The 243,793-nt window shown below is 39.9% G+C and overlaps 1 protein-coding gene across 1 annotated transcript; it reads right to left on the reverse strand.

Moving 5' to 3' along the window:
• Positions 1–19,141: 19,141 nt before the first annotated feature.
• LOC126252782 (glutamine-dependent NAD(+) synthetase) lies at positions 19,142–242,679 on the reverse strand. Its single transcript, XM_049953713.1, has 16 exons — positions 242,512–242,679; positions 223,683–223,849; positions 183,391–183,561; positions 183,230–183,314; positions 181,664–181,809; positions 181,435–181,552; positions 169,351–169,482; positions 168,300–168,535; positions 142,075–142,190; positions 135,422–135,590; positions 129,028–129,163; positions 86,924–87,138; positions 64,675–64,897; positions 40,873–41,049; positions 29,724–29,889; positions 19,142–19,877 (listed from the first exon to the last, which is right to left on the reverse strand). The coding sequence occupies exons 2-16, from the start codon at positions 223,826–223,828 to the stop codon at positions 19,747–19,749; spliced, it is 2,367 nt and encodes a 788-aa protein (XP_049809670.1). The 5' UTR covers positions 223,829–223,849; positions 242,512–242,679; the 3' UTR covers positions 19,142–19,746.
• Positions 242,680–243,793: the final 1,114 nt, after the last annotated feature.

Raw genomic sequence — 243,793 nt, forward strand, 5'->3', positions numbered from 1 at the left:
TTAGTAGAGGTAGCCCAAGTGACCTATTTTCCCGCCGGTTTCTTGTCCTGATCAAATTTGAACTTACCGCCATTTTCTGGTGATGGGAGGGGGGGGGGAGGAGGGTTAGGTTAGTGGAGGAAGCTCAACTGACCTATCTTACCACTAAAATTCAAACTTCCCTCCAAAAGCCGCTATCTTTGATGATGTCATTGCATGACGCCACGAACACCATCTTGGATTACGTCATTGCCGCCATCTTGAATAACGGTACTTTGGGGTGGTGTCCCCCTTGCCCCAATACTGTTATCTGCTGTTGTGGGGTGGCATTATGTGGGGCTGATGTACGACACTGGTGGTCATGGAAGACGCTGTAATGGCTGTACAATACATGAATGCCACCCTCCAACCGATAGTGCAACCATGTTGGCAGCATATTGGTGAGACATTCGTCTTCATGGACGACAATTCCCGCCCCCATTGTGCACATCTTGTGAATGACTTCCTTCAGGATAACGACATCGCTCGACTAGAATGGCCAGCATGTTCTCGAGACCTGAACCCTGTCGAACATGCCCGGGATAGATTGAAAATGGCCACCAACCATTCTGAGGGATCTACGCCAAATCACCATTGAGGAAGGGGCAATCTGGACCAACAGTGCCTTGGTGATCTTGTGGATAGTATGCCACGATGAAGACAGGCATGCATCAGTGCATGAGGACGTCCTACTTGGTATTAGAGGTACCGGTCTGTACAGCAATCTGGCCACCAACTCTGAAGGTCTCGTTGTATGGTGGTACAAAATGGAATCAGTGGTTTTAATAGACAATAAAAAGGGTGGAAATGGTGTTTATGTTGATCTCTATTCCAATTTTCTGTACAGGTTCTGGAACTCTCAGAACCGAGGTGATGCAAAACTTTTTTTGATCTGTGTAGGTGTGATACAGACACTGACAAGATGCAAGAATCAGTACATGTTATTTGATGACTGTTAACCACAGAACTTCAGACTGGACATCACTGAAGATAAGTACCATACTCAATTGGTTTCTGTAATGAAGTGTGAGTTTTGTGTTGTAGTGAGAGGAAACTGGCCACACACCTATCATACCTTCCTCATCCAGCCAGGAACCACAAAACATTACCGATATTATAGGAGGGTACAGCCACAACAGGGGCTGTAGTGTGTTTGTCGAGTAGGGAATACAGCAATGCAGTGGGAGGCGTCTGTAATAAGTCTGCCATCAAACAGCTGTCGATAGAAAGAGATGGTGTTGGTTGCGCTGAAATCATCTCCTACACTGTGGATTGACTGGTCATTCCAGAAACATGAATAATTCCAGCATAGGCAATATCCTCTATGAGTTGTGAAATGCGACTTCAGTCCATCCCACTGCATGAGAATTATTTGCTGGAAAGTATCCCCCTATGCTCTTCCATTATCACCTCCTTGGGAGTGTCCTGTGTGGAGTTACTATTTATTTTGAATCGGTCTGCTACTATTTTCAGGTAGTATTGTGAATTTTTTTCCAGTTGGAGAGCATCAGTTGTGTGACATCATCAGTTTTCAGCCATATTGCGATTTCAGGTGCTCACTGCGTAGCAATATGCATATAGATGTGTAATTAGTAGCCATCTTCAGTTTCCTACCAAAACCAAATAAAGTTCAATATCCTAAACATCCTCTCTGGCAACTAGACAGAGACTGACCATTTTCCGCAATTTCTATGAGAGTGTTGGTAGTTTTCCAGAGTAGGGGTGGTGGTGGGGGAGTGACATCATAGGAGTGGTGGGAGGAGTGGAGAGGTCAACAGAGCCCTCTGGTGGATGTAGTTCAGTTGGTCGCTGCATAACAAGGCACGTGCACACATCTCCCAGTTAGGTTACTGAAGGTAGCCAAATTGAGCCATGAATTAATAAATTAATTAAATAGCTTTTCGTCCTCTCAAGCACAGAATTATCATTTCACACCAAGAACACAATTCCAGACAAAATAAATAAATAGATAACAGCTTAGACTGAAGGAGGAGGAGGGCGCTAAAGGAATCAATTATTAATTTATTCCAGTCGCCAAGCATAACTTCTCCCCATAACTAACTCACAAGAACCATCCACTTCAATTTCACAACATAAACTGCTTCTGACAGCAACAAGCATATCACCACCCACTGTATTTAATCTATCCTTTCTGAACACAGTTGGGTCATTTGTAAAAATTTTGGCTGAACTTATTTCCAGCTTTAGCCAGCTTTCCATGCCTACAATGGTTTGAGATTCAGTGCTTTTTATTAGCACTTTGAGTTCTGTTATTTCACTACACAGCTACAATAATTTACAACACTGATTGTTGCTTGGCCTGTCTACATACTGTGTTTGCCTGCATCCTTTTAGACTGATGCTCTTTCTGTGGATTCTTGGGACCTTCTAACCCAAAAAGCTGCCCAATCCTCTATACACAGCCCCTGCTACCTAAGTAACTGCTTCCTGTGTGTAGTGGATCCTTGACCTATTTAGCAGAACACTGGAAACCCACCATTGTATGGCGTTAAGTCAAGGAATCTGTAGCCTACATGGTTGCAGAACCAGCTGAGCCTCTGATTCAGACCCTTCACTCAGCTCTATACCGAAGGATCACAGTCAGTTCTCTTGGTGATGCTCCACCTTCATCTGGCAAGCAAGACTGGCAGTCTTTACCACTTTAGCTTGCTGCCTGAGACCAGAGAGAATCCAAAGTGACATACATCATTAGTACTGACACGAACCCTTTTCTCTTCATGGCAGTTGGAAGCATGCATTCCACATTTGTAATGAGCCCTCCTGGTATGCGCACAGAGTGCACACTGGATCCTTTCGCCGTCCTCAGCAGCCATTACATGCATAACATTGGGCCTCCTAGCTACCATTAATTCCACCCCCTGTGAATGCATATACATTGTGGACCAAAAACAATTCCCGTGACTTCATCTGGCTTAGGAACTTTTTCAGCCACAGATAGTCCCCAAAACCTATTCGCCAGATGAACTGGGGAGGCACTCTGATTGCCCCCCCTCACAAAGTTTTTCAATGCCTGGCACATCTTGGAATGGCCTCTCACTCGACAACGGGTGAGGGGTCAATCTCAGTGTGGGCAGTACCCAGGACGGCTACAGTAGTGGACCGATTGAGGGACACGCGGAATGTGCTCGATGTCCCTCAGATGCCCACGTCTAGCCCCTTCACAGCGATGCACATTGGCAACAGCATTAAGCTGTGCGACTGAAGCAAACATCACATGGAGCTATGAGCCAAGAATCACTTACTTAGCTCGTATCTGAACACAGCAATCACAGTTCCCATCTACACTAAAGACAGCCTGATAACTACAGAAACACACATGAAATATAGGAGTTTAAGGTGAAGATCACAGAGGGACTTTAAAACACATTGCTGCTTGTAGGAAGCTGTATCAACTCATAGTACTCTGTTGTGATGCTGCTGTTCCAAAACATACCACTTGGACTCATCTCTCTGCAATCTCTACAACATTTCATTTGGTAAAATCAGAGTCTGCTAAAGTCTGCATCATGTTGGATAAAAGCCCAATTTTTAGCCATTCTGTGCATCCCCCTCCACTAGCCAGTTGCAGCCAATAATATTTCCTCTTTCCGAGTGGGTAGCAGCGAGTTACAGCTAGAGAGTGAGAATCTCACTACTACATGCTGCACTGTTGCCATACTTCACGACAACCGAATTATTCAAAGTCTACAAAGTATTAGTTTCCCCTGCCAATTAGTTCCAGAATTATGACTTGTGAAAGAAGGTGGCGTGACCCGGAAATAGCAACCCGCATCTGGCAATCTATTTTCAGACCCAACTTCAGGTCTTAATAGCTTTGAAACTATTCCACATAGTCCAGTGAAATTTTTACAACCCAGTAACATCCACTTAGAGAACACACTCTATTAATCAAAATACCAACAACATATTTCTGAGGGAAAATAAAAAATTCCAAAACGTGATTAAAAAAATGTAATAGGTTAAAAGGTACATATTGTAGGTGCCCTCTGTGCCAAATATAATTCACTCAAAAAGGGTATAATTTTTTTTTGTGGCAAGCTTAATGTGGCCTAAACACACACAGAACTCATCTTGTCCATATGTCACACAAACAGAGTTACATGCATATGAAAATAAAAAAAATTTGAAAAATTATCTGTAAAACATGGATTTTCTAAGTGTGATAGCACAAAAGGGAAAAGTGATATCGAAGCCAAATTTCAAACACTGCATAAGTAGACCATAATATAATATGTGGCAAAATTTCAACTTGTTATTGCAAGGCATTTGTGTACAATAAAAGTTGACAGATATATATTTGGTGACGTTTCTTTTAACATGATTTAGCAAGTAATACTGATGATGCAGACAGCTTGTTTCAGATAAAGCTGCAGCAATTGCTGGGAACCATTAGGCAACAGAAAGTTAAACAATGGTAGTTTTCAGGGACAGAATGAGTCATTGTTAGGCAGGAACAACAAAGGAATCAAGCAACAATTACAGGTAACCCATATTTTTAAGATTCTAGTTCAGACTGGTCACTACTGTTGTGGAAAGTCAGTATGGAGTCAGAAGAATGTACTAGTGGTGCTTTTGTTCAAACAAGTTGCAGTATTGGTAGGACACAAGCATCTGAATGTCATAAAACAACATATGGAAACAAATGTGGCATTCACTTTGTACTGTATGATCTGGATGAATCGGACCAAGATTTGTTGCTATGGAGTCTGGGATACACCCTGTGGGCACAAGAAGTACAGTTCCAAGAAACTTAAGTGTTTGTTATCATCGCATGAAAGTGTTTCTGGATAAGTATTCTTTTCTACAAAGAGGTTGTTTTAATTCATTTCGGATTCATAAGAAGACAGTGAAGTGTAGACTCAGAGAAACTGATATAAAATCAGTATTGAAAGTGAATCGGTGCATGTGGCTTAACATGAAACCAGGACAAAAGTTATGTTCCAGGTGTGTTACACTGCTAAAAAATGAAGAATATTCTGATAATTTACATGACACTGACGAAGAGTATCAGCCACCTACAACCACAGCGGATGAGCAATTAAATACTTCAGTGACTGCTCTTGGTTTGTCTCCCATGAAGACACACAAAGTTGGGAAAAGTTGGTAGAAGAAAATTACAAGAAGCTGAAAGGGAATTAAAATGCAAAATAGCTGACACACTAATGGTGGAAGAGCACGAACTATCTGCTCCAAAGGAACAGAAATCATGCCAGAAATGCTCTGATTTGGACAAAACTGTGGATGATTTGGAAAAACCAAAGTGCCATATGCACACGCCAGAAAAAAGTAGCTATTCTTACCATTGCATCTTCCAGCTGGTCTATTGCCTACACTGCAAAGGAATTCAGTGTTTCTACATACATGGTAAAGCAAGCTAGGAAAATAAAAGCAACCCAAGGAGTGCTCCCACAACTTGAGCAGGCTCAGGGTAAGCAATTGAGTTCAGAAATAAAGGTGCTAGTGTCGGAGTTTTTATGAAAATAATGACTACAGCCGAATAATGCCTGGAAAAAATGACTATGTAAAGGTGAAAACGGGAAATGTACGTGTACAGATGCAAAAAAGTCTGTTGCTATGCAACATATCAGAACTATATGTAGAATTCCATGAAGAGTATCCCAATACCAAATTAGGTTTATCATCTTTTTTCAATCTTCAGCAGAAATGGGTTGTGCCTTTAAGTGCAAGGGGCACACACAATGTTTGTGTATGTGAGACCCATCAAAATGCTAAGCTGATGTTTGCTGCTATAAAGGATTCTGGTCTGGATTACAAAGGTGCAATGAAGCTGCTAGTGTGTGACATCAGTTCCTACCAGTGCATGATACACAGGTGTGAAAAGTGTCCTGGTAAGGCAAATCTAGCAGAACACATGAACAACAAACTGTATAGTGAACTCCTTATGGATGAAAATGAACTTGTTTCTTATAAACAATGGACACACATGGATCGCACAAGTCTTGAAACAAAACAAAGTACAGTGGAAGATTTTGTTGAAATGTGTTGTCAAAAAACAAACAGACCACACACAGCAACAGCACAATCGGCTTATCTCCAGTTTTGTAAGGATAATTTGAAACAAGATGAAATTATAGTAATACTAGACTTTTCTGAAAATTATGCATTTATAGTTCAAGATGCCATCCAAGGACATCATCATTGGAACAACAGTCAAGCAATTCTCCAGCCATTTGCGATTTACTTTAGAGGTGAATCAGGTGATGTGTCTGTCATGAACCTGTGCGTTTTAGTGACTGTTTAATTCATGATGCCATTGCAGTTCATGCCCACATTTGCACTGTCATGGCATATGTGAAAAACAAACTGCCTCACATACATTTTGCGAAATACTTCAGTGATGGTGCAGGTAGTCAGTACAAAAACTGTAAAAATCTCAAAAATTTAAGCATGCATTACCATGATTTTCAGATTCATGCAGAATGGAATTTTTTCACAACAGGTCATGGTAAAAATGTATGTGATGGTATTGGTGCTACCATTAAGCGCATGGCATCACGAGCTAGTCTGCAGCACCCTACAGAAGGTCACATTCTGACACCTCTTCAATTATTTACCTGGGTACAGAAAAATATCTCTGGCATACTATCATTCTATGTTTCGAAAGATGAGGTGAAATCAGTCAAAGAGTTGCTAAAAAGCAGACTAGAAAATGTTAAAACTATTGCCAGGCACAAGGAGCCATCATCACTTCTCTCCAGCGGACTCTGACAATGTGCAGATGAGCAGACTGTCCGGTTATAACTATAGGTTCATGCACAACATGTTGTCTTCACAGTGTGTTTGACTCAGGATTCAGAAGCAAAAGCAGCAACATGCAACCAGGTTGCAATGTTATTGCTGTTTATGATGACAAATGGTACTTAGGATGTGTTTCAGAGTGCTGTGAAGCAGAAGGTGATGTTTGTGGACTTCATGGCACCAGCAGGACCAGCAAGATCATTTCATTGGCCACGTTTGTCAGACAGGTGTTTGATTCCTTTTGAACATATTCTTATGACAGTTCCAGTTCCTACCACAGTGTCAGGAAGACAGTACAATTTGCCACTCAATGTACAGAGTGCAGTAGCTAAAGTGTGGGAGAACTTCTGTTCAAAGCACAATCGACTGGTTTTTAGCAGTTAAGGTGCAGTAAACATCAATGACAGGTTGTGTTAATCTGTCTATATGTTGTTGCTTAGTGATTAAACAGTTGTGGGAGAGGTATAATGAGGCAGAACAGTTTACGATATGTTTTTACAAAATTGTGTTGTGGAACAATGGCCACATCACCAAATACATCTGTCAACTTCCATTGTACACAAATGTCTTGCAATAACATGCTGAAATTTTGAGATATACAGGGTGATTCAAAAAGAATACCACAACTTTAGGAATTTAAAACTCTGCAACGACAAAAGGCAGAGCTAAGCACTATCTGTCGGCGAATTAAGGGAGCTATAAAGTTTCATTTAGTTGTACATTTGTTCGCTTGAGGCGCTGTTGACTAGGCGTCAGCGTCAGTTGATGCTAAGATGGCGACCGCTCAACAGAAAGCTTTTTGTGTTATTGAGTATGGCAGAAGTGAATCGACGACAGTTGTTCAGCGTGCATTTCGAACGAAGTATGGTGTTAAACCTCCTGATAGGTGGTGTATTAAACGTTGGTATAAACAGTTTACAGAGAATGGGTGTTTGTGCAAAGGGAAAAGTTCTGGACGACAGAGCACTTCATCACTGGCCTCCAAGAAGCCCTGATCTTACCCCATGCGATTTTTTCTTATGGGGGTATGTTAAGGATATGGTGTTTCGGCCACCTCTCCCAGCCACCATTGATGATTTGAAATGAGAAATAACAGCAGCTATCCAAACTGTTACGCCTGATATGCTACAGAGAGTGTGGAATGAGTTGGAGTATCGGGTTGATATTGCTCGAGTGTCTGGAGGGGGCCATATTGAACATCTCTGAACTTGTTTTTGAGTGAAAAAAAAACCTTTTTAAATACTCTTTGTAATGATGTATAACAGAAGGTTATATTATGTTTCTTTCATTAAATACACATTTTTAAAGTTGTGGTATTCTTTTTTAATCACCCTGTATATCATTATGGTCTACTTATGCAGTGTGTGAAATTTGACTTGGATACCACTTGTCCCTTTTGGGCTACAACACTTCAAAAATCCATGGTTTTCAGGTAATTTTCCAAATTTTTGTATTTTTGTGTGCATGTAGCTCTGTTTGTGTGACTGATATGGGCATGATGAGTTCGGTGTGTGTTTAGGTCACATTAAGCTTACCACAAAAAAATTTATACCGTTTTTGAGCAAATTATATTTGGCATAGAGGACATCTACAATATGTACCTTTTAACGTATTATATTTTTTTAATCACATTTTGGAATTTTTTATTTTCCCTCAGAAATACGTTGTTGGTATTTTGATTCATAGAGTGTGTTCTCTAAATTGATGTTACTGGGTTGTAAAAAATTCACTGGACTATGTGGAATAGTTCCAAAGTTATTAAGACCTGAAGTTGGGTCTGAAGATAGATTGCCAGATGTGTGTTGCAATATCCGGGTCACGCCACCTTCTTTCACAAGTCATAATTCTGGAACTAATTGGCAGGGGAAACTAATACTTTGTAGACAAGTGTTCCACACATGGTAGAATTAGTGTACTGAATTTCAGTCAAATCTGAGACTATGAGCTGGGGCCCCTGGTTGAACTGACATGGAATGACACTTCTCCCACCATGTTGTATGCTCTAATAACATGCGAGAATGCAGATGGATAAATTCTTCAAAAGTCCGATATTTCTATAGGTAAACCCCTGTCATTTTCAAGGCACAAACGGAATTTGGCCCTAAAATGACAGTAACTCTTACTGGTCGAGATATCGGTGGTTTTCTATGTTATCGCTCATCATTCCCTGGAGTTATATGCGAGCGAGCGCGCGTGCACACACGCACGCCTTACACACATTTTTAATAATTCTATTAAGTAGAAGCAGTTGTCAAGCAAATATAATGATTTCAGTTTGTGCTTGAAGCTAATTTAGTTGTGTATTACATTTTTACTTATAATACAGCTCAAATCGAAATAAATGATAATTACTGCAAGCAGTTTCAGTGATCTTGTCATTAGACAATTGTCATTTTGAGAAAAATTTTACTTCACTTCTTCACAAAGCTGTGTCAGCTGTTCTTGCCTCCTGACGTCACGTGGAGTAAATCTGTGGAACAGTGGACGCAACGTCATCAGGACATGAATTAATATTTCTCTCATGATGACTGATCGAAATTAGTTTTAATATTTATTATTCCCCTCATAGATTTGAATGTATAATACAATGTACCATAGGCAAATGAGCCTGACTGTTGTTTGTAGCAATGCAGTTCGGCAACGTGGACTTACTTTGGCCACACTCTGCAGTACCTCGCATGCGCAGTTCTCATCCTTCCGTTGCTCTGCCTCTATGCGCGGAAGCACTGTCTTACATGACGCAAGCTATAGTATAATGCACAATACCCGTGTAAGAAAATCTAATGATTGCGGTTTCGATAATACTTTTTTTATCCTGTATTTTCAGCTACAGTCAAAGATAATTCATTCTATTTAGTGGCAAACGATTTGTATTTATGAACATTGGTCTCACTGCTACTGTCATCCTGCCATTTAATTCAATTTGCCTCTTTCAGTTTATTCAGTTCATGCCTAGTAATGCTCCACATTGCCTTCTCTGTATTATTACAATTTGTCAAACAATTGAAACTCCAGGTAGGAATATCAACAAGGTAGGAAAATATAGATTGCTACTTACCGTAAAGAAGACACGTCAAGTTGCAGACAGGTATAATTAGAAGACACTTACTTAACGCTTTTGGCCACAGCCTTCATCAGTGAAAGAGCGAGAGACACACCATTCACACACACAAGCAAGTAAACCTCATTTACACATGACCGCCAACTCCAGCATCTTGGGCCGGAATCTTTTATTACAATTTTTGTGTGGTGTACTGTTTTCGTTTTTCTGATGTTCTGATGAAGGTTTTTGCTCTATTGCAGCTCTAAGGCTTGATTGGAGACAGTCCTCCATGTTAAATGAAGCCCTCTCTTCTTGGCAAAAGATGCAGTGATGCCAGAAATTAGGCATTCTTTATCTTGGCTTCTGCTGTAATTGTCTGTGATCCACTGTAAGAGATAACTGGATTTACAGTGTTGTAGAATGTGTGTAGCCTTGTTAAATGTCTTCAAATTGTTCATCTTGTGAATTCAATCAGGACAGCATGGCTCACTTGTCATGTATGATTTTGTGAAACTGTAATTCTTCCCCCCTTTGTAACCAAACCTGATTAATGGGGATGGGTCATTACTGCCTTCTGACTATAATACTCAGATGAACCACTTATTATGGGGTTAATATATTCCATGAATGATAACTGGATATAGCAATAAATGATCAGTTGCCGTCATGTTACGTCTTCCTATTCTTGTAGGGAATGAATTTGTATGGAACAAACCATGCTGGACATCTGTAACTCTAGGTCCTCTCAATTGGTACTACGCAAGACTAAAGCAATAGTAAAATAACACACAGTGAGTTTCTAGTAATTTATCATACTATTTGTGTGTGTGTGTGTGTGTGTGTGTGTGTGTGTGTGTGTGTGTGTGTGTGTGTGCGCGCGAGCGCGCGCGTGCGCATGCGCATAAGCGCGCGCGCGTGCGCATGCGCATAAGCGCGCGCGCGTGCGCATGCGCATAAGCGCGCGCGCGTGCGCATGCGCATAAGCGCGCGCGCGTGCGCATGCGCATAAGCGCGCGCGCGTGCGCATGCGCATAAGCGCGCGCGCGTGCGCATAAGCGCACGCCATTGGACACTGACATCCGGCTGTTCACCCATGAACTATTTTGTCAGATGTTTTGCTGTTTTCATGTACCTAAATGTTACACACTTATGCATTTCTATGACAATATATATATATATATATATATATATATATATATATATATATATATATATATATATATATATATATATACCTATTCTCTGTTAATAACTGATACAATTGGCAGAGGATTATATACAGACAATGACAACAACAACTTAATTTCACTATGAATATTATCGAAGTTGACAATTTACAGACCAATTGAAACAATGATGGCTCAATTCTGTTACTTCACAGTATCAAATACCAAAATCTAGTGTGTGGAAAAAGTGCAATGGACAATGCCAGGACATGGGACAAACATTGAAGAAGAAGGAGGTGGAGGAGGAGGAGGAGGAGGAGGAGGAGGAGGAGGTGGTGGTGTGTAGAAAAAGTGCTTTCAAGATTATGAATGTTTAAAAACGTATCTAATTACAAAACCTCTCTCTGAGACAAGAATCATCATAGGACACACTGCTGGAATTGTCAAATGGTCATTATTAATTAATGTCAAATTATATCACTGCACTGCACTTTAAAAGTTAGTATTAATGTAGAAGGTGTAAATAAATGAATATGCAGCACGTCATTACAACTATGAAAAGTACTGAATTAATGATTAATGTTCTCTGGACAGGATCTGCATTTCCTAAAACCATTCTTTCAGATTCTGAACTGATCTTAAAATGCTTTCTCAACTCTGTTAATGAGAACTTTATAATGTATCTTGTATGTAACTGGAAACAGAGACATACTTTCAGAATTTCTGACATTGAGTTTTCACTCGTTTTTTATGCAATGTGCACATTAATTCTATTATGAATTCTCATAGAAGATTTTCAGTTCTAACATTTCATGTAATTCTAGCTTTAATTGTTGGATTGATCTTTTCAGTATTTTCTGGCAGTGCTGAAAATGCTAGTTAAGTTACTGAAACAGAGGAGTTAAAGGCCCATCAAAAATTGGGTTAATATTCGATAACTGTTGTGATGCGAGTCAGCTACATACTTAAAAATTACTCCACGAAGCTTCATTTGAAACTTGCTGTTGTTTGTGTTTATATATGACAAATGTAAACAGTGTGCTTTCCTGACATTTAAACTGAGATCCCCACTTTTATAGGCAGTGTGTTACTGATTACACTGTACAAGAATTCCACAAACACAGTCTCAAAGTTTCTGCTTTTCTGTACGTAATAAAGAGAGAGTAACAATATTATGAGAAGGAAAGTTGCTACTCACCACAATTAATTGTGAGAGACTTTTTGTTGTGCCTATCCCGACTCAGCATCTCCACTATATGGTGTATAGCAACTTTCCTTCTCATAATATTGTTACATTCCATCCTGGATTTTTAATAAAGAGAGAGGATCCATAGCAAACTGAAATTTTGAATTGGTCCACAAGGCATTCCTGAATGGCGTAACTGGTAGCAATTGTACATGAACGGCATGGATCTGGGTCTGAATCCCAGTTTGGTGGATACTTTTAAGTTATCACACAAACTGTCACAATAAATATCTGCAAGAGAATGAAAGAATACATTTTTTAACATGTTATATGCACATTTCTTTCTTGAGTACAACAGAATTATTTGAAAATCAGATCAGATCGGATCATTAAAAAATTCAGAAAATGTTATTCTGGTTATGTGTGCACACCCCCCCCCCTCCCCACCATAAAACAATTTGACATACACTTAATTAAAAAGACACTCTTAATACCTTGGAATATAATATCGTGAGACGATACTGGAAAAAATTATATTTTGACATTAAAAATAAGTTGAAAATGAGACAACAAAATCCATCTTATTTGCGCCATGAAAACTGTTTCCGTAAGCACCACTAAGTAAACAGAAAATCAAAAGAAATAGTGGAATATTTTCAATATAAATATCAATAATCACAGAGACATTGCCTGTTTTGTGCCTAAAAATATACCACTTGCTATAAGACGTCACCTGTTTAATTTACAATTTATTATAGCACTGGTTTGCATCTTCCACCCCAAAAAAAATCATTTTTATTTACTCTTTCATTCATACCAGAAAATTATTTTCAACAAAAAGTAGCCACAGACGTCGTAAATGGGTAATAAAATCTTGTCAATTACCTTGGTGTCCAATTAGTGCACATTTTCTTTTCCTAATTCCATTTCTACCTGTGAAATATTCCACATACTGTAAATGCATAACATGATTTTTTAAAGAAATTTCTTCATTAGTACATAATGAGGTTGACTGATCTGGCCTTGTAACAATAACCAAAACGGCCTTGCTGTGCTGGTACTGCGAACGGCTGAAAGCAAGGGGAAACTACGGCCGTAATTTTTCCCGAGGGCATGCAGCTTTACTGTATGATTAAATGATGATGGCGTCCTCTTGGGTAAAATATTCCGGAGGCAAAATAGTCCCCCATTCGGATCTCCGGGCGGGGACTACTCAAGAGGATGTCGTTATCAGGAGAAAGAAAACTGGCGTTCTACGGATCGGAGCGTGGAATGTCAGATCCCTTAATCGGGCAGGTAGGTTAGAAAATTTAAAAAGGGAAATGGATAGATTAAAGTTAGATATAGTGGGAATTAGTGAAGTTCGGTGGCAGGAGGAACAAGACTTCTGGTCAGGTGACTACAGGGTTATCAACACAAAGTCAAATAGGGGTAATGCAGGAATAGGCTTAATAATGAATAGGAAAATAGGAATGCGGGTAAGCTACTACAAACAGCATAGTGAACGCATTATTGTGGCCAAGATAGATACGAAGCCCACACCTACTACAGTAGTACAAGTTTATATGCCAACTAGCTCTGCAGATGACGAAGAAATTGAAGAAATGTGTGATGAAATAAAAGAAATTATTCAGATAGTGAAGGGAGACGAAAATTTAATAGTCATGGGTGACTGGAATTCGAGTGTAGGAAAAGGGAGAGAAGGAAACATAGGAGGTGAATATGGATTGGGGCTAAGAAATGAAAGAGGAAGCCGCCTGGTAGAATTTTGCACAGAGCACAACTTAATCATAGCTAACACTTGGTTTAAGAATCATGATAGAAGGTTGTATACATGGAAGAATCCTGGAGATACTAAAAGGTATCAGATAGATTATATAATGGTAAGACAGAGATTTAGGAACCAGGTTTTAAATTGTAAGACATTTCCAGGGGCAGATGTGGATTCTGACCACAATCTATTGGTTATGACCTGTAGATTAAAACTGAAGAAACTGCAAAAAGGTGGGAATTTAAGGAGATGGGACCTGGATAAACTGAAAGAACCAGAGGTTGTACAGAGTTTCAGGGAGAGCATAAGGGAACAATTGACAGGAATGGGGGAAAGAAATACAGTAGAAGAGGAATGGGTAGCTTTGAGGGATGAAGTAGTGAAGGCAGCAGAGGATCAAATAGGTAAAAAGACAAGGGCTAGTAGAAATCCTTGGGTAACAGAAGAAATATTGAATTTAATTGATGAAAGGAGAAAATATAAAAATGCAGTAAATGAAGCAGGCAAAAAGGAATACAAACGTCTCAAAAATGAGATCGACAGGAAGTGCAAAATGGCAAAGCAGGGATGGCTAGAGGACAAATGTAAGGATGTAGAGGCTTTTCTCACTAGGGATAAGATAGATACTGCCTACAGGAAAATTAAAGAGACCTTTGGAGATAAGAGAACCACTTGTATGAACATCAAGAGCTCAGATGGAAACCCAGTTCTAAGCAAAGAAGGGAAAGCAGAAAGGTGGAAGGAGTATATAGAGGGTCTATACAAGGGCGATGTACTTGAGGGCAATATTATGGAAATGGAAGAGGATGTAGATGAAGATGAAATGGGAGATACGATACTGCGTAAAGAGTTTGACAGAGCACTGAAAGACCTGAGTTGAAACAAGGCCCCCGGAGTAGACAGCATTCCATTGGAACTACTGACGGCCTTGGGAGAGCCAGTCCTGACAAAACTCTACCATCTAGTGAGCAAGATGTATGAAACAGGTGAAATACCCTCAGACTTCAAGAAGAATATAATAATTCCAATCCCAAAGAAAGCAGGTGTTGACAGATGTGAAAATTACCGAACTATCAGTTTAATAAGCCACAGCTGCAAAATACTAACACGAATTCTTTACAGACGAATGGAAAAACTAGTAGAAGCTGGCCTCGGGGAAGATCAGTTTGGATTCCGTAGAAATACTGGAACACGTGAGGCAATACTGACCTTACGACTTATCTTAGAAGAAAGATTAAGGAAAGGCAAACCTACGTTTCTAGCATTTGTAGACTTAGAGAAAGCTTTTGACAATGTTGACTGGGATACTCTCTTTCAAATTCTGAAGGTGGCAGGGGTAAAATACAGGGAGCGAAAGGCTATTTACAATTTGTACAGAAACCAGATGGCAGTTATAAGAGTCGAGGGACATGAAAGGGAAGCAGTGGTTGGGAAGGGAGTAAGACAGGGTTGTAGCCTCTCCCCAATGTTATTCAATCTGTATATTGAGCTAGCAGTGAAGGAAACAAAAGAAAAATTCGGAGTAGGTATTAAAATCCATGGAGAAGAAATAAAAACTTTGAGGTTCGCCGATGACATTGTAATTCTGTCAGAGACAGCAAAGGACTTGGAAGAGCAGTTGAACGGAATGGATGGTGTCTTGAAGGGAGGATATAAGATGAAGATCAACAAAAGCGAAACGAGGATAATGGAATGTAGTCGAATTAAGTCGGGTGATGTTGAGGGTATTAGATTAGGAAATGAGACACTTAAAGTAGTAAAGGAGTTTTGCTATTTGGGGAGCAAAATAACTGATGATGGTCGAAGTAGAGAGGATATAAAATGTAGACTGGCAATGGCAAGGAAAGCGTTTCTGAAGAAGAGAAATTTGTTGACATCGAGTATAGATTTAAGTGTCAGGAAGTCATTTCTGAAAGTATTTGTATGGAGTGTAGCCATGTATGGAAGTGAAACATGGACGGTAAATAGTTTGGACAAGAAGAGAATAGAAGCTTTCGAAATGTGGTGCTACAGAAGAAAGCTGAAGATTAGATGGGTAGATCACATAACTAATGAGTAAGTATTGAACAGGATTGGGGAGAAGAGAAGTTCGTGGCAAAACTTGACCAGAAGAAGGGATCGTTTGGTAGGACATGTTCTGAGGCATCAAGGGATCACCAATTTAGCATCGTGGAGGGTAAAAATTGTAGAGGGAGACCAAGAGATGGATACACTAAACAGATTCAGAAGGATGTAGGTTGCAGCAGGTACTGGGAGATGAAGAAGCTTGCACAGGATAGAGTAGCATGGAGAGCTGCATCAAACCAGTCTCAGGACTGAAGACCACAACAACAACAACAACAACAGTACATAATGTTTCTGAAAGTTCAACTTAGCTGACAATTAGGGTACAACTACCAACATGATACTAAGAATACACCACTGACCCACTGACTTCAGACAGAGCATGCAGAAGACTACTGCTTACAGCACCAGATAAAGAAAACTACACTGGTCATAAAAAAATTGTGCATAAAAATGAAATTAACAGTGAGTTGGATGTATATCAGGGTGTATATGTGGACAAGGAAAAAAAATTCCCAGATTTTTCCCAGATTTCATGGTTAAAAATACGCTTTTTCCATGTTGAGTGACAGTATACTTTTCCTTGGAACTGTAAAACTTATCAGTCCTTTGAATGATTATGGTTTTACACATCAATGCAGCATTTCCTAGCACTTTGGAAAACAAAACTCAGGGAGAAAAACACGTTTTGGAAATATGTTTGATGTGCAGCAACATGTTGTTGTTGTTGTTGTTGTGGTCTTCAGTCCCGAGACTGGTTTGATGTGGCTCTCCATGCTACTCTATCCTGTGCAAGCTTCATCATCTCCCAGTACCTACCGCAACCTACATCAACCATACAGTAAAGCTGCATGCCCTCGGGAAAAATTACGGCCATAGTTTCCCCTTGCTTTCAGCCGTTTGCAGTACCAGCACAGCAAGGCCTTCCATAATTATGTGAATGTATTTTAATTCACTTGATAGCTCTCCGCCACAGAAACCCATTTGTTTTCATTTGACATGAAAGTAATAAACGAAGAGGAAACAGGAAAATCACTGAACGTAAATACAGGTCTCATGGAGACTACCCACTTCCCCACTGCAACTCATACTGCTTTGTGCATCAGCCCTGGATCTATGATATTGCCGAACCAGGGCAATACTTCACTAATCCTGCTACAATCACCGGTTTAGTTATCCTGCGTTTATTCTCTGGTTAGGTGTTATTACATTTTTGTACAATGCATTTTCTGCACTTCTCCCAGAATAGAACTCTAGCGGCTGCTAGCAGTGGACTGTACAACTGGCCCTTACTAGTGTAGTGGTCTGGCCAAAAATTTTCTGTTAAAATTTCATTTTCTTGGATGAGAAGATAATAAGCAGTATTTTTTGCCTGTTATTCCTATTAGTCATTTATTTCCATTCTGGTAGTCTGAATCTATTGATTTCGCTAGTTTCCAGAATGAGATTTTCACTTTACAGTGGAGTGTGCGCTGATATGAAACTTCCTGGCAGATTAAAACTGTGTGCCAGACTGAGACTCTAACTCGGGACCTTTGCTTTTCATGGGCAAGTGCTCTACCATCTGAGCTACCCAAGCACAACTCACGCCCTGTCCTCACAGCTTTACTTCCGCCAGTTTTAATCTGTCAGGAAGTTTCGATTTCACTAGTAATTACAACAATGCTGACCATTCGCAAACCCAATCAACCACATAAACAGTTATTGGCATTCACGCGTTCGGCTTCATTCCACTCAGCTCGTATAGCTCCGTCCCATTTTGTCTGCAGGAAAGTTTATTTCTAGATGCAATGGGGATTCCCCTGGCAGATACACCACATATACTATGCATGTATTCAAAAATCAACTCACGATTCATTCAGAAATCAACTTAGAATGTGTTCAAAAACCAACAGGGATGTGTTTCAAAATCATACGAATAATCGATAGACCAATGATGCTAGGCGCTTTACGAAACAAGGTTTCTTTCCTCAAGAATAGTAATTTGCCCCCCCATCCCCCGAAATTGCCGTCCGGGGCAGATACCTCAGTTTGCCCCCGCCCCCTAGATCCAGGCCTGTTGCACATGCATGAATCTGAATCTTAGGTGCACCAGTCCCGGTAGCATCTGGCTGCTTGCTGCTACTGCTTATGCAGCTAACTGCCGCACTTCTGTAACCAGAAGCAGAAGGTAATTCTCAACTGCGCATATGCATGAGCTCGCTCCCAACTGCTCAAGTTAATCTATGTAAACAGATGTGACATCACGTTCATCGTAGGCAATTTGTTGTTATTAAGCACTGCTTCATCTTTCTAAAGCCTTTGACACATTTTGTTGTTGGCAGACGCATATATGAGCACTGTGTTTTTTTGTTGTATGTGGCACATTTCCTTTGCACCATAAGTTTTATTTTCATTTTTTTCTCTCATTCATGTTTTATTGCTGTAGTGAGATACTGTAATATCCTTTGTTTGAGTATTGGTTCTTACCAGTCAAAGTTGCCTAAATTTAACTGAAAACTAAAATGATGAAAAATTCCTGGAATTCTAAAAAATTCCCAGATCTCTCGGTTGTCCCGGGTCATATACACCCAGTATATTTACTGTTCATCAATCACACTGGGAAAATGTTTTTAATTACTGCTATTCTGGAAATATTGGCACTAATAACAAAAATAAATCTATTCCAACACCAAACTACTCCTTTATGCATGCTTCTTTTCTGTCAAATTACATTTGTAATTTGCTATAGCTAACTTTAGTTTTAATATAATATTAAAATGAGATTAATTATGTAGTCAATTAATACAATTTCACTAAACACTGAATATTCACATCACTTTTCAATGATCCCTGTGGACATTTCTGATTATTATAATTGTGCAATTTACACCACCCAAAACTTCTCAGCAGCTGCATCTTCTTTTGTGTAAAATATAGTTTAATAGGCAGTGCATTTATTTTGCCCCATGGCAACAAAATTTTTTTCTACCATGATTTAAATGACATTTTCAAGAAACAACTGCAAGGAAAATGAATCTAAGAGAGGAAACAAATCAATGATATTCACAAGAAGAAATTTTATCATTATCAATTCAATTTAATTTGAGTGTAAATAACATTCATAAAATACAGCAGAACTAGAAAAATAATAATATACAGTTTCTTAAATGCAATACAAAGAAAATGTCTAATCCTCTATAATGCATATCAGCTATTATTACTGATACATACTGACAACCTTATGCTGTGATGTAAGTAAAATATTCATCAGTCAATTTTAAAGCCACTCTCATCCAGATATGTATGTATGTTATGTATGTATGTATGTACAAATATGAAGTTACATCTTTGGTCACAAAACATTAACAATGATGTATCACACTGGCAACATTTATACTGGCTAACGTCTACTTCTCTAAGACTTTTGTTTAAAAAATCACAGTATAGTGAAACAATAAAATTATTAGGGAATGGTTTGAGCATTTACTGGGCTATCACATTGCATTACAGAATCACAGTTAACTGTGCTAATAGCTATCAGAAAGTATGTTCAACACTTATCCCAATGATTCTGTTATGATCATCATAATGACTCTGCATTACAACTAAATTATGATTTATGTAAATTCTTCAGCTATGGGAGTCGACTGGACCCACCAGGAGAGCAAACATAGTGCATCACACTGTTAACCATGTAGCGTTTTATGTGCTGTACTTTGATATTTTTGATCAGTATTCAAATTGCTTTCAGTTCAACATCAGAAGGTGAGTTGACAATTGGTCTGAACATACGACTGGCACATGTGTTTCCTGACATGGTAACACTGATTACAGGTGAATTAGGCACCACAACTCCAATGTGAGAATCTGGAAATACAGAAAACACATTAGTCTAGAACTAGCTACAGATGGAGAGGAAAGGATTTAAGTCCCAATTCATGCACACAACAAGATGATACATGTATGTGCAAAATATTTTGGATTTTTTGTATCTCCTTTATAAGTACATCAGAGGAAATCACCAGAAAAATAGATGCATTCTAATGTTATCAATTTTTTGGATGTGGGGTAGCAGCTATTATACTTTAACAGTAATAACTATTTACATTCAGTAACTCTTGAAACATGTAACTGAATTGATCAAGTAATGTTAAATTGAAACTTCCTGGCAGATTAAAACAGTGTGCCCGACCAAGACTCGAACTCGGGACCTTTGCCTTTCACGGGCAAGTGCTCTTACAACTGAGCTACCGAAGCACGACTCACGCCCAGTACTCTCAGCTTTACTTCCGCCAGTACCTCGTCTCATTCTGGAATGTTAAATTGATTGAATGGAAATAATCATACTGAGAACAGATACAAAACTTCCATGGGATATTTATAGAGAACAGCCAAAATCAGATGAAAATGTTTATTCTGTTGAAACAGATTAGTCAAGTTTTCCGGTTACTTCACTCCTTTCTGTGCCTCACTAACATGGAATCTAGTTTATTTCTCCTTCTGTTGTAATATTTATGAAAGTTGATGTTCCATAAGACTGACTTTACTGTTAATAATCAACTATGCAATGTTTCTGAACTATGGTTACTTTGTCGTTCAAATATTTTGCTATACAGGGTTAAGGGGTTAAGGAATAAAAAGTGGTAAAATGAAATTTTCTAACACTTTCATGACCAAAGCCTACTGACAAGTGTGATGCAAAAGGTGACGAATTTAGATGTGCAAAAATAACTATAATGTATGACTTCCATTTCTTTCCATGTACAGAATGCCCATAATTGAAGTTCCAGTTTCAAAACACTGCAGAATGAGAAAATATGAACACCAACAAGTGTGCGGCACACGGCTATTTCTCAGTTAGCATGCGAGAGGTCTTTTAAAAGAACGATGATGTGCCAATATCCCAGCAAAAGTTATGGACACTCAAGGGCATGAAAGAAGGCACTTGTCCAATTTCTGCTACGGGTCTGTAGAAAATAATTAGAAAATTCGAAAAAGATAGGTTCTTTTGAAGTGCAGTGTGGCAGAGGGAGGAAAGCAGTTGATCTGATGTCTCTTGAAGGTGTAGCCACAGCATTGCAAGAGGGGTTGAGCAGTGGTGTGCAGCGCATGTGGAATTGTCTGAACAGTGGACATGCCTGCAAGCACTGTGCATAAAATCCTTCGGAACACTCTACACTGCTATCCATACAAAACCACCATGTTCAGTAGTTGCTCCCTGCTGACCTGCCAGCAGGACATATGGCCATATTTTTTGAGGAGATGAGTTCTGCAGATCCTGTTATCTGTACAGTCACTGGTAAACCCTATGAGACTTTCTGCACACCAACTTCATTCCAACTCTTCAACAGTGTGAATGTGTGGGTAGGATCATTTTTATAGTAGATGGCACTCCTCTGCACAATGCACAGCCAGTGAAGCGGCTGCTGCAGAGGCACTATGGGAATGTTACAATTATCAGCTGTCATTTCCCAACAGCCTAGCTGTCTACATCACCTGGTTTTAATCAGTGTGACTTCTGTATGTGGGGTTATCTGAAAGATAAGTGCTCCAATTACGAAGGCAGCTGAAATGCACAACACATTTTGAACATGACTCCGAGACATACTGCATGTTGTGGAATATGCTTATGGTTTCTCAATTTCAACCTGGTGGCAAAAAAGGTGGACAGCATAACAAACACCTCTTGTGCCAGTTATACAAAAAATATAAACCAATGTCATTTTGCTTTTTATGTTGTTTTTGGCCACAGGACAATTACCATATTTATCCAATTGTAAGATGAGGTTTTTTCCCAAATTTAGTCATTCAAAAAATATAGGGCTCTCTCATATTCACGGATTACACTATTGCTGCTGAGATTAACATTGTTTAATGAATGATTATAGGGGTCATCTTACATTTTCAGATGGGATTTTGGCCACTGATGATTTGTACAAATTTAGGGCTTAGCAAAAAATACCTGCATTCGAATAGCCTCAAGATTCCTGATACACCAAAGCACTTGATACAGTATCCATCTTGCTTGAACAATCATGTGACACTTGACTCACAGCACTAGTCGAGAAACTATGACTTAGCCAATACAACAATCTAATAATCTGTTTTAAAATTGACAATTTTGTGAAACAAAGTAGGAAATGGCATTAAATCGATCAACTTACATATTTTTGTTGTATATGAACAGGTTTTTAATAAAAGTTCTCACTGATGAGTAGATACAGTATACATATATTTATGCCACTTTTTAAATAGAGGTAACATTCAAAGGCGAAAATGTTGTCCCTCAAAATCCATTACTTAATTCTGAACCCCAGTCAATATTTTATTTGGTTCTGAGCAACTGTAATGATTTACCAAGGGGATTGCACAAGGAAATACAATCACTGTTCACATCCTAGAATACCAGGGAAAAACGTTACCAGCATTAGTACAAGATTGTGACATTCAGATGAAACAAGAAAATTAATCCAGAATTAATTGTCTAGAAAATAAAAATCTCATTACACTGACAGCAATGGTTACCACGAGAATTAACTATGGTGGAAATATCCACTGCGGAGATACTACAGACAGCTTATTTTGATTGTGGGATGAGCGAAAGTTTGAGAATTGTAGTGAATTGTGATTTTGATATTTTATTTACATATTTGTTGCTGTTGTTACATTTGTCCTGCTCCACTGTAGATACCTGCTGCCCTTGTTTCCCTGTTGCTGGAGCACAGCACTACGGAATGGTTGGAGGGGAAACAGCGACACCAGCTTGGCTGATAAACTGAACTATGGTGAGTGTGCGGAGGGAGGGTGCTGTGCAGCCAGCAAATTCTGCCGTCCTGCCAACCATGGGAAGCTACACTGTGTACTTTGGCTTTTTATGAATGTCTACCATATTGAAACTGCAGGTTGCCTGAATCAATTTGTACTTTGAACTGAACCAACTTTAAAATTGGACAAGTACTCATCAATAGCATACATTTCTGCAGAAAATAGTAAAAGTTTAGACTGGAGCTATTGGTGTATTCAGTGTTTCATGCAACAATGTTGTCAACACTCATCAGGAGGTATGACGGGAATGATAGGGGATGTGTCAGCTGCCAATTCTACACAGCCAGTGAGGTAGTGGCAGGCAGACAATATGGTTGGGAGCAAGAGACACAACATTCTCACATCAAACCACAACCCCGGAAAGAAAAATATTTGGCACAACAAAGATGTAAATTTTGCACCTGCCCTGTTAGAATGATGACTATAATGATTTATAATAGTGATACCACAGATGAGAGGCTAACTAAACAAAAAGGCAGTGAAGATAAAAATTAATGTAAAAATTTCTTTTTATTTATTTGTCCTTGTATTATCAAAATACAGAAACTCGGTAAATAACAAAGGTAAGAATGCACAAAACAAACTTTTTAGACAAGCCATAGCCATTGTATTGCAATTCATCTGTCATTTGTAGCCAACCCAATTGACATTAAGACACTTACAGTGCCATCTATTGCTAAAGTTTCATTAATTTTTTTCATACCACAGCTCTTCCCCCTGCATCAATAATATGGTATTCAAATTTGACATCTTTCTGAGCAGTGTTTTTAAACGGGCACTTTAATTATGGTCACCCTGTATATACCAACAATTTTGTTTTGTATATGGGTGCTTTGCAGCTTGCAAATACACACTGCTGCTCAATAATGTATGTTGTTTTTTCGCCCTATTTTACTGAAAGCCTAGTAATAAAGCACATGCCCATCTGCAGCAGCAAATACATAACACACACATACATTATCACCGCTATCCATCTGACAGCGATGTGGGCATGTAAGATGATAAGGAAAGAATATAAGCAGACCTCTTTCATCCCTTCATGCTTAATGCCTTTCCCGAAGGTGACGGCATCTTCCAGAATGACACTGTCTGTGTCACCAGCCCAGAATGGTTTGAGGAGCATGACAGTGAGCTCACATTGATGCATTGGGCACCTAATGCACCTGGACTGAACATGATGGAACACATCTGGACACTATTGTGTGTCAGCTCCATGCTCTCAAATCCCCAGCATATAAGTTACAGTAATTGTATGACCTATCCATAGACATCTGGTACTAAATACCATCTGAAACCTACTGAAGACTATATGCCATGCAAAGCAGAACTACAGCTGTACCGTGTTCCAAATGTGAACACACACACACACACACACACACACACACACACACACACACACACCTTGAAGCATCCAGGAATAGTCAAATTGGCAATGAAAGGGGCTGTGGGGAGTAAAAATTGTGCTGTGAGAAGTGGTGCATGCAGTGTGGTTAAGTGGTATCTATCACCAGATGGCATATTGCAGATCGCCTATTTGAAGTATCTTATGTTTATACGTTCAGGAATACTCGATATCTGTATAAATAGCAGCACCCTTTGTCCAGGAGTTGAGTTCTGTACTGGCAGTACATTGGCATTCAAACACTAAGGGTTGTATTTCATTGACAACCCTGCTTCCAGATTTGGACTTGATTGTGGTTTTGATGTGACATCCTTGGAGTAGATGTTGAGCACTTCAAAACATCCACATAACCATGGCTTTAATTAGACAATATGAAAACTGTTACTCACATGGACAGGAACCAGAATACAAGCAGTAACTCATTCTCAAGGTCTGTATATTCATGAGTCCAATGGATTCCAAGCCAGCACTAAGCCAACTGCACATCAGGCATCCATCAGTGTCTTCTGGAGACCCAGGTCAAGATTCAACAACATGGATGAAAAGATTCAACCTACAAACTATAAATAACAGATGGGATGACTTGAAATGTTTGGTAAATGTGTACTTTTACTTGGATGGCACAACCCAACAGTGGTACGAAAACAACAAAGAGAAGCTGGATAGTTGGGATAAATTCCAGCCTGCATTGAAGAAAAAGTTTGGCAACAATCAGCAGCAAGTCCACTTGGCAGAAGATCAACTGAAGAACAGGGTGTAACGTCATGTGGAAAAACAGTCCTACATACAGAATGTTTTGGCCCTATGCCACATTGTGAATCCAAATATGACCATAGTTGATAAAATCTTATACTGGAAGAAAAGAGTCTCACAAGACACACTACATTCTTCTTCAAAACAACGGAGGAATTCAAGTGGTGATGAAGCATTGAGGAAATGCAACAGAGAAAGAATCGGGGGAAAGAAGTATGTCTGACTCCTGAATGTGGTCCCTACAGCAGCTGTGAAAGACCATCACAACATTGCCTCTCTCATACAGTAGGCAGTGAGAGAAGAGACACACATTTTATGCAAACAGTACTGTTGGATAAAGTAAGCAAGAGATAGCAGGCATGAAATACTATCTGATACATCAGGAGGTAATATAGAATGTTGAAGAAGATGTGTACTGATCCAAAACACCAACCTCTGCCACCAGACAAATGCTGCAGGAAGAATATATTGGCCAACTCAGACTTACGCCTCATGACAATTCAGCACTGATGGTACAATCAACTCCTGTACCAAATATAATGCCATGTAGAAGAGCAGACAATCTGGGAGGCCAAAGAAACATGTTGTATGTTTCTGCACAGGAAGAAGGCCAGTTTTTGACGACTGCTATGCTATCACACAACAACTATCTTTCAAGTCAAATGAAGATGATTATAGTCGACCTGTGGGATGAAGTCAATATTCATACCCAGGACAATATCATGCTGCAACCATTTTCTGCTGTCATACAATGTAGTAGCCACTCACCTAGCTGTTGACTTGAGGAAAACTAAGTGAGGTAACCATCTATGGAGGCGAGACTGCCAAGATCGAAGTCCTCCATGCTCAATAGCCACCAAGTTGTCAGGAAATCTCTCTATCATCATCAGCCATGGCCAACCTGTGTCGCTGCTAGTCGACTAAATATGATTTATGCTACATGATCCAAAACCAATTGTGTTGAAAATCACAAATGCAGAAATACGTCCAGCTGACAGGAACATGTATTACAATAATAACTATCAATGACAGAACACAACCCTTCAAATTTGTTGTCTTAACAGAATGTAGTCATGTTAGTGTCAGATGGAACTTGTTGCATGCATCACAAGCAGCCATAGTGTGTGGAAGAACACAACTTCAGATTGATGAAGTTCTACCAACAAGAAAACAAAGACTCCTCCAGGCAGTTGCTTGTCTTTGAAGACGTTACTGCCATCGGCAAGGAGAGGAGTTCCACTCACCATTTAAGATGCTCATTTAAACTATGAGGCTTTTGTCAACAGCAAAAAGTAGCTATAACTCACAAAAGAAATCTACATGCCAGTGACAATAATAAGCACTGAGGATGAAAAAATGAAATGATTGTACGGCATTGTTGGCCGGGAGGCCCCATGCGGGGAAGTTCAGCTGCCGTATTGCAAGTCCCTTTTAGTTGACGCCACTTCGGCGACTTGCGAGTCAATGATGATGAAATGATGATGATGAACACACTGAGGATGATTACCCAAAATTATAGATCATTAATTGTCATAAGCAACCAGAACTCATCCCTAAAGGTAAGTGCTTAGGGACAACTGAGCCAGTCCAGGAAGGGCAGCTTAGTGCCAGCGACAAACAATAGTGTTCTGCTACAACTACAGATAATGAAAGGGGGGAAAGCTGCTATGGAACTGTCAATAGGATTTAGCCTAACTGAGTAATGACCTCGACAAGTGATAGCCATTCTGTGTCAGTTATTGGATGCTTACGAATCTGGAGAGGAGAAAATAAAGAGCAAGTGGCCAATGATAAATCACTGTATCAAGACTGGGGATCATTCATCAACTAGCCAAGGTTCGTATAGGCTGTCACTGGCTGAATGCTAGACAATCCAGGAAGCAGCAGAGAATATGCTGCAAGATGGCATCATGAAACTCAAGAGTCTCGTTCGTTCCCTCCTGTGGTTATTTTGAAGAAAACAGTACACTGCATTTCTCAGTCAACTATCTATGACTGAACAAAACTACAAAGATGTCTACTCATTGCTGTACACTAATGAGACCTCAGACTGCTTGAAAAGAGCGAAGTACTTCTCAATAACGAACATGCAGAAAGGCTACTGGAAAATCATGATTGATGAGGCTCACCGGGAAAAAAACCACCATATAACTCCTGATGGCCTCTGTGAGTTCAAAGTCATGCTGTTTGGACTGTGTGATGCTCCAGCCATCTTAGAACATGTGAGGGACAATGTGCTTCAAAACTTAAATGGACAATGTATATTTGCTATCTGGATGACATTTTCATTCTTTCAAAGACATTTGAAGAACATCTAAGCTACCTGACAACCATGATGAAATGTGTTCAGCCTTTGGGCCTCCACCTGAATGCAGAAAAATGCCTTATCATTGCCTGAGAAATAAAGATCTTGGGGTACTTAGTTAACAGCAATGGAATCCACCCCAAACCAGAGAAAATAAGAGCAGTCACCGATCTCCTGTCTACTTGGCACATGCGTGTTGATGTGAGAAGTTCTCAGAATGTGCGCATATTACCCCTGACTCATAAAGGACTTCTGTATCAAGGTACATCCCTTGCAAGGACTACTGCAGGGAAATACCAAATTTTCAGCAATTAAGTGCAAGAAATATCTTTACATGTCCTTATGGAGGCACTATCACCATCTCCAGTCCTAGTACTGTATTATGAGAATGACAAAACAAAACTTCACACTGATGCGAGCTGTTACGGAATAGGTGCAGCTCTGGCACAAATTCAGAAAGGTGCTAAGAAAGTGATAGCTTATGCTTACAACTCAGAGAGTAATTCCTCTCCAGCTGAGAAACAGAGCCTTGCAATTGTTTCAGCTATCAATATGTTCCGGCCATATTTATTTGGCAAACTATTCATAGTGTGACAGACCACCATTCTCTATGCTGGCTAACTTGACTGAAGGATCCATTAGGTCAACTGGTGAGATGGGCACTGAGACTTCAGGAATATGACATCAAAGTGATATACAAAAATTGATGCAAACACAAGGAATTCTTTGGTGAAACACAGCAACAGGGATGCAATCTTTGTCATTGCTGTATTAAATGACAATGCAGCTGAACAGATAGATGCACATGCCATAGTTATCCCCAGGGCATCTGGTGCCAATTGTGCCTGCAGAAGCGCACTTCCACTGAGATGGAATTAACTTCTTGGGTAGGTTTACGAAGTTGACAAACAGGAATTGATAGATAACAGTCTGCACTGAGTACCTCACACACTATGCTATCATCAAAATTTTGCTGATTGCTGAAGTTCTGGAAACTGCAAAGTTCCTTGTAGAAGACATCAGTTTGAAGTGCAACAGAACATCCCATGTGATGATCTCTGACTGTGGAAAACTTTTCCAGTCCAGAGTGTTAAGAGGTAATTCCCACTGCGACATATCCCACATAACAACTGCTTACCACAAATACAGAAGTGGCTTCACAGAATGCTTTACTAAGATACTGGCTGGCGTGCTCTCAATGTACGTCGATGTCAAACAGATTGGGATACAATACTGCTAGTCACAACATTCAAATACAACACAAGAAGCCACTACAGGCTTCACACCATTCTTTCTGCTCTACGGTCATGAAGGTAAAATGACAAGGGATACACTCTTCCCATGTCAATCAGGCAATAGTCAAGATTACTATGTGAAACACCTTATCACCAAGACTTTAGAAGCAAGACAGCCTGCTTGCTTAAGGACGCAGGAGGGAGACCAAGAGCATTATCGCGCCAAGAAACAGACCAGGAGATGTAGTAAGGATTTTTCCACCTATATAAAAAGTGAGACTATGCAGAAAGTTATTAAAGCACTACTTTGGGCTGCACTGTATCCTTTGTCATCAATTATCAAGGCTAGGATTATGACCCTTAATCAAGAAGAGAAAAGTGGAGACATCCTCTATATCCATCCCTACTACAGTCCTGAGGCACAGATCGACAATGGGAGGTTCAAGGAAACTGAAGACCCACTCAACAATTATGAAGCTTTGACACTCATAGTGAAGGTGACATAACAGCACAACTAGAACAAGGGAATCCCACCAGTACTACCATACAGAGGACCACTGACAAGATCTAGACCCAGGGTGCTGCAGTCTGCTCCAATGAGAACTTCTCAAATGGGAGGTTGCTGTATCTCCAGGAGGAGGGAGCAATGTCACTAACTCTGCTGCACGCAGTATAGTATAGGGGTTAGCGTAGCTGGCTGGCATGATGTGTGCAAAACCACCAGAAATTATCTGTTATTAAGTATTTATCATTTCTGGGAACTTCTTGAAATATCTTATGTTTGTAATATTTGTATATTCTGGAAAATTCAATGTCTGAATAAATAGCAGAAATGACCAGGACTGAGCTCTGTTCTGGCTAGATCTTGGTGTATGAAAAATGTACTTTCAGCACTGCACGTTACCTCATCAGATTTGGATCTGAGTGTGCTTTTGACATCAACATAGTAGAGGAAGACCGAAATTTAATACAGTAGACAGATTCAAATGGATACTGAATGAATTACACTAGTCACACAAGTCCAACATTAAGTTGTTCTAGCTGTGTAGAGAGCTGAAAACTAGCATTCACTGGATGAGCAAGAACTAGAGTAGATCTTGTGTCACACTGAAATTAGATTGGCACCTTTTAGTTCAGGTTAACAAATGTATTCTAGTTCAACTGTAGCAAAGACGAACAGCTGATAAACATACCTGACATCATTTTATTTAGCCCAGAAGCTCTTGACCTGTTGGACACCTTTGGAGATGTTCCCTTACTAGCACCTTCTTCTGTAAGTGTTCTTGAAGTGCTATCTGAAACCAGTTTACCCTTGCTGTGCTCCCAAGAATCATCTGTTGAGGCCTTCAGAGTCACGAGCTGAAACATTTTTATGATTCTTTTGATACATGAAATTTACAGATATAAAAAACAACTGTATGTTAGACTAACTAAATCAGAACCTCGCCTTTTACTGTTCTTACCAACTGAGCTATTACTGCAACACAGATACGATTAATCTGATAGAACTCTTGTCCAGCATTTACAGTGTATGGTTTGCAGTGGAGAGCACATGAGTTACCAGAATTAATTTCTCCCCTCTCTTTTATAATTTCAAATGGTAAGCAGCAAGACAGATTCTGAGTATACCTCCGAGGTCTGAAGTGCACAGTCATGTTCATTATGAAAGATATATGTTTGTGGAAGTTCTGACTAACTGCACTGTGATCTCTCGCAGCAACCTCCAATGGGTTTTATTAATGTCTTCTGTGATGTTCTCACACTGAATCAGTGAAATTGTGCATCTATTCTTTGAATACAATCTACTTATGCAGTTAATCCAACTAAACAATAGTCCTAGACCACCAAATAATACTAAAAAGCTGCCAAACAATGGGTTTGAATGAGTTAATCACACTTCCTTATGATTAATATGGCAAATAACTAGACACAGAAGCTTTCATTCATACCTTGCTGGTGTAGTACTACCGAGTGAAAGAATTTGGGAAAGAAATGGCTGAGCCACATCCACAACCTAGAGATGAGGAAGTCTTGCAACTACTCACTTTCTCAGCTGACTATTGCAATAATGAAAAGTTCATGTTATTATCAGTAGGAACTTGAATTTTGTTATATTCTGAGAACTGTGAAAACAAACATCTTTTGAAAAAATTTCAATAAACTGGAGATTTAATCCTATTTATATAGTGAAAGAAAGCTACCCCCTTTCTCTGAAAGCACTTGTACTAAGATACAGTGTAGATCAGCAGATAGGGAGGTGGAGAGAACAAGAGGTCCTGCTCAATACTATGGGTGGTTATTTTTGACCAATTCACTAATTGTCTACTGCTAAACACATTTTCAGCATCAAGGCACAAACACAGGATTCCCTACCACACTCTGATTATAGCTCTTGTTCCTTTCAACAAGACCATCACAAAACTTTTGACTTCTGCAGTCAACTCCACTACATGCTGCCTTAAGCACCGAGTCATTATCACCTAATCCTGCTATCTGTGATGGGTGTCTTACGTTCAGGTTGCTACCAGGCACTGAGGAACCCAAGTGGTTTCACTCTATACTATATATTTCTGGAGCACACCAGTGATGACAGTCAGTTAAATAGTTGTTAGATAGACCAGTTGCACAAGACATCGTAATATTGTGGTACAAGGAATTTTATAGACATCCCAAATTAATTTGTAAATATGGCTACAGGCAGAACATTTATAAGTTGTTTTGCTTTATTATTATTATTAAATAGACAGATGCGAGATGGCAATTCCTACCCCACCATCTTTTACACATTATAATAATAGCAATTTTCTACAGAATCAGAGGAGTTGTCAAGGTGAAATTTTTTCAGTTTTTCTTTTTCTTAATTTACTTTGCTGTCTGTTAACGCATTGTATATCACTGTGTAAGTGACCAAAAATTTTAGTTTCAGCACTGTGCACCCCTTTTTGTGCTAAAGACAACCTTAATGTGAGGTAATGAATGCTATTTTTCCTCCTGGTATTGTAACTGTGTACTTCATAGTTCCTCTTGAAATGCAGTGGATTATTTACAACAAACTTCACGAGGGAATAGATATACTGCGAAGCAGTAGTCAGAATACCCAACTCCTTAAACAGGTGTGTACACTATGACTTGTTACTCAAAATTCGACTTAGGCAATATAAATAAAACACTGACTGCAGGAATTATTCAAAACTACTTTCTGAATCTGAGGCTCCTTTGTAAATTGATACTGCAAATGGCAAAATCAGAGATGCAGTAACTGCTTTTTTCATAGAAAATTACATATGTGTCTGTAGTTTTCCAACGCAATTTTTCTATGAAAAAAATTACATCCCACTTCCATTCAATGTCAGTTGTTTACTGTTCATTCCTAGATACATACCCATAATATCCACTTTTTTGCATCTATTCCGCAGCCTAAAATCAAAGAAATGAATAATGTATAGTTAAAATGTATAGTTTTTTGATAACTCATCATATGCTAATATTTGGTGGAGGCAAATTACACAATCTGTATATTGCCCACAAGGGACAAGAACATTCTTGTCATGGCTTACTTTAGCATGTTTTTGTAATGCAGAGTCTTACTGAAAAAGAGATTTACAGACAGCTTGTCATATCACTGTTTGTCAACATTCATCGTGATCCACTGTAGCAACTTCTTCAGTCTAAAGTACTCAAGGGTCTGCTAATACAATGTATTATTTAAGTAAGAACCTTTGTTCAGCACTATTGGCCAATATCAATCTAATGACCATTTACTTGCAAAAGTACAATTCATGCATAATTGGCGAGCAGTCTGTAGTCATGGCCAGTTTTTCATGCACCACCCTGCATTAATTTTGTGTGAAGGCAGGACTATTGCACAAACATGTTTTCTTTCTGGTCCTGACGTCTTCTATCCTACTAGCCCAACACCCCTTCCTCTCCACCCACCTATATTATGAAACGATTGTGTGCCATGAAATGGTAAACCTTGTGACGAATCTCTCAATCTCAGTATGTACTTCCTGTCACTCATCAATGGAAAAGTGGAGTTTGGCTGCCTAAGACACTACTACTACTACTACTACTACTACCACTAATAATAATAATAATAATAATAATAATAATAATAATAATAATAATATTTATTGAACATCAAATAATCAATGTAATCACTAAAATAATACAATTTGAACACATAATAAATTTCATTCTTCTAAATAAAGTTTGGATTCTGACTCAGTCAAGTGACAGAAAGTAATGAATGTTAGTCAAAGTTCTGCATTTGGAATGAGGGAACATTCCTGTAGATAGATACATTGAAGCATTCACAAAGTCATTAATTGGGTCACACTACTGTCATTACTAGAGACCAGATCACATACATTATAAAAACTTTAAAATAAGCATGCAATTATTCATGAAAAATGCTTTTAAAAACTGCTTGAAAAGCATCAAAATATGCAAAATCAAATAATAAAAAAACATGGTAGTTACTGCGTGTATTTAATCTCGAAGTCGAACCAGTGTATATCAATTACAAGAAGAGCACGTGCCAAGCAAAAACTCAGTATATTTAGAATGCTGATGTCATTTTTTGAATACTTTCTGGTGGAGCTTAGGAAGGGGGCCTTTCTGAGATTATTTTCTAAAAATTTGCAAAAGGGAACACATACCATATTTCAAGAATTGTTCCTTCTTTGCTGCTGTCAAGTAAAAGGTGTCTCACCATCCACAGTTGAGAGCAATGGGGACAAAGTGGGGGACGACCACCACTTAAAAGATGTCAATGGCTAAAAGACAGTGCCCTATACAGAGTCTAGTTAAAATCACCTCCTCCCGACGATGAGTTCGGGAGGAAGAGGTCCAAGCACAGGGAAGAGCTTTCACGTCCCAAAATTTATTATTGGGAAGTGTAGACCAATGTGCATGCCATGAAGGAGCAACACGACGACATAAAACACTCTGTAGATCGGCGAAGGAACCCATGTGAACAGCAGGTTGAGGAAGAGAGACTGCAGCCTTGGCCGCTATATCGGCCACCTCGTTTCCCCGAATACCAACATGTCCTGGGATCCAGGAACGCAACTGAGACGCCCCCCCCCCCCCCCCCCAAGTGGAGCAACTGGAGGCAGTCCTCAATCCGGTGGACCAGGGGGTGGACAGGGTAGAGAGCTTGGAGACTGAGGAGACAGCTGAGCGAATCTGAGCATATAACACACTGTATTCGCTGATGGCGACAGATGTATTGGACAGCCTGGAGAACAGTGTAAAGCTCCGCAGTAAAAACTGAACACTGGTTGGGAAACCGAAATCGATTAGGGGTGTAGCCAACAATATAGGCACTCCCAACACCAAATGATGTTTTTGAGCCATCAGTGTAAATAAATGTGGCATCCTTCATTTGTGTGCATAGAGCAGCGAATGCCCGACAATAAACGAGAGAAGGGGTACCATCCTTGGGAAGCTGACAAAGGACACGGAGCAGGCAGGTCCGGGGACGGAGCCGAGGTAGTGCTGTACCCCCAGTTGTCAAGAAAGTTTTAGGAAAGTGGAAGGAAACGGAACGTAGCAGTTGATGGATGTGGACTCCTGGTGGTAGTAGAGAGGAAGGGCGGTCTGCAGATCCTAAATCTGAAGAGGCGTTGAAAAAAAGGTCATGGGCCAGATTAGCAGGCTTGGAAGACAAATGGCTAACATAATGACTCAGAAGGACAGCTCGCCGATTGGACAACGGAGGGTAAGTGGTCTCAGCATAATGGCTGTCCACAGGGCTGGTGTAAAAAGCTCCAGACGCTAAATGCAATACACGGTGGTGGACAGAGTCAAGACGCCGAAGAATAGACGGCCAAGCAGAGGAGTAAACTATGCTTCCATAGTCCAATCTCGAGCGCACTAAGGCGCGATTTAGGCAGAGAAGGACCACTCGGTCTGCTCCCCACAAGGTACCATTCAGAACACGGAGGACGTTGACGGGTTGCAGGCAGCGAGCTGAAAGATAGGAAACGTGGGAGGATCAGCACAGTTTTCTGTCAAACATAAGTCCCAAAAATTTAGCTAGGTCCATGAATGGTAGGTTGACAGGGCCTAGATGTAGGGAAGGCGGAAGAAACTCTGTACAACACCAAAAATTGACACAAACGGTCTTACTGGGAGAAAAGCGGAAGCCGGTTTCGATGCTCCAAGAGAGGAGGCGACTGAGACGACCTTGAAGACATTGTTCAAGAAGGCTGGTCCGTTGAGGCCTGTAGTAGATCGCAAAATCATCAACAAAGAGGGAGCCTGAGACATCGGGAAGGAGACAATCCATAATTGGATTTATGGCAATGGCAAACAGTACAACACTTAGCATGTAGCCCTGGGGTACCCCGTTTTCTTGGGAGAAAGTACGGGAGAGAGTAGTGTTCACCCGCACTTTAAATGAGCGCTCAGCCATAAATTCATGAATAAAAAGGGGCAGCCGACCTCGAAAGCTCCAGGAGAACAGTGTGCGTGGGATGCCTGTCCTCCAACAGGTATTGTATGCTCTCTCCAGATCAAAAAATATTGCTACCGTTAGGGGTTTCCTGAGAAAATTGTTGATGACGTCAGTGGAGAGAGCAACAAGGTGGTCAACTGCAGTACGACGCTTTCAGAAACCGCATAGGGCAGGCGTTAAAAGGCTTTGGGACTCCAGCCACCAGGCTAAACGGCAATTCACCATACGCTCCAAAACCTTACATACACGAATCTCAAGAGAAATGGGGCAATAGCTAGAGGGGAGATGTTTGTCCTTTCCAGGTTTCAGAACAAGAACGACGATAGCTTCCTGCCATCTTCTGGGAAAAGCACTGTAGATCCAAATTTGATTATAAAGGCGAAGGAGGTAACACAGACTATGATATGATAAATGCAGCAACATTTGGACATGGACATCATCCAGTCCTGGGGCGAAAGAGTGAGAAGAAGAGAGTGCGTGTTGGAGTTCCCACATGGAGAATACAGTATTATAGCTTTCGCTATTGGGAGAGGAGAAAGCAAGAGGTTGCACTTTCGCTGCTCGTTTCTTTGGGAGAAAGGCTGGCGGGTAATTTGAAGAGCTCGAAATCTCAGCAAAGTGTTGACCCAATGAGTTAGAAATTGTGACGGGATCCACTAAGGTATCATGCACGACAGTGTGCCCAGAGATCGGGGAGAAACTAGGCGCACCAGATAACCGTCGAATGTGACTCCAAACTTCTGAGGAGGGAGTGAAGAAAGGTGTTAAAAGAGCCAGTAAAGAAGTCCCAGCGTGCCTTCTTGCTATCGCGGATGATGCTACGGCATCGCGCATGTATCTGCTTATAGCGGATACAGTTGGCCAAAGTAGGATGGTGGCAGAAAACGCGGAGAGCACGTCACTGCTCATGTATCGCGTCACGGCACACCTCGTTCCACCAAGGAACTGGGGTGCGCCGGGGCAAATCGGAGGTACAAGGTATTGAACATTCTGCGGCTGTAAGAATAACTTCTGCAACGTGAGTGAGCCGATTGTCGACATTAGGAAAGTGACGGTCATCGAATGTCTCTAGAGACGAAAAAAGTGTCCAATCGGCATGGGCAAACTTCCAGAATCTCGGGCGCGTAGATGGCAGTTGTGGCTGCAATCTAAGGAAACATGGAAAATGGTCATTTGAGTGTGTATCAGCAAGAGCGAACCATTCAAAGTGCCGAGCTAGCTGAACAGTACCGACCAAAAGGTCCAAATGAGAGAAATTCAGCGTGGAGGCAGACAAAAATGTAGGTTCCCCAGTTTTGAGGCAAAGAAGATCCACTTGGATCAATCAATAGGGAGCCTCGCTGACAAGGACGCGGAGATCCCCAAAGCGGGTGGTGGGCATTGAAGTCCCCAACCCGCAAATAAGGGGGGTGGGAGCTGACCAAGGAGATCATCTCTTGCCATTGGTATGGATGATGGAATGTATATGGTACAAAGAGAGAAGGTGTATCCAGAAAGGGAAAGACTGACAGCAACAGCTTGGAATGAACTGTTCAAGGGGATTGCGTGATAATGGACAGTATCATGGAGAAGAATCGTAAGTCCCCCATGTGCTGGAGTGCCATCAACAGAGTGGAGATCAAATCAGACTGACTGAAAATGAGGGAAACAAAGCGATGATGGGGACACAGCTTTGTTTCCTGAAGACAGAAGATGACTGGCGAGTAGGATCGTAAGAGGATCAACAATTCATCCCGATTGGCTCTAATGCTGTGAATATTCCAATGGATAATTGACATAGGGTGGACAGCAAAGGGAAGAATTTCACCACTGTTGCTTTCAACTCAACGACGGCTGAGAGCTGGCAGCCAACAGCATGGAACGGCATCCGGCCAAAGGCAGAAGATCCTGATCCATAGGTTGTTCGGGGGCAGCCCCTGCCACCAGCGATCAGCCAGTAGATCGGCCGCCAGCAGTGCACCTTGGCGACATGGGAGAAGGCCGAGGGGGGTTACCGCCAGGCCGTGGCAGAGAAGGAGAGGTACTTGGTTTCTTATCAGCCTTCTTGGAAACAGGACATTGAGATGAGGGAGGAATCAATGGTTGTGTTGCTGAGGTACGTAAAAAATCTTCACAAGTAGGCTCCTTTTTGGAAGTCACGATGTCTGTTTAGCAGAAGCCAATGAAGGGTGAGCTGTAGAGTAAGCAGGTGATAGTGGGGAGGTTGAACGGGCTATCTTTGCGTTGGCCGATCTGACGACCGTGGCACTTAAGGTGAGATCACAAGTCTGCGTGGCTGCCTCCTTAGTAGGCCGAGGAGATGCAAGGACAGTGCTATACGTACCTGCTGGAGGCACAGTGGGCTTTCAACTGGCGGATAACTTATGAGCAGCAAATGTAGACACCTTTTACTTCACTCTGATTTCCTGAATAAGCTGTTCATCTTTGAAAATGGGGCAATCTCTAGAGGAAGCAGCATAGTCACCCATACAGTTGATGCAACGAGGGGATGGAGGTGGACAAGCACCACCTCATGGGTATCCTTGCCACACAACGCATTTGGCCAGATTGGAACACGACTGGCTGGTATGATTGAACCACTGACACCGATAGCAACACATAGTGTTGGGGATGTAAGGGCAAACTGAAGTTATCTCATAGCCCACTTTAATGTTCGATGGTAGTTGAACTCTGTCAAATGTGAAGAAGATAGTACGAGTTGGAAGCAAGTCCTTGTCAACCGTTTTCATGACTCTATGAATAGCTGTTACACCCTGGTCGACAGGTAGTTTTCAATTTCCTCTTCGGACAATCCATCGAGGGAGTGTGTATAAACCACCCCCCGTGATGAATTTAAAATGCAGTGCGCTTCCACCCGGACAGGGAAAGTGTGTAGCAGTGACGTTCGCAGCAATTTTCGTGCCTGGAGGGCACTGACTGTTTCTAACAACAAGGTGCCATTTTGTAATCAGGAATAAGACTTTACAGGACCTGCAATTGCGTCGACACCCTTCTGGATAATGAAAGGGTTGACTGTGGAGAAGTCTTGACCTTCGTCCGACCGAGAAACAAGGAACTGGGGCACTGATGGAAGAACTGTCAATGGCTGAGACTCATTTAACTTTCGTTTGTGAGCAGACATTGTAGATGTAGAGGAAACCATTGCGGAAGTATTCCCCATGATTATCAGCATCTCAGATGGCACGCTCCTTCCTTGTGGGGGCCCTCCCGCCTTAGGTGATTGTTCACATCTCAGGTCACACCTCCCGAGAAACGGACGGAGGGACCAATCGGCACATTCGGAAGGTTCCAGCTCGGGTAATCACCCCTCCCTGGGCCTGGCCGTTACCAGGGGGTACATACGAGTCCTCCCTCTCTACCCGGGGTGGGGAATTACGTGTTACCCCGTCACCGGCTACGCGTGGGTCAGCCTTCAGACATGCACAGGGAGAGGGGGGGAGGAAAAAAAAAAGGGAAGGGAGGAACAAAGAAAAGGAAAGGAAAGAAGAGATGTCTCAAATGCTGCATCGGAGAAGAGGGTAAAGAGAAGAGGCAAGGAAAAGAGAAGGACAAAGGAAGGACAGAGACTTTCCAGCATAGAAAGCTAAGAAGAGAGACTGTCTTACAGTTACAAGCATCCGTCTCTGGATGTAGGCACGAAACATTCTCCCAAGGAGGGGGGACGGGGGAAGGGGGGGCGAGGGGAAGGGAAGACACGGAGGAGGGGGGGGATGGGGAAGGATGTGGAAAAGGAAGGTTTGCAGCCTGGAAAGGAAAGAGCTGCACTAGCTCGGGGTCCATGCTCGCCATGCATGTATCCACAAAATGGTTGTGGACCCCCTGGGGATGAAACAATTGATATGTACAGGACCAACTTTGAGGTATTTCACACACAAAGGGGCATGCTTAAAAACTCTAATATTTTATTTAAAAACCAAAACAAAATCATGAATGTTTTTGAACAGCATTAACTTTTAACTAACACTATTGGACCAAAGCATCATTTACAGCTTATATTACATTTTTCTGCTATTGTAAACATAAACAACCAAGTATTGATCCAAACATTCGGTAGTAAGATTGAAGACATAATCACTCAAAACATTTTTATAAGCAGAAGAGGAGGATTCTACATCAACTGAGGTACATCAACAAGGGTTCAAAAGCCAAGGCTATTGTTTAATATGTTTTTAAACTTTTCTTCAAGTTTTCTTGGGAATACCTCCAGTAATGAGGAGCTCACTAGAATAATTTTATTCATTAACTGAATAGATTCAATCAACGCCAAACCTCGAGTTTCAAGCTTTTTAATACTTGCATGTATAAGGGAAAAATGAGTGCTAATCACAGCAATGTCTTTTTTAATACCATAATCATTCAAAGCTTCCTTGTATGGCAAACTGCCAAAGCCCCTGCACTATCGAAGTCATTTACTACCTCTTTAATGGCCTCAAAATGTTCATTGTAAAACAACACAACTTCGATCCATGTACCCCAACGAGTTACCACTAGTTCGTGATGTAAAGGCAGATTTGGTAGTTTTTCTTTGTAGGTCTTGATGCACGCAGGAGCCTTTAGAAACTTACTTTGTGGATGAAATCAATTTATTTACATTCACGAATGTGGACTGTACTTCAGCAAGGCAACGTACTCCATGAGCAAAGCATGTCACATGAATCAAATTGGGATAAAATACTCTGAGGGCTATTCCTGCTTGGATCGTACAGGGAGCAGCATCTGAAATAAACACAAACACCCTTTGATCTGCAGAAGATTCTGGAAATATTTTTCTAATACACTCATTCACAAATCTGGTGATCGTAGGATGATTTATTTTTTCAAGTTCTTTGCAGGTCGCTAAATAGGAAGAAGAAGGCTCTTCTTTTAAAGCACCAACAATTAAATTTGCAATGTAACGGCCACAAGTGTCTGTAGTTTCATCAAGTGAAATCCAGATAATGCTATCCTCGAGTTCATTGCGTATTTCTTCCAGAACATTTATGTAAATTGTCATTATGTAATTTTAACGCAATGTCCATTCATCTGATGTATTTTGATTTAACCAATATTTGTACAGAAAGCCTTGAGGATATGGTTTATATGTTTGTGAAGAGGACTACTGCTTGCAGTGAATGCTATACATAGATCCATGTTAAACCGCCTTTTTTGGTTACCTCAGGACAATTCCCTGCAACTGCAACTTGCTGTCTTCAGAAGGTGTTGTCGTGGTCCTTTCTTCTGCATTCCTGCGATATGAGGACTTGTCTTGACATGCTGGTCTATTTGAAACTTGTTTTTGCATGAAAACTTTTCTCGCAAACTCGACAATATAAAACAATTCCGTCATATGTAAATGTTCCAGGATGGTCAGCTATCCAAGAAATGACATTTCTTTTTTTTGGGCGGCATGCCGCACAACACGTTACACACTACACATCATAAACACATTCAGCTGTGTATAAGTGAACAGTAAACTAAACTGGGACAATGGACGTGTTACTAAAGGCTTGCGTAATTTAATTTAATAGTTGCTGACGCGTACAGTATGACAGCGGAGGGGACTAACTGAGGGCATGGATGCAGGAGCATTGACTCTGTCTGCCCGTTCCTGTTCCTCTTCTGTAATGATTTCACTAGGCTGTGGTATCTGTTAGCGATTACACAGAGTTCTAGGTTGTGGTCAATCTGTGTGACATCAAAACTAGATTGAGCTAGAGACAGCTAGTCTAAATTTTTAAATACTGTAAACATAGAGCAAAAATATGCATAGTCACTAGTGTTTAGTTAAAATAGGCAATAACCGGTGAAAAGGAGCCAAATATGCAAATGCATATAATCCGGTCTCTGGCAATTACCTTCTCTAAATGCTATTTGTATTTTGGTACATTAAAGTTACCCACCTGCTCATCAATAGCAATGAACTGCCATGACCAGTTAACATTGTATAAAAATGGTCGATGGTCAAAACGGTTGTCATCTGGACTGTAACTTTCTGCATGGCATGCTGGTGTGAGTACAGTCATCTTGTGTCTATTGATTGCATAACATCGGAAAAAGTGCTTAACTTTATTTGCCACCTGAAAGGAAGGAAGAAAAAAATGGGGAATGACAAACTGACAATAGAGGACACTCATTTGCTTACTTATTACAGCAGTGATAAAACTTATGTCAAACTTACGTTCAGCATTCTTTCTTACAAAACACACTGTCCGGCAATAAAAGTAAAGCACCCACAAGACATGGATGAATGTCAATGTAACATCGTACATATACACACATCAGTTCGTAATTAAATGACACAATTATCAATTATCCTTGAGAGGTAGAATGACTAGAAGAGTGTGTTAATGATGAGGGCAGGTAAATCTGTCATCAAGGTTCTGGCTGAGACCAAGAGAAGGGAGAATCACGGTACTGTGAACCAAGCACATCATTACACCTTCACATCTGTACCTGCCATCCAAGAACAAGTAAAAGACTACCTGCAACATTTTGTATCCTCCCACACCCTTGGCCGGAGACTAGCTGCATCCAGACAAGGAAATTATCATCCTGTATGCAGGCTGCCATTAACGACATAACACTAATTGTGGCTTGGTCCTGTGGCCAGGTAGCATGGACTGGTGATGAATGGCACTGCATTGTGTTCAGCAATGAATTATGAGCCTGTATCACCACGGATGACCATTGTCGAGTGTGGTGGAGATGTGGAGAAGTCCCATTCTTCCAGTGTCTTGGTGATGCACAGCAGTGTTACCCCTGCTATCACAGGGTGGGAAGCCATTGGGTATGATGTCAGATCATGAATGGTAGTGAATGGCTGATAATGATTCAACAAAAGATTGAGTAAATGTTGCCGTCTCTTGAAAGTAATTAAGGACTACAGCAACATTGGATGATTACTATCTCCGGTCTTTGTGGCCTTTTGGAAAGTTATACCATTGTACAAAATAGTGAAGGTAATAATAATAATAATAATAATAATAAACCCCGTGGAGGCCCGGGAAAAGAATAGGCCTCCGGTATGTTCTGCCAGTCGTAAAAGGCGACGAAAAGAACAAACCATTAATAGGGCTAACCCCCCTTTTAGTGTGATTACTTGGTTCAGGACAGAACTAAAGAAGCCTCGGACAAGCGCCGTCATGGTCGGGGACGGCGCTTGAACCCTATGCCCGCCCACAATGGTAATGACACTGCTAGCCAACTGGAAAATGATTTAAATCCAAATAGAGGTGTTGTGCAGGATATGCTTCCTGCAACCACCCTAGAAGGAAAACAAAGACAGAGGATGAGATGGTCAGATGAAGTTAATCGACACCTCATGTTCTGTTATTACCAAGCAACAAACCTAGGAACCAACACAACTGGATACAGATCACAAGTATACACAACATTTATTACCAGATACCCAGAATTAAAATTTTTAACAGAACAACGTCTAGCTGATCAGATTCGTGTAATAATAAAAAATAACAGGATACCCCAGTCAGAATTAGAAAACATCAAACAACAAGTACAACAAATACTGGAACAAAATAATGTGCAATCATAAGAAGAAGAAAATACAGTAATGGACTCAAACATCCCAGAGCAAACAAACAAAGAACAACACGCATCAATTAAACAATCAGAGGAAAATGAAATTTTAAGACAGCCACCAGCACAAGCACAAATAGAACACGAAGTGACACACATGTTAGATATAGAAGAAAAATTTCAGCTGACATATATAGAATACAAAGACACAAATACAGACATTAGACCATTCTTGCATAGACCACCAAATAGCCCACAAGTCGAAACAACAATAAAAACTATCAACACAATCATACACAACAAAATAAATGAATACACAACTATGGAAGAGTTACAACTACTGGTTTATGTAGGAGCACTCACTACACTAAATATACACACTAGGCAGATATCAGAACCAGCCAACACACAGAAGAAACCCACAAAACCAGCATGGCAACACAGGCTACAGATCAGAATAGAAAAACTGAGAAAAGACATCGGACAGTTAACACAATTTATAAGAAATGAAATATCAGACAAAAAACGAAAAAGGTTAGGTAAAATCTCACAACAAGAAGCAATAGAGCAATTAGATGAAAAGAAGCAAAAATTACAAGCTTTGGCGAAACGACTTAGAAGATACAAAAAAAGTGAAAATAGAAGGAAACAAAACCAAACATTCAACACAAACCAAAAGAAATTTTACCAGACAATAGATAACACACACATTAAAATAGACAATCCACCAAACGTAACAGACATGGAACACTTCTGGAGCAACATATGGTCAAACCCGGTACAACATAACAGGCATGCACGGTGGATACAAGCAGAAACAGACTCATACAAGATGATACCACAAATGCCTGAAGTGATAATTTTGCAACATGAAGTCACCCGAGCAATTAATTCTACGCACAATTGGAAAGCCCCTGGAAATGATAAAATAGCAAATTTCTGGCTAAAGAAGTTCACCTCAACACATTCACATCTAACTAAATTATTTAACAGTTACATTGCAGACCCATACACATTCCCTGATACACTTACACATGGAATAACCTATCTGAAACCTAAAGATCAAGCAGACACAGCAAACCCAGCTAAATATCGCCCCATAACATGCCTACCAACAATCTACAAAATATTAACTTCAGTCATTACACAGAAATTAATGACACATACAACACAGAACAAAATTATAAATGAAGAACAAAAAGGCTGTTGCAAAGGAGCACGAGGATGTAAAGAGCAACTGATAATAGATGCAGAGGTGACATATCAAGCTAAAACTAAACAAAGGTCACTACACTACGCATACATTGATTACCAAAAAGCTTTTGATAGTGTACCCCACTCATGGTTACTACAGATATTGGAAATATACAAAGTAGATCCTAAATTGATGCAGTTCCTAAACATAGTTATGAAAAACTGGAAAACCACACTTAATATCCAAACAAACTCTAATAATATCACATCACAGCCAATACAGATTAAGCGTGGAATATACCAAGGAGACTCATTAAGTCCTTTCTGGTTCTGCCTTGCTCTGAACCCACTATCCAACATGCTAAACAATACAAATTATGGATAAAATATTACTGGAACATACCCACACAAAATCACACATTTGCTATACATGGATGATCTAAAACTACTGGCAGCAACCAATCAACAACTCAACCAATTACTAAAGATAACAGAAGGATTCAGCAATGATATAAGTATGGCTTTTGGAACAGACAAATGTAAGAAAAATAGCATAGTCAAGGGAAAACACACTAAACAAGAAGATTACATATTGGATAACCACAGCGACTGCATAGAAGCGATGGAAAAAACGGATGCCTATAAATATCTAGGATACAGGCAAAAAATAGGAATAGATAATACAAATATTAAAGAAGAACTAAAAGAAAAATATAGACAAAGACTAACAAAAATACTGAAAACAGAACTGACAGCAAGAAACAAGACAAAAGCTATAAATACTTATGCCATACCAATATTGACCTACTCATTTGGAGTAGTGAAATGGAGTAACACAGACCTAGAAGCACTCAATACACTTACACGATCACAATGCCACAAATATAGAATACATCACATACATTCAGCAACAGAAAGATTCACATTAAGCAGAAAGGAAGGAGGAAGGGGATTTATCGACATAAAAAACCTACATTATGGACAGGTAGACAATTTAAGAAAATTCTTTCTAGAACGAGCAGAAACTAGCAAAATACACAAGGCAATCACTCATATAAATACATCGGCTACACCACTGCAATTTCATAACCACTTCTACAACCCTTTAGATCACATAACATCAACAGATACGAAGAAAGCAAATTGGAAAAAGAAAACACTTCATGGCAAGCACCCATATCATCTAACACAGCCACACATCGATCAAGACGCATCCAACACATGGCTAAGAAAAGGCAATATATACAGTGAGACAGAAGGACTCATGATTGCAATACAGGATCAAACAATAAACACCAGATATTACAGCAAGCATATTATTAAAGATCCCATACCACAACAGATAAATGCAGACTTTGCAAACAACAAATAGAAACAGTAGATCACATCACAAGCGGGTGTACAATACTAGCAAATACAGAATACCCCAGAAGACATGACAATGTCGCAAAAATAATACATCAACAGCTTGCCTTACAACATAAACTTATAAAACAACACGTTCCTACATACAAGTATGCACCACAAAATGTACTGGAGAATGATGAATACAAATTATACTGGAACAGAACCATTATAACAGATAAAACAACGCCACATAACAAACCTGACATCATACTCACCAATAAAAAGAAGAAATTAACACAACTAATCGAAATATCCATACCCAATACAACAAATATACAAAAGAAAACAGGAGAAAAAATTGAAAAATACATCCAACTGGCTGAGGAAGTCAAAGACATGTGGCATCAGGATAAAGTTGACATCATACCAATTATAGTATCAACTACAGGAGTCATACCACACAATATCCACCAGTACATCAATGCAATACAGATACATCCAAACACATATATACAACTACAGAAATCCGTAATTATTGATACATGTTCAATTACCCGAAAGTTCCTAAATGCAATATAACACATATCGTACAGTTAATAGGAAGTGACGCTTGATCAAGGTCCGCGTCACTCCATTCCTCACCAGACTTAACGTCTGAGAAAGTAAAGATAATAATAATAATAAACCCCGTGGAGGCCCAGGAAAAGAATAGGCCTCCGGTATGTTCTGCCAGTCATAAAAGGCGATGAAAAGAACAAACCACTAATAGGGCTAACCCCCCTTTTAGTGTGATTAGTTGGTTCAGGACAGAACTAATGAAGCCTCGGACAGCACTGTCATGGTCGGGGATGACGCTTGAACCCTATGCCCATCCACAATTGTAATGACACTACTAGCCATATGGAAAATGATTTAAATCCAAATAGAGGTGTTTTGCAGGATATGCTTCCTGCAACCACCCTAGAAGGAAAACAAAGACAGAGGATGAGACGGTCAGATGAAGTTAACAGGCACCTCATGTTCTGTTATTACCAAGCAACAAACTTAGGAACCAACACAACTGGATACAGATCACAAGTATACACAACATTTATTATCAGATACCCAGAATTAAAAATTTTAACAGAACAACGACTGGCTGATCAGATCCATTAATAATCAAAAATAAAAGGATACCCCAGTCAGAATTAGAAAACATCAAACAACAAGTACAACAAATACTGGAACAAAATAATGTGCAATCATAAGAAGAAGAAAATACAGTAATGGACTCAAACATCCCAGTGCAAACAAACGAAAGAACAACACGCATCAATTAAACAATCAGAGGAAAACAAAATCTTAAGACAGCCACCAGAACAAGCACAAATAGAACACGAAGTGACACACATGTTAGATATAGAAGAAAAATTTCAACTGACATATACAGGGTGAGTCACCTAACGTTACCGCTGGATATATTTCGTAAACCACATCAAATACTGACGAATCGATTGCACAGACTGAACGTGAGGAGAGGTGCTAGTTTAATTGGTTAATACAAACCATAAAAAATGCACGGAAGTATGTTTTTAACACAAACCTACGATTTTTTAAATGGAACCCCGTTAGTTTTGTTAGCACATCTGAACATATAAACAAATACGTAATCAGTGCCGTTTGTTGCATTGTAAAATGTTAATTACATCCGGAGATATTGTAACCTAAAGTTGACGCTTGAGTACCACTCCTCTGCTGTTCGATCGTGTGTATCAAAGAGCACCGAATTACATAGGGATCCAAATGGAACGGTGATGGACCTTAGGTACAGAAGAGACTGGAACAGCACATTATGTCCACATGCTAACACCTTTTTATTGGTCTTTTTCACTGACGTACATGTACATTACCAGGAGGGGTGAGGTACACGTACACACGTGGTTTCCGTTTTCAATTACGGAGTGGAATAGAGTGTGTCCCGACATGTCAGGCCAATAGATGTTCAATGTGGTGGCCATCATTTGCTGCACACAATTGCAATCTCTGGCATAATGAATGTTGTACACGCCGCAGTACATCTGGTGTAATGTCGCCGCAGGCTGCCACAATACGTTGTTTCATATCCTCTGGGGTTGTGGGCACATCACGGTACACATTCTCCTTTAACGTACCCCACAGAAAGAAGTCCAGAGGTGTAAGATCAGGAGAACGGGCTGGCCAATTTATGCGTCCTCCACATCCTATGAAACGCCCGTCGAACGTGTACCTCACCCCTCCTGGTAATGTACATGTGCGTCAGTGAAAAAGACCAATAAAAAGGTGTTAGCATGTGGACGTAATGTGTTGTTCCAGTCTCTTCTGTACCTAAGGTCCATCACCGTTCCGTTTGGATCCCTACGTAATTCGGTGCTCTCCGATACACACGATCGAACAGCGGAGGAGTGGTACTCAAGCGTCAATTTTAGGTTACAATACCTCCGGATGTAATTAACATTTTACAATGCAACAAACGGCACTGATTACGTATTTGTTTATATGTTCAGATGTGCTAACAAAACTAACAGGGTTCCATTTAAAAAAACGTAGGTTTGTGTTAAAAAACATACTTCCGTGCAATTTTTTATGGTTTGTATTAACTAATTACACTAGCCCCTCTCCTCACGTTCAGTCCGTGGAATCGATTCGTCAGTATTTGATGTGGTTTACGAAATATATCCAGCGGTAACGTTAGGTGACTCACCCTGTATAGAATACAAAAACCACAAATACAGATATTAGACCATTCTTGCATAGACCACCAAATAACCCACAAGCCGAAACAGCAGCAACAACAACAACAACAACAACTATCAACACAATCATACACAACAAAATAAATGAAAATACAACTATGGAAGAGTTACAACTACTGATTTATATAGGAGCACTCACTACACTAAATATACACACTAGGCAGAGATCAGAACCAGCCAACACACAGAAGAAACCCACAAAACCAGCTTGGCAACACAGGCTACAGATCAGAATAGAAAAACTGAGAAAAGACATCAGACAGCTAACACAATTTATAAGAAATGAAGTATCAGACAAAAAACAGAAAAGGTTAGGTAAAATCTCACAACAAGAAGTGACAGAGCAATTAGATGAAAAGAAGCAGAAATTACAAGCATTGGCCAAACGACTTAGAAGATACAAAAAAATTGAAAATAGAAGGAAACAAAACCAAACATTCAACATAAACCAAAAGAAATTTTACCAAACAATAGATAACACACACATTAAAATAGACAATCCACCAAACATAACAGACATGGAACACTTCTGGAGCAACATATGATCAAATCCAGTACAACGTAACAGACATGCAACGGTGGATACAAGCAGAAACAGACACATACAAGATGATACCACAAATGCCTGAAGTGATAATTTTGCAACACGAAGTCACCCACGCAATTAATTCTACGCGCAATTGGAAAGCCCCTAGAAAAGATAAAATAGCATATTTCTGGCTAAAGAAGTTCACCTCAACACATTCACATCCAACTAAATTATTTATATCAGTTACATTGCAGACCCATACACAGTCCCTGATACACTTACACAAGGAATAACTTATCTGAAACCTAAAGATCACGCAGACACAGCAAACCCAGCAAAATATCGACCCATAACATGCCTACCAACAATATACAAAATATTAACTTCAGTCATTACACAGAAATTAATGACACATACAACACAGAACAAAATTATAAATGAAGAACAAAAAGGCTGCTGCAAAGGAGCATGAGGATGTAAAGAGCAACTGATAATAGATGCAGAGGTGACATATCAAGCTAAAACTAAACAAAGGTCACTACACTACGCATACATTGATTACCAAAAAGCTTTTGATAGTGTACCCCACTCATGGTTACTACAGATATTGTAAATATACAAAGTAGATCCTAAATTGATACAGTTCCTAAACATAGTAATGAAAAATTGGAAAACCACACTTAATATCCAAACAAATTCAAATAATATCACATCACAGCCAATACAGATTAAGTGTGGAATATACCAAGGAGACTCATTAAGTCCTTTCTGGTTCTGCCTTGCTCTGAACCCACTATCCATCATGCTAAATAATACAAATTATGGATACAATATTACTGGAACATATCAACACAAAATCACACACTTGCTATACATGGATGATCTAAAACTACTGGCAGCAACCAATCAACAACTCAACCAATTACTAAAGATAACAGAAGTATTCAGCCATGACATAAATATGGCTTTTGGAACAGACAAATGTAAGAAGAATAGCATAGTCAAGGGAAAACACACTAAACAATGAAGATTACATATTGGATACCCACAGCGACTGCATAGAAGCGATGGAAAAAACAGATGCCTATAAATATCTAGGATACAGACAAAAAAGAGGAATAGATAATACAAATATTAAAGAAGAACTAAAAGAAAAATATAGACAAAGACTAAAAATATAGACAAAGACTAACAAAAATACTGAAAACAGAATTGACAGCAAGAAACAAGACAAAAGCTATAAATACTTATGCTATACCAATATTGACCTATTCATTTGGAGTAGTGAAATGGAGTAACACAGAACTAGAAGCACTCAATACACTTACACGATCACAATGCCACAAATATAGAATACATCACATACATTCAGCAACAGAAAGATTCACATTAAGCAGAAAGGAAGGAGGAAGGGGATTTATCGACATAAAAAACCTACATTATGGACAGGTAGACAATTTAAGAAAATTCTTTATAGAACGAGCAGAAACTAGCAAAATACACAAAGCAATCACTCATATAAATACATCGGTTACACCATTGCAATTACATAAACACTTCTACAACCCTTTACGTCACATCACATCAACAGATACAAAGAAAGTAAATTGGAAAAAGAAAACACTACATGGCAAGCACCCGTATCATCTAACACAGCCACACATCGATCAAGACACATCCAACACATGGCTAAGAAAAGGCAATATATACAGTGAGATGGAAGGATTCATGATTGCAATACAGGATCAAACAATAAAAACCAGATATTACAGCAAGCATATTATTAAAGATCCCAATACCACAACAGATAATTGCAGACTTTGCAAACAACAAATAGAAACAGTAGATCACATCACAAGCGGATGTACAATACTAGCAAATACAGAATACCCCAGAAGACAGGACAATGTAGCAAAAATAATATAACAACAACTTGCCATAAAACATAAACTAATAGAACAACACGTTCCCACATACAAGTATGCACCACAAAATGTACTGGAGAATGATGAATACAAATTATACTGGAACAGAACCATTATAACGGATAAAACAACACCACATAACAAACCTGACATCATACTCACCAATAAAAAGAAGAAATTAACACAACTAATCGAAATATCCATACACAGTACAACAAATATACAGAAGAAAACAGGAGAAAAAATTGAAAAATACATCCAACTGACTGAGGAAGTCTAGGACATGTGGCATCAGGATAAAAGTTGACATTATACCAATTATACTACCAACTACAGGAGTCATACCACACAATATCCACCAGTACATCAACGCAAAACAGCTACATCCAAACGTATATATACAACTACAGAAATCTGTAATTATTGATACATGTTCAATTACCCGAAAGTTCCTAAATGCAATGTAACATATACCGTACAGTTAAAAGGAAGTCACGCTTGATCAAGGTCCGCAACACTTTCCATTTTTAATGAGACACAACGTCTGAGAAAGGAAAGAAATAATAACACAATAATAATAATAATAATAATAATAATAATAATTATTATTATTATTATTATTGGGAAACTGATGATCTTTGAGGGTTTGCGAAACTTGAATCATGACCAGTAATCTACAATATGCAAACATCTACATCGATTTTCAATACCCGGGGATTTTCAATTTCTTCACCGATGTCTACCAGTCAACTGTTTTAGAATTTTGCAACATAGTATGGAAGTCTATTCTGAATCTTCAACAGTAGCACATACTCTATATGGATATTATTTTTACTTCTAATAACATAGTTGTTAACTGCTCAATTCATTTTAAATCCACTTTTGTTATTGACCACGAATACTGTTAGGATCTTAAAGGATACTTTCCTGTATGAATGTAATATGTATCAATAAAGTACCAGTATTTATTTGGCAGAGTCATGTAAAAAGATTACTTAATAACACTGATACTTTTAAGTTCTTGAAGTTTCTGGGTGCAAAAATGCACATTATTTTGGTGTTATCCCAAGAAGGTCTTACGGAAGCCTGCTGAAAAACTTGTGTATGGTAACTAATGCTGCTTGGTATATTTCATAATGAAATTTGTCATAAGAAATATACATTTCTTTTTCAAATCAACAGTTAAATTCACAAAATCCATACACAGAATAAGAACAATCTTCATAAAGATAAAATCACACACTTTGGTCAAGAAATGTAGCTATTATTCAGGAATACAATTTTTCATTAGTTTACCAATATCTATAAAAAAGTTTAACTATTAATAAATTATAGTTTAAGAGAAGCCTACAGGATTTCTTGGTGGCCAACTCTTCTCACTCTGCTCAATAATTCTTTGCCATAACCAAATGATAAACTTTTTATTAATTGTATCTCATAACACAAATTCTGCAACTCACTTTCAAAAATATCCTCACTGTGGATCTACAGAAAGAAATGGTGCATTTAATCTTTAAGATATCTCTCATTACGCCTTAGCAAGTTCTTACAAAAATCTGCCAATACAACCACTTCTGATGGCATTTTCAGAAGGAGTCCGGCATTCTGCTGCAAAAAGTTTAACAACTTGTGAAAAAGCAAGCTGGGATATTTTTAATTCTTCTTGTTTTGCCATCTGCCTGCTTAAAATTCATTTTTTCATTTTTGACTAATTACCATTAACATACATGAGTATAATCTGCATGTTCATAAAAGAGAAAGGTTGGCCCTCAGTTTTAAAGAATATAACACCAGATCTAATTTTGTGCTTAGTTTTATATGTAATTCATTTTCTAATTTATTTTCACTATTCCTAGTTAGTATCTTTTGTTATAGGGTGAAACCAGTAATTGTTTCATAACTTAAATTCTACTGTTGACATATAAATTCTGTACTAATTATAAACATTTGGATGAACAGCTAATAGTATTCTTAAGGCATCCATCTGGCTCTATTCGAAAACATGTTAGCGAAGCCAGACCTTAGTTAATTCCGAAGTAATTAATAGTTCTGTCAAAAGTATTGTTTGCGAAATGTCTGTTAATTTCATCATTTAAACAAATACTTCGGCCCAACTCTTATAGTAGAAGAAACTGTTAAAAAGAAGGAAGTTACCTATGTATTCAGTTAATTGAATGAAGTGAGTTTTAATTGTAATTTCTGTAAATTAAACATCAAACAATGTGTAGTTTCAGCACCTATTATTGTTGGGATATATTAGGGCACAATTTTTTGGTCCTGAGACAGTCAGTCCATGGCCCTGAGACAGTCAGTCCATGGCCGAGTTTCAGACAAGAAACCTGTGTAGGGTAGAATAACAATAATGCACTAACTTAACTGTGAAATAAGTGTTACACCAATAGGCCATGTGTTAAAGCAATGAGAGTGTCTGTTAAATTTATAAGAAAGACTTTGAACTGTTTGGTTAGGTTGTTATTCAGCAGGGAACTACTGTACAGTATGTGGATGTTTGCCTGCAACCTATTAATGAGGCTTATTGAAAGTTAAACAATAGTGCACTGGCCATATAACTGTGTACTATTGGGGGGAGAGGGGGGGGGGGGGGAGTGTTGTGAACAGTGAAAGTAAAGAACTGTGAAACGCATCTGTGCATCTGTCTGCTACATCATTTACAGTAGACAGTTCTGCACTTTCACCTCCTATTTTTTCACCCAGTATCACAACGAGGTACACCGACACAAAGGACAATCAACAAAGAAATAAAGCAGGCGAACATCACATTTGGTGCCCCAGGTGAGGAATATTGCATGTGGGCACAACAAACTAGGACTCGCAAACTTTGAACAGTGAACTCAAGAGCGGTTTACAGTGCAATGGTGCAACAGCCAATCAGCGCTTGGGTTTCATAGCCACAGTAGGCCAGCAGCCAATCAGCGAGCGGGTTTTATGGAAGCAACCAATCAGCACAGCTGACTGGGATAAACAAGACACCTCACATAGAAAATTACAACTTGCATCAGCTGTGCACCAGACAAATCGAGATGACAACCGCAGCAGCAGCAACAGTAGATGAGTGAATGACAATAAGGTAATTTCATAGGAAAAGCCATTTTATATTAAGTGATACATAATGAGTGGCATTAACGAACACGACAGTGTGATGGATGAGAATGGACAACTGGGAAGAGATTCGAAAATTTGTAACGAAGCTTTGGAGGTTAAGTTTTTAAATGAACAGAAAGACTTAATGGGGACTGGTTCTGTTGACAATAGTGGTTTTAAGTCAGACGTGAATGTACCTTTGAATAATGGGGATGAAAGCCCTATTACAAAGAGCGAAGGGGATGAAAACAGTACTGAAGTGGATGAGATTGTTAAGGTTAAGGAGGAGGAATCTAGTAGCAAAAGTCAGCAAGAGCAAAAGTTTATGGCAGACGGAAAAGTGGAGGTGACTGTAAGGCAAATTATGAGTAGGTTGAATAGTAGGTGTATGAAAGAAGACATTACTAGGGTGGAAAGTAGTATGAAAGAAGACATTAATAGGGTGGAGAAGAAAACTTATAGCATTAGAACTGACATGGTTAGCTTAAAGGATGAACTGAAGAAAACAAATTAGAAAGGAGATACAGGTAGTCAGCTCTAATCTTTTAGAATTAAATAACAAGGTTGAAGCAGAAGATAAAGATTGTGATGAAAAGATAAAGAAAGTAGTACATAACTCTAATGAGAAATTAACATTAATGAGTAGTAAATGTGTAGAAGAGAGAAAGAAGCTTTGTGATGACTATAGTAAGAGGGTGGAGGCTTCTGAAAAACAGTGTAAAGATGAAGTCAAAGCAGCCAGGAAATTTTCTGCTGAAAATAGGGTTAAACTTGAGAACCATATCGAAGAAATTAAAAACAATTTTGAAATGGAAGTAGAAACCACATGTGCAGTAGTGGTAGAGGAAAAACTGCTGAAAGTAAATAAAAATGTAGATTCCAAATTGACTGAAATGGAGGAAAAGATGGAAGAGGTACAAAAACAAAAGCATAGAGTATGTAGTATCCCAAACAGTCCTTCATTTGTTAGTTGTAAGAAATTTGATAATTTTGAACCATATGGGGAAGTGCATCCACTGGATTTCATTAGAGAATTAGATGATTTGCCTGAAACATGGAATGACAAAGAGAAAACGTCATTTGTGAGAGGGTTTTGGGAGGAGGATGCTTATGGATGGGCAGCTCAGGTAGCTGATAGTTGTACTTCGTGGCAAAGCTTTGAGAGAGCTTTTTTAGATGAATATTGGTCCAAAGAGAAGCAGCAGAGAATTTTGAGTGAATTTTGGGAAGGAGAGAGATCTGACTCCAGGAAGGGTACTGCGAAAGGTTTCTGTCAGCTTTGGATAAACAAACTGAAATATTTTGACAAAGAGCTAGGTAGTGAATCAGTAATTATGGGTTTAGAAACTAAGTTGCCTCGTAACGTTAAGAGAATTGTTTGTACCTGCCCCTAGGGGTAATATTAGTGATTTCTTGAATTATATTGATAAAGAGGAGAGGGTGAAGCCCTCAGTAGAAGATTGTAGGAGGAATTTTGATGACAATGTATCAGAGAGAGAATTTCAGGTAAATAGGATGAACAGCACTAATTATAGTAGAAATTCAAGGAATGGTTGGGTGGATGACAGCCAGATGGGCACTGAAATGGTAGGAGAAATTCAAGTAAAATAGATGGAGGAGATGATTAATTCTGGATCAAACCATTTAAACTAGATAATGCTCCAGTTTTGGCTTGCACTAGAGCAGGTAGTGATGATGAGCTATTTGCATATAAATTTGCTGTATAATCACAAGTAAGGGTAATGTAAATGATAGCAGTAAGACAAGTGTAAGTACTAATTCTAGTGAGATGTTGAATGACGGTGTGGGTAGCAATGTTTATCCCATAAAAGGAGAGGAGGAACTTACTATAATAAAATAATGATGGAACAGAGGGGGTTGCTGTTGCTCAGGATGGCCAAAGTGTCAAAATAGATGTTAAATTTTTAAAAGAACATAAGGAATTCAGGTGTTTTGCTTTGCAGTCTAATACTGGAAACAAGGATCAACTAATTAGCCAAATATTTGAGGACAGTGAAAGTTACAGTAGGTCTGATTCTGAAAGTAATGGTAATGATGACATCAGTGACGAATTCAGTAGCGATGAGGATGAGGGATTTGAATTAATAATTGTTAATGATGGCCATTTGGTAAGTAAAAAAGAATAAAGGAGGATAATATTTAGCCTAATGAAGAGGTAGAGCTTGAGAGTGGTAATGAGGATATAACCATGCTATCTGTCATTTGACTGTGTCTCAATCAATTTGGTAAGCAGGATGATAGTTTTTCCAGGGAAAGGATTAATGAGGATTTGTTGTATGAAGAAGATCACATGGTATGTAAAAAGGAAGTGTGGACCCTTTAATAACAGAAAATGTACAAGGTATACATGTTACGTGTTTACTGGACAGTGGTAGTGATTTGAATGGTATTTCACAGGCATTTTTTGAATCTATTAAGAACGCAGAGGGTATAGTAGAGATGCGTGTTTCTGGGATAAAAATTATTGGTGCTACTGGTAAGCTATCAAAGAGTGTGAAACGAGAGGTACTATTAACTGTGAAATTGGCAGGACAGCTGTTGGAGTGCAATTTCTTGGTGATTCAAAATCTCAGCACTGAAGTAATGTTCGAGACTAATTTCTCGTGTAAATAGCAAATAGGGGGTTCATCATTCTGTGTTGGATTCATTATGTGGCATTAATGCTTACCCCAGCTGTCTGTCTCATTTTTCGTGTTACCTGAGACAGTCAAACTCTTCTCCTATCCTATCTGTACTTTGACTTTCATGTGATATTATGTTGTGTTAGTTATAAGTAACAGAATCATAAGAGGATGGAAGAAAGTAAATGAGCACCACAGTAAAAGAATTTATGTCAAAGAAGTAAGGTAAGCAGACAATGAAAGGTGTCAACATATGTGGACAATAATTAACATCTGAAGTAATCAGCTCGTGTGAAGTTAATATAATTTAGTGCATCAGCAGAGGCAATATATGGTAAGAACCATCTTGAATACTAGATCTTAATACTAATTGTGGTAAAATAGAAGTGTGTGTGTTCAGGGCAATCAGTATATGGAGATAACTATCTTTGTCATGGTACAGCTGTTTCTAACATTAAGGAATTACAACTGTAAACATAGTTTCCTGGAGCAATGTATGGAATGTATAAACAAGATTTGTATGTATATCGCTCTTCAGGCTGGAATATTAAGGAATTTCCAGAATGAGATTTTCACTCTGCAGCAGAGTGTGCGCTGATATGAAACTTCCTGGCAGATTAAAACTGTGTGCCCGACCGAGACTTGAATTCGGGGCCTTTGCCTTTCGCGGGCAAGTGCTCTACCATCTGAGCTACCGAAGCACGACTCACGCCCGGTACTCACAGCTTTACTTCTGCCAGTATCTTGTCTCCTACCTTCCAAACTTTACAGAAGCTCTCCTGTGAGTCTCGGTAGGGCACACAGTTTTAATCTGCCAGGAAGTTTCATATCAGCGCACACTCCACTGCAGAGTGAAAATCTCATTCTGAAAACATCCCCCGGGCTGTGGCTAAGCCATGTCTCCGCAATATCCTTTCTTTCAGGAGTGCTAGTTCTGCATGGTTCGAGGGGAGCTTCTGTAGAGTTTGGAAAGTAGGAGACAAGATACTGGCAGAAGTAAAGCTGTGAGTACCGGGCGTGAGTCGTACTTCGGTAGCTCAGATGGTAGAGCACTTGTCCGCGAAAGGCAAGGGCCCCGAGTTCGAGTCTCTGTTGGGCACTCAGTTTTAATCTGTCAGGAAGTTTCAAGTTTCATTAAGGAATTTGATGGAATACATTGAAATAATGGTTTTTCTGAGTGATAATTTTGTCTGATCAGTAATGAGGGTTAAGTTTGCCTTAGCATAAGGATCTGTTACTGTGGAGTGTTTTTCAGTAGAATCAATTTTGCATTGGACAAGCAGAGCAGGTGTTTATTTAGTAGATAATGAAGCAATAATAAAATAATGAATAATGTTAAGGTCTTAATGGTTAGAGAGCCTGTCTTTGCTGTAGGGATATTTTTTGAGAAAGCACTACTAGTTAACGAGGTAAGTAAAATAATACTGCTGACAGACATGATTAGGTAATGAAAAAGATGACTGTATACAAATAAATGTGGTGTAACTATTAAGGATCTAAATTTTGAACTAGGAAACATTGGGTACTGTGTATATTGTGCAATTCATGACACTGCAGCTGAGAATGAGAGTTTAATAGAAAGAGCAATATTTTAGTGAGGTACAATCATTGGACCTATAGGTTATCTGAAAACTTCTATTTGTGTTCTGAGGAATTATGAGCTTAAAGTGGCAATACTGGGATGAAGAACAGTAATTTTGCTGATTAACCCTCTGACTGCTGGGGACATGCTAGCTTGTCATGCCTCGCTGTTCCCCTGGCGCACCTGACGTGTGTAAGTGCGGCCCTTGGGAATTCCCTACAGCGCTAAGGATGTGTTGACACGTACTGCACCACTGGCCTTTCCACTGCTAGGGAAGAGTTTAGGCGTACTAAGTCACAGCTAACTGAATGCTCCAGATATGTAAACACACACAGCCGTATTTCCATCCTGCTCTTCCAGTAGCTGTCCGGTGGTCTGACTGTATAGTTCGAGAGCGCATATATGTTTGTTGGTGTGTTCCCTCTTTGCAGAATTATACATCGATTCCTGTGTTTTCGTCAGCTTTCTTGTTTTCTACGTGAGAAATGTCATGTCACTGTGGTTGCACAGATAAAGAAATCCTGGGTATGCTCACTAAGAGTGACAGTGAGTTTGAATTATCTGATGTTGCTAGCCACTGCAACATTTAATAAACAGCTCTTTCAGACAGGGGTCATTTCCTGACTTGTTAAAAGTCACTGATATAAGACCAGTGCATAAAAAGGGAAAAACTACTGATGTACAAAATTATAGGCCTATTTCATTGACATCAGAACTTAGGATGTTGTTGGAAAGGCTATTTCTTGATCAAATGGAATCATTTTTCTCTAAGTACAATATATAAAAAGTTCTCAACACCGTTTCAGGAAGGGCAAGTCTACAATAACAGCCATATCTACATTTATTCAAGCAGTATTGAATAAATTTGATGATGGAAACAAAGTTATTGGCACCTTTCTAGACCTATCTAAGGCTTTTGATACTGTAAATCACTCCATCCTTCTACATAAGTTAGAAACATGGGGTCAGAGGAGTGGCATTAGAGTTGTTAAGATCGTACTTTGCTGACAGGAGACAATGTGTTAAGTTGTATCATACAACCAGGGGACTTGTACAAACAGTAAAATCATCTTATAAAATTCTTAACTGTGGAGTCCCTCAGGGACATATTATTGGGCCTTTTCTGTTCATTGTGTACATCAATGATATAATAATTCCAAAAAATGCAAACCTTGTGAATTATGCCAATGACGCCTCCTCCATAAGCTGTGGCCCTACAAAACAGCTAGCAGTGCACAATAATATGAAGAACACTAGCCTCATCACAGAATATATGACTAAAAATAAATTGGCATTAAATAAGGAAAAGACAATTTTAATGGAGTTTATGCTAAATTACAAATCAAGACAAGTGGATACTGAGCCAGAGTTATCAATTGAAACAATTGATAAACAAATTCCTGGGTATTATAGTTGATGAACATCTTACATGGAAGGAGCTTATCAGCTACATGTGTAAAAAACTCTCGTGTAATACCTACCTGCTGAAACGCCTTTCTAGCATAATAGCGTCACCAGTCTTAAGACAAATCTATTTTGGTATTATACACTCCCACCTACAATACGGTATTGAGATTTTGGGAAGGGCGCCAACGGTATACATGGATAGGGCTTTTAGAGCCCAGAAGAGAGCAATTAGGATAATAGCTAATATTAGTAAACGTCAATCCTGTATAGAATACTTCATTAAGTATAATGTACTAACAGTGTATTCATTATATGTTCTAAGGACTAAACTGTTTGTAAAAGAAAATATGGAGCACAGTATAATAAATAGTGATATCCATAGTTATAATAAAAGGAAAGAGGATTACCACATAAGGGAGATTGTAGAAAAATATGCTATAGAACGGAAAAAAGTGGGTAGTGGAATGGCTACGATGACAAGAATCCTCCGAGATTCACAGGGAGACATTTTCTGGCTGTTATCATGAGTGAACATTCGCAGAAAAAGTATGCTAATGCACAGATGTGTGGTTTGCATGTAACAGAAAGTGTGCTGGGAACTAGATACGAATGCAAAACTTGCAACGTCCCATTATGTGTTGTACCCTGCTTTTAGACTTATCATACAAAGAAGCATTACTAATCACTGGGAACTAAATCTGAGACAATTTATTGACACTTCTGAATGAATAACTAAAAAAGGGGCAAAAATGTAAAAAAAATATAAATATATTTTTACCTTTGCCAATGTGTGTCCGAAGCCTGGATCGAAAAGGAGGATGGGAAATAGATGCCACATGTGCAAAATTATTAAAAGGAAGCCTGACTTTTTCATATGTAGCAGTTTATGGCAAATGAACGGACTTTGTGGTCGAGATGGTGCAATATCTGTACTGTGGCAAATGTAATTATGTCAGGTACATTGCACCAGTATAAGAAAACCCATATATTAAACTACATACGATACATTTAAATTATTAACACCTAACATGGACAGTTATATTCTTTTATCCTTAGTAGTACAAATATAGATCACATTTGGTCTACTTGTAAAAGACCTGTTTTCAATAACTGATTCAAACGCCTTGATCAACGAAAAACAACATGCCATAGTTAAAACTCTGTTCCCAGTGTGATTTTTCTAGCTACTTTGCCTCTGTTGTTAGCCAATATTGGAAATTAAACTCATTGTTCTGAGGAGGGTGGGGGGCTTAAAATTTGTTGTTCGAATGAGTTTGGCTTTGAAGCATTAATAGAAAACGAGAAAACGGTATTTGTGAAAGAAGTATCAAATATATCCTGCTTTCATCTAACTGCCACTTGGACCTGTTGAAGGCGTGAACAACTTGGTGATAAAATGTGTAACAGCTCATTGAGAGTGTGAAAGTGCTTGTGAAAAATACTAAACACTGAGCAAGTGAAATTTTCTGTCAAAAAAGTGAATTACAATGCGCAGTGTAATTAAACTTTTTGCAGCCCATTAGGATTTATTTTGTGTAGCAAGACAGAACTTGTACAAAGTGATATATATCTTTGCTTACCCCAAAAGGACATCACTTATGATGAAGATGCCTAATTTCTATTAAAAATACAGCTTGTGGATATTCTGTGCAATTGTACAGTACACTTCATGTAAATATTTTTTTATGGGGGATTTTCATATGGCCAGCTCATATAAGTATAAACTTGGAAAAACATGTATAATATAGTTTTGATAAGATTTCGTATGTAATATATATATATATATATATATATATATATATATATATATATATATATATATATATATATATATATTTGTGTACATTGTTCAACCCAATTTCTGTGATCACTGGTAGTCATTGAATTGCCCAGTTAGCTATCTGCAATTATCTGGTCAATCCAATGAGGGGATGATGTGACGAAGCGAGCTCGGACATTTTTACTTCCCCTCTTGTTTTGCCATTTGCCTCCTTAAAATTCATTTTTTCGTTTTTGACTAATTACCATTAACGTACAAGAGTATAATCTGCATTTTCATAAAAGAGAAAGTTGGCCCTCAGTTTTAAAGAATATAACACAAGATCTAATTTTGTGCTTAGTTTTATGTATTTAATTGATTTTCTAATTTATTTTGACTATTCCTAGTTCGTATCTTTTTATATAGGGTGAAATCAGTAATAACTTAAATTCTATTGTTGACTTATAAACAAACAAAATCTGTACTAATTATAAACATTTGGTGGGACAACTAACAGTATTCTTAAATGATCTATTTGGCCCTATTCAAAACCATGTTAGCACAGCCAGACCTTCATCATTTAAACAAATAATTTGGCCTAACTCTTGTAGTACAGGAAACTGTCAAAATGAAGTAGTTTTTGATGTATTCAGTTAATTGAATGAAGTAAGTTTTAATTATAATTTCTGTAAATTAAATGTCGAACAATGTGTAGTTTCAGCACCTATTAATGTGAGGATATACAAGGGCCCGATTTTTGGTCTCGAGAAAGTCAGTCCATGCCTGAGTTTCAGACAAGAAACCTGTGTTGGTTAGAACAACAACAATGCATCAACTTAACCATGAAATAAGTGTTACACCAATCAGCCGTGTGATAAAGCAATGACAGAGTCTGTTAAATTTAATTGAAATACTGTGAACTGCGTGGTTAGGTTGTTATTGCTCGTAGATGTTAAACAGAAAACTATTGTAGCAGTATGTGGATGTTTGCCTGCAACCTATTAATGAGGCTTATTGGAAGTTAAGTAATAGTGCACTGGTCATATAGCTGTATTACTGGAGGGTTGTGAACAGTGAAAGTAAAGAACTGTGAAACGCAACTGTGAATCTGTCGGCTACATCATTTACAGCAGTCTGTTCTGCACTTCCACCCCCTATTTTTTCAGCCAGTAACACAACGAGGTACGTCGACACAGAGGACAATCAACAAAGAAATAAAGCAGGTGAGTGTCACAGACTGACCACAAACATAAGGAAGAAGACTCCAAATCCCAACGTATTCTCTATTTAATCATCTGTGTGCCCTTAATCAGGCAGGTAGGTTAGAAAATTTAAAAAGGGAAATGGGTGGGTTAAAGTTAGATATAGTGGGAATTAGTGAAGTTCGGTGGAAGGAGGAACAAGACTTCTGGTCAGGTGACTACAGGGTTATAAACACAAAATCAAATAGGGGTAATGCAGGAGTATGTTTAATAATGAATAGGAAAATAGGAATGCAGGTAAGCTACTACAAACAGCATAGTGAACGCATTATTGTGCCCAAGATAGATATGAAGCCCACGCCTACTACAGTAGTACAAGTTTATATGCCAACTAGCTCTGCAGATGACGAAGAAATTGAAGAATGTATGATGAAATAAAAGAAATTATTCAGATTGTGAAGGGAGACGAAAATTTAATAGTCATGGGTGACTGGAATTCGGCAGTAGGAAAAGGGAGAGAAGGAAACATAGTAGGTGAATATGGATTGGGGGTAAGAAATGAAAGAGGAAGCCGTCTGGTAGAATTTTGCACAGAGCACAACTTAATCATAGCTAACACTTGGTTCAAGAATCATGAAAGAAGGTTGTATACATGGAAGCAGCCTGGAGATACTGACAGGTTTCAGATAGATTATTTAATGGTAAGACAGAGATTTAGGAACCAGGTTTTAAATTGTAAGACATTTCCAGGGGCAGATGTGGATTCTGACCACAATCTATTGGTTATGACCTGTAGATTAAAACTGAAGAAACTGCAAAAAGGTGGGAATTTGAGGAGATGGGACCTGGATAAACTCACTAAACCAGAGGTTGTACAGAGTTTCAGGGAGAGCATAAGGGAAAAATTGGCATGAATGGAGGAAAGAAACAGTAGAAGAAGAATGGGTAGCTCTGAGGGATGAAGTAGTGAAGGCAGCAGAGGATCAAGTAGGTAAAAAGACGAGGGCTAGTAGAAATCCTTGGGTGACAGAAGAAATACTGAATTTAATTGATGAAAGGAGAAAAAATAAAAATGCAGCAAAAGAAGCAGGCAAAAAGGAATACAAACGTCTCAAAAATGAGATCGACAGGAAGTGCAAAATGGCTAAGCAGGCATGGCTAGAGGACAAATGTAAGGATGTAGAAGCTTATCTCACTAGGGGTAAGATAGATACTGCCTACAGGGAAATTAAAGAGACCTTCAGAGAAAAGAGAACCACTTGTATGAATATCAAAAGCTCAGATGGAAACCCAGTTCTAAGCAAAGAAGGGAAAGCAGAAAGGTGGAAGGAGTATATAGAGGGTCTATACAAGGGTGATGTACTTGAGGACAATATTATGGAAATGGAAGAGGATGTAGCTGAAGATGAAATGGGAGATATAATACTGCGTGAAGAGTTTGATAGAGCACTGAAAGACCTGAGTCAAAACAAGGCCCCGGGAGTAGACAACATTCCATTAGAACTACTGACAGCCTTGGGCGAGCCAGTCCTGACGAAACTCTACCATCTGGTGAGCAAGATGTATGAAACAGGCGAAATACCCTCAGACTTCAAGAAGAATATAATAATTCCAATCCCAAAGAAAGCAAGTGTTGACAAACGTGAAAATTACCGAACTATCAGTTTAATAAGTCACGGCTGCAAAATACTAACGTGGATTCTTTACAGACGAATGGAAAAACTAGGGGAAGATCAGTTTGGATTCCGTAGAAATGTTGGAACACATGAGGCAATACTGACCCTACGACTTATCTTAGAAGCTAGATTAAGGAAAGGCACACTTATGTTTCTAGCATTTGTAGACTTAGAGAAAGCTTTTGACAATGTTGACTGGAATACTCTCTTTCAAATTCTGAAGGTGGCAGGGGTAAAATACAGGGAGCGAAAGGCTATTTACAATTTGTACAGAAACCAGATGGCAGTTATAAGAGTCCAGGGGCATGAAAGGGAAGCAGTGGTTGGGAAGGAAGTGAGACAGGGTTGTAGTCTCTCCCCAATGTTATTCAATCTGTATATTGAGCAAGCAGTGAAGCAAGCATCGAGTATAGATTTAAGTGTCAGGAAGTCAACCTGACTAAAACAAGGGATCAGTTGGTACGACATGTTCTGAGGCATCAAGGGATCACCAGTTTAGTATTGGAGGGCAGCGTGGAGGGTAAAAATCGTAGAGGGAGACCAAGAGATGAATACACTAAGCAGATTCAGAAGGATGTAGGCTGCATTAGGTACTGGGAGATGAAGAAGCTTGCACAGGATAGAGTAGCATGGAGAGCTGCATCAAACCAGTCTCAGGACTGAAGACCACAACAACAACATGCCCACATTCTGGAAATAAAAATCCTCATTTGTTTAGGAAGTCATTATGTAAACAGTAAAATTAGAGTTCACTGTTGCACTTCACAGACAGGAATTTTTCAGTATGCTAGCATAAATCTGAAGTTCAAAATCACAAACGAAAATGCAGACAACATATGATGAGAAAAAATTGTTCAAATTATCATCTTTTCTGCTACTTATAAATACCTAGATGATTGTAAGTGAACACCACAGAATACAACTCAGGAGTAGATGAACATTATTGTTTGTATTCCACGGTAACAAATAAGACCTAAAATTTAAAACTGTGGCCTATACATAAAAGCTAGAATATCACAGTAGAGCCCACCTGTTCTGGAGTACAAGTGTCACGCCATGTGTGAATAAGTTTGCAGAACATGGAATATGGCCCACAGAAATTTTGTTTTCGCAGACGTCCAAATTCACTTAATTCTGCGTAGGTCATTCCCATATCCTGTTCATCAGTTTGTGCCAGCTGACCATCTGCTAAGGGTTCAAGCTCAGCTGTGGGTGGAGCTGCAAGGATTTCCTTAAGTACAGGTAATTCAAATCTGAAAATAAAGATAACAATACATGCTTCAAAGTGATGTCATTTCAAGGATATTTTAACCTGTATATGCAAATGGAGATTGGCACTCGCAAGAAAAGCATTTCTGAAAAAATATTATATATATATATATATAAAAACAAAGATGATGTGACTCACCAAACGAAAGCGCTGGCACGTCGATAGACACACAAACATACACACAAAATTCTAGCTTTCGCAACCAACGGTTGCCTCGTCAGGAAAGAGGGAAGGAGAGGGAGTGTATACCCGTCCTTTTTTCCCCCTAAGGTAAGTCTTTCCGCTCCCGGGATTGGAATGACTCCTTACCCTCTCCCTTAAAACCCAAATCCTTTCGTATTTCCCTCTCCTTCCCTCTTTCCTGATGAGGCAACCGTTGGTTGCGAAAGCTAGAATTTTGTGTGTATGTTTGTGTGTCTATCGACGTGCCAGCGCTTTCGTTTGGTGAGTCACATCATCTTTGTTTTTAGATATATTTTTTCCCACGTGGTATGTTTCCTTCTATATATATATATATATATATATATATATATATGGAAACACTCCACGTGGGAAAAAATATATCTAAAAACAAAGATGATGCGACTCACCGAATGAAAAACGCTGGCACGTCGATAGACACACAAACAAACACAAACACACACACAAAATTCCAGCTTTCGCAACCAACAGCCGCCTCGCCAGGAAAGAGGGAAGGAGAGGGAAAGACGAAAGGACTTGGGCTCTAAGGGAGAGGGCAAGGAGCCACTCCAATCCCGGGAGCGGAAAGACCCACCCTAGGGGGAAAAAAAGGACGGGTACACACTCGCGCGCGGGCGCGCACACACACACACACATCCATCCACACATACACAGACACAAGCAGACATATACAGAGGCAAAGAGTTTGCCTCTGTATATGTCTGCTTGTGTCTGTGTATGTGTGGATGGATGTGTGTGTGTGAGTGTGTACCCGTCCTTTTTTTGCCCCTAGGGTGGGTCTTTCCGCTCCCGGGATTGGAGTGGCTTCTTGCCCTCTCCCTTAGATCCCAAGTCCTTTCGCCTACTACTAATACAAATTTTAGTTTTGGGAAGACTTTTCTGGAGATATTTTTCTGAGGTGTAGTCTTGTATGGAAGTGAAATGTAGGCATCATCACATTCTTATTTCAGAACTACATATACAAGTTTTATGCCAAGTAGCTCCACAGATGAGGAAGAAATTGAGGACATGTATGATGAGATAAAAGAAATTATTCAGATGGTTAAAGGAGCCGAAAATTTAATAGTCATGAGGGACTGGAATTCGACATTAGGAAAAGGAAGAGAAGGGGGAAGTAGTAGAGGAATACAGACTGGGGGAAAGCAATAAAAGAGGAAACCACCGAGCAGAATTTTGCAAAGACCATAATTTAATCACAGAGTCATGAGAGAATGTTGTATACAGGGGAAAAGACCTGGAGATATCAGAAGGTTTCATACTGATTATATAATGGTTAGACAGAGATTTAGGAACCAGATTTTAAACTGTAAGATGTTTCCAGGGGCAGATGTGGACCCTGACCACAATTTATTGTTTATGACCTGCAGATTAAAACTGAAATTTGAGGAGATGGGACCTGGATAAACTGAAAGAACTGGAGGTTGTAGAGGGTTCCAGAAGGAGCATTAAGGAACGATTGATAAGAACACAAGAAAGGAATACAATAGAGGAGGAGGAGGAGATTAGTGTTTAACGTCCCGTCGATAACGAGGTCATTAGAGACGGAGCGCAAGCTCGGGTGAGGGAAGGATGGGGAAGGAAATCGGCCGTGCCCTTTCAAAGGAACCATCCCAGCATTTGCCTGAAGCGATTTAGGGAAATCACGGAAAACCTAAATCAGGATGGCTGGAGACTGGATTGAACTGTCGTCCTCCCGAATGCGAGTCCAGTGTGTTAACCATTGCGCCACCTCGCTCGGTAGGAATACAATAGAAGAAGAATGGGTGGCTTTGAGAGATGAAATAGTGAAGCCAGCAGAGGCTCAAGTAGGTAAAAAGACGAGGGATAATAGAAATCCTTGGGTAACAGAAGAGATATTGAATTTCATCGAGGAAAGGAGAAAATATAAAAATGCAATTAATGAAGCAAGTGAAAGGGAATGTAAATGTTTAAAAAATGAGATCGACAGAAAGTACAAAATGGCTAAGCGGGAATGGCTAAACGACAAATGTAAGGATGCAGAGGCATCTGTCACTAGGGTAAGATAGATACTGACTACAGGAAAATTATAGAGGCCTTTGGAGTAAAGAGAACCACTTGTATGAATATCAAGAGTTCAGATGGAAAACCAGTCCTAAGCAAAGAAGGGAAAGCAGAAAGGTGGAGGGAGTGTATAGAGGGGCTATACAAGGGAGATGTACTTGTGGGCAATAGTGTGGAAATAGAAGAGGACGTAGAGGAAAATGAGAAGGGAGATATACTGCGTGAAGAATTTGACAGAGCACTGAAAGACCAAAGTCGAAACAAGGGCCCGGGAGTAGACAACATTCCATTAGAACTATTGATAGCCTTGGGAGAGCCAGCCACGACAAATTCTTCCAACTGGCGACCAATAAGTATGAGGCAGGCAAAATACCCTCAGACTTAAAGAAGAATATAATAATTCCAATCCCAAAGAAAGCAGGTGCTGACAGCTGTGAAAATTAACGAACTATCAGTTTAATAAGTTACGGTTGTAAAACACTAATACGAATTATTTACAGACGAATGGAAAAACTGGTAGAAGCCGACCTCAGGGAAGATCAGTTTGGATTCAGTAGAAATGTTGGAACACTACAACTTATCTTAGAAGATGGGTTAAGAAAGGCAAACCTACATTTCGAACATTTTAAGACTTAAAGAAAGCTTTTGACAATGTTGACTGGAATACTCTCAAATTCTAAAGGTGGCAGGGGTGTGTGGTGTTTTGTTTTGTTTTGTTTTAGGGCACTAAAACAACTGGAGTCATACGCACCCACATCAAAACTACAGAAGACGAAAACAGAGAGGAGTTAAAAAATAACTAAATGTCAATCCCAATTAACATAAGAGAAGACAGCTAAAAACAGGTATGTGGAGATAGGGCTACTAAAGACACCATACAGAAATGGAGGTCCAGAACTAAAACTTAAATAGCCTTTGCCATATTGCTTTGACGGACAGAAAGTAAAATGTGGTCAACAGCCTGCGCATCATTTGCTAAAATGGCCGATAACTCAGACAGCAAGCCCAAGCAGATGTAAACGATTAAAAAGTGGACATTCCTTCAGGAAGTGGCAGACAGTTAAACTCAGGCACAATGTTTACTAAGTGGTGGGGGAGCGTCACATATCATATGAAGATGGCTAAAAAGGCAGTGCCCAATATGCAACTACATTAAAATGACTTCCTCCTGGCGGGAGGGCCGAGAGGACGTCGTCCGAGCCGCTAGGAGATGCTTAACAATCCTCAGCTTAATTCCCTTGAAGGGAACACCACCTCCTGATGGACAGTAACACAGATCATTGGAGGGAATATATGAGCTAGTGAGCTGAGGCACGAGGACTGCAAGCTTCACAGCAGCCTTGTTTCCTGGCAGACCGACATGACCAGGTACCCACATAAACTACGCAGTGGCTCCACCAAAAGTGAGTAAGTGACAGCTTTCCTGGATCTGTTGCACTAAGTGATGGGCGGTCTACAGCACACAGACTTTGAAGCGCACTGAGTGTGTCTGAGCAGAAGACACAATTGAAATGTTGTCGTTGCTGGATGTATTCCGTGGCCTGATACAGGGCGAAGAGCTCGGCTGTAAATGCTGAGCAGTGTGCCAGAAGCCAATATCTAAAGACGTGGGCATCAATGACGAAGGCACACCCAACACCACGGTCAGTCCAAGAGCCATCAGTGTACACAAGGGTACTATCGCAAAATTCCATGTGAAGGTCTTGAAACTGAAAGTGACAGAATTGCTGGAGTAGTGTCCTTAGGAAGTGAATGAAGGCCAAAGTTAACACGGGCCACTTCACATAGTCAAGGTGGTGAAGGGTTCACACCCACCAGGAAAGTTGCAGGTAGTGTCAAGTTAAGCTGCCGAAGCAAGTGCCGAAAGTGGACTCCAGGACAGAAGAGGGACGCACCTCATACTGGTGGTCAAAGGAATCATCGAAGAAGGAGGCATAGGATGGACGGCCATGCATGCAGACAAACGGCATGCATACCTGCTGAGAAGGAAGTCATGGTTGTAGGACAGTGGTAGTTCAGCACCTTCAGCATACAGACACTCAAATGGGCTAGTGTGGCCAAATGGATGGCACAATGGTGGATAGTGCTCAGATGGCATAAGAGGAATGGATGGGCAGACGCATAAACAAAGCACCCATATTCGAGTTTCGAACGGGCAAGGAATCAGTACAAATGGAGGAGGGTGGTTCGATCGGCACCCCAGGGAGGACAAGGAGGACACTGAGGAACTGCGTGCAATGGGCTGCCAGGTAAGACACATGGGAGTACCAAGAGTGTTTCCTACCGAGCATGTGCCCCAGGAATTCCGTGGTTTCAACGTACAGAAGGGCAACAGGCCCAAGACAAAGATGGTGAGAGACACCATTTTCACCATCACAAATTCATACAGATGGTTTTGTCAGTCGAAAAACAAAAGCTGTTGTCAATGCTCCAGGAGTAAAGACGATCAAGACATTGCTGAAGATGCTGCTCAGCTAGACAGGTCTGCTGAGAAATGTCTTTTAAAAATTCTTGAAGGAAACAGGGCAGGCGACCACAGAGGCCTCACATGTAAAGAGTATAGAGGATACCAGTTCTCCAGCAGGTGTCTTAGGGCTTCTCCCTGCAGAAAACCATTCATGGCATGGGTGCACAAAGTAATGAGATGATCAACTGCAGAACTGCACTTGAAATCCACACTGTGCAGTCATTAGTAAACTGTGAGACTCGAGCCACCATAACAGCTGGGCATGAATCATACATTCCTTCACCTTGCAAACGAGAGAGATGGGGCAGTAGCTAGAAGGAAGTTTTTTTGTCCTTACCAGGATTAGGTATGGGTATGACTGTGGCTTCGTGCCAACATCTGGGAAATGTGCCCTCTGCCCAGATGTGGTTATATGTGTTAAGCAGAAAGTGCTTGCCTGCAAGAGAGGGGTGTTGCAACATCTGAACATGGGCAGCGTCTAGCCTTGGAGCTGAGGATTGGGACGAACTGAGAGCATGATCCGGCTCCCTCATAGTAAAGGCAGCATTGTAGCACTCACGATTCTGAAAAGAGAAGGGTATCGCCCAAGCCACCTACGCTCATTTTCAATGAAGGAAAGCAGGGTGATAGTGGGAAGAGCTCAAAATGGGCGCAAACTAGCGGCACAAGGTGTTGGCGACAGCAATAGGGTCCACGATAATATCATCTATGGCAGGGGTAAAATACAGGGAGTGAAAGGCTATTTACAATTTGTACAGAAACCAAATGGCAGTTTTAAGAGTCGAGGGGCACGAAAGGGAAGCAGTGGTTACCACTGGAGTGAGACAGGGTTTTAGCCTATCTCTGATGTTATTCAATCTGTATATTGAGCAAGCAGTAAAGGAAACAAAAGAAAAATTCGGAGTAGGTATTAAAATCCATGGAGAAGAAATAAAAGATTTGAAGTTTGCTGACGACATTGTAATTCTGCCAGAGACAGCAAAGGACGTGGAAGAGCAGTTGAATGGAACAGACAGTGTCTGGAAATGAGGATATAAGATGAACACCAACAAAAACAAAACTAGGATAATGGAATGTAGTCTAATTAAAACAGATGATGCTGAAATGAGACACAAAGCAGTAGATGAGCAAAATAACTGATGGTGGACGAAGTAGAGAGGATGTAAAATGTAGAAATGGAAAGTGTTTTTGAAGAAGAGAAATTTGTTAACATCAAGTATAGATGTAAGTGTCAGGAAGTCCTTTGTAAAAGTTTTTGTATGGAGTGTAGATATGTATGGAAGTGAAACATGGACAATAAATAGTTTAGACAAGAAGAGAGTAGAAGCTTTCTAAATGTGGTGCTATAGAGGAACGCTAAAGATTAGATGGGCAGATCATGTAACTAATGAGGAGGTACTGAATAGAATTGGGCAGAAGAGGAATTTGTGGTACAACCTGACTAAAAGAAGGGATCAGTTGGTAGGACACATTCTGAGACAAGGGATCACCAATTTAGTACTAGAGGGGAAGTGTGGAGGGTAAAAATCGTAGAGGGAGACCAAGAGATGAACACACTAAGCAGATTCAGAAGGATGTAGGTTGCAGACTCCTGTATGAAAAGACTTGCACAGGATAGAGTAGCATGGAGAGCTGCATCAAACCATTCCTTGGTGTCCCCCAGAAGAAAAAAAAGCAATGGGTATCACATTGGAGGAACTTGCAGGCTATGCCACTGGTCCACTGTGCCCCATCCAGTTCTCACCAAAGGTTTCATCCAAATGCATTAACATTGCATGTGCGAAGTGCGCAGGTACATCATCGTGTTGGTATCACATATGCTGCTGCATGTTGAGTGGAAAATGTTCCAACAACGCTTTCAGAGTCTTTCATAAAAATATTAAGTATTTCTTTGTGTTCAGTTGCTGGGAGAACATGTATGGACTGACCAGATCATCACCCACCAAGCTGGCCCAAATGTTCGTAGTGAAGCGATCTTTGTGACCACAAACAAAGGTGGTGTGTAGATTTTCCCATGCCCACACATGTTGACTGTCTGATGAACATACCCTCTCACAGAAAAGGATGCCTCATCCATAAAAATCACATAGTTTGGAAAGCTGCAGAATGGCACACCTTTGCAAAAACCACTGGCAGAATTCAATTTGATGTGGAAAATCATCTGAGTTAAGGCCTTGAACCTTCTGAAAGGGTTAAGGGCCCAAATCATCTTCATGCCACACACACCAAATTGTGGAATGGCTTACACAAATTTCCCATGCAACTTATCATGAGCTTGTTGAGGATATGTTTTCCAGCAGTGGTAATGGCTCCTCTTCAAGCCCTAGTGCACACACTGTGCATTGATTACAGTGTCTATCAGGCCTTCGCACATGTAACACAAAATGTATACACCAGGTTTCAAAGCAGGCCTTAAATGCACATGTGCTATTATGAGACTGTGTAAGTAGAAAATGTACCTCAAGTGGACTTGGCTCTTGTAGGGACTTGTGGATGGCAGTAAATATGTGTGGATCTTGCATTTGTGATTAGGAAACCAATAAATGTACAAATGGTGGGCAGCACGAGCATTTTCATCCACCACCCCTTAAGCTCGCTCTTTCCTCCCAATAACAGCGCTCCATTTTCTGTCCACTCCACACAGTAACAAAGACAAGTGTGTCCCTGTTTGAAGACAAACTGACGCAAGGCCAACCAGACTGCACAGTGTGAACAGGTGCTGCCTTCTATACAACACCCATAAATGAGTCACTTGCACAGCCAAAAGCAACATGTTTACATCTCAGTAATAGGACAAAAACCCACAGTGTTGTCCCGCCTGGAATATCCACAACTATTCAACTACAGCATTTACAAATAAACGTCATAAAATTTCAACCAGATGCCTATTTTACGTTGATGTCATGAGTACTTTGAAATCATTGGCCTGCAGACCTGCTATGGTATGGCTCAGATGGAATGTTGTGCACCTACCCTCTTGGAGGTGCATGACACTGTTCAACAAGACCGAGCACCATACGCTAAGGGATCTGGACATGGGCTGCTAAGTGAAATATGCTTGTTATGACCCACTCTACCAGCCCTCTCATTTTCTATATTTATTTCAGATACACACTTTATAAATGGTTTAATGACAATATTATGGAAAGGATAGTTCCTACTCACCATACAGCACAGATGCTAGTTAAGTATACACATTATAAAGAAACAAACACACAAAAATTTTATGACGGAATACTTAGGTCTCTTAATCAGTCTTTATGCCTTAGTATTAACAAATGCACTTAACCGAGTCCAGCAGGAAATTTTCATAACAGACACCCTTGAATCAGGTGCTGCACAGTTTGCACAGCAACCCCACAGTTACACAGTGGGGCATATTTGCATATCCATTCATAAAAACAGGCACCACACCTTCCATGGCCTGTATGGAATCAATTAAAAGCTGTCCATAGTTTCCTGAGAAGACCAAATCCATTCACACGTTTAGCACAGTTAGTAATAAGGTGTTTGAGGGAACTTTTGCCAAACCTCTTTCCATTCTTGGCACATACCATATACAAGATGCACATCTTGTGTTGGCCTGGGTGATTTTCTGGATTTAAGTCTGCTGTCAGGTATATTCTATAACAGGTTCTACAGAAGTGAGTTCTGATGAGTAGTACACTTTTAGAACTCCCTTGCAACTGATACTTTTTCTCTAATCGATGCTGGTGCAATATTACATAACACAGGCAGCCACAAAAGTTATGTTGATTTAGTAGTCTCAGTAACTACTCTCATTCCATGATTTAGGATGACACCAACTGGGTGTAGACGTGCACTGTCTCTCCTCACTGAAGCACAGTACCCTGCCACTGAGTAGACCAGTGCCAATGTATCAGTACAATGAGTATTTAAATTAGCACCCATCCTGAACTAGTTAGTTTTCTAATACTATCAATTTTGGTTTTCACTTTCTTTGCTCTATTTTCTAAGTGGTTCTTAAATGTAATGCCTCATCAAAAATGATGCCAAGTATTTCGGGTATGGGTTGTGTCCCAGAGGAATAATTCTGAAGACCACATGTAATTTGCAATTTGCTTCACAATTATTAAGATGATAAGCATTTAATCTGTTTTAGATGGATTTACCTCCAGTCTCCAGTTCTTGAAGTAGCCACTCAATATCCATAAATCTGTGGTTAAGCTCTTTCATACTCTTCCAGCTTTCCTGATTGCTACATCAGTGCTAGGTAGGGTTGCCAACTCTACCCTATTATATAGTAACTTATGTATTCTTCTAAATTTTTCAGCCAAAATGAATGTCCCACTTATATTTTATCTGGAAGGTTTTACCTTGCATTTTTAAAGAAGTGATACGAGTAAACAGTTAAACCTGCAGCATATTTTTCAATTCTCATTTCTGAATGTCTGTTACAACACTGATTAATCGATATGGTGAAGTAATTCCAGTACAACGACTACATCAGTACATAGTGAATATAAAACCATGTTTAACAAGGCATCCCATCACGAGTCATGTGGCCATTGTTTTGTTGTTTCTTGTTAGAATGCAGTCATACTTGTTTTCAATCCTACTAATCAGAGTAACGCAACGTCGATGAATCCAAAACTCTGCATAAAAAGAGAGGAAAATGTTTATGTGCATATCAGAACAAGTGGCAAGAAACTTATTCACAGGTTAATCCAATAAAAGGTAAAAAAATAAAACACACTGCTAGCTTTAAAAGTGAGAGTTCAGCACAGCACATGATGTAATACAGGCTGTCAAAAGCATGCCAAAGTCGAAGGACACAAAAGCAGAGTTAGGGGAATTAATACATCTCCTTAGATAGTCAGCTATTTTCAATGCCCAAGTTATCCTCCTACTAGTGGTGAATCCAACAAAGCTGCTGTAGGTGAGTTAATGGTGGTGCATCGTATTGTGAAACACAACTTCAGTTGTAGTAACATGGACTGTGCAAATAAATGTGCTAGGAGTAATTTGTGGATTCTTATATGGCCAAAAGAAATGCATTGGGGTACGACAAAAGCAAAGAGTATTGCAAAAAGCTGGTTGGTACCAAGAAGTGTAAGTGACTTCCTAGAGAAGCTAATGATCCATGTAAGTGTAGCACTTTTTCTTCTGTGGCTTCAGATGCAATGAATCACAATAATAGGAAAATGTTTCCTGTAGTAATTAGGTACTTGAATCTTGTGTTAGCATCAGAAATAAACTATTAGATTTTGTGGGAAAGGCAGATGAGAGTGATAGTGGTATTTATGCTTTGATATAAAACAATCTTGAATCTCATTTATTAAATGTAAATAACATTTCGTCTTACTAGTGCAGATAATGCTAGGGTCAATTATGGCAAAAATAAATCTGTGAGGAAATTGTTCTTCTTCTTCTTCTTCTTCTTCTTCTTCTTCAGTGTTACATTTTAAGGTATGTGCCTACAAGGTGACTGTCCTTCACACCAGTTGTTTATAGGCTAATAATGAAGTGGGAGCCAATAATAAGTTATTTTCAAAGCACAAACCAAAAACTTAAAGCTTTGAAATTAAATTTCAGTAGTAAGTACCTAGGGAAAAAGTTAATTCTTGAAGCATATTTTCAATTTTTTTCCTTATGTTGGAAATATACTTTTGGAAACATCAAAGTTTCTAGATATTTCAGATTTAACTATAATAATGGAGTCCTGTAATGCTATTGATGCTTTGTTGAAGAAAATTTTTCAGCAAAAAGAAGACTAATATATGCAAAGTTTTAAATAAATTACAGCCTGTGAATGGCAAGACAATTCAAAATAATTGTGTCAAATTCTGAAATACTTTTCATACTTACAGCATAAACAAAGATTTCTGACAATGCTACAATTCAGCCCTTGCTCCCACTATTCTTAAAGAATTCTGTTAGTTTTAATTTATCGATTTTCATAACATACTTACTCATATTTAGCTAGACACAAATGAGGATAATCTATATGATAAATTTACGTCTTTGAAAGATATGCCAAGTACACCAATTTCGATTGGCGGCAGCACTGTGGAAAAGTGGGTACCTGTTATGATTGAGGTAGGTGCCGAAGCCCAGGAGATGAATAAGAGTCTTGGCTTTGTTCTCAGAAAATTTATAGGAGTGTGGGAACATAACAGGAAGGATCGAAATATTAAGGAGCAACTTCTTCATTTAAATGAATAGAGTAAGGGTAGGATGCTTCACAGATTGGTGAGTGTTTGTGACACAGTGTTCAAAACTTAATGAATGTGTTGGGGAGCAAAGGATAGATGGATCCACGGATGAGGTGACTTACACCTAGCTCAAATGAATCCATAGAAGGAATGACCTGAACTGAATTATGGGAGGGGGATTGGTAAAGGGACACTGGCATCTTAAACAGAAAGGTAATTAAGAAGTATGTGCACAAAGAAGGTGATGTAGAAGCAAGTAATTGTTCCCATTCATGAATTGTTCTCCAAACTAGTACAGGTGAAGAAATTACCAAGTTAGTGTCAAAGTAAAGATGCAGCATTTCTGTGCATGCTTGATTTCATAAATGGCTAAAATATGCAATTAGCAATCATAGATTGAACTAACAGATCAGCACTTAGCTCCTTGGGTATATAAAAGAAGGGAGGCAGCTAGCCTATGCTTCAATATTTACTGAGATACAGTGGAGCGGCAGTGGCTAAGAGCCTTAAGAGATCAAATAGTTATTACTTAAGTGAACTGAGTGCCTCTTGCAGGCGAAGGGTGAAATAAAATTTTTGGATGCCATGTTCCACTTAAAAGAATCTGCAATGAAAGATGTTCACGATGTTTAGTAGTACGTAAGTAAGTGTTGGGGTATCCCACAGTGCGAGATATTATTATAATATTTGCAGAACGGCTTGAGCTCATCACTTCTACAATGCGAGATGGCGAGTGAGTGTCACCACCCACTGTGTGCAGCTGCTTGTTCCTTGGTGTCATGTTTGAAATTGTTTAGAAGACAAGGAGAAAAAGGGGGAGAAGATCATTGCCACAACAGATGGCAAGAAAAATGACTTTGGTCTGACAAGCCGCTTAGTATACGAATTTTGTTAAAAAAGAAAGTGTGAGCACAGAAAGTTTAAAGTACAGTCGTTTACATCATTCAAGTAGCTTGGAAGAAAATAAATGCTCTCTTTCAGCACCCATTCATGCACACGGAAACTAAGTTCTGCAAGACTGCTGCAACATGGTTGGGTGGAACTATTTAGCAGGGCCACCTCAGCAAACATCAAGAAAAGGCAACTGAAAGAAACCTTATTAAGTAAGTCTACTGATATCAAATATAAGAAGGTTACATATCGTACATAGGAAATGGAAGACTTAAGCCACCGAAACTCCATTTCACAGGGAACCACTGATGTTCCATTCCACAGGCAAAGGTGCCTACTCCTTGGAAGAATGCAGAGGTGGTGGTGGTTATTAGTGCACGGTAGGACAAGAATTCACTGATACCCAGATCTTACAGACATTTCCTTGATTGTTCCGATAAATACTTTAAAACATTACGCAAAAGGTTAAGAAATGGAAACTCCCGCTTGGAATATCAGCAACATTCTTCAGAAAAGAACACGCGCACGTGCACACAACACACACACACACGATGAATGCAATCTCTAGCAGCATGCCAGTTCAAGGTGCCGGAAATAGCAGTAATGCATGTGTGAGCTGTGCTTACTTATGCGAATATGCGAGAGTTTTCTTTTTTTGAAGAAGGTTTTGGCTGAAAGCTAAATGTGTAACAGTCTCTTTGTTGGCCTGTCTGCAACTCAATCTATCCTCTTCCAGTTACGCACAAGGTTGTAAGACCATAGACAGCTACACGGCACAAGTCATCACCAGTATGGAATTAGAAGAAGCAAGTCACAAGTAGAGACAATACATATGGCAGAATCACTTGCAACACACATTCCATGTATAATCCAGTGGTGTGATAAATGTCACTGTTGCTTTTAATAACCTACGGTTAGGAGCAGATAAAAATAATTCCTTCTTGCCAATTTTGGTTCATGTTCTCACACCTTAATATTCGAGAATGTTCTTTACTTTAGTTCTATATCATTACTTTTGGTGTCAAGTTGAAAATGAAAATATACCTTTCAATTACATTGCAGTTATTGACATCACCTGTCACACTCCTACCCACTATAAAAAATGTTAAAATCTTTAAATCACATAAATTAAGGACAAAATAACTCTGCAGCCAATGCTGTTGAAAGTTTTTCGAAAGGAAGCATTGCCATAATCTCCGAGTTCTCTTCTGAGGCACTATGTCACCAATCTGCAAAGCCTTCACTATATGTAAAAACAGCAAGTCTACTTTGAACTAGGAAGCTGAACTGCATCCATCATAAGTGATATATCTGTTGGCACGGAAAGTTACTTTTTCATTAAATTCCGAAGGGATCTGTATCCCTCCAAAACATATCTGGCTGAAGTTTATGTCTTTTCATGGTTTTAAAAAGAAGCTTTTATATTTGATCACAAAAAATTTCTTTCTGCTATATAATATTCAAGCCATTTTGACTTGGAATAGAGTTAACAGTTTTTATCTGCCAATGTTACATTTCCGATACCTTTGCACAAAAATCATATCAGAAACAATGTGTTTGGTGAGTTGTTCTAAGCAATAAATCAATTAAACTGCATTATTTTTGTGTTATGCAAGTATAAATATGAAAACAACCAAGTATTGCCATTAGCTTCGAAAACATGATGTAGCGGGACTTTGAATTTCGCTGCACTACACTCGTTTCCTCAGACATAAATTATACCATCGCAGCGGTATGAGCACTCGACAGCAGAGAAAATACTAAAATTGTAACTCCTTTTTTTCTATCCATTTCTTTTGCTTAATGCAGACGTGATCTGACAAAAAAAAAAAAAAAAAAAAAAAAAAAAAAAAAAAAAAAAAAAAACCTTATTAATGTGTAGACATATTGTGGAAGTTATGACATTTGGAGGAGGGAAGCAACGTAATATAAATTGTATTTAATATCAAGACGGTTTTGTATACATTAGAAATTCCTGGACAATGAAACCTATTGCAAGATTTCGGAGCAGACTTTTCACGCAGAAATGAAGTAGGAGATTTTTGAAGACCTGGACGCCGCACGAAAGAAGACATGTTAACATGGTAAAGAATGAACTCTTATCTACGCCATTTCCCCCGTTAGTCACATTTGTTATTCTCTGTCTTTTTTCAAATAATTTTTGTAGTGGAAATTGGTTTGACTTTTGCTCAGAAACGCCACAAGGACCACCCCAATAGCTTTTCCAAATCACGAAGTCCAATAACTTTTCTGTAATACAAAGTCCGATTTGCATTTCATTCTTTCCCTTTTTCATGGTCATTTACGATTTTAAAACCCCCTTTTTATTCACCATTTCTTCCCACATTTTCAACCTTTTCTTTTCTTCTCTTTTTTCTTTTTTTTTATTAACCACTACAATGAGAATCGGCCTGATATCTGCTCAATTTACTGTTATCAGCCAGTCATACCTAGGGACATGTGAGCTCAAACAAACATATTTCTGACTGTATGACGGAATACTGGGAATTTTTATTCGAATGTTTTTTACTATTCTGTGAAATTAAGTCTATTGTAATAGCACCATTTGTAATGAGGGCTGGTAAAAGTGACGTTAGCACATGAAATGTTGATTTACATGTTTCCACAGCTATTTCAAATGCTACTTGTATTTAGTAACTGCCATATTTATACTTCGGTACTATGAAAATATGATGTTTAAATGATGCACCACACAGAGGATCCCTCCAAAACATATCACTTTTTTTATCATCATCCTTGAGTAAAGAGACAAGAGCCAATTTTTACATTAAGTAACTAAAGATAAAGCTATCATCCACCCAAAGGTTGGTTTGAACACCACAGTGCTTTACTAGGCATGGTAATATTGGAGGTGGTATGCCATTGCCTTCCTCTGATCTTTAACTGACTTGTTCACCTAGTTACACGAGTATCTACAATTTAACGTGGCCTCCGAAACACGGTACAACTCAGCATTTTTCACATTTACCAATATAGGCAGACTTGAAGAAAGTGATGAATAAAAGACAGAAATCTGAGGAGTAACTGGTGATCAAAACAATAGCCTTTGTACTTTCGGTCTGACAGCTCACCACTGAGACACCGAGACACACCTACATAATTATAACTTACCAATTATCTGTAAAGGGTAGGGAAAGTATTCACAGATATCAAATGAATGTCAAAACTCAGATCACATGTCAGTATCAAGTAAAGAAGGGAAAACTGGAAGCTGGAAGGAATATACAGAGGCTATACACTGATAAGCCAGAACATTATGAACACCTATCTAACACCATGTTTAATCACATCCCAGATGTATTTGATTGGGTTCAGATCTGGCGAGTTTGGGGCCCTGAACATCAATTGGAACTCATCACTGTGCTCCTTGAGCCACTCCATCACACTCCTGGCCTTGTGACATGACATACTATCTTGCTGAAAAATGCCACTGCTGTTGGGAAGCATGATGATCATGAAGGCTTTACATGGTCTGCAACCAGTGTGCGACACTCCTTGGCCATCTTGGTGCCTTGCATGAGCTCCATTCAGCTCATGGATGCCCACTTGAATGCTCCCCATAGCATAATGGAGCTGCTGGCAATTTGTCTCCATCCCGCAGTACAGGTGTCAAGGAGTTGTTTCCTTGAAAGACAATGGATTAATGCCCTCCCATTGTCATGACTACAAAGGTATCTGGATTCATGAGACCATGCAACACACTGCCACTGCGCCGATGTCCAGAGCCAATGTTCACATGCCCATTTTAGTCATAGTTGCCAATGTCGTGGTGTTAACATTGGCACATGTGTGGGTCATTGGCTGTGGAGGCTCATCGTTAGGAGTGTCTGGTGCACTTTTACTCTGCCCAGCGTTGAAGTCTGATATTGATTCCATCTCAGTTCACTGCCTGGCCTGCTTTACCAGTCAGCCCAACCTAAGACATCCAACATCTATAATGAGGGTGGCCACCCAACCCTACAATGACTGGACAAGGTTTCACATGTTGAAGCCACCCTTGAATATCCAACAAGTTGTGCAGTTTCCAAAATGCTTGTGCCAGGTCTCCAGGTGATCACAATATGCCCTCAGTCAAACTTAGATAGATTGTGCACCTTCCCCATTTTACACATGGGCAGCACGTTCACTGATACCACATACACCATTCACGACTCACTAGCAGTGATTCCTCGCCAGGTGACGCTGCTATCGCCTGGACAGGTTTATGTCAATATTAGGCCAATGGTCCTAATGTTCTGGCTGACCCGTATCTAACTGAAACAAACTTGAGGACGTAATTATAGAAAGAGAAGAGGACGTATGTGATGATATGGTGGGAGGTATGACACCGCGGAAAAAATTCAGCAGATCACCAAAAGACCTAAGTGTAAACAAGGCCTCTGGTATAGACTACATTCTGTCAGAATTATTGAGATCCTTGGGAGAACCAGCCAGGACAAAACTATTCCACCTGGTGTGTAAAACATATGACAGTGGAACTTTGATTTTACATTCTCCAATTTTACATTTTTTGCGATTCTACCCCTGTGAAAAACCAACAAGATCAATGCTAAAAGTTCCCTGATTTTACATTTCTTCCTAGTAAAGTTTACCTCGATTCTAAGTTCTTACTCGACGTCTCGCTTGACTTTGTCCCATTTTCTTCCTATTGACATTTGATGTGACTGAACATGTTATTAGTGACTCAAAAGAAAGATGGTTCATAGGTGGTGGTGGTGATGGAATTAAGAAAATATTTTAGGCCATTGTGAAGAGGGGAGACGTGAGAGAGGGAATGTTGACAATCCACAATTGGTGCTGCCAAGACAACTTGCACCATTTAGATTTATTGTGCAATTATGATACAACTACTGCTAGATTGCAGTGGCAATCAAAAAATGAAGACAATCAACATGAAGTGTTCTGGACTGAGCCAATATGTGACTAAGGGACCAAGTCACATCCTTTTCTTGTGACTTATAACTCAGTCTCATTTTTTTTGCATGTATTTCCAAAGTACTGTATTCAGCAACAATATCAATAGTCCATCTTTTATATTCAAACACTGAGACTCTAAGAATATGCTCGGTCACAATAGAGGAAATGTCGCCCATTTCCTGCTAGTGATCTTTTATTGGCTGGCGACTAGCTACGTCACTCAATAGCCAAAGCAGCCACCACACCAAAATAACACACATAAAATGAATTCACCTACTGGGTGTGTGGAGAGGGTGAGTGGCTCTGCAGCAATGGGAGTGTAGGTAGATGTGAAAACATTTTGTGAAATCTGAAAATATTCTTTTGATGCAGATGATGTGGTATGACAGATATCACAGGTAAATGGAACAAGGGGTTTCCGACAGCACATTTTAAAGACTTTCATGTCCAAATCCGACATGATACAGTTGCAACAACTACATACACTACTGATGTATATACCTTGCACCACACATTGTAGATCATAAAAATAGGCAGCAGTGATAGAGGGCATGAAGAGAAACTGCAGCACCAGAGCTTCCTTTCAAATTTACATTTTTACACAGTTTACAGTAATTCACTGAGCCAACATCTAGTAAGCTTGTAATATTAATTGGGGAAGTAAACTAATTTTTTGACATTTCTGTTTCTCTCATCAAGCCTAAAATAACATTAACAGTAGTGAGGGTAGCTTATAAGAGAAATATTATACAATAACAGCAATGGTGACAAAATATGTCATTAAGCAGATATCAACATTTATGCTTATGATCTAACCACTTAGCTGCTGTGATGTTTTACGTTTAATTTGACATTTCCATCACTTTTTTGCATTTTTCTGGGTGAGCACAAAGGATGCTCTCTCAAAAACATGTGTTTTGAATGTATAATTTGTAGCATATCGGAAAACAGCTTGATTGTGCTCAAGATATCAATTTCAATTTTTTGATGAATTTTTATTTGCTGTTACATGTCTGTGATTTTTTAAGAATGGATGAAATTCATTATCACAATTTATTGTATAAACATTGTATTGGACACTTAATTGCATTTATTTAGACAGATATTATACAAAGTACTCAAGAGGATTGCAATTGTTAACCATAGATGCCATATTTGGGGGGGGGGGGGTTGTTAACATTTTCCTCAAATCTGCAGGTGCTTACAGATGTGAATACTATTGAACCATCAGTTTAATAAGTCAAAGTTCCAAAATATTGGCACAAATTATTTACAGAAGGATGAAAAAACTGGTAAAGTGAATGTCAGGAAAGTTCCAGAGAAATGTAACAACTTGCAAAGCAATACTGACCCTATAGATTACCCTAGAAGATGGAATGAAGAAGGCAAATCTACATTTACAGCATTTGTAGATTCAGATAAAGCTTTTGACAATGTTCACTGGACTAAGTTCTCAAATTCTGAACATAGCAGGAATAAAATACCAGGAATGAAAGATTATTTACATCTTCAGAGACCATACTGCAGTTATGAATATCAAAGGACAATGAGCAAGCAATAAAGGAAACCATGGAGAAATCTGGTAAGGCAAAGTTCAGGAGCAAGAAATAAAAAATGTTCAAATGTGTGTGAAATCCTATGGGACTTAACTGCTAAGGTCATCAATCCCCAAGCTTACACACTACTTAACCTAAATTATCCTAAGGACAAACACACACACACCCATGCCCAAGGGAGGATTCGAACCTCCGCCGGGACCAGCCGCACAGTCCATGACTGCAGCGCCTTAGACCGCTCGGCTAATCCCGTGCGGCGAGAAATAAAAACTCTGCTATTTGTTGATCACACTGTAATTCACACATAGCAAAGGAAATGGAAGAGCAGCTGAGTGGAAAGAACAGTCTTGTAAAGAGATTTTAAGATTAACATAAAAACAAGTAATGGAGTGTAACTGAATTAAATCAGTCTGTGCTGACGGAACTGGACTAGGAAATAAACTACAAGTAAGAGATAAGTTTTGGTATTCGGGGACTAATGATGGCTGAAGTACAGAGGATACAAAACGCAGACTGGCAACAGTAAGAAAAGCATTCCTTAAAAAGAGGAATTTGTTAAGTCTTCTGAAGGTATTTGTATGGAGTAATGTTGACAATAAGCAGTTCAGACAAGGTGAGAACAGTTGATAGGACACATCCTGAGGCAACAAGGAATTGTCAATTTAAGTGAAAGAAATGTAGGGGGGGGGACTTTATACGAAGACCAAGGCTTGAATATAACAACAGGTTCAAATGGATACAGACTGTGGTTTGCACACGACAGATCAGAATGGAGAGCTGACCACAGATGATGACTTAGCCACCAGATTAATCTATTTACACAGGAAAGGAGTAACTACAAATTTGATAACATTTTATAAAGAAAGCTGATTTCAGGTTCTTTGTGACATTTTCATGTGTGTAACTATGGTGGCCCTCTTTGTTCGATCACCTGAAGGATCTGGAGTGTTCACAGACACTGTACAATTACATGAGATGCTTCCTTTTGTACGCCCAAGAAGGGGATAATGAACAGCCTTGGAGAGCACACATATGCCAGCAATAAGACAGCATTAGGCTCTCATATTCAAAAGGAATATAACAATTTTGTTAACACTGACAAACAACTACAAATTTTACTTAAAGATGAAAAAAGTTGACAGACGAATTAGAAGAATTGGAGATTTATATTATGAACGAGAAGGAACCAGACAAACTCCTCGATAAGCAGAATGAATTTGTAGTAGATGAATACTTAGTTCAATACTCCTTATGATCTGTTAATTTGACGAACTGCAGCACGCTACATACAAGCTCCAACTGACAGTGACGCCTCCCTGTGACCGAGTGCTGCACTGTGCCATACCTTCACTTGCTAGCAGTACCCAAGAAATATGAACACATCCACTGGTAGCCAAAGAAGACTGCTGCTGAGCTACAGCACAATTCCATCCCTTTCAACCAGTCTGCATTCTCTTTTCCAAGTTAATGGGCACTGGTATAAACATCTAGCAGCCACAAGTGCAGTGCCATTAACCATCAGAAATTTGTACTATAAGGATTGCTCCTTTGTATCCTTTATTGTAAAGATCTTACTCTGTTCTGAAATATTGTTTTATTGATTTAACAACCTATACTCTTATTTTTATATTTTACGAATAACTGATTGAAATATTATTGTCACATTTGTCATATTTTATGGTTGTCAGGACATTTAACCACTGCGCTATTGTGCTGTTACATGAAAAACTGCTCATAAATCTCTCATACTCTACCCATAAATCTTTAGAGAGTATTTTACCTTTTCATATGACCCACTCAGGTGAAATATTCTAGCAACTTGGAAGGGCAACAACCTGCTTCTATTCACAAAAGATTCAATAGCCTTTTGGAAATCAACAAACATCTTTGCAATTCAGTAATCTGTGGCAAATGATTGATTTTAGATTAAATACTTGTTCAGAACATGATCTGCACTTCCTATAAGCACCTTGACATTCGTCTACATTACTCTTCAGTGTTGTTTCTACTGTGTTTAGTATTACCTTGGAAAATATGTTATATGTCACTGTTAAAAAAAATCCTCTGTACTTGATAACATCTTGTTATTGCCTTTCTTATGAAGTGGACGTATCAAGGGCACCTTCCATTCTCCTAGGTGTTTTTTTTTGTTTTTGTTTTTTTTTTTTTTGCTTTCCAAGTTTTTGTAAACAATTTATTTAAGCCTTTTTTTATTTTTGGTACAGACCATTTCAATTGCTCTGCTGTAAAATCATCTTCTCAACTAGCCTCATAAAGTTTTAATAATTTAATTTCTTGATACTTCAGGGAAAATCTCCTTTATTGTGCTTATCTGTGACTCAGCATCTCCACTATATGGTGAGTGGCAGCTTTCCTTTTCATAACTGTTACACTACACCCTGGATTTTCCATTGTTTAATAATAATAATATAATAATAATAGTCACAGTAGTAGTAGTAGTAGTAGTAGTAGTAATAAAATTCAGCCTAATCTAAAACATCACAATATGCTACATGCAATAAAAAAAAAAAAAAAAAACCTAGTGACCTGGTGCTGTGAGCAACATAATACTCTTAGTGCCAGAAGAAATGACATCAAATCAGAGCATGTGCAACTGAAAACTAAAAGCTGCATCCCTTCTGAGCTGATCGTAGCGCAGCTGACTATCGTTTGAGCACTCAACACTGGCTTCTAGTTTATCATGAAGAGAGTGCTACAAAATGTATCTTCATCCATTTTATTTGCATACCAAAAAGCATTTGAGGAGAATTCTGTGTAATTTTAGTGTGATTTCTACCTGGCATTCTAAGAGAAATGGCATAATTTTAGTGCGATATTTACAGTGTACTGTAGCACATTAGCAACACAAATCAAGCTGCCACTGCTGGGTTACAAATACATAATTTCCTGATTTTTTGTTTTATGTCCTATTGAGCAACACATGAACATGGGTTCACTAAACACCACTTGCCAGTTTGTTCAAAGCCATTTTAATAACACTTTAATTAGCTCACAACCAAAGAAAAATCACCGAACAGATTTATGTTTTTCCAGAAGTTGTTCTTTTATTTATAAATGTCACCTTCACGCTGCTATGCACTCCATGTATAGAGAATCAGATACCTCAATGCCTGATTCCCTGAGGATTATGTCACAAGAAATGACCGTATCAATAAACAAGCAATTCGTTTCCATATCAAAAGGCTGTCCACAGAGCCAGTGGGCGATTCAGCATTTTGAGGTGCATTACGCAACACCTGTAGCCTAGGAAGACTGGCAGCATTTGCAGATGAATTATTGTTCACCATAAGCAGTGTCTATACAGCATTGATGAACACAGAATAGCTACAAGCGCAATGACAAGGGATGAACAGGAAAGAAAAAATCCTTCCTATCATTCCTCCAAATAGTATCTATCCTACAAGTCTGTAAACCTGAAACCACATTGGATTAAAGAAATCCACAAATTAAAAACGATAAACGACGTCATCCATACACAGCCACTATGGGATTTTACATTTTCCAAGCTATGGTCTGAAGGATGAACTGCATTTTTCCCTCTTTTCTAAAAAACTCAGTTGGATTTTAAAGGCAAGAATTCGTATTAAAAATGGCTTACTGCACACATTACTTTATACTTCGACAAGCTATATTTTTATAATTGTAATGTCTTTTCCTCAACTCTAGGTCGAAAGATGGTGGTGGTGGTAACACAACAATAAGTAAAATAAAAAATAAGGTGTTAGAGGCACAATAACCTGTTCATAGCATAAGTCAGGAAAGCACGGAGATCAGTCTTTGATATCCCTCCAATTGGATTTACATCAGCGCTGGAACAGTCATATTTAGTCATGTAGCCACGCAATGCTTCATCAACATTTGCCGATCCAAGTACCAGTAATCCTCCTGGCCTGTTACGTACCCATAGCATGAGTTGAGCAAAAAGATACGAAATTACCATCCTCAGTCTTGCCTGCAAAACAGAAATCATTGTTATAAGTGACAGACAATTCACATTACTTTGTAATTTACTGAAAGTCTACTCGCAACAACTACTCATCATGTAATGTCATCTAACAATTTTGCTAACATCCCTGATAATGATAGTGGAAGTGTGGATGCACTGTAAGAAGGTCTTTAGCGTACATATTGTAACATTATGGCCATGTGGTTAAAAGTGATAAACCAACCAGAAGTAAACAAAACAAAAAAAGATATTTGCATGAATTACCTGGCACTCCCATGCAAGTATGCACACCTAAAATAAAGGGAAGTTTACCTTTAACGAACAACTACTTCAATTTCACAGAACAAAATGGAGTTTTTTTTTTATAACCTGTAGTGTACAGGTACCTCATGATTACTGTTTTTCCCCATCATCTACAGCAATGTCTCCTCCTCTCACTCACGTGAGTTACCAGAAGCCATGGATATTAAAGAAAATACATTAATATGTTTCATAAAAAACATCGGAAGCTTCATTGATAGAAAGGATAAACTCCATGTACCCACAGAGGAAAATGATGGGTCGAGTCACATACCAGTACAACAAAAAAGAATGCTACAAACACTTCAGCTTTCGGACAAAGTCCTTCTCCAGAAGTAGAAAATACACACCCATTCCCACAACAACAACAACAACAACAACAACAACAACACACGTGTCCATTGCTTGCCTCAGGGTACTAAGGCCCTTGCCTTCCTATTGAATTCATGTCAAATTGCACTCTTTAATTTGCACTGTGTGTCCACCAGATGTGACATTTAACAACTATGGTTTTACAAATATAGTAGGTGCTACTACCAAAGATCACATGTGTAATGTCAGAGATGCATAATTTCTATGATAAATGTATGTTATGTTATGTTATTTCTTAAAATTTCTTTAAAACCAGCATATTTCTACAGGGAGAACAACTTTATTCCTTGCAAGTGGTGTATACTGAACTTTTCATTAAGGTAAGCAGTTACAAAAGAATAAAATGTACTTTTAAAATATGAAATTACCGTTTTGGTGATTTGTTGTCACTGAGTCTTAAAACCCTTCTCTCAGTTGCCAAAGAAAACCCTTTTTGATCAATAACAGAGTAAGTTTGCAAGCTGTTCTTGTGCTTATGAACTACATCATTGTTTTTTGACCTTTTTATTGCTGAACAGCGTCTCACAACTGATGCACTGGATGCAGGAATACTCCAAATTTGTTCAAAGAACTTTAAAATTTCACAGTATGGAGACCACCTGACACATTTCAACAAATCACCAATAATTTTATGATGCAGTTCTCTGGAAATAAAGGTGACAAGTAGCTGTGATCTTAAAAAGGTAAAAAACAACAATCTGGAGGACACGGGGAAGAGATAATAGCGTATGGGTGGGGACACAGATGAACACTGTCTGGTGGAGGGACTAGCCTGCCAACAGGTGGCATCAGAGATACTTCCCACCCCTCCTAAAGTGGTGTTCTGTTGCCCCCCAACCTCCACAACATCCTAGTCCATCCCTATACCACTCCACACCTCTTGTCATAAGGATCATATCCATATCCCTGTGGAAAACAGAAGTGCAACACATGCCCAATCCACCAACCCAGCACTTCCTACTCCCGTCTGTCACCAGTTTATCCTACACTGTCAGGGGCCAGGCCACCTGTGAAAGCAGGCATGTAATTTACCAGCTCTGCTGCAATCATTGCACAGCTTTTTATGTTGGTAAGACTACCAACCAGCTGTCCACCAGGATGAATGGCCACCGCCAAACTGTGGTCAAGAGCAAAGTAGACCATCCTGTGGCATAACATCCAGCTGGACTTCACACACTTGAATGGCCACAATCCACGGTAACATACTGTCCCGACACCCTCCACCCAACAGTCTCCACCCCCTGTATCTTATCATCTCTGCCCCATTCTGATATCCTATGCTGTTTATTTGCAGCCCTCTGCCAATGCATCCACATGTCTTTCTCCACTCCTCTCCTTTTATGCACCTTTTTTCCTCACTTCCCTGCCCCACAACCTCCTGGCGCTGCTCCTGCTGGCAGTCTAATCTCTGCACACACCATCAGACAGCGGTTTTCTCTCCCCACCTATACACAATTATCTCCTCCCTTTCCCTGCCCCCTTCAGATTGCTGCTTGCATCCCATGTGACAGCTGCATCCCAGCCAGAGTTGCTGAGTTGGCAGTCGTGTGTGCATGAGGTGTGCTTGCTTCTCTCTCTCTCTCTCTCTCTCTCTCTCTCTCTCTCTCTCTCTCTCTCTGTGTGTGTGTGTGTGTGTGTGTGTGTGTGTGTGTGTGTGTGTGTGTGTGTGTGTATTTCCTGGTGAAGGTTGTGGCAAATGTCTTAACTGTGCCTGTCTGCAACTTGACATGTCTCCTTTACAGTAAGTAGCAATCTGTCTTTTCCTACATTGTTGATATTTCTACCTGGAGTTCCCATTGTTTGATAAAAGCAAACAAAATTATCCACAGTAGTCTTTTAGTGATTGCAATTCAAGTACAGGGTAGTAATGTTTATACTGGTCAGAATCATTTTCCAAAAACAGAGTCCAAGTTACTGTCTATCATGTAACAACCCCATTACTATTTCCAAAAGTTTGTGGCAGATTCTTCTAAAGTATGTTTACAAACTGACTGTAGCATAAAGCTCAGGGGATTTAGTAATTAGTCCATCCATATGTTGTCCATCAATTACACTTTTCCACAGTCTTTCAAACTGGCAACATTTGGTTTTGAACATGACTTGGAAGTCCCCCTTTGTTACACATTAGCCAATAGTATAAACTCTGGCTTGCAATGTAGCAAATAAGGTGTCAGTTACACGGGAAACATCTGCGAAAGTATGTAGGATGAAACAAACTAATATCTTGTATTATGCTTTCAGATCAAAGAGCAGTAGTATAAGCTTGTTTGTCCCACATACCCTGGATCTATTATCTTCTTGAAAACTATGAACAGTTGACTGCAGTATACAGTTTGCACCAAACTAGATGCAGAACTCGACAACAAGGCACATGCAGTTTTTGAAAATATTAACTGGAACACAACTGTCTTTTCCCATCTAAGTGACATCAGGTAAGTACAGATTCATCATCTGAATGTATATTAATAAGTATTTATCATTGTATCAAAGAAATGTGTATTTTATGTTTGTTTCATGTCACATGCACAATTTTGTAACAAAATGGTCAACTGATTATCTACAGGCATGGAATGTTTATTTAATCCTATTATTCCTTGTACTTACATCAAAAAAATTATGGTGAATTTGATGAATGTGGCCACTATTCTGTTTTAACAAATATGAGACATTAAAGTTACAAGATATGAAAAATCTGCCCTTCTCTTCTGTTGTTGGTGACACTGTCATTTATTTAAAAGAAATCCATATACACGGACAGAAAAACATTGCAACACCAAAGATAATTGATGTAAAGTAATGAAATTTTGAGAATGCATTTGCAAAGTTAATATATGTAAGAGATTAACACTGCAAGATCACAGGTTAATATAAGCACGAGATAAGACACTGCAAATGAGACATACTCGTATATTAATAACAGTATAACCACCAGAATGTTACATGCTAGCATGCAAACATACATGTGTTGTGTTATACAAGTGCCAGATGTCAGTTTCTGGGATGGAGTTCCATGCCTGTTGCACTTTAATAGTAAATACAGGGACAGTTAACGCTGTTTGTGGATGACACCAGAGTTGTCGTCCCATAAGTGCTCAATTGGAGGCAGATCTGGTGACTGAACAGGCCTAGTCAATAAGTCGACACACTGTAGAGCATGTTGAGTTACAACAGTGGTATGTGGGTGAATGTTGCCCTGTTGGAAAACATCCCCTGAAATGCTGTTCATGAATGGCAGCACAACTGGTCGAATCACCAGACTGACGTACAAATTTTCAGTCATGGTGAGTGGGATAACAAAGAGTGCTCCTGTGGTAATACGAAATTGACCCATAGAGCATAGCTCCAGGTGTAGGTCCAATGTGTCTAGTGCACAACAGGTTGTTGCAGGCCCTCAATTGACCTCTTATTAACACACACACACACACACACACACACACACACACACACACACGGTCATCACTGGCATCGAGGCAGAACCAGCTTTCAACGGAAAACACAACAGACCTCCATTTTGCCCTCCAATGAACTCTCACTTCACTCCACTGAAGTCATAAATGGCATTGGTTTGGGGTCAGTGGAATGCACACTACACTGCATCTGGCTTGAAACTGTCTTTGAAGTAATCAATCTGTCACAGTTTGTTGTACTACTGTGGTGCCAACTGCTGCTCAAATTGCTGCTGCAGATGTGTAATGCACTAGAGCCATATGCCGAACACGATGGTTTTCCCTCTCAGTAGTGCCAAAGGCCATCCGCAGCCTTGTCTTCTAGTAGCGTACATTCTTGTGACCACTGCTGCCAGCAATCATGTACAATGGCTGCGTTCCTGCCAATTCTTCCTGCAATATTGTAGACTGAACATTCAGCTTCACATAGTTCTACAACATGACCTCATTCAAACTCAAGTGAGGTGGTGTTAATGGCATCGTCATAATCTTGAAGACATTCTTGATTAACATCAACTCACAACTTCCAATCTCAAAGACAACTACAGCTCCCAACCATTACAACGCGTATGTAAGGCAAACCTGATTTGCATCCTCATAGTGACGCTACTAGTGCCACTCTAATGCGGCTGGCAAGAATTTGAAGAGACATCATCTTTCAGATGCAGAAACTTGCCTACCAACTTTCGTTTATGTCGCACAACTCTGTCTTGGTACTGAGATTTTTTTCTATCTGTGTATATTGAGCCTTATTCACTGCAATATGATGAAAAATTACTACAATATTTAATTTCAAGACCGCATAAACTTTAGGCAGTTGCATCCTTACTTCCTCATCTAGAGACCAGGTTCTCTTGGCTGACTTTTAAAAAAATTAGCAAGATCATTCAAAGTGAGGAAAAAATTCTGCAGTTTTTCCTCTTTGACTCTTTTTGTGATAGCAGTGAATTCAATTGATGAGTAAAACAACTGCAATCTTTTCAAATGACTAGCTACAACTACAGCTCTTTTGTAACACTGAGGATGTTCATCAGTTTTAAAAATCTCACACAAATTTGCCTAAAAAGGTCACAGTTTAATTTGCTGTGTCACGTAAAGATAAAATTGAGGCAGTCACTGAAAGCTTTGCATTTTATCAGGACTTGACATGACAAGTTAACCAATAACTTTTTATCCAAGACTCCACTGCGAAAGACTTTATAGCCTTCACACTGTGACATAGTTAAGTACTAAGGAGACCTGTGAGAAATGACACTTGTCAATTTCTTAATCCATAATAACTAGGAAAAAGATTTAACTCGCATATCTCCTTTTTTATTTTATACATGAGCACGATCGAAGTAGAGGCAATCACAGTTGCAGGTTTACACAGTTTTATTATGTAGTTCTCGTCTTCGAAACTGGGGACAGAAAAGTTGTGGAACAGGACCAAACATTCACACAGGTGCAGCACTGCTTGGGTTTCCAAAATTTTGTTGCTCAGCATTATGATACAGAATGAGCTGGGTTTCTTACCTTCCTGGCTACAGGAGCATACCTATGCATAATGTAGTTTGAACTGTTAAGACTTTATGGCACTGAGGTAACATAAAACCTTAGTACATGTGAGTAATTAGTTATCTGCGATAAAACCAGGAGTATGTTCTCCATAGCACCAGATAAGAAATTACAATGTTTAGTTCCTCTAACATCATACAAAGGCCTGCAGTCACCACACTATGGGACCTGGTGGCTGGGGATACCACGTAGCTGTGCTTCCAGGACACTCAGCAGAACTTGTACAGCCCATTCAGAGAAAATCAGTCCTTGCTTGTATCATAATGCATAATAAGCATAAACTTACGAACTTCTTTTACAATCAAGAGAAATTGGTGGCTCTAATCCAAAAATATTGTGTAGTATCGCACGTCAATCCATGTATGGAATGCTTTTACACTAAAATGCATTCTGGTTGTTGCAGCCGTGTATGGCGGTCATGTATGTGTGTGTGTGGTGCGCGCAGTTTTCTTTACTGAAGAAAGCTTTTGCTGAAAGGTTATAAAATGTAACAGTCTTTCTGCAGCTGAATGTGTTATCTTTATGGTGAGTGGCAATCTATGTTTTTCATAATATTGTTGAAACTGAATAGATTCATCGTGGCAGATACATATTGTACTACTGTAGAACCAACAAGGAGAGCGAGCAAGTGGTTATACATGTGAAAGATTGAATTAATTCCTTCAAGTAAATGAATATTCTTCTTTTTGAATGTTGTGCCACAACAGTGGATCAGGAAACACACAAGCTTGTAGTGGCAGTTTACAGGTCATCAGCAGTAAATTCTTATATTTTAATTTCCTACCAGCTGGTGCTGACTGACAACACCTAAAGTTACTGATATCCAGCTTTGGATTATTTGGTACAGTAATATTTTCTGTGAGTATTAAAGTAGATAGTGCAACAGCTATTGACAATTTGGTTTAAGAACCAAGAACGTTTAATGATCTAGACGTAAAACCAACAGTCAGTAGTTCATCTGATCATGATGCTCATAAACAACGATTCAATGTAGGTGATTAGACACAGAAATTATGGGAAGAACAAAGATGAGATTTATAAAGGTAAGGAAAGGCATCTGTACTGCCTGACATGTGCACATTACAGTCTGTTAATGTTTGTTCGCTGTGCACAATGTCAGCCTTATGTATCTTTGCCATGTACTCCTATGCTATAATACAACCAAATATAATGTAAAGGATGAGCCAGACAGTAAGAGATTTTACTTTATTATATGAGCACCCAAACCGTAACTACATTTTTCTATTGCGGCCAAGCCACGGCCGGCAGTGTTAGCTGCCTGTAAATTCTTTCGTCCCACGGTCTAGTAACAGGAAGTCAGCACCGAGGAAGGGCACCTTGATCACGCACCTCTCTCATGTGCTTACGATGTAACGCCGCCCCAGGCGTCGCTTAGCAGGCAACGCTCTGGAAAGTTCCATGCCGCCCGCATGGTTTTCTCGGTCCTGACCAATCAGGGCGGAGGAAGCCGCGTGGTGCGGCGAATATACCCGGCCGCCCGTCACCGGGCTCGCCCTCTTGTATTCTTGCTCACCCGCGAGTCGGATGCGCGCCCTGTAGCATTGAACATCTCCCGCTTCTCCCGGTGCTGCGGCACTGTGGACTTAGTTTTGGCAGACAACAACTTTCGGTAGCTTCGCAAACAATGTTCGCCAAATTGTAAGCTCTGGCTCACCCTCACCTCCCTAGGCCTATGTATCCCCTTTCAACATGCTTTAGCCAATAAATGGCCTCTCTCTAAAAATTACCCTATTATTCCATAACGCCCACCGCCTGCCCATACCCGCCATCCTGTACAACTGGTGTCAGAAGTGGGATAGCGTTCCCGTAGTGACTTTGTCGCTACACTAAATTCTTCCCGGCAAAACGCCGTACACTTCGCACATGGAATGCGCCAACCGGCCGTCACGTTTGCTGCACGTGGGCCGTGGCAGCGCCAGTGAACACGCACGGGGCGCGCGCTGCAGCGAGGCAGCCCACGCTAGACAGCCACGTGAGCCGGACGCCGCTGCGCTGCCCGCTGCCTGAGTTCGAGGGGCCTGCGCTGCGGGCGCGACCGACCGGGCCGCCGTCATCCGCCGCCGCGCCAGCCTCCACCGCCGCGCCGCTGTCACCGACGCGCCAGGGGCTGCCGCCATCACCGACCGGCCGAGCCAGCGCCGTCCGCCGCCAACACATTTGCCGCCGCCGCCGCCGCCGCCGCCCGCTGCCACCCGCCAACCACCGCCGCCACAGCCACTGCACCACGCCATCGCCGCCACCACTGCGTCGCACCGCCTCCATCGCCATGTAAGTCGCCGCGATGCTTACAACTATAGCTTCGACGATCTTCCGCCGCTGGATTGAGAATCTTTGTAGCCGTCCTTTTTTTGTAACAATCATTACTTTTTTCTGGTCACTAGCGTCCCATAAAATTGTAAACATGCCGATGGGAACACGAGCGACAGAACGGGATACCCTCGCAGAGGCACCTGCCTCGCAAGACCCACTCGAGGCCATAAATGCGCAAATGCGCCAGTTATCCGCACAAAATCAGGAGCTACTTGAGCAAAACCGCGTCTTCAAACAGACGCTGGAAGCTAGTGCGCGAACTTCCATACCTGTGGCTAGCTCCACCCCTGTAACTAATGCTCAAACAGAGGCAACTAACACTAATTCTGTCTCTAATACAAACGCCACAATTTTTGCTAACATGGCGACTGTAAGCAATTTTCCTGCGGCTGATTTCATTCCCACGTTTTCTGGGAAGTCCCACGAAGATGTGTCTATATTCTTACAAAATATTCGTGATGTGGGTCGCACGTGTGCCTGGCCGGATGATCTATTGGTCAATGTAGCCAGACTGAAGTTGACAGGGGAAGCCCGAATGTTTATAGAAATGGTGGACGAATTGTGTGACACGCACGAATTTGAAGTATTGGCCCGCGGATTGACTACGCGTTATTCCGATACCAGAGGTACCGCATATTACAGAGATCAATTAATCAACCCTTAGGCAGAAGCCTAATGAGGATTTTGATGGCTTTGCAGATCGCATACGAGCAGTATCTTGTCGTACCTATAAGCTGGGTGAAAATGCCAGTGAAAACAGAATGTTGCGCTCAGAAGCGGAAACGCGTGCAATTGATGCATTTGTTCGTGGTATTGACCCCCGCATTGGAGGAGAAATCAAAGCAGCCTCCCCCACTTCTCTGTTTGAAGCTGTTCGTTTGGCAATGGTACGCGAAGAGGTGTTGCGTTTTTGCGCTGCCGCTCCGCGCCCATCGGACCCAGTACCGGTCCCAGCAAAAGAAGTATTTTGTCAGCGTTGTGGGAAGCCCAACCATACGGCAATGCGCTGTCGCGCGCCGTATTGCACTATTTGCCAGACAGTAGGTCATGCTAATAATGTTTGCCCCACAAAGTCTCCATTTTCTAATCAGATGCGCGGCCACCGCCACAACGTGGGGTCGAATCAGGGAAACGCTTGGGGGGCAGGTTCCGCCACCCACCCGCGCCCCCGACAAAAATAATACACCCGGTTAGGACCGAAAAATGTAAAGAGGTGGAACACGTTAGTCTAGTTGGCATACTCGGGAACAAATTAGTTAGAATTTTAGTTGATACTGGTGCTCAAGTTAGTGTATTGTTTGTGGAGAAAAATGATCGAAGGGTGTTACAGCCACCCCGGTACCATATCAGTGGCCTTGGAGAGGAAGTAATTGTCCCTGCAGGTTCGTGTGTAGTGAATCTGCAAATAGACGAGGGTAAATACAGTCAGAGGATGGAAGTAGTAAGGCTAAAGAAGGGTGAATTTGATATCATTCTAGGGAATGACTTCCTGCACCGTTATCAGGGGATAGTGGATTATCGAACGCGAACTGTGCAGTTCGGTGAAGCAATTCACCGATTTGGCAGTGCGCACCCCCGTCAGACGCGAGGGAGCTGTGAAAGGCGCCGTTCACAGTCTCCCATAAAACCGCAGATGTGGGCGATAAAAACCACTGACCCTGTGAGGATAAAAGGCGGAAGTGGAAAGATTCTCTGGATAGATATCAAAAATCAAAAACAGCCTAAGACAGACATTCTGGTTGACCCGCTCACCCAGAATGATGTTTTAGATCGTCACTCAGTCCATACAAGGAGAAGTATCTGCCGACCGGAAAGGAGACAGAAGGGTTTTGCGATACCAGTAAGTATAGATAATTTTGGTGTAGAAGATGTTGTGATACCGAAGGGTACTATTGTTGCCAGTTGTCAGGAAATTTTTGAGGAAATAAGAGGAGCTGAGTAGCAGCGAGATAAAGATGATGAGAAAGGAAGGAGAGGAAAGAAATGTTCAGTTAGAGAAGTGCGATATGTCGCGTCGACGATAAGGAGTCAGTTAGCAGAGAAGTTAGGTCATTTAAATAGCGAGGAGAAAAGGATGTTGCAGCCAGTATTAGAGGAATTTTCGTGGTTGTTTGAAGAGAGGCAGTTTCTACCGGCTACGGATTTAGTTCAGCAAGAAATTCCGACCAGAGAAGCTCGACCTATTACGCCAGTAGTTCCACCCAAAAAAGCAAGGAAGAAGGTAATACAACCGCCTAGACAGCAACGTAGATATGCTCTAAGGTCAAACCCCTATGATTTGCGTGCCAGAAAGTAGGTCTGAAATGGTATGTAAACAGTTGAAAAAGTCCTGCATGAAGCAAGAGAATCAATTGACGGAAAACACCGTCGTTACTATACCTTTAATTAAGTTGTGCATGTTAGTTCTAAGTAGACATAAGAATTGGCAACCATTGGTAACTGGTAACAGAATTTATGACGTCACATGTTAATGGAAGTGATTGAAGTTATGTAATCATTTTGTCTTGTTATTTAACGTCTCCAGTAATGTTATCGTAGCAGTCGAGAATTAAAACCACAAACATTCTTTAATCATGGAATTAAGGGGAAAGTTGTCCTTTCCAACAGAACACTTAGAGAAAGAATCAGTTGATCTAGAATATATCAAAGGGATTCACATTTCACCTTTTAACTTAGTGAATAGTGCACGAACACATGTATTAAAGCTTTACCATAAAAACATGATAGTAATACGCCTTCGTAACTGCCAGTAGATCAGTGACTACATGCTGCCGTCTAAATGTCCATTGAAATACGCCCTATTACATGTATGTTTAGCTAAATGATCACACAATGATAATAACAGGAATAAATACGTCCCAGTTAAACAACAAATAGGCTACTCTAAAGTAAAAGGAGTCTTCCTCAAGAGCTCTTTTATTGTTTTCATGATGCGATGTTGAACAGACAACAAGGTAAGTTTTTTGGCACCACGTATTTCTGTATATCAAATACCACAGAAGGACTCGCGTAAATACCGCCGCTGTTGTCTACAGCTGGTCACATGCTACGAGCCCCGCCCCTCCCTGTCAGCTGGCGACGCGGTCCCCTTCCCTTCCCTTTCCTTCCCTCCCCGCCATACAGCCTGCAGAGAGAGAGAGCGGCCATTGCAGTTCCCCCTTCCCCACCCGCCACCACTGTCTTTGGCACGTGCAGCATCTGCACCTTTCCCCTCGCCCCTCCGCCCCATCCTCCCTTCGCCCTGCAACGCCACGTGCGTCAGCCACGCTAAACCTTCGTACATTCGTACATTGCAGTTTAAACAGCAAACCTAAAGTGATAATTATAGAAATAAATTCACCAGCTTAATATTGCCCTACAGATTTTACTAGCCTGATCTAAGATGGGGATCTATTTGTGTTGTCGGAGAGAGAACTTTTTCCTGGTACGCATTGTGGAAACCATCAGGATTAGAAAACATTGGGATTTCAGATCGATCTCCAGCTATGTTGTATTACCACCACGGTTAATAAACGGATCTATATGGTGTCAAGGAAGCCGGCACTTGCCGCTATATCTGTCCTGTAAATGACCGCTGTGTGGGAAACTCGTTAGCCAAGGAGTTGGGTTTGGAATGCCATCGCAAAATACAGTTTATCTAGAAGCCTAACACCTGCCAGTTACGTAAATTTTAGAAGAACAGAGTGTTTAAGTAAAATAATTGGAACCCGATAGTTTTGTGACCTCTAGCGATTTAAGTTATTAGAGTTCCTTAGAAAAGAACATCCTCCATGCATAACTGTCGTGAACAACATAAGATAACTCTATAAGGAAGTTTTGTGACCGTACCGAGAGACTAAACTCCACGTGTAGTAAGAGGACGGACCCAGCGTGAACGCCAGTTATGCCGCCGAGCCAGTGAAACCGGACGCAGCCGTACTGTCAGCTGTGCTGTCAGCAACTTACAATCTCACGAGCGCGACGCGTGTCGCACCTTAGCACCTCAAGCTGCACTGAATCTCAACACAGAAATTCTTAACCATTATATAACGAACCCTATGAATAACTTTATGCACATTTTCAATAGTAAGGAACATACTTTGCTCCCTACACACTCTTTATATCACAAATGAACTCCTGATAATCACAAATATTTGCAAAAACAAATCAACACAGTAAACAGCATATCACATGTTTAATAATTATTGGTCTGTTCACTGAAGGCGACACAAAACCACTTTTCATCAGAGTCTTGTTAAAGGAAGTATTAACGTGACATCACACTATTCCACAGCATTACACACAACATTGCCATTACTTAATGACAGTTTTCTTGTGGGTAGAAGTACCAAAGACCAGATGGTATGGAGATGCAAACGAGAGCATAAAGGAATACCAAGGGATACTTACACTCATTTTGCTACGAAATGTAACTGGAGGATAAGGAAGTTTTGTTTGAAAGAAATAATATTTTAAACTTTTGCTTTTGTTGCGGTTTTGCCATGTCTTGTATCACTATGACGAGTTGCCAATTACTTATGTCTAATTACTTGTGTCCAATTACTTAAGTCCATGTATTATCTTATTGTTGTTCATTTTGACTGTTTTATTACTACCTATTTAGAGAATTTTGCTAAAGTTTTGCCAGCACCAGTAATTTAGTATTTGTATCAACCTAGTGTTTCCATGAGTCGCTGTGTTACTATATTGATGAGGATAATCATTTTGTAGGATTTCAAGTATGCTAGAGTAAGTTCCCGAGTACTGCCAATTATTTGTTTATTAATAATAATGTCTTAGGTATGAAATGGTTTTGGAAGGATAGTTTAGGATGTAACAATGCTTTGTTTTCATTTGTATTTGAATGTTCATCTGGAGGGACATACCACATGCCTACCCCCGTGATAGATAACCTAAACAGAGTGAATCACGCCCACAGAACGAGTAAGCTTTGTCTATATACTTAGTCTGTTGGATGAACAAGAGAACAACACCCGCAAGGGCACGTACCTTACGTGACGCGGCTGGCACCTGCGCGGTCCCTCAGCTGTCTGTGTTGTTTCTTCTCTTTTCCGTTTCGCGACATAGTCCAACCTCCCCACTTTCATCTTTCCTCTCTCAACACAACACATGAAGAGTTATGCACAACCCGCAAGGGCACGTACCTTACGTGACACGGTTGGCTCCCGCGCGGACCCTTAGCTGTCTGTGTCATTTCTTCACTTTTCAGTTTCACGGCACAGTCCATCCTACCCACTTTGATCTGTCTACTTTCAACAGACACAAAACTATTCAGCCCAGACTTTGATCTTCCATCTCGAAGAAGAGTTCAGGAGAACAGTGTTCCGTGCTCTCTGACGACAGCTGATCAGGCAACATCAGACGCTAACCGCGTCTAGCCCGCTGCTAAACGCCAGTAAGCGGAAATCTCTGTTCAAAACCTTGAGCCTTCTTTGACATTGTTTTTCCGTTGTATATTCCAAAGGAATACCGACTATTGAAGTAGTAGCTTTTAACTGTACGACGTGTCCCAGGACACTGCGATGTAACCAAGGATAGACGGAGTTTTAAGCAACCAGCTGGGCCCGAGGAGGCCAGCACCATGGAGTGATAGAGACGGCAAGTTTAGTTGCAAGATGTTGAGAGGATAGAGACGATGAGTTTAGTCGCAAGATGTTGAGAGGATAAAGACGGCGAATTTGGTCGCACAGTAAAGTTGTTTTTTATGTGAGAGAGGTCGAGTCTGAAGAAGTAGTACGTAGTAGCTATTTTGCAGTCGCAGAATTGTCCTATACACAGTTAAGTAGGCGATAACGTCGTGTCAACGATGCGCCGTGCACTATACCTTCATAAAGGAAAAGACCTTCAGAAATTACGCTCAACTTAGTCTTTTCTAATTCAATTCCTTACGCTTTCTGTTTCCACTATGGAAATCTCTAGATTCTTGTCGAGTTTTGTTTCCCCCCTCTCGTTAGCAAGAGCCTTGACATCCAACGACACAATCTACGCCCCACCTGCACCAAACTGGTGTCACTTATCTTTGTCCGTCTCACTTAATGGTGTTCAGCAAATATATTGAGTTACGAGAAAATTCTTCTCAAAATGTGAATGTTATTACACTTGGATGGTTAGCCCAAGGAGACAGTTAACTTTTTTTTTTTAGTTATTGATATGGTATTTGCAACAATTTGATGATACTTGTGTGCTTCAATTCTATATTTATGTATGTTAATGTAATTTTAAACAGAACCCACTGTAACAACTCATCTAGCTTTATGCCACGCGTAATCCGACTTCTGTTTTGCTGGTCATCATTGAAAAAAAACACCATGTCGATGAAATACATCTATTCCACTTTGTGACATTAATGTTCGTCACTGAAGCACATAAATACGCTCATCTGGCGCAGGAGCCCAAGAACATGTGGAGAGAGCGTAAAGTACAGACAGCGCAGTGAACAGCGTCGGTAGGCTTCATCGCTCTCTCTCGCTCTTACATCTGACGCTTGCTTCCTGCGCCGCGCACGTAGCCGCCTCGGCTTCGTTTCTCAGCTGCCGCGTGCAGCTCTGACGCGGCGCTGCCCTTCAAAGTTATCTGCCGTGCGCCTTTCTGACGTAGAGCGAGATTTGGCCTTGCAGTCAGATGCCACTCTGACGTAGCCTCCGCGCAGGTCTTTAGCAAACGGTTCCTGTCGGAAAGCCATTAATAACCTTTCATGCCACTACGCCTTACTTAGTATTCGCACCCCATTATGTTTTTATACCTGGGAGCTTATTTGTGATTCCCTGCATTATCTAATAAATCAAATGATCACCTACTATCGTCAATTGATGACTTTCTAAAACATTGAAAAAGGACAAATTTCTTACGTTCCCCTGTTGGCACTTAAATGAACGGTAAACAGCCACAAACTAAACTCAACAATAAAGAGAAAACAAGAACCTATCAGGCATGTGCCCTCCCTTAGTTTTAAGAGTGCAATTCTAATATCACCTAATGTGGAAAAACTAGTGTAGTGTAGTGAAGTGTTCCCTTAGTGATAACTCCCTTTTCAACTGTGTTTTGAAACATGTGGACTTCCGCTCATACCCCCCTACCCTGCGCAGAGTTCCAGTGCACGGACCTAGCCACGCCCCCTTCCCACCGGCAGCCTGCGCGCTGCCCGCTGAGGACAACACACCACGCCGCCTCGCGCCAGGTGCCCCCGCAGTGACTCACCAGTGGTGATATCTTTACATTTTCAACTTATTTTAACAAAATCAAAGAAAAAAGACATTTTTACTTCAACTTAGCAACAAGAACACTTGACATGTTTATCTAATTCACACTGCTATGTTTTGTTCTAATTTTGTTTTGATATTTTATGATGTTTTTATATTTTATGATGATTCTTGTATACACACAATATTGCTGACATGTGTAAGTCCCCTTGCGACCCTTAGGAGGTCTTTAGAGTCTCTATACCCTCCCATGGATTAAGACCCCTGCCGTCTTCAGTGAGGGCCATTCTTAATCAAGTAATGTTTACTTTGTTTTGCAAGCTAAATTTGTTTACATTCAAATAATAATTACATTGAGCGATTTCACGTACGTTCTCCACTCCCACGGAAGGGGGAGGAGTGTAAAGGATGAGCCAGACAGTAAGAGATTTTACTTTATTATATGAGCACCCAAACCGTAACTTCATTTTTCTATTGTGGCCAAGCCACGGCCGGCAGTGTTAGCTGCCTGTAAATACTTTCGTCCCACGATCTAGTAACAGGAAGTCAGCACCGAGGAAGGGCACCTTGATCACGCGCCTCTCTCATGTGCTTACGATGTAACGCCGCCCCAGGCGCCGCTTAGCAGGCAATGCTCTGGAAAGTTCCATGCCGCCCGCACAGTTTTCTCGGTCCTGACCAATCAGGGCGGAGGAAGCCGCGTGGTGCGACGAATATACCCGGCCGCCCGTCACCGGGCTCGCCCTCTTGTATTCTTGCTCACCCGCGAGTCGGATGTGCGCCCTGTAGCATTGAACATCTCCCGCTTCTCCCGGTGCTGCAGCACTGTGGACTTAGTTTTGGCAGACAACAACTTTCGGTAGCTTCGCAAACAATGTTCGCCAAATTGTAAGCTCTGGCTCACCCTCACCTCCCTAGGCCTATGTATCCCCTTTCAACATGCTTTAGCCAATAAATGGCCTCTCTCTAAAAATTACCCTATTATTCCATAACGCCCACCACCTGCCCATACCCACCATCCTGTACAATAAGTTATTTCGATGATGATATGTCATTTAGGCATGTCAGACATTCTGTGACATTTCAACTTACACTTCAGAATAGCTATAAAGCCAAAATCTTGACAGTGTGAAATAAATCTACAGTAATTTACAGTAAAATAGTGAAAACTTCTTCCAAAAAGTTCTACATGACAATGGTCCCCCATGAAGGAAAAATAATAAATGCTGATTCTCCGCAGTCCGGTCTATAATGTTTCCAAATTGAAATGGCTGAACTCTTAGGTACAGTGAACTTGAACAAGAGATTATTAAACTGCTTCAAACTGACACTGAAATATGAAAAATGGAAATTTTAACATTAAAACAAGCAGATGCTAAACTAGATACTGAAAGAAAATCACATGTGTGTGGAGGACAACAGATTACTGAACAAACTGGCATAAATTTGCTTACAAATAAGAAAGCAAAAAGTATTATTGAGAACTCATTCGTGGCAATAGTAAGCAATAAATATAAATGTAAAACTGACAAAAATGATTTCTTTTTAGTAAGTAAGCCTGTTGCACCAGATTGCAAGATCAACATCTGACCTGGAATTCAGTTCCATCAGTGACGTTCGCTGGCAGGAAAAGCAGGACTTCTGGTCACGTGAATGTAAGATTAAAAATACAAAATCAAATGGAGGAAATGAAGCAGTAGATTTAATAATGAATAAGAAAATAGGAACTTGGGTAAGCTGCTACGAACAGCATACTGAACACATTACTGTAGCCAGGATAAACACGAAGCCCACACCCACCACAGTAGTACATGTTTATATCCCAACTATCTCCACAGAGGAAGAGACTGAAGAAATGTTTGATGAAACAGAAGAAATTGTATAGATACTTAAGAGAGACAAAAATTTTATTGTAATAGGGGACTGGAATTCGATAGCAGGAAAAGGAAAAGAAGGAAACGTAATAAGTGAATATGGAATGGGCAAAAGGAATGAAAGAGGAAGCCACCCATTAGATTTTTGTGCAGAGCACAATTTAATCATTGCTAATATTTCTTTTAAGAATCATAAAAGAAGGCTGTATACATGGAAGACACCAGGAGACACTGAAGGTTTCAGACTGATTAGAGAACAGTAAGACAGAGATTTCGGAAGCAGATTTTAAATTTTACAATATTTCCAGGGGCAGATGTGGACTCTGACCACAATTTATTGTTTAAGAACTGTAGATTAAATTTGAAGAAACTGCAAAACTGTAGGAAATTAAGGAGCTGGTACACGGATAAGTTTAAAGAAGCATAGTAAGAGTTCCAGAGGGAGCATAAAACAAAGATGATGTGACTTACCAAACGAAAGCGCTGGCACGTCGATAGACACACAAACAAACACAAACATACACACAAAATTCTAGCTTTCGCAACCAACGGTTGCCTCATCAGGAAAGAGGGAAGGAGAGGGAAAGACGAAAGGATTTGGGTTTTAAGGGAGAGGGTAAGGAGTCATTCCAATCCCGGGAGCGGAAAGACTTACCTTAGGGGGAAAAAGGACGGGTATACATTCGCACACACACACATATACACACACACATATACACATGGATATGTGTGTGTGTCCTGTAACCCGGAAGGTTTACACGATCAAGGGCAGAGCCACCTGTGAAAGCACCCACGTGATTTACCAACTGACCTGCCTACACTGTGAAGCTTTCTATGTGGGAATGACCAGCAACAAACTGTACATTCGCATGAATGGACACAGGCAGACAGTGTTTGTTGGTAATGAGGATCACCCTGTGGCTAAACATGCCTTGGTGCACGGCCAGCACATCTTGGCACAGTGTTACACCGTCCGGGTTATCTGGATACTTCCCACTAACACCAACCTGTCAGAACTCCGGAGATGGGAACTTGCCCTTCAGTATATCCTCTCTTCTCATTATCCGCCAGGCCTCAATCTCCGCTAATTTGAATTTGCCGCCGCTCATACCTCACCTGTCTTTCAACAACATCTTTGCCTCTGTACTTCCGCCTCGACTGACATCTCTGCCCTAACTCTTTGCCATTACAAATGTCTGCTTGTGTCTGTGTATGTGCGGATGGATATATATATATATATGTGTGTGTGTGTGTGTGTGTGTGTGTGTGTGTGTGTGTGTGCGCGCGCGCGCGCGCGCGAGCGAGAGTGTATACCTGTCCTTTTTTCCCCCTAAGGTAAGTCTTCCCGCTCCGGGGATTGGAATGACTCCTTACCCTCTCCCTTAAAACCCACATCCTTTCGTCTTTCCCTCTCCTTCCCGCTTTCCTGATGAAGCCACCGTTTGTTGCGAAAGCTAGAATTTTGTGTGTATGTTTGTGTTTGTTTGTGTGGATATACCTGCCAGCACTTTCGTTCGGTAAGTCACATCATCTTTGTTTTTAGATTTATTTTTCCCACGTGGAATGTTTCCCTATATACGGAGCAGTGAAGGATCTGAGTCGAAAAAAAGGTCCCACGAGTAGATAACATTCAGTCAGAACTAGTGATAGCCTTGGGAGAGGCAGTCATGACAAAACTCTTTCATCTGGTGTGCAAGATGTACAAGACAGGCATAGTACCCTAAGATATAAAGAAGAATCCAATAATAGTAGTAATAATAATAATAATAATAATAATAATAATAATAATAATAATAATACAAGACGTTAGGAAAGATTTGGAAAGAAACAACGTAAGTGAAAAAGATGCAACAGAAAGAGTGTGTTTCAAGAGGAAAGTGTTAAAAATGGAAGGATTCCAAGGCAAGAGGGAGAAGAAGACAGGGTCAAATTGGTCTGAGGAGATAAAAAGGATACATAGTGAAAAGATGAAAGAATACTGGAGGAAAAAGAAAGAACAACAAAGAAGGAAACATTGAAATTGGTGCATGGTCCTTCGATGACCCAAAGAAAGAATAATAATAATAATAATAATAATAATAATAATAATAATAAAAAGCACGTGCTGATATGTGTGAATATTACCAAACTATGTTTAACAAGGCCCCCGGAGTAGACAACATTCCATTGGAACTACTGACGGCCTTGGGGGAGCCAGTCCTGACAAAAATCTACCATCTGGTGAGCAAGATGTATGAAACAGGCGAAATACCCTCAGACTTCAAGAAGAATATAATAATTCCAATCCCAAAGAAAGCAGGTGTTGACAGATGTGAAAATTACCGAACAATCAGTTTAATAAGCCACAGCTGCAAAATACTAACACGAATTCTTTACAGACGAATGGAAAAACTGGTAGAAGCCGACCTCGGGGAAGATCAGTTTGGATTCCGTAGAAATACTGGAACACGTGAGGCAATACTGACCTTACGACTTATCTTAGAAGAAAGATTAAGGAAAGGCAAACCTACGTTTCTAGCATTTGTAGACTTACAGAAAGCTTTTGACAAAGTTGACTGGAAAACTCTCTTTCAAATTCTAAAGGTGGCAGGGGTAAAATACAGGGAGCGAAAGGCTATTTACAATTTGTACAGTAACCAGATGGCAGTGAAAAGAGTCGAGGGACATGAAAGGGAAGCAGTTGTTGGGAAGGGAGTAAGACAGGATTGTAGCCTCTACCCGATGTTATTCAATCTGTATATTGAGCAAGCAGTAAAGGAAACAAAAGAAAAATTCGGAGTAGGTATTAAAATCCATGGAGAAGAAATAAAAACTTTGAGGTTCGCCGATGACATTGTAATTCTGTCAGAGACAACAAAGGACTTGGAAGAGCAGTTGAATGGAATGGATAGCGTCTTGAAAGGAGGATGTAAGATGAACATCAACAAAAGCAAAACGAGCATAATGGAATGTAGTCGAATTAAGTCAGATGATGCTGAGGGAATTAGATTAGGAAATGAGACACTTAAAGTAGTAAAGGAGTTTTGCTATTTGGGGAGCAAAATAACTGATGATGGTTGAAGTAGAGAGGATATAAAATGTAGACTGGCAATGGCAAGGAAAGCGTTTCTGAAGAAAAGAAATTTGTTAACATCGAGCATAGATTTAAGTGTCAGGAAGTCATTTCTGAAAGTATTTGTATGGAGTGTATCCATGTATGGAAGTGAAACATGGACGATAAATAGTTTGGACAAGAAGAGAATAGAAGCTTTCGAAATGTGGTGCTACAGAAGAATGCTGAAGATTAGATGGGTGGATCACATAACTAATGAGGAAGTATTAAATAGGATTGGGGAGAAGAAGTTTGTGGCACAGCTTGACCAGAAGAAGGGATCGGTTGGTAGAACATGTTCTGAGGCTCTGAGGCATCGAGGGATCTCAAATTTAGTATTGGAGGGCAGTGTGGAGGGTAAAAATCGTAGAGGGAGACCAAGAGATGAATACACTAAGCAGATTCAGAAGGATGTAGGCTGCATTAGGTACTGGGAGATGAAGAAGCTTGCACAGGATAGAGTAGTATGGAGAGCTGCATCAAACCAGTCTCAGGACTGAAGACCACAACAACATGTGGAACAGGTCATGGGTGCAAAATAGTAACACAATTTCTTTACAGAAGAAGAACAGAAAAGCTGACAGAAGCCAACTTCAGAAAAGATCAGCTTGGATACTGGAGAAATTTAGGAACATGCAAGGCAATACTGACCCTATGACTCATCTTGGAAGTCAGGTTAAGGAAAGAAACATACTTTTGTGGGATTTTTAGACTTAGGGGAAGCTTTTGACAATGTTGACTGGAGTACTGCCTTTGAAATTCTGAAAGTAGTAGGAGTAAAATAGAGGTAGCAGAAGGATGTTTACAACTTGTACAGAAGCCAGATGGCAGTTGTGAGAGTCGAGGGGCATGAAAGGAAAGCCGTGGTTGAGAAGGGAGTGAGACAGGGTTGCAGCCATTCCAAATGTTATTCACTCTGTGAAGTGAGCAAGTAGTAAACGAAACAAAAGAAAAATCTGGAGTAGTAATTAAAGTTTAGGGAGAAGAAATAAAAACTTTGAGGTTTGCTGATAACATTGCAATTCTGTCAGACACAGCAAATAACTTGGAAGAGCAGTTGAACAAAATGGACCATGTCTTGAAAGGAGGACATAAGATGAAGAAGAACAACAATAAAAGCAAAATAAGGATAATGGAATATAGTCTAATTAAATCAGACGATAGTGAGGAAATTAGATTAGGAAACGACACACTATGTGTAGCAAATGAGGTTTGTTAATTGGGCAGCAAAGTAACTGACGATGGCCAAAGTAGAGAGGATATAAAATGTTGATTGGTAATGGCAAGAAAAACATTTCTGAAGAAACAATGAAATATCCAGGATGTAATGTAACAGTATAACAAAAAGGGTAGCTGCTACTCACCATGTAGCGGAGATGCTGAGTCACAGATAGGCACAACAAAAAGACTGTCAGAAAATAAGCTTTCGCCAATAAGGCCTTTGTTGAAAAACACACACACACACACACACACACACACACACAAAACTCAACTGACACACACATGACCATAGTCATCATTTGTGTGTGTGTGTGTGTGTGTGTGTGTGTGTGTGTGTGTGTGTTTTCAACAAAGACCTTGTTGGCCAAAAGCTTACATTCCAACAGTGTCTTTGTTGTGTCTATCTGCAACACAACATTTTTGCTATATGGTGAGTAGCATTTTCGTAATACTGGTCCCAGTTATAGATGCAGCAGGTCGCAGGACACCTGGGGTCTAAAGATGCCTTGAGAATGTGGCCATTCTTAGGTCAAATCAACAATATGCACTGCAGGACAATGCAGGAAGGAACACAAGAGATTTTATCCCCTAAGCTACCCTGTGAATCCCACTTCGGCTGAACATGCTTTAGAAAACCCGATGAAATTTGACAAAACCTTCGTCATGGCTCACACTAGGGGCTTCTGGAACAGTGTAATTAAATATGCAATTGAAATAAAAACAACAATAATATCTTTAATAGAGACAGCAGCCGCCTGCAGCTCATTGCTGTGTGGGATCCAATGATCATGTTGTTTAAGTCGGCACACTGAACACAGAGTCAATATACGGTTTAATCATTACAGTAAGTTACTGTAAGACAATCTTTAACGAACTGCTGAAGCACAAGCACATACTTTCTAGAATTAAATAATAAGGCAAAAATGATATGTATTTGTTATAAATCTAGAGACAAGAACTGATCAGAAACCATAAAACTGTATAATGGAGAAGCTGCGTAAAATACTGCAGTCTTGAGCAACAACACAAATTTTATAGTGTGGAGGTAATTCATTTAACAACAAATTATGGCAAAATACAGACCCCACAAAACTGTATTGCAAGAGGTTTAAACTAATAAAAACAATGAAGTATTTATTGGGTAAAAGGAAATTACTCTAAAGTAAAGCTAGAAATCATGTAAGGTATTTTAGTACGCATGATACCTTCCACTCAAGTCAGAGTGTTTGAAGTGTAACATGACATTTTATTAGTAAATGCCGTGGTACACTCTCAGGCTCTTTGAGAAATGGAAATACTGATGTTAATGCAGAGAGAAAAACTATTATTTTAATTTAACTGAACTAGAGTGGAGGAAAATATTGTCACTAGGCATCTGTTTATGGAGAGCCAAGAATATATACAGGAGTAGCACCTCCTATGGGCATTAGTGGTGATCAGAAGTTGTCACTTCTTGTGCAGCCTCTAACAGAAGATGTTAGGTGGAGTACCAAGGAATAACCAAAGAGCATGTATTAGCAATGAATGTTATGTAAAATATGATGTAACTGACTTACTCTATTGTACGTGGACCAAAGAAAAGGAGGAGCCTGGAGCTCATTGTAAAGTATATTGTGTTGAAGTTTAATTTGACAATATATTGTTGAAATGATGGAGATCTGGTTGATTTTTCCAACCAATTCACAAAATCATTGGAAAGAGAATCCAAGCACAGTAGCTGGAACTGAATAGCAACATGTAATGGATCTGGGAGATGTGTTATTTTCTACTGGATTTGTCGATACCAAATCTAATGAGGGAAGTTGTAAATGTTTTCTTATATTTTTGTCAGAATATTTTTTTATGAATTGTAATCTGCCTTATTTTATGCTAATTTACTTATATTTTTGAGAGTGACAGCATATTGATTAATATTAGTAGATGTGACGAAGAGTATCAAAGAGACTGGTTACAAGTGGAAGCTTGTGTGTTGCGTAAAATGTCTTTGACACTGGAGCCGTCTTTGACCATAGTCAGTCGGCAGTGAACTCTCTGAGTGTGTTGACGGTGGAACAATGTGCAGGTCGCCGTCATAATAATTTGCTAGTGAACAGGAAAAATGAATTATGTTACTATTTTTTTTATATAAACGTCAAGAAGAAACCACATTCAAAGAAATGGTATTTGAAGCACCAAATATGAGGCAAACACATTGAACAAGGTCATTTCTGCAGCCGACTAACTGCATTGTGGAATCATACATCCATTAGACGACTGAAGACAAATATCGTCTTGTAAATATTTCACGGAAAAGGTACTGTCACGAAATATGCTAAATACAATATATAAAAATATTGAGCATATTTCAACTGGGGACTGTAGCTGGGATATTGTGTGGACGTGATCTTCAACAGTGCTACGAAGAAGAAAATTTTTGTGTGTTAATACCAGTTTTTCAGAATGTGTGTTACAGTATGTGTGTTCATCGGGAAGTAAAAGTTTTGGAGAAGAAATGTTTCGGCAAAAAATATAATTTTCAACAGAAGAAGGAATTTCATGAATTTTGGTCAACAATCACATGGGAGGAAAATGTGAATTTGCAACAGTAGAAGAGAGTTCCAGATAAGTCACAAAACCCTCGTATTTTGTTAAAACAATATTTTTATCTAGTTTTCTATTGTTGTGTATAATTTTTTTTTCTTCACAATGACTTATGAGAATTTCGAGACTATTGTGCCTAAAGCAGAAAATAGTAATTTAATAGACTTCGAAAATCAGGACAGGTCAAATGAAACAGAAAGAACCGATCAATTTGATTTAAAAAGTTTTCTTGTAAATTTCACGAAAGAAATTAAACAATCAGTTGACGACAATAAGACATACTGGGATGAAAAAATTGATAACATTTTGTTGCAAGTCCAAGCAGTCAATAGCCAAGTGGGTGATCTTTCGAACAGAGTTGGCAGTGTTGAGGAGAAAATTGAATCTGTGGAAGAAAAAGTAACAGAAATTGATGCTAAATTGAGCGATGAAATTAATACTGTAAAAAATGAGTTACTGGCAGATAGGGAAAGAAATTTAATTGATTTTAATGAGATAAAAGGGCAAATTAAAAATTTGCATGAGAACACAAAAGTTTTAGTAGAAAATGTAGAACAAAAAACTGACAATCGTTTGGTTACTCTAGAAAAAAAAGTAGAATGCAATGATTTAGAAAGCAAAAAATCTGTCAAAGAACTTAGTGAAAAAATTGAAAGTTTTGACATTGAATTTCAAAGCAAAAATCACAATGTCAACACATGCAATCTTGTATCTAATATTCCAGTGAAGCACTTTTCGGTAGATGGACCCTTACATCCTGTTTATTTTATACAGTATTGTAAGGATTGCTTTTTACCTCACTCACCAGAAGATATGAAAATTAAATTTGTGAAAAAATTCTTGGAAGGGGAAGCTTTGACTTGGGCAAACCAGATTGTATATGTGGGGATGACCTTTTCAGAATTTGAATCAAAATTTCTGGAAAATTTTTGGGATGATCTTAAACAAACTAGAATCAAAAGTGAATTTTTGAATGGGAGAAACTATAGAGAATCAGATGGGAGCATGAAACAATTTTGCAAAAGTGAACTTCAAAAATTTATTCATTTAACAAAACCTTTGGATGACTTGATCAAAATTGATACCTTAAAGAGAAGATTGCCATCGGCAATACAGTTGAGTTTAGTTCATTGTCCTGATAGTAATGTTGAGCAGTTTCTCAATTATATTGGAAAGTTGGATAGGGTAACAACAAGAACACACAGTGGGTTTACTCAGAAAGGTAGTGGTCAAAAACTTTCAAAAAAGGGAACAAAACAATTATCATGGTGTCAGTCAAAACTCAGGGGGATATAACAATAATTTTCAAAAGAAGGGCCATAATTTTCATCCAAAACGAACAACATTTTCGCGGAAATAATCGACAAAATAGAGAACACTTTAGGGATCAAAATCACAGAAATTTTGCTAGAGATCAGTACAATAGAAACTACCAACAACCAGGTAATGTTTGGCATAGGAATGGGAACAGAAATGTTGATCAGAGACATTGGCAGAACCACAATCAGCAGTTCAAACAGGAACCAGTTGTAATTCAGGAAATAAAAAATGAGTAGACGCCCCCTTGAAGGTCTGCAAGGTTGAGGCAGAAGGTGAGCATGATGAAAGGACCAATGGATGTGACTATCATAAACCCAAACATGACAGATCCAAACCTAAGCTATCACACGAGATCATTAGTTCTTACTTATTGAAGAAATTTCAGGAGGAAAATAATGATGATATTGATAAAGATAAAATTTTCAGTACACAAGAACATACAGTAGATGAAAGTAATTGTGATTCATTTAATTTAACAGAGTTTTACACTTGGGCAGAAAAGAACAACATTTTGTCAGATGATGTAATTTGTAGTAGTTTGGAGACATGTGTGAATGAAAGAGAGAATGCATGCTGTGAGAATGAATGTATTGGTGAAAGGGATCTGATAACTTTAGAAAGGGGAAATAATATTTTGGGGGATAATTTGAATGTGTATGACCTGAATATGTATAATGATAATGATGTTGATGATAAAGTTGATAATGATGGTAATGGTATTGCTGATGATGTTGAGGAAAGGTATTTCATTAGTTTAAATAGGGAGTTGGGTATACACATGGTTGAAAATGGATTAATAGTGAAAATGTTATAGAAATTCCCAGGGATGTTACCATGATGAATAAGGCTCACAAGCTGGGTGTATGTGAAAGTGTGAATTTTGATGTTGTTGGTAAAGAATCTGACTACACAAATAATGACGACACATGTATAACTTCTAGCCTAAGTGAAACATTTACAGATACTAATGACACACACACACACACACACACACACACACACACACTTCTTATGAATCTATGGCTGAACAGTGAAACTATCTCTTTTGACAAGAACTTTAGAAAGATGCTTATTAATGTATGTGAAACTATATGTCCTGAGTGATGGAAAAAGATGAGATATTTTATTTTTGAAAAGCTGAAGGATAAGTACTTCAATAGTATACAATGTGATTTGGATGAAAATTCTTGGCTATTTGAGATAATAGAGAGTACTTATGACAATTTTGTATCTTGTGCAAATTTTGTAACTGTGACAAATAATACATATAATGGTATACCATGTGATTCTGATAAGTATAGGTTTGGGGAAATTGAAAGTGATTTATTACATAAGGATACAGGTTCTGAGAAAAGTGATCAATTTTGCAGTCCTTATATAAAAGTTCAAATTGGGTCATGGGTTGGTAAATGTTTAACTGATACAGGAAGTGAGATCTCGGGAATATCTGAAAGGTTAAGCAAGAAATTAAAAGTGAGGAAAGATTATGCTGAAATGCCAGTTGTTGGGGTAAAGATAAAAGGTGCTACTGGGGAGAGCAGTAAATTGGTAAAAAGCCAGGCTTTAGTGACATTTTTAATTGAAGGGAAGTTTTTCACACAGGGATGTTTTGTAATTCAGGAATTTAATGAGGAATTTCTTTTGGGTATGAATTGGATAGTAAAAGTAAATACAGCATTCGATTGGGGTGGGGAAAACTTTTGATAGAAACTAGTGAAAGGGAATACATTCAGACAAAATTTGTGAAGACACTTGGGGATCAGAGTAATGGAAATTTTGACAGTAATCAATTTACTAAAAGGAAATAGATTGGAAAACATTGAAATTCATAGATTTGATACTGATGAAGTTGAATTTGGGAATTAAGTAAATTTGAAAATTTCAGAAACACAAAATTTATCTGGGGAGCAAAAACTACAGTTAGAAAATCTGCTGTGGGAATACAGTGATGTTTTCAGTGACATACCTGGTAGGGTAAAGGGTTATCAGTGTGAGCTTCAGGTAAAACCTCATGTACCATTTTTCATAAAACCATACAGTATTGCAATATCAAAAAGACCTGAAAAAGATGGAAGGATGTAATACAATAGAAAGGAGTATCAGTGCATATAATAATCCTTTAGTAGTTGTTTCGAAAAAAAATGGTGGAGTAAGATTGGTTAAACAAAATTTTGTTCAGACAGACAGACAACCCCGAAAATATTGATGAGTTACTCTATAAATATACAGATATAAAATATATGTCAAGTTTGGATCTAACTTCGTGTTTTCAACAGGTACCACTTTCGGTTAATTCTAGAAAATATACTGCTTTCTTGTACAATGGTAAGAATTACCAATATTGTGTTGTGCCATTTGGGTTAAATTCTTCTGCTTCCAAATTTATAAGAGCTTTGGATCATGTACTGGGGCAAGAACTTGCATCCAAACTGATAATTTATGTAGATGACATTTTGGTTACAGGGCAAAATTGGGAGGAACATTTTTCGATTTTGAAGTCAGTTTGTGAAAAACTTAGAAAAGGGGGGGGGGGTGACATTGAAATTAGAGAAATGTAAATGTAAGGTTGCAGTTTCTGAATTAAAATTTTTGGGTCATGTTGTCACAGGCAGGGGGAATTTTGGAAGATCCAGAAAAAATTAAAGCAATTTCAGAAATTCCTATTCCTAAGACTAAAAAACAATTAAAGTCGTTCTTTGGGTTATGTGGTTATTACCGAAAACATATAAGTGATCAGAGTCTGAATGCACCATGTTTAAGTCAGTTACTTAAGAAAAACACTGTTTGGGTTTGGGATAAAAGTTGTCGGGAAGAGTTTGATAAAATTAAGTAAGAGTTGAGGAAGCAACACTTATTACACAGACCTGATTTTAATTTGCCATTTTGTTTGAACACTGATAGCAGTAATTATGGGCTTGGAGCAGAGTTATTTCAAGAAAGAGTAGGGAATAGAGTTAAGATACATTGTACCGTAGCATTTGCAAGCAGAATGTTGCTCAAGCACGAGAAAAATTATAGTCACAGAGAAGGAACTTTCAGCAATTCATTGGGCTTTTATAAAATTTAGAATTTACCTTATTGGACATAAAACCAAAGTATTTTCGGATCACAAAGCTTTGAGTTACTTACACGAGTGCAAATTATACCACAGTAGATTGACCAGATGGGCAATATTTCTGCAACAGTTTGACTTTGAAATCAAGCACATAAAAGATTCTGAGGATGTAGTAGCTGATTCACTTTCAAGGTTACCAATTGGGGGGAGAAAAGGAGATTTTTGAACAAGAGGAGGAAAAGCAATTTAAAATTAGATACTTGAAAGGGATGGAAAATGAGAAAACAATTAGAGCTATGTGTAACAAAATTAGAAAAAAAAAAAAAATCAAAATTTAGATCAAAGTTGGAAATTAATCAAAGAATGTTTAGGCAAGAAGGGGTATGAGATACTTGATAAAATTTACAAATTACATAAGGGGATTTTATTTCGGAGAACAGATGTAGATTCTGATGATTGGAAAGTTGGCCAGAGGCAGATGCTGAAAAGCTGATCATTTACATACACGAAAGTTTTGGTCATTGTGGGATACAGAAGTGGATTCAAAAGATACAAGAAAATGTTTATTTTTACAATATTGGAAAGAAGGTAAGAAAAGAATTGGCAACCTGTGACAAATGTCAGAGAGTTAAAGTGAGCAATCAAAGATGTGGTGGAGAGATGCAAAACATTATTCCGGAAAAACCTTTAGATCTTATCGCGGTGGACTTATATGGAATGTTACCAAAGAGTAAAGGTGGTCACTGTTACATATTTGTTATGGTAGATGTATTTTCAAAATTAATTCAACTATATCCAGTGAAAAAAGCTACTAGCCATGAAATTATAATAAAAATTGAAAGAGATTATTTCGCACAGGTGGGTAAACCAAAAGCTATATTATCAGATAATGGTTCACAGTTCACCTCTAAAATTTGGAAAAAGTTTATTGAAAGATCAAAATTGAAGCATATACTTATATCTGTTTATTGTCCATCCACCAATCCTGCAGAAAAGATATATGAGGGAAATTAGGAGACTTGGCAGAACCTATTGTAGCCATAAACATCCAACCTGGTTTGAGTACATTCGAAATTTTGAAGATATTATGAATAGCCTACAACATAGTTCCACAGGATTTTCACTGTATGAGATTATGTTTAATATCAGACCTCCAAATCTTATATCAGAACTTATTGAATTTCCTAAATGTACAAAAAATGGCTCTGAGCACTATGGGACTCAACTTCTGAGGTCATTAGTCCCCTAGAACTTGGAACTAGTTAAACCTAACTAACCTAAGGACATCACACACATCTATGCCCGAGGCAAGATTCGAACCTGCGACCGTAGCGGTCTCGCGGTTCCAGACTGCAGCACCTAGAACCGCACGGCCTCCTAACTGTACACCTTTAACTATGCAAGAGAGACAAGATATTGTCGAGGAAACAAGGGGAAAACAGGAATAAAAGACATAACAACAGGGTAAAATTAACCACTTTCAAAATTGGGGATCTTGTTCTGGTAAAATCTCATGAAAAATCAAAAATGTTAGCTTCAGAAATTAAAAAATTCTTTGATATCTATATTGGGCCTTTTGAAGTCATAGAAAATCCACACCCTAATGCTTATCGTTTGGTGTACCCTAAGTCAAAGAAATTATTTGGTCTCAGGAAAGTTGTCTCTTTGAAACTATATAAACAGAAATCGTAATTTCAAAATTTAAATAACCTATTTTCATATAAAACAAAAGTCCTCCACTGGAATATGCTTGTTAGAACAAAACTACCTACATCCAAGTATGTATATTTGCATGTATAAATTAATAATTTGAAGTCACATGTTAATTGTAACTGATGAAAAAACACTGTTGTAACAAAGAATGAAAGAAAGATTCATTTTTACTTTTTTTTTTTTTAGAAAAAAAGTCTCCATAGTGAGCATTTCTGAATTTTCCTAATTTTTGGAAGCTAAGTCTTCCCTGTGGGTGAAGGCATGTACGTGAGGACATGCATGCAAAGATATAAGTTTCAAAACCATTTTTAGATAAAGCCTCATGATATATGAGCAATTTATTATTCTTTATACTGATGTTGTGGGGAGCGAAAGTACTCTTCACAAGAATGTGACTTTTAGTAATATTGTAGTAGAGAGGCAAGTGTACATAAATAATTGAAAAAAAAATAGATTGTGCTGATGGATCTTTAGCTGTACTAACAAAAAAAATTAAAAAACATTATAAGTAAAAAATACAAAATAAAAAACCATGAGTAAAAAAAATACATAAAATTCAAAAGAAAATCATAAGGAAAAAATATACAAAATAAAAAACATGAAAAAATACATAAAATTCAAAAAAGAAAATCAGAAGTAAAAATATATATAAAAAAGGCAAATATATAGAGAAAAACACTACACTATACATGTCCAGTATCATTTTTTATTGTACAATATGTAAGCAAAATGAAATTAACATTAATATGGGAAAAAATTTAATTATGATAACTAGTTGGCACAAAGTGTGACCAAAGAAGTGGTTGTAGATATCTTATTCTAGCAAATGAGTTGTACCTTACTATTATTTTCAATCTGTATGCTGTATTTTAGAATATTTCTCATGTATGTTTTATGCCTTGTATATTTGTCATGTTAAATAATTTCTTTACTTGAATTTTTTGTGTCTGAGATTGATGGCGAAGCATCATTGCAACAACAGCCAGTAACACGTCCACAGATTCAAAGAGTCCAAATTTGGAAGAGGTTTTCAGACTTCTTCATTTACGCACTAATTGTGTAATACAGATCCATTACTGAATGTGGTCCGGATTTTGTTGTATATGTTCATAACAACAAAAGCCCTGGGGAGCAGTTGTAATGGATCTGGGAGATGTGTTATTTTCTACTGGATTTGTCGATACCAAATCTAATGAGGGAAGTTGTAAATGTTTTCTTATATTTTTGTCAGAATATTTTTTTTATGAATTATAATCTGCCTTATTTTATGCTAATTTACTTATATTTTTGAGAGTGACTGCATATTGATTAATATTAGTAGAAGTGACGAAGAATATCAAAGAGACTGGTTACAAGTGGAAGCTTGTGTGTTGTGTAAAATGTCTTTGATGCTGGAGCCATCTTTGACCGTAGTCAGTCGGCAGTGAACTCTCGGTGTGTGTTGACTGTGGAACAATGTGCAGGTCGCCATCATAATAATTTGCTAGTGAACAGGAAAAATGAATTATGTTACTATTTTTTTATATAAACATCAAGAAGAAACCATATTCGAAGAAATGGTATTTGAAGCCCAAAAAATTAGGCAAACGCATTGAACCAGGTCATTTATGCAGCCGACGAAACTGCATTGTGGAATCATACATCCACTAGACGACTGAAGTCAACACAAAAAGACAAATATCGTCGTGTAAACATTTCACGGAAAAGGTACTGTCATGAAATATGCTAAATACAGTATATAAAAATAGTGAGCATATTTCAAACACCAGATCGACAAGATTTATTTACAGGTGACCATAGTATCAAGAAGATGATATCAAACATACTGAACCTACAAAGGTCATGTGCTATGCCAGGAGTATGGCGTCCCATTCTGAGCACTAGGCACACTACAGTATAAAATTTGCGCCAAAATGAAACTCGCAAACGTATGAAAGAGAAACCATTTGAAAGCTTTATAACTGCTTGTGGATCAATTAACAGTTATTACCAAGGGAGATCTACTCCATTGAACTGCAAGTGAGATGAACATTAATGATTTCCAGGCCTCTTTGAACTGGTTAAATAGATCCAGGAAACTGAAGTCACAAAATTATGAAGTTTACCTCATGTAAATGTGTAAGGAAGGAGTCGTTAATAAGTAATAAGCACTCCATCTTCAGGTCACAAGTGGCCTACCGGGACTGTACGACAGCCATGTCGTCCTCAGAGGAGGATGCGGATAGGAGGGGCCTGGGGTCAGCACACCGCTCTCCCAGTCGTAAGATGGTATTCTTGACCAAAGCTGCAACTATTCGGCCAAGTAGCTCCTCAATTGGCATCACGAGGCTGAGTGCACCCCGAAAAATGTCAACAGCACATGGCGGCTGGATGGCCAGCCACGCCCAACAGCGCTAAACTTCGGTGATCTCACGGGAATCGGTGTATCCACTGCGGAAAGGCTGTTGCCTTGTTAATAAGTAATACTATAGATAAAATTGTAGCTTGCATAAAAAGAACCTGCTTGTTACCCTCTAAAATGCTGTGTATAAAGCCAGTCAGTGAGATTCCGTGCAAACCACACTTTACCATTTTGATCAAAAAAGGCACAGTCATTTGTGCAGTCGCCGAGTGCTATGACATATTCATATATAACAATGTCAATGGTGAGTATATTCTGCAGCTTTCTCACTCTCTTCAACACAAATTGGGACAAAAAAAAAAAAAAAGACTTTACTTGCAAATGTCTCATAACTGGCGTCACAAAATCTAGAAAAATAAGAGACGATGTTCAGTGAGTGTTACATCCAAAACATCATCTAACCAGTTGCAGCAAATAATGCATTGGTTTTGTTGGACTCTTGGCCTGGACATACCAGCAACTCTGTCATTAGAAGGACAAAGAAATGCATGTAACTCTGATTCTATCCAGAACTAACAGTCTGATTCAGTCTCCCAATAAAAAAAAAAAAAATTTCAAAAGTGTGAGGCGTTTTTCAGGGAACTGTCAGATAGTATTATTTCTGACAGTTCCTTGTCATTTCAGATTTATCTGTGGAACAGCACTGTTAATCTTTAGTTACTTCTGTACTATCAGTTTGCATCACCACACTTTACAAATTTGATCGAGTATGCCTAGTACGCAGCACTATATGCAGAACAACACATATGACTATTTCTTACTCCATTTCAGTTCCAGCTAAATAAAACTAGTAATTACTGAGAGATGCCTGAATGCACTGATTTTTCTTTTATTAGGTGGTGTGCCTGGGTAAGGAAACTGTTCATTTTTGTTATCCAATAGCCACTTTGCATTTCTGTGGCTACTACAGAGAATAAATAAGGAATTGTTCCATTATTAGCAAAAGATACACGATGCAGAAATTATCCTATGAAATGTGCTACAGGAATTTTTATAAAATATTTGATGTCAACAAATTGACATCTCAACTGATGGCAGTCATCTGTAATGTAACAACATAGACTGCTTTCATTTTGTCTTGTCTGATAATCACTTGCATAACAATGCATCTGCAAGTTTAACTGTTGATATGAATGGTATGGATTAAGTCTGCTTAAAATTTATGTGTGAGCATTTTGTATTTTGCACTATGCGGAAATATGTCCTCCTGTCATGCCTGCATCTGCTTATTTGCTGATTCGTGCGCTGGGCACGAAGGGCTGTACAAACCACTGTTATAATCAGTGCATTATGTGGCAAAAATGAGTAACAAACATTTCTTTAAATACTTACAGCAAGCCTTAAAATCTTAGCTGCTAGCTACAATTTTAACAGTGTATTGCTTTCAGTGTCTTCCTCCTGTGTGTGAAATTTCAGGATAGGGTTCAACAAATTGCACTGGACCATTCCCTTGTGGTATGCTGGCCTATAGACTAGAGTTCAATCGCCAGAAACCATGAAAAATATTTAAATTGTTTCTCAGATGTACTCGGTGATCTTTTCCTTGCCAAACCTGACAAAAGTAAGAAAGCAGAAAACTTCAATGGCTTACACAAGGAACAAAAGTCTCTAGCACCAGAGCTCCACAATGAGCAACTCCAGGTGGGAATATCAACAATATAAGGAAAAGGATATATTACTACTCCACATAAAGGTGATGTGATGAGTTGCTGACGTGCACAACGAGAAGATTGTTATGCACTTAGCTTTTGGCCAAAGTCTTCTTCAGCAAAGAAAATGCGCACATTCATTCACACAAGCAAGCACACCTCACGCACATGACTGCCATCTCTGGCAGCTCAGACCAGAATATCCGGTGTCAAGTCTTGTTTTCCCTAAAACAAACTAGTGTAAAATTTAACAGGAGCAAGGATAAAGGATGTAATACATATTTATGTTCAGCTGTCCTGTGATCTGCACAATCACAGCACAAGACACAATTATAATTTTCATGTAGACTTCGCCTTCTTGCCAAGGGTGTGAGAACTTTAGTGCAAAAGAATTCAACACGTTCCTATCTAACAGATAGAAATTGGGAATTCCTAACAACATCATACTTCTGTTTGTACAAGTTATCTGAATATCTACATTCAATTGAAAAGATCTGTTAGCTGTATAGGAAACAGAGTGTTTCATTATAAAGCTGCGGGAAAAGTGTTACTGTATTGTAAACAGAACTCTTTATTTACAGATGAAGGTAACTATTTTCTTTGAAATTATTAATGTAATCAAGTAAATGTTAACCTACTAATAAGAGATAAACAGGTCATTTAATATAACTGAGGAAGCAGAACCTTTTTAAAATCAGCAGCTTTTTCCTTCATTTGGTTAGATTTAGCTAGCATAAGGATGGTGAAAAAAGTCTAACTAAGGTACATTGTACAGGGCTCCTTATTGTGGTGTTGTACTACTCCAGCGCACTCAGTAACTAAAAATGGCTGTGTGGTATGAAGGACCAGGTGACCACAAGCGATGACCATTTAAGGCCCCAACGACGAAGCTGTCCTAAAATATTGCACCACCAAATAATGCCATACTAGTGTGTTAAAAAATATGTCATAAAATGCAATCTTCGTAAGAAATCAAGTTGTACAGCCACCAGCAGGACCAGATTTCCTACACTGGATTAGTATCCCTTGAGACCATAGTAAGAGTGGATAAGGAGCTCCCCTGTGTCTAGTATCCAGACGAAGCAATAGATGATGATTTGCTTCAAGGTCTATTCCACACAGCTCATTACACCAATGACTGGAGCCTATAAGCATATAAGGTTCTTTGTTCTTTTAAGGAGGGGGGGGGGGGGGGGAAACATGGTCCCTACAATTTTTGGAATTTATCCTGTGTCTAATACTGACTGAAAAATTCTAGAAGGATTTCATTTGGTTGTCTGCAGGTGGCAGGTGACTTAATATTCTACACTGGATTCAGTCACCACCAAGCACAATACTACAAAGTCTTGGACGGACTTGAATACAGGTCCCATATGGAAAAGTAGCAGCTTTTGGATTCCAAGCTGTTGGCTCTCAAAACTAAGCCATCCATCTCCTTGGCAACACTCTCATATTAAAATGATGGATTCTGGCTGGTAGTGACAGTAGGCATCGAGAAGTCAACAGTCACTGTTCAGACCATGTCCCCAGGCACTGTTTGGAGGCGTCCCTATCTCAACGCAGCTACTGTACTCAGCCAACTGTGTTTATCAAAAATCTTCTTGATAGCTTCCCATATTTGTGTAGAGCATGTTGGGAATAGTTGATAAGAGTGTAGGAACACTTGCAGTGACCCATTTTGTGCTTTTTGACTGCACTGCACTGCACTGCACTGTCCCAACCGAGATCTGAACCTATCCCTCCTAAGTGCTATGTCTTAATCACTGTACTGCAGCAACCACGGAACCATGTTCTGTCCAATTCCAGAAGAGACATTCTTTTGTGGCATTAGGCTTTCCATGGCTTAATACTTGATGGTGTGGTAGTGCAGTCCAAAGACATACAGCATATTTTAAAACACTACAGAAAAGACATGTAGAATTGAGGGGATCGGGGTGAGGATTTGATAATGTCAGAGGGTTCCCCTTGCCTATGTGATCACCAAGTGTTTATGGGCATACTGTTACACCTTCTATTAATTATAATTAAGTCTTGAGAGACAGTTGACAAAAATGTCACTTCTCCTCTCCCTATTGAGATAATCCATTCTAGATATCAACAGGTTTAAAAATTTGTCTCCTATATATTTAGTCAGAAGTTTGAGTTCTTCCACAAGTAAAAAGAAAACTTACATCACTGAAACTTTTTTTTTATTTTTCAATGCAGTCTTCTTGTAGATTAATGCACTTGGTCCAATGATGTTCCAGTGCCTTGATCTCATCTCTAAAATGAGTTTCCTCCAGGCCTGCAAAATAGTTGTCAACTCCGGCTGTCAATTCTTCGTTTGAAATGAATCTTCGTCCACCAAGGACAATTTTCAGTTTTGTGAAGAGATGGAAGTCTGATGGAGCAATATCAAGTGAATAAGGTGGACATGGTAACAATTCATACCATTTTGCCATGGCGATGGCACATGTGTGCAAGCATGCATTGTCTTGATGGAAGATGACTTTCTTCTTTGCTAAACCTGGCCTTTCTTCACGTATCTTTTGTTGCAACTTGTCCAGGAGTTTAGCAGAGTATTCTCCAGCAATTATTAGCCCAGTGAGGAGATAATCTACAAACAAAATCCCCTTCATATCCCAGAATACTGATGCCATGACCTTTCCTGCTGAAGGAATTGTCTTTGCTCTCTTTAGTGGCTGAGAATCAGCATCTTTCCACTGCTTTGACTGTTTTATTGCCTCTGGGGTATAATAATGCACCCAAGTTGCACCTGTGGTCACAAACTGGCACAAAAAATCTTGTTCGTTTCTCCTGAAATGAGCAAAACATTGTTCCGATATGTCCATTCTCACGCGTTTTTGATCCAGCGTTAATAGTTGCGGCATCCATCTTGCAGATAATTTTTTCATTTCTAATTATTCAGTTAAAATGCGATATACTCTTTCAGATGACATCTGGCAAGCGTGAGCAATTTCATGCACTTTCAATCGGCGAGCCCTCATGACCATTTTGTGCACTTTTGCAATGATTTCTGGAGTAGTGGCGCACCTTGGCCGACTACTGCGTGGATCACCATCTAAGCTCTCCTGACCAAATTTAAATTCATTTGTCCACTTGGCAACAGCTGAATACGAAGTCCCCCAGTGTATTCTGGAAAGCGACATGAACATCCTTTGCTTTCATACCTTTCTTTACAAAGTACTTAATCAATGTCCGATTCTCAACTTTTTCCATCTTCGCAAATCACTAAGTGGGAGCGACAACAGAACCATGCCACCATGACAGCTTTCTTCCAAGAGCACTGATGTGGCCCATGTTTACAGGCAACAGTCAAATGAATATCACATGAACAACTCTTTGTGCTAGACTGACCTCTCATGGTGATTCTGAGAACTTTTCAAACCATCCTCGTAGTATGGGAGTCATCTTATCTTTTCATCTTTCTGCCTAGTTGAGGATTCTGTGACATCAAGATTGGTAAAAGAATTTAAAGAACAAACCCTACTCAAATCACAGAATCTCTCTTCCAAATTCATCTCTCTCTTCAATCCACTGACCCCCACAAATCCATCCTCTACATGTTTCCCAAAATCCATAAACCTAACAATCCTAGACACCACACTGTAGATGGATACTATGCTCTCATTGAGAGAATCTTTAATCTTGAAACTTCCTGGCAGATTAAAACTGTGTGCTGGACCGAGACTCGAACTCTACTTACACTTGCCCGCGAAAGGCAAAGGTCCCAAGTTCGAGTCTCAGTCCAGCACACAGTTTTAATCTGCCAGGAAGTTTCATATCAGCACACACTCCGCTGTAGAGTGAAAATTTCAATCTTCAATGTTGTCAACCAACATCTTGAACAAAAGCCCGAGTCTAGAATCCCATATTGAAGATATGAACTACTTCCTTCAATGACTCTCTCCTTTTCCCATTCCATTACCACCTAGATTACTGCTTGCTCCCTGTACATCTAACTAATTATATCCTCATATGAATATAATAGAGGGAAACATTCCACGTGGGAAAAATATATCTAAAAACAAAGATGATGTGACTTACCAAACGAAAGCACTGGCGCCTTGATAGACACACAAAATTCAAGCTTTCGCAACCAACGGTTGCTTCATCAGGAAACATGGAAGGAGAGGGAAAGACGAAAGGATGTGGGTTTTAAGAGAGAGGGTAATGAGTCATTCCAATCCCGGGAGTGGAAAGACTTACCTTAGGAGGAAAAAAGGACAGGTATACACTCGCTCGCGCGCGCGCACACACACACACACACACACACACACACACACCACACACACACACACACACACACACACACAGCACAAGCAGACATTTGTAAAGGCAAAGAGTTTGGGCAGAGATCCTCACACATACCAACATCTCCTTTGAGGGGATGATACATAAACAAATCTGCAACATGACCATGAGTACTTTCATGGAAACCTCCTAAGCTAATTCATTTATGGACTGTCCTGCCCACTAACCAACAGTGGTCGCATTTTGGCAACTGCATCTGTTACACATTGGAAAATCACTCCCATGTAATCTGGCCGCCTGTGGACAACACATCTGCAGTGATAAGAATTTCCCTTCTTGCCCAAACCTAGTCCACAGACAGATTTCCTGAGCCATGTCCTTACACAACCCTGAAACTACTGTAACATGCAATAACTAGTTTGGACCATGTATATTCACAAATTTACGGTTTTATTCTTTTTTCTATCTTATTTTAAATATTTTAAACTCTGACTGTATAATATGTTGTGCTAACACAATTAAATCCTGTGATTAAAAAAACAAATTTCATAAAATTACTCACTACAAAAAGATATATATTTTTATTTCTGTGATATGTATATTATCATAATTGTTGTATTGTACTGTTGAGTGAATTTCATTTTTTGTAAATTATTTTCGATTTAATGTTCTATGTTTCAATGTTAGTATGAATATACGGGGATCGCCCACAAAGTAAGTTCCGTTTCTATTTCTATCTGTGGCAGCACTACGATCGCAGTTCCGAGCACGTGCGGCAGTTACTCTAACTCAAGGAGAAGACGTGTATACCATTTTCAGATTGCTGCTGCTGCTGCTGACATGTGCTTTGTAGTGCTTCTTTATAATGTCAGCCGTAATTGAAAATGCTGCCGTGTGTGAAATCAGATCTGTGATTTGTTTTCTAAATGCGAAGAAAGTTAAACCAAAAGAAATTCATTGGCAAATCTATGAGGTTTATGGACAAAATGCTATGAGTGATTCAATGGTCAGAAGATGGGTCAGACTGTTCAATGAAGGACGTGATCAAGTGCACGATGAAGAATGAAGTGGACAGCTGTCTGTTGTTACTGATGAACTGGTTCACACAATTGAAGAGAAGACTAAGCATAACCGTAAGCTTACACTTAGTGCACTTGCTATGGAAGTTCCGCAAATCTCACGGTCACTAATTCATGAAATTGTTACTCATTTTTTGGGACAGAAAGGGCATTTTGCTGATTGATTTCTTACCATGAGGCCAATCAATCAATGCACATAGTTACTACGAGACCATTAAGAAATTGTACTGTGCAATACAGAACAAGCGCTGAGGATTACTGTCAAAAGGTGGTGTTTTTTTCCATGATAATGCCCGACCTCACATGGCAAACATTACCTAACAACTCTTATGGGAATTGCACTGGGATGTGTCTAATCATCCTCCGTACAGCCCGGACCTCGCTCCTAGTGACTCATCTCTTCTTACATCTAAAATCTGTCCCTGGTGGTCAACACTTCGATGATTATGACAAGCTGAAAGAACATGTTACCACATGATTGAATACACAGGCAGCAACCTTCTATGAAGAAGGCATACAAAAATTTGTGCCACGCTATGAAAAGTGCCTACAAAATTTCGGAAGCTATGTAGAAAACTAGTTTAAAAGTTGTAGATTTTTGTACAATACATGTTTTTTCTGTATCTGTACACATTTGTTTTATATAACCAAATGGAACTTACTTTGAGGACACAACCCTCGTATCTTTACTGGTGTACTTTGGAATGATGTTAACTGGGCACAGTTGTCTTTCATGCATGTGTGTGTGTGTGTGTGTGTGTGTGTGTGTGTGTGTGTGGTGGGAAAGAAGGAGAAATGTAAAGTTTTCTGGAGTTACATACAAATGAAATGTATTTCACTGCATGAACGCTGTAAATTTATTGCAGCAAGGTATCTAGGACTATTATTTATGAAAATTACATACGAAACAGTTTTGTCGTGTACATCATTCTACAAACACGCCAATCTATAGTGCTTCCAGATCTACAAAAGAACCTGGCTTCCAGGCAGAAGTAGTTCAAGCAACAGATTTAAGGAGATCCCAAAAAGCACGATGAGAACTTTTTTCTTTAAAACTACCACTAGACCCAGCCAACAATATTTAATTACTCCATCCCCCACCCATCCTCCCCTCCTAAAAACATCTCTGACTGGACCAACTGAACCAGCTTCAACTGTTTATCACTGTATCTGCAAATGAGGAACATCCTACCCCCAATTCCTCCCAATCCTCCTAAAGTGGTATTCTGCTGCCCTAACAATCTATGCAATAGCCTCATCTATCCTTAAGCCACATCCACATCTAACCCTTTGCCACACGTGTTATATCCCTGGGGAAGACCTCGGTGCAAGACTTGTCTGATACATATAAATGCTGTAAGAGGCTTATACTAACCCACCATAAGCTGAGCCAGCTGTGAAAGTCTCGCATAACAGCTCTGCTGCAGTTTTCACAGCATTTTATGTGGGCATGACCAACCAGCTGTCCACCCAAACAAAAGCCCACTACCAAATTATGGCCAAGAAGAACAAATCTTATCCAGTGTTGGTACAACATGCTGAACACAATAAACTTAATTTCAATGGTTGCTTCACAACCTGTACACATCTGGATCTTCCCTCACCCAAATTCATCAGTTTATCTGAACTATGTGTTGGGAGTTGCCCTTGAAAACACGTCCTCCATTCCTGTAATCTTCCTGGCATCAATTTCTGTTGGTAATCTGCCTCCACACTTATCCCTGCCCTGCCTCAGGATACTTATTTTACTCATTCTGCACCCATGATCTCTTCCCAAGTGTCACTTCCCTCTATTCTGTTTCCCTACCTAGTCCTTGATTATGTCATCATCACCATGCACTGCACGAGCACATCAGTACTTATGTACTTGTAGTGTTGTATTCCAATCCCATGCACTTCCTGTTGCCCTCACAGCCATCAGCAATCGTCTCCAATCCTCTCTGCCTTTCTCCTCTCTCACGTTTCACCAAACACAAAGTATCACACCATTCAAGATACAAAACACTGCATCCTCACCACACTGTTTTCAGTCAGCACAATGTAACTGTGCTGGTGTGGACATATATGTGTACTCTAGCTTCACAGATGAGTCATCCGAAAGCTACAATCTTGTTTGTGTGCCTGTTGAAAGTGAAAGCCTCTACTATTTGATGAGTTACCTTTGCTCCTAAATTATTTACATTCATCTAGAACTTTCCATTACCATATCCACCTACAATATGTTCTACTTACTGCCCTCCCTTCTCTCAAGCATTTTTTAAAATTTTAGTTCGCACACTGTTTTCTTACTTTATCTTCTTGCTCTAATTTACATTACTCTGGACTTCATTGAGGAATTTGTATATACGGGTAGCACATGGTTTGTGATGAGAACATTATTAAACTTTAAATCTACCTCTATCGACTTTGGTTTACTTGCATGCCAACCCAAATTGTCAAGACTTCATACATACCTGTACATTTTGCAAAGCCAAATTCTCTCTTGCACTTCCACCCCGACAGCCAAATCTTGGAACAAGACCCGTCACTGACGTAAATATGCCAAGCACAGCAGACACAGCAACATCGATGCATATATTTGTATGGTAGCTGGAAAAGGGAAATTACTATTTGGATCAGCTTAGTTTACTTATTTTTATATATTAACATATTTTCAATTAAGATATAATGAGGTGATTGTCTGCCAACAGGAATATATGGTTTTGTAACTATATATCTGTTAGTATAATAATGCAAAGACTACTGTGGGAAAAAATATAATTATTGTGACAAGAGTCCTCCATTAAGTTTCATCTTCAATGTCTCTCCTACCCTGACTCCTTCATAGGGCCCTCCCTCCCCACTCCGAAAAAAAATTCACCTTGTACTATTCTTTAGAGACTGGAGAATTTGCCGCATTGGAACTTTGTAACACATGAAACCTGTGTAATGGACTAAAACTTTAACAAACCACTTGTTTCTTTCATTGCTTGAATGTTAACATAAGTAGTTTCAAGTTTATATAAAAAAAAGGACATCATTAACCATCTGTACAGATGTCTTTAATCTGGACATCATAATGCAAAGGTAAAAGATATTCAAAATGTCATGACAGTCATTTAAAAGTTATAAATTACACACACCCTCAATATAAATTTGGAACTTTGTTACTTTATTTGTGAACAATTCCAAACATGTTACATGTTATTTGTAATGAAGAAGATGCTCCATAAAGTCAAACCTATACTATCTGTTTCTGCTAAATCTCGATGTAGACATGGGCCAATCAAATTCTAAATTTGCATATATTCTTTTCATTAATACCTTCTCTGTACAATACTGATGGAGATACTATCGAAGACAGTGCCGCCAAAGCAGAGTTACTACACAAAGCCTTCCAAAATTCCTTCACAAAAGAAGATGAAGTAAATATTCCAGAATTCGAATCAAGAACAGCTGCCAACATGAGTAACGTAGAAGTGATATCCTCGGAGTAGCGAAGCAAATTAAATCACTTGACAAAAGAAGTATCTGGTCCAGATTGTATACCAGTTAGTTTCCTTTCAGAGTATGCTGATAGAGTAGCTCCAAACTTAACATATACAACCGTTCACTCGATGAAAGAGCCGTGCCCAAAAACTGGAAAGTTGCAGAGGTCACACCAATATTCAAGAAATAAACAAGTAATCCATTAATGTCAATATGCAGCAGGATTTTGGAACATATATTGTGTTCAAACATTATGAATTACCTCGAAGAAAACAGGCTATTGACACACACGGTCAACATGGCTTTAGAAAACATCGTCGGCGTGAAACACAACGAGCCCTATACTCACATGAAGTGTTGAGTGCTATTGACAAGGGATTTCAAACTGATTCCATATTTCTGGATTTCCAGAAGGCTTTTGACACTTTACCACACAAGCAGGTTGTATGCCTATAGACTATTGTCTCAGTTATGTGACTGTATTCATGATTTCTGTCAGAGAGGTCACAGTTTGTATTAATTGACAAAGTCACTGAGTAATACAGAAGTGATTTCTGGCATTCACCAAGGCAGTGTTATAGGCTCTTTGTGTTCCTTATCTATATAAATGACTTGGGAGACAATCTGAGCAGCTGTCTTAGGTTGTTTGCAGATGATGCTGTCGTTTATCGATTAGTAAAGTCATCAGAAGTTCGAAACAAATTTCAAAACCATTTAGAAAATATATCTGTATTGTGCAAAAATTGGCAACTGACCCGAAATAACAAAAAGTGTGAGGTCATCCACTTGGGTACTAAAAGGAATCTATTAAAACTTTGGTTACACGATAAATAAGTCAAATTTAAAGGCTGGAAATTCAACTAAATACCTAGGAATTACAATTACAAACAACTTAAATTGGAAGGAACATACAGAAAATGTTGTATGGAAGGCTAACCAAAGACTGCATTTTATTGGCAGGACACTTAGAAAATTTAACAGATCTACTACTGAGACTTCCTATACTACGCTTGTCCACCCTTTTAGAACACTGCTGCACGATGTGGGATCCGTACCAGATCGGACTGATGTACGTCACAAAAGTTCAAAGGGCAGCATGTTTTGTATTATCGCGAAATAGGAGAGAGTGTGCCACTAAAATGACATGGGGTGGACAACATTAAAACAAAGGCATTTTTCGTTGCGATGGAATCTTCTCACGAAATTTCAATCACGAACTTTTACTTCCAAATACGACAATATTTGGTTGATGCCAGCCGACATAGGGAGAAATGATCGCTATCATAAAATAAGGGAAATCAGAGCCCGCATGAAAAGATACAAGTGTTCGTTTTTTCCGCGCGCTATACGAGATGGGAGTAACAGATAATTGTGAAAGTGGTTCAATGAACCATCTGCCAGACACTTAAATGTGATTTGCAGAGTATCCATGTAGATATAGATATAGAAGCAATCAAAGGAGAAACTACAATAATATTACTACAATTGCATATATCAAAGTATTTCTCTATGTTGATCCACTAACTATAAAGAGAGACTTTCTTCCCCCTTGAAAATCTACATTCTCTTTGAGGGGAGTATCCATCCCATAGATCCATTACAAGCATGTGCTAATGACTATTCCCAATCTGTCCTTAACTTTCTCATTTTTTATGAAATACTTTTTTGTTTGAAGTCCCAACAAGAAAGTACACTGGATGTTACGCATTCAAAATATCAAGAAACTCATTAACAGGCTTTTCCTGCACGATTCATTGCTGACTGCACCTTCAATTCTGCTGAATGACTGACTGTAATTGCTCACTCAAAGAACTAATATTACACAAGAAGAAACTGCTCACTGTTATTGTGTTGACCATTGCAATAATATTTTATTTAGCAACTGTAATGGGTGATATTCATTTACAGAACAGCCTTCCTCCATACTATCCTCTACCAAATTTCACATTAAAACACCATCCAACAAATTATGTATTTTCTTTTTGTCTATGTCTCTCTTATACTTAGTCACTTACATTGTTATTTTGATAAAAAGTGCCCTTCACAGATAACCAAAGTGATGAAGACAGTAAAAGACCAACGGTGTCACACCTGACTGAAGAAGCTAATCAAATCAGCTGTTACAGAGGACAACCTGAATTAGATTTTAGAACATGATTAGTATTTTAATGCAGGCTTAAAGCTTCTGAAACAGCGTAACTGAGGAGTCTATCAAAATATGGATGTATTAAAACTTAATAGGAACTGAGCTTAAATGTAAACAAGGTTTTTGGATCAGGTATTTGTTTTATTTACATCTTCCTAGCTAAATCCTCTAAGGACACACACACACACACACACACACACACACACACACACACACACACACACACACACCAGTATGTCTTTACAGGGTTGAAACATTTTAGACAGACAGAGATACTGAAGAAATCTAAACAAGATAAAAAAGAATTGTGAAACTTTTAGGTTCAAGTCATACTGAAGATGGAACATACAAACTACTAATAAGTAAAGAAACTGAAGAGTATGTGAACTTTTATATTATTACATCGGCACATAAGTCTTTGGCGTTTGTGTTTTGCATGTTGGTTCTGTCTGCTATGGGCTTATTTATACACTGTTATTTTTTATTTATAGTTCACTGCTGCTATTTTAGTTTACATATTGTCCTTTTGTCATTTGGAGGTAGTGAATGGAGCTGTGAACACTAGAAAATAGAATACCAAGTGGAGGATTGGAACATTTCACATATTCTTCTGTTTGAGTTCAATAGAGGGGTGACAGCAACGGAGGCAGCCAGAAACATTAGCATCATGTATGGAGATAATGCCACTGGACAGAACATGACAAGAAAATGGTTCTCTCATTTAAAGGAGGGGCATTTTGACATTAGTGACACACTATGTTCAGGGTTCGATAAGATTGCTTTAACGCATTAATCCACAGTGATCCACGTTAGTGTACTCAAGAACTGGAATTTAATGAACTGTGATCATTCCACCATTGTGTGATATCTGCAAGCAATGGGGAAGGTTCACTAATCAGGTTTATGGTACCATATGCTTAAACAAAAATCACACAAATCAGCGGGTGGCCACATATGCATCTCTGTTTGCTCATACCATTCCTATCCTGTATCGTTACCAGTGATGCGATATGGGTTTTTTATGTTAACATAAGAAAAAGAAAGGAATAGTTGAGCCCAAACAAAGCAGGAACACTCTGTACAAAGACCTGCACCCATGCACAAAAGATAATGTTATGCATCTGGTGGAACAGCAACAGTGTAGTAAGGCTGTGTGAAGTGATGATACTCCATGATAACATCCACCCACATTCTGCTGGATTGACAAAGAACTCTATGCAGCAGTTGGGATGGGACGTCATTTCGCACCTATCTTATTCAGCCGATCCCCTCAGATTTTCACATTTTCCATTCTCTATTGAGCAACTTTCAAGGAACTTCCTTTCCAGATGAAAATGCACTCTGAACATGGCTCAATGAGTTCTTTGCCTCAAAACCACGAGATTTCTACAGTCGTGGAATTGAAATGCATTGGCAGACCGTTGTAATTACTGAAGGAGAATATACTATTGGTGATTAAAGTCTCTTATGTGTATGTATTGTGTTTATTAAATTTATGGAAAAATGCTACGAACTTATGCACCAACTCAATAGATGTGTCATTGAATTCTTTGAAGAATGTTATGAATTTAAAATTGAAATAATAAAATGAATCAGTGGAGTGAAAGAAGACCTGAAGGAAGCAGGACTAACACAGTTTGATATACCAGACAGAATAATTTTTATGTGGAAAATTCTTGACCGGATAGTTGGCCTGCCAGAAGGACCCAAGAAGATTGGAACAGCTTGGTCTGAAGAGCAGGGGGGAGGGGGAGTCCATTCTGAAAAAAATTAAAGCGATATGGGCACGAAAGAAAGCTAGAATAAAACGCTGAAAATACTGTTAATTTACACTACATGTTCCAGCAGGGCACAGCACAATTATATTTTGGGAATGAAAAAAAAATTAAAAACCATGCTTGAAAGTGCTTTTAAATCTTTTGCAACCAAACATGGGGATATAAATAGTATTATGACACCAACAACACCTCACAGTCTGATTGGTACACAGTTAGTGACTGTAGGAGAGACTATCACTCACAAGATGTTGCGAAGAGGGGAGAGTCAGTTTTTGAAATATAGTGTGTAAAAATGGATTTTTCAACCTAGATGGATACAATTAGAACAATAGTTGAACAATCATTAAATAGTTATGAACTTAATACAACAGTTAATGGATAAAAGGAACCTTCAATGGTTTAGTCTCTTTGCAAACAAACTTCTAAAGCAAAATTTATTACTGAGCAATATATGTAAGATAAAGCATAGAAATATGTTTCATGAAAATCATTTGGCTGTCAGAAGGGCAATGCCCAAGTCCTTCAATGACTACCATAGCAGAATTTTATTAAAAAAAAAAAAAAAGAATAATTCTGGTCAGATGTAAAGGTTGTAAGTGGCATCAAATGTAGTGTCTGCTCAATCATGGATTGTACAGGAGCTTAAACTGTAGGTAGAAAAGCAAAAGCCAAAATGTTGCACTCTGTTCTCGTTTTCTTTTCCCTTTTCATGAAGTGCAACTCATTAGTCTACAGTTCATCCAGTTGAGAAACATTTGTTTTTTGACAAGAAAGGTGTGAATGTAGAAGATCACCAAAACGTGAGTGAATATTTTCGGTAGGTGGAACGCAGCATCATGCTGCCGCACATTGAAACCAAAAGATTTTATGACGACATGGTGTCTCAAATTACTGACATTTATAAAACACACATAATATAACTACTTTAAAATGTCATGTAAACAAACATTTAAAGCAAAGGTTCCCATCATTTTACAAAATAATGGTCAAGAGCTGGATAAAACCAATCTTTTGCGTATGGTTGAAGTGGCCTTCCTCAGAATCTATTAAAAGAGAATCTGTTTCTCCCCTGCAGCCACTGCAACCATGGCCAATACAATTGTTTTACCCAATCAGTGATTATTACATCATTCAGTCCTACACCCGCAAAACTGATGTTCACTGACTGACCTCTAAAGCTTCAGTAGTTACAGTCTTACACTACTACACAATCTGTAAAATAAGGGAAAGGTATCACTAATCTACAGTAGACTGCTGCAAGGGGGCACACACACGCGTGACAGAAAACTGTGTTCACTAGCTTTCGAGTTCTCGCCATTTTTCTAGTAGAAAGTACACACATTCACACACAAAGACACTCAAACGCCAACTACTGTGGCCAAACCATACATTACTCTAACAAAACCAAAATCACAGATAGTTCCCGACTGTCCTTACAGTCATTTAGTGACTCACCTGCCAATCTGCTGAGCAAGTGTATTGGCACGACTTTTTGTTTGTGAAGAAGAATTTTCACTTCCCATGTAGCATGTCACAAGCAACCTGTTACAGAGCTCTTTTGGATCAGATGGAGTGTATTCTGGATCACAAACAATTTTGCGAACATCGGCAAGCACCTGTGGATCTGAAGATGCCAAATAGCTTACAATAAATAATAATTAAAGAGTAAGAGCTCAAATAGCTGCGAAAGAACAAATTAAAACATATTTACTCCTCAAAAATAAACATGTTAATTAGTATATGACACTGCAATTCTGTCAATGCAAAAACAACATTTATAAAAAATAACCACATAAAGTAGATACTACTGTTTTTTGTCAAGTTGTGTTTTCCAAAGCTATTGAATCTTTTTAATATCTAGATACGGAGAGAGAAACTGCTTCTCCAGATTGATTAATTGAAATATAGAGTCCTCTGTCTTTTTTTCAATATTGCAGCAATGTAAATAACAAATGAATTAATTGAAAGAAGATGAAAATTCAAATATAACAGCTTCTCAAGTGAGGAGAAATTTGAATTATATTCGTATTTGGTCATTTAATTCACATTCGGTATGGTATTTGTAAATTATGCTGAACACATGCAAGGTTGTTTTGTTAGTCAAGAACATATTTAATTAATTTTCTAAAATCTCATTCAAATTGACATAACTTTCATCTTTAACATCACTGTCACTTAGAGATTCAGTTTTAAAACCCATCTACTCAGTGCTCCATTGTGAAAACAATGGTTATGAATGTTTGAAATCTATCATCTCAATTACACAATTTAATTTTAATCCACTTGTCTTCTGCAAACACAGTTGCAACCATTACTGATTCCAAACCACAAGCCTGCAATTAGAATTTACAATGAAAATGATTCAGTTAAATTAATAATAATAATAATGTTATCAGACAATGGAAAGTAAGGTAACCTATCACTATACAGAGTGTCCACGAGAGGAATGGTCACCATTCAGTGATATGAGAGGAACGATCATTTGATGCTAAAGTCTATTAAACATGGACTCTCAAATGCATACCTTAAGAGCTATGAGAACTTTTTCAGTAGCAAAGATGTGTTTCACATTAGTGAAGATGAACAAATATTCACACTTACGGTGTGCACTTTAGAGCTCATGTTTACCAGCCTTTTTTGCTTTGAGTGACTGTTCATGTCCTAGCATTGAAAACCGACCGTATCTCCTGACACCATGTACATTACTTGATGCTCAACTTATTTGTAATCTGCCTGTAAGGTACTGCTTGTCTTCCAACCAATGTCTTCCCGTACCATTCAACATTAGCAACCATTGTTCAAGAACTCCTTTTTACGGGCTATTTTACAGCGCAACTGAATTGTGATATGATTTCAACATTGTCAAACAAGTCGGATTCATTCATTCGCACCATGTTCTGATATTCCATAATGAAGGGGAGTAATCTAATAATTCTCCTACCCAGAAAGCACAAGCTCATGGCACGGAAGGGACACAAGAGGAAATAAACATCAGATTAATAAAATATTCCACATTATAATAATGCAAATTAAGAGCAATTACAGAAATCAACATACACTTTTAATGATGAATTCAAGAAATTATTTACAGCAGACTGACATAATGTGATACACAATCACAATTCCAAAACAGTCTCAAAACTTTTGGGATAAACTTGCATATTCTCTGCACATTTTCCATTACTTCTTTGAACTTTTTACCTACGGTTGCTTAATTCTCAATGTAACATCACTCTACAGCATTACTGTTTATACATAAATTGAGATTCGAAACCATGGGAAGTATGTCATTAATTTAATCATCTTTCAGTTTCTTTGAAAATCTAGAAACAGACAGACATAGTGAACAAGTGACTGTAGCTATTATATCAATATCTAAATGGTGCTGTCTTTGACGGTAATTTAGATACAGATGTAGAGTATTAGCCACTGTTACCCTTAAATTCAGTTTATATGACTGAAAACAAGCTTGGCATAATACTAACATCTATGCAGCAATAATTTTTAGTGTTGTTCTATTCTGTTACCATTACAATAACAATTTCATTAGAATAGATTATGATCAGAAGTTGGACAATCTACTACACTCACTGACACATAGCAAACTGGATGGAGGTATGACAAAACAGAAAGTAATATTTTCAGTTCAGTTCTGTACTTACACAAGTGTTAGTAATACAGCGAAAAAAACTTCAAATCAAAGTAAAAGCAGGAAATTTGAGATATATTTACTACAAAAGAAGAACATGACATCAAGGGAAGACAGAAACTTGAATTTAAAATGATGAGACACCAATGAGACTAGAGAAGGACATACAAACTAAAGAGATACATCAAGAAACTGTTAGAATACTGCAAGGAATATGGGGAAGAGAGGATGAGGCAGACAGACACATAACAGAAAGAAGTTTGCATAGAAAATACCACAAATAGAGAAGGAGGTGGTTCAGAAACCAAAATACAATAATGCGCAGAGACGTAACATACTCAGTGCACCAAACAAAATGTAGAATTCAGGTTTCCCCTTTTTCTCAAGCAGATGTCAAGACAAGAAAAGAAATTCTTGATAAACAGAATTTCATTATACTGAAATCTGTACTTACGAATTAAATGTAACTGCTAACAATGAAAGAACTAGCTTTACACTTCTGAAGTGGGTCAGCTTTTCAAAAAGCCTTCTTTTCTCACCAAAAGTAACAGCAAATATTGTGTTAAGGTTTGTAAAATGGTCTATATTCCGTTTTGAGCAAAAGAATACAACTACGAGGACCACTCCAAAAGAAATGCACACAAATTTTTTTTAAATCCATCTTTTATTCTATACGTTTGAAAGTTTTACAGTGTGTAGATACAACCTTTAGGAACAATATTTTCATTTCTCCACATAATTTCCATCCCTCTCAACTGTCTTATGCTATCTTGGAACCAGTGCCTGTATACCCACACGGTAAAATTCCGGACCAACCTGTTGGAGCCACTGTTTGGCAGCGTGCACAAGGGAGTCATCATCTTCAAACCTTGTTCCACGAAGAGTGTCTTTCAGTTTCCCAAAGAGATTATAGTTACATGGACCTAGGTCAGGACTGTAAGGTGGGTGTTTCAGTGTTTTCCATTACAGTTTTGTGATCGTTTCCATGGTTTTTTGACTGACATGTGGCCGTGCGTTGTCGTACAACAGCAAAACATCCTGCTTTTGTCGATGTGGTCAAACACGACTCAGTCGAGCTTGAAGTTTCTTCACTGTCATCAGATATGCATCAGAATTTATGGTGGCATGATGTCCACAAGTAAGAGTCCTTCGGAATCGAAAAACACCGTAGCCATAACTTTTCCAGCAGAAGGTATGGTTTTGAATTTTTTTTCTTGGGTGAATTTGCATAATGCCAATCCATTGATTGCCTCTTCGTACCAGGTGAAAAATGATGGAGTCATGTTTCATTACCTGTCACAATTCTCCCAAGAAATTCATCTCCACCATTCTCGTACTGTTCCAAAAGTTCGCTGCATACCGTTTTTCTTGTTTCTTTGTGAGCCACTGTCAACATCCTGGGAACCCACATTGCACAAACCTTTTTTAACACCAACACTTTCAGTATTCTGCAAACACTTCCTTCCCCTATCCCAATGTAGCGTGACAATTCATTCACTGTGATGCGTCTGTCAGCAGTGACCAATTTGTTAACACTCTGCACATTGTCTGGAGTGTGTGCAGTACAAGGCCTGCCACTGTGAGGACAATCCTCAATATTGCCGTGCCCGCTTTCATCACGTAACCTGCTTGCACATCGATTAACTGTACTGCGATCGACAGCAGCATCTCCATACACCTTTTTCAACCTCTTGTGGGTGTTTCCCACTGTCTCGTTTTCACAGCACAGGAATTCTATGACAGCACGTTGCTTCTGACGAACGTCAAGTGTAGCAGCCATCTTGAAGACATGCTGTGACAGCGCCACTCACGGGAACAGGTTGAACTAAGTTTGAAAACAAGCGGGAAGGATGTATCTACATACTGTAAAACTTTCACACGTGCAGAATGAAAACTGTATTTTTACAAAAATAGTGTGCATTTCCTTTGGAGTGACCCTCGTATAATTATCATCATATCTTGACGAACCTGCTTAGGTTTACCTGCATAGTAATATATGATATGTTTGTGAGGTTCGCAACTGGGTCCTCCAATTGAATTGATATGTTTCAGCATTTTCACTGTCATCTTCAGATGCTGAGAAGAACTGTTGAGGTGTTACAGCTGTTAATCCCTCCAAGGCCACAGAACCCTACTGTACCAGAAACCATCCACTATTCTCCTTAGCCAAGTGCAAATACAGCACAACTGGTGTGGAATACTGGGAGAAGGGATATATTGCAGGACAATTACCACTAAATCCACTGCCACCCATGTTATAGTAGCCGAGAGGCAATACATGTTAAAACAGAGCTCCATGTCTTGCTTCAAGGAAACCCAATAAATAAGTTAATGTGTTAACTAATACTTTAATCCCTAACGCCTTCTTAAGGGAATTGTCCCAATACTGAGATGTGTCAGCAACTATCTACATCTCCTCATGTTTCACCAATAGCCCTCTGCAAACCATGCTCGACCAAGGTGGATTTTTCTGGTTGTTGGTGTCTGATGTGGTGATAATTATCTGTATGCCTATCCTGGACTGTACAAATTGTTTGGCCTATGTATACTTTGCTACAGAAAAAGAGAATCTTATACGCCTGGTCTTCCTTGGCCCCATATTATCCTTAACATTGATACAAAGTGTTCTAGTTCTGTCTGGTGGACAGAACAAAGTCTTGATATCAATTTTTTTTTAAATCCTCCAAATTTTGGAAGAGAGATTCCCAGCACGAGGGAGGAAAGCAACTGTTTCAGATGCATTTTCATGTGTTTCTGGTGACTGTCCACAATCCAAGGTATGGCAAGTCTGCTTATCAGAGTAACCATTCTGAATGAGGTTAAGTACAGGACTATCTCACTGTGGAAGTTATTTGTCATCAATAAAAGGTCATCATGATAAAAGGTCGTCATGATACAGTTTGCTTGTGACACAGCAGTGGTCACTAAAATGGAAGACATGCTACTTTACAGTCAAGGAACCTGTGCTATCTGACAGCTATAATATGCAACGAAACAAAAATAAAATTAAGGTAATGGTAAGCATAGCATGTAGACATGGATGGCTAAATGTTAAACTTGGACAAGAGAGACTCCATGAAGTGTATGACATTTGCTGTCCTGGAAGGAGAACAAATAAAGAACGAAGACCCAAGAGGGACATACGAGGACCAGAAAGTATTGCATGGCGACTGACAGTAATTAAGAATTGTATCAAACGAATCTCTTAGTGCTGGTGACAAACAATAACTAGATTCAGACTGAGTAGGCACCGCACATACAACACTTCATTATGCAACTGAGTGAGAAATAAACATAATTCAACAGACACACTCATTTACTACTTCTTTATTACCCAAAATTTCCACTATAATTTATGGGAAAATGCTGTACAATATATTAGAACTGCAGACCATTACATTTTAAAAATACAATCAAATTCACATATCAAGATTCCAAAATTGTAATAGTATGAAAAATAGAATGAAAGTAAGGGCAACTTCATATTTTTGCCAAACTCTGATGATATGTAACATCAACTGATGTTCAGGTAAAAAAATGGAAATGCCATGTGGCTAGGGCTGCCCGTCAGGTAGACTGTTCGCCTGGTGCAAGTCTTTCGAGTTGACGCCACTTCGGCAACTTGCATGTCGATGCGGATGAAATGATGGTAAGGACAACACAACACCCAATCCCTGAGTGGAGAAAACCTCTGACCCAGCTGGGAATCGAACCCAGGCCGTTAGGTATGACATTCCGTCGCACTGACCACTCAGCTACCAGGGGCGGACAATGTTCAGGTAAATAATACTCAGTGCTGTAAGTGGGAGGAGAGGTATTCACAACATTTTACATACAGAAACAACCAAATTTTTGTGAGAGGATATTTTGAAATACATTTAAGCAGCCTAAAAATACCACGCATACTAACTGAGCAGGTTCCAGCAGTTATATGAAGATGAAGATACCTGCACAGGACGGATTGGCATGGAGAGCTGAATGAATCCAGTGTTTTGACTGAAGAATAACATGAAACTTATCAATATCACAAGTCAATAACCTTTGATGCTACAATTTTCACAAAACATGAAGCTGAATTTACAGTTCACTTTTTGAGGCAACAATGCATCTGCGTCAGAGATGCTCTGCTAAAGAAATTTTTAAACTACCCGTATTACCTTAATTAGCATCACTAATTTGGCACTCCAAGTGGCACAGGGGCTGACTATCAATGACACTGTATATTACTGTTATTAGTACCAACAACCAATATATCTCTGTGTTATGGAATGCCTCTTGGACAGCAGAAAAAACACTGTGCTACCAACAGTAAAAAAGTAGTTCCCTTACGTTTTTCAAGATTTTTCTCTAGGTAAACACTGCATATTTACTGATACACATTTACAACTGGTATCTACCATCCCGTAAGTGCATCCAAGTTGTTGTTTTTTTTTTTTAACTTAGTATATCTGAGACTTGCCTCCTTTTTGTACAGCCGAAACTACCTGTGTACACATTGAGTAAACAATGCAGGCACAGCTGGAAGAATCAACGCCACCACTAAGAGGCAGGAAGAAGCCACCTTGGCCGGACCTCCTAAATGAGAAAAAATTAAAATTAAAACAGAAATACAACAATACATAAAGGTAAATCTATAATGAAAAGTAAGGCAGAAACAATAATCTGCACTTATTTCTCCTTTCACCTTATCATTCCACAATGTGCCCTATATTTAAACATCTCAGTTTTTGATGTTTCTATCTGTGTTAATTTTTCTGCTAAAATTTTTCCCCAAATATTTCCCCTAATGTCAAATGGGCATTCTTTGATTACAATGTCCGGGCTGTTTCAGGAGAAACAGTTAACATTTTAGGAGAGGGTTATGCAGACCAATTCAAATAAAACATTCGATGTAATGTGTTCAATTTTTATTTGTTACAGAAATACAATATGAACCAAACAAAATAGTCATAGAATGTGTAGCACAGGTGAGTGATTAAGTTCAACACTGATTTTCATAAATTCCAGCTCCAAGTTTTGTAGATCGTCTGAGGTTGTCTTGTTATTCTTTTATGAGGGCAGCACTATTCATAATCTGAACAATCAATTCATTTCATGTGTTAATTTTTACTTTGCAGACTTTACCTTACAACAATCACTAAAGGCAAAATGCTTTCTAGTAAGGTCACATGACCTGGGCAGCCAAGAAATGTAAGCATTTCTACTGATCCATATTCTAGGAGATCTTAGGTTTAGATTATGTGTCACTAGAATTTGCAGTGGTCCCTTCATGCTGGAAAATGTACCCTGCATGTAGCCATAGGAACCTCTTCCAATAAAAGGAAACTAGTTTTCAACAAAATGTAGGTAATGGGGCTCTGGAAGACAAAGCAGTAACACAACAGGCCCAATCTACCATACTACACTACATATTTCAGACCCCCTTCATAGGCTAATCAGTTCGCCAGACTGGTTGTAAGGACCAGCCCAACCACAGCTCTCACTAGTACAACTACATGTGGCCATTGGCAACTGACTGGTGGACTTGGCGTGGTGCGAGTCCATTAGCATTGCAGTGTACTGATAGACTGTGGGTTTGCAAACATCTGGATAAGCATACAGTTTACTACTGGTAGAACACACATGGATTTACTGCTCATACACATGTGGATCCCCCCCATGAACCATGGACCTTGCCGTTGGTGGGGAGGCTTGCGTGCCTCAGCGATACAGATGGCCGTACCGTAGGTGCAACCACAACGGAGGGGTATCTGTTGAGAGGCCAGACAAACATGTGGTTCCTGAAGAGGGGCAGCAGCCTTTTCAGTAGTTGCAGGGGCAACAGTCTGGATGATTGACTGATCTGGCCTTGTAACATTAACCAAAACGGCCTTGCTGTGCTGGTACTGCGAACGGCTGAAAGCAAGGGGAAACTACAGCCGTAATTTTTCCCGAGGACATGCAGCTCTACTGTATGATTAAATGATGATGGCGTCCTCTTGGGTAAAATATTCCGGAGGTAAAATAGTCCCCCATTCGGATCTCCGGGCGGGGACTACTCAAGAGGACGTCGTTATCAGGAGAAAGAAAACTGGCGTTCTACGGATCGGAGCGTGGAATGTCAGATCACTTAATCGGGCAGGTAGGTTAGAAAATTTGAAAAGGGAAATGGATAGGTTAAAGTTAGATATAGTGGGAATTAGTGAAGTTCGGTGGCAGGAGGAACAAGACTTTTGGTCAGGTGATTACAGGGTTATAAATACAAAATCAAATAGGGGTAATGCAGGAGTAGGTTTAATAATGAATAAAAAAATAGGAGTGCGGGTTAGCTACTACAAACAGCATAGTGAACGCATTATTGTGGCCAAGATAGACACAAAGCCCATGCCTACTACAGTAGTACAAGTTTATATGCCAACTAGCTCTGCAGATGATGAAGAAATAGATGAAATGTATGACGAGATAAAAGAAATTATTCAGGTAGTGAAGGGAGACGAAAATTTAATAGTCATGGGTGACTGGAATTCGTCAGTAGGAAAAGGGAGAGAAGGAAACATAGTAGGTGAATATGGATTGGGGGGAAGGAATGAAAGAGGAAGCCGCCTTGTAGAATTTTGCACAGAGCATAACTTAATCATAGCTAACACTTGGTTCAAGAATCATGAAAGGAGGCTGTATACATGGAAGAAGCCAGGAGATACTGACAGGTTTCAGATAGATTATATAATGGTAAGACAGAGATTTAGGAACCAGGTTTTAAATTGTAAGACATTTCCTGGGGCAGATGTGGATTCTGACCACAATCTATTGGTTATGAACTGCAGATTGAAACTGAAGAAACTGCAAAAAGGTGGGAATTTAAGGAGATGGGACTTGGATAAACTGAAAGAACCAGAGGTTGTAGAGAGTTTCAGGGAGAGCATAAGGGGACAATTGACAGGAATGGGGGAAAGAAATACAGTAGAAGAAGAATGGGTAGCTCTGAGGGATGAAGTGGTGAAGGCAGCAGACGATCAAGTAGGTAAAAAGACGAGGGCTAATAGAAATCCTTGGGTAACAGAAGAAATATTGAATTTAATTGATGAAAGGAGAAAATATAAAAATGCAGTAAATGAAGCAGGCAAAAAGGAATACAAACGTCTCAAAAATGAAATCGACAGGAAGTGCAAAATGGCTAAGCAGGGATGGCTAGAGGACAAATGTAAGGATGTAGAGGCTTGTCTCACTAGGGGTAAGATAGATACTGCCTACAGGAAAATTAAAGAGACCTTTGGAGAGAAGAGAACCACTTGTATGAATATCAAGAGCTCAGATGGAAACCCAGTTCTAAGCAAAGAAGGGAAGGCAGAAAGGTGGAAGGAGTATATAGAGGGTCTATACAAGGGAGATGTACTCGAGGACAATATTATGGAAATGGAAGAGGATGTAGATGAAGACGAAATGGGAGATAAGATACTGCGTGAAGAGTTTGACAGAGCACTGAAAGACCTGAGTCGAAACAAGGCCCCGGGAGTAGACAACATTCCACTAGAACTACTGATGGCCTCGGGAGAGCCAGTCATGACAAAACTGTACCATCTAGTGAGCACGATGTATGAGACAGGTGAAATACCCTCAGACTTCAAGAAGAATATAATAATTCCAATCCCAAAGAAAGCAGGTGTTGACAGATGTGAAAATTACCGAACTATCAGTTTAATAAGTCACAGCTGCAAAATACTTACGCGAATTCTTTACAGACGAATGGAAAAACTGGTAGAAGCCGACCTCGGGGAAGATCAGTTTGGATTCCGTAGAAATGTTGGAACACGTGAGGCAATACTGACCTTACGACTTATCTTGGAAGAAAGATTAAGAAAAGGCAAACCTACGTTTCTAGCATTTGTAGACTTAGAGAAAGCTTTTGACAATGTTGACTGGAATACTCTCTTTCAAATTCTGAAGGTGGCAGGGGTAAAATACAGGGAGCGAAAGGCTATTTACAATTTGTACAGAAACCAGATGGCAGTTATAAGAGTCGAGGGGCATGAAAGGGAAGCAGTGGTTGGGAAAGGAGTGAGACAGGGTTGTAGCCTCTCCCCGATGTTATTCAATCTGTATATTGAGCAAGCAGTAAAGGAAACAAAAGAAAAGTTCGGAGTAGGTATTAAAATTCATGGAGAAGAAGTAAAAACTTTGAGGTTCGCCGATGACATTGTAATTCTGTCAGAGACAGCAAAGGACTTGGAAGAGCAGTTGAACGGAATGGACAATGTCTTGAAAGGAGGATATAAGATGAACATCAACAAAAGCAAAACGAGGATAATGGAATGTAGTCAAATTAAGTCGGGTGATGCTGAGGAAATTAGATTAGGAAATGAGACACTTAAAGTAGTAAAGGAGTTTTGCTATTTAGGGAGTAAAATAACCGATGATGGTCGAAGTAGAGAGGATATAAAATGTAGACTGGCAATGGCAAGGAAAGCGTTTCTCAAGAAGAGAAATTTGTTAACATCGAGTATAGATTTAGGTGTCAGGAAGTCGTTTCTGAAAGTATTTGTATGGAGTGTAGCCATGTATGGAAGTGAGACATGGACGATAACTAGTTTGGACAAGAAGAGAATAGAAGCTTTCGAAATGTGGTGCTACAGAAGAATGCTGAAGATAAGGTGGGTAGATCACGTAACTAATGAGGAGGTATTGAATAGGATTGGGGAGAAGAGAAGTTTGTGGCACAACTTGACTAAAAGAAGGGATCGGTTGGTAGGACATGTTTTGAGGCATCAAGGGATCACAAATTTAGCATTGGAGGGCAGCGTGGAGGGTAAAAATCGTAGAGGGAGACCAAGAGATCAATACACTAAGCAGATTCAGAAGGATGTAGGTTGCAGTAGGTACTGGGAGATGAAGAAGCTTGCACAGGATAGAGTAGCATGGAGAGCTGCATCAAACCAGTCTCAGGACTGAAGACCACAACAACAACAACACACATGTGGATGGGTCTACTGATCAATCGACCTATGGATAATGGCCTCTACATAGATGCATTCTCGAAAATTTTTCTCCAAAAAAGCATGTGGGTTTTTGTCAGGCCTCTGTCAGGATGGACAATGGTATGGTGACAGAAATGCATCACTTGAGTTTTTGCAGGAGATAACTGGAAGTCATGAGAAAGGGACTGAGCGGAGGCCAAAATCATCAATGTACAGTGTATGGCTAAGCAGCAATCTGACAGAGCTCACTAGCTCATTGATGGAGATGAGGAACAGTGTAATATTCAGTAAAGTGCCCTGCATGATTCTGTTCTCTCAGACCAGTGGGGAGCTGAGTAATTTTCGAATTCTAAAACAACTCGTGGGACAAAAATTTACAAAGAAAAGTTTGTAGGGAGCCATCAAAGCCCCAGTCATGAAGAGCAAGTAAAATGTGATTCCGGGGTGTCATATGACTTATGCTGTCAAAAAAAAATACTGCAATGAGGTGTTGGTATTTGGAAAAAGCCTATCGAATTGTTGGTTCCAACCTAACCAGATGGTCAATTGCAGATCGCCTCTCTTCAAAATCACACTGATAATGGGGCAAAAGGTTTTATAATTCGACAACATGCATAATCACTGGGCTACCTTCCCTCTCAGGCAGTTTGAAGAGCATGTTGGTGAGGCTAAATGGTCAGTAGTTGTCAATGGATGTGAGGTTTCTGCTTGGCTGAAGTATTAAGATGATGGTACTGTTTCATCACTGTGACGGGGAAACACTTTCTACCCAAATACAATTGGAGATGCTACGTAACTGAATATTTGAGTACCAGTCAGATGTTGGATTACTTCATTACGAATCTAATTAGGGCCTGGGTGTATTGTGGGATGAGTCATGAGCCTGAAGCAATTCCCAATCTGTGAAAGGTACATTATATAATTAGGCATGACAGGAGGTATAGTACCTATCTTTTATTCATTTGAAAGACTATGGATCTTGGTCCATACATGGGAAGAAGAGACATACATTTCCAAGGAGCAGATGTAGCAATCATGGCATTCTTTCTTGCTGTGTTCGATTCGGAGCAACTTGTTTTTAAGGACCAGAGGGAACTGGCCCCATCAGAAATTTTGTGATATAATGTCATTTAGTGTAACAATATTATGAAAAGGAAAGTTGCTACTCACCATATAGCGGAGATGCTGAGTCACAAACAGGCACAACAAAAAGACTGTCACACATAGAGCTTTTGGCCAGTAAGGCCTTCGTAGTGACACACACACACACACACACACACACACACACACACACACACACACTCAACTGCAGTCTCACGCAACTGAAACCACACTGTGGCAGTGGGGTTTTAGTTGCCTGAGACTGCAGTTGTGTGTGAGAGTTGCATTTGCGTGCGTGCATGTGTGTATTTTTGACGAAGGCCTTACTGGCCAAAAGCTCTGTCTGTGACAGTCTTTTTGTTGTACCTACTTGGAACTCAGCATCTCTGCTATATGGTGAGTAGCAACTTTCCTTTTCATAATATTGTTACATTCCATCCTGGATTTTCCATTGTTTAATTTTATTTGGTGAATTTTTTCAGTATTATATCAAACAGATTGAGAATGACTTGAGTCTGATGTAGTACAAGTGACACAGACAAGAGGTAATCAGGCCCAGTTTCTACTGCACTGCTGCAGAGACACCATGTTGCTCTGTGCTGCCGATAGCTGGGCCATTGGATCAGGGCCAGAAGCCAGCGTCAGGTGGCCCTTACTCCCTTCACATCCCCGGCTTCAAAATTGCAGTCACAGTGACATGGCCAACCAGTTTCACTTCCTCCGCTTCGTTCCTAGCTGTAGCATAGCGTAGGGCCAGCTTCAGTGGGCCCGGTGGGTGGAGCAATTTACACATAACTTCCTTCACCGCACCTCTTCACTTCCTTCTCTCCCCCCTCCTGCCCATTCATCTACACAATATTTGGGGCCAGGAGGCTAGGATCAGTAGCTGGAGCCATACTGAGGTGATTCTGCACCCCTGGCAGAATTGCCCAGGCAGCAATGCCACAGCCACAGCCACAGCAGCGGCAAAAGCTGATATTTTATCTGAGCTTCCAAAATATTGGAGGCAATCTGTGACCTTATATCCCTGTATTTTGCATTCACTGAGTAGGTTGGCACACTTCAGGAGTCAGGGAGGGAGGGCAGTCATTCCTGCAACTGATACAAACAGATGCTGGCGCACATGGTTATTTTTGCCAAGTGGTCAGCCACAGTCTCCACAAACTGTTGTCACATGTGCACTGGTGAGGCGTACGTACAAAACACTGGCATTTAAAGCACCATATCAGAGGTGTGAAATATGGCTTCACAATGCAGTGATAACATGATTTTGATCTTCTCTGGAAGCAAATTCCCATATTATTGTCTGGTGAGTCTCCAAGTCCACAATGTATGAAGTGGGTCCTCTGCCTCGTCAAGTGATCATACAGTTCTTTGTCCATTTGTAGTTTTCATTTCTGGTGAAAAATTAATCGTGTACTATGTTGTGGTTTTTATGGGGTACGATGGTAACAGGCACATCACAAAGTTGTTTACAAGAGAGTAACACCCAGGACTGGGTAGTATTGGCCATTTTAAGATGGAACCACTTAATAATTAGCTAGAGCAAGAGAGCATTGGTTTAACAGAAAGAAAGGGCCCTCCGTCTGTTCAGGTAAAAACCAGGAAGTGAGGCAAACGACCATCTACAAGATGCACGGATTTGTTTTCCATTCATTGCAGAGGCCAAAGAGAGCAACTCCCTACTGACATGATGACTGGCACTGAACTACGTGCCCTGTCTGAAGAGGCTGCTGGAGCCTAGTGGCCACTGGCTGATAGCTCTGGTCATTTCATGACACCAAATATCCACCACAATGCTGCCTACTACAAACAAGGGATCTCTTACAAGGTCATCATCCAACTAAACCAAAGGCCACCTGGCATGATGGCCAATGCCCAGGGTGCTAGTATACCCAAATGGACAGACACCTAATCATAGCCATATGTAAGGACATGACAGCTTGGGTCAACAGTGTGATCCCTGCATGGTCAGAGGCTATAATTACGTGGGTACATGATGACCCCCCACCCCCCACCTCCATACAGACTGTGTACCATACTGAGAACTGGGAAAATTTCCCTGCTCAGCTCACAAACATATAAGAAGCTTTGAAAAGGTGGAGGTGAAGCCCAGATGTGGGGACCACACACAAATTAACTTAAATGTGTGGTTTAAAATAAAGTGAAACACATGGGGAGAAGACAATGTTCTATCAGTGATTGAGACCGTCAACAAAGAATGTGTCCTAGATTCTAAGCCTGAGAAAAGATAGTCAGAGAGTAAAACTGAAGCATAGAAACGACCGCAATGGCTTGGTGCCCCAAGATCGCGATGGACATCCGCAGGAGTTGTGAGCCCCCTTGAAGAAATAAACATTCTTGAATCTACTACTATCAGGTTAAGAAATTCTCTGTTGTACTCAATACAAGCAACAGTAATGTTTCCATTACAAAACCCATATCCAAATACCATATTGGTATATTCAGTATTTGAAAATACATGTGACGTGGTCAAATGATACATTTGAATTGGGCAATAATCACAATCACAGTTTAAGAAGTCAATTACGTTAACTCTGGCACAAATTCACAACTAACTTCAAAACAAAAATGACAATTGATTAATAAATCCATGGTCAGCAGAGTACCAACATGCGAAATCAAAACTTACCTTTATAATCAGCTGTATGGCTGTAAGTAATAAGAATAGCACAGGTATAATATGGAATGTGTTATTCAAATTAACTGATCACCACCTAAAATATTTGCTATTTCTCTCGAAAAACACTTTATTCCTTCAGTCATTACTTTCTAATTAACAGTAATTAAAAATTGCACAATGTATTTGGCTACAAAGCACCCTTTTATTTAAATTTACAGAAATAATTTCCATTATGTACAGTGCACTTCTCAATTCATCTTTTGAAACTCCCCAACAAATAATTTATTCCTAGTGTTTTCAGCAAGCTAAGAACTTTCACTGTTCCCAGCAAGAACTCACTATCAAAGCGAAAGAGCTACTGGGAGGGTGGCTGGCTGTATATGACACCATTTCACAAAAAATGTAAATATGTATAAAGCAATAACAGAGCTTACGTTACAATATAAAAGAAACAGGGCAACAGAGGATACTCCCAAGAGCATCGGAATTTCATAAACCATGCTAAAATGCATAATTCAGCTTGAAGAGCACATTGTTTTTTTCCAGATTCACAATGAAGTAGGTCCCATCTGATATTAAGTTTTTCAGTGTGGTTTTTGGGATGTAAATTTTCTTGGAGTACCAGTACTCTAATATCTCATTTTTGTTTCTTTATTATGGCATAATGCCACACATGGCAGCAGATGATAATATGCACTTTAAATTCAGCGAACAGTTGGAACTAACCAATAGTGTGGAATGAAACACTTTGTTTCAAATAAAATTATTGCCTCAGGTGAAAGATTAATAAAGCCAAATTTCTTTAGCAAACTTGCTAAAATAACTTCACTGTTCTGCAAGGCAATTAATGCTTGACTGCTAATAACTTGGAAATAAAATAAAATCAGAAAACTGAAACTAAAAATATATTTTTGTCCTCCGTAATTATGTGAATGTATTTTAATTCACTTGATAGAAATCCGTTTTGTTTTCATTTGACGTGAGAGCTGTAAATGAAGAGAAGCAGCGAAATCACTTAATGTAAACACAGGTCACATAGAGACTAATCCCCTCCACACTACAGCTCAGACAACTCTGCGCATGAGCGAATCTGGCAGCTGGGGTGCGCATGAAAATTTTTTTTGTCATCATCTGGCTGCTTGCTGCTAATGCCTATACAGCTAACAGGCACACTTTAACTAGCGGGAAGCGGAGAAGGTACTGCTCATACGTGGGTCAACTGCGCATAGGCATCAACCCAATGGCGACTGGTCAAACGAACCTAATGTGAATAGCCGGCCGCGGTGGTCTCGCGGTTCTAGGCGCGCAGTCCGGAACCGTGGGACTGCTACGGTCGCAGGTTCGAATCCTGCCTCGGGCATGGATCTGTGTGATGTCCTTAGGTTAGTTAGGTTTAAGTAGTTCTAAGTTCTAGGGGACTGATAACCACAGCAGTTGAGTCCCATATGCTCAGAGCCAACCTAATGTGAATAGTTGTGACATCATGCTCATAGCAAGCAGTTTATTGTTACGAAGAACTACATAGTCTTGGCCCTACGGCCTTTGACACAGTTTTGCTATTCGAAGACGCTTGTGCATGCACGGTATTTTGTTGTTGTAAATTGTGCATTTCCTTTGCCATTAAAGTTTTATTTTTTTCCTCTCGTTTATATGTTATTGCTGCAGTATCATTCTCCAGTAGCAGGATATAGTAACATTCTTTGCTAGAGAATCAATTCTTACTAGTCAAAATTACAAAAATTTAACTGAAAACTAAAACATCGAAAAATCCCCACAATTCCGAAAAATCCCCACAATTCCGAAAAATTCCCGGGTTTTTCCCGGTTATCTCCCGGATGAAAAAATTCCCGGGTTTTTCCCGGATTGTATACACCCTGCCAATATATAAAAAATTCAAGTTCTTGGGTGGCATTCAACAGTAGACTGCAAAATGTTATGTGAATAAACTATTAGTAATGCACATTTTTAAAATGCTGAATCAGTCACAATTTTCATGCAACATGAGGTTAAAGTTGTGGAAAGATCAAGTGCAACAATTTTACAACCAATTTGTAACAGTAGTAATCTTTGAGCAAATGAAGTACAGATGCCATTTTTTATTTGTGCTAAGAAGTTACTAGTTATCAGTTTCACCAAACTGCAGCTGTTATTTATTAGTACTCTAGAAGTTATTAATATGTGAACACAATAGAATTTTTGCATCAGATTTGTGCTTTACTGAGAGATCGAGCTGGTAATTTTTATCATCTTTTATTTTCTGTATTTTCAGTTCATTCTAAAGAGCAAATATTTTTGCACTGGAAAGCTTGCTTCTTTGTATGTTTTGGAGACTCCTCAATATGATTTAAAAATGAGGTTGAAAAAAATTATGTCAGACATTCACAAACTATTGTTAGACTTAATGTTTACTTTTTGTCTATATCTAAAAATGATCAAAACATTATCACAAAAATGAAAATCCAGGATGGAAATAAGTCAAATAGGAGAACAGGCTACCATTTATAAACTGCCCTCCACAATGGTTAACTGACAATAAATGTAAAAATATCCAAATTGCATTTTATCAAATCATAGTATTTTTCCAAGATAAAAGTAGTTCAGTAAAAGAAGTTATATAAAAGCATCAATCTCTACTTGTCTTCTTTGCTTGAGGGCTTTAGTGTCAACAGCTGAAAATAATTTCCAAAACTTTAGAAGTGTCTGGTCCACATTGTGAGTTTTAAATAACAAACACTAATATCTTTTACTTGTGCCAATGTATTTTGGCATTTTTCTTTAGTCCAAACACAACACTTGCCAATGCAATCCCAGACTGGGGGGGGGGGGGGGGGGGGGGGGGAAGGGGTCCCACATGGCATCAACTTACAACAAAAGACTCTCATGTATCAAAAATGATTTCCAAAGAAATTACATTGATCAATCCTGTGACAATTTTGTACATTAGAAAAATAGAGATTCATTCATTAGTGTAAAATATAATTTGTATTAACATTAATAATTACTTTTATGTGATTTTGTATAAGTTGAATGTAAAAATACCTGGACGCCTAAATATTTTTGTATAAAAAGCATACTGAATATTTTCGTAACTATCCAACAGCATAAAGTAATAGAAATAATGAATTAATACAATAATGGAAGCACTCCAGTAAAAGTCAAGAATTGCACAAATATAACCAAAAAGTGGTATCGAGCGATTTATTAACAGTGAGACCAGCTTCGATAAGAACCAATTTGGAAGAGAGAAAATTACCCCTGGGTTGTTACACACTGATTTTTTAAATGATTCGACAAACATACTTGTGCTAGTACATACAGCCACTAATATTTTTCCAGACACACACTGACTAACAAGCACATTGCTTTGATTGTTGGTGGCAATCATCAAAACTTACCACAATAACAACCTTTGTGTCCTTTGATTCAAAGTAGGTAATTTATTGACTATAATTAAAAAATTAGAACAGCATACCACTCATCTAGACGATTGTAAAAATTTGCTTCAAGCACTAGTCACATCAACACACAATCGTTTCCAGATGCGTACTGACTTACACGTACTGAGTTTTAATTTCTGGTGGCAGCATGGTTGTTAGCCTGATGATTGTGGGTGGCTACCACTAACTACTAAAAGGTGCAACATGTTAGCTAGTGAATGTGTCTGGAAGTGACAATGTGTGGCTATGTCGAGAACTTTAGGTACATCTGTACGATGATCTATACATTAGTGGCAGCGGGCGATTTTTAATTATAGCTGCAAAATTAGTCAATTTTAGTCCCAAAATAGAATCAGCAGATTAATGCCAGCTTAGTTGTAAAGCCTGTAATAAAAATAAAATTCGTTTACAAGGTGGTGTAGCACACAGGTGCCCTATTAGTGTTTTTAAGGATGCATCCAGTTGTTGGCTCTGACCTACCACCTTGCCTAAGAGGACTCTTAACACGGTAGCTCATCATAAGAAACTTTTCTCAACCAATTTATTAGTTAGTAGTTAGTTCCAAGTAAATGTAATGCTTTGCTGTAGCTAAATAATGGCTTTCGCACTTAGCAGAAATGACAATGCAATGAAACTTACATGTCTTAACTGATGACAATAAGGACATAAGGTAGCTAAGTAAGAAATATATTTCTTACAATCGATGCAGCCTTATCATAAATGTCTTTTCAGATGAAGTTTAAACTGACAACTTTTATTTCTTGACTATTTTATTCACATGTTAAGCATAACTGGATGTCAGCAAGTTCTTCTTATTTTGATTTTCACTAAACCAGCAATGTCTGGCAGCGTTCTCTGTGTACTGTTACTTCAAAGATAAGCTTCTACGTTACAACTTGTGCGTGAGCTGTGGGTAGATTTGAATCTCTTCACTGCAGATAAAAGTTGCTCACACAATTACGCAGGTCTGAACATCAACATAATAGTAGCTGCAAAATTGTGAACTGTTAGAAATTTGTGACATAGAAAAATTTTAAACGAGTTTACAAGACTTATTTTATTATGAACATTTCCACGCAACTGCCTGTCATATGCTACCTAGGTAGCAAGTGAGGTAAGCGCTCATGCTTGTCTAGTTGCCTCCTGAACAGGCCTGGTTCAGAGTATCTCCATAACAAAATTAAAAACTTTTCAAGTACAAGGCGACTTGCTCTTTCTAATGACAGAAAAATAAAAAATAAGGGAGAATAATATTTAGAAAAATGACATGAAAAATGCAGAATTTTGGTAACAAAAATTGTTGGATGTTAATACATTAGTAACTTCTTGAATACTCATCATCATTTGTAGTTCAGTAGAACTTATCACGCAGCTAACTTCTCTGCAAACTATTAAAGGTCACTCAATAACCTTTATTTGTTCAAAATTTATTACCATTAGAAAATGGTTGAAAAACTGTCCCAACTGATTGTCCCTGAACTCTGAAACTGTGTAGCATGAAAATGGTGAATGACAAAAACTAAGATTTTAGCAGTATGTTGAACATGGGAGAATGTACATCTGATATGAATATCTCCATTGGATTACTAATAATTTAAATTTTAATCAATCTTCAGAGTGTCCAGCCACTGATCATTTTCAAATTAAGGATTTTCCAGGTTTTCCAGACAGCTTTGTTCCATGTTACTTTTCTTTAAAAAAATTGAGACTAGAACACCAGTTTTTCAAAATTTTATATTGATAACTTTTGGAATATGCATTATTAATTACAAGTTATTTCTTTAGCACTGCAAATCACAAACACAAATTGAAACATTTTTAAAATATTGAATACTATATATTAATTTACAGGCAATAAAAAATAAAAAATTACAAATTCTGTTTCTACAAATGTATACACATTGTAACTTGCTGATTCAAGAGAACACACTGTAGAAATTTGTCATGATAAAGACGATAAAAAATCATTTCTTTAAATTTTCTATCTCTGCCAAAATCTTTGAGGCTTGACACAACATACGAGGTCTGTTCAAAAAATTCAGGAACTTTGTCCACAAAATTTTTCTATGTTTATATTTTATTTATTGCGCATGGTCTCTTTTAAAATACTCTCCTCCACATCTGATACACTGCTTCCAACATTGTTTCACTTCCGGAAGCAGTCTTGGGATGCCTCTTGCTGGTTCGCACAAAGCGCTGTCTGCGAATTTTCTTTTCTCTCATCTATCATTGCAAATCAGGTCAGATAGTATGAAGGATGAGGCAGCACAGTGATTTCATTTCTTGTGCAATAGTCATGCACCAACAGGGATGATGGTGAGGGTGCATTATCATGATGCAAGAGTCATGAATTGTCTCCCCACATTTCAGGTCACTCTTAACATTTTCTCGCAGAAGTCCCAACACATCCCAACAGTACCTTGGCTGAACAGTTTATCCCTGTGACAGGAATTCGCAATGGACTAACTCTTCAAAGTCAAAGAAAATTATCAGTGTGGCTTTGACAGTTAACCTGAGCTGATGAGGTTTTTGTCATTGAGAACCTTTCCTGACCCATTGTGAAGATTGAACCTTGGTCTCAACAACATAACCATACACCCACGTCTCATCATCACCAGTTATGATTCTCTTAAGGAACATCTCTTTCTCAATTGTGTGATCCAAAAGCTCTTCACAGGTTGCGAGGCATAGATAATTCTAATCTCTCATGAGCCGTGGGACAAACTTGGCAGCAACATGATGCATTCCAAGATGCTGTGTCAGGATTTAATGATGTGATCCAACTGAAATGTTACATTCTTCTGCAACCCCTCAGGCAGTCAGTCTTTGATTGGCATGAACAATTTTGTTGACGTTCCTGACATGAACATCGTTGGTAAACGGTGAAAGGCTTCCAGCCATTTTTAAACCATTGAACCATTCATACCACCGAGTATGACTCAAGCATTCATCACCATAGGCTTCCTGTATCATTTGGTGTGTCTCTGTAAAGGTTTTTCTTGAGTTTTGTGCAAAATTTAATGCAGGTGCTTTGCTCCTATATCTAATTTCAAAATTTGCAAACTGTGCGACAACAGTCGTCTCAATACAGCACTGAACAATAACTAAGAGACATACAACAATGAAACTTCCAGCAGTTACACATTAAACACAGGCATGTGCAGGGATGCCAACCGCATTTTGCTACAACATACCTTAGGCGTGAAATTACAAATGTTCTAGAAATTTTTTTTTTTTACAGATCTCATATGTGCTCTTTTTGTTTCTAATTCTTGGATTTCAGCTTACTTGCGTTTCTTCAATAAACATTCCTCCTTTTCTCTTTCACCATCCTTTGCCTTATGTTTCATATTGTCTTTGTACGAAGAATGTGCATTGTGAAAATAGTGTATAAGCCTTTTGTCTATGTTTAAATTGTCAACACTGTGTTCTGGATCGCATCATATATGTACCTCTGAGCAATACGGCCATTTTCTGTTTTATTTTCAACTATAATTTAAGAGTTTACAGAAAAAGTTTGATCAACAGAAGTAATTCTATGTGAAAATATTTTAATAATTTGCACAAAATCTTGGAATTTTGGGTATGGCTTTTGTGTTGGCATGCACCAGTATACCATGCGGCATACAGGCTGCGAGACGACAGACAGAGGCTGACGACAGACTGTCAGGAAATGCGCCGCCAACACCCCCTCAGCCGCCAGTATTTAGGAATGCTGTGACAGACCGGAGGGAGGGTCTGTTTGAGTCTGTCGAACTGAGTAAGTTCCAGTGTCATCAGTCGCAGCTCAGCGGGAATTGCAGTAGCCATTAGCTCTGCCACTATCTCAGAGACAGGCAGCACATAGCAACCATAATAGTACATAATAGACTTTGTACTTCACCAGCAGTGAGGTTCAAGTGCACGATACGAGCAGCTTGTACCCCATTGAATATCTTAAGTTAAGTAAACTTTCCATTCTTATGAATAAAGTGCCCAGTTAAGCTATGCATGCAGTCTGTGTTACAGAAAGAGGATACTGGCCACCAAAATACATCCTCTCCTTGCTTCCCATGGTACTGCTCTACAGAGACAATGAGACAAAATAAAATCTTTGAAGATAATTTGATTATATTAATTTAGAATTCAAGGTGGTTTTTAATTCTCTTGTAACATTTAATCTCATCTTCAATTATTCTTTTTCTGTAGACCTCCACAAATTCAAGTCTGACATGGTCTGCCTTTGAACCCGACGTTCTTCCATTTGACACCAAAATTTCAAAATGTGCTGCCAATCTTCTCTGAGCTACTTCCTGGTTTAATGCAGTTTTTGGATTCAAGCAGTAAATTGCACATGTTAATTTGTATTTAAGCTGCGATCTTTCTCGCAACATTTCTATTAAGCAAACAATGCATGTTCACATGTTTTCCTTTAGTAACAATATTTCATCTTCAGATACATTTCTAATTTTTTTCAATGTACTTCTTGTGGCAAAGGTCACACTGAACCTTATCAATGTAATGAGATTCTTTATATCCTGTATATCCATTGTTAAAGATGAATTTTTGTTTTTCAAGATGTCTAAGTTTCACACCTCACTGCGTCACAATTTTCATACGACTATGTAGCACATCATAAAGAAATGGAGCCATTGGGACATCACTCTGAAAATCGAGTAAAAGTGTTTCCAACAAGTATTCTGTTGAACTGAAGAATGTCAGTTATGGAACTAACAATTTGTCATTGAAAGCTTCACAAACAACTCTGAAACTTGATGACTGAGAAATAGTTTTCAATTTGTTTATCTCAGTAACGTAATATATTCAAAAATTTCCACAGCTTTTTCAGCTGCATTGTCGATTTCGACCCATCTTGTTCCACAAAATAACATAGGAAAAGATGAAGATCCGGTTATCTCAACCTATTGTGACCACTGTGTAGGTGAATCATGAAACAAATAATAAAGCACTCTAAAAAATAACTTCCCAATTAGTTTTGGATATGCCCATTTTGAAAGTGACATGTAATATGTGGAAATTGCAGATACCAATTTGTATCAGCTGTAGACAATCTAAGGATTCTTCTGATTCCTTGTTAAAGTCATGTAAAAGTTTTAAATTCACGTTTGATTCAATTATTGACAACTGCTAATTTTTTTAAGTTTTCCAAACCCAAGAACCTTTATACACCTTCAAGCAAATCATTTGCCATTTTACATTTCAGAAAAACAGTAACATGTTGTTATTAATTATTTATCAAACAATAGAAAATCCAGTATGGAATGTAACAAAATTATGAGAAGGAAAGTTCCTACTCACCATATAACGGAGACGCTGCGTCGTGCCCCCCGTCGTGAGCAGAGAGGGAGAGGTTCTGGGACGGGCCTAAGGATTTGAGTAGTGACTGGAGATCCTGCAGGATTACTGGAATGGGGTCACTGTGGCAAGGTTTGTAGGTGGAAGTATCAGACAGCTGTCGAAGTCCTTTCGCCAGGTAATCCTTGCGGTTCAAAACAACAATGGTGGAGCCTTTGTCTGCAGGCAGGATTATAAGATCAGGATCAGTCTTTAGATGGTGGACTGCGGTTCTTTCTGCGGATGTAAGGCTAGTTTACATGTCGAGAGATTTCCCCAAATCTGATGGCGAGGCAAGGTTTGAGGTTAAGAAAATTGGAAAGTTAACAGGGGGTGGTTTGGGGGCAGTGGGGGTGGATCACGGTTGGATGGTCGAGTGAACTGAGTTAGGCAATGTTCAATATTAGTCTTTAATTGAGTCTGATTGGTATGGTTGGTGGTGAAAAAGTGTTTCTGCCGTAGGGACCAGCAGAAGGAGAGAAGATCTTTATTAAGTCATATGTCTGTCTATTGTTGACAAACTTAACTGCCGAAAGCTATATAAGTCATATGTCTGTCTATTGTTGACTAACACCTTAACAGCCAAAAGCTATAATTGTGAGAGTTTTTGTTGTGCCTATCTGCAATTCAGCATCTCCACTATATGGTGAGCAGCAACTTTCCTTGTCATATATTCCATCTTGGATTTTCCACTCTTTGATTTTTGCCTGACAGCTTTCGTTCGATCCTAACCCAGTGCGGTTTTCCTTTGTTACTATTTTCTCTTGCATCACTATACTCGATGTTTGTTCTCCCGTCTCTTCTTTTCTGTGTTTATCTCGTCACCTTACAAATCGCACTCCATGCTCTACTTACGAGCCGCATCAACTGTCTCAGCCGCACACAAAAGATGGCTATAAGACCACACTGACTCTTGGTGCAACATCTTATGTCCCACAGTACTCCCACCGATCTAATTAATCCTATACTTTAAAATTGATCACCCCCACTTTCTCCGTTCTATCCCAGTTTGAACCCACTAATTCCACTTTTCAGTCACATCTGCTGACCTCCTCCTTTACATTTATCCATCCTCAGAAATGCTGCTCACAGTAACATATTTTTTTAGTTATTTTTTACTTTGATCCTTTTGACTTCTCGTCAATTTCAGTGAGTTTTCGCCTTTCGTTATCGCCGACTCCATAAGATTTCAACTTGTTTCCCCCTTTTGCATCCATTTAATCCTTTTCGTGAATTTTCACATGCATTTGGGTGTATTTTTGTGAAATTTTTTGGACATAATTCTACATTATTTACGTAATTTTTTGCATTTTTCCACCACCATGCATCCTTGCTCCTTCCATGTGTGTCAATACAGGAACGTTTCCTTATCCCTATCCAGATCCCAGTCCCACATTCTGTTCCTGCATTGTTGCTTGGCTCATAGAATCCCCCTGATGGCCTTAGTATCAAATTACCCATCTCTGGCTGCCACCCCTCCTTCCACAATGATCTCCAGCTGTTCCGATACCACCAATCCTTAGCCCTCACCAAAACAGTATCAACCAAGCCCAAATCTCCTTACAGTATCTACTCTCCATCCGCAAAATTATCTTGCTACGCAATCTCAAATTCCTGGAACCCATAACACACATTGAAACTCTTGCCCTGCAGGAACTTGAGCAGCATGCACAACACCACCTAAAAGGCTATCCATCCTGCTCACTTCCTACTCCCACCTTTGAGTACCACTGTCCACTACTTCTACAACAACCTCCAAACCTCCCCCACATCCCCTCATAGTTGACAAACCCTGTCTCGCAGAACAACTACACTTATGCCACCCTCCAAAACTCCCTCCCACCATCACAAAGAATCCAGAACCTAAACAGACCTGTGACACAGTCATGAACATTTCCTCCAGAAACCTTATCCCCAAAGAAATATCAGTCCTTTCCAAAAGCCTCCTACTTTTTGCCACACCCCCAAATTCCATCCTACAGGACTCTGTTAAAGACCTCCTCTTCTTCTCCCAGTCCCTACAAGGAGATGCTACCAATCAGACTCAACCAAAGACCAATACTGAACCTTGCCTAACTCAGTTCACTCCTCCATCCAACCGTGATCCACCCCCACTGCCCCCAAACCACCCCCTGTTAGCATAGGTTGAAAATAGCACTTCAGCTGTACATTACTCAATTTTCACACTACCGGTTTCAGACTGTTATAAGCCCATCCTCAGGTGTCGTACTGGAAATAGCAAAACACTGGAGATAATTTTCACATGCCACAACACACATAAAAAACAAAACAATTTTTTCCTAAAAAGTTTTGAAAACTTTAAAAAAACATTTTGAAATTGCCGATCGGGCTAGGTGCTGTGAAACCTATGTTAATGCGCAAGTGGCACCAGACAGTACTATGGACGACTGCCTGAGTAGGGAATATACACAAATGATATCATGACACGCTGTGCTGTGGTCCCTGAGCGCCACGTGTACTACGTGCCATCCATTGACGGAGAGAAGAAAGCTGGACCACTAGCTCGGCCATTCACAATTTGAATTTAATAGTTTACCCCACATTCTTCTCTCCATCTATAGATGGCAGCACTTTTGCCACTCTAGTTTACCAATTTGCCTCTTAGATTGAATCCGCTACTCCCTGTTCTGCGCTCAAAGGCAGCACACCACACCTGGTACATGCGGCGCTTGGGGACCACAGCACACCATAAGTGTCGTGATATCATTTGTATATATTCCCTACCCAGGCGGTCGCCCGTAGTTCTGTCTGGTGCCACTTGCGCATTGACATAGCACCTAGCCCGACCAGTGGTTTCTAAATTTTTTTAAAAGTTTTTAAAACTTTTTAGAAAAAAAAATTGTTTTTTTGTGTGTGTTGCAGCATGTGAAAATTATCTCCAGTCTTTTGCTATTTCCAGTACGGCACCTGAGGATGGGCTTATAACAGTCTGAAACCGGTCGTGTGAAAATAAAGTAATTTACAACTGAAGCGGTATTTTCGACCTCTGCTATAATGCTCAGTTGTGGATGTTCTACCAACAGGATTGTTTGCACCCCCTGTTAACTTTCCAGAATTTCTTAACCTCGAACATTGCCTCACCATTATTCCCCAAATCCCTCAACACGCAAACTAACCTTACAGCTGCAGAAAGAACCACAGTCCACCATCTAAAAACTTATCCTGATCTTATAATCAAGCCTACCTTTGGAAAAAGGCTCCAGCACTGTCGTTTTGAAACGTGAGGATTACCAGGTGGAAGGACTCCACCAGCTGTCATACTTCCACCTACAAACCTTGCCACAGTTACCCCATTCCACTAATTCAGCAAAATCTCCAATCACGACTCAAATCCTTAGGTCCATCCCAGCCTCTCCGCGAAGTCCATCTCTCTGTTCACCACTACCACAACATGCACTCCTACCTTCTACATTGCTTCCTGAAGTCCATAAACGTAATCACCCAGAATGCCCCCTTGTGGCCGATTACTGTGCCCACACCGAGAGAATCTCTCCTCTTGTACACCAACATCTTCAACCTATTACCCAGAACCTACCCTCCAATATAAAAGATACCAACCATTTCCTCCACCGACTGCACAGTTCCTGGCCCTTTACCACACAGTGCCCTGCTTGTCACTATTGATGTCACCTCCCTGTACATAACATCCCTAATGCACATACCCTTACCGCTATTGAACACTACCTTTCCCAGCGGACTCCAAACCAAACCACCTCCTTCCTAGTCGCCGTGACCAACTATATCCTCACCTACAATTACTTCTCCTTGGAAGGCATTACCTACAAACAAATCTGTGGAGATTTTGCGTCCATTATATTTGGCATGCTTTTTTTTTTTTTTGTTCCTTCTGCAACAGTGTTCTAATGTGTTTGGTGTACCAAGGAGGATCAGCTTCATTGTTAATTTATTTGGTAGATTAGATTAGATTAGATTTACTTTCATTCCAATTGATCCGTAGTGAGGTGGTCCTCCAGGATGTGGAACATGTCAGAAAAACAACAATACATGACAAATATTTACAATTAAAACAAATAAGCTAATGTACCATTCCACAGGTCCCAAGTGGAATGATCGTCATTTTTTAATGAACACTAAGAGTAATTTTACAAATACTAATGCACTGAATTTAAAATAAAAAAGTTTTTAATTTATTTATAAGGTAATACAACTACTGTAATACTTATTTACAATGAACACATTACTGCACTGAAATGGTGCAGAAGTTAGATAAATCTCTCAATTGCTGCCGATAATGTTTCTTTGAATTCAAGCCACATCTGGTCTACACTTACATTGTTAATTTGGAAGGAGTGGAGATTGTCTCTCAGGAAGGCGTCAAGTGAATTTTTATCTGCTTTTTTGAATAGGTGTATTTTTCATTTATTTTTGGAGGATCTGGTGGTTACAATACTCAGTCTCGCTATGACAACCCTGTTCACTAATTCCTGTACCTGTTTTAATGCTCGTTATTACCTCAGGATTATTTGTTGCTAAAAGGTCAAGTGTGTTTTTACAACTGTTTACTATTCGTGTGGGCTCATGCAATAACTGCTCGAAATAATTTTCAGAGAATTCATTTAGCACAATTTTGGATGATGTTATATGCATACCTCTGGAATTAAACACATGTTTTCTTGCCAAGAATGACTTCTGCCCATACTCTCAGGAACTATATACTTCAATTTCACGACTAGGTGAACTACTACTAACAGCAACAAACACACCACCTTCAACTGTGCTTAGCCTATCTTTTCGGAATACCGTTAGGTTCTTCACAAAAATTTCAGGTGAACTTATCTCCAACTTTAGCCAGCTTTCAGTGCCTATAATGATTTAAGCATCAGTGTTTTCTATTAGCTCTGGTACTTTCGCAACACAGCTATGACAGTTTGCAATTGTTATACCGATTGGATCACTGAGTATTATATGTATAATATGTAGATTCACCTTTGAATATTCAAATGCTATTTGAATTAGCACAGATGGCTTAAAGTGATAATATAGCAATGTGGGTATAGTACCAAAAAATTAAAAAAAAATCTAAGTTTTCAAATAAAATTGAAGGTTTTTCCCAGTTTTTTCCTGATTTTGAAAATTCCTTGATTTTTCTACATTTTTCAACATTTCAATGTTCACTGGACACCTTGACCTTAAATATACTCTAAACTATCAAAACTGTCAAAGCTCTTTCAGTCCCCAATGGAAAGCCTTGTAGAATCAGAATTATTTTGTATCCTGAGCTTAATGTTTGCACAGTTCAGCTTTATTCTGTAAGGAACACCCCTGAAAATTCCATTCAGATTGGAGATAGATAGTTGTGGGGAATGAACCTATAGTCACCTGTTGTAACATGTAGTACAAACTTTTGACTGGCATGCTGGAGTACTATTGTGAAGACAAATGGCAGTAAACACCCCTATAATGTGAGACAGACATTATTTTCTGTATAATTTTGCAGTAACAGTCCTCTTGAGTGTTAAGAGGCTGCAGTTACCTCTCAAATTACAAATGAGCAATATGTAAAGTCTGCTCTAAGTACAGGATACATCAACGAAAAGAGCTGATCTGCCGCTGTCCCCCAAGAAAAAAAAATTATCACAAAACTTATCAGCATTTTTCTTACAGTGCAACATTTATCAATCCTGTGTGACAAATAACTAGAACAAAAATGGCAGGAGACATCAGGCTGTGTAAGGTGTAAATTCTAGCTAAGCTTCGAAGTTTGTGATTTATCAACCTTCCACCTGTAACTGGAAAACATACTTGACATTATTTGTACTTGCATTGATTGGTATTACCTTCCTACATTTCCTTTTTTAGGAACAATAATTTAAAATTACAATGAGACAGAGTGGCAATCCAGAATGTCATATCAGAAGGCAAAGTTCCAGTACTGCTGATACATTTAAAAATGGGAAAAAAAATATTGTTAGGCTTCTGAATTATTATTTCTTTCTTTGAGGGGAAAAGAGTGAGATGATGTGAAAGTGTAGAACATAGAGAGAGGCCACTGGTTCCAGCATAAGTTTCAGACTGTTGTCAGGATGAGGGGAAACTAAGACAATGAGTGAGAAGTTTGAGACAGAATGAGGACCTCCTGCTATCTCTAACACTTTACTGCTCCATCTTTATTTCTCACTGTTCACATCATGCATACATTACAAACCACTGTGATATGCATGACAAAGGGTATTTATCATTATACACGTATTAGGGTTTCTTCCCATTCTACTTTCAAATGCAGCATGGAAAAATGACCATTTAAATGGGTCTACAACATATTTTAAATTCAATACTGGTTCTTGAAACTTTGTAAGTACACTTCTGACAGATAGTTAGCATATATCTTCATGTGTAAGCCAACCCACATTTTTCCGCATTTCCATTACACTATACTGTGAGTCAATCAAACTTGTTACCTTCTGTGTTGCGCTTCTCTTCATACATTCAATATCCCCCGTTAGTTCTGTTTCTATGAGTCGCACACACTTTAGCAACATTCCAAAATGAGGTGTACAAGTGTTCTGTATGCAGTCTTCTTTGTAGACAAACTGCATGTTCCCCAATTCTAACAATGAACTGAAGTCTGCCACCTAATTCACCTGAAACTGAGCCTATGAGATGATTTAATTTCATTTTGTCACAAATTACTGAAGCCAATTATTTCTATTTCTGACCAACTGCAACTGCAAGTTGTTGATACTGCATTTAGAGGTACTAGTTTTCTGCTTCTTTTGTAAAGTGCAAAACTAAAACAACAAATAATACAAGCTTTCCAAACCTTCATAAAACAGATCTGTTTGCAATAACAACAGTAACAGTAACAACAACAACAACAGCAGCAGCAGCAGCAGCAGCAGCAGCAGTTACAGCTACACCATAAAATGTGAAGTGCATCAAAATACAAATTTCATCAAAACTTCATTACACACTTGATGTATTTGAAGAAATGATTGACTCACACTCTCAAAAATTGCTGGCATGGTGTGAATGACTGTCATGGCCTCAAAAATTCTTGTTTGGTGTATATTTCTGACCCCCTCCCCTTTCCTACAGTAATTAAGTACTAGTGTAAAGCTACTTACTGAGCAGAGTTATAATGAACATTGGAACTATACTGTTATAGACACTCCATGCAATATTTATGCTTTGCCTTTAATCTATGGTTAACCCCCGATGTATGCATATCAGATTGGTCTTGTTTTGGATGGAGATATGTTTGAGTCGGGTCAGTCTGAAGAGAGATTGATTTCTGTACCGAGTTGTGCATTTAAGAATAGAAAAGAGTTGTAACAAGTAAACTGAAGATTATGCCAATGTTCTCCATGGAATTACTTGGACACAAAAACTGAAAGGCCAATAAATGTCTCCCTCACACCTCTGCTGGTGAGACTGAATTTCAACTCTACACCTGCTAATTTCACTGTTGTCATAGAAGTTACAGATCGATGGCACAGGCACAATAGGGAGATGCCAGTTTAGCAGATGCGCCTGCAGTAAACTGTCAATTTATTTCTCTATGCTGCTACAAGGATGGCGACTTCCACATTGGGCCACATACTGCACTGAGAAGTCCACTGATCATAACTAATTTGTTTTTCATTTCAAAAACATAAAAAAAACTCTTTATTTAGGGATTTGAAATAGGCTTAATTATTATAAGAATACTGTAGGTAGGACATTTTACGAGAATAGCTTTAGCGAAATGGGATCTCTTTGTCTAGTTCCTCTTTCTGATTCTTAATGTCCCTATGCCCTGAAAAAATTTAATGGAAACCATACAGTTTATGTTATTCAGAATAGCAACATAGGCTGAAACAGAAAAAGAGGCATCTTCAATACCTATTCATCCCATGGAAAACAGCAATTCATATTCATTGGTCTGCTTTAAATAGTTAAGACTATAAAATGGCTAGACCCATTCTGAAAGCATGCTTGTACGTTTGGGTTAGACACACATTTTAAAATATCTATAACAGTTTTAGTGGACATCTTGAATGTTACAAGGAGGAGACTAGCAGTTCTATAGCTTCTGAATACATGTCTCTTTGCTCAAAGTGGAACAATTATAGCACTTTTCCAGTGATGGGAAAATAAAATTAATATTTAACAAACTACTTTGCAAGTTTACTTTGGGTTTAGCTAGTCATCAGTTCTCCAAAAATATCATCATTGGGATTGAAACACACTGTATTAGCATGTATGTATCATCTGCCAGTTTAATATGGTGATAAACATTTAACGTACAAGATCTGAGAATGAAGTAAGTAATCTGATTGTCAGAAGATAGATGTCTCCTTAAGTGTGCACCGATTTCTAATTTGGAAGATATGGACATGCACTCAAAGTTTCAAATACATTCCAGGATAATGTAACTGCCAGACACTGAGGACATGTACTTTCTTGAATTTATTCTCTTGTCCTTGTGAACAGATGAGGCATGCCATCTTTCCCCATTTCTTTTTCTCCCCCCCCCCCTCTCCTCCCCTTCTCCTTTATCTGGACTGATACACAAAAGAGTTTTCAAAAAGCAAACAAAGATGCTAAATCTTACATGTGTGTAATGTGTAATTTAACAGCATTAGAGCCTTTTTTTCCATCAAGAATCCAACTTTTCAACCAGGTCCATCTCAATTATGCCATCTTTTGTAAACTCTCCCCAGTGATTGACATCAAATAGTCAAGTACTCACAGCCCAGCATTGGGATTCTTCTGTATCCCATGTGTTACAAGTGTGTGTACCATTTATTCTTATATTTACAGCTATATCCTTAATAGGTCCAACATTTAAATAATTTCTAGAGAATTTTATTTATGAACCTGTGTGCCTTTTAATTCCATCATTCACTGAAATTAACATTATAGACTAAATAATTTAATTTGCTGGTCAGCTCTTTTAGATCCACATTGTAGCAGATCTTTAATTCTTACTGTCTCTCCCCTTTGAAATGGGATTGATCTCATTTAATGAGAACAATCCCCTTCTAAAGGGGGAGGCAATAAGAAGACTTCGATATTTCTAACATAACTGTGCTAGTTGTACTCCAACAAACTTATGAAATGTCAAATAGAAGGAATTTTTGTTCATTTTACTTCCCCATTTGGCAAATTATTTGCACAAGCTCTTAGCATCAATGGGACTTATAGCATAAAATGAAAAACATACAGCGTGTAGTTTGGGATCTTTTTTTAATACCTGAGGTAATCCCAAAGCCAACAAGCTGGACCCAAGGCAATTTCCTGCTGAGGCGTGTGATATAACCACTCTATGGGCCTTTCTGTTGGTAGGAACACATCGTTATCTGCTGAAAGTGCAAAATCTACACTTATACGTGGATAAGAAGGACTAGCTGCTGCATGATGTGTTCGAGATCGCACAGCATTGCGGTAAGTGCGTATGTCTTCAAGATCCACTGTTGATACTACTACTTCCTGTGTGGAAAGAAAGCCATAGATAATTAGAAAACAAATTTATAATATGCTATTTGTATTCTGAATACTCCCAGAATAATAATAATAATAATAATAGTAATAATAATAATAATGGGTGATTTAGCAACTTGTGAATAATACATATATTACTAAATTAATAGACATTACCTATAATAATAATAAAACAATTACTGATAAACAATAATATAATGTGGCTGATGAACAAAATAACACTTCACTTCAGAACAATTCATAAATTTTTTCAAAAGTTAATACTATGGAAAGCTGTGTTGTGTACTAATGGGCCAAAGATTAGCTACCGAGCTGTGCACAACTTCCATACTCATGGACCTACATCCCTATATTCTGACATTTTGCACTGGGATGATAACTCACTCTCCAGAGTGACCTTAGTCACACCCCAAATTTTAAAAGGAAATTTAACTAATATTCAAATAAAACATTTTCTCAATTATCAACACCAAGCATTTAACATGTGTGAATGTCTCAGAGAAACAGTCAGGTGCTTACTCATTTGTACAGACGCCTGGGACCAAAAGGAAATTCAAAAAGGAAATGGAAACTGACTGGGGATAGGGAAACGCTGGAAAGGGCAGAATGTAGGGCACTAGCGGGGGACAGGGGTGGGAGAGATGAGATGGCATAGGAAGGCAGTATACACTATTTTATAAAAACAGTTTGAAAACTTATCAGTATGAACTCATGTAAAGTAACCTCGGTTATCAACTTATTACACCAGAGCTGCTGAAATAGTACATAATGAACACTGATGATACAGCATGGATAATACTTACCACTTCAGACAAACTAAACTGCTGGCTTCGATTCAAGATACCACCATTCAGAGCTATACAGGAGCATCCATTGAAATACATTCTCTGGCCATCACAGCCACGAAGATTGCTGAACAGGTAACAACCCCCTGCCTGCAATTTTTAAGTCAAATAATGCTGTGAAACTGGAAAAGCAAAACAAGTGCTGGTTATATCAGTTGATGCAATCAACCCTAACTCAGTGAGTCAAAGTTTCCACGAAATTCTAAACACTGTTATTGGCTGAAGTCGAGCAACCATGCATTAACTTAATTACAAAATGTGTGTATTATCACCTCGGCTGCGTAAAATTGTTGTCAAATTGACCATGGTTTTGACAGCACTAAAACAGTCTTCATGGATTACGTGTAATCACACCATAGGTGAGAAACATCTGAGCAAAAATGCTCATCAAATTGAAATTATCACAAGAATAAAAATTAAACTGTAAAAATATAACACGTTTGTCAATTGGAATAAAACGTTCCACCAAAATACAATGCCAGTTGCGGGGTCGCTTAAGGCTAAGAACTGCATCAAACAGCCACTACCATCACACTAGTGTATTTCGATCGAACATTTTATTCCAATTGACAAACATGTCATATTTTTACAGTTTAATTTTTATTCTTGTGATAATTTCAATTTGACAAGAGCATTTTTGCTCAGATGTTTTTCACCTATGGTGTAATTACATGTAATCCTATGTAACTTTTATTCTGATGAGGACCGCCTTAATGCTGTCAAAACCATAGTCAATTTGTACAACAATCTTATACAGCCAAGGTGGCTATACACACACATTTTTTAATTAAGTTTCCATGAACTTATTTTGTTGTTAAAAGGAATGAAGAAAAGAGAGACAGAGATAATCATTCTACTGACCTTAATGTCATTAATAGACTGAGCATTAGTTTCAATGGACAAAGTTGAGGAGGACAATGCATCATTGTTCCATTTAAGTAACCATCTTGTTTTTCAATTAAAGTGATTTGGGGATACCAAATAAACACTTAGTTGGGCAAATGAAAATATAAAACTGCTCAGGTAATATATTGCCTTAGTTACTGTGACACCTCATCAGTTATTAGTCCTTAATTTATACACTGACAAATTTAAATGAAGTAGACACTAGAAGAAAACTAGTTGCTGAGTTGTATAGTTAGAAAAGCAGAAGGTTGTTTTTTCACACTTGGTGAGCCATAAATTCATTTACAGCCATCTTGGGTGTAATTATTGAGGTTGTCCTTGACTCAGAATTTGGTTTGAACTCTGCAGTGGTTAACTGTGCATGGATCAAACAGAGGTGGTGTGCATGCCTTTGCTTCCATACAAATTGACTTATCTAATTGGGTAGTTTCGTGTGGGTTCCAAACCATGGAGTGACTTGGCATCTTTCACAATAACAAATCATTATCACAGATAAAAGAAGTGAAATGGGATAGAAAAAATCCTAGGACCAACCAAGTATTGAACACCAGACCTTCAGATTTGTAGCTGCACATTCACCCACTAAGTCACACAAGAATTCATCAAAAGCTCCTGATTAGTGTCACAGAGAATTACAACAATTATGATAGTCGGCATTTGTCTTCTAGGGTGGTACAGTGAACGGCTGAAAACATGTCTGAAAAGCATGCAGCTCTACCATATGGTTAAATGGTGATGGCATCCTTTTGGGTAAAATCTTCTGGAAGCAAAATAGCTCATCATTTGGGTCTCCAGGCAGAGACCATCAGGAGTAGTCATTAGAAAAACCAACACTGACATTCTACAGGTTGGGGTGTGGGATATTGGCAGCCTCAACAGGGCAATCAGGATAAATAACTGTGGATGGATTGTTTCAAGTTAAATACAGTGGGAATTAGCAAAGTGTGAAGAATTCTGGTCAGATGGACACAGGGTCATAAATACAGAATCAAATAGTGTAATGCAAGCGTTAGTCTAATAATGAATTTAAAAAAAAATCAGTAATGCGAGTAAGTTCTGTGAACAGCATTGTGAATGTCTAATCACAGCAACAATAGATATTAGGCCATAATTCACCAGAACAGTACAGGTTTCCTCTGCTGAGGAAGAGATTGAAAGAGTACATGAGATAAAATAAATTATTCAGGTAATTAAGGGAGACAGAAACTGAATTGTGAGGAACTGGAATTCAATAGTAGGAAGATACAGTAAAACAGTAGGAGAACATGGACTAGGGGTAGGAGTAAAAGAGGAAGCCATCTGGCAGAATTTTACACAGAGCATTGTTACATCATTGCTAACACTGTGTTTAAGAATCGTGTAAGAAGACTGTATACCTGGAAGGGGCCTGAATGTACTGAAAGATTTTGAATTAATTACATAAGACAAGACAGATTTTGGAACCAGATTTTGAACTGTAAGACATTTTAAGCAGCAGATGTGAAAGGAACATATAATTAATTGGTCATGAACTTCAGATTAAAACAGAAGAAATTGCAGTAGGTAGGAAATTAAGGAGACGAGATATGGATAAAATTAAAGCACCATAGGTTGTTGAGAGTTTCAAAGGTTAAATGGGTGGCATTGGGCAATTACTGATTAGAACATGGGTAAGACACACAATAGAAGATGAACGGGAAGCCTTGAGAGATGAAATAGTGAAGGCAGCAGAGCATCACATAAGGTAAAAAGACAAAGCCTAGTGGAAATCCATGGATTAATCAGGAGATAATGAATTTAATTAACAAAAGGAGAAAACATAAAAATGCAGCAAATGAAACAGGTGAAAAGAAATACAGACTTATAAAAAATGAGATTTGCAGAGAGTGCAAAATGGCTACGCAGGGATGGCTAGAAGACAAATTAAAGGATGTAGAAGTATGTATAAGTAGGAGCAAGACACATTCCACCTATCAAAGAGAGCTTTGGAGAAAAGAAGCTGCTGAATGAATACTATGAGATCATGTGATAAGACATTATTAAGAACAGAAGAGAAAGCTGAAAGGAGTATAATGAGGGTCTATACAAGGGAGATGAAATTGAAGGCAATGGAGAAGAGGAAGTAGACAAAGACGAGTCTTGGAGATGTGATACTGAGGGAACAATTTGAAAGAGCACCTAATAACAAGTTGACTAAAAGCCCCTAGAATCAATGACATTCCTTCAGAATTACTGACGTCCTAGGGGGAGCCAGCAATGAAAAAACTGTTCAATCTAATGTGCAAGACAGGTGAAACACCCCCAGATTTAAAAAAAGAATGCAATAATCCTAATTCAATATAAGGCAGGAACTGAAGGTGTCAATATTAATGATCTATCAGTCAATAACACTAGTTGCAAAATTCTGTCATATATTATTTACAGGCGAATGGAAAAACTTTAAGGCTACTCATGGAAGGACAGTTTCAGTTCAGAAGAAATGCAGGAATACATGAGGCAATACTGGCCCTACCATTTGTCCTAGAAGATCGGCTGAAGAAAGGCAAACTTATATTTTAGCATGTGTAGATTTACAGAAAGCTTTTGACAATGCTGACTGGAATATACCCTTTGAAATTCTGAAGATAGCAGGTATAAAAAGCAGGCAGCGAAAGTTGACTACAGTTATAAGAGTTGAAAGGTACGAAAGGCAAGCCATTGCTGAGAAGAAAGTGAGACAGGGTTGTAGCCCATCCCAGTGTTATTCAGTGTGTGCTGATGCCATTGTAATTCTGTCAGAAACAGCAAAAGATTTATAAGATCAGTTTAATTTAATTGATACTCTCTTGAAAAGAATCTATACAAAGAATATCAATAAAAGTACAAAAAGGGTAACGGGATGAAGTCAAATCAAATTAAGTGATGCTGAAGGAATTAATTTAGGAAATCAGGCATGAAGGTAGTAATCAAGTTTTGCTATTTAATTAGCAGAACAACTGATGAAGGCCAAAGTAGATAGGATATAAAATGCAGATTGGCTAAGGCACAAAAAGCATTTCTGAAAAAGAGGAATTTGTTAACAACTAACATATTTTTAAGTGTGAAAAAGTCTTTTCTGGGGGTATCTGAATGGAATGTGTGATATTGCCAGCTGGAACAACTACAACTGCATCTGCAACTGCATCACTGATTATTGTAATTTTTCTTTCCAGTAGTTATGCAAATTATTATATTTTTGTGTGTACCATACAGCAATGACATGTATGTATATGGTGGCAAAAAATGAATCGGACTTTGCTCCGCCTCTATTATTCAGCAATTACTTTCATTGCACTGGGTCCAACAGTATCATTAGTTTTAACTTCTGCATCTATACTCTGCAAACCACCATGAAGTGCATGGCAGAGGGTACATCCCATTGTACCAGTTATCTGGGTTTCTTCCCATTCCATTCATGTATGGAGCATGTGAAGAATTTTTGTCTGAATGCCTCTGTGCATGCAGTAATTGTTTTAATCTTATCCTCATGATCCCTACGTGAACAATGCGTATGGGGGCTGTAATATATTCCTAGAGTCATTATTTAAATCTGGTTCTTGAAATTTTGATAATATACTTTCTTGGTATAGTTTACATCTGTCTTCAAGAGTCTTCCAGTACAGTTCCTTCAGTATCTCTGTGACACTCTCCCATGGATCTGACAAACCTGTGACCATTGTGCCATCCTTCTCTGTATATGTTGAATAGCCCCCGTTAGTCCTGCCTGGTATGGATCCCAAACACTTGACAATATTCTAGAACTTGTTGCATAAGTGATTTGTAAGCAATCTCCTTTGCAGACTGATTGCACTTCCCCAGTATTCTCACAATAAACTGAAGTCTACCACCTGTTTTACCCACAACTGAACCTATGTGATCATTCCATTTCATTTCATATTCCTATAAAGTGTTACACACAGGTATTTGTGTGAGATAGCCAATTCAAACAGTGACTCACTGATATTCTAGTCAGAGGATACTATGTTTTTTTTGTTTTTTGTTTTGTGATGTGTAAAATTTTACATTTCTGAATATTTAGAGTGATTTGCTTATCTCTGCACCTTTTTGTCACCTTATCGAGATCTGCATGAATACTTATGCAGCTTCTTTCAGACAGTGCTTCATTATAGATAACTGTACCATCTGCAAAAAGTCTCAGGTTACTAATGTCTGCAAGGTCATTAATATACAACATGAACAGCAAGAGTCCCAAGACACTGAGGCCATGTTAATAAAAAATACCCTAAACTGAACTTCTTACTGTCATAAGACTTAACATCATGTGAGTTAATATACATTTGTGAAAGAAGAAAGGCCATTCATTACAAAAATTGGCATCCAAATTTACACAGACATATTTTATTTTGCATGAAGCTAATTAACTTATAATTACCACTGAAAATCCCATATCGTCTGAATTCTACTGGCAATTTTACCTTTGGGCATGTTAGGTTCTCAACTTTTAACACTGTACTTTTGTTGCTCTATTTTTTTCGCATCTAGTGACACCTCTTAATACTGTAGCCACCAAAAAGATCGCGGGAGGAGAACAGCAGCACAGGGTGTCACGGACAGTAGTTGCCACAAGTAGAGTCCTGTCCACCAGAGGGCACGCGAGAATTCGGCTGCGACCTCTGCCGGCAGAACAACAACAACAACTCAGGCAGCACGGGCCATGCCCAGTGAGTTGACATTGGGCATGTCAAGCAGACAGTTCCCGGTCTACGCTATGTGAAGTGCAACGGAAAACGTGAACCGTGTTACTACACAATTGGCGATGAGTAGGGTCGTTCTTTCGCATGTTGCATTGTCGTTCCGGTTTCGCAGCTTATCCACAGCATGGAGGATTTAGTGCGGGTTTTGGTTGAGCAGCAGACGGAGCTCATGGCAACCATTAAACAAGTGCTTCCGGCGTTGCTCTCCACACAGTCTGCTCCAGCGCCGTTCCCTCCTCCCTTTCCCCCGTATGACAAGACGGCGGAGGATTGGGACGCATATGAACATCGCCTTCAGCAGCATTTCCAGGCGTTTCATGTTGCCGATGCAGAGGTATGTCGTGCTCTTTTCTTCTCTTGGATATCTCCTTCGCTGTATCAAGTTTTGCGGCAGCTAGCGCCGTTGCAGGAACCCTCGTCCTTGTCTTTTGACGCATTGTGTTCATTGCTGTCTTCATATTATCGCTGCCGCACGCATGTTGTGGCAGCTAGGGTCAAGTTCTATCAATGCAAGAAACAGCCCCATCAGTCTTACCAGGCGTGGGCCGCTACCCTGCACGGTCTTAGTCGCAAGTGTCATTTTGTCACGGAGCAGTCGCGAGAGTCGTATGCCCACGTTATGGTGCGCAACATCATTGTTCATTCGGCCCCTGATAGGGAGGTCCGGCAATGGGCCCTGCAGTTGGAAGACCCTTCCCTTGAGGAAGTCCTGTCCTTTGCTCAAATGTATGAAGTCTCTCATGCTGCAGGTCAACAGTTGGAAGTGTGGTGCGATGTCGCGGCGCGGCCGCATCCACTGCGTCTGGGGTGGACGACATGCGAGCGGTACAATCCGACCGTTACGGTTGTTCCCGCATGGCGTGTAAACAGAGTTCCGGCCGCTGGCCCCTGTTACCGTCCTGTACGTCGTGCTATGTACATCATGATCGGTCAGACTGCCCCCAGTGTTGGGCCGTTTGTCGCAGATGTAATAAAAAAGGACACATTGCTAAAATTTGCCGCTCAGCCTCAAAAGATTCAAAGGAAGCAGGTACAGAGGACATGGACATTGACATTCAGGAAGTTTCATCGGGCCTGGCTCCCGACGCATCGGCACACAAACTCTTTATCGAGGTGTCGGTTCGGTCGCGCCAATTAAAACTGCGAGTAGTTACGGGCGCGGCAGTTTCCTTGTTGAATGCACAAACAATCTCCGACCTTGGGTCGCCCCCGTTGGCGTCAGTTTACCGGCGTCTACACGGTTATGGTAAACAGTTCATTCCCCTACTGGGTCAATTCACTACCGACATTACTTACAAATCAGTCACTCGGCCTCTTACTTTTATTGTTGTCAGTGATGCAAGCTCCGCTAACCTTTTTGGATTGGATGCATTTCAAGCTTTCGGGTTTTCTATTGCGGACACCATACAGCTGGTCTCCGAAGACTTTCTTTATCAATCATTGGAATCTTTGATCTCTGACTTTACGGATATCTTTGAGGAGGGCCTGGGGCGTGTTTCAGACTTTGAAGCTCACTTAACGTTGAAGGTGTTGGCTCGCCCGCGTTTTCTTCGTGCGAGGAAGATCCCCTTGGCTCTCCACCCTCAGGTAAAAGAAGAGCTAGACCAGCTGACAGCCCTCGGGGTCGTTCTTTCCATTTCTTCTAGTGAGTGGGCTTCGCCCTTCGTTATTGTCAGGAAACCCTCGGGAAAATTACGTCTTTGTGGCGATTTCAAGGCCACCATTAATTCCCAATTGGTGGTGGACACCTATCCTTTGCCTCGTTCTGATGAATTGTTCTCCGCCATGGCGGGAGGCCAATATTTTTCGAAAATCGATCTTTCGGAGGCTTATCATCAGATACCACTTGATGAGGACTCCAAACGACTGGCGGTCGTCAGCACCCCGTTTGGCCTTTACCAATACCAGCGGTTGGCCTTCGGAATATCTAGTGCCCCGGCGATATTCCAGTGTTATCTTGAGCACGTCACGTCGACAATCCCTCATTGTATTAACTACCTGGATGACATAATTGTCACTGGCCGCAGCACGAAGGAACACTTGCACAACCTTCGCATCCTCTTTCTCAAATTCAGGTCTGTGGGCTTGCGTTGCAACTTCTTTCAACCGTCCATTGAGTATGTGGGCTACACCATCTCTCGGCTCGGCGTCCAGCTGCTAGGAAGTTTGGTCCAAGGTATCATCGACCTTCCGCAGCCCACTTCGCTGAAGGAGTTACAAGCTTTTTTTAGGCAAGATTGCTTATTACCACCAGTTCATTCCCAGGGCTTCCACCATAGCCCACCCCCTGTACTGCCTTCTGCGCAAGGGAGTTCCTTTTGATTGGTCGCCTGTATGCGAACGAGTGTTCACCTCGAAGGGCATCCTCATGTCCGCACCTTGTTTGGCTACTTTTGACCCCAATAAGCCATTGGTCCTGGCTACAGATGCTTCGCAGTATGGGGTGGGGGCCGTCCTGGCCCATCGCAACGCGGATGGCTCCGAGCAGCTGCTGGCGTTTGCGTCTAAAACTCTTAGTCAGTGCAGGCCCATTACTCCCAGGTGGAAAAAAGAGGCTTTGGCCATTGTCTACGCTGTTACCAAGTTTCACCCTTTCTTGAATGGCACGAAGTTTCAGTTAATCACTGACCATAAACCATTAATATCATTATTTGGCCCCGCCTCTCAGATTCCAGATAGGGTGGTCCACAGACTACAGTGCTGGGCCTTGTTCCTCTCTAAGTACCATTACGACATTCATTTTCGCCCTACTGGACAAAATGCCAATGCCAACGCTCTTTCCCGTCTTCTGGTGGGCCCGGATCCTCAATTCGATCGGGAGGAGATTGTGTGTTTTCATTTGGATGTGGCATCCCGCCAAGCGTTGATGGCTTCCCGATCACTAGTTCTAGAGTCACCAGGGAAACGGCAGCTGACCCTGTTCTCCGGCAAGTATTTTGCCTTGTTCAGCAGGGGTGGTCATCCCGACCTCCAGGCCGGGCCTCGGACCCTCTTCGTAATGATTTTGTTCTATGAGACCGCCTCTCCGTCTTGGAAGGAGTTCTCCTTCTGGCTACCGATGATACTGCTCCTTGTGTGGTTGTTCCTGCAAGTTTGCGAAGGGAAGTCCTCACGTTATTACATGAGGGGCACTGGGGTGTTTCCCGTACTAAAACCTTGGCTCGCAGACATGTGTACTGGCCTGGTATTGACAGGGAAATTGAGCACTTGGTGGCCGCCTTTTCCCAGTGAGCGAGCCAACAGGTGTCTCCCAGGTCACCGTTCTCTTCATGGCCACCTGCAACCCAGTCATGGGAATGTGTTCACATGGATTTTGCGGGCCCGTTTCTCAATGGTTTTTGGCTCATTGTCATTGATGCATATTCCCAATTCCCATATGTGGTTCGCTGCTCCTCAACCACTTCAGAAGTTGCAATCCAGGCACTAGCTAAAATCTTTTCTGTAGAATGTCTGGTCTGCCAGTCATCCTGGTCTTGGACAATGGACCTCAGTTTATTTCACAGACCTTCCAGGATTTTTGTAGGCGCTTCGGTATTCGGCACGTTTGCTCTCCCCCCTTTCATCCATAATCGAATGGGGAAGCCGAGCACATGGTGCGCACATTTAAGATGCAGATGAAAAAGTATGCGCACGAATTTCCTGCAGAGGAGGCATTGACATTTTTCCTGATAGCATACTGGACCACACCGATGGGAGAATGCAGCCCCGCAGAGCTCCTCCACGGGCGCCAACCTAGGACTCTGCTGCACCTCCTCCGGCCTGTTCCTCGTCAGTCTTCACAAAACGGAGTACCCGGTTTTCCACCGGGTATGTCGGTCTGGGCACGTGGGTTTGGTCGCAATCCACGTTGGATACCGGCGGCGGTCCTGCGCCGAAATGGCCGCTGGCTCTATACCTTGCAGGCGGGGGACCAGGAGGTAGGTCGTCACTAAAATCAGCTACATCCACGTTTGGGCACGCACCCTCCGACCCCTCGGGCACCGGCTTTCCCACTGCCGGCACCTGTGTTGTTTTCTCAGGGGACGCTACCGCTCCTCCCCCCTTTGACTCCGCCACACTGCGATGGTTCTCAGCCTTGGCGGCCTCCAGTAGCTCCCGCACCGGCATCGCCATCGTTAGAGATGCCCCGGCGAGAGCCGGCCCCCCTCGCAGGCCCGCTTTCTCAGGAGGCTGGTTCACCTGTGGTCGTCCCTTCCCCATCGTCCCTGCCACTGGGTCTTGCCCGTCCCGAAGTTGACCAGGATCCAGAGTTCGACGGTTTGTCTCCCATTCTGTCCCAGGCTCCGGTGGGGGAACGACGGGGGCCTCTTTGTGTGGGTAACTTCCAGCCATATTTGAAGGTTCCGGCTCGAGGGTTGGCAGATCCCCTATACTCCAGCCTTCCGGTGGACGTGGAGGTCATCACTCCTGCACGACGCTCCACCTTCCAACACAGTGGATCACTGTGGCTTCACCCTCCGAAGGAGGAGGAGTGCTGTAGCCACCAGAAAGATCGCGGGAGGTGCACATCGGCATGGCGCATCATGGACAGTAGTTGCTGCAAGTAAAGTCCCATCCACCAGAGGGCACGTGAGAATTCGGCCGCGACCTCTGCCGACGGAACAACAACTCAGGCAGCACGGGCCGTGCCCAGTGAGTTGACATCGAGCATGTCTAGCAGACAGTTCCCGGTCTACACTATGTGAAGTGCGACGGAAAACGTGAACCGTGTTGCTACACTTAATAATTATGCTGCTATTTGGATTTTGAATAATTTAACATTACGTAATTTTTTAATGTGGCATTAGTACTCATGAGCCCGATATTCTTAGAGCACATACATTTTCTTAATTCCTAGATTACCTCATCCTCTGTACACAAAAATATTGTCAATATTTATACTCCATACTGAATAGCAATATTTTACCTAGCCACTTCTTGAATTATAGTATAACTTGCAAAATAGTCACTCAAAGCGAGGGAGTCTGCATCCTGCCCTGGTCAAGCTAACAAGCATGTAACATCTATGCTCCTGGTTTCTGTTCGCACTACAGCTATGCAGTTAGTTTGCAGAAATACAGACATCTGCAACTGCAAAATTAAGTACTGTTGATGTCTAATAACTTTCAAGTGATTTTTGTAATTCAAGTTGATGAATATTTTGACTGAATTGTGTTGTGATTGGTAGGAGAGATGAACTATCATCATCATCATCATCATCCAAATAATGTATTATTGAATATTATGAGTTAATTAATGCGTGAGTTAATTTGTAACTATCTGTTTAATTATTTCAACATGATGCAACACACTCCGATTTAGCACTTTTCTTGGACCTTTTTGTTTAATAATTCATCTAACTGGTATAAAATAAAGTAACTTACAAACAAGCAAGGAAAAATGCGTTCCCTACCTTTGCTGAAGCAGATTTCACTAAATCTACTGTAACATATGCTGTGTTTTGACAGATTTCTACAAGGCCATACCACATGTGAACTGTGATGTTTTGTGTAAATATGGATAACGTTTAGTGGCACACTTAATTACTTTGTTCAATGACTTGTTAAGACCATTACTGATTACTGGACAGTGCTTCATTAATGTGCGTTGAATAACTTTGTAATTTGTATGAATATTTCTGCAACATACAAGCAATGTAATCTTTAAGCTAATAAAATAAGTGGAAAAGAGCAACTTGAACTGTGGTGTTGGGTACACTTTTTCTGAATAAACAGCACCATATATTCAAGATTTTCAGCTTCAAGGCAGCAAACAGATATGCTAGCAAGGAGGTGACGGAGAATATGGTAAATCAAGGTTGGTGCTTTACAAGCATAGTCATGTATGGTAATGAAATGTGGACAATAAGCAGTTCAGACAAAAAGAAAATAGAAGCTTTTGATATGTGGTGCTACCAAAGAATGCTGACAATTAGAGGGGTAGATCAGGTAACTAATGAGAAGGCTCTGGATCAAACTGGTAAAAAGAGAAATCAATGGTATGAATTGACTAAAAGAAGTGATCAGTAGGTACGACACGTCCTAAGGCAAAAGCTATGCGATTCAATTGCCAGTTGGTCATAACAGGACATTTTGTGACACTTAACTGTTGACTTTTACTTCATTGTGTACTTCGAAGTTATAATTTATAATTACTCATCCCTTTCTCATACACCTGTGTGAAACAGATAGCAAATTGTAGGGCACACAATAGTTGCTTTTCTTTTCTGCTATAGTATTCCTAAGTTAACTCAGCTCACAGTTACATTTTTTGTTAGTTATCTGCTGAATATTTCAATTAATTTGTAACTATCTGTTTAATTATTTCAACATGATGCAACACACTCCGATTTAGCACTTTTCTTGGACCTTTTTGTTTAATAATTCATCTAACTGGTATAAAATAAAGTAACTTACAAACAAGCAAGGAAAAATGCGTTCCCTACCTTTGCTGAAGCAGATTTCACTAAATCTACTGTAATATATGCTTTACGTAACTCCATGTATGAACCAGAACCGTTTACTATGACTTCTACACCATCCAGGCTCATTGGTATATGAGTGCTGCAACATTTATAAGCAGCCTAAAGTGATTTTCTATTTCAAAATTTGAAATAAGATGCATAATAATGAAGTCCACTTTGCTTACAAGAAATTAAGTACAGAAGACGATACCTCTCTGGGTGCCACAGTTCTTCACAAATCTCAAACCCGATACATGTGTCTTTTGTAGAAAGAATGCCATCTCCAAATGGCACCACTTTCTGTCCAGTATAAGCTGATATCATACGTGGTAGATAATAGTCCTCAACCTGACGAACCTACAGACAAGGGATTGAAATTATTATATGAATTAATCATCATAAATGTTGCTGAAAAGTGCTTTCCTGTGAAAGTTCACATTCACCAGAATTGCATAAGGAAGGCAAGATCTCAAACACTTATTTAAAGCAGTTTTAAGTGAGAGCCATTTGAGGGAATATTAATTCTATCTGCTTTTGTTCAATTTATGTTTCATGTGCAAGTGTTTCAACCAACAGAGCATCAAGATACCTGGAATCAGACCACACACATTGCAGCTGAAGCCCACATATTCCAAGAAGAAATGAACTGTATTAATTGCTATACAAATACTGAGCACCATAATTAACAAAAGATTTACTATTAGATTTACTTGTTTGTTTCTTCTTCTGCTGTTGCTCCTCCTCCTCCTCCTCCTCCTCCTCCTCCTCCTCCACCACCACCACCACCACCACCACCACCACCACCACCACCACCACCTACTTCAATTTAAGAGAATCTGCATGTTTGCTTCCCTTACGAAAATTTTGTATGTCTGTCAATATCTAAACTGTTTCTTTGAAGCTCCAAAATAACCTCAAATTACAATAAATAGAGATTTTTAATGACTGCATGTCAACAGTACAATACAGCATCTGACAACAACTGGGCTTTCAACAGCTATAGGTCTCCATTTCAAAACTCGTAAAATAACAGGAAAATAAGGAAGTTGCAGAGATGCATGAAATAATCAACTCAGGTGCCAAAATTATGAGAAAGATCCAAGCATAAGACTGGTATTGGCATAGCGTAAGTCAATTACTAGACATTATGTCATAGTGACTTTTTGATGAAATGACACGAAGCCTTTACAGCTCAATCACTCAAAAATTAATATCCACACGATATTCCTCTAAAACAACATCCTGTAATGTTTCACACCTGTGTTTATTTTAACTGATAAACATAAAAAATATGGACTATAACTCATTTTATAGGTGATTCAGAATATAGGTAGGAGCTGAAAGTAGCTTAACACTTTACAAATTTCATTAGTTTTCAGAGTTGCAACATTGTCCTAGAAGACAATGTACAAATGGTTCAAATGGCTCTGAGCACTATGGGACTTAACATCTATGGTCATCAGTCCCCTAGAACTTAGAACTACTTAAACCTAACTAACCTAAGGACATCACACAACACCCAGTCATCACGAGGCAGAGAAAATCCCTGACCCCGCCGGGAATCGAACCCGGGAACCCGGGCGTGGGAAGCGAGAACGCTACCGCACGACCACAAGCTGCAGAAAGACAATGTACAACTAATGGCTGTTTCTCCCACATAACTTACATATACAATTTCGTGGAAGAGTTATTAGTGTACCATTGTCAACAATGCTGATTTTTGGTGCTAAAATAATAAGCAAGTATTAACTTAGGAAAAGAGCAAGACGAATTATACCTTTCTCCATGGAGAGAACCATCTTGTTTCCCTGTAATTTCCATCTTCACATAGGAACATTTTTGGTCGAATTAATAGTAGTTTCCTGTAACAAGGGACAGCCATTACAAATGTCACTCAATAGAAACAAATCCTTCCATTCAATAGCTTAATATATTTACCTGTTTAAGAAAGCAACCCTGCAATTATATGTAACATTTCTATGCATAACAGGCATTCCAACATCAATTAGCATGTCTTTACAAAGAGGACTGATTAGTATCTCTAACAGTACTTCCCAGCAGTGAAGGAGTGTGTCACTTTCATGGAAATGATCTTCGCAGCTGTAACCACTGTAAAAAAACAACACAAGTCATATAACAAACACAAATACACCAAGAACATAAGTCAAAAATAGTTTCTATAAATAGTACATTAAACAATGGATAATCTAGGATGGAATGAAACAAAATTATGGAAAGGATAGTTGCTACTCACCATACAACCCAGAGATGCTGATTCAGAGATAGGCACAACAAAAAGACTGTCCGAAAGTGAGTTTTCAGCTGTCAGAAAGTGAGTTTTCGGCCAACAAGGCCTTTGTCAAAATTAGACTACACACACAGACACACAACTCTCATAACACATGACTACAGTCTCTGGCTGGCCTCAGCATCTCCACTATATGGTGAGCAGCAATTATGCTTTTCATAATATTGTTACTAGTGCAGTAAAACTATACCAAACTGTAACTTGCAAATTCAAATACCTTCATGGCAGTGGAATTGATGGTACCATTCAAAAATTACAAAATTACATTAGCCCACAAACTGTTTTTTGTGCAGTTTGTTGTCTCAATACAAGACCAACATTACACAAAACTAAGACAGAAGAGAGTTGACAAGTTTCCAATGTATTAGTTGCCTTGTTCTTACCAGTACAGCTTTCTACAACACACCTCTAAGTGACTGCCAAGTGCTGCTAATGATGATGAAGAAGAAAATGCAATTCAAACGGATAATGATAAAAAGACTGTGTTTAGTAGAGAACAAAACTAAAACAACATTTTGATACAGAAAGAGATGATAGAAGTGAAGCATAGTTCTCCCTGCATCCACACAATTGCTGTAAATTTGCTTCACTGTTCCACGATGTTAGGGTACTCTTAATTTGTGTAGTGTTCATGATGTATCCACTGAAAAGTGGATCTTGCAGTTCACTGAAACATCATTTTGACAGGTTTGCATGGCCTTTTTATTCTGGATGACACAGGTCTTAGCTCACTGGAAAAAATAACTGTAGAATACCTAGGACTAACTGTCCAGAGCAATCTAAAGTGGAATAGTCTGGACTAACTGTCTGGAGCAACCTAAAGTGGAATACTCGAACGGCTTTGGACAACAATTTAAGTACGAAGTAGATACCTAAACTTCCATTCTTTTACGAGATGACTTAATTGAGATGCTCGGCTGACCTTCCTCATTGGCTAGCCTGCTGCTGCAAACTCTCTTTCACTTCATCTCTGAAGTATGCTGCTAGGTACAGGAATCTCTTAAGGCCCTTTCTACTTATAAAAATAGGTAGACGTACAAATTATCATTTGCTTCAACTAACAACATATATTTGAACTTCAGACATATTACAAATCTCACTCTTCATATAAACATATACTGCTTCGAAGCCTCTCGTGTCTTCGAATGCTAGAAACAAACTAATTTACATACAAGAGAAAGTTGGCTTAAACACCATGTCCAGTCTCAACATGAACCATACTACACGTCTTCCCTTCAACCAGGCTAAGTTTTTCTCAAGAGTAGTACCTTCTCAACTGTTCTCATTATTATAACAATGGTCACTGACACAATTAGCACAGAACAACAGAGAAGCTCCTCCATGGCTCTTCCGTATACTTTCACTAAAATTTCCATGGATCGCCCGACAAGTATTTGTCGCTGCTGTTCAACAGCCATGTTTACTTTCTATTCGCGACTGAATTTCATACATGCACACACAAACGTGACGTGCAGTAGGTAGAATTCTATCATCCCACACCCACTTCTAAAATATCGTGTGTTTGAGACAGTAGAGGGCTGAGTAATTCTAGAATTTATGCAGAAATTCTTGAAACACTACATATCCCCTCCCCCCCCCCCCCCCCAGAATGGACACGCGATATTTTATACACAATCATTATGTAAATAATATCACTTATATCAACATTTCATATCATAACAATACACTTTTCTTATACATTTTTGTACATACATCTTTCACTTCAATAATGATCTTTTTTTTTCCCCCTCTAGAACAATCTGTAGCTGAGCATTTCTTTATTCTGTTCTCAGTTTACTCTGATATCCACACATGAGTATTTCTTCGTGGTTCAGTCAGCTACCCTAGTATTAAGGAATTGCAAGGACTCTTTCCTTATTTTCAATCGTAAACTTCAGGTGTTCATGACACATGAGTAATCTACTTTCCCGTTCTCATTTTTATTTATTTATTGGTATAGTATATACTATTTTTACTATTCTTTGTAGTTTGGAAGAATGTTGAGCAAAATGAAAGTGTTCTTTTTGACACTCAAACTTACACGAAACGTAACAATGCTAGTTGTGCATAGAATTCAAACTTTCCAGAATAATCTCTATAAAATTTGTGACTTTTTTCACGATACTGAACCTTCTCCTAGGATCAGTACCTATACCTTGCTTGTGGGTTGACCTTATGAGAGCACATCCACTTTCCATTCTGGTACGTTCGCACCTTTATAAAACATTCCTATTTTTTAAGCCACAGGGCATTCTATCTCCATGCAGGCACACCTGCCCTTTATACTAAGTTAATGCTGGGTATGCTGAGTAGGCCTCATGGTTCATTGCCCTAGTATACATTCCTATGTATACTATAATTAAGTATTCTCTGGTAAAAATAAAAATCTATTTTACACTTTTTACTGCTTCATTTACTCCCTAGAGTCCTCCTCTACTTCTCAACTTCTATACTCTTAGTAGGTACTATGTCTACATATACTATTCAAGTCCCACTATCCTACAGTTCGTCTGAGTATTTATTAAACTGACATTTCCTAATGATCAGCATGACTAATGCCACTCCTGCTTTCTTTTTGTTTCTTTGCTCACGTTCCTTCCTTGTCTATCTACTACTCGTGACTGCATTATAGTTACCCCACAACTCTCATTCTCTCTGTGTGTGTGTGTGTGTGTGTGTGTGTGTGTGTGTGTGTGTGTGTGTGTGTGTTCGTGCAGTCTGATTCTTTGGCATTCTTATCTAAAGGTAAGATATACATTATTAGAAACCACAGAAACAAGGAAGGACTTCAGCGACAGAAGTTTGTGAATATGGAAAGAGGGAAAAAATAGATAGGTCCTCAAATGATAAGGGGAAAAAATGGTTGCCAAGATCTAAGAAGAGAAATAAGATAGCCCCAAAGACAGGAAAACCTTCCCACCCCCCTTCCCCAGGATCCCTACCCCTCAGGTACTTGAGTGAGAGGCTGGAGGAAGTTTGGTATTAAATCATCTCCTACAGAACGGATATTCCCACCTTCACCCTTGAGGTCCCCGAAGGAAATCTTAGCAACCATATGGAAATGGCAAATGTTGAAGAATCAGGCACACTTGTTTGCGAGGGTTGTCTGAAAGGTGTGACGTGTGTTTTGTGTTAGCTACGATTTATTTGATCCTGTAAACTATGCTTTTATTTACAATACCCACCCCTTCAAAAACCTATACAAACCCTCCCATTTACATCACATCTCTTAAATGGTATAAAATACTCTATACAAAATAGAAAATTTATACACTATGGTATCACGTTTTTTAATTATTTACCTCATATTATATTATCTATAAATATAATACTCTATTCATTTTATTTTATGTCGATATTATTTTCTTTCTTGTTCTGTGATTCTCCTAAGTTTTCTTTATCTTGTAGTCTTATCCAGTTTTCTAAGCACTATGATTATAGGATAGTTTAAGATATTAGGAATAGATGACAGAATAGTTTAAGATTTTAAAGAAATTCAGTGCAGGAAAACTATTTTGGAAGAAACACCAAAAACAACTCGGGATCCGACGGTCATCACTCCGCCCGTTAACTCAGAATGTTTACGTCCCTGGGGGAATATATCGCTCTGCCCGGGTCCCATGGATTTGATATTAACTTTTCTTGTGCACTGGCAGACCAGTATTTCTCTTTAAGCTTCTTTTGAAAGTCTCCCCACTGCAAATCAGTCACCACTTCACTAGTTAACACAACATTAGGTGAAGATACTTTTTTTCCTGCTTTTTCTCGGTAACTTTTTGATCTATAGTTTCTTCAACCTGTTCCTCCAAACTACTTATATTTATGATACCACAGTTCACTAATTTCTCTTTGAAGTTCCTTTCCACATTATCTATTCATTTATTAACACCTGTGAATTGCAATTGAATTATTGGCATTAAATTATCCTGTTTATCAACACATTCTTTCAAAGTACACAACCCTTGCTTTATAGCATTAAATTTAACATTGCACACATTTTCAAAGGATCCTAACTTTTCATTAAGCTCTGATTCTACACTATTACATTTGTCTTCAATATTCAATTCTAACCTTTTTGTGAAATTTTGAAAATTATCATTCTGTTTCTGGCTGAAGTCAGTAAACATTTGATTTACATGAATAGTCAAAGAACTAGTCAATTCATTCTTCATATCTAATTTCAAATTTTCTACTTTATTATTTAAGGCATCAAATTCAGTCTTTAAAGCATCCGTGCCTTCACACAGATTACTAAATTATTTGTTATGTTAGTCGACTTTGGCATTTAACAATCCTAAATTTGTTGTTTGGGCATTTAATTGAGAATTTACTGATTCTAGTTTTCCACTTAGTAAATTTAGTCAAAACTCAAAATGTGACTAACTCAGACCAGTCAGGCATTCCCTTACTAACTTTCATAGCCATAGCTGGTTCTTGAGTTTCCTCGACTTGTCGTATGTTATCCATATTCTTGCAAGCTTTTGCTCTTGTAAGCATTTAACTAACTTTAAGTATGGTAACTACACTAATGAAGTTCACTGAACAGTTTGTACCACTTTGTACTAAAACAATAAAGTTTTGTTTTATGCTCATCCGGCGGAGAATCTGCGTTGCATCAGTGAGCAAATGTGGAGGCAGGTCAGCACCGGTGAACAGCAGCTGGTGCCGGTGTCATCGGATGTTGGTTGCCGTGTCTGTGTCCCCGCAATGTGTGTGTGAGAGCTCTACACTCCCTACTCCTGTTCATCTTAATCACAGTGTTGTAGGTGTATTTCTTCTTAGATAAACACACTGGAATCTTCTTCTCTATTTCTAACTTCAAAATTTTGCTCCTTTAAATACTTACACATGTTCCATTGTCTCAGAGTAAATTCTTTGTCGTATTTGGATTAGTTGCTATGGCAACATACAACAGCTTCTTTCCTAGTTTTTTGGTCTTAGAGTCCTTGTTTGTTTTCTTTTTCCAGTCATTCCTCACTGGTAGCCACATTCTAATGGCTTTGGACAACGATTTAAGTGTGAAGTAGACTCCCAAACTTCCATTCTTTTACAAGATGTCTTACTTGAGATGCTCGGCCAACCTTCCTTGCTGGATAGCCTGCTGCTGCAAACTCTCTTTCACTTCTTCTACGAAGTACGCTGCTAGGTACAGGAATCTCTTAAGACTCTTTCTACTTATAAAAATAAGTATACATTCAAAGTTTCATTTGCTTCAACTAAAGACGTATATTTGAACTTCAGACATATTACAAATCTCACTGTTCATATAAATATATATTGCTTCGTAAGCCTCCCATGTCTCCAAATATTAGAAACAAACTAATTTACATATAAGAGAAAGTTGGCTTAAACACCATGAACCATAATACATGTCTTCCCTTCAACAAGGCTAACACAAGAGTTTTTCTCAAGAGTACCTTCTCAACAGTTCTCATTATTATAACAATGGTCACTGACACAATTAGCACAGAACAACATAGAAGCTCCATGGTTCTTCCGTACACTTTCACTAAAACTCCATGGATCGCTCGACAAGTACTTGTCGTTGCCGTTCGACCGCCGTGTCTCCATTCTTCTCACAACTGAATTTCAAACCTGCACACACGAACATGTAATGCACAGTAGGTAGAATTCTATCATCCCACACTCACTTCTAAAATATCGTGTGCTCGAGACCATAGAAGGCTGAGTGGTTCTAGAATTTGTGCAGAAATTCTCGAAACACTACAATACTACATAAAAAGAACTGTCAGAACAGCAGATGACAGGCTGCAGTTCACTGGAATGAATCTTAAGAAAAATGTAATTCAGCAAGAAAGTGGCTTATGAAAGGATTATAAGAAGAAATAGAGAAGATACAATGAAGAGCAGCACATTTCATCACATCATCATTTAGTAGATGTGAGAGTGTCATATGACGATGCTCACCAAACTCCAGAGGCAGATGCAGCAAGCCAGGCATTGTGTGTAACAGAGAGGGTTATTGCTGAAACTCCAAGAGCATACATATGAAAAAGGGTCAGGTGACATATTACTTCCTTATACTTTGGGCTTGTGAAATGTCCACAACTATACAATGAGAAACATTAGAGCTTATATGGAAGTTCACAGGCAATTGTTCTGCCCATGCACCTTTGCAAACGGAGCAGGGAGGGGTCAAATGGTGGTATCACACATACCCTCCAAAACACACTGTAAGGTGGCTTACAGAGTACAGATTTAGCAAAGATCCTGGGCTGCATTGCTATTTCAGTACAAAGTAGATGGGAGACAAGACGATTCAGGCATAAAATTTCTTCTTTTTGGTAACATGTGAAAAATTTTTAAGGGAAAAATGAGGCATTATGAAAGAGCTGTGAATCCACTACTAAAAAGAAATCATGAAAGTCACAGCAATAGAAATTTTGCAGACACCAGCATCCTGCTAAAGACTCAAGCAGGAGAAACACCAAAAGTGCAGCTTGGGATCCAAACAGTAAGTGTTTCAACTATGGTGCCAGAGGCCACAGGTCAAGTGACCTAAGAGTGAGAATAATCAAAAGGTGAAAATGAATGCAAAAGCTGTTAAGAAGAGTATTAACAATAGAAAATTTAAAAAGTAAGAAGAAGTAGCTGAGAGACACAGACACTGCTAGTGTCTTTCCCTCTCAGCTGACTGTGGCGGTCACACAACAGTATGTCTGAGAGACAACAGGTGCTCAAAGATTGCAAGAAACCATTGTAATCTAGATAACATTTCTGAAAACTGTCTCTTTCCCAGTGTATTTTACAGGTACTGTTGAGACTGATGATGTGAAAGTTGGAACATCCATTTATGTGATTCTGGAGACAATATGAACTCTGATATAGTAATAGACAATGATCTTCTAGACTAAACTTAAATTTTAATAAAGAAGGGAAACAGAAGGGTAAGATCACTGTGTGTATCCATGTAGCAGAAAAACCAGGATTAGATGTTGACGGCACTGTTAGTGACAAAGCATAGATGATTTGATGACTAATTACATTCAGTAGAGAAAGAATAATAACTAACATAGGAGACCCAGAAGACTGTCACCAGGAGAGAAAGGAACTACTGACAATCAGGTCCAGCTGCAACTTAATGAATAAAAAAACCATGTTCACCCAAATACCCAAGCCAGGGTGTTGATGTAAAACAGGAAAAATCAAGAGTATCGTGTCTGGACAAATAGCAGAAACTTAAAATCATGGTGAACGAGCATTTCCCATAGCCTCTTGCAGAAGATTTTTAGATTAAACTACAGGATGCCTGCATGTTTCACACACTAGACCTTAAAAATGGACTTCACATGTTTATGTTGAAGAAGAAATCCAGAAGTATACTTCATCTGTGACAGTTCCAGTTCAAGGAAGTTTCATTTGGATTGTTACATTCACCTCCATTTCGCCAGTGTTTTCACATTGTTTTTTGGGCATTGCCTTGAGGGAAAATATTTTCATTTACATGACAGATAATACCAGCAAAGAGTTAGGATGTGACTTTTTGGCAGCTTGCTTTGGTGTTTAGAACCACAGAAGAATGAGGCTTAGAAATTAATTTTGTGAAATAGTATTGCTTTAAGAGAACCTTCTGAGATGGTAGAAGCTGTTCACAGCTTTCCAGAAGCAATATAAAGTTTCCTAGATCTACATCATACTCTGTAAGCCACCTAAAGGTGTGTGGTGGAGGGTACTTCTAGTACCACTAACTGATCCCCCTTACCTTATTCCACTAGTGTGTGGAATGTGGAAAGAATGTTTGTCAGTGAGTCTCTGTATTAGCTCTAATTTCTCAAATTTTTTGTCAATGCCATTTCGTGAGCTGTATGTGGAAAGAAGTAATATGTTGCCCAACTCTTCCCAGAAAGTTGTTCTCTCAAAATTTCGACAGTAAACCTCTTCATGATGCACAACACCGCTCTGCCAATGGACTTTGTGTAGCCTCTTTTTAATGCTCACATGCTGGCTAACCGATCCTGTGATGAAATGTGATACTCTTCGTAGTGTCTTTTCTCTCTCTCTCGCTCTCTCTCTCTCTCTCTCTCTCTCTCTCTCCCCCCCCCCCCCCAATCAGTCCTACCTGGTAAAGATCCCATATTGATGAACAATACTCAAAAAATCAGTCGAACAAGTGCCTTATAATCCATTTCCTTTATGGATGAGTTACTTTTCCTTCCGGTTATTCCTATGAATCTCAGTCTGGCATCTGCTTTTCCTACTATTTTCTTTATGTGCTCATTCCACTTAAGCTTGCTTTAGATAGTTTCTCCTAGATATTTTACAGTATAGGGTCAATCCAAATGAAGTGGTCCAATAAAAATTAAGTTGGTTGCTTGACCATTTTTAAATATTTTAATTTTTTATATGAGATTACCATATAACAGAAGTTTGAAACAGTTTTTTAAAAAATTTTACCTTTCACCTTTACTGAATGGTGGCCATTTCGTTTGTAAGTGTGCGACGATGTTTCAGTTTACAGACATTAGCAAAAACATGAATATCTCTGCTCTGGGTTAAGTTACAACATTGCAATTGACATGATTGTTTTTAGAAAAGTGTCCTCTACAACATTGTCTATTACACAAAATAACCTAAATTCAAAAATAACCAATCAAAATGACCTCCAAAGTTTGGTATCAAAATTTTCAAAAATCCACTTTATAGATCCAAAAATAACAAACAAGGAGTGATTTATGAGAGTCGATGTTTTTCGTATAGTTTGATATCATACACTACTAGCCTCATATAGAGCAAGAACACTTACAAATGTTTCCTTAATTTTTATGAATTTTTGAAATTTGAAAATTTTCATTTTTTGTAAAGTTTGGGTTAGTTTATCACAGGTGGGACTAAATATAAAAATATGATTTTTTACACAGTTTGTACACCTGTACACTGTAAAAATTTCGACATTGATATCTGACTGTGAACAAAGATATTAATTTTTTAAAATGAGGAGATAATTTACATTACTCTACAACTGATCTTATGGCTGTTGCCTATTCATGTGTGATATTGGAGGGATATAATCAATTATTATTGAAGTAAGGTACTGAATTATATACGAAAAGTGCAAACATCAATGAAATTAACATTTACATTATTTTGATATACTTAAAATAAATATTTTCAATTAACATCCTTCGAGATGCAACTGTTCCTAAACCTGTTGGTGAATGTTAAGAACACTTATTTCTTCAGACAGCTTCTGTGATATAGACTAAGACCTCCCAGTTGCCGTGGTAAGTTCAAGCACTGAAAGTTTCCTTAAAACATTTTTCATTGGTATCCAAACTGTCAATAGTAGATTTCTTGAATGATGATCTTGGGCCAGCAGAGTGGTAAAAATGCACAAAAACATCATTGTTTTCCACACTTATTCTTTCAAGCTCTGCAAGCCACCACTGTCCATCATATACACATGCCACTTTGTCATTCAACGTTAAAGACAGATGTAATTTTACTGACACAATGATCCTCATAAATTTCGGTTTCTGATGTTACATATCATTGAACTAAGTTTTCTGCAATGCCAAGGAATTTGCGGAAATGCTTTGCTCCTTTTATCGCTATACGGTTTTCAAATCTGGTTTGTAGTTTTTTTTTGTTTCACTCTCACATACCAATGACAAATGTTCAGGTTTTATTTCCCTCAAACCTTGAGTAATAGGCTTTTTATGAACTTTAAGTGGATCACAGCACTTTCTTCCAAAAATATGGTTGTACTTCAGAATATACTTCTCCTCATTACACTCACACACTGATGTTACAGAACAACTTACTTGAAATTTAAACAAAGTTTGTCTAACTTCATCAAAGTCATTGACTCTTTTACAGTTTTTTGAAACTGAACCGTAAACTGTTTTGTAGCACACTTCACTTGCTACCTGTCCAACAGAGCACCGTTCATACATGTTATTGCATTCCAGTTAATCTCTCAAAATTAATTATGAATTACACACAGAACGAAGCACATAACACATTCTACACTCTCAAAGTATGTACAGCCACTCTACCAGAGGTTTCAGAACAGACTGACTACAACAATGCCACACCCAGCAATAATGTACTTTTACAATGCCACACTTAGAAATAATGGACTTCTTTATTGATAATAAACCTAAACGTAAATGGGCATTTTTATTACCATAGAACAAAAGCGGAAACTCCTATTGTTTAATACTGTATTATTAAAATGAAATAAACCAAATGAATATTGGGAATAGTGTTAACTAAATATATGTCACAATTAAATTTTATTACAATGAAACAATAAACCATTTAAATAGGCAACAGCCATAAGATCAGTTGTAGAGTAATGTGAATTATTTCCTCATTTTAAAAAATTAATATCTTTGTTCACAGTCAGATATCAATGTTGAAATTTTTACAGTACATTGCTCTCATATAGTGTACAAACTTGGCAAAAATCATATTTTTGTATTCAGTCCCACCTGAGATAAACTAACCACAAACTTCACAAAAAATAAAAATATTCAAATTCCAAAAATTCATAAAAAATTAAGGGAACATTTGTAAGTGTTCTTGCTCTATATGAGGCTAGTAATGTATGATAGCTAACTATAGTAAAAAAATAGACTCTTATAAATCACTCCTTGTTTGTTATTTTTGGACCTAAAATGTGGATTTTTGAATATTTGATACCAAACTTTGGAGGTCATTTTGACTGGTTATTTTTGAATTTAGGGTATTTTGTGTAATAGACAGTGTTGTAGAGGACACTTTTCTAAAAACAATCATGTCAGTTGCAATGTTGTAATTTAACCCAGTGCAGAGTGATTAAAATTTTTGCTAGTGTCTCCAGACTGAAAAATCGTTGCGCGCCTACAAATAAAAACGGCCGCCATCCAGTAAAGGTACAAGATAAATTATTTTTAAAAAAATGTTTTTGACTTCTCAAATATAGGGCAATCACATATAAAAAAATCAAAATACTTAAAAATGGCCAAGCAACCATCACTGGACCACTTCATATGGATTGACCCTATATAGTGTTTCCAGCAGTTTGTCATCTACAGTCTCATCACACAGTAGTGGATTTCTTTACCTATGTATGTTCTATACGTTACATTTATTTAAGTTCAGGGTCAACTGCCAGAGCCTGCGCCATTCTTCAATCCCCTGGAGATCATCTGCAAATCGGTGCTGTCTTTTGGCACTGCTACTGTATCATCTGCGAACAGCCCAAGAGCTACAGGCGCTTTTTACTATATTATTTATATAGATTGTAAACAATAACGACCCTGTCACACTTCCTTGGGGTACTCTGGAAATTACCATTAAACCTGTCGATATTGTTCCATTAAGGATGATGTGTTGATCTCTCTCTGCAAGTAAGTCCTTAATCCACTCACAAATCTGGTCTGATACGAGGCTGTTATTTTTTCATTAAAATGCAGGTATGATAGTGTCAAATTCTGGTCTGAAGTCAAGGAACACAACATCAATCTGCGCGGAGTTGTCTACAGAGCTATGGATCTCAGAGGAACAGAGCAAGCTGAATTTCTCCAGTTCTCTGCTTGTGCAATCCACGTTGATTTTTATAGAGGAGATTTTCAATCGATTGCTATGTGAATATAGAGTTGTGGCGAGTTTGTTTAACTCCTTCATGGCAGATCTTTCTTTGGTCATAGAGCTTATCTTCCTACCTTTCTTAACAACCCTTTTAACAGGCACAGTCATAGTTGCTATTACAGCCTTATGATCACTGACATCTTCTTCTACGTTAACTGATTTGGTAAGGTCAGGTCTATCTTGCTAGCGCGTCTAAAATGTTACTTTCAAAAATTGATTCTGCAACTATATGCATGAAGTAATTTTTCAAGAAGACATTAAGAATAACTTAAGAATAATTTCACACAAATCCCTGTCTCTGACACCAGTTTTGATATAATGAGTGTCCTAATCTATACCTGGCAATTTCAAGTAACCCCTTTACAATGACATAACCTGGAAAATTATTAAAGATATTCTGCAAGTTTTTCCTGAAGTGTTCTGCCATTACAGCTCCTGATACAGGCAGTCTAAAAATCATCAGATTAGCATTTTAGATTGAGCCCGACTACCCGAAAAACTTGAGCAAACATCTACAATGAATGAACTCCCCAAGGTGGATTCCAAAATACGGGTGACACCGCCACACCAACTGTTTAAGGTTAATAGGTTGAGCATTGGAAAACAAATAAGGAGAAATTCTTGATAAGACCATAACAGGCCAAGAGTCCTAACAAATGGAGGAGGGGGGATGAGGAGGAGGAAGTGAAGAAAAAGACATATCATTAGAACAAAGTTTCAAAAACCTACAATCAAAAAATATTAACCTGAACTGCACATATTTACTATATGTCACAGTATGGTTTTACAATTGTTGCCACTGTTTCTGGTGTATTTTCTGCATTTTTTTTGTTGCCATTTTCTCAACATACATCACATCAACTGCAGCTCTGTGTGGGTTCTCTGGAAGGCTTGCAGATACTTTTAGACATAGAAAACATTACTTTCACACCTTGTGCATAATCCAAAACATTACGCTACCTTGCTGTTTACTTTTATAAACACATCGCAATATATCACTTATTGCAAAAAGAAAGAAATAATGTAAGTGTTTTGCACCAAGACTGACCCACAATCCCATATTGCTGTTTTTGTATGCAAACATGGACCAATGGAAGAGTTTCAAGATAAAATTATTTTTTACCTGGGAATAAGAAAAGCCCATCTTTGATCAACATCCAAGTTATGTGACTGTCAGGATGGATGAATATGGAATTTGAAAGACTTCCTGTCAAAGAGACAAGTGATGCACCAAAAAAGCCAACTAATGTACAGTAACTTTTGTAGGTTCATGGGGACGATGTGAGTTGCATGCTCCTGTTTCTCTTGTTTCTTTGTTTATCATTAGAATTTGTAACTGTAGTGACCATAAGCAGTTAATGTGAAAGACAAAACCAGTTTCTATACAGTATTGCCTTCAAATTTACTTCCTTTATACATACTCATTTGATCTATCATCCTTCCTTCTATGCTTAGTACTGACTTGTTGCTGATCACTTGATATTTATAAAGCTGCTTAAGAATCCTCTACTTAGCACCAGACTCATCTACAGGCTTAAAGAAAAACACAGGATAAAAAATAGTTGACTAGAATCAGTATTTCCTCTCCATACTACGATAGTTGCAAATACAGATGTCGTTATTTACTTTTTGACATATCTTTCCACAATACCATTCAACAAGATCTCAAAACTATCATGAACAGATAGTTACGGACCCTCTCATTACAAGAATTATACAATTTGCTGATGTGATACACACCTAACCTTTGACCACAGAGAACATTTATCATGCAGCAACAGAAGCACAGCAATACAAAAGTTTACATAAATAAGCAAAAAATCCAACATATTCAGTGAATGCATAAGCACAATTATTTAATTCTTGCATAGCTAGACTTATTTTATGTAGGCAACAATAACTGATGAATGCAGCGTTAAGTTCCAAAGAATAGCTCAAATTCTACAACCATATGCACCCAGCACAACAGGGTAATCGCCTAGCCCACGGTCCATAGCATATTGTCATCAAGCTTGTTAAGAAATATTGACTTATAGACATGCCACCTATGTAGATGGTTCATCTCTGTATAGTGTGGCAAAGGGTACAAAGCAATGTAAGAATTGCAGAGGTTCTGTTTCTGCAATTGAAGAGAGAGGCAGAGTGTGTGTGCAGGGGGCGGGGGACAGAGAGTTTGTGTGACACACACACACACACACACACACACACACACACACACACACACACACACACACACACACACAACACACACACACAGAGAGAGAGAGAGGGAGAGAGAGAGGGAGAGAGAGAGGGAGAGAGAGAGGGGAGAGAGAGAGGGGGGAGAGAGAGGGGGGAGAGAGGGGAGAGAGAGGGGAGAGAGAGGGGAGAGAGAGGGGAGAGAGAGGGGAGAGAGAGGGGAGAGAGAGGGGGAGAGAGAGAGTGGGGGTGGAGAGAGAGAGTGGGGGTGGAGAGAGAGAGTGGGGGTGGAGAGAGAGAGAGTGGGGGGTGGAGAGAGAGAGAGTGGGGGGTGGAGAGAGAGAGAGTGGGGGGTGGAGAGAGAGAGAGTGGGGGGTGGAGAGAGAGAGAGTGGGGGGTGGAGAGAGAGAGAGTTGGGGTGGAGAGAGAGAGAGTGGGGGTGGAGAGAGAGAGAGTGGGGGTGGAGAGAGAGAGTGGGGGTGGAGAGAGAGAGAGTGGGGGTGGAGAGAGAGAGAGTGGGGGTGGAGAGAGAGAGAGTGGGGGTGGAGAGAGAGAGAGTGGGGGTGGAGAGAGAGAGAGTGGGGGTGGAGAGAGAGAGAGTGGGGGTGGAGAGAGAGAGAGTGGGGGTGGAGAGAGAGAGAGAGGGGGTGGAGAGAGAGAGAGTGGGGGTGGAGAGAGAGAGAGTGGGGGTGGAGAGAGAGAGAGTGGGGGTGGAGAGAGAGAGAGTGGGGGTGGAGAGAGAGAGAGTGGGGGTGGAGAGAGAGAGAGTGGGGGTGGAGAGAGAGAGAGTGGGGGTGGAGAGAGAGAGAGTGGGGGTGGAGAGAGAGAGAGTGGGGGTGGAGAGAGAGAGAGTGGGGGTGGAGAGAGAGAGAGTGGGGGTGGAGAGAGAGAGAGTGGGGGTGGAGAGAGAGAGAGTGGGGGTGGAGAGAGAGAGAGTGGGGGTGGAGAGAGAGAGAGTGGGGGTGGAGAGAGAGAGAGTGGGGGTGGAGAGAGAGAGAGTGGGGGTGGAGAGAGAGAGAGTGGGGGTGGAGAGAGAGAGAGTGGGGGTGGAGAGAGAGAGAGTGGGGGTGGAGAGAGAGTGGGGGTGGAGAGAGAGTGGGGGTGGAGAGAGAGTGGGGGTGGAGAGAGAGTGGGGGTGGAGAGAGGGGGCGGAGAGAGGGGGCGGAGAGAGGGGGGCGGAGAGAGGGGGCGGAGAGAGGGGGCGGAGAGAGGGGGGCGGAGAGAGGGGGGCGGAGAGAGGGGGCGGAGAGAGGGGGGCGGAGAGAGGGGGGCGGAGAGAGGGGGGCGGAGAGAGGGGGGCGGAGAGAGGGGGCGGAGAGAGGGGGGTGGAGAGAGGGGGGTGGAGAGAGGGGGGTGGAGAGAGGGGGGTGGAGAGAGGGGGGTGGAGAGAGGGGTGGAGAGAGGGGTGGAGAGAGGGGGTGGAGAGAGGGGGTGGAGAGAGGGGGTGGAGAGAGGGGGTGGAGAGAGGGGGTGGAGAGAGGGGGTGGAGAGAGGGGGTGGAGAGAGGGGGTGGAGAGAGAGAATGGAGGGGGGAGACAGAGGGGGTGGAGAGAGGGGGTGGAGAGAGGGGGTGGAGAGAGAATGGAGGGGGGAGACAGAGAGAATGGAGGGGGGAGACACAGAGAATGGAGGGGGAGACACAGAGAATGGAGGGGGGAGACACAGAGAATGGAGGGGGGAGACACAGAGAATGGAGGGGGGAGACACAGAGAATGGAGGGGGGAGACACAGAGAATGGAGGGGGGGAGACACAGAGAATGGAGGGGGGAGACACAGAGAATGGAGGGGGGAGACACAGAGAATGGAGGGGGGGAGACACAGAGAATGGAGGGGGGAGACACAGAGAATGGAGGGGGGGAGACACAGAGAATGGAGGGGGGGAGACACAGAGAATGGAGGGGGGGAGACACAGAGAATGGAGGGGGGGAGACACAGAGAATGGAGGGGGGGAGACACAGAGAATGGAGGGGGGGAGACAGAGAGAATGGAGGGGGGGAGACAGAGAGAATGGAGGGGGGGAGACAGAGAGAATGGAGGGGGGGAGACAGAGAGAATGGAGGGGGGAGACAGAGAGAATGGAGGGGGGAGACAGAGAGAATGGAGGGGGGAGACAGAGAGAATGGAGGGGGGAGACAGAGAGAATGGAGGGGGGGAGACAGAGAGAATGGAGGGGGGAGACAGAGAGAATGGAGGGGGGAGACAGAGAGAATGGAGGGGGGGAGACAGAGAGAATGGAGGGGGGGAGACACAGAGAATGGAGGGGGGGGAGACACAGAGAATGGAGGGGGGGAGACACAGAGAATGGAGGGGGGAGACAGAGAGAATGGAGGGGGGAGACAGAGAGAATGGAGGGGGGGAGACAGAGAGAATGGAGGGGGGGAGACAGAGAGAATGGAGGGGGGGAGACAGAGAGAATGGAGGGGGGGAGACAGAGAGAATGGAGGGGGGGAGACAGAGAGAATGGAGGGGGGGGAGACAGAGAGAATGGAGGGGGGAGACAGAGAGAATGGAGGGGGGGAGACAGAGAGAATGGAGGGGGGAGACAGAGAGAATGGAGGGGGGGAGACAGAGAGAATGGAGGGGGGAGACAGAGAGAATGGAGGGGGGAGACAGAGAGAATGGAGGGGGGAGACAGAGAGAATGGAGGGGGGGAGACAGAGAGAATGGAGGGGGGGAGACAGAGAGAATGGAGGGGGGAGACAGAGAGAATGGAGGGGGGGAGACAGAGAGAATGGAGGGGGGGAGACAGAGAGAATGGAGGGGGGGAGACAGAGAGAATGGAGGGGGGGAGACAGAGAGAATGGAGGGGGGGAGACAGAGAGAATGGAGGGGGGGAGACAGAGAGAATGGAGGGGGGGGAGACAGAGAGAATGGAGGGGGGAGACAGAGAGAATGGAGGGGGGGAGACAGAGAGAATGGAGGGGGGGAGACAGAGAGAATGGAGGGGGGGAGACAGAGAGAATGGAGGGGGGGAGACAGAGAGAATGGAGGGGGGGAGACAGAGAGAATGGAGGGGGGGAGACAGAGAGAATGGAGGGGGGGGGGACAGAGAGAATGGAGGGGGGGAGACAGAGAGAATGGAGGGGGGGAGACAGAGAGAATGGAGGGGGGGAGACAGAGAGAATGGAGGGGGGGAGACAGAGAGAATGGAGGGGGGAGACAGAGGGAGGGGGGAGACAGAGGGAGGGGGGAGACAGAGGGAGGGGGGAGACAGAGGGAGGGGGGAGACAGAGGGAGGGGGGAGACAGAGGGAGGGGGGAGACAGAGGGAGGGGGGAGACAGAGGGAGGGGGGAGACAGAGGGAGGGGGAGACAGAGGGAGGGGGGAGACAGAGGGAGGGGGGAGACAGAGGGAGGGGGAGACAGAGGGAGGGGGGAGACAGAGGGAGGGGGAGACAGAGGGAGGGGGAGACAGAGGGAGGGGGAGACAGAGGGAGGGGGGGAGACAGAGGGAGGGGGGAGACAGAGGGAGGGGGGACAGAGGGAGGGGGGAGACAGAGGGAGGGGGGGAGACAGAGTGGTCAAAATATTTCTACAAAATTTCTTTTATTGTAATCACTGTTTACCAAAGCTTTTATATATACTAAAATTTTGTGTTTCAGATACTCTGTTGATGGAAGGAACTCAACTTCTATAAAATAGTATCTATTCAAGAGAAAGCACTATGTGTGTCCTAGTCTATTGAGACAAAATCGTATGTTCTGACTCAAGAAACTTCAGAATGAAGAATGGAAGAGATCCACCATTGCACCCTTAAATCTGTGTATGGCACAAAAAATGTATGGAGATAGAGACAGTGTTGGATAAAGGGAGGAGCGGGTGACCAAGAACATCTGAGGGAAACATTGATTCCGTTTTAAACATCTTCACTCGTTCACCTACGAAGTCCATCCGCACTGCCGCCAGACAGTTGCCACTACCACGTTCAACTGTGAATAAGGTCCTCCAAATGAACTTACGGTTGTACGCTTACAAAATGCAACTGTTACTGACACTTGAGCCAAATGACAAGCCAAAACAGGCAGTTTGCACTCAACATGCTGGAATGCCTTTCAGAGGATGAAGCATACCTCAACTGAGTTTGTTGCAGTGTCAAGGCAACTTTTAATGTTTCTGGACATTAAACAGACACAATGTGAGAATCCGGGGATCTGAACACCCCTATGTGACTAGGGAACTTCAGTCGAAAAGTGACAGAGTGGTGTGGAATCATGTGCAACCAGTTAATTGGTCCATTTCTCTTCAATGGGTCAACAATTACTCGAGATGTTTACCTCAACCTTCTCACCGAATATGTAGCACCACAACTGATTGACTTACAACCAACTATCATTTTTCAGCAAGATGGTGCACAACCACATTGGGGACTGCATGTTCATCAGATCCTCAATGAAACATTTCCAGGCAGATGAATTGGGAAGGATGGGTCAATTCCTTGGCCACAGCGTTTGCGAGGTAAATGGGGGTATGTAAACGATATCGTGTCTCAAACACAGATATGCTGACTTGAAGCAAAGGATTCATACTTCCATTGCCACCATTGATGATGCTATGCTACAGCAAACATGGCAAGAAGTCGAGTACTGTCTTTATGTGCTTCGTGCAACTGAAGGCGCCCATACAGAGGTCTATTAAACACTGTCAAAAAAACTTATATAAACACTGATTACAATAAAAGAAATTTTTTTACAATATTTCAACAGCTGCCATTGTAATAAAATTTTGAAGTTGTAAAGGGACTTTATGGACACCCCGTAAATGAAATACATACAAATTTAGGAAGAATAAATATGTCATGACAGCACTGCCATCTATGAGTGAAGCCACGCATTATTCAGACTACTACACCATTAAACCCTTGAGCAGAACTGTTCCTATGGATTGAAAGAACCAAAGTTACACTCATTTACAAAAAAGGGGGCAATGGAACTAATCCAGGGAACAGTTGTCCCGCAACCACTAGTTATGAAATGCATGTACATACATACTTTGCAAAGCACTAGAAGTGTACTTTCAAATTGTCATCGCTGTGTTGTGAACAAACCAGAGCTCCAAGCCCTAATAGAAAGCACTGGAGTTCAAATAGTTATAGGTATGGAAAGCTGGCTAAAGGTGGAAATAAGTTCAGCCAAAATTTTTTCAAAGAACCTAACAGTATTCAGAAAGGATAGATTAAATACAGTTGGTAGTGGAGTATTTATTGCTGTCAGAAGTAGTTTACATTGCAGTGAAATTTAATTAGATAATTCTTGTGAAATAGTATGGGTAGAGGTTATACCAAACAATATGACTAAACTATTAATTGGATTGTTTTACCAACCCCCCCCCCCCCCCCCGACTCAGAAGATATATGAAGACGGTATCTGTTCTTTCCGACATGTGTGCCCCAGTTGAGGCACACATTTTCAACTGTCCCCGTTGATATTTATCAACACCTGTCAGCAGCTAAAGGTCTGGATTTCACTGTAATTTCATTCTTCGAGAGCTGCAAGATCAACAATGGTATCTGTTCTTTCAGACATGTCCAAAAGAACAGATACCACCTTCATGTAGATAAGGCTTATCAGTCAATGATCTTCTTCAGTGCATATGCACTCACATTGCCCGAACTCTTACAGGAATCGGTAAATTGACTGCTGCGAGTAATGAGTGTAGTGGGCAGGGGCACTACAAATGTAGTGTGTGGACAGTTAAGATGAAAATGTGGGCCTCATGGGGAGCATATCAGAGATAAGTGCCTGCAGTCACACTATCCTCTGTGTCTTCGGTGGCTCAGACGGATAAAGCATCTGCCATGTAAGCAAGAGATCCCAGGTTCGAGTCCCTGTCAGGGCACACATTTTCAACTGTCACCGTTGATATTTATCAATGCGTGCCAGCAACTAAAGGTCTGGATTTCATTGTAATTTCAGAAGATATATAGGTACCTCACTCATCTGATCACATAAGCATAGAAAAGATGTGGAATGATTTCAAAGAAATAGTATTGACGGCAATTGAGAGATATATACCACATAAATTAATCAGTGATGGTATTGATCCCCTATGGTACACAAAACGGGTCAGATCGCTGTTGCCGAATCTATGAAAAAAGCATGCCAAATTTGAAAAACCTCAAAATCCCCAAGATTGGCAAAGTTTTGCAGAAGTTTGAAATATAGCGCACGCTTCAATGCGAGATGCTTTTAATAATTTCCATAACGAAACACTGTCTCGGAATCTGGCAGAAAACCCATAGAGATTCTGGTCATATAAAAAACACACCAGTGGCAAGACGCAATCAATACCTTCACTGCACAACAACGGTGAAGTTACTGATGACAGTGCCACTAAGGCAGAGTTATTAAACATGGTTTTCCGAAACCCTTTCACCAAAGAAGACGATTCCTGAATTCCATTCAAGAGCAGCTGCGAGGATGAGAAACGTAGCTTAAATCACTTCACAAAGGCAAGGCCTCTATTCCATATTGTATACCAGTCAGGTTCCTTTTAGAGTAACAGCTCGCTCACAGAAAGTTCCATACCTAAAGACTGGAAAATTCCTCAAGACACACAAGTACCCAAAAAGGGAAATAGGAGTAACTCGCTGAATTACAGGCCCATATCACTAACGTCGATTTGGAGTAGGGTTTTGGAACATATGAATTACCTCAAAGAAAATGATTTATTGACACTTAGTCAGCACGGATTCAGGAAACACCATTTTTATGAAACACAACTAGCTCTTTATACTCATGAAGTAATGAGTGCTATCGCCAGGGGATGTCAAATTGATTCCATATTTTTAGATTTCCAGAAGGCTTTCGACACCGTTCCTCACAAGCGTCTTCTAACCAAACCGCATGTCTACGGAGCATTGCCTCAGTTGTGCAACTGGATTAGTGATTTCCTGTCAGAAAGGTCACAGTTCGTAGTAATAGACAAAAAGTCATTGAATAAAATAGAAGTTATATCCAGTGTTCCCCAAGGAAGTGTTATAGGCCCTCTATTGTTCCTGATCTATATTAACGACAAAGAAGGCAATCTGATTAGCCCTATAAGATTATTTGCAGATGATGCTGTCATTTACCGTCTTGTAAAGTCATCAGATGACCACGCCGAATTGCAAAATGATTTAGATAAGCTATCTGTGTGGTGCAAAAGTGGCAATAGACCTTGAATAAGGAAAAATGTGAGTTATTCACTTGAGTACTAAAAGAAATCCGCTGAATTTCGATTACGCGATAAGTCACACAAATCTGAAGGCTGTAATTTCAACTAAATACTTAGGGATTACAATTACAAATAACCTAAATTGGAATTATCACATAGATAACATTGTGGGTAGAGCAAACCAAAGACTGATTCATTGGCAGAACACTCAGGAGGTGCAACAGATCTACTAAAGAGACTGCTTACACTATACTTGTCTGCCCTATTCTGGAGTATTGTTGTGCGGGGTGAGATCCGCATCAGGTGTGACTGACAGATGACATCAAAAAAATTCAAGGAAGGGGGGCTCGTTTTGTATTATCGCAAAATAGGGGAGATAGTGCCACAGCCACGATACGTGAATTGCAGTGGCAATCATTAAAACAAAGGCGTTTTTCATTGCAAAGGGATCTTCTCATTAAAGTTCAATCACCAGTTTTCTCTTCTAATTGTGAAAATATTCTGTTGGCGCACACCTACATAGGGAGAAATGATCATCACGATAAAACAAGATAAATCAGGGCTTGCACAGAAAAATTTAAGTGCTCGTTTTTCCCGTGCGTTGTTCGAGAGTGGAACGGTAGAGAGACAACTTTGAGATGGCTCATTAAACCCTTTGCCAGGCACTTAATTGTGAATAGCAGAGTAGTCACCTAGATATAGAATATGCCCTGTTAGTCATATCCAATATGGCTCCTGCGAACTTTAAGTATACTGTAAGATGGGATGCACCATGTTTTGTACACAGTTTCCTCTGTACACTGATCATATGTGCCCAGTATTCTGGAAATGAACTGAATTGTGGTGCTTTCCCTGTGACTGAGGCTTTGTGATCATTACATTCCACATCCATGCAAATTGTTACACCAACAGAGCTGCACAAATTGACTGATTCAGAATGTGATTCATAGATATTATAGTAGTAGGTACCACCATTCTGCATTTTGTGAAGCACACAATTTCATATTTCTATACACTCAAAGCGAGTTGCCAACCTTTGCACTGTACAGAAGTCTTCAAACCTAACTGGATGTGTGTGCAGCTTTTTCAGATAGTATTGCATCATCTGCAAAATGTCTGGGATTACTGTTAATATCGTTTGCCAGTTTATTAATATACAAAATGAATAGTAATCGTCTAAAACACTTCCTGGGGTTTCTCAAATTACTTCCACCCCTGAAAATGACACTAAGATAACATGTTGCATCCTCCCTACCAAGAAATTCTCAATCCAGTCATAAATTTTGTTTGATACCCATTACAATCATACTTTTTTTTTTAAACATGAGAGTTTGGTTTTGCATGACTAATATTTTCAAAATTCATGCTGGTTGCTATGGGTAACATCATTCTTCTTGAAAGATCTCATTCTGTCCGAGTTTACAACATGTCCTAGGACTCTTAAACAAATGGACATTAATGAGACTGGATGGAAGTTTTGTGGATTACTTCTGCTACACTTCTTGTAGACAGGTAGATCTTGTCTTTCCTACAACAACTGGGCACAATTTTTTGTGCAAAAGATCTGCATTATATCATGGCTAAAAATGGGAGCCAACTCTGCTACAATTTCTGTACAGAATGTGACATGGATTCCATTAGGCCCTGGAGCCTTGTTTAGTTTAGTGTTTTTAGCAGTTTCTCAGTACTACTGGTACTAGTACCTTTATTGCTTATCTTTGAAGTGGTGCAAGACTGAAGCTGGGGGAATAATGCTCTACCTTCTTTTATACAGAAACATCTGCAAACGGACTGCAGCACTTCTGATTTTGGTTTACTACCTTTAATTTCAATTCCCATAGTACCCTGGAGTGTCTTGACATTAAATTTTGTGCCACTGACAGCCTTTACATACCAGCAAGTAATCTTTGATGGCTTTATGCATTACCCTTTTGAAAGCTGTACATCTTTCAATTGGTATTTCTCCATCTATAACCCTATGCTTCATTTTACACTGATTATGCAGTACGCAGACTTCAAATACAAAATGCTATCAGGAGCAAAAGGACTACCTTCATATATTTTGAAAAGACAGTTTCCACAAATTCACAGTCATTTGATAATGGTTTTAGGGCGCAAAACTGCTACGGGCATAAGCGTCCGTTCTGTGACTTGTGAAGGGGGAAAAAAATTGAATCAGCAGCAATGGGAGCGAAACTCAAGGAAGAGGGAAACTAAAAACAGAAGGAAATCTTAGAAAACTGCTATTGAAGGGGGCTTGTTTTCCCCGAAAAGAGCTTCAAATGACCAATGTCATCTCACTGACACTAATAAACTCAAAGATGCCATCGGGTGAGCTCGTGTCATCTGCTAAAAGGGAAGATATATCAGGCGACAACTGTAAATGGGTGCATAGTGGATTACAATAGGGGCACTGAAGTAAAAGGTGTCTCACCGTCCACAGTTGAGAGCAGTGAGGACAAAGCAGGGGAGGATCGCCACTCGAAAGATGTCGATGGCTAAAAATATAGTGCCCACTCCGGAGTCTAGTTAAAGTTACCTCATCCTGACGATGAGGCCGGGAGGAAGAGGTCCGAGCACAGGAAAGAGGTTTTATGTCATGTAATTTATTATTGGGAACTGCAGACCAATGTGTGTGCCATAAAAGAGCAACACAATGACATGAAACACTCTTTAGATTGGCAAAAGGAACAAAGTGAACAGTGGGCCAAGGAAGAGAGACCGCAGCCTTCACCACTATATCAGCTGCCTCATTTCCGCAGATACCAACATGCCCTGGGATCCAGAGGAATACCACAGGGATGCCCCCCCCCCCCCCCCAACTGGAACATGTGTAGGCAATCCTGAACGCGGTGAACCAGAGGGTGGACGGGATAAAGAGCTTGGAGGTTGACAAGAGAGCTAAGCAAATTCGAGCATATATCCACTTATGACGGATGTATTGGACAGCCTAGAGAACAGCGGAAAGCTCCGCAGTAAAAACTGAACACTGGTCCGGAAGCCGAAATTTAACAGCAGCGTCATCAATAATATAGGCACTCCCAACACCACTGATGGTCTTTGAGGTGTCAGTATAAATAAATGTGGCATCCTCCATTTGTGTGCATAGAGCAGCAAACACCCGACAAACTATTGGGGGGAGGGGGAGGGGGGGGGGGCTATCTTTGGGTAGCTGGCAAAGGTCACAGAGAAGGCAAGTCCAGGGGCGAAGCCAAGGTGGTGCCAAACCCCATTTATCAAGACAGTTTTAGGAAAGTGGAAGTAAAGGGAATGTAGCAGTTGATGGAATTGGACTCCTGGTGGTGGTAGAGAGGAAAGGTGGCCTGTATACCCCAAATCCAAGGAGGTGTCGAAAAAAAGGGCATGGGTCGGATGAGCACGCATGGAAGACAGATGACTAGTGCAACGACTCAGAAGGGCAGTTCACCAATTGGACAGCGGAGGTTCAGCAGTCTCAGCGTAAAAGCTCTCCATGGGGCTAGTTTAAAAAGCTCCAGACACTAAAGGCAATCCACAGTAGTGGATAGAATCTAGACGCCGAAGAACAGACACCATGCAGAGGAGTAAACTATGCTTCCATAGTCCAATTTCAAGAGCACTATGGTGCAATATAGGCAGAGGAGGACCACTTTGTCTGTTCCCCAGGAGATACCTCTCAGAACACGGAGGGTGTTCAGGGATCGCAAACAGCGAGTCGAAAGATATGAAGCATGGAAAGACCAGCACAGTTTTCTGTCAAACGTAAGTTCCAAGAATTTGGAGACATCTGCAAACAGAAGGTCAACAGGGCCTAGATGTAGGGAAGGTGGATAAAACACTACAAGACACCAAAAATTTACACAGAAAATCTGTAGCCGGTTTCGATGCTCCGTGAGTAGAGGCAATCTAGACAACCTTGAAGGCGACATTCAAGAGAGCTGATCTGTTGAGAGCTGTAGTAGACTGTAAAATCGTCAGCAAAGAGGGAGCCCAAGACGTCTGGAAGGAGACAATCCGTAACTGGATTTATGGCAATGGCAAACAGTACAACACTTAGCACAGAGCCCTGGGGCACCCCATTTTCTCAGGAGAGAGTAGTGTTCACCTGCACCTTAAATGTGCACTCTGTCATAAATTCACAGATGAAAAAGGGTAGCTGATCTCGAAAGCCCGAAGAGAATAGTTTGCGGAGGATGCCCGTCCTCCATCACATATCGTATGCCCTCTACAAATAAAAAAAATATAGCTACCGTCTGGCATTTCCTGAGAAAATTGTTCATGATATAAGTGGAGAGAACAACAAGATAGTCAACTGCAGAACGATGCTTTCGAAAACCACATTGGGTAGGTGTTAAAAGGTTTCAGGGATCCAGCCACCAGCCTAAACAGCAATTTACCATACACTCCAAAACCTTACATACGCTACTCATGAGAGAGATGAGGCAATAGCTAGAGGGGAGATGTTTGTCCTTTCCAGGCTTCAGAACAGGAATGACAATAGCTTCCTGCCATCTTCGGGGAAAGGAAATGACGGTCCAAATTTTATTATAAAGGTGGAGGAAGTAACGCCGACATTTTTTTTTGGTCATCAGTCTACTGACTGGTTTGATGCGGCCCGCCACGAATTCCTTTCCTGTGCTAACCTCTTTATCTCAGAGTAGCACTTGCAACCTACGTCCTCAATTATTTGCTTGAAGTATTCCAATCTCTGTCTTCCTCTACAGTTTTTGCCCTCTACAGCTCCCTCTAGTACCATGGAAGTCATTCCCTCATGTCTTAGCAGATGTCCTATCATCCTGTCCCTTCTCCTTATTAGTGTTTTCCACATATTCCTTTCCTCTCCGATTCTGCGTAGAACCTCCTCATTCCTTACCTTATCAGTCCACCTAATTTTCAACATTCGTCTATAGCACCACATCTCAAATGCTTCGATTCTCTTCTGTTCCGGTTTTCCCACAGTCCATGTTTCACTACCATACAATGCTATACTCCAGACATACATCCTCAGAAATTTATTCCTCAAATTAAGGACGGTATTTGATATTAGTAGACTTCTCTTGGCCAGAAATGCCTTTTTTGCCATAGCGAGTCTGCTTTTGATGTCCTCCTTGCTCCTTCGGTCATTGGTTATTTTACTGCCTAGGTAGCAGAATTCCTTAACTTCATTGACTTCGTGACCATCAATCCTGATGTTAAGTTTCTCGCTGTTCTCATTTCTACTACTTCTCATTACCTTCATCTTTCTCAGATTTACTCTCAAACCATACTGTGTACTCATTAGACTGTTCATTCCGTTCAGCATATCATTTAATTCTTCTTCACTTTCAAAAATGGCTCTGAGCACTATGGGACTCAACTGCTGAGGTCATAAGTCCCCTAGAACTTAGAACTACTTAAACCTAACTAACCTAAGGACAACACACACATCCATGCCCGAGGCAGGATTCGAACCTGCGACCGTAGCGGTCGCGCGGGTCCAGACTGTAGCGCCAGAACCGCTCGGCCACCAGCGGCCGGCTCTTCACTTTCACTAAGGATAGAAATGTCATCAGCGAATTTTATCATTGATATTCTTTCACCTTGTATTTTAATTCCACTCCTGAACCTTTCTTTTATTTCCATCATTGCTTCCTCGATGTACAGATTGAAGAGTAGGGGCGAAAGGCTACAGCCTTGTCTTACACCCTTCTTAATACGAGCACTTCGTTCTTGATCATCCACTCTTATTATTCCCTCTTGGTTGTTGTACATATTGTATATGACCTGTCTCTCCCTATAGCTTACCCCTACTTTTTTCAGAATCTCTAACAGCTTGCACCATTTTATATTGTCTAACGCTTTCTCCAGGTCGACAAATCCTATGAAAGTGTCTTGATTTTTCTTTAGCCTTGCTTCCATTATTAGCCATAACATCAGAATTGCCTCTCTCGTCCCTTTACTTTTCCTAAAGCCAAACTGATCGTCACCTGGCGCATTCTCAATTTTCTTTTCCATTCTTCTGTTTATTATTCTTGTAAGCAGCTTCGATGCATGAGCTGTTAAGCTGATTGTGCGATAATTCTCGCACTTGTCAGCTCTTGCTGTCTTCGGAATTGTGTGGATGATGCTTTTTCAAAAGTCAGATGGTATGTCACCAGACTCATATATTCTACACACCAACGTGAATAGTCGTTTTGTTGCCACTTCCCCCAATGATTTTAGAAATTCTATGGTATGATAAATGCAGCAACATTTGGACATGGATGCCATATGGTCCTGGGGCAGAGGAGCAAGAGGAAGAGTGTGTTGGAGTTCCCACAAAGAAAAAATGGTATTATAGTATTATTGCTTTCGTGATTTTGAGTTCGCACTTCCGCTGCTCATTTCTTCGGGAGAAAGGCTGGCGGGTAATTTGAAGAGCTTGAAATCTCAGCAAAGTGTTGACCCAATGAGTTAGAAACTGCGATTTGGTCCACTAAAATATCTAGTGTGTCAGTTAGGCCAGAGATCGGGAAGAAACTAGATACACCGGATAACGGTCAAATTTGACTCCAAACTACAAATGAGGGAGTGGAGGTGTTAAAGGATCTGGTAAAGAAGTCCCAACTTGCCTTCTTGCAATCGTGGATGATGCAACGGCATGGCACACTTAAGTTATTATAGTGGATACAGTTGGCCAATGTAGGATGATGGTGAAAAATTCTAAGATCACGTCGCTGCTCATGTATCGTGTGACGGCACGCCTCATTCCACCAAGGAACGGGAGGGTGTCAGGGTAAAGGGAAGGTATGAGGCACTGAATGTTCCGCAGTCATAAGAATAACTTCTGTAACAAACTTCCGTAACATGAGTGACCGGATCTTCAATGCTAAGAAATTGACGGTCATCAAATGTTGCTGGAGAGGAGAAAAGTTTACAATCGGCTTGGGAAAACTCCCAGTATGTTGGGTGCATGGATGGCAGTTGTGGCTGTAATCTAAGAACACATGGAAAATGGTCACTCAAGTGTGTATAAGCAAGAGCAAACCATTCAAAGGGCCACGCTAGCTGCACAGTACCAACCGAAAGGTCCAAATAAGAGTAGGTTGACATGAAGGCAGACAAAAAAGTGGGTTCCCCAGTGATGAGGCAAACAAGATCTGCTTGGTGGAAGAGGTCAATCACTAGGGAGGCTTTCGGACAAGGACGCGCAGGTCCCCAAAGTGGGTGGTGGGCGTTGCAAGTCCCCAACCAGCAAATAGGGGGGTGGGAGCTGACCAAGGAGATCGTTGTGGTGACTTCTGCCACCGAATGAATCACGATGACCAAATGTAGCGGGAAGACACAAAGTGTAGTGGAATGGTGCCAGGAGGAGCTGTATTAAATCTCGTCCGAGCTTTCCAAATGATTTATTGTTTCAAACTACAGCACCCCGTTCGCCTAGGTCCTAGTGACCCAGTGCAACACGCTGTGTGTCGGCCTTGTACGCCAGCAGAGTGATTTGTCGTCAGGATGCCAGGAGTTGGCTAAGCGGTCTGCATCCCTGCGGACTCAGCGGTGCTCAGTGTGAGCCACGGGCAGCCAGCTGCATCCTTCTCGCTAGCGTGGCTGAGATCGCAGCGACTAACAAGTGCCCGTGATCCAGCGTCCAAATCTGCAGCCCTTGCCTCGAGATGTCTTCGACGTGTGTCGGGAGCCAAGACGACTGCCTGCAGTAGCGAGCCAAAGTGTGGCCCGCCGCTGGCTGGCTGCGGACCCCATGTCAGCCTCAGAGGGTGAAACCAACGACCTGCTGTGGACTGGGACACTGGCGTGCCATCTGTTGCTGTGTGTAGCTGGTGGTGCGACACACCCCGCTGTACAGGAGAGCTGTCACACTTCAATGCCTTGTTAGAAAATCAGCATCTATTTATATGCAGCTGTGCGCCTCTGTTTTGCTAACGTGCTGCTCCAAGTCCCGTACTCGCCACACCCCGGTTGCGCCAGTGGGCCCGTTCTGCCAGTAGCTTGCGCCATGCGAACTGCTGCATTTACACTTTTCAGTGGTTCGACAGCCCTGTAGCCCCCATTCTACTTTGCAACTGTTGGTATGCGTAACTCACTGCAATCCGGCCCACACCTGGCTGTAACTTGTGCTCAGAATATCAGACAAAACTAACTTTCCCTATCCTAAACAGTGGTGCCACTACAGAGATGAAGGAGATTGGCTCTTGCCACTGGTGTGGACGAAGGAATGTATATGGTACAGAGAGAGAAGGTGTATCAGAAAGGGAAAGATGTACAGCAACAGCTTGGAAGGAACTGTTTAAGGTGATCATGTGATAGTATTGTGGAGAAGAATCATAAATCCCCATGTGCCGGAGTGCCATCAACAGAGGGGAGATCAGACCGGACTGATTAGAAATGAGAGAAGACAAAATGATCATGGGAACATAGCTTTGTTTCCTGAAGACAGAAGATGACCAGGGAGTAGGATCGTAAGATGATTGACAGTTCATCCCAAGGGTGGACAGGAGAGGGAAAAATCGCACCACGGTTGCCATCAACTCAACGACCGCTGAGACCCAGTGGCTGACTGCGTGGAACGGCATTCAGCCAAAGGCAGAAGATCCCAATCCATAGGTTGTTTGGGAGCAGCTCCTGCCGCCAGTGATCAGCCACTAGCGGTGCATCTTCGTGACATAAACGATGGCCGAGTGTGGCTACTGCTGGGTGGCGCAGTAGAAGAGACATGCTGTGGTGGAGAAGGAGAGGAACTTTGTTTCTTATGAGCCTTCTTGGAAGCAGGGCATTGAGGTGAGGGAGGAGTCGATTGTTGACTGTGAGGTGTGGGTACATAAAAAGTCTTCACAAGTAGGCTTATTTCTGGAAGTCTGGGCATCCAATTTTGGGGCCCATGATTTAGCAGGAGCCGATGAAAGTTCAGCCTTGAGAGTGAGTGGAGATAGTGGGGAGGTTGAACAGGCAATCTTTGGGCTGGCCAATCTGACGACCGTGGCACTACAGGTGAGATCACAAGCCTGTGTGGCTACCTCCTTACTCGTTACTAGGTCAAGGAGCGGCGAGGACAGTGCTATATTACCCACTGGGAGCACAATGTGCTTTCTGCTGGTGAATAACTTACAAGCAGCAAAGGTAGACACCTTTTCCTTCACTTGGATTTCCTGAATAATTCATTCATCTTTAAAAATAGGGCAATCTCTAGAGGAAGCAGCATGGTCGCCCATACAGTTGATGCAATGAGGGGATGGAGGTGGACAATCACCCTCATTGGCATCCCTGCCACAGGTAATGCATTTGGCCATATTGGAACACAACTGGCTGATATGATTAAACCGCTGACACCGATGGCAGTGTGTAGGGTTGGGGATGGAATGGAGAACTGAAATTATCTCATATCCTGCTTTAATGTTCCATGGAAGTTGAACTTTGTCAGACGCCAAGAAGAAAGTGCGGGTCGGTACCAATTCCTTTTCAACCCTTTTCATGACTCCATGTACGGCCATTAAGCCCTAATCAGACTGGTAATTTTGAATTTCCTCATTGGATAATCTGTTGAGTGATCCAGTATAGACCACCTGCGTGATGAATTTAACATACGGTGCACTTCTACCTGGACAGGGAAGGTGTGTAGCAGTGTAGTCCGAAGCAATTTATGTGCCTGGAGGGCACACACTGTTTCTAACAACAACGTGCCATTTCGTAACTGGGGACAAAACTTTATAGGACCTGCAACTGTGTCGACACATTTCTGAATAATGAAAGGATTGACTGTGGAGAAGTCTTGACCTTCGTCAGACTGAGAAACAACTAGGAACTTTGGCACTGACTGAAGAATTGTCCATGGCTGAGACTCATCTAGCTTCCTCTTGTGGGCAAAAGTTGTAGAAGTAGAAGAAACCATTGCAAAAGTACCCCCCAGCATTATCAACATCGCCGACGGTGCGCTCCTTCCTAGTGGGGACCCTCCCTGAGGGCACTCCTGCCTCAGGTGAGAAATGGATGGAGGGACCAATCGGCATGTTCGTAAGGTACCAGCTCGAGTAATCACCCCTCTCTGGGCCTGGCCTTTACCAGGGGGTATGTACGTGTCCTGTTTGTCTACCCGGGGCAGCGAATTATGCGTTACCCCATCACCAGCTATGCGTGGGAATGCTTGGGTTGGCCTTCAGGCACACAAAGGGTAAAAAGAAGGAGAAAGGGAGGAACAAAGAAAAGGAAATAAGAGAAGAATTCTGAAACGCCGCAGCAGAGAAGAAGATAAAGAGAAGAATCAAGGGAAAAAAGAACAAAGTAAGGATTGACACTTTCCAATATAGAGATAAAAGAACAATATAGAGATAAAAGAACAGACAAGTAATTTGGCAGATTTTAATGGGTTTACAACAACATTATTAAATGATGATCTGGAAAGAAGTTCATTGACAAACACTTAAGTAAAATGCACTGCATCACCTAGCTATTCATCTGTTCTACAGCAAAGACTTACATGTTATATTACACTGCCGGAAAAAAATGATAGTACACCCTTTCAGAGCTTTCCAGTTCACTCAACTTTTATTGTTGCAATGGTGCATATTGAGTACATGAAATGATTACATTTACAGATCAACAGCCCAAGTGGTTCTGAGGTACCAGTTATCGACCCATAAAAAGTTGCTGCATGTTTTGCAGAGCACATTGAGTTTCACAAGCACTGTATGGGCAAGCATTATTATGTTGGAACAACACATCACCTTCCTTTTGCAAGAACGACTAAAGAAGGAGTCTAACAATATTCTCCATGTATCAAGTGCTGGCTAGTGTCTGCTACAGAAACACCAATGCTGAATGAGAATTGTTGCTTATTGTAGCCCAGACCACAATGCCTGGGATGGGGCCAGTGTATCTTGGACAAATGCACTCTACTAGACAGCGCTCACCAGGCCTACTTCGTACGCACAAATGGCCATCACTTGCATACAGCCAGAATCTGCTTTCACTGCTGAAGACCATGGCACACCATTCCATCTTTCAAGTGATCCTCTGAGGCCACCTGTCAAGCAATGCACGTCCATACTGTGACGTTAGCGGAAGATGGGCTAGAGGTGTGCATGACCGTAGTCTAACTGCTGATAACAGTTCACAACAGTTCGTCTTGACATGCCTGGGATCACAAGCCCTCTTATTTGTGCTGTGGGAAGTGAATGATCTTCCACTGCTGCCCGTACAATACGACAACCCTAGTGGCGATCTGTGCAGCGTGGTCATCCAGAACGTCTACAGGTGTGAGAATGTTCACATGACCACCAATATCGACATCATTACACAACTGGTGCAGCATGTGTAGCTTGTGTGGCAATTCTCTGGAAGGACTATCCCACCACTTGAAAGACGTCGATTTGATACTTTCAAACTGACTCAGTAGGCCATGGGAAAGAAGAACACATCTCTGTGGCATGGTTGCATCCTTGCTTCAAACATTTATACCACCACTGAGCCTTTTGGCTGAGAGCATTCCCTACTAAAGGGTAGACACTGATGGTGCTCTGGTAGCTATGCCACTAAACTATCTGTTGGCGAATGATGTTGAAACCATTATCGTGTTGTGGTGTCCAGACACCGCCGAATGTATCAGGATGACCAAATGTAGTGGGCAGACACCAAATGTAGTGAGTGGGTGCCAGGTGGTGCCATATTAAAACTCGGCAAGAACTTTCTAAACGATATATCTGCTTCCACTACAGTGCTCCGTTCACCTCAGTCTGCATCACAGGGCCTCGCAATACTAAGGCCACTGCCCCAGCGACCCAGTGCAACACGCTACTGTGTGTCGGCCTTGTAGGACCGCATCATCAGGGCTGCGCCGACAGCCGGCTCAGGGGTCTTATTTCCCGTTGAATCAGCGCCACTCCTCTGGGAGCCACCGTGGGGCCAACTGAGTCCTTCCTCACTGGCATAGCTGGCAGTAGCAGGCCGTGGAGTGGCCCGCCACTGGCTGGCTGGCTGGCTACGGACCCACACTGGACTCAAGGGGGTCGGACAAATGACCCGCCGTGGACTGTGATGCTGGTGCCCCATCTGTTGCTGCGTGTAGCCTGGCAGTGTAACATGCCCCGCCGTCCAAGAGAGCTGCCACACTTGAATGAGTCTCATTAGTAAACGGCACCTATTTATATTCGGCTGTGCGCCTCTGGTTTGCTAATGTGCCGCTTTGCATCACATACACACAACACTTAGATCGGGCAGGGGCCCCCTTTGGCCTGTGACTTGCGCCATGGAAACTGCCATGTGTGCCCTCTCTCGCAGTTCTATGCCCCTGAGGCCTCTATTTGCCTTCGCCACTGCTGGTATACGTAACTTACTGCAATCTGACCCGCACCTGGATGTAACTCGTACTCTGAATATCGTACAAAACTAACTTTCCCTATACTAAACAGCAGTGCCGCTACAATCGGTACATTCACTGTCCCCCATGTGGCATATACCATTGTCGAATCAAAATGGATGTCATCTTTCCAAGTTCTAATTTTTTCCAGCTGTACATAATTTCAGACTCTTTGCAGGTAATGATGTATTGTGTACACCGTAAACACTGTACCATAGCACAGTGCTAAAGAGGGGAAAAAAGAAAGGCACAGTCCATTGATAAAGTGTTGTATCATGCAATGATTTGTTTTCGGCAGCAGCAGAAATGTAGCAGGAGCGTCAGGGCAGTCCAGGCAATTAAAGAAGTCATCTGGCATAGCCTGACGTGGCTGCAACACTCTGTTGTTGCCAAAAATGAATTATTGTGTGATAATCCACTTAATCAATGGGTTATGTCATTTTGTTTTGGGTCTGCTAATAGCTCACTATGGTACTGGCGTATAGGAATTCATTGTGTACTACAAATGCATGCATGTATCTGCAAACAAACACACAAATAATTACATCATCATTATATGTTCAATTTGATGATTAAAACTTTATGATCACCCTAGCACATGCTAAAACTCTTAATTGAAATATACTCTATAAGAAAGAATTTAATATACATCAAGCATCATTTCCAAGAACTGTTTTTCACAGTGGAATCTGTGAGCATACCCAGCTTGAAACATACCATCTGTGTAGGGATCAGCTACATAAAATTATGCACTTATTTATTTATTGAAATGAGGAAACAAATACAACATATGGTAATTACCATTACAAACAAATGAAAGAAAGAAATACCAAGCTACACTACTCCTGACCAAAATCTTACAACTTCGATTGCACCTGTTGTCGCAAGTAGAAGAATGATCTGTGCAAGATGCAAGAAACAGATGGCAATTCAGTGGGTGCTCCATGGTCTGTGGTTCCCCTTTCACAGTAGGTGGTATCCACAGGGATGTGCCATTTCTGGAAGTTACTCCTGGATCTCCCAACTCCAAAACAAAGATGGCTGCGTGACCTCCACACTATCAAATTCTGTTCATGCCCCAGTGGGAGGGTTTCCAAAGGAAAAGGCCATGCAGATCGAGATCAAGAGATCCACAATTGTTATCTTGCTGTACTTGCTACTCTTTGCAAGACTAAAGTACTCTTGAGGAAATTTCTTCTGGGCCTAAACCTTAAGGTTGATGGAACATTCCACTGTACTGGATGGTTTTCCTGATGAGCCCAATTGGTTCTCTCTGCATTTTCATTTACTTCACAACAAATATCAGGTGGTGCTATGCCAGTGAAACAATAGAATTTTACAAGTGGCATAGGTATAACACAACCTGAAATAAGCCTTCACGTTTTGTTTAGCACCTTGTGCACCATGTTTGTGAGGGTGGATTTTTACCAGACTGGGCATGCATACTCTGCAGCACTGTAACATGTTGCTAGTGCTGACATTCTCACTGTTTGGTGTAGAGTGCCTCAAATGCTACCAGTTATCTTGCAAAGGATATTATTTCTGGTTTTCACCTTCATTTTACTATTCTCACAATACTGTTTGTAGGTTGAAGTATGATCTAGAGTGACTCCCAAATATTTTGGATGGATTGTATTTACTAAATGTATCCGTTTACTATGTGATGTAAAGTCTGCAATGTGCCTGATTGTGCTTAAGATGAAACACACACAGTTGTGTTTGTTAGTTTGTACAAAGCTGACTATGAGAGTTAACAGGCACTAAGGTCCTTAAATGTGTCTATCATTTAGGCTTCAATATCTTCAAAAGATTTCCCTTGACTCACTGAAGTCTGCCCTATTTTCAGCTGTTCTGTGCAGCCCCTCCACTAGCCACTGGCAGCCAATAATATTCACTCTCTTTCCAAGTGGGTAGCAGCAAGTTACAACTAGACAGCGAGAACATCACTCCTACATGCTGCACTGTTGCTGTACTTCTCAACAGCAGAATTCATTCAACTGTCAGATTTTTCTTTTTTTAATTCTTTTTTTCTTGTAGCAGTATAGGTGTGAAGGTGTAACTGTAAATGTTTAAGTGCAATTTAAAAAAGAACCTGGTGACAGCAATAAATGTGAAGTGCTTCACAAGCAGGCGAGGTGGATTATTTACCACATTTATAATTTCTTCAAACGTGAATTTGAAAGCTGGCGTCCTACTGCTTACATTTGAAGAAACAAGAACAGACTCCAAAACCATGTCATGTCGACAAGATATCTGTAAAGATAATTGTAAATGAAAGTGTCAGAGCTGTAGGAACCCTACAAAAAGTTGGTTTCGTGTCGCCTGGTAAGCATCAGAAATCTCAAGGAACCTGTAACACAAATGGATGGTTTTAACAAAGATGTTTTAAAGTGCTCCATGTGAATGATGAATGCCGGAAGACACAAAAATATGTCACAGTTATGCAGGAGAAAATTAGCTTCAATTATAAGCACTTTGTCAATGTAAAGAATTTTAAAAGATGTTGCTTCCTTATATGTTAACATGAGAGGTTTTAGTTCCAAGAAGTGACATAGGTGAGTACGAACTACATCCCATCATGATACATGCGAAGGAGGTAGTTCAACAGTGCATTACCCTGATGAAACAAGGGTCAGTTAGAATCATTCCAGGAAGATCTGCTGGAAAATGAGTGATGGTACTGGTGGTTTTAAAGTTTTCAAAGGAATAGGTTCTCAAATTATTCTGCATGATGACTCCATCTGGTTTTGGTTCTGAGAGTAAACTTGTATTTACGTGTAAGAAAAACAGAAATGACTACCATTTGGAAATGAACGCTGTCAATGTTGTGGCAAGATTCACAATTCTTGTCGCACCTTGCTTCAAAGTCAGCCACTGCCAGTTATAATTCAACTGTTACAGAGAAAACAGTAAGTATAAACACCAGAAAAGTGGTAATTTTTCTATGGCTTAAAAATAAAAATATTAAGCACAGTATAAACGAGACTTGTGCCGATCTCCTGCAGCTTGTTAATTTATACAAGTCACATGACAGAACATACAAACTTTACTTCCTTGCACATGAATGGGGTCTCACAGTTTAGCATTTACCCACATGGCACAGTCAGTGTAGCCCAATGGAATTAATTTGGGAAAAGGATAACACTATGTTGGAGGAAAAAGAATACAAAAGATGACATTCACTGAATTGCTTGTGCATGAGGCAATTTAGGCAATAGAGAACATCCCACATGTAACATGGGCACAGCCTGTGCGGCATGCTGAAAAGCTTCAGAAAGAATAATTTGACAGGGAAGCGATGATGGATTAAGTCTTGAACCTATCTTCGTAAATTTACGATCAGGTTGTTTGGAAACAGAGTCAAATAGAAGTGACAGTGGTATTGCAATGTAGACTTTGAAACAAAGTAATAATATTTCTTAGTTTTAAAGACTCATGGTTTAAAAATAATGTGTTTGTCAACATATCAGTTGTGTACATAACAATGCGAACTTCCTAGCCTTTTTGATTAGGACTTTTTATCCTTTGAATTATGAATGCTATAATGTTCAACATGTTGCCCAAGGAGAAGTTAAGCTTTCTGCCACCATGTTATATGCTCTAATAACACGCGAGAATGCAGCTAGATAAATTTGTCAAAAGTCTGATATTTCCACATGTAAACCCCTACCATTTTCAAGGCACAAATTGGATAAGGCCCTAAAATGACAGTAACTGTTACTTGTCGAGATATCTGTCGTTTTCAATGTTATCAGTCATCATTCCCTGGAGTTATTCACAGAGGATCGTTAATTGTTTGCTTGTTCAATGGATTATAAAGGCAGTCTCACTGCAATGTTGAACAAGTTAGTTTACACTAATAATGCCCGTTAACCGCGAAAAATATGACAACTTATTGAGCATTTTTACGATAGTCTTTTCTACCACTAGTCCCTTTTTATGCACAGTGATTACATTTAACTACAGCCAAACACCTCAACACACACACTTTACACACATTTTTAAAAATTCTATTGAGTAGAAGCAGTTGTCAACCAAATACAATGATTTCAGTTTGCGCTTGAAGTTAATTTTGTCGTGGATTAAATTTTTACTTATAATAGAATCACTATAAATGGTAATTATTGCAAGCAGTTTCAATGATCTTGTCGTTATTCAATTGTCATATTGAGAAAAATTGTAATTCACTTCTTCAAAAAGATGTGTCAGCTGTTCTCACCTCCCGATGTGACGCAGAGTAAATCTGTGGAACAGTGGACGCAATGTTGTCAAGACATGAATTAATATTTCATGATGACGGATCAAAATTTCTTTCAATATTTACTATTCCCCTCACAGATTTGAACGTATAATATAATGTAGCATAGGCACATGAGTGACTGTTGTCCGCAGCAATGCAATTTGTCAATGTGGACTTACTTTGCCCACTCTCTGCTGCCGCGCATGCGTAGTTCTCATCCCTTCGCTGCTCTGCCTCTATTCGTGGAAGCACCATCTTACACGACACGAGCTATAGTGCCAGGTGATCAGCTTAAAGGAAAATCCTTGTGATTGCCAGAAATGGTTGGTCATTGGTATAAACATTAAATATCACTAGTGAAAGAAAACTTCCTTGTGGTAAGCCATTTCTGTGACATCTCCATCAACTATGCTGAGCCTGGAAGTTCCCATGAAATTTCTTGTTTTGGAGTAAACTTCGCGTAACTTTGGTGAAACCATAATCTTTCATTGCCCAGTAGATCTTATGTGACAATACACAATGTCTGACAGTGTCATAAGCAGCTGTAAAGTCAATAAAAGCTACTCCTGTAATTTTCCGGGTTTTAAAGCCATGTGAAGCAGAGATCAATGCCAGAATACAAGCAGGAAACCGATCTTACCACAGCCTAGCACAACTACTTCGGTCCAAATCTCTCTCCAGACAGTTCAAGATTCGACTGTACAAAACCCTGATCCAGCCTGTTGTTCTATATGGTTGTGAGACATGGAGTATCCGAAAACAGGACTTCCATAAGCTCCTTGTCTTTGAGAGAAAAGTGCTTCGGAAGATCTTCGGTCCGGTTCTGGATGCAGATACAGGGGAATGGAGGATCAGATACAACCAAGAGCTTGAGGAACTATACCAGCAGCCCAACATAGCAGGAGCTGTCAAAGCCAAACGAATGCAGTGGGCTGGCCTTGTGGCCCGGATGGAGGATCACAGATGGCCTCGGAAGCTCCTGGATTTCACACCTACAGGAAAGAGACCGCCAGGGAGACCCAAGAAGCGTTGGAGGGATGGACTCCATGAAGATTTAAAACAAATGTCAACAGATGTGGACGAATGGCGGATAGCAGCAATGGACAGAATACAGTGGAGGAGAAAACTTGTAGATGCGTGCGGTCCACTGGGCCTGATCACGTAGTAGTAGTAGTAGTAGTTTTAAAGCCATCATTCAGGTACTGAACATCAGCACACCAGAACCAATTCATTGATCAACATGGTGAAAAGAAATGGCCTTTCAGAGTTGAAACTGGCCACCATCTCTCAATTAATACTGAAGGTCTTACACCAAACAAGTAAGAACTACCACCAGGTTAGGTAAGTCATAACCAGAATTTTAATTTAATGTGCATTCAGGAAATTCACAGCAACTTACTCCTTCAATCTCCAAAAATAAAAGGGATGAGTGAAGTAATTGGACATCGTCACTGAAAATACAGAAGTATCATCTTCATCAAAACACATAATCAAAATCTCTCTGCTGGAATATCGGTGGAAGACGATACAGAAATTCTCACAGTTAAGCTAAGTAATAATGTTAAGACACAAATTATCAACTTCATGTAATACTGATGATCATGATTTTTGGTTTGTGGGGCACTCAACTGCACAGTTATTAGCACCCGTACAAATTGCCAACCTCTGCTCAGTCCAATCTCGCCACTTTCATGGGTGATGATGAAATGGTGAGGGCAACACAAACACCCAGTCATCTTGAAGTAGGTGAAAATCCATGACAGCCGAGAGTCGAACTCGGGACCCTGTGCTCGGGAAGCAAGAAAGCGACCATGAGACCACGAGCTGCAGATGCATATTATATTCTTACTGCTCACTTTTGTAGGATGTGTAGGTATGTGAATGGTCATAGTCTCTCAGCAACTCTCCTCCCCCACAGTCCAGAAACAATACTTCATATTCACATAAAATGTCACTCATTTAAAAATGTTTGATCAATTTATAGTTTTGGCTTCAGAAAGTATTTTCACAGTAATGTGATTTTGTCATATAGATACAGACCTCAACATTGGGTTCATGGTCCAGAAAGTGGGGTGGTTCACAGGGTTGAGATATCAGATTTTTTCTCTGCCCCTTTCTTAGTCATGGTAAAGCAATAAACAGTACATAACAGTACACAAAAAAATGGCTCTGAGCACTATGGGACTCAACTGCTGTGGTCATCAGTCCCCTAGAACTTAGAACTACTTAAACCCAACTAACCTAAGGACATCACACACACCCATGCCCGAGGCAGGATTCGAACCTGCGACCGTAGCAGCAGCGCGGCTCCGGACTGGAGCGCCTAGAACCTCATGGCCACCGCGGCCGGCAACAGTACACAAAAAGAGGCAGTAAATACTACCACAAAAATTAAATCAAGTCTCATTACTTCCAGAAACAGTCAAGTACTTTTCATAGAATGTGAAGACTTACCATATTTCTAATTCTGGCCCGCTTCGATAATTTGCACCTGCTTCTCTAGCTTCTTCTATACTTTGTAAAATTCGACTTAGGTTTCCTTTGAAATCTAATGCCCACTGATTTAGTGTGCATACTGCAACAGTGATTTTTCTCCCCATTCTTGGAAACAGTGGAGGATACTGAAATAAAATAATGGTAGATGAAGAGAAAGAAGAAAACCAATTACATTGCAAACATAATTAAAATCAACTCACAATATCATAAGTGTTCTGAGCCATCTGATCAAAAGGACACACACACACACACACACACACACACACACACCATGACCAGCCACACAGTCCATGACTGCAGCGCCTTAGACCGCTCAGCCAATCCCGCGTGGTTAACAGACACAACAAAGAGGCTACTAAACAAGTCAGCTTTTAGCCAAAAGGGGGTAAAGGAGTGGCTGGGGCAGGGAGGGGGAGGGGGAGGAACAGGCTGTCTAGGGCCAAAGTGGGAACAGGGGGTGAAGGACAGTGACTTACAAAGCTTGAGGCTGGGGCAGAGGGTTTACAGGAATGTAGGATACATTGCAGGGAGAGTTCCCACCTGTGTGATTCAGTAAAGGTGGTGGTGGTAGGAAGGATCCAGATAGCACAGGCTGTGAAGCAGTCACTGAAGTGAAGAATACTAAGACGGGCAGTGTGCTCAGCAACTGGAAGGTCCAGTTGGTTCTTTTCAACAGTTTTGTCAGTGGCCATTCATGCGGACAGACAGCTTTGTTGGTAGTAGCTTAGCTCATAGATTACATAACTGCTTTCACAAGTAGGCCCGCCTTTGTTGGGATAGGTGATGCTTGTAGCCTGACTGTGGTAGGTGGTGGTGGGAGGATGTATGGGGCAGGTCTTGCCTCTATGTCTGTTACAGGGATATCAGCACAAGACAAGGTGTTGGGAGCAAAGATGGAGTAAGAATGGACTAGTATATAGTGTAAGTTTGGTGGGCAGCAGAATACCACTGTGGAAGGGGGTGGGAAGAATAGTAGGTAGGACATTCCTCATTTCAGGGCACAACATAAGGCAGTCACACCCTAGTGGAGAAAGTGGTTAGTTGCACCAGTCTTAAGTGGTAGTGAGTCCTGAGAAGAATGCTTCTCTATGGCCAGATGGTGGGACTCTGAGAGGTGGTGTGTGACTGGAGAGGTAATGTATGGGAGTTCTGTTCCTATACAAGGTTGGGAGAGTAATTTCAATGAGACCCTTGGTATATTTTGAGAGGGACTGCTCATCACTACGGATGTGATGGCCAGGGGGTGGCTAGGCTATATGGATGTGACTTCTTGGTATGGAATGGATGGCAGCTGTTTAAGTGGAGGTAGCTGGTGGTTGATAAGTTTGATATGGATGGAGGTACTGAGATACCTATCTTTGAGGTGGAGGTGAACATCAATGAAAGTGGCTTGTGGGGGTCTAGAAGGACCATGTGAATTGAAGAGAGGAGAAGGTGATGAGGTTCTGGAGAATGTGGATAGGGTGTCCTCACCCTCAATCCAGGTCATTAAGATGTCATCAATGAATCTGAACCACAGGTGATGGCTCCAAAGGCAAGGTAATTGGTGGTGAGGATATAGTTGGTGATGGTGTCAAGGAAGGAGGGTGTGGGTTTGGAATCTGTTGGATGCTGGGAAAGTAATGTTCAATAGCAGCAACACCGTGGGCATTAGGAATCTTAGTTGTAAAGGGAGGCAGCATCAATATCGATGAGCAGGGTGTGGTAAAGGAAGAGGAACTGTGCAGAGTCGGAGGAAAAGGTTGGTGTCTCATATAGGACGGCAGGTTGAGGGTAATAGGCTACAGGTGTTTGTCTATAGGGACAGAGAGTGTCTCAGTGGGAATGCGCAGTAACTGGCCACAATGGGGCATCCTTGGTGGACATTAGGAAGCACGTAGAAGATAGGAGTGTGGGGAGTGCTAGGGGTGAGGGGAGGTAGACTCCAGAGAGAGGTTCTAGGATAAGCCTAAGGATTTCAGGAGAATATGGAAAGCCTGTTGTGTTTCTGGAATGGGGTCACTGTGGCAGTGTTGGTAGGTGGATGAATATCCTTGTCCATCCCTACTCCACCCCTGCTCTCAACCACTTGCAAAACCTGTCCCATACATCCTCCCAGCAATACCTATTCCAATCTGGTCACAAGCATGAACGATCCCATCAAAGGCAAGGCTAACTGTAAAATCATTGATGTGACATACAAGCAAAGCTGCAACCACTGTACTGCATTCTACATGGGCATAACAGCCAACAAGCTGTCAGTCCGATGAATCGGCACCGACAAAATGTAATCAAGAAACATCTAGACCATCCAGTTGCTTAATACCCTGTCCAACATAACATTCTTCACTTCAACAACTGCTTCACAGCCTGTGCCACCTTCTTACCACACAAGTTTTTCTGAACTGTGCATGTGGGACTTACCCCTACCATACATGTTACATGACCTTAACCTCTTGGCCTCAACCTTCAGTAATCACTGTCTTTCATCTGCTTCCCTGTTCCCACTCCAGCGCTATAGAGCCTTCTATTCAACCAACGCACCCACAGTCTCTTCACTTCTCTGGTCTCTCGGCTGCATCTAGCTGCCCACCCTCTCCCCATCTTGTCCTTGTATTCTACCACAAGCACCGCTTTTCCGTTCCCCAACCCTAACTTGCCATTCATCCCCCTCACCAGCCTCCTCCTTTACCCCTATCATGCGGATTGCTATTCCCCATCATGCACAACTGTTGCCCACAGTCTGGCCTTGGCAGCCAGTGAGAGTGGTCATGTGTTTGACAGTTGTATTTGCTTGAAAGTTGTGTGTGTGTGTGTGTGTGTGTGTGTGTGTGTGTGTGTGTGTGTGTGTGGTTTTCTGCCAGAAGGAGTTTCGGCTGAAAACTTACTTGTTAAGTAGTCTATTTATAGTGCCTATCTGTGACCCAGCATCGAATGGCTTTTCTCCCATCCTATAACCCAGTGCTGTTTTCCTTTACTACTACTTTCTAACACATTACTTTATTCAGTCTTCTTTTTTCTCTCTCTCTTCTTTCCTGTGATTCATGTATCACCTTCCAAACAGCAGCACACATTCCGACTTACGAGCCACACTGCATTAACTGTCTCATTCACAGACATCACATGGCTACATGATCAACAACACATGGCTACATGATCACATTGACTGTTAGTGCAGCGTCTCACGACATAAATTACTCCTGCCAAAATAATCAATCCTAGACCTTCAAACTGATCACTCTTCCTGCATCACTTTTTCGTGTTATTTTCTGTAAATACTTTCATCTTACCAACCCCATCCTCAATGCCTCACTCTTTCTCCTCTCCTATTCCAATTAACATATACTAACCTACTTCATCTAGTCACATATGCTGTCCCCGTTCTTCATTCATGTCTGCCCACCATACTGCAACCAACATTGTAGTCTTTATTTACTTTTATCTATAATCTTATTGTGTTTTCCCATTTATTTCAGTTCATTTTTACCTTTAAGTATTAGCCCTACTACCTTAGGTTTTATCTTGTTCCCCAAATTTCATCCATTCAGTCCTTTTTGTGATTTTTCCCATATATTTTGGAATATTTTTGTGTATTTTTCCTCACATATTTATGTTATTTAAGTATTTTATGCATTTTTATCCACCACCATGGATCCCTGCTCCTTCCATCTGTGATAATACAAAAAAGTTTCCTTATCCCTAGCCAGAAACCAGTCCCACATACTATTCCCCTGTTGTTTGGCTCATGAACTTCCCCTAAATGGCCTTACCATCAAATTACTCATCTCCATCTGCAGCCCCTCCTTCCATAATGACCTCCATCTGTTCAGATTCCACCAGTCCTTAACCCTCACAACATAGTCCTGCAAAACCATGTAAATCAGGCACAAATCTCCTTGCAACACTTCCTCTCCACCGATAAAATTCTCCTGCTGTGCAGTCACAAATTCCTTTATCCCATCTCTTAAATTGACTCTAGCCCTCCAGAAACTAAGTGCACAATACCACCTCAAAAAACTCTCCAACCTGTTCACCTACTTCCACCTTGAGCTATCACTATCCAACTCTCCTACAACAGCCTCCAAACGTCCCCCACATCCCCCCATACCTGACAAACCCTGCCTCGCAGACCTGCATTTACTGTACCCTCAAAAACTTTCTCCCACCAACATATACAGAATACAGAACATAAACAGATCCAAAAGCCAGTCATGAATTTTTCCTCCAAAAGCCTTAGTCCCACGGAAGTATTAATCCTTTCCAAAGGCCTTCCCTTTTGCCCCACTCCCAAATAGGCTATTTTCCTATGTTAAAAATATGGTTAGGATTATTGTTATTCTGACTGATTATAACATTTAAGTAGCATTTATGGTCAACATTATCACAATTTATGTGTTATTTCCATGTAATAAAAGCTTAAAAATCATTAAATATCAAGATTTGCTCACATGATCGAAACCACTCTGTTATTGGCTGATGCTCTGGTAACTGCACAGACTAGGAGTAAAGTCGAAGCTTTACACGTGTGATGGGAGCGTTAGACAAAGTTAAGGAGTTTCTACATACTTTTTCTGCGAACAGTTTATCATCATCATCTTGGACAGTTTCCAGCCACTGGCTGGGTCTGTTGGGAACACAAGCCTCTCCATCGTGTTCTGTCTTTCCACCATTCCCAGTCTTCCACCTTCGTCCAGTTCTCTCCTCTTCTCGTCACACATTCCTTCACTCCCTTCACCCATCTATCTGTTGGTCTTCCTCTGGGCCTCTTCCCCTCCAGTTGCAGATCAAACATCCTCTTTGGAATTCTTCCCTCATCCATTCTCTTCATGTGTCCATACCACTGCAGTCTTGATTTTTCTATCCTGTCCTGTACTGGTTCCTCCTTTAGTCTTTCCCTCACATACACATTTCGCAATCTGTCTCGTCTTGTTACACTCAACCTGCTCCTCTGGAACTTCATTTCACTAGCCTGTATTCTACTTTTGTCGCTTTTGTGCATTACCCATGTCTCACTTCCGTATGTCAATATGGGGACAAAGTATGTTCGGTATATAATTCCCTTGGATTTCTGTGGCACCTCCTTGCTCCAAATAAGCCCCCTAATGCATTTGTAGAACTGCCCTGCTTTTCTGCACCTTTCATTTATTTACATTGCGTTTCCTCCCTTACTTTCAATCATGCTTCCCAGGTACTTGAAGTTCTCTACCACTTGTAGTTTTTCCCCTCCACAAGTTATATCCACATTTGGCCTATTCTTCTTCCTTGTTGTGACAATTATTTCACTTTTCTTTGCAGAGAAATGCATTCCATATTGTGCTGCCGTTGCCTCCCATACATCTAACTGCTCTTGCACCACCTCCTCGCAATTTCCCCATAACATCAGGTCATCGGCAAAAAGCACTGCTTTCATTTTATGATCTCCAATTGCATCTGATACTTGCTGTAGGATTTCATCCATAACAATAATAAACAATAAAGGCGAAAGTGCACTTCCCTGTCGCAGCCCATTTTCCAGCTTGAACCATGCAGTACGTTCCCTCCCCACTTTCACACAACTCTCACTTCCCTCATACATTTTTCTGACTTTTCGTGTTATCTCTTCATCTATCCCTTTTGCGTTCAGCACATCCCAGAGCTTGTCCCTACAGATACTGTCATACGCCTTCTCAATATCTAAAAAGGCCATGAACAGTTTATCTATTTAGTAATGGAAAATGCAATTACAACTTTAAAGTAACAATAATATGGAATTTTGTGAATTCTGATAGTGAAAACCTAGCGAAAGTTCATGCCTTTATGCTCCACCCATTTAGAGTAGAGGTATGTGCAACAGTGGACATTCTTTTCCCTGCACCCTGCAACAACATTAAACTTGCCCAATACCAAGGAACTGTAGAACATTTGTAAATAAGACCGTATATTATAACTAGATTGTCGATTATTAGTCATGAGCTATGACCAAAAGCACAATAACATTGTTCTTGACAAACCTTAGTGCTGAATTCCTCTACAGAAGACACTTCGCACAGACAATGCACCCAATAGGCACATGGTGGCGCAACGGATAGCAGAGTTGGCTGCTAGTTAAGAGGTCATATGTTCAATTCCTGGAAGGGTCATATTTTTAAAGTTTTACGCAAAATACGAGAATAGCGTTAGCAATAACTGATTGTAGTAGCTGTTTCAATGGTGGGATATTTTACATACAGCTGCACATTAATCTTAGTCTGAGAAATGTACAACAGAGGAAAAATACATTTACTTTGCGAACAAACAATTCACTTTTTTTAAGAAAGCATTACTAGTAGTGAAGATATTACTGTCCATACTCCCACAGTGCAACAAGGTGTATGACTATCAGGTTTTCTATACAGGGAGATATAAAGCATGTACAACATGCAGGTAACATAATGTAACGGCTGTTATGTTTGTGAGCGTAAACTAACGTCTGTGTCCGAAGCAGAATTACTTCATCTTTACGTAACATGATGAAACTTTGAAAGTTTATACAATAAGGATCCTAGCTGGACAGTAAAAAGGTGAAAAGAACATTGTTTGTAATAAATTAAAAAGTGTGTGGTCATATTAACTAGAAAATATCTTTTTGAACATGACGTGTGTGAACAGTGATTGCAAATTTAAGTGCATATAAACAGCAAGGGAAACACAATAATAATCTGTTTCTGATCAGTGTGGTGAACCTTAGTAATTATGATTTGGTTTCCATATGACTGCTGAGTCATTTTACAAATAAGTTAAAATATTCTTTCAGCTGGGATTCGAACCAGCGATCTATGAATATCATCTTATACAATTCGACAATCTAATGCTCTAACAAATTAGCTACCAAACAATTTGTGTGGATTTGGCTAAAACGACTGTGGCTTCAGCTGCCACAGACTGTGGTCACGTTTGTGCGAGTTGCACTTTATATATATGGTGAGTAGCAACTATCCTTTTCATAATATTGTTAATTTTCACTAAGAGTTTAATTTTGTCCAATGACGCTATCCTTCCTTGTAACAGCAGAAAAGCACATATAAATTAATTTCAACTTCTCAGTGCAATGCACTTTCAATTCAGTTCACGAACTTATACGGCGACGTTGTGGCAATTTGCCGACACAGTGCAGCCTGTTTTATTCTATGGAACACTCAAAAACAACTTTTCAGTAGTTTTATCGATGTATTTGTACAGTACAGTATTATACACAATTTTCCAAAATGTAAATTCCAAAACAAGACATCACTGAACGAGCTTTATGACAGAAGGAGCAGTGGGTTAGCCAATGACTTCACAGGCATCACAATTCGAATGGAGCATTTTAGTGGGCTTTCACATTATTTGAATTTGATTTCCGTTTTTATAAAAGAATACTGAAATTCAAGAAAGCAAAAAAGCATGTTAGAAGTGTAAAATGACATAATTAATCATTTAAGACAATTTCCAGAAAACAAATACCCTCTAAAATTTTGCTGGACTTGTTAAAGACCTCTCCTTCTCCCGGTCTCTACAATGGATACACTTTTTCACCACCAACCATACCAATCAGATTTAACGAATAACCAATGCTGAACACTGTCTGCCTCAGTTCAATCCTCCATCCAACAGTGAGTCACCCCCACTAACCCCAAATCAACTCCCTTAACCCCCGAATCTCACCTCACCATCATTCCCCAAACCCCCTCAACATGCAAGCTAACCTTACATCCCCAGAGAATTGTAATTCACCATCCGACACTGATCCTGACCTCACAAACCTACTTGCTGCAAATGCTCCGCAAATGTAGTTTTGAATAGAAAGGATTACCTGGTGGTAGGAATCTGCCAGCTGTCAGATTCATCCATCTTTTTCCCTGCCACAGTGACCCCATTTAAGAAATCCAACAGGATTTCCAGTCTCTTCTAAAACCCTTAAGCCCATCCCAGAACCTCTCCCCAGAGTCAATCTCTCTCCTCACCCCTACCACTCCCTACATTCTTCCTTAAGTCCATAAAACCCAACTGGTCACAGCACCCAATTATGACCAGTTACTATGTTCCCAATGTTCCCACTGAGAGAATCTCTGTTCTCACAGACCAACACCTTCAACTTATTATTCGCAACTCACCCTCCTATATAAAAGACACCACCCATTTTCTCCAGCTACTCTCCACAGCTTCTGTTCCTTTACCAAACAGTACCCTGCTTGTCACTGTCGATTCCACCTCACTTCACACTAACATCTCTAATGTTCATAGTCTTGCTTCAATTGAACATTACTTTCCCAACACCCAAAAAATTACAAACCTACCCCCTACTTACTGGTCACCATCACCAAAATACTTTTTACCTTAGAAGGCATCAACTACAAACAAATCTGTGGTACAGCAATGGGCATCCACTTGTCACCATTATATACCACATTATTCATAAGTGGTCACGAGGAATCTTTCCTGACTGTGCAGAATCCTAAACCTCTCACCTGGTTCAGATTCGCTGATGACATCTTCATGAATTGGATCAAGGATGATAACACCCAGTACACATTCCTCCACATCCTCAATGCCTTCTCCCCTATTCACTTCACCTGGTCCTACTCAACCCCACAAGCCACCTCCCACAATGTTGTTTTCCATCTTAAAGACAGCTACAGCAGTAATTCTGTCCATATCAAACCTACCAATCACCATCAATGCCTCCACTTCAACAGCTGCCACCCATTCCATGTCAAGAAGTGCCTTTCACACAGCCTAGCTACCCCTGGTCGTTGCATCTGTAGTGAGGAGCAGTCCCTCTCTAAATATACCAATGGTCTCATTGAGGCCTTTATAGACCAAAATAACTGTCCCAATCTTGTACAGAAACAGGACTCCCATGCATTCACTGTCCAGTCACCCAGCACCCCCAAAGTCCCACTGTCCGGCCAGTCAGGAGCATTCCCCTTCATGACTTAGTACCACCCATGACTGGAGCAACTGAATCACTTTCTCTGAAAGGGTTTCACTATACTTTCCACACTTTTATTCCACTGCCCATTGAATCTACACATTATTCTCATCCACCCATATGTAACCCGTTTCCAACACCTTGCCTCATGGCTCGTATCCCTGTAACAGACCTAGATGCAATACTTGTCCCATACATCCACCACCATCTACTCCACTCCTCTCACAGACATCACATATACCATCAAATACAGGGTTACCTGTAAAAGGATTAATGTGATCTACGAGATAAGCAGCAACTACTGTGCTGCATTCTATGTGGCTGTGACAGCCAACAAGCTGGCTGTCTGCACGAACAGCCACTGACAAATCGTGGTCAAGGATCACCTAGACCACCCAGCTGCTGAGCATGTTGCCCAACACAACATTCTTCACTTCAGTGACTGTTTCACAGTCTGTGCCATTTGGATCCTTCCTACCAATACCTGCTTTTCTGAATTGCACAGGTGAGAATTCACCCTCAAATATATCTTACAATCCCATAACATCCCTGGCTTCAACATTCTCTGTACTTACCCACTTCCCAGTTCCCATTCCAGCACTACACAGCCTTCTGTTACACCAAAACACCCACAGTCTTTTCACTTCTCTAATTCTCCACTCCCTTCCCTCCCCCCACCTAACATCTGACCTCCCAACTGGACGTAGTTGCCCTACCTTCTCCCAGTCACATCCCTACACACTCCCACAAGCACTATTTTACAGTTCCCCACCCCTAACCTGCTACGCCTTCCACTCCCTGCCCCAGCCTCCTCCTTACCCCAGACACAGACTGCTTCTCCCATTATGCACAGTTGCTCAGTCTTGTCTTGGTACACAGTGCCAGTTGTCACGTGTGTGTGTGTGTGTGTGTGTTTTCCTATTCCAGGAGCTGCACTTCACTGCTTTGGGGAAACCTGTTTTCTCCAGTGTCAAGATACGGCAAACACAAAACGGCTGGCATCTAAATCATCGGCATTTCAACATACTACAAATGATGGTACCCTTTAGGGAAATGGTGGCAAGGTTGTGGTGCACGTAGGAACAAATGATGCTTGTCCAGAAGCTCCATGCGATATTGTTTGGCCAAGACTCAGAAACGGGTGTGCATTAAATGGTAATTGGATCCTTCTGCTGCCAACCAGACGCATCTCCTGTTGTAACGGAAAACTTCAAAGAAAGTCTCAGTTCACTTTTACGCTAAGCTCCCCAATCGTACTGTATTCATCAGTGGAGACTTAAATCATCCAATTTACAGTTTTGTTAGTAGTCAGCAGAAAACATCCAGTGAAACATTACTAAATGCCTTCTCTGAAAACTACCTAGAACAGATAGTTTAGAACCCATTCACGATGGAAATGTATTGGATTTAATGACAACAAACAGACTTTACCTCTTCCAGGATGTACACACAAACTCTTATCACTGTGCACGAGGCAGTTGTAGCGACAATGATTATCTAAGTATAGAGGGCAACTAAAATAGGCAGCACAAAGATATATCTTTTCAGTAAACTAGATAAAAAATCAATTTTGTATCTTAATGAGGAACTTTAAACTTTCAGCACAGGGCAGGAGCATGCAGAGGAACTCTGTCTCAAGTATAAAAAAATAGTTGACCATGCACTTGATACATATGTACACAGCAGAACAGTTCAAGATTGGAAAAACCCTCCAAGGTATACAGTAATTGTGGAAAAACTTCTAAAGTAGCGGACTACTGCATAATAGGTGTAAAACAAAACATAGGATTTTGGATGGAGATATGGTGAATGAAACATTTTTGGCTGTCAAGAAAGAAATGCGCGAGGCATTCAATGACTACTGTAGCAGAACACTGTCAAATTATCTTTTACAAAACCACAAGAATTTTTATCAAGATTGTTAATGGCACCGAAGTTAGTTTCCAGTAGTTGTAATCTGTAACTCATTCAGAGGTACATGTTCCACCTATTCCTCAGCATTAGAAAAAAATATACGAATGTAAATGTGTAAGTAGCTTAGTAGCAGCTGGGAGCATTCCACTGTTCGAGCCTGTTATGATTTGTAGGTAAAATTCACGTAACGGGTTTACAAGGTGCAACAGCACCATATTAGACCTACTTGCTGTGTTCACACTTATTTGCGCTGTGTTGTCACTACTTGGAGGTTATTTGGACACCTCAGAGAAGAGCCATTAACAATTGTACTAATTTTTTCATCTGTTACTAAGTTGAGCTTCGGCCAGTATAAATGACAGATATAATTAGATATGAAGTGATGTAATGATTTGGAAATTCTGAATCTCTTACAATATATTGTTAGTCTGTTAAAGACAATATAAAATACAATGATTTTGAGAGAGAATGTTGAGCTACAATTTCATGCCTGCTGGACATATTTCATATTTCACACTCTCTTACTGTCTTCGCATCATATGCATCAGAGAAGAGTCGTACACAGTAACCAGTGGCCTTTATTGGCAAGTCCACAACATTAAGAAATCATCGTAATGTGAGCACAATTGAGAAGAATTCCAGGTAAAATTTGTGCAAGTTACCAAAAGGATTAAGGTTTTATGTCACAAGGAGAATGCACCACTCCCAAACGAATGAGACAGGAACTGAAATTGCCCTTAGCAAAGCAAAAGCTGAAATGCTTAACTCTGTTTTCAGACATTCATTTAGAAAGGAAAACTCAGGAGAATTGCCTCAATTTAATCCTTATACCACTGAAAAAGATTAGCAAAATCGGTATTAATGTCCATGGTGTCGCGAAACAGCTGAATCGTTAAAACTGAAAAAGCTCCAGTGCCTGATGGATTCCTTATCAGATTCTCTACTGATCCCTAAAATATATAATCTTTGGGTCAGGCAATCAGGTAGATACAGTCTTGATTTCACACCTACACTTATTGTCTCAAGTTAGATAGGGATTACCAAGTGAAATTTAAGACTGGATTTAGGGTTTTTGTAGGAAGGACATAGCATGTTATCTTGGATGGAGAATCATCTTCAGATGTAGAAGTAACTTCGGGTGCAGCCAGGAAAGCGTTTTGGGACCATAGCTGTTCATGTAGTATATTAATGACCTTGCAGACAATATTACTAGTAACTTCAGACTTTTTGCAGATGGTGCAGTTATCTGTAATGAAATACTGTCTGAAAGAAACTGCATAGGTATTCAGTCAGATTTGGATAAAATTTCAAAGTGGTGAAAGATTGCTTTAAGTGTTCAGAAATGCAAAATTATGCACTTCACAGAACCAAAAAACTTAGTATCCTATGACAATAATATCAATGAGTGGCTGCTGGAATCAGTTAACTCATACAAATACCTGGGTGTAATACTTTGTAGGGATATGAAATGGAATTATCACATAAGCTCAGTCATGGATAAAATAGGTGGTAGACTTCAGTTTATTGGTAGAATACAGGGCAAGTACAATCAGTCTACAAAAGAGACTGCTTAGAAATCACTCATGTGACCCAATCTAGAATATTACTCAAGTGTGTGGGACCTCTACCAAATAGGACTAACGGGGGATATTGAATGTATACAGAGGAGGGAAACACAAATAGTCATAGGTTTGTTTGACCTGTGGGAGAGTGTCGCAAAGATACTGACAGAACTAAACTGGCAGCCTCTTTAAGATAGATGTAAATAACCCAAGAAAGACTACTAACAAAATTTCAAGAACCAGCTTTAAATGATGACTCTAGGAACATACTAAAACTCATAAATATCACTCATGTGTGGATTGAGAGGACAAGATTAGAATAATTGCAGTGTGCACAGAATCATTCAAACATCATTCTCCCCATGCTCAACATGTGAATGGAACGGAGAGAAACCCTAGTAATCTCTACAGTGGGATGTACCCTCTGTGAATCACTTCCCAGTGATTTGCAGATTATAGATGTAGATGGACAGACCCTTTTGAAATTCACACTGAGACCGAGCAAATGTATTATTTTAGGATAGGTATGTCACTTTTTGCATAGATAATCTTTTTTACGTACCGACTTCAGAAAGTAAATTACACATTTTGTCCAACACAAAGGGCTCCTGTGAACAATCAAAGTGTTTGACAAAATCACTTATCTAGCCCTGTGTTTGTCAAGCAAGCCCTACATGTACAAACAATGTTTGTCAATATAAGCTAACTTTAGAAGCAGATGCTGTTCGTGAGTATTGAAAATGGTAACAAATATTGACAAAGCATTTTTGGCACCAACCTTGGCACTGTGCCAAAAAGAGAAGAAGAAAACAACAATCATGTGCAAGGAATGGTTCAAACAGAGATAAATATAACCAGAAACATCTCCTGAAAGAAATACTGCACTTCAAAATTGATGATTACATCAACATTCTTAGAATGGACCCAGAAAATTTAACATCTTGTTAGAATTACTTCACCCTCACATAGAAAAAGAAGACACAATTACGGGAAATATACATCAGCTTCCTAATGATTATCAATAGCTTTGATACACCAAGCAACAGGAGCAGAGTTTGAAGATTGTATCTGTGATTCCACATCACACCTTGAGTCTCATTATTATGGAAATGTGTGAAGCAATAAATGAAATATTAAAAGCCAAAATTCAGGTAAGTGTTCTTATTCTTTTATTCCAACAAGCTTACAGTTATCTCACATAAAAAGATACAAAAACAAATACAGAGTACAAGTGATTCAGTCATCTCATAAATAATTATTGTCCACCATCTCTGTGTCAACTGTTGGTTGTTAGTCATTCACAAAAACTTCTATTGTTTGTGGAAAAATAATTGATGCCACTGAAGTGCTTATGTCACTGAAGCACACATTTTCAACATGTGACCGGAGTACACGATAACAATTTCTGTTGAGATTCCCACTTTCTCCTTCAAATATTATATTCTTAATAAATTTTTCTGCCAGTGTTCTTTGGCCACTGCCGATACGTTCTAGCATCATGGCCCAAATTTTTGCTAACAGAGTACTTTCCTATCTTTTTGGAGAGTTCCTTTGCCAGTAATATCAATTCTTCCTAAAGGTCTCCTTTCTTCTTCTTTCTGTGCAGTTGCAAGAACGTTTTTGGACACTGGTGGCTCTGCTGATGATTACTGTAACAATACATAAAGAAATTGGTATGCAATGTATTCATGTACCTATTTATTTATGGACATATTTGTTTCAGCTACCCCAAACGGATGATGGTTGGCAGAATATAATGAAACAATTTGGAAGTTGTTGAAATTTCTTTAATTGCATTGGATCTATTGATGGAAAACATGTGACTACTTAGAAACCTCAGCATTCTGGCCTCTATTACTATAATTACAGAGGGATGTACAGCATTGTGCTAATGGGTACAGCTAATGCAGAATATGAGTTTATTACGGTGAATGATGATGATGATGATAATGGCAGAATATCTGATGAAGGAGTAATAAAAAAAAATACCAAACTTTGTCTATTGGGAAACAACCAATTGCAGATTCTACTCAAAGGGGAACTGCCAAATGCAGAAAAGAAGTTTCCATGTGCAGTGATGAAGCCTTTCAGTTGCATACAAATCTAATGAAATCATATAGCAAAAATGTCTTAAATGCTTAATTATCACTTGTCTCATGCCCATAAGGTCATAGAACATCCACTATTTTTAAAAACCAATTAATTTGTCTCTGGAGAAAGCTAAAATTGTTGTATTGGCTTGTTGCCATTTGCACTATTCATTAACTTAAAAACAGCAATTTATTCAGCATGGAGAGGTAGACAATGAAGACTGTGCTACAAGTACTGTTACAACTGGTGAAGGAACGATTAGAGAGAGATCGTGTCCAGTTCAGTCATCTAAAGCAGGGAATTCCTTATCGGTAGAGAAGCAAGTATGAGAAGACTACTGTGAATACTTTGTGACAGATGGAGCAGTTCCCTGGTAAAACAAATGCCTGCAACAATAACATTTTTATATGTGTTACTACCAACTGTATCATTATAGAAAATGTGACAAGATTTAATACAAATAAAGATATACAAAAATTAGTTACCTGATTTCAGATTTTGTTAATTCCAACCTCGTCTTCCATTTGGTCTTCTAAAAGAGATACTTCATTATAGTTCCACAGCGTGGGCACACTGTCATTAAAAGTACTGGAGGGCTTTGATTTCTTTATTTTATTGCTCTCTCACTTGTATGACGTCCGAAGAATATTGCTTTCTTCACTTCTTCCTCCATGATGCAGGGTTATGAAACGCACAACGCCTCTATCGTTTTGTTCAGAGCTAATATTCTTTTATTTTTATCTATAGAATAGCTCGACTTCATTTTTCACAACAGTGGGAACTCTCGATACAGTGATAAACTGGAGCACAAATTCTTTCTTGCTCATATTTTGCGAAGGAACGTTTCTGCCATGGTCTGTTATCTTCGAAACATGGCATGCAACTGCTACTGTTTCTGTTATTGCATGACACTCACAGGTGTACAGAAACGTACTTTACAAAAACTGTCAAACTTTCTGTCAATCGAAGTTCCTGTCAAACACACTATGCTTGACAAGCACATCAAACAGCACTGTACACATTCAAATACTTGGCAAACATAGTCAAGTTTTACAAAATGTTTGATCATTTACAGGGGCCTTAAGATCATTGCACTACAAGTAGTGAATTGTCAGAAAAGAGTACATGTTCCAGGCATCCTAAAGGCACACTTTTGCTGTGGTATGGATAAAAGGTGCACCACAATGTGCAAGTGAAATGGTATGGCAACTGGAAATATACGCCAAAGCTGAAGAATGTGGGTTAGTACGATTCACGTGGCCAAAACATCTAAACTGCACACAAACTCTTAATGAAATGGTGCCAACAATTTGACCATGGCCAAACAGACAAGGACAATATCGATCAGGAAGTTCATATCTAGCATCATGTGATTTCCATCTTTTTGGACAGCTAGAAGAACATGGGAGGGAGATTACAGCAATGAGGACGTTCACACAGCAGTTTTTGACAAAAGAGTGAATTTTTATCATTCAGGAATTGAATGATGAATAGAACATGCCAACTGTTCTTTACAGAAACTCTGTGGGGGAAAAAAAAAAATGATTTGGCTGTTTCACTTTGAAATGTAGTGCAGTATTCAATAAAAGTTACTTGGCCTGCTATAACAACACGTAAATTACTTGCTGAAGACCCCTCTTACCTTTGCAACTGATATTAGAGTGACACTTGTTACCACTTAATATATTTTACTACTCTTCTCATAATGAAGTTTAGTAGTGACCTATTTCAGTACGCCTGGGAATATATTATGTGACAGTAAAATATTAAACAGCCTACACTGCATGTGAGTGAAGAACAGACAGTAATTTACTTAAAGTATTTTCAACACTATAAGTTTCTGCTTTTGAGAGTTCAATACATTCTTAATTTGTTTGGCAGACAATGGACTAATTGTGATCTGGCTGCATGTATGTAGTACCAACACTGCTTCTGTGTGAATTCTATTGTTTACTCTCTCTAACTTCCCATGCCAGTTAGCCAAGTTATTTTCAAATGGCTCTAAGCACTATGTGACTTAACATCTGAGGTCATCAGTCCTATAGACTTAGAACTACTTAAACCTAACTAACCTAAGGACAGCACACACACCCATGCCCGAGGCAAGATTCGAACCTGTGACCGTAGCAGCAGCGTGGTTCTGGACTGAAGCGCCTAGAACTGCTGGGCCACTGCGGCTGGCAGTTATTTTCCAGAAGTGATTATTAACTATGCTGACTATATGACTTCTCCCATTTACTATTTGACTGTGTAATTTAACATCTAAATGTATTCCTTAAATAATGTTCTGGTTGCTCTTTTAAATACTGGCCATATAATTTTATGATCTGAATATTAATTTCAGATTTTATACAAGGATTTTATGATTAAACAGCATTGCATTTGATCTACAATGAAATCAGGCCTCGCCCTTTGGTCATCAATTTCTTTTCTTGCACACAAACTGTAACATATTCTAACATCAATAACATTCTGAACATTATCAACTTTGATATGGATGAATGAATGAATAAATAAATAAATAGGGGCGACTGATATTTTTATCCCTTCTGTAACCTACAGTTTTGTCATATTAGTGCCACACTAAATACAGGCCCCACGTTAAATGGTCTAAGGACCAATAAATAAATTGGCTTATAAAATTCTGTAAATTTAACAGTAATGTTAATGGTTTCAAGTTTACACTGTGTTCTTTCATTTGCAGCTATTAGGTATAGATGTCACATAGCACTCTGAATACAACCATCAAAACATTATTTTGTCTACTGCTGTTATACATTCTGTATTACTCCATCATGCACAGTCCCCAACTGAGCTTTCTGTCCATACAAGAGCTCGGATACCTCAGCAGATGCAGCATCAGGTTTCTACTTTAAGAGTCAGCTACCTAAGTCATCTGGTTAAGGATCTTAAGTCTCTGTAATGAAGCATTTGGCAGTGGCGACAGCAACAGCAACAGTTGTGGCTGAGGGTTAAAGCTTCTGTCTCAACATCAGATTACCTCTGGTAGTCCTAACCACTGGATTGAATTGTGCCTCACAAATAGTGGAACTCAACAATACTGTGCTTGTTAAATCCTAAATGACAAACTTGGTGACACAAAAATGCAAATGTGTGGGTCCCTCTTTGATGATGCATAATATGCAGCCTAAGAATTATAGTGTGTGCTTCTGTGTATATAACTGTAATATATTTCACTTAAAAAAAAAAAAAAAAAAAAAAAAAAAAAAAAAAAAAAAAAAAAAAAAAAAGAATTCCTTTGCAAGCAATCTAGAGAAAGGTTGTAAGCTCTCTCGTTTGTAAATAGGTATTAATTTACTTTTGTTTTTATAACCTGTGATACATCAAAGAACATATATGTACATTGACACAATTTGTGGCAGAACAGCTGAAAAATTAACAATCAATAGAAACAGTCCTATTTAATGGTTAAATGGTTAAGGAGTGAAGCTTTCAACAACGACTGTCTTATGTATCCACACACATCATCTCACGGTCAAGTTTTTATATATTTGTATCTAACTTCCTGGCACGGCAGCACAACACACCGGAAAAAAAGGACGTGTCTTGGGCAGATCTTTAATGCGCTGTAGTACTGAAACTGCGTATCTGATAAATAAGAAAGTACAAATACGAAATCCACCATTCCACACATCGTGAAACGTTTTCTTCAATATTATGCGCTGACTATGGAAATCTACAATGAACTTAATGACGTAATAGTACTCAACAAGATATCAATTTGCCGTCCAAGTATGCTGGATATGTGGTAGCCCCTTATCTCCTTACAGTATGGCAGTTTTTAAACCATTTCAGTTCTCTATTGTTTTAACTACGGACGAAATGGTGTCGATGTCAGTCAAAACGAAGGGCATGACCATGGGTGTATAACTGAGTTTTCACGATATGACCCGTTTAAACGTGAAATTAATGTATCCAAACTTGAATGGTGATTGGAGCTTGCAGACTTCATTCACTCATACAAATGATATAATGTGCCTGTCAAATTTACGTACCGTACTTCATTATCGGTCCAGTGAAATTTGCATCCATCTGTAGCCTTCGTGACAATTTCCGTAATAAAAGTTGGAACGACTCAACTAAGCTAGTAGTTGGTAAAAAAAGCGCAAAAGTTCAAATAACACATGTGAAATAATTGACAAAGAATTTTAAGAAGGCCTGTGTACATTTTTCAGCAAAACTAACTGAAGTATTTCTGTCTTGCTCTCTTAATGTGAAAGAACATTCGCAACAGGTGCGACAAGTCGCTTTACTGTAAGCATTTGTAATTTGGACAAAAAACAGGACTTACTTTTCTTGCGACCTCGTGACGGGCGCGGAATGGTCCAACTGCAATTCGTCGCCCTACGCTTGAAGAGTGGCAAATCCGCAGCTATCCTGTCAATCAACTTCTGGTATTTTCAGGTGCAGAATCATCGCTCACGTATCACTCACAAACAAATACCATATGCCCCGCGATGCACTTCGGGGAAACTATGAATTACGTGTATCGATTAATATGTCGACGCTATCTCGAGTTCCTCCTAGCGCATAGTGTGGTCGTCGATATCGACATAACGTCGCCAGGCTACGAGAAGGAAGTTTCACGAATTCCCGCTTTAATTTAAGAATCCCGAATTAACCATACTTCTGTAATTAAAAGCAACGTCGCATGAGGCAAGTCATGCTAGTCTCCGTTCAAGCTTTTTCATAAGCATGATTACTGCATGTTGGTAAATAAATCCTATTATGCACAAATCAAATGCATACTTCGTCCGTTTACACTTTAATATTGAAGCAATTTATTTTGCAGTTATTAGCAATTTACTTTGCAGTTATTTGCGGATTCCAGTTAATTAACGAGAATCTGCGACGTAAATGAACGGACAGCGCCAAACATTTTGCTATTTTGCGGGGAGGATAATAAATCATTTTGTCTGTAGGTCCACACGAAAGTGTTCCCTTAACGTCAATGCAGCCGGAGTAGCCTATATACGGCGAAAATTAGTAACCAAATGAAATAAGCCTACACTTCATTAACAAGTTTTAGGTGGTGGTTTTAAACTTACATTGCACAGCGTCGGTAACGAATTTGTTTCGAATGCCTCAGCAGTTAAGCATGAATTTGCAGGACTGGGGATGTGAATCTTTTTATTGCAGTTGGCTTTGCAAATCCGAGGTCCATTTGATTGATGCAGTTCCGAAAATGACATTTCTGTAGACTCTTGATACGGTACAATTTTCTACATACAGGCGGCAAAATATAGTGTTTACTCGTTATTTCACATGACAAAGCGATCTTCTGCACCAGCATTCCAGTTCTCGTACAGCATTAACATTCCCGTAGTGCGCATATGCGTCATTCCAGTGGTACTAATACCAGAAGAAACAAACAAATTCTGTATGTTGCTCCTGGCACATTAAAGCAACTAGACTATAAATTCCAGCTTTCGTCTACCAAAACAAAAAGCACGACGATTCCATAAAACAATTTCTGTAACCGCGGCAACAGCAGTAAAATTTTAAAAACGATATAGAAGTCTTCAAAGTAACAACGTCTATTTCCCTAACATCATCACAATCCAAGGAAGAAG

This window comes from Schistocerca nitens, chromosome 4 (genome assembly GCF_023898315.1).
Source record: "Schistocerca nitens isolate TAMUIC-IGC-003100 chromosome 4, iqSchNite1.1, whole genome shotgun sequence".
Classification (NCBI taxonomy): domain Eukaryota; kingdom Metazoa; phylum Arthropoda; class Insecta; order Orthoptera; family Acrididae; genus Schistocerca; species Schistocerca nitens.

Excerpts from the sequence above, each read along its gene's own strand:
- LOC126252782 (XM_049953713.1), bottom strand. The coding sequence starts at position 223,828 with ATGGGGAGAAAAATCACTGTTGCAGTATGCACACTAAATCAGTGGGCA. Across the intron at positions 129,164-135,421 it reads CTTGCTCAGCAGATTGGCAG|CTACCATACAAATATATGCA; the intron begins GTGAGTCACTAA and ends TCCCTTTTCCAG. Across the intron at positions 64,898-86,923 it reads CTGACTTATGCTATGAACAG|ATTTGAATTACCTGTACTTA; the intron begins GTTATTGTGCCT and ends CTTTATTTTCAG.